Genomic DNA, 213,892 nt, shown 5'->3' on the forward strand with positions numbered 1-213,892 from the left:
GCGTCTCCAGAGAGGGAGACTCCACGACTTCCCTGGGCAGCCTGTTCCAGTGCTCTGCCACTCTCAACGTAAAGAAGTTCTTCCTCGCGTGGAGATGGAACTTTTTGTGTTTTAGTTTGTGGCCATTACTCCTTGTGCTGTCGCTGGGTACCACTGAAAAAGAGTCTGGCACCACCCTCCTCTTGGCATCTTCTTGCTCTCGTCACGAAGCGAGGCAGACCTCGCACCCTCTCGCCGCAAGCCCCTTCTCCCCTTTAGCAGGAGGCCGCCCTGGCTCGCACACCCCGCTCGCTGCCGGGCCTGGCTCACCGGCCATCCCCGCGGGTGCCCGGCGGAGCCGCCCGGCGGAGCGCGGCTGCCCAGCGGCGGCAGCCAGGTACCTCCCCCCGCCGCCGCCTCCTCCGCCCCCTTTTGTGGCGGTGCCAGGCGGCCGCCGGGTTTCCTGCTGACGCCGGAGAGCCGCGGATGGGCAGGAAAGGCCGCCTCTCCTCCCGCCTCGCCCCGCCGGCAGCAGCGCGGAGCGGTCTCAGGGAGAAGAGCGGCGGAGAGGGCGCAGGTGCGGGGCGGGCCCGGCGGCCGCGAGGGCCGGGCGGCCGCGCCGACGAGAGAGCGCCGGTCATGGCAGCCCCCGCTTCTTGAATGCTGCCGGCCGCCCCTCCGCCGCCGATGGCCGAAGCCTGGAGGCTGGAGGAGGACGAGGAGGAGCTGCGGGAGCTCGGCAGGAGGCACCGGAGGGTCGCGCTGAGCTCGGCAGCAGGTGAGCGGCGAGGGCGCGGCGGGCCGCGGCGTCGCTTCCTTTGGGCTGGCCCTGGCCCGCTCCCCGTGCCTGGATTCCTGTCGGGGGCAGGGCGGCATTGGCGGTGCCGCCCCGCGGTGTGCCGGCCCCGGCGGCCTCGCCCCTGGGCAGCTGGGTTCAGCTCAGGTGCATCCGAGCCGCAGGCGTGTGCCCGCGGGCCGCCCCCAGAGCCTGCTCCTGCTCCGAGCTCAGCGCAGTCATGCAGTGGCTTAAGTTAGAAGGGGACCTAAAGATCACCTGGCTCCAACTCCCCTGCCGTGGGCCAGGACGCCTTCAACTAGACCAGGTTGCTCAGATTCCCATCCAACCTGTCCTTGAGCACGTCCAGGGATAGGGCATCCAGCACTTGTCTGGGCAACCTGTTCCACTGTTTCACCACCCTGAAGCTAACATGGGCACGTGCTGACTAGCACAGACATGCCCAGGTGCACAGGGTGCTCCATCAGGAAATTAACTGCCCATTGTTTTCAAAGTACCCAGGTAGAGGAACATCTAGATAGCAAAGTTGTTCACATTTAGCCATTTCTGTGTAGATTTGGATAGCAGACCCCTGCAAAAAGGCAAGAACCAGTGCATATGCGAAGGAATGAAGCTGGGGAGTGATATTTGTCATTGCAGAGAGACCTGGACAACAACAAGCTTTTGTTTGAAATTATTAACTCAAGTGGACCCTGGCAGCAGCTGAAATTATTTAATTTGGACATCATTGTTAATTGAGGGTCAACATGCATGCCACTGTCCTGTCGTCACTGAGGTGTGAATACAGCAATTCTTCTTCTGTCAGTGTAAAAATCCGTTCTAGAATAAATCATTTTCATAAGGTCTGTTTCCAGGTAAAATCTCAGCCATGCTACATAGCTGAATTTCAGATATTCTGATTTTTAATAAACATGGTACAACTGTAACAATATAGCACCCTCTGCAATTCATGTGAGTTTGCATTCATTTGAGCAATGAGAAATTGAGCATCCCTTTTGTAGTTGATAAAAACACAGCAACATGAGGGATCCTAGAAGAAAACTTTCAACAGGCAGGCCCTGTGGCCTTCAGTGGCTCACATTATGTCAATGCCTGTCTGTGCAGGTGCAGGATTAGCAGGACCCTGTTGAAACCACTGTGGTTTGGCATGTCTGCAGGGTTTTGCCTTGTCTGGAGTAGAGTGCAGAAAATCAGTGTTGGTTCCTGTATGGTTTCCTCCACAGCAAAGCATTCGTGCTGCTGGTTATGATGTCTGTTTTCTAAAGGTGTTTCTTCTAGAAGTTTTTATTAGCAGAAAACATAGAATTGATTCTACAGTTTATATGTGTATATAACCTTTGCCACCTTCTTGTGGAACAAAGCTTGTTCCCAGAATTTGTCTTTGGCACAGTGCTATTAACCAGTAATGGAAGGTGTTTTTTCAATTTTTGCTAGTATTTTTTCCTGACAGCCACCCCTTGAAATGGGGCCAACACTGTTTGTTTACCTTACTGGTGTAAAGTATGTGTGAATGAATAGCATTCTGCTTGAGCTGTCTCGCCTTCTTTCCATCTGTTTGCACATCTCTAGCTGGAAAACACCACTGAGGCTCCCAGTGGAGTATTCTTAAGGCATCGTTGAAGAATATCATCCAAAGTAGATGAGTTTGCTGCTCTTCCCTTACCTGACCTTCATTTACCTAATTTTATTTACAAACGTTTTGAAAATTAGTGGGGCTTTTTTACATGTAATGTGCGGTTACGCTGCCAAAATGGTAATACAAATAGGTGTTAAATAAGCCTGTGAGATATTTTGTTGTAGGGTTTAAAAAATGTAGTGGCATCTTAGCAGGCTGTCAATTTAAGTATTTCAGTCTGTTAAACTAGTTGTGAATGCAAGCAGCTAAAATTTCTGCTGTGTTCAGCCTGTGCATGGAAGTGCATGAGGGCAATTGATCACCTTTGTCCTGCTGGTGCGAGGCATGTGTGCTAGGTGGGAGCTGAAAGGTGAAAGTTCACAAGTGCTTCTGACTTCCTGAAGGCTCAGACTTGGTTAGCAGTGGTTTATTGGAGAGGCAGAGCACAGGAGGTTCTGCAATGAAGAAAAAGTATTTTCCCTTGAAGCCAGTCACAGTTGTGCTGCACCACGTACTGTAGGATGAAGCCAGCTAGACTAAACTAACAGAGGTGTGATCTCCTATTCCTATATCTAGAGGTGTGATCTCCTTTGGGCATGTGCACTTCTGCTGTCTTGTGTGTCAGCTCTGCTGCTCGTCCAGCCTGTTGGTGAGTGAAGTCGCTGGAGTTGTGGTTTGGTGGTAGCCTGGGCTGATGGACTGGGTGGCTGCCTCACTCAGAGCCCCTGTGCTTGCTAGAACCTGCACCAACCTGTTCTGGTGCATTGTCCAAGCAGAGGGATATTTTTCTCGTTCTCTTCAGTGCTTGGGAGTCTTCTGATTCAGCTCACTGTAATGGTTTTGGGTGAATGTTGAAGCTGGCACAAGGGAAAGAGTAGGAGCATGCAGCCAGAGGGAGGTAAGAGCCTGTGCCAGTCAGAAGTTAGTTTGGCTTAGATTGCTATGAAAGTGCAGCCTGAGAGCTGTTAGAGACCTACTCATGGTTTGATTTTTTGGGTTTTTTAATTTGATTCACTGGAGGGTTGATTTGTTTGTTTTTTTGCTGTGTTGGGTTGGGGGCTTTTTTGGTGGTTTAATGAGCTGAAGATGCTTGCTTAAGGAGTAGACTGCCAGAGCAGATCTTGGAGCAGGAAAAATTGGGGGAATGAGACAGGAAGAACCATTTGTGTCCATGGAGTAGTTGTAGATAGCTCAGTTGATGTGTCTGACTGTCTATGTCTCCGACACTGGATGCAATGGCATTATTTTCCCTGAATTCAAGAAGTTTTTATTTGGCATGTTATGGAAAACCTGTGAGAAGATATATTAAATACAGCGATTTGAAAACTCTTCTAAAGAAACTATTTTCCTTTTAAGAAAATGCTGATTGAATTTTATATATATATGTGTGTGTGTGTGTCTGTGTGTATTGGTTTCTTAGGTTATAGGGAGGAGAACTACAACACATTCTTTAAAAATTGAGAACAATGAAAGTAGCTGCATAGGTTCATTAAAACTGAATCATCTGATCACCTGCTCTGGGAAAGGAAACCACTTTTGTTGGAAAGTTTTAGGGTTTTTAACTGCAATATAAATAATGTGATCGATTTCTACCTCCCTTGTTGCTTATTTCTGTCACATGCATTATTGTTCTGGGAAGTTATACAGACCGCAGGATATTTACTAGGTTTTTTTTTTGTTTAGAATGTTAGTATTTTTACTTTGTTTGTTTTCAATAAACAAACTGACTTTTAAATAAATAAACCTTTTTTGTAAAATAAATAAACATTAACAAATTCCAAACAAATCAGAACAACCTCACTAAAATGCTATTTCTCCATGGACTTACAGGTTCTCTCCAGTCTAACCCTAAACCTTGATCTGGTGTGCTTTCCTATTTTGACTGCCTTTTTATTCTGTAACTACTGACTAACGTGGACTTGCAGGAAAGTTTATAGTGAATGTAGTAAATTTTAGTTATGAACTACATTGGTTGATTATTTGTCCTTACTGTCACATTAGAGCTGAGCACCACAATATTCTGCTATTATCTAAAGCACACAAGAAATTCTTAACACATTCAGTATCTGTATTATTTCACTTTGAATTCTGGCCAGTGTTCCCTGAGGAAGAATAGCCCATTATGGATGTGGCAGAAATCTCCTTACTTAAAAATAAAATGAAATTACCAAATATGGAAGCCAATAATGAAATTTATTTGAGCTGATAATGAAGACCTATGTGATTTTTACTTTAATGTAAAAATGTTAAAAGTACAGGTGGTCAAGGCTTTGGTTTAATTTACTATTACTCTGTTTTACTTATCACAAATGCTTGTCTGTGGTTTGCTCTCATACAGTGGCTGCAAATTTTGCACATGAGTTTAGCTGTGCTGATTTAAACATCTCTGTGTTGAGTTTTGGGGTTTTTTTCCCCTTCCCCTATTTCTGTTTCTCCATAATAGTTCAGATGTTTCCTGGAACTTTTTCAACTCTAGTGAGCAGTTTTAGATTATGGGTGAAATCATCTGGTTTTGGTTGGTTGATTGACTGAGTGCTTTGGGGTTTTTTATGCCAAAACAAGATTTAGTTCAGAGTTGGATCAATTCATTACACTCCCACAACTCCCACATCAAACTGGCACTGGCTTGTTTTTGAAGCTGAGAACAATGAGCTGTATCCAGTATAACAAATTAAGGTTGAATATTTTGCTGCTCAACATGCTGAGAGGTTGTGGGGGTATGTTTCAGTAGTGTGTCTGACAAAGTTCAGTGAACACTACTTTGCAGGCATCATGGATTTTTACAGATAAATGAAGAATTTAATACAACAACGCTCAGCATTTGTTCCCATGTTAATGCAAAACTACATATTTGGCCTTAAGAAGTAAAGAATAAGATGGTCTGAAATTGTTCGTTAAATTCTTGGATCTGAGGCTGTTTTGGTGCTGATGTCCTTTAGGGTTCACTGGATCATAACAAGGACAGCTCAAGCTTAGTCCTTCCCAGGAGGTGCCAATGACCCTGGAGCTCAGAGAAAGCATGATTAGGAAAGGGGTAATTCGAAGACTTAGTTGGTTAACTGACTCTTTTATTTGAGAAGTGGAAGGATCAGCATCTTGCAGAAGAGAAGTCAGCATTGTTCAGCTGGAAACTGAATTTGTTGCATGCCTGCATGTCTGCATGCCTGTGTCCTTCAGTGCTGATCTGGAAATTGTTCTTCTTGTCCATACCAAGTGTAACCATTTATCCTCATTTATTAAGAGGAGAGAAAAGAGTCTCCATCAAGTAGATAATTTGTTTTAAATAAATTCATACATCTACCTATGGTCTGCTAGTCTGCCCATGTGTACACAGGAAGCCCTTAAAAAGAGGACTAAGAGAAGCATTCAGAATAGGGGAGTGGGTGCCACTATTTTAATTATTTCTTTGTTTAGTCAGCTCACAAATTCTAGAAGTGGTGGAGTGGATGGCCAGCTGAACATTGCTTCCCTCTTTTCCCTGGGATTCAGTCTGTTTTGTTTTGATAGTCCCGATGCAGATTTAGGAGCTTCAGGTTTAATAACTGCTTCAGGCACCACCACAGTAAAACACTTAAGATCCAAAGAGCACAAATAATGTAATTCTCCTGTAATAATCTCTGACTGATGCTGGTATGTTGTATCTTGGAAGTATTAAGAAGATTATATGATTAAGCATTTTTCACAACCCGTTGAAATTTCTACTATATTTCATAGTCTTTGACTGTAGTTTGTTTGAAGTAAATAGAAATACTAACTAAAGCTTTTATGGAAGTTAAATAATATAGCCTGTACATGGAATTTCTCCAGCATATCTTGAGATTCAGGTTAGTGGCCAGAAAAAAACCTGCTTGCAGTTACTTGGCCCATAGTATAAACTGAACCCCAAAGAATGTTGTGCCCTCTGAAGAAACAATGCTTCTAAAAATGAAGGCTGGTCTTACAAAAATAAACTTCTGGTAGTCAGTGGGGTGATTTCTTAGCCAAGTAAACTGTAGAAGGACAAATAATAATAAGTATCATTATTGAGTGATTAAATGGACCTACTTCGTTCAGGTTAGAGCCAAAGCAAGGCACAGAAGTTTATAATTGCTTAAGGAGAGATGAGTTTGTAGCCAGAGAATAACCCACAGAACTGTGATTGCGCTAAGACCTTGCTGTTACCTGTGTTGTAAGCAATCATTTCCTGTCAGGACAACAAATGATAAGTCTGGGATGTTGCATAAAGAATGGGGATAGACAGCAAAGCATAAAATGAGTCATAACCTCATTGCAAGAAGCTTTTACCAAAGTGGTTGATGTTTACAGATGGAAAAAAAAGTAATATTTTTAAATAAATTTGTTAATATTTTCTTTTGAGAGTATAGCCTTTGTTGTCCCAAAATGAGTTCCTTCACCCAGTGTGCAAGAGGCCAATCCACACAGAGTTGAGGTGTTTGATTTATTTAGTTCAGCTCAGAAAGAGGTCCTAGCTGGCAAATTCACAAAGCCAGTACAACAATTATCAAAACTTTTCATTATTTATACATTTTGACAAGCAGAGGCATTAATGTTTATTGGCTACAATTTATACAGTTCCATTATTAATTAGTATTTTATTTCTGTTAGTTAAATTACTTTCTTTATTCTTCTGCTACTCAGCCCACATGCTCACTCTTTTGAGTATGTGGGTTTCTTGAGTTGGTGGCTGAGAGTCAGTGGTTGTGGTCTTCCCCTACCAGAGTTGCCTTTTAGCTAGTTAGCACATTAGTTTGATGAGTTGGCTTTGTTTATTCCTCCTAATCTGGTTCCTGCTGGCCTTATCTTGGACATTCTGCCCAGTGTCCTTGCAGTCTATCAGTTCAGCATTCTGTTGTGATTCTGTTTCTCAAATTTTGTACTCTGAAGCTCTCTCTTGTTTTTTCTTTCTCTATAGCTGAAGTCACTGAGGCATGTTAAGCTGCAATTACTGAGATGTTAAATATAATTTACGTATTTGGAAGCCATGCATCATCTTGATTTAAAATCTGGAATCAACAGGGTAGTGGTGTTTACGCTCTTCATTAAAAGTTAGTGTAGTTCTGTGTGTTTTGTTTCAATAAGCATCTCACACAATACGTGCCGTATGAAATTTTATTTTGATAGCACTAAAATAATTTGCCGTGAACTTTTTTTCTTGATGCTTATTATCTATAGTGAAATACAATGCTTTTGCATTCTTCAGTTTCTTTGCTTTGCTTACTTTGTGTTTGTGGCCATGGAAGTGTTGTCTGGAAGGGAGCTCTGGGGTCACCTAGTCCAGCCTCCTTCTTGAAGCAGGCCTGTTGCCAAGGCTTTGTCTAGCAGTTCTTGAAAAGTCTCCTGAAAGAGAGGGATTTACAGCCTCTGCAGGCAACCTGTTTCAGTGCTTTCAACCTGTTTCAGTGCTTTACTTTCAACCTGTTTCAGTGCTTTACTTTCAGGGCTTTACTTACAGCCTGTTTCAGTGCTTCTTCCTAAAGGAAGAACTTTTGCTCACCTACAACCTGAGCCTCCCAAGCTCCATTTGTGACCATTGCCCTATTCAATACTGTCCATTAACACCAGGAAGAGTTTGCATTTGTGATCTTCGTTGCTGCCCTACAAGTAGTGGTGTGCTGTGGTTAAGTAGTTTCTTTGCCTTCTCTTTTCTAGGATAGAGGAGTCTGGCCCCTTCAGCCTTCGTACTGCACAGTCCTGCCTTGCTTATTCAGGTCCTCTGACTGTATAGAAAAAATGTAGTGGAAGTGTTGTTTTCATTGCTGACCAAGATTTTTTACTCTGCTCTTGAAAAACAGTGTGCACAAAAGGCACTGAAGCATTCCAACAGCGGATTTGGGAACAGAGTATATCATCTGTTGATCTGTGGTTTATGCTTGGCAAGCATCCTTCCCTTTAGTGAAGGATGAAAATAAGTTTTGTGGGAAAGCATAGATTTAGTGGTTCACGGCACAGACCAAGAAAAATTCCTGGTTTTCCCATCAACGTTGTATAAATTTTGACAGACACAGGATCTTATGTATATCAATATTTTTAAATTGACAACTTGATGTAGTGCTCTTACACTAATTGCTTCAGGTGTTTTACATCTGTAGAGATTTTTATGGATTTCATGCATTATTCTAAAACATCAATTTGACATTCTGACTTAAGAATTTAGAATCTTCTGACAAAATTTAATGGAATGCTAAATAAGATGCTTCAAAGATGAACCTAATTGGTTTAGAAACTCTTGTATATGTTACAAAACAAATGTGTTCTTGCTTTTCTGCTTTCTATGGCTGTATTTGGGTCCAGCATGAAAGGCTGGATGACAGCAAGGCTGAAAAGGTTCACACTGGAGTAGAAGCTGAATGCAACAAATTTTACTATTCTTTTTTTTCCCCATAAGCTTTTAAAGAGGTCATAGCATTTATTTTGTGTGTATGTGTTGCGACCTCAGTCAGCTTGTTCAGGCTTTTGAAGAAAATATGATTGGATCAGAACATGCTAAAGATTTCAAATGATTGACATCATTACTCCTGTGGTTAATGGTGGGTACACTGTCAGCCTTTCAGAGCTGTGCTAGTAGCTCGTGTGTCACAGCGCACAAACTGAAAAAACAAATGTCTTCAGGAAAGTATGCAAGAAACACCTCCCAGGATTCAGTTTTTACTTCCAAGAGAAATTCCTTCCCCTTTGCAGTCAATTTCTTAGCAACTTCTTGGAGGCCTCATATGAAAGGCCCTGCTAAATTGCTGCCAATGGATTTATCTTTCACTAATTCAATTTCTTTTTTGAATCCACTTAGACTTTGTCTTCAAATCTTGCATGGTAGTAAGGAGCACAGTCATTCATTATATGAAATCAGTTACAGCCTTTTGCATATGTGTTGGTATTTCTGCTGGATAATCATTGGTTCTTGAATTATAAGGATAAATTTCTTATCTGTATTCTGCTTTTTAATGTGGTCTTGATCATGGTGATTTACTTCCTTAAAAGCTTAGGTAGATTTTCAAGCACTGTGTTTACTACAAAAGGGTTCTGGTCCATTCTCCTGCTAGACAGAATATTGTATGTATAAAAGAAGCTGTTTGATGTTTTTCTTCAGTTATAGCATTTAGATTCTGTTTATAAGAGATAAACTAAAATTAATATAATTTGTTTTCTCAAGGTGATATTTGTATTCATCATGAATTCCTTCTTGCATTAAAAACTGAGTTCTCAATATCACAGATCTATATATGAAAATTGATTCAGATTGTGCTCATCTGTGCTAAATCATTTAAAAGAATTTTTGAGTGTGCAGTGTGTTGTGATCTTATTTGTTATTAAAATACTTTTCGTTCATCCTGTTGGAGAGATGGGACATAAATTTCCGGAAACAAGCTCAGCATTTCAATAACTTTCTCATATTAAATTACTCCATTGCTGTGCTGTATCCATTTTATAGCTGCACTTTAAGTTTAGGGTACAAATCTAATAGAAATGTGGGACTTAGGATCAAAGTAGAAGCTTTTTAAGAAGTCTCTCTCCTTCTACCTGGTACTTGAAGAACAGCATTGTCAGGTGCCGCAGTTCAACTGATGCCAAATGCTGAATGCTTTGTCATTTGTCTTAAGCTCGCCATTCTTTGCAACATCCAGTGAATTCCAAACTGGCTTGATGAAATTCACCTGAGAATGGAGTTGCTGAGGCTAGGCACCTGCCATGTCCTACCTGGACAGTTTACCACATTCATTGTTTAAGCAGATCAAGCCCATGCTTGGATGAACATCACTGGAGCATGGAACAAGTATCACTGAATGATGAGATGGGATAATGCTGCAGACCTCATGTATTCAGCTCTTATCAGCCTAACTTCAGGAAAAAAGTTAGTTTTTCTGTTCTAGTGTGCAAAGCTTGCTGCAGATGACCAATATCATCTCTGGGAAATACATGTTAGCAGCTGCTGTGACATTAGGGACATTTAATTTCTGTAATTGCTGTCCTCTAGCTTGATGTTTGTGGATCCATTATCAAGAACTATTTGAAGTGTGTCATTATGGTATTTTGGCACTATAGCAATGTAGAGGTACTTATTATTATATTTACAGAGGCTGAATGCCTCTGACAGGATCTGTAGGCCTTTTTGGTGAGTGCACAGAACTGGGGAGAGGTCTAGTAATACATGGGAGGGTAGTTATTTCCTCCAAAGTACCAAACAATTGGAGCTGTCTCTGCCAGCATTACCGAGTGTTGAGAAAAGCTGTGTTTATCTGTGGTAAGCACAGGATTCTTTGTTTGGAGGGCTTTCGAATGCTTAATAACTTTGCCATCCTTTTTCTTGGTCAAAGCAGGTTTTGAAGCCTCTCATTGACTGTAGGTGAAATTGCTTTGTATTACCATGAGTAGCACCTGAATGGATGAAATTTGCATTTAGAAGACTGAGAACAAAATGCAGTAGCCTCATGTTGAGGGTAGAAACAGGCAAAGAATTACTTTTCTAACAGCTGCACAAGGTGACATCATGGTGCCAGGAATCCAGCTGTACAGAGTGACTACTGGTCAGGATGTTCTTCCAGGACCAAAGGGCACATGTATGCAGATTCCCATGCACATGTTAGGCCAGTAATGAGGGACTCTGAGGTACCTTAAAGGGGATTTGGTAGATGTTTAACACCTTGGAGTAGATGTGGATAAATTCAGTGCACACCTCAGTAAAATGTCTTCAGAATGCCAGGTGATTCACTTCTTTAAAAACTGGATGCCAATCACTACATTATTAAGTAATATACCTTAAAACATTACTTGCTTTAATAACAGCAAAGTGCTGGGCTTCCTGTTCTGTGGAACAGTGGCAGAGAGTTGCACAACTTTTAGGCATGTGCTCAAAGCTGATGGAGGAGGGTTATCTCAGGGTACTACAATTTATTTTTTCATATGCTACCATCATTAAATAAATCCATTTTTTGCACTTTCACATTAATCCCTTTTATGATGTGTCTGGGTCTTGTAGTCTTTGTTTGATTATAAAGTGCAAGAGTCCTTTTTGGAAATAATCCATTTTATGGTACTTCAGAAGTATACTATGCACATGAGAAGCAATTGTTACATTCATTTTCCTAGAATTTTTTTTATTTCTGTGTTGGGCAGAATTGGCAATGTCACTGGAGGGAAAATATGTTGTAAATAGGCTTATGTCGAATGCACTTCCCTAGAAAATTAGTACTTGTAAAAAAATCAGTGATATTTAAGACTGTTCTCATTAGGTGGACTGGGTAAACAGCCTGGGGATTCTTTACTCATAAATAGTGACCAAGGACCACAAAATACTCCAAGAACAAGCTACTGAGTATTTCAGCGATATCTTAAGAGAAATAAATACTTTACTTTGCCTGGTACATTTCTGCTATTTTTAGAGGTACTGCTTTTTTTTGTGGTTGAGTATATTACAATCCTTTCTTTTCATACATTATTTTCTTTCTCTCTGTGTCATTTCATCTCCCTAGTCTCCAGATTCCTCCTACTGTGCAGTCCTCTTCACTTACTTGCACTCAATGTCATGTCTGATATCTAAATTGAAAGCAATGTCGCCTTTATTCTGTCAGTGGCTTCACAGGATTAAATAGTCAAGAAAGAAATTTTCTAGTTTGTTTTAAAGCCAAATTCATTTCCTGATACACAGAAAGGGGAATATCATGTGAATTGCTATTCAGCACTTTATTGTGAATCCATGTCTTGCCCACATTGAATATCACTTGGCTTCCAAGCGCTTAATCCATAAGATTACACTGGGGACTTTTGTTGTTGAAGTTTGCCACCTCAGCAGTATGTTGTGACAGGTGAATGTACCTACACAGAGGTGTTCAAAACTGGAGGCACTTTTGGTGCTGGATGTTCTGCTTCTCAAGTAGGGCAGATGCCTGAGGAGGAAAACAATGCAATAAATTTGGATCTTGCATATTGTGTATGAATGCTTATAAGATAGTCTGTTAATACAGTGTCAGAAGCACAAGTTTATTCACACATCTGACTATTGCATTTTTTGTATGTGTATCAGCACCCTTTGACAGGCAGACATAGGTAGGACTGAGTGAGCTCTGTGGTCTAGCTGAGGAATATGCAGAATCTCTGCAGTCATGCTAAATCTCTGATTCAGGATGAAAATGGTAGTACAGTGCTCTTATAAAAAGATAAAAGATAATTTCCTTTTAATGACAATGCTAGCAACATCAGAGAATTATTTTTCAGAAATGTAGATTTAACATTTTAGAAATGCCTAGAGAGAAATGTATTTTGTGGTTATAAGTCTTCTGTTCATCAAAATGCTGAGTCAATTAATACTTTCCTTAGGAAAGTATAAAAAAATAAGTAGCAGGGCTCATCTAGAGTAGCTCCCACTGTGATTCTGATGGTGTACTGATACCTGTGTCTAGTTATACTTGAAGTACATAATCTAAGAATTACATTGCACTGATCAGCTGGGATGTTTTTTATGAAGATGTGGGGATGTGTACTTCCAGGAGTTGCTAATTTTTTGAAAAAAGAGCTTTAGAAGCAGCTGTGTCCTAATTTTCCTTTTTAAACAACTGTGGTTGAAGGCAAAAGTGTGGTAACATATGTATGTAGTGGGTGTATTTGATTGCTTATATACTTTGTTTATCATTTATGGCTTAAGAACAAGTCCAGTTCCCAGTGCTGAGTTTAGTCTAGGTTCTTACAGCACGAACCTTTTAGGGAAATGGTGATAGCTTACACAGTCTGTTTCCTTTCCCTTTTGTTTTCTGCATCTGCCCCCTCTTTTGCTGGCACATGTGCTCACATTGAAGTGCACACACTTTTGCTGTTGCAGTGCAGGAGAAATGTAGGCGCAAGAATGAGGGGGTGGAACTTCAGAGTCACAAAAACTAATCAACAGCAAATGTAGCATTGCCAAATGTGGCCTCTGCTGTCCAGTAAAATCCTTTTTCACTTATATGTTGTGCACTTAAAAGTGCACTAAAGGCTTTAAAGATGATTATAGTTTATTTTTAACCTTTTTAGCAAGGTAAAGATACTATAACTTAAAGTCTTGGGATAATTACACGCTTTATGGTGATCAGTAGGTTTCAGAATTAAATACTAGACTGCAGAGGTTCATTGTATTCTCAGCTGTGTGTTGGGGTCCATCCCCAGCCATCTATCAGTTGTGTTTAAGAGTGAGGGGAAAAAAGCATTAGTCCAAGTATGAAAAACTGCAGGAATGCTTTGTGCTTACAGACTCAGTTACTGTTTAGCACTAAAACTGACAGACTACTATAATTTCATTGTGGAGGATGTTACAATATTGTTTTCTTCCTGGCAGTGTACTGCTCTGGAAGTCAACAGCATACTGTAGAATTTAAAGTAAGTATAAAAACTGTGTACTTTTACAATTAAAAACTCTGAGCATGTCCTGATTTTGTAGCCTTTTGCAGTAAAGGGGAAGCTATACATAAAGTAAATTTTAAAAGTTCCTTCCAAGCCTCTCATTAATCTCTGCTTGAGCCTTCTGTCTTTTAAACAACTGATAAGGACTCTGCTGTTAAAATATTAAAATACTAAACAAGTGTTCAGTTTTATGGGTTTTGCTGTATGACTGTTCCTAACAAAATTGACCAAAATGTATAGTAGATTCTACACAGTGGAATCAATTTGCATTTTTCTGGTTCCATACCTGATGGAAGTGCTGAAAGGAAGGAAGAGTGGCTTTCAGTCACACTATGCCTTAACAAACAGAGGCAAAAAGGTGGCAGTATCAGTGGCAGTTACTGCTTGTTCCAGTGCAAATAAAGCAACTAGCATTGAAAATCCCCCACAAATGCAGACCTTCTTTCCAGAAAATGTGCAGTTCGTTTGAGTGAGAGCCCCATCTACACTGGCAATTAGAAATGAAAACTTGGAAGTTTTGATTCAGTTGTCTGGCAGGGACTGGTGCACCATTTAGCTGTGGTCACCTGGGTCTAGATGTATATGACTGAAATAGTGGCATCACGTTTCAGCACGATGCCTTGTAAAGCTGCTGTATTGGTCTTAGTGTCTGGCTTTGTTAAGGCCTGATGGCCTTCAAAGCTCATTGGGGATTGAAGCATTCAGACGCATCATCAGGATGAAAGTTGTACAGCCTCTTCCAATAATTTTCTTATCCTGAAAACATAATTTCTCTCTATATTTTGGTGTTGCCAGCACTGCTTAAAAGCCCATGGTTTCCATTGCTTGGTTTATCTGGAGGTTTGTCATTGTTACAGTAGCACATCATGCTTGCTTTCCTTGTGAAACCGCTGCTGGGCCATTGGGGGCTCAAAAATACTGGGATGGAGACTGCTGATTGCTCTAACTACGTGTCTTCCTGGAGGAGAGTGTTAGTGCCCTGCCTCTTTTGCTGACTGGTCAATTCAGCAGGCATAGTTAAACTCTATTTCCCAAAAATGGGAATGGCATGTGCCCCCCTTTCCTCCCTTCAGCTTTTAAGAGATCAAGCTGTGGAATGGGGTTAAAAGTGGGAAGTTACCAGCCTCAGGAGGTAATTGCATTGGAGGTTTCCCAGTAGCTTTGCAGTTTGATGCAGCAGAATGTGTGTTAACTTTCCACTCATTTTTCAACATTTTATGTTTATACTTGAATTTTTTTCTAGTGAGAGCAAACTTTTCAGTTGAAGTCACTCTTAGCAACAAGATGCTTTGAAGAAGCTTGCAAAATAAACAGAGGAAAATAATGGCTCTACTGAGTGTGAGTTGCCTTTTTCCATTTCTTTGCGTGTCTTCCAGAAACAAGAGTGATTGCCTCAAAAGATACTGTTTTCTGCATTGGTGGTCTTTTTGGCAAAAACTTAAACCATTTTGGGTTTGTGGAGCAACTGAAATGATGTTGACCCAGTTATTTTTCTCCTGATGATTATATTTATATTTTCCTTCAGAAGAAAATCTTTTCTGTTGTATTAAAAACAAACAACAAAAGAAGCTAATTTTCCCAAACTTGGAGTGTAAGAGAATCATCTTTTTTTCTGAAAGCAACTGGAACATGGCATTTCTGTCTGCCACTCAGCCTTTGCATGCTGAAAGTAGGCATAAGGTGAAACACACAGAGCATGATTTTGTAAAGAAACGTTAGATTTGCCATACTATTGTGGTATGCTGAGCAGTTTTGGTGCCTTAATGTTTTCCTTGATTCTTCTGCTGTGCTTAGAACTGGACAACAGTCTTCCCAACTTCAGCCTGGAGTCTCTGACTTCTTCCACCTCATCTGCTCCACCTGTTAGCTGCTTGGCTTCCTGCACTATATCGTGCTTCTGAACAAGGCTAATATATTTCTCTTGTATGGCTGCAATTTTATGAGGACAACAAAGGTTTTGTAAATAGTAGATGTGAGTATGAAGTGGAGAAAATCTCAGGTATGGTCTTCAGGAGGTTGGAGCATGGTCAGTTCTTAAGGATTGAGAGACTGCAGATCTCTGGCTATGCAAATTGTGGATTGGAGGACAGGCAGAAAGGACTTCATTAGCTAAAATAAACTTAGGATTGTACAGTCTGGTTCTGTAGCTTGTGAGTCTAGCTGCTTGTAAATTCCTAGCATATTTTACTACAACTGCATACACAGTAAAGAATTTTATTGCTTTTAGCAACAGAAGGATAGGGAGGATAGTACTGGTGTCTTGTGTCTGGAAGGTAGTATCTGTCACCAGAAGTGGCTTTTTTTCCTGTGCATTTCCTATGCCAGAGTGCAGACAGGCTTGTTTGTTCATTGTAAGTGCTAGTCCAGCAGCATTCAGTGTTTGCTCTGATCTGACACACAGTTTTGGCTTCCAGAGTTTAGAATTGAAGAATACACAGTTTTCTGCTAGAAGGACATAATGTCCTGCAATGTTTTATAGCAATCTATATCTTTGCTATTCAGGAAAATATGTAGTGCAGGATTTCATTTTCAGGTCTTTGTAACTATACAGTCTTCTCGCTTATTTGTGTTAGAAAAGATTACAAAGACATCCCTCTGCTGTTGAGGTAACGTATAAAAAAAAGAAAATTAGTTGTGGGCATGCACTTTTGAGACTCAGCTTTTTTCAAGTCAAGGATTTGCCTACAGAATGGAAAGATAAGATCTGTGTGTGTGTGTGTGTATTGCAAAAAAAATGCCTGTTTTTTCTAGGCTTTCATATTCTAGTGTTTATAGAGGTGTGTCATTATTTGAATTGATGCTTGTACCTAATGCCAAAACAGCATTTAGAATTGCAAAATTTACAGAATCACAGAATCAATTAGGTTGGAAAAGACTTCTGAGATTGAGTCCAACCTTTGACCACACTACCTTGTCAATTAGACCATGGCACCAAGTGCCATGTCCAGTCTTTCCTTAAACACCTCCTGGTACAGTGACTTCACCACCTAATTGACTCCAAGCATATAACTGAAAGATTGAGCTCTTTGAGTCTCTCATTGTGCTTGAAACTAAAACAAATGTAAAAGGTTAAGGTCACAGCAAACTAAATGAGGTGGAGGTTTTAGTTCTGTTTTAAAACGTTGGCTATTTGCTTGTAGGATTACAATTTGTTCTTTCCAAGAAGATCAGTATGCGTGTGGATGGTGTGCTCTAAGTTTATCAGAAAATAAAATGTGCAAAACCAAATATAGTATTGAAATGCTGAAACAGGAATGAAAATAAAAGGGGAGAGGGAATCACATTGATTTCCTGAATGAGCAGGTTGCAGCGGTGTGGGCGGGCTGTGGAGGATCTGCTGACTGGCATGGGCTGTGTGGGAGAGCTCCCAGCGGCTTTGCTTACATGTGCTCCGACTCGTTTTCTTCCTTTTCATTCACACGATCGTTTCAGCAGTGGGTGGGCTTTGTCTGAATGCTGTTAGATTGTGGCTGCTTACAGAGCAGGAGACGCTGATAACAAGCAGCAGATGGCGAGCACATTTCAGTAGGCAGTCTGGTCTCATTTTGTTCAGTGCTCCCAGGTAAGGAGGTTACATGGTAAGGATGGAAGGAGTGTGTGTTTGAAGAGCTGCTGCTGCAGCTCTGGTTTGAGCTATTCCAGAGCTATACCATGTGCTTCTGCTAGCCGAGTTGCACACAGTGTGATGAAATGAAGATCGCCATGAGTCAGGAAGACAATAAATTATAACTGTGCGGCTATGACAGCTCAGTAGGAGCACCTATGGATGGAAAAAGCATTACATACTTTTAAGCACTGTTGACATGAGATAATTTTTTTACCACTTTAATGAAAGCTTAATCAAATGAACACATAAAGCTTGGAGAGGAAAATATTTCTTTTACATAGGAAATAAAACTGCACAAACAAATGTGTACTGTTAACAGAGCAAATTTTATTTCAGATGCAGAGCTTTAATATTGAAAATACAATCTGTGAGCATGAAATTTTTTTTAGGAAGAGTCTTCTGTATAGACAAGCTTTTCAGTAAAGTGTTTATTAACACATGAAAAATAGCTTTCTGTTTAAAATACACAGAGATCAAATTAGAAGCAAAAGCACCATGGTCAATGGAGATTATGTGCAGCTGTAGGAATTAACTTCTGCTTGTATAGTGGATCTTTCTGCATAAAAAGATTAACCCCCCCCTCTAATTTTAGAATATATGCGTTTTAGGTGGACAGCAGCCTCAGCTTTTCAAGTAGTTCAAGTCATGCAGTAAAAGATATTCTGGACTTAAAATATAAAAGATAATACATGAATTTTAATATCATAGCACTGCAGTTATTTTATAATGCTTGTACAACAACCATAACTCTTGAGAGAAATATTGTATACTTTTGGTGCATGCTGGAGCTTTATACGTAGATTTTTGTGGGTCAATCTCATTAGTCCAAATAAGCTACTTGAAATACTTACAGGATAAAGAAAACCCTTTCTAAAAACACAGAAAAATTCAGTATTTGGAACCCCCAGAAGCTGAAGAGTTAATGGTGGGATTGCACTGGATTCAGTGTATTTGCAGATGTTGCTGCAACCAACTGCTGATTTTTCTCCCATCCTGTCAGGGAACTCTGCCAGCCATGATTCATGGAATGATTTTTTTGCGCTGAGTAATCTGTGGTTTTTCTTTTTTCCTCTTCCCTCTCCCTTATTTCTATCCTGAACTAAAGCACTATTCATTTCAGCTAAAGGGAGGAGAAGCTTCCAAAGCATTAATACAAAACATTAAATACACTGTGTTTTGAGTGGAGGAATTGTAACAAATGTTAAACTTACAGTAATTGTACTTGGTCTTAGGCAGTCTAGTCCAGTGTGGGAAAACAGTTTTAGAACAGAATCAGCTTTTGGTTTTGCTAGTCATATGGTTTCACAGTTCTCTTAAGACTTCTGTACTAGTATTGCTAAAGAACATCCAACTTCTGTGCTGATATTATGCCTCCTTTCTCACAGATCGCTCAGAAAGAAATAAACCAGACTGCCGCTCTTCGGGGTAAGACCTGTATTTCTTTATTTATTCTTCCCTTCTCTTTCTTTTTTTTACCCTAATTTTTTCCTTTTATTGGGTGAACTAGGAAATTGGCTAGAAATATAAAAATGTCAATCTTCTATTTCTCTGTTTTGGTAACAGTAATGTAAAATAAAATAAGTTTTGTGTTAAACAAAATAAGTTTGTGTTAAAAATAATTGTTTTGTATTCTTTATGGGCAAAGTTCTTTTTTCAAGAAATTAATAGGACTTGCTAGATTGTAATTGTGCACACTGAAACTCCAAATGCTTGTTTATGTATCATGCTCAGGGTTGTTTGGTAAAACTGTGGTTTAAAAGAAGAAGCCCCTCATGACTTTTACTACTTTGAACTGTTTGCTTCTATAGCAAGGAAAGTAATTCTTGGTTCAGTCAAAAATAGCAACAATTTATTATTTATTCCATTGACTCTGATCCCATCATACGCAAGGTTTCACAAGAAACAAAAGTGTTTTAAACAAAGCCCATGCGCACACACAGCAAGACATTGTGTTTATTTATAATTTCCATCAAGACTTGTCATGAACTTCTGGGCTATTGATTTGCAAGGCCATATTTTCCCTTAAGCTTCTGAATATTCTGTAGTTCTTATCCTCTGATTTTTAAATAATCTCTTTCTCTATTGCCTCATTTTCAAACTGTCTTGTTCTCCTCTGGGGAATAGGATTTTGTCCATGTCATGTGGTAGATAGTGGAATTTTAATGAACCAAAGTGATAGAGCAGGCCAGTGAACACTGGCTCTCCCATTCCTTTGTGAAAAAAAAATTCTAAAAAAATTCCCCTGGTGTCCAGGCTTTTGACATGACCTGACCTTTTCAATTGATTTTTACAGTCTGCATTTTTTCGTTTCGGTACAGTTTTACAGTACAGTGGGCTAGGATTTATAGCTGGAAGAACAGTGTAGCATTTTCTTACAGCACACTTGATGTGTTGTATCTATTGTGTGATGTGATGGGAGAGGATGTTTTTCCCTTCCCTCCCCCATCTGCCACAGCACTGTAGCTGATTCCAGCAGTGTGTTTAAGTTGCAGGGGGGTATTGCCTTTGTCTTTGAATACTTTTATCTGCTTAAAACCTCAATCACTGCATGTGCTGATTTCCTTTAATACTTAAAAATACTGAACTTTTTTCTTTTCTTTGATTTTCTAAAAATTTTGTGGTTACAGTCCAAATGTTAGGGCTTTCATTAGATCGTGTCATATTACAATAATGTCAAACAAATCCAAATCATTCTCAAAAGGAAAACTTGTTTTATCAAAATGTTTAGTTTAAGGTTGAAATAGCTTCAGTGTCTTCCTCTTTCTTCTCCCTAGTTGTTCTCACTAGTATCTTTTTGCTCTTGAGTGTGTTTTACAAGTTTGAATTTGGACCAAAAGCAAAGTAAAACTTCAGATTTTTTTCCATGGAATTGGAAAGTCAAATGTGGACCAGCCTTGGCAATAAAACACTGCCCTAAGTTGCCTGGACTACAGTCTCCAAATTCTCATGTGGAAAGCACAGAGTAATTAAGAGTATAATGTAGATTGCTCATAATGTTGAGAGAAATGCAGCTTTCAGTAGTCTTTCATTCCTATAGGTAGTGCATGTGCTTTCTGACCATATCTATGTATCTTCTACCCCCTTCTCAGTCTCACTGGCCATTGTGTCATGAGCTGCAAGGAAGAAAAGCCACCATTTGAAGGGTAGTGTTGGTTTGTGCACGTCTCATTACTGTTTCTAGACTGAACAGGAGCAGCCTGCCTTACTTAAATTATGTACTCTGCTAATTGATATTGCTGCACTCAGTGGTTCGTCTCTCATTATAATTAGAAGCATTATTCTGTGGTGGCAAATAGCTGGGTGAGATTCTTATCCCAAGTCTGGCCATGTCATGCCCTGGAAAAGAGCTGCAGTTGCATCAAGGCCAGAGCCCCTTGATAGAAGACCTGAGGGAAAACTAAATTGTGAAGTATGCATAGCTAAAACTGAAGTGCAAAGCACTCTTCTCTTGTAACATAAGCAGCATTTCCAAGCTGTTTGAATGTTGCTGGGGGCAGCTTTATTCCATTTTATGATGAGCTACTGCACTTTGGACACTGTCCTCTCTGGGAGCAGTTCATGACAAGGGAAGAAGAAAATACAATGGTTCAGAGGCATCTTGGCTACTTATTCCTTAATCTGCATGTTGAGGGATGCACAGCTTAAACACGCAAGGTAGTACCCCTCTCTTGGTCTCAGGTGGAACAAAAATGACACTGCAGGTCTTGAAGTCAAGGTCTGGAAACAAGTTTCTGCACTAGAATTACTATGAAATATTGAATGTAGACATGGGTAGACCAGCTAACAAGATGAAGGAATAAGCAGTGAGCCTTAAGAAAAGTAGGTAACCTAAGATGAAATAGCAGATGTAGATGTTTCCAAGAGAGAGCCAGAGAACTAGTTTATTGTTTCATACAAAGCTCTGATGAGATCTTGCCCGAAAGTCTGTCAAGTATAAGTATAAATATGGAACACTGGGATAAGAAGAGACCAAAAGAAGGCCCAGATATTCACCACCAACTCTTCCTCATATGTTGTAAGGTTAGGTTGTGGTTTGAAAGATGATCATCATAACAAAAAGGTCACATAACAATATTCCTTGTGATTTCAAGGTTCTAAATCTTGCCCTTTCTAATCTCCTGTTCTTATATATGTCTCTGCCTGTGTATTTCTAGATGTATTTCAAGCTTGTGCTTGAGTCTTTACATTATTAGGGATGAAGAGTTTATATATAGTGAGACAGGATCAGTTTTAAAACATAATTCACTTGCAGTGAAAGACATTAAAAAACCTGTTCTAGGTAGAACAGTATAAAAATGGTCATTAATACAGTACTTTATTATAGGGTGATGCCATTCAGAAGAATTTTTACAGCAGTATATGAACTCTGACAATTATTCTGGTTTGGTTGTTAGCCTATCAAATGTTTAGCATGGGAGAAATGCTACAGAAAGAGGGAGCATTCTGAGGGTGATACAGGGATCTAGCATGGCATGGGGAATAAACCTGGAGAGTGGATGAACCAAAGACCACAGATAATGATTTAAAGGGATGGAAACAGGTGACCTTTACAAAATGTGCATTATTGCATTATCTTCTGCCTCTTCTGGTGATTAGCAGCCATCTGACACTCAGGAGAGTTTAGATAAAGCAATGAGCAGCAGAACAGGCCTGTGTATCTACTTCATGTACTGCTCTGCAATGATTTTTTTGTTAAATATAGCACATTAGTAAGATCAAAACCAAGTATTCACTGAATCCAAGTAATACCTGTTGCTATGTTAATGTTAATCAAGAGACATTTAGTTTCATGACCTAATAGCCACCCTTCAATTGTTACATTTCGGACAGTATGAAAATATATTTCTACTGGTAATAGTGGTCTGTAATTATAATTTTTGATTTTACTGTCAGGTCATGCTTGTACTGTTATGTCTGATAGCTTCAGGTCATGCACTGCTGTAACACAAGTCAATTAGGTCAAAAGAAGTAGGTCTTTATTCCTCCAAATGTTTTCAAACTGAAAATTATATGATAGTAATAGAAAAGAAGATTTCAGGCATCTACATATTTGTAGTTAATCCCTGAATGTGAGTAAAGCTTGTAGAAGGACTTGGATTTTTTTTTCTTCTTTTGGTTAAGGATTATGGATCAAAAAATCCTGAAACACAGTCCTGTAATTTGGTATAATTCATTGTAGTTGCCTTGACCTTGGAGATGAGTGGATGAAGGTAGCTAACAACTGCAGCAATTTATTGAGAGATTTAGTAGGGTATCAATCACTTGAAGTCAAGTCAGAAATATCAGTGTCTACTGTGAAAAATGGGGAGAGGGATGAAAGTAATTAGTTCATTTCTAGAAACAGATCCTAGGTTTTGCTTCATATAGTCTGCCTGGTGACTGTAATGTGTTTAAGTTCTTTTACAGCTGGTTGCCTTCATTTGATTGCAGTAAATTGAGCTTTTTTATTTAAAATGCATCAAGTCAACAATACAAATAGACAAAAGTTGTCTTTTGTTCCTTTATAAACAAGCACTTGTAGTGGCTGATCAAAGGGGCTACTGATCCCTTTAATGAAGCTCTGGTAAATTAAGTAATCATTTTTATGAATGATATTTTGACTTTGGTTTTATTTATTTGTTTGGGTTTTTTTTAATGTAGCAGAATTCCATTAGTCAAAGCTTCTCTGCATTTCTGTTTCCTCTGCTACATAATGTTGATTTTGTGAAACTGTGTTTAAGAGATACTACAGTAACAGTTGGACTGTCTCTTAAGAACGTGTTTTCCCAGATCATCGGTGAAACCTGAAAAGACGCCCTTTAATGAAGATCTTAAGCATTTAACAGAGCATGAAGGGAATCCTAAGGCACTGGCTTGAGAATGTGGTGGAACTGTCCCCTCTTTATAATTAAAATGAGGTGGTTTTGCAAATCAGTATGCTTTTGAGGTCTTGAGAAAACAGTAACAGGTTTTTCTATGTTGTAACTGACATTACAGTCAGTCATTTAACAGTTTCACCAGATCACAGAATATCCTGAGTTGGAAAGTACCCACAAGGGTCATTGAAATCTAACTCCTGGCCCTGGACAGAACCATCCCCAAGAGTCATACCATATATCCCTGAGAGCATTGTCCAAATGATTCTTGAACTCTGTCAGGCTTGGAGCTGTGACCACTTTCCTGGGGAGCTGTTCCAGTGCCCAGACACCATCTGGGTGAAGAACCTTTTCCTAATATCGAACCTAAACCTCCACTGACCATAGATTCAGGCCAATCCCTCAGGTCCTGTCACTGGTCACCACAGAGAAGAGATCAGTGTCTGCCCCTCCTCTTCCCCTCACCAGGAAGTTGTGACTGCGGTGATGTCTCCCCTCAGTTTTCTCTCCTCCAGGCTGAACAGCCCAAGTGACCTCAGCCACTCCTCACACAGCTTCCCCTCAAGGCCTTTGCCCTCCTCTGGACATTCTCCAACAGCTCCGTGTCTTTCTTATGTTGTGGCACCCAGAGCTGCCCCCAGCACTGGAGGTGAGGCTGTCCCAGCTCAGAGCAGAGCAGGACAATCCCCTCCCTTGCCTGGCTGTGCCTGCTGCCCCCCAGGACAGGGCTGGCCCTCCTGACTGCCAGGGCTCAGTGACTCCCATTCAATGCCATGGACCAGGACCCCCAGCTCCCTTTCTGCAGTGCTGCTGCAGCCTCTCGTTCCCCAGTCTGTATGTACATTCAGGGTTGCCCTATCTGAGGTATAGAATCTGGCATTTGTCTTTTTAAACTTTATATTGTTGGTGAATGCTCTGTCTTAGTCAAAGGGGCAGTGTGGAGAGATTTCTGCTGCTTCTGTACCGAGAAATCACAGAATGGAGGGAAGATCTTGCAGGTCATGTAATCAAGCATGGTGCTCATAGTGGGAAGATGCTGATGCTAGGTCAGGTCCATGATGTTTTTTTATAGCCAAGATTTGAAAATCTCCCAGGAACGAGAGATTGAGCCTACTTACTTTCAGCCTAAGGCTGCTTGTCTGTCATTTACTAACTTTATTTCCAATTGATAGTGCTGTGGGAAACACTTCCAAGGGAAACAGTCTAAACACTGGACTACTTCATATCCAGGAGGACAAAATTCATTCACACAAACATCCTGAAGTACAGTTTTTCATCACTGTTGTTTAAAACCCTTGTGTTGTCTACTAGTAATGTGTGGACAGCCTTGTCAATGCTTCTGTTTTACACAGGAAAGATTCAGGCTTTTGCCCATCCAGCCAGTGTAACAGACTGTAATACATCTGAAGTTTGAGACTTTGAACCTTGCTGGCACTCCATCTGAATGGGAAGGGTTGTGTGTGGAAGAAAGAATGAATGTTGGGGGATGTTTTACTGTGATATTCTTATTAATTACATTTAGCTTTTGCAATTCTTAAGGCTAGGGAGTATCAGGTTACTCTTACTCTAAGCATGTTTTTAGGCTGTGAAAATAGAAATGTCCTGCTTTTGTACCCTCCCAGTAGGTCAGAAGTCGGGGTTGTTCTAAAAAGTATCTAGTCTCCTTTCCAAATCCTTGGGGTGCAGTTTCACAATTGCCCTGAGCTGAGCTAAGCCTGTGTTGCTCCAAGAAGGAAAGGTCTCATTCTCTCTTTTGTGCTGCTGTCCGTGCTCATGTGGTTAGTTGGATCACAAGGCTGGTCTCCAGGGAAAAAAAAAATAGCTGTGTCTCCACTTCACAGATGAAGCAGGTTCAGCATAGGGGGGCAGATGATTTCCTGCAAGTTCCACAATCAGTCAATGGCAGAACTGGAAACAGGGGCTCTGAGTTGTGATTTTTCTTGTTGTCTTAAAAGTAGGCTCATGTGACTCCTTTATTTTCAGTCTAAGAGATAAATTTTGGACTTACTCACTCAGTGCAGTCCCACAGGTTAAATATAGATTTAAACTGGTCCAGTTTGAGATTAGAATCTACTTATGTGTCTTTCTTTTGTTTATCACGTTTCTCATCAGCACGTGCTTTCACCTTGGAGCTGTTGCTTCTGGGAGTAGAATAAGCTGGAGCAGTTTTGTGCAGCTTGTTTCTTTGGTAGCTTCTTTGCCCCAATAAATCATTATGCATAATTTTTAATTTGCAATGTTAATTTTTACTCTGCTCAGTTTATACTTATCTGTAAATGAGGAAAAAAGAATCACAGTTAGAGCTGAGGAATAAATGGCAGATGGGTGCAGCATAGTTTTTGGCAGTTGGGGATCACAAGAATATCTAGAGCCTGTTCCTGGGGGTGTTTGTTTTAATGTTGGCCATTTGTCACTGTTGTGTTGGGGATTTTTGTCTATTCATCTCACAGATAGCCGTAAAGAGTTATTGTGAAGGGTGTATCCTAGCCAGCCTCCTAGATCCCTTATTCCTAAATAGAGAAGAGAGATTTGTTTTAATAAAAAGAGTGCTCTGTTCCTGGTTTCTGCAGAGGGAATTCTGAAGGACTGTTTGCTCTGGTGCCCTGAACAACTCTTTCCGTTGTCTGGGCTGCTCTCCAGTGCTTATTCTAATTCATAATGGAAAATAACGCTGCAAATGAGATGGTTGTTGAAAGAATAAAGAGAAAAGGCTCACCCTCTGTCTTCGCTGAAAGAATTTCACTGCTTCTTTGGGCATCTTGTGTACATGAGCAAGTTTCACCATCCCATCATCTTTCAGAATAGACTTCTATAGAAAGTACTGAGGACCATCCAGACACATGGACACACTCCTTGTGCATTAGGAGAATTATCTGGGGCATGAACAACCATGACAGATATCAGTTCTAAGAAAGGTGGTTTCATTAAGGACACAATTGCACATTTTTTAAGCCAAGTTAATCAGTCATGGTTATAATTTTCCTTCTTTATAATTTTGTTTCTCCCCAAGACATTTCAATGATGAACAGCAGATGAAGTTTGTGGTAGCTGGGAAGGAGGGCTAGGAGAGAATTCTTTCCAGAGGTATTTATAATGTTCTCAAAGAAAACAGAAAAAGAGGAGGAGCTGCTAAGAGAAGCCTATAGAATATGTGTCAGGGCTGAGGAGGCAGACTCAGCAGGTTGTAAACTTACAATGCAGAAGTAGTAATCGTGAGGTTGTCTCTGAAAGAATTTCATGTTGATATTTTAAGAGTGTTGGAGCTTTTGTTTATTTCCCTAAGGATTTATGTAGGTTTCTGTCTAGGCTCAGTATCTACATTTTCTTTTGCCTCTGGAATTTGAGTGGGAGAGCTCAGTTTGCAGTTATATTGTATTCGTTTCTGTGGCCTCTTACTCTGATGTGCACAAAAGAGAAGAGATTGTTATCTCGTTCCCCTTTTTTTTTTTTTTTTTCTCTTAATGTCCCACTCACCTACTTTGTAATTTCATTGTAAGTTATTTCTTTGATGTCTTTGTTCTTTATTCTAGTATAGGGAATCAGTTGCCTTAAGTACCAGTGTCTGATTTGGCAGGTTGAACATTGAAATGATTGATCAAGTACTCTTAAAGCACGTTACAGTTGCATTCTTACTACATCATGGGGGTAAAGTATTGGATCACAGTAGTGAGGCCTGTCACATTGATAATTTCTTCCTCTTAAATGTATTTTAGTATAATGTACAGTATAATGTGCAGTTTGCACAGTTGTACTTTTGACTCTGATTCTGTCGTTTGTGAGAGATTGCATTTCTGATTTTTCTACAAAATTTCTCTGTTCAAAAGTGGTATTTTGCTCAGCGCAGGCATCACCATTTGAATTTAAGCCATGTTTGCATGCTGCATTTGTCCTAGTTTTGGCCATCTGTGACAAATCACAGGCTCAACTGAGCTAGCATTAGCCCCTAGTGTAGACAAGGATGAGCTGCTTTTTCGCTGCTTCAGCTTCAAGAAGAGTACTAAGATCCAGTGATATAAAATGTCATGTTGCCTGTTCCCTTGGAGGCTTACAGCTAAGGCAGGTCACCAGCAGGTCTCATGCCCCAGGAAGGTCCCCTGCTACAGAGGGCCAAAGTTAAGCCATGCAACCCTAAATATGGAAAGTATTCATAGAAGTATGGTCTTTATAAGTATGCATAGCTGCATCTTAATCTTGGGAGCATTGTTGTTACAAGAGGCTTGTCATCTGACTATGGTGGACATTGCCATCTCCTGAGGCTTGAGGCAAAGGTTGACTTATAATTAAAGAGGAGGTCCAAATCTAATCAGGGTGTTCCAACCACAAGCAGTAATTACTGTGTTAAATCTCCCTTTTGATCTATAGCATAATAATCTGGTTGAAGCAAAAGAAGTACCTCGGTGATATCACGTTTTTATTAGGCAATACTTTTGCTTGGAATAAATGCTTACTAAAAAGAAACAGCTTTGGTTTTACTATTATAATTCTTCTATTTCATGTCTTTGGACTTCTGCTTCTCCATCCCCTCACACACCAGTATCCAGGATCTAGTATTAGAACCTGAAAGAAGGTTGGAGGAGTGAGAGGAAATGGCCTTAAACTGAGACACAGGAGATTGAGATTAGATATTATTTCACTGTTATGGTAGTCAGGCAACCAGTAGGTTGCTCAGGGAGGTAGTGGAGTCACCATCCCTGGAGGTGGTCAAGAGACATCAGGATCTGGTGCTGGATGATACAATTTAATGGTTTAGTGGTTCAGGGGTTACAGTGGTAGTGCCTGGTTGACAGTTGAACTTGATGATCTTAAAGGTCCCTTCCAACCTTGATGATTTTATGATTCCATGAATACAGTATAGTTCAAACAATCCTGATATCAGTTTGTGATTGGACCAGGAAGTTTCACAGTTTCTTTGGACAACTGTTTTTAAAACCACTGTGTTGTTTTATTGCCTTTTTTCCATGGCCCCTTCTAAAATAATAGGTCCATGAATAGCTGAAAGCATGTAGTGCTCCTGACAGGTGAAGGTAGGAAAAAAGAGAACGATATGATGGAACAAGTACATTAATGACAGCTGCAGGAGAGGCTTTCTCACCACACCTTACTGGTGTATAGGAGAAAAGATTATTTGCTTTACTATTCAATCTATCTTCTTCCTTCTAAGGTTGTTGACAAGGAAATGAGTTCTGTTAAATGAACTTTTTCCAGTGTGAACTGACTAGAAATGCTTTCTGTGAATAACAGCATTTATTTTTTTCACCAAAGATGGATCTGAAATGACAACACTGTTCTGTGGTGCAACTTGAAGCCATTTCTTCTTGTCCTTTTCCTTGTTATTTGGCAGAAGAGACAGACCCTCACCTTGATATAACCTATTTTCATGTGGTTTTAGGGAGCAATAAGGTTTTGCATGAGCCTCTTTTCTCCAGGATAAACACCCCCAATGCCTTCAGCTGCTTGTCACAAGGTGTGTGCTCCAGGCCCTTCACCAGTTTTGTTGCCCTTCTTTGGACACTCCCAGCACCTCAGTGTCCATCTTGTAGTGAGGGGCCCAAAACTAAATACAGAATTCAAGGTATGGTCTCCCTAGGGCCAAGTACCTAGCAGCAATCACTGTGTTGGTCCTGCTGGCCACACTGTTTCTGAGACAGGCCTGGAGGGCCACCTGGATGTATGCTGGCTCATGAACAAACACTATCAACCAGCATCCCCAGGCCCTTTTCCACCAGGCAGTTTTCCAGCCATTCTTCCCTCGGCCTGTAGCAGTGCCTAGGGTTGTTGTGACCCAGGTGAAGGACCCTGCTCAAGGAGGGTAATGCTAGAGCACATTGCAGCGATTGTGTCCACATGGTTCTTGAGAATAATCTCCAGTGAGAGAGACTCCAGAACTTCTCTGGACAATTTGGCGCAGTCACCTGCACAGTAAAAAAGTTCTTTCCTATGTTCAGTGAAACTTCCTGTGCATCAGCTTCTGTCCCTTCCCTCTTGTCCTCTTGCTTGGCACCACTGAGCAGAGCCTGGCTCAGTCCTGCAGATACTGAGACATTGATGAGGTCCCCTCTCAGTTTTCTCAAGGCTGAACAGGCTCAGCTCTCTCAGCCTGTTATTTTAAGGGAGATGCTCCAGTCTTATCATCATCTTTGGTGCCCTCCTGTGGACCTGCTCCAGGAGCTCCATGTCTCTCCTGTGCTGAGGAGCCCAGAACTGGATAAAACACTCCAGATGTGCCTCACCAGAGCTGAGCAGAGGGGCAGAATCACCTTCCTTGCCTTGCTGGTATTTCTCTCTGAGAGAAGTGGTACTTTGTATTTATTAGCCGACAGTAGGTTTTCATTAGGGTTTTTCTGAATTCATCCACACTTCTAGCACCTACAGTATGTTGTGGCAAGCAGTGCCAAAGCTTAACCTCACATTGCATGTTGAAAAGTCTCTTTGGCTCTTTTGAGCTTGGGGTCTGCTAGTTTTTTATAATGCTTTCTATGTTCTGTAGAGCAAGAGACTGAGCTGTCATTCCCTATAGCTTTGCTGCTTCTTGAAAAAGTTAAAATGATGTTCTGCTTTTAAATAGATCAATCAATTAGGTAGTCTTAAGAAAAAGGTCACTATTACTTTTGGAGGTCCAGAGGCATTTTAGCAATAGGCAAGAAGGTTGACTGATACAAGAAAAAGGATGGGAATGATTTACTGCCTTTGGAATTAAGGGCATCACTGAGAGTGGAGATTAGAGAAATTACCTGCTTATGTTGTCTGAATTCAGGGCCTTTAAGTTGAAATGGAGATTGAAAAAAAAGTTATATTTATTTTCTACACCTGTCCCTGTAAAAATTATGGATCAAGGGTTAGAGGTCAGAGATGAAAAGATAGTTAAAGAGAAGGGTAACCCCACTGGTCCCGGGTTTTTCTGGGCTTTTTTTAGTTGCTGGGGTAAGCTGATACTTGTGGCTCTTTTTAATTTCCTCTGCCTAATTCACCTGATGACATGTGGCACATTGACTGAAGTGCATGGAGGAGCATGTGATAGAGCTATGTGTTTGGAGAATACTTACAGGTGAGGGAAGGGCATTGATATCTGTGGCTGTGAAATGTTTTGGAGAGGTATTTCTTATGGCTGTTGCTCTGACAAGGTCCGGTTCAATCTGTTCTACAAGGTGTTTATTTTTGAAGCTAAATTTAGTTGGGTGGCAAAAAATGATAGTGATTATTTCTTCCAAGTTGTAATCATCCATTAGAGACTGCAGTATTTACTGTCTTGCCATATAATTTGAGGTCCATGATGTTGTAAGACAACTAGGATATATGATTGAGGGTGGAGGGAGTTCCTTTTGTCTTGTAGTATGTTTGCATGGTGAGTTGCTCAAAGATGAGATCTCTGGAGAAATGTCCCCGGAGGTTAAAAGCCTTTTCTCGGTTGTTGAGGTAGGTATTTTGTTCTTATAGCAAATTCAGTGCTGTTCCCACCTATCAGGATTTTGCAGTGGGATAAATGCAGATTTTGTAGGCATCAGAATGATTTAAAAAATTTCTTTGGCTCTGTGGATCGATGCTTCTCTTTCACTCTTGGAAAATAATTTGAGTATGTATAAACTTGAATGCTTTTCCCCAGCCTGGGCTAGTGAAGGTGTTAACTTTGCCTATACACTATACCTTACCAACCTCCTTGTAGAATCAAAATTAAAATACTTGAAAAATAATCTTTGATGCATATGTTTTTGGAGTTGACCTTAAACTCAGAGTTGCTGGATCACTGTGAATGTATAAAAAGGACTGAAGTTTAAGGTCATGTTTAAACTCAGAGGTAAACATTGCATACCTACAGATACGTGAATGTATGGTTTGTTGTTGTGTAGTGCAAATTTCTGGTGAATCATTTTCTGTATTTTGTAACCAAAAGCTTTATGAATATCTGTGTCATAGAAGAAAAGGAAGCATTTCAAGAAGGGCAGGGGCAAAGTGTTCAGGAAAACATGCCATATCTCTGACTGAGCTGCTTGCAGGGTACCTTCTCAAAAGACAGGTCCAGTGAAGGGTGTGGTTATGAGATTTCATTTGACAATTGCTGTGCACTGTGCATTCTGTAAGGGCCGCTGTTACAAGTTCATGGATCTCACATACTGTAGGGTGTAACTGGGTGAGTCAGCAGTACATTGCAACAAGATGTGATCATGCATGAAAATTGTTTTACTTTTGTGAGATTTTAATGTAAGAGGGTTGAAAATTAGTGTTTCTGCTGCTTGTTAAATTTTTTGTTTATAAGTACAAATGGCCTATTTGAAACCGGTATGTTTCTTTATATGGATGACCTTGTAGTATTCTTAAACACATCTTTTGGCTATTGGTTCACATTTATGTTGTACAAGGGGTTTTGGTTTCTTTGTTTCTCGTTTTTAAGCACTCAGTTAAAGCCTTACTTTGTTTGATATATATGTATTAATATTTCTGTCATGTAGGCTGTTCTTCACAACAAATGCCTTTACTGCCAACACGCATCTGTAATTAAAACAATGAGGAAATTCCCTTTGTTTCCTCACTCAGCTAAAGGTTAAACTCCAGCACATTTCATGCTGCTTGTTTGACTCGACTGGCCTATAAGGAAGTTCAATTAGGCTGAAGGAGCACAGAAATCCTATGGCATGGGACTTGTCAAAGAACTTGGCATTGGCAATTGTTGTATTTTGAAATTCTCAAAGGCGTTCAACTGAGTTTTTGGCACTGAGGTCACGCCAGTGCTGAATGCTTCTCGTAATCCCAGTTCTGTGGGTTAGGTTGAACTTTACATTTTAGATCCCAAACATCTGTCTTTTGTATTGCAGTGCTGGAATCATGCTGCTAATGTTTGACTAGGCAAGATCCAGACACTATTTCAATGCTGAGTGTAGAACCTACTTAGTAGTGTTTCTGGGAAGCGAGACTCAATGATTCACCTGTCAGAGGCCTCAGTTGCCTCAAGATTCCCCAGGAACTCCTTCCTTATTACTTTAGTTTCTTCTCAAAGGATACACAGCAATTGAAGCAAGTGGGCATATCTTTTACAGATTTTTACATGGGAAACAAACATACGTAGGCAAAATCAACCTGTACCTTGTTGCCTTGGTCTGATTACTGCTGTGATGTCTTTGAAGTCTGTATACTTGCAAGCAGCTGAGCTTTCTCCACTGGATTCCTCACCTCCAGTATATGCATCATCTGGGTCTTGCTGAGTTCTTGTCCTTGCAGTCAACATCCTTTTGTTCTTGCTTGTTCTTCTCTGGAGCAATGTTCTTTTGTGTTTCTATTTTGAAGCTTCTCTGTTTTCAAAAGTCCACCTGAAATACACCCATCTTTTAATTTCTTTGGGTGATTTCCCCACCCATTCCCTATTGTTTCTATTGTTTTCACTTTGCTGATCTGCAGATAAGTGATTTAGTAGGGATTTAAGATACTCACTGCTATAAAAGTAGTGTTACCTATTTTGTTACAGTCATTATTAATGTTTCTAGTCAGATGGGAACATTGACATACCAGTTTTTCCCTTTACAGTACTTTAAAGATAATCTTACCACTATACTCATATGTTCTATGAAATACAGAAACTGTTTGAAGAAAATCTAATATTCATGCTTTATAACAGTTAAAGCCCTGTAAAGACATCTTGAATCCTGTGGATCCAGATTTACTGGTTTTCTTTATGCCTTTGTCCTGCTCATCCTTCATTATTAAACCAGGTTTTATTCATCTGTGATGTCAATTACAAAGGTTCTGGAGCTCATCTAGCCACCAGGTTATATTTGATGTACAGAGATGTATGAAGCAAGCAGAATGTCCCATCAGTGGCTAGAGAAGGCTTTGATTTACTGACTGAAATGCAACTGCAAATAGTTGAATCAAAAAACCATTCTTCAGAAATAGGCTTTGTTTTGTACTCTTGAACTGTAAAAGTAGGGCACTGTCATCTTTCCCCATGTGCAAATGCAGAAGCTCTGTAGACTTTAATGGTAAAATATTTCCATCGGCAGAAGCTGCACTTTACATCTAAATTGTTCTGTTTGAAAGTGCTGGTTCTTCCCTTCTGTTTTTTAACTGTTACTTTCCCAAATATCCTGTTCCTATCACTATAACAATTCAGTGATACTTTAATTTACATTTACAGTGCTACATTGCTATTATGCTGTTATTAAAATTATAGGTGTTTTCTACTCCTAGAATTATTTACTACCAAGATTAAATTGCCATTAATCATAAATACTATTTACTGATTTTAATCAAAACATGCTAGCTGGCTTATCATAACAGTGAGTGTGATATGTTGATAGACGGCATAGTGGGGAGCCTTTTTAGCTGTTACAAGAGGACCAAAGTCTTCTTGTAGCATACATTTTATTGGGAGCTGAAATCGGTCAATGTGCAATGAAGACTGAGAATTACTTGAATCATGCTCTAGGCATTTATTTGCCTTTCTGGAATGGCTGTGTTTATACAATCATCTTGGGGTTAGGGGCAGTTCAGGTCAGGTTGTTGACTGAAAGAAAATGCTGTAGGAAATCTATTTAGAATGTCTGTAGCTCACAATCAGGAAGGAGTTAGGTCAGGGTGCACACCAACCAAATTACTCAGATTCACAAAAAATTTGGGAGGTGTTTCAGCTTCAAGGTCTAAGCTGGACATTATTAAATGTGAAAGCTGTTGTAACCTCATGACTTGTAGGCTGCTGTGAGAACTGAAGTGTGAAATGTTATCATCTGCTGCCATGATTTGCTTTGACTTCCTGCCTGTGTTCAGCCTTAAAATTGAAGGTTTCATTGCTAAAATACAATCCTAAAGTATGACAGTGACAAGCACATGAATATGTAATAAGTAGTTGAAGAAACAGCTAGAGAGCAATTCCTGAAAGGATTTCCCTATGCTGATCAATGTGAGCTGTTTTAATTAGCTGAGCAGCTGGATTTTAGCTGCTGCTTAACTACATCCTCACTTGTCCAGACAGTGGGAAGTCGCGCTTGTGGCATTCATTAAGTGATGCAGAAGCAGACATCCTCAGCATATTGATGAGGATTGAATTGTTGCTGGACTTAATTACTGGTTCAGGATTTCTTGCTTTTGAGGCTGAACCCAAGAGAGAAGTGAAGTTGTGTGGGGGTAAGTCTTAATTTCTAGATAACCTATCTGTACGATTGAGCATGTGATTTCTTAGGTGACTAGATCTTTTCTGCAGGGCCAGGACAATACCCCATGATCTAGCAGAGAACATGCAAGTGTTCATTTTACAGAAAGGCTGTGGGGACAGGCTGCTGCCAACTGTGTTTGTGCTGGTGCTTGTCTGATCTCCTAGTGAGCCAATATGGATGATCAGCACTAACACGAAAAAAAAATATAAGGAGTCAGCTGATAATGAAGGATGAGAAGAGCAGCTGACATGAGGTATAGCCAACATTTGGTGATTTACTGTCAGATTAGTGGCAGAGTCATGGACTTAAGGTTTGTTTTGTCAGTGGAGGCTGAGCTGCTTACCCCAAGGACTGCTGCTGGCCTCCCTGTCCACTGCCATCACTTCTCCGGTGCTGCCCTGATGCTCATGTGGCTCTGCAGCCAGCTGGAGCAGTTGGCCTGTCTGGCTGAAAATTAATCAGGATATTTGGGATGGGATTCTTTGTTGTTAACAAAACCACGTGGCTGATCCAGCAGACTTGTGACCATGCCAGCACCAACACAAGAGAGTTGGTGGAAATGGTGAGCATGTGGAAGGCAGGAGTACTGGCTGTGCACTGTCTGCTTCTCTGACATTGATGGGGAAAGTGCACCTGGACTCCATGTGCCATCTCAGCTAATTTACACTATCAGCTAGAGGACTGGCGTTCCTCAGCAATGGAGGCATTGAAGCAGCTGACCACTGTGGGTGCATTTTCAGTGTAAACTGACTTCCACAGGATTAATACAATTCTGTCTACTGCACCCACATCATGAATTTGGGATAGCTGCGAGTCTTCTGCTGTAGCTTTAAGAGCTTTTTGGTAGAACTAGTAAGTCTGTCTTTGGCCTGCAGGTGATGGTAAATCTGATCTTTTGCACAATCCCTAATTTAGCTATTAAATTACTACCATCTTTATGTAATTCAGTCTGCAGTGAAATAGTTTAGGTGATATTTAAAACATTTTGTGCTTAGAGTAATGTCTTCTAATAAGTTTTTAGAATGTTGTACTGTAGTACTCTGGCTGTTATAAAGATGGCATGATTTCTAAAGTAACTAAGAGGAATATATGATGCTTTTTATTAAACTACTGTTTTGCCTTACAGTAATTGCAGCATGAGCTATTTTAAAATTCTTGGCTCACATTCCAAGAAGTCACAAGACATTAAAAATAGCGACATTTTCATTCTTTTCACTCTGTATGTGAGCATAAAGCAGGGTCAATAACCATCACAGTTAGACATATGTTTAACTTTTACACAGATATGTGAACCTAAGGACTGATACTTTATGAAAACTTCATATAACTTGACATAAAGGATAAATTTTTAGATGTTGGAATAGATGCTTGAGAATATTAATTTTTTAGAACAAATGATCATTTTTCATTATTTTTGTTGGCTTTTTTCCCCCTTTGGGCTTTTATGTATGTCTAGAATGATGTATGAACAAAGTGCAGTCAGTTTTCCTGTAGAATATTCATTGTTGTGTCAGCTTAGATAAATAAAATAAAGGTCCTGGTTCTGATAAAGGGAGCAGGCAATGTGAAGGGCTGCTCAATTCCTGCTGAGAATCACATGCATGCCAATAGGAGGGTGTGAAAGTAGATGACAAAGAGATGCTGGAACAGGCTAGTAGCTTGGGATGTCTTTTGTATCCTAAGCAGTATCACAACCTGTAGAGCAGAACGCTGTAGATAGCCAGGGGAGACCCTCCCTAGATGGCTATGGGTAGGCTCACAGGCAGGAAGGGGACAGTCAGAAGCCAGTCCTGCCTGTGATCTCCAGAGGCAAGTGAAATCCATCAATCTTCTGTCTGATTGCACTCAACAACCAAGCTGCCTCACTGTCAGCCAGCTTGTGGGAATGTGCCCATGAGGTGCCCTCCACTGGACTGGAGACTCTGGTACTCCTGAACCAGCTAAAGGACCAGGTGGGTGAAAAGACAGCCCAGAACCTCCAGGCCTCTTGGCTTAGGTAGCTGTCCTGGGCAGACACAGCTCCCTGCCTCCTCCCTTGGAGATGGCTGTGTGATTTGAGCTTTATTCCACTTAAACAGCACCTCCCCTTCCCTGCTCTGTGGGGACTGCTGAGGTGAGTGATGCTCACGCAGTCGCTGTGTTGGGTCAGGAGTCACCCTGCAGGAGCAGCCTTCTGAGAAACCTGTTAGCTACACTGAAATTGTGTTTGAAGAGAGACAGTGCTCAGTCAAGGAAGTATTGAAGCACAGCCCCAGATGAGGGAGAAACCATGGTTTATGCACAGTAATTGCACTTACTCCACTGAACAGTTTACAGCTCTTTCCCCAGTCTACCTTGTGGCAATTTTATTTTCCTAATGCACAGATGTGAAATATACTTTTGAAGCATTTTCCTCAAGTATTTATATTTAGAAAACCTGTCCCTGAAACCAGAGTAGAGCCTGCCAGAAAGAGTGAGTAGGTGTTTAACAACTTGAAACACACCACTCCAGGTTCTTTATCTTTCAGAAATGGTGACCCACAGGACCCTTTTCATATTGCTGCCGACTTGAAGTACCCAACTGCTTTCAGCATAGCAGGCACAGCAGCTTACGGATCCCCTCTGAACTTACTGAGTGGGTTTTTCTGGGCGCAAAGTGAGTTTTGAGGAGCTGGCAGGGGAATCTCATCAAAGCTATTGCCTTTGCTGGAAATGAAACCACGTTTGTGATTTAAATTAACAGTTAGCAAGGTCTAAGATAAGTGGGCAGATGTCAGAGGAGTTGCTCTGGTTGTTCAGTACTTCCTGCTAGAAGATGGGGGGTGGGTTGGATGGCTAGTTTGCATCTTTACTTATTCCATATTAGTTATGATTCTGGTGTTGTTCCTGATGTTTATGAGATTCTTTAATACTTTGGAACTTCCTGCTCTCTGCACAGTTTTCTTCCAGCTGTGTGAGTTTGAACTTTGCTTATGTGCATTGCAGGGTGGCACAGGAGCTGCTGTCTCCCATCCCCACAGCTAGTTATTGTCGCACTGTCCCCCCAGGACTTCTCATGTAGTTGTGGAGGGAGTCACATTTTGTATGGATTAATATTTCCTTGCCATTTGCATTTATGAGGATTTTTTTTCTGCCTTCTGGTTCATTGCTGTGCCTTATGAACAGGAGGAGGAGGTGGGAAAGAGGCAAGAGCCATGCAGTACAGTAATTGCTGCAGCTCCTACCTCATCAAATAGGAGAATTAAATTTGATTTGGTTATATTAATTATTTGGATGGCTTGAGAGAAAACATGTCATTAACCGTGGAGCAGAGGAGGTTATTAGTAACCTTATTACTTCTCTCTTTGCAACACAGAATGAGAGACCAGGAATTGCTTCCTATGGAGCAGGGATGGGTAGGTTCAGCATAAGGTATGGGTAAAATCACCAGCTGCCCCAAGAACAACATCTCATTTAAATTACTGGGGTTTAGTATATAAGGAAGTTATGAAGTTTTCAGTTCCTTTACAGGGCTCCATGGTGAAAAAAAATAATGTGTCTACTGTCATTTCCATGTTTTTAAAGGGCTTAAATAATTGTAAGCTAGATGTGAATCAAACTCTCCTAGGGGTAAGAAATGTAGTGCTTTGCCAAAAAGTTGTTGATGAGTGACCTGTTAATGGAAAGTGGAAAAGAAAAACTGTCTTCTAACAGCTTGTTTTGTCTGTGAGCTCATAAATTTTCTTATAGAACCATGTTATCCTGGGTTCTAAATTAGAGATAGTGGTGTATTTGGGCTGCCTTGCTGCCCTTGGTATATCCATTCTTCAGCTTCACTAGGTTGGTTTCATGAGAGGTTTTACTTCTTTGTTCTTTGCATTTTGATTTTAAAAATGTTTTCTATGTATCCTTTTGGTCCTCATGCCATATGGAAAGCTTGAACTTGTGTCTATGTGACGACTCCGATGATTTCCAGCCAAAAGTACTTGCTTTCATATAAAAGTGTTTATCAGATTCTGAGGCAAATTGCAATGGGTCAAAGGGCTTTTGCCAGTAGAAGAAAGAATTTGTTCCTTTTTGTTCTCACTAATACTTGAATGTGCATGCTTCATAGATTTCCTAATTTCTGCGTATCAAACTTAAGTAAATCCTGAATTCTTAGTTTAGAAAGTTACTGCTGCTCCAGGAGATTTCAGATTTATGTTACCAGACTTCAGTCTCCTTCCTGTCTGATAATAAATATGATTAAAACCCTAAAGATGTTGTTATTCAGAAAAATGAAAGCAAAATTAAAGCTTCAAAAATGAACATCCAAAAGAAAGAGACTTGAGATACAAGGAGCTAAGAAAAGAGTCCAGGGTACAGCTGTGAGGAACACACAACTAAAAGTGTTTCTTAAAGATAAGGCTGTATTTTGATGGGACACTTTGAAGGAAAACTAGAACCCTTTTCTGCTAAAAATGCACAGTGAAATATGACTGATAGAAATGTTTTCTAAAGCAGCTTTGCGAGCAGTGTGGATTGGGGCCAAGCCACATTTGAACTATTTCTGAAACCAGACAAATAGGCATTGTTTATCCTAGACTAGCCAGACTGTTTCAGAAAACAGTTCAGTCAGAGCAACATTCATTTCTAGTCTTAATTAGTTTCCAGAATGACTGTAGAGGGAGGACGTTTTTTATCCGCATCCTTTTTGACTGTCTCTTTCTTCTCTCCTCCAAATCCCCCCACTCTTCATCACACTGGAGTAATTGCAGCCATCCCGTGCATGTGGAGCTAAACTGAACCCTGGCAGAGTTGGTGTGCTGCACAAGAGCAGACTTAAAATGCTAATGCCCTCCCTGTACTAACATTCTTGCTGACGAAGTCTGGTGCTGGAACTTTTCTGGAAAAGGCTTGATTAGTATACCTTTGTTTTGTTGTTAAGATACTGTATTAATTTGAAGCAGATACAGTCTATTTATTTTCAGCCTTTAAAAAGTCCATTCAGCTTCTCACCAATAAATATTCTTTATCTCTTGCATTTAAAAGAGAAAAAAGAGAGAAAACCCTTCTCTTCTGAACTGATTGGTTGGTTGGTTTGTTTGTGTTGTTTTAATTCTTCTATAGCTTAGCACAAAGTGGAAGAATTTTAATACCATGTTCTTCAAATTGCAGCATTTCTGGAAGTGATAATCCCAAATTAGATTTGATTTTTACGTGCAAAAATAGTAGGGACTGCTGTATCTTTTAAATAGAACATTCAGAGGAGAGGCAGCAGAAACCTTAGTCTTACTAAGAAAACAGATGAGTTGGCAAAAGGAAACATTTTTCTGTCCCTGCATATCAACAAATATTTGGTCATGTTGTCTTCCTAACCCCACCCACCAAGTCATTACTGAAAAATGTTATCTCAACTGGAAGGGAAGACAAGTTGTTAAGTAATTGTTAAAAATATTTAGCAAAGGGTTGTAGGTTTTTACTTCACTGTGTAAGTTTTATTTATTTATGAGAATATAAGTCATTCAATACTTGCAATCTGTAAATATGCACGCCCACGTGAGACAGAATGTGAACTTCAAGACAGAATTGAGAGACATAATGGATTTAATAATTGGCTTTCTATCTTTGCAGAGTTTTGAAGCCAAGCTGTAACCTGGTTTTCATTAAAAGGGGTTGGGTATGGTTGTATAGTCCAGGAGTTTTGGACAAATTTCTCTAAGATAACAGCGCAGGGGAAAAAACAGGCTTGGCAAACCCTTTACAATATATGGGGAATTTTTACGTGATGTTACTTGTTTTCTCTTTGAGACATTAACCATGTTTTAATAATTCTTTTTTTCTTCAATAAGCCAAGGACCCTTGTCATCCATAAGAGCGGCAATCAAGAGATGTAAGTTTACTTTTCCTTTTTGGGAACTGTAATGTTGTAAGATTGCTACATCTTTATTTTTAGTAACTGTTTAACTTGGTATGCAAAAACAAAGTAGCTGTAAATAAGTAAGCAGTAAGCTGAGGGGCTGTAATTTCTTTCTCTCTTCCTTTATAGACCATCTTTTTGTTCCAGTTGCTAACATTTTCTTATTTATGCACTAATGCATCTGTGCACAGATGTGATCCTTCTCTGAAAAGCTTGGGTTAGATGTGCCCAATTTTTAGTTTGTTTGACAAAATAGAAGATTTTGAATAGAAGAGTTCTCTACAGAACTGCAGAAATCTGCAGCAACTGCTTATTCACTGTACTGGGGACAGAATTAGACTCCTGTACTGGGCTTGTTTTAGAAAATAAAAGATTGTTTATAAATCTTGAATGAAAGTCCAAACTCTTCTTCCCTGATTTCAGCATTTAAGTCCTTCTCCCCTTTCCCTACTCATGATGTTTCCAGGCAGAGAGTTTCTTTAGATGCATCTTTCAAAGTATTTTATGCTACTTTCTTCCCCTTTTCAGTTTTATTTATTTTCAGTCCATGACTTTTAATTTCATATTAATGAAACAGCCCTCAGGATTCTGCTATGGGGAAAAATAAATTCGTGTATGTAGTATTGATTTGTTTCTCCTGGACCTATTAGTCAGGGACTCATTAGTGTGGATTAGATTGGAGGTAGTGAAAGGGCATCATGAAAGCTTTACTCAGAGTTAGTCTGCATGATGCTGTCCTTAAAATGCAGCACTTTATTTGTGCTGTGCCTGCCACAGATGGAAACTGGAAAACAGAGAGCACCAGATCAGAGGGCCTTTTATGGTGGAGTCAGAAATTGATTCAGACTGCCTAAGCCCCAGTACCTTGCCAAACTGAGAAATCATCTGTGAGATCATTAAGCATTTGATATCTATGTTTTTGAAAATGCAGTAGCAAGTGATTCTTTGTTTTGAGGCATAATCACATAAAAATCCAGTCAAGAAGCTGTGGCTCGTGGTACGTACTTATTAACATGTGAATAACTATGATGAAATATAAGTACCATGTGAATTATTCAGATAATAAGCTAGCAAAATAGCATCCATGTACATAGCAAGGCGTTGTATATAAAACCACTGTTTTTTGTATGCCATTACCCAGTGCTGTTAGGATGGACCTATATTACAATGGACACTGAATAATTCCTAACTCCCGTTGCCATTAATCTGGAAAAAGTATGGTAATCTCTGGACAAGTGTATTTCCCTAACAGAGTTAGAAATCTGTTTTTCTTAATCCCTGATTCTTTGAGCTCTTACTCTCAGATTTGGAAGAAACATGTACATGATAAGTATGTACAGGGTTTCAACTTACCCACCTGTGGACAATGCTGTATATCATCTTGTTTTGATAAGTCTCTCCATTTCTTGTGGCCAGAGAGAAAGAGGGTTTATTTTCCTTTGGCACCCTGACCATAACTCCAGATAGAACCACAGTGTCATTTTCAGTTCTTTGCTCCATAGGATTCAGAAAAGTGAGCCCAGCGTAACCTGAAGGAAGCAAGCATGTGAACATGAGATTTGCTCAGGAGTAATCTTTTGATCTCAACTCTTAAAAAGTTACCCCAGGATCTTTAATGATGGTCTCAGGCCTGGACACGCCACTCTTACCCAGCTCCCACTGAAATCAGTGAAACTGTTTCCATTGATGCCAACACAGCAACGTGCACAAGAATGGCAAAGAAAGGGGAAAGAGGCAAGCCAAATGCTGCAGCAGTGAGACAAAGGGGAACAGTGTTTTCACTCACTTCTCCACCCTTCCAGACCAGGCTGTTGTTGGGAAGCAGGGCTACAGAAGCAAGTCTCTTATCCTAAAATGTTGGAAGAACTTGTAGGCTGGTTCTATTCTCATTCTGTCCTAAATAAATACATGGCTGAATGAAGGATGTGTAACAGCTTGTATGCACTCTGAAGCTGTGGCTTTCCATTTGGCAGTTTTGCAGCCATTTTTGGCTGTGGGTTTTGTTTGTTTTTCATTTTATTTGTTTTGCTTGGGGGCTTCCTAGGTTCTTTTGGCTCCCACTTTTTCCCAACCAGATCAATTCCATGACCTCATTCTCTTCCCCATCTGCACAGACATTTGGGCTGGCATAATGCAGGGAATGGTGCAGAGGCAGGAACATACAAGGCAAGGAAAGGTGTAGGAAGGAGTGAAGTGCCTTCATAAATCATGGTTGTCAAATTTGAGTAAAACTACGAACTTGCTCTGAGGGTGTAGTTACAAAGATTTAATTCAGCAGCAGTGCCAGCCTCTATGGTGCCTAACAGTCAGATCAGCTGTGAAAAGCACGTAGAGGACTACCCTGGGGGTGGGAAGAGAAATCCCTGTAACGCCCCCCGGGTTATTATTTTGTCAATTCCCTCCCTGAAGTTGCACAGAGAAGCACTGGAGACAGGAAACAGAGGCAGGAAAGAGACTGCTGTTGGGGGTGGCATTTTCCTTCCCCTGTGCTGCTGGTGGTCTGAGCCCAAGGTAAGCAGGTTCAGGGAGGTAAAGTGAGACAAAAACTGTACGGGCAGTGGTTATTTTTTATCACTGTGAACTCGCTGTGGAGTCACATGAGTGCTAGTGTTCACTCAAGGAGAATCAGAAATCCATGTTTGGAAGGGGAATTGGGCATCACCATCTCTTTAGCTACGTTCAGGCATTAAATCAGCCCAGCTGTAATGTCAGGCAATCTAATATTTCCTTGAGGTGCCTGGAAACAGAACCAGAAAAGGAGCAAGACCTCCCCCTTGTGCCAAGAAACAGTTTGGGAGAAAACTCTGTTACTGCAGAGATGCATGAAAAATTCCAATTAGTTTGAACCTCCACATCTTTTCTTCACAGCCATTTCATACAGAAATAGTCTAACCAGATGTTGGGTGAAATCAAGGCTCTTTTTTCTGGTGTTGGCTTGAGAATTATCTGATCATTTTAGTGTTCCCTGAAGAAGAATCTCTGCAGTCATGTAACGTCTTTGATATTTTAAAGAGGCCACAAGTGTGGCCTCTTCCATGGGAACATTCTGTCAGTTCTTCAAACTGCATTACTTTGTAGGTAAGGGAGGGAGTGTTTGCCCACTCTTGAGGCTTTCCTTGAAATACTGTAATGAATAACATTTATTCCTAATCATCTCTATAGTGAAACAAATAACTTCTTAGTCTAATAGTCTCCATATTTCATAGATTTGGAAGAAATGTCTAACCTGGTTTTAGAAAGCATTGAAAGAATGTGTGTTTTTAAATATTAGCACATGTCCTTGTTGTAGAAAGGCTTGGCCTTCTTTAATGCAAAATTAAACTTGCTTTTAAAACACTCTACAATGACAAAACTGTTCAGTATTTCATACAATTTTGCTAATGGAAGCACACAGATATTATTATGCAGTGTGTACATTGTGGAAGCACTCAGTGCCCACAACAGAACCTTATCTCTGAGTAGATCCTTGATAACTTCAGTTGTCTTTGTATTGCCTTAAAAAGTTGCCCAAAAGACTGTAATTTCTAGCCCAGCTGTCTTCTAAAGGCTCAAATCTGAATGTCAGACTTCTGTTGCCATCAGCTTGTCTGTAGCATTGGAGTTTGTGGTATAATGGTGGTTGTACTTAAACAGGCATTTTGATCCCAAAGCTGCAAATGCCCACTGCACCATATGTATGTATTTCAACTACAAATGACATATTAAGTACACTTGAAAAGTGGGACCCTGAGAAGAAACAGTAGAAGAAAAAATTTGAAACATAAGTATGCAGCACAAATAGGATACCCTTTGCCTCCACACATTTAAAAATAATTGGAAAAAGCCCACTAAATAGTTATTCTAAGAAATATGTACAAATGAGGAATCTATAAGTCACTGATCTGCCCTCCATTTACAGTATTACCATTAATCCTTTATGGTGTACAAGGTTAAACACACTTAGATGCCTCATGGACACTGGCTAATAAAGTGCCTCATTGACACTAACAGAAATAAATACTGACAATGGTATGAGTTGATTTGATTTTTTTTTCCCCCCACAAGACCAATAAAGTTATAAGATGAAGAAGTGAGGCTTTTATGCACTGATATTTTCTTCTCCTTCCCCTTCTGAAGCTATTTTGCTTGTTTTATTTACATACCCCTAAGCATAAACTTCTGGAAATGTTAGTGATTCTCACCGTGAGCATTTCTTATTGTTGAAGTTGAGAAACCAACTGTTTTATTAGTGTGTAAAGCAGCACTGAAATACATTTCCATTGACTCGCCTGATGGAAGAGAGGTTTTTTAAATACTAAAACTATCATAATTTGAAATCTGTATTTTTCTGATGAAAAAATGAATAGTATGCTTTTTCAAGACAATCCACAAAGAGAAAATAGATTGGACTTAAAGACTCAAAAGACCACAAGGCTAGAAAAACGGCTGCAGTGTTTTTTTAAGTCAGGTATATACTATATTTTAACAATTCACGTCTTCTTTCGTGCACTTTTTAATTTAAATTAATTTCTTAGAAATAGTGAAGGAATAAAAGCTGTGCAAGGCTAGGGACAAGGATTATTTAGAAAGTTTGTATTTTCTTTTCCCTAGCATTTGTGGAATACCTGAGAGCAGAAGATTGAGTAGCTTTCATCTCTGTTTCTCCTGTGGATTTAAATCCTCTTAAGAGCTTCCAAAACAAAATATCTTCTGAAAGTGTGGTTGTAAAATAATGTGACAGCAAAAGTAGAGGAGATGTTGACAGAAGAAGGGAAGACCTTTGTCAGTGTCATTAAAAAATAGATGTTTATATTAAATGTTTATACACATGGAAGAAACTTGATTCCATTAATGCTTGAGAGATTTTTTTTCCAGAAAAATGAGTACATTCTGGAAATGTACATGATGGCTTGGGCATTAGTCCTCTTAAGGAGACTTGTTTATATATTTATATATCAACTAGTAAAGTTATTTTTATATAAATATTTTAAATGTGTTGTTTTCCAGAGGGTTTGTTTATTTGAAATTTGGAGCTTGATGGATTACATAGATACCTCACTAGATTTTTTGCCTATGTGAAGAAAGGAAAAAGGTCTTTCAGGCTTCTTTTAGGTTTTTCCTGTTTAATAAATAGAAGCACTTTGATAAATAGAAGCACATTTAGAGTCTCACAGGAAGAAAGAGCTTGTGGAATTAATCCAGAAATTAAGAAATAGTGAAGTAAGGCGACAGGTGTATCAATTCCATTTTACATTCCTCTTTAATTAGCTTTTATTTCTTCTGCCTTTATCATTGGAATTGGGCTATAACCCAAGCAGATATATTGACCACATTTACCAAAAGAACACTTTCTTCCATCATCTTTGCAAAAGTAATCTTGGATTTGATTGGTTTGAGACAGTTAGGGGTTTTTTTCCTATGTGTGTGTTAGATCAGTGCTATGTTGAGATCTCTGAAGAAGAAGGTGAAGGTGAGGTGTTTATTTACTTAGTCAGACAATTTTTACAGAACTGATTTAGATGTGAAATAATTTGAGGGGTATGCCTCTTGCTGGGATCAACCTGCCTGCCTGTACCTCTGTGGTAGGGGATCCCAACTTCTTTGCACCTGTATCAAGTCCTCAATGTAATTTATTATTTTTGGAGGGGAGAAAAGGCAGAAATATAAATAAACAATAATTTCAAACTAAAAAGCATTCCAAGACATTTGATTTCCCTCTCCTCATTCCCACTGTGTTTACTTGCTGAGCCATACAGTGAACATTTCCCTGTTCAGTTATATTCTTCATGGTTAAATTTTGCAAGGAAAACTTCTGAACAGCCACTATTAAAATTGGCATGTGACTCGAAATAAAATGTACTTTTATTTTCATTTTTAGGAAATAAAAAAGTGAAATAAATAGTGTTGTGAATAGACATTACAGTTATCCCCTTGCAACACTGGCACATGCACTATCCTTGCATGACTAACCCATTTGATCATGGCTTCTGGCACTCTGAAGCCTTGGTTTGTTCTTCTTTACCTCCTCTTTGTCTTCTGTAACCCCTTCTTTTTTTCCTCTAGCACTCATGAATAGTGCACATCCAAAATGCCCTGTCGAAGAGGTATGTCTGACACAACACTCTGCAGCTCTCCAATCAAGTATGCTTTGCTGATTTTGGCTAATGATGCTGTGATGTTGCACAATAAGATCCTACCACTTCCTTAAATTGCACTTGCTCTGCAAAAAATTTTTCCCTTGGATAATGTGTTTTTCTCTCTAAAGAAATCCAAATGAAAATGCAATGTGGCCATTGAAAAAAATATTTGAATGTAAATATGGCAAAACCAGAAAAATTAAGAGGTCAGGATTTGCTTATTTTATGTAGCTTAAAACACATGGTTTGGAAAAAAAAAAGTTTCTGACTCTTAATCCACAAGTGATTTAAACTTCAGCAAATATCTAGCTGGGAACATTTAATATTGTCTTTTTACATGAAGGAGAGTGAAATATCTTTTTAGGTTCTGTGCCTTAGTACCTTTCCCTTCTATAAAACAAACAGAAAGAGGCGTTAAATAAGATTGAAGAGCACATCTCAGAAATTATGCATCAAAAGGAAAAGCCTGCTATGTTTAACACTTCCTTTTGTTTAATCCATGTATCATTTTAATGAAAGGAAAGGAAATTTCAGCTCTTGGTTCCCCACAATGCAGAATATAGGAAGGTGTGGAAATGAAGAAGACGGGAAAGGACCATGTCTCTTGGTGGTAACTTGGACATAGAGAGACTTTAAATGATTATGAAACTCCACTCTGACTATTTTAAAAACTTCTCATATTTAATACAAATATTTTTTTAACCTTGGCCAGTTTTAAAAGCTGGGATTTAGGATCAGATGCTCTGTGTTCTGCACTATTTCATTGATAGTGGATTGGTAAGGGCTCTGCTATTATTCTCATATTGCTGTGACAGTATATTTTAACCTCTTCAAAACTTTTGTTTCTTTTCTTTAAATAGCTTCTCGGACCTCTAGCCATAGTGATCAACAGAGGGATAGAAGGTATGATGCTCTTATTTATATTGCAATTAGGTGTTACTGTAAAACTTGTTAAATTGTGTCACAGTATTACTTTTTACGGCTTTCTCCTCTAGTTTATTTTTTTCATTGTCTCTATCCTTAGTATGTTTAGAGTAGACTTGGAAAAAAAATACAAATACTTTGATTTTTAAGCATGATAGGTTAAGAGTTTGAGGAATTCTCTCATCAACTTTTGTATGTGTCCTCAAAAGGAGGTTGCAACCAACCATCAAACCTCTGCAGAGCTGTTTTATTTTCCTGACATCTATGTACAGGATCACTTCACAACAAAAATAAGCACACTTTCAAGCCTCCTTTCAGTTTCTCAAAGGGTATTGAGAAAGGAGGTCACCAACCTGGATGGCTGGTGAACTGAGTCTGCCATTATTTTAGATGTGAAGGAACTGTACCCTTCTTTTTTAAAATTGTTTTAAAAATAGTTTTAGAAGTTATGCTTCTCCAGCTTTATTTCTGTCAGCAGACAGAAGCTTCTGTAAGCAGATGCTTTATCTACTCACAAAAGTCCCTTTTCAAAGTGGAAGTTTTGTGAGATTCTGGATGGATCAGTGGTGCTGCAGGGACCATGGCCTGGGAGCATGGGCCACCCCTGCAGCTGATGCTCTGAAAGAGCAGCTACAGTGATAAACCAGGGGTGCTACCTGTGGGTCCTTCACTCTCATGGAAGTCTCTGTTGTACTGGGTGATGGAAGCAGATAGGCCCTGTCCCAAAGGCCTTGTGAGGCTTGCTCTGCCCCACTTCAGCACCCCGGAAGGCTTCCCTCGGGGTCTGAGGATACACAAGTTTTTAGGTATCCAGCCAATAAGCAGTTTTAACTACCCTGCTGTTTTCAGATTGTAGCTGGCTGAGGACAAACACATGATTAGTTCTCATTATCCCATGAAGACTAAGACTTCTGCCATCTAATTGAGTTACACTTGTGTTTAAATACTGTAAGCATTTAAATTATTTCACTGAAGCCAATAAACCTACTTTTTGGCTAAGGCATTTAATTAGGGGTTTTGAATGGAAGCCTAAGTGTTTGTTAGAAAGGTCAGGTAAGTTGCTTTGAAATCATGGAAAAACACCTTTAGGTAAATAAAAAAAAACTGAGTTATTTTTTATTTCCCATTCTGGGAAAACCTTGGGCTGTTATACTTCAAAAAACTATTTGTAAATGCTTTAGGTAATTATTCCCCTTTGCCTTCATTTCCAGGCGTCCTGAAATTACAATAGTTGCTGCTGAACCCCTCCGGCCATCCTCCTGGTTTCCAGGTGCAAGTCCTGTCACTCCTCAAGGATTAGGTTTCCCTTCTGCTTCATCTCATGCTCAGTGGAGGAGAAATGAGCATCTTCCAGCTGAGGTGAGCCTGAATTTATGTGAGGCATTGTTTGATTTACAAAGGTAAAAAGCTCATTAGGTTAGACAAGAACAATTTTTGCTTGCTCAGACTTTCATCACATTGAATAGAAGACTATGACAGTGTTCTTTTCCTCTGTATATGTTAATTTAGTATTTTTTAATTCATATGCCAATTTTTTTTTTAAGTATCCTATCTGGATGTACCCTAATATTTATCTCTCTATTTTGTAGCTTCCGCCATCGTACGAGCAGGTGATAAAAGAAATCAATCAAGTGCAAGTCAATACAACAAATAACAATAATGCTGCTGCTCCTAGACATACCACTACTTCTGCAACACAAACTGACTTTCCAGAGGAACTAATCAGCCATTTGCCAGGAAGTAATGTAAAAACTAGTGTGCCTACACACTGGGAATCTGCAGGCTGTCGAGGTGAGGCTGTTTTGGATTTCTCTGTGATGAAAACCTTACTCTCTCTTCTGAAGATGTGCTTTATTGTTGATCTGTGCAACATTTAATATGAATAACAGTTAAATTTCTGTGAATTATTACTACTGTAAATTTCTGTAAAAATCTTTTCTTCTGAAAAGCTACTATTGCATTTAGAGTATCATTAAATCTTGAAAGTTTTGTTCACTTCAACCGAAATTACAGCCAGAACTCTGGGGCCATAGGAGCTCAGATATCTTATCAAAATAGCAGCACTTTATAAATTTAGACTGAAAAGTGTGCTAACCAAGTTGGGGAAGCTACTGTACTCTTCTTTGGTCTGGATTTTGTTTGAATGCTTCTCAGTGCTGCAAGTTAACAGGAGTTTTTGAACTCAACTTGTAGATACCATGCATTTCAGCAATCTTCAGCTTATTCCTAAAGTTTGTGTATTTTTCCGTTAATCTTTTTAGGATGAATGGAAAAAATCACAAATAAAATGTTCTGGAACAGATAAGTAAAACCTTTTATTTTCTGTTAGCAGGGCAGAGTCCTCTTAAACCTCCTAGGCCTTCTGCAACTCTTCTGAGTAAGTTGCCTGCAGAAAATGCGAATCCTTTAATAGTTTTTGAAAATCCTGAAGGTCAGAGGTGCCAAGAAAATCCCAGTGCTGTGATATGTCCTGTGCCAAAGCCAAGATCAAGAAGCAATCTCAGACCTGTGGTCAAAAGTACTGAAAGTAAGATAGACAGCGGAAGAAGTGAACCAGTCTAATGCAAAACAGCAGCAACCTCCAGTTCAGCAGTCACCTCTTCTGGATGAAGACAGCTTACTAGACAATCACTTGGTGATGGACAGCATGAGTACAGAAAGGAGCCAAAATAGTATTGTTTCAAGGATCAAAGTTTTTGAATCCCAAGGCACTAATGATACCTCAGGATTATCAAAAAAGCCAGAAATTGCCCCTCGTTCATTTGTTCCAAGATCTGTTTCCACTAAGAAGCCAGTGATTGCTCCAAAGCCAGGGGTAGGCAGAGTTTCAGAAGAGTGGGATGCATGGACTGAAAGCAAATCAACACCTTCCAAGGAATTGCAGCCTCAGCCTGAATTAGTTGGGAGCAGTGTTTTAACCAAACCTGAACTGCCAAAGAAGCCAAAAGCCAGCCTTGTTAAAAGTAGCAGTAGTGATTTTCTTGATGCAAGGAGTGGATCAGTTGCAGAAAACAGTGATGGACAAAAGAGATTTCCTGTTCCTGCTCCAAGGCCTCTTGTGCCTAAAAAGTCATGTTATTCAGAAAATCCTGCCCTTTCATTGGCCTCACTAAAACCAGTTGCTGCTCCCCCACGGCCTTCTGTATCTGCCCAAGACAAGGTTTTAAAGTCTCTGGGGGAATTGTCCCCTGCAGCCAACTCCTCAGCACCTGCTTTGCAAAATAAATTAGATGTGGAAGGAGATCTGATCAGTTTTGATGATGATGTTTTGCCCCTAAGTCCAGCCTGTGTAGTTAAAGATAGCATCAGTTCTGAAGCAGCAGGAGGTAAGAAGAAAATTTTTTTAAACTGTCACTATCGTTATTCTTTGCTGGTGTATCCTCTGTGAGTTACATCTACCTGTCTTGTTGGGGTTTACGTACGCGTAAGAAACTTTTGGTTTTCTGTTATACCAAGATCACTATGAAATTACATGGATTTTAAGACTTTGGAGGTTTCAAGGCTATATAAATCTCAGAACTTGTCTGCTGGATATATGATGTGATTACTAAAATAATGATAAAAGGCTTGATCTTATGTGCTAGATGTCACCTCCAGAATGTGTAACAGTTCTCTCTGGGGAACTCGGGACAGTGCGTCTCTCGCCAGCTAATGTGACCGATTTATGTGAGTGCCTCAAGGTCTGTAGTGGAAACCTGGTCATCTGAAGAAGGAGCAGTGTTTGTGGCATATAGGAGCACTCATGATCAAACATTCTGGGGTGGTCTGTCCATCTCACCAATGCCTACTTATTTTCTCTGTCCTATGTTTCTGTTTTGTCTTGTCATGTGGCAGCATTCTTGGAACACAGTTTCAGCTTCAGGGTTTTTTTAATAAATGAAAATAATTAATTCATGTGGACAGATCAATTACTATAACTACATTCTGTTCATAAACCTTGTTTGATACTATTAGACACTTGGGGTCAATTTTTTTAGTGCTGTTTTTAGGTAGTTTAAGACGCAAGTGGGTGTTGGACTGTCATCACATTTTACAGCAATAGGTTTTGCCCTCTTAATATTCAATATGTCTGGTTTAGTTCACCAGCCCCATTGCAATCCAGGGAGAGCTCTGTTTTAAAGCAGAGGGTGTGTCATACAAAAGGCTCATTTAAGGAAGTGGCTGTGACTTTCAATTTTTTTTTGTTAGCCTTATCTATTAGGTTTGTGTGGCCAGAGTTTGATACTGGGGGGCTACAGAGTGGCTTTTCTGAGAAGCTGCCAGAAGCTTCTCCCATGTCTGACAGTGTGGGAGGGATCCCATGCTGAAGTAGGGGAAGAGTGTTGAAGTCCTCCCCTGAAGAGGTAGGAGTGGCAGAGACAATGCGTGATGAACTGACCACAGCCCCTGTTTTCATCCCCCTGTGCTGCTTCAGGGAGGAGGTGAGAAAATTGCAAGCGGAGCTGAGACTGGAAAGAAGGGAGGGGTGGGAGTAGGTGTTGCTAAGATTTGAATTGATTTCTCATTACCCTTCTCTGATTTGACTGATAATAAAGTGAAGTAATGTTTCCCCAAGTCAAATCTGTTTTGCCATGATGGCAGCTGGTGAGTGATCTCTCCCTGCTCTTATCTTGATCCAAAAGCATTTTGTTACATATTCTCTCCCTGTTCATTGGAGAAGTGGAGTGATAGAGTAGCTCTGGGGGGCACCTGACATCCAGCCAGGGTTAGCCCACCACACATCAGTTACCATCTTAACTTTCACAAAAGAGAGGTGTAGATGCTGTGTGGTTGTCATGGTAAATCAATATTAATGATTATTAACAAATGCAATTTCTTCACAGTTCATGAATTATATTGACAGATGAAGTTCCAATTTGTTATTGTTTCTCCTCTGTATTGTCATAAAAGCCCCAAGGCAGATGTAGAAAGTTCCCCTAAAGTTTTAAATTGCTAAGATCGGTATGTACAGACAAACAGTTCTCAGGAAAGCTTATGTAAGCAATGAAAATGAGGCAGCAAAAGATCCTGCAGGAGAGGTGATTATTTCAACATTGATACAAGTCCATTTTTTCTTGGGCTGACAGATTCCAGGAGCATAGCAAAAATGTCACCAAAACTGAAAGGAGGCAGCAGTACAGGGTGACTGGAGAAGTGTTTTGTACTTATGTCAAGGAAGTGTATGCCTGATGGTGTCTGGGTGGGAACAGAGGCACGATCCTTGTGTCTGGAGACTGGAGTCATGGAATAGACCCTGTATATGTGGATGGTTTTAGACGAAGTGCCATTTAGGGTAAAACTTTTGTAGTTTCAGTTTTTTTTTTTTATTAATAGAGGTAGCAAATAGAAGGAAAATGTATCTAAGTAGTAGGCAAGAAAAGAGAATATTTACATTTTGAAAGTGTATAAAAAGGAAAATCATGTTTGAGCTATGTACATTAAAACATAGACTTGCCCACAACCTAGAAAAAATATAAAACATTAATTCCTCCATTAAATCAGAGGATGAGTGATCACAAAGGAAAATCACCTGAGAAAAACAGCTTTCATGATGAAGTGATAAGAGTGTTGTTCTTACTCTTTCTGGTTGGTGTCCTAGGTGTTATTCTTCATTTAATTAAGAAGAAAATGCTTTCCATCCTCGTGGTTAACAAAGCAATTATTCGTAGAATAGTTTCCTGACTTCTTAAGTCACCCACCCATTCATTCAATAAAATGTCATATGTGTTGCAATCCCTTCTTGTCTACTAAAGAGAAAAAGGTATGGCAGCATTACCACTTTATTACGTTGCAAAATTAGGACTGATTCCAGATTTTTGCTGGCATTTTTGAGCTCAAGATCATATCCTGTACCCTGGATAACTAATACTCTGCAGTGTCCTGATAGAGCATCTGCAAGAACAGCACTGGCTCTCTGAAAATGAGGCAACACAGGGCACTAACACTAGCTATTTCTCATGTTCCCATGGGAACAGCTTAGGGATTTGCAAGATGAATCCATGGTAAAATGTTTTGTGAAGGCAGGAAGAGAAGCTCTAATCTTGCTCCCAGTTCCCCAGACCTTTGCATTTCTTAGATATTTGTCATTGTCATTACTTAGCAAAATGACACTGCTCTGCTTGTTGTTATGGCAACCCTAGGAAAGGAAGGCAGCTTTTATGCAGTGGCATTGGAAGCCAAGCACCAACATCTTGTTTGTCAGAGAGCAGCATTACATTGCATATTGCAGTGTTACCAGAGCTTCATTTTGTCTGGAACAGCACAGCTGCGTTAGGCCAATGTAAACAGAACTGCAGGGATCAACCCCTGCTGCTGCTGGCTCCTGCTGTGAAAGGAGGAAGTGTTCAGTGATGATGAGGAGGGTGCAGAAGGCCGAAGTTGAAGTGAGCATATGAATGAAAAGGTGAAACAGGCAAAACAAAGTTCAGAGTCTTCACAGCACTTTAGTTGACTGATGTGAGACATCAGCTTCCTCTAAGAGAAGGCTACCACCGCCACAGTAAGTGAAAGATATTTGAATACTGTTTGTCTGCTAAGATCAGCATGTTGGGAGCAAACCACTCTGGTTTCACCTGTCTAAATGTCAGTGTTTAACTGGTAGTTCAGCTACCAAAACTACAAGTTTACCTCAAGCAGTCCTGTGAGTTTTGTCAGTGTTTGACAACATCTCCAGCAGCACGGCTGTTACTTGTGTGAGTTTACCCTTATCTGGACATCGATAGTTTTATCCTTGTCCAACCTGTATGAAGAGAGGAATCATTCTGGTGCAAATAGAGATTCTGGATACTGAGATTTCTTTTAAAGCTTTCAGCATCCACTCAGACTTGAAGTCTGTGGGAGCTTTGGAAGCTTCGAAATTCAGAGGGGAATTGTGACAGAATCTTGCAACCGACTCATGATGCTGGCCCAAGGGGGAAGTGCTAGGAGGGAGAAGTCAGGAATGACAAATCTGTAGAACTACTTTGTCATCACCCAAAACAGTTTTAAGTGCCATACTTTTGAACTCAAAGGCTAATGTTCAAAGCCATTTGTATCCTAATGAAATTACTTCTATTTAAGTCAGTCATTTAGAATGTGAAGGCATCTGTTTGGGACTCTACACCTTTCGGTCTTTCGGTTCTAATGCTTTGATGATAGTTGTGGTATTTTGGATCATCTGGGTTACTTCTGCATTTCTTTTATGGCTGATAACAGGAACTTATGCAGTTCCTGGTGGTTAAAAGTTTTGGTAATCTATCAGGTGGGCTCAATTCTCACGCATTTTTACAAGGCTTGGAAATTAACTCCTAGTGCAAGTTTAACTGTGTAAATTTCACAGCTTCACCTCTAACTTGTATTAGTTGCTATGTCAAGGCATGTAGCGGACCTGCTTGCTGAAAGTTAGGAGAATGTTTTGGACAAAGAAGATCAGGTTATGGTGCATTTAGAGCACACATTTAAATTAAAACTTGGAGGTGACATTGCTGCAATGTTTTTATTCCTTTTCACATGTGGGGAGCTCTTCTCTGTTCTCCCTTCTCTCTGGAACAGCATATAATTCGCTGATTGCTCTGTGCCTGACATAGCAGAACTCATTTTAAACCAGATGCTTTGAAAAGTAGTTCAGTTAGTGCCTTACCTTGCCAGCAGGAGACAGCTCTCATTTTGATATCTTCATTACATTCAGGTCCAATGGTAGTGAGACTACTGCATTTCTTAATTGTCCTATCTGTCTGTCTGTCTAACTACTTTATCACAGTATAAAGGTTCATTTCTGTCTCTGCTGAGAAGAAATATCCAACTAAAGCAATATTCATTTTTCATTTATATGTATTGTTGCTTCTTGTGGCATGAATGGTGGCACTTGTGTGACATTATAGGCAATTCAGAAAAACTGCTGCTTGAGTAACTCCAGATTTCTCTGCTGTGGGGATATTGCCCAGCTGCTTGATTTTAATTGCTTCCTCAGGAAAAAAAAAAAAAAAAAAAAAAAGGAAATACTTCTAACTGGTAGATTAGTCCAGACATATCATCAAAATAATGCAGCTTTTCTTAAGGTTCAGCAGTGTTTCTGATGACTCTTATTGTGGTTATTTTCAAGACACCTGTCTCCTTTTTACTTACTGACAAATTATCACCCCAGAAAAGAATGAGCTGTCTCATCCATTTTAATCTGCTCTTTGGCATAAAACCCTGTAAAAACAGTTTTACCTGAGGACATGCTGCTGTTGGAGACTGGGGGCTATGCTGTGTCCTGTTGGTTGTGCTGCAAGGTTGACAGTCTCCAGGAAAAGTGATAAGAAGCATCCATTAACTCTTCAGTCACTACACATGCTTGCTTAGTGGATATAAATTGGAGCCTTCAAGGACATTGAAATTTGGCACAGGAGAGGGCCTTATATCTAGGCTCAGGAAACAAATAAGGTTTTTAAATCATAGCTACGTAATAGATGAGTAGCCCTTTAGGTTGTCAAATGCAAATTAATTTGGTTTGAGTTCCAGGTCTATAGATATTGTGAAGTAACACACAAGTAATAATGTTCTTAATAAGATCTGTCTTCTCTGATAATTAAATCTGTTTATTTTATAATCTTTAAAATGCAGATATCCTTTGTTCACAAAGTTTGTCAAAGAACAACAAAATGCATATTTAAAAGAAAATGTTTTTTTAAAAGCTCCTTTTTTTGCTGAAAGCATGTGAGGTTCTTGCAAGAGAGTAGATAGATATTTTAAACAACATTATAAATTACCTTATCCTTCACATTTTCAATTAAAAAAATATTTTGTATGTCTGACTGCTTTCCATTGCCTGCTTTGGAAATTTCCAGCTTGCCTGTTTTGGGGCACTTCAGTCTCTTGGCAATAGAAAATCATTAATTCACCTGGCAAGAATGGACAAGGCTGTGTTTTTTAATCTTCAGGGCAATTTGGGGGTATATTTTCTTGGGCACCCATTGTATGTCCAAATACCTCCCGGTGTCTAATTTTTGAAGTCAGATCAGGTTACACAACCAATTTCTAGCAACATGCCCTCACAGCTGGCCTGTTCCGGGCAGGAGGTTTGATCAGAGACCTCCTGAAGGCTCTTGCAATCTGAACTATCCTAGTCTTACATCAACTAGCAAACTAGATCTGTGAGAGAGAGGTAGCCTCCCAACTCTCCCATAATAGCTCGCGCTGGTATGCACAGTAGTCTTGTGCCAAAGGCAGTGTAATCTCCATCACCTTTAGTAGTACAGATGAACAATGAACCAAATGGTTACACTTTTAGATACACACAGGTGTAAAGTATGGGCATTCCTCCTCTCACTTCCAGAGAGAAAAAGCTCAGAAAAGGTCCATCTCTATCTCTCTATAGGTACAAGTAGTATATGTGTGTGTCATTTTCTACCCCATGAATGCTTTTAGTGCCATTAAACGTTACAGAAGTCCAAGAAGTTTTGCTATTCTAGTGGTAGATTTTATCTGCTCTCCAGCTTTCTTACTACATGGATGAGATTTCAGTGCTCAGTTAAGGACAGCCTGCATTTTCAGCAAGTACATTTAAGTCAATTTTCTGTGGCATGTCTTGGCAAATTTTTTCTATACAGAGAATACAAAACTATATACTTTACAGAGAATACAAAACTATATAGTTTGTACAGTTTTGTCACACTGATGGCTAGGCTCTTTCTGCAAAGCAGATTTGCTTGCCCCTCCTCCAGTTTTAAATCTGAAGCATACTAAGTCTCCTCCCAAATGATACTGCATTCCTGTTATTTGAGTGAGCTGGTCTAGTCTCCTATCCTAGCGTTGAGAGAATACCAAGAAGCCTGAGTGTCACCTGAGCTTACTTTCAGTTTGTGCACAGATCAGATGCTGAAAGAACATGCATCCCATTGTCTCTCTCTCTTTTTTCTCTTTTTTTCCTTTTTTAATTTTCCAGTCTCTTAAAAGTTGCAGTCATGGCCCATCATGACAATGTTCCGTGCAGAGGGAGCTGCAAATTGCATATTTTGTGAAAGGTGGTGTAGTCCATATTATTCTCTCTGTGTCAGAAATCCATTTCTGAAAACAGTGAACTGTTAATTTTCTTGATGAAAAATACTGTGGAAAGCAGATTGGTAAAATCACTGATGCTGGAATGTAGATTCCATACCTGTCTAATACATCTCTCTGTTGTTGTAAATGGGTTGAGATTTAAAGTGTCTGAGTGAACATCAGACTTTTGGCATTTCACAGTGTTTCTCGAGCATGAGCCCCATTTTTTGAGATGTTACCTGTCAGGTTTCCATTGACTCTCTGGCTGTATTACTAGGAGGGGCCTGTTGTTGAGAATCTTCCCCCAAGTATGGGTTGATTATGCTTCCATAAACACCAGAGTGCTTTCACAGGGCTTGGTTTTAATAAAACCAGTTGTTGATGAGGTCCGTTCCTGTTCTCTGTTCCTGGAAGACTCTGGTGACAATGCTGCTCTGTGTGAAGGGAATGTGGGAGTTTTGCCTTTAACAGCTGATTTAGGTTTTTAAATTAAACCTTGAAAGTGGACACAGTTGCATACTTCTGTACTGGCAAGTGTAATATCAGCATCCACACCTTCGTACTCCATTGTTCTCATGTGTACTGAGTCCTTCTTGCAGGACTGAGCATCTTCGCAACCGATTGTACTATCTGGGCTTTTAGCCTTCTGCTTACTATTTGTTTGGAGATTCCCCTTATTGCTACTGAGGTATCTATTCCCATCTTACTACCTCTCACTTAAAGACTATCAGTAAATATTTCAGGAAGATACCCATCTATCCTTCTTGCATGGGCAAAACCTACTACTTCTTCTGTAACCTCATTTTTAATTTTAAACAAGGGTGGTGTATGTGAATGGGAGGTAAAAGGTTGTTTCTCCAAAATTAAAATAAAGGCGATTATGTATGGTTTATTAGAATACACAGCTTGCATTTGTCTTTCCTTCCAACAAGCACAGTAATACATGTTATCACATAACCCTTTGAAACAGAAGCTCTAGAAAAATGAGACTAAGGAAGCCACAGATTTTAAGCACTGTTGTAAAACTTTAATAAAAAAATCAATAGAAGTCTGTTGATATGTCTTATGAAAAATTACTTGCAGATTAATTTCCTTGAGCTGAGAAGCTTTAAATGAGTACATTAACAATTCTGTTTTCACACCTCCATGAATTATGCTCAAATGATGCCCAATTGTTGTTAAACAACGTAAAAATTTGATATGTTGTCAGTCCCATTGCACAAAGCAGCACAGTCATTTTCTTAGCCAATATCTGCTGCAAGCCCAGCACTGGGGAATGGAATAACACAAACAAGGTAATGAGTTTTAAACTAATTATGAGATGACAACAGTATAATTGAACATAAGATAATGAGTGGAAAACTAACGTTCATCAAATGGTTTTCTCAGCCTTAGAAATTGCTTTTCTCAGACTTAAAAATTGTCAGATGTATTGATGTAGAGACCTCTGCCAACTGCTGAATGGTCAAGAAAAGTGTTTCTATGCATAGCAGTGATTAACAGCTGACAAACAGCAATTTTTTTCAATTTTAAATCTTCTTTAAATTTACAGAACTTTGATTGTTTGAAATATTTGGAGCATTTCCACTTGGTCTCTCAGTGTCTATATTTTCATAAGATGGAGGCTTTGGAAAATTGTTTCCTCATTTTTCATGCAGAACTTCCTTCACCTTTGCAGAACCTTACCCTGAGAGGTGCTGTGTGTGCCAGAGTGTTCCTTATGGTCATGCTGTGTCAAGGAGCCCATGACTTAGCCCTGCTCACCTTTCCTCTGCTCATCCTGTGTCTCCAGCTTCCCGTTAGGCAAATGCAGCTTTGAGGCCTTGCTGCCTCCCCAGGGTCGCTCCTCAAGTCTGATGTAGAGTTGCCAGATAACTGAAAGAGAACAAAGCCCAGTTTCAGGCTTTCGGGTTTTTTTCAGCTGCACTTAAAGTCACTCTAAACACCAGCACGAAAATTAAGGTTTGATAAATCTTCAGGATTTTTTAATGCAATTCAAGTGTTAGCATTGTAGCTAGCAGATGGAGATTTAAAATAGTAAAAGAATATTGCAGGCTTGCTCCAGTGGTGGGATTTTGATTCTTTGTAATGACTGTACTTCCAGAATGCTCCTACCCCACTTGTGGTCTGTGTTTTCAAGTCCTCTACAAAAACTCTTGCTGTGATGCAGTTTTCACTGAAGAGACCTAAACCCTCTACCCTCATGTGCTAATCCATAACTTGAACAAAATGTTGTTTCACCCTTACATTCTAAAGGATTGTGGGTTGCCCGTACCTAATTTCCAGATGCAGTGGAAAGCTTTGGGCACAATGTGATGGAGCCATCTTTTGTCTAGATGGTAACAGAATTTATTTTTAACTGTAGCCTGTGTACCTTTATCTGTAGACAAATTGCTGACCTGCCATGATCCTTTGTACCTGAAGTGTACACTCCCAGCTTTTGTACAAGCATCCTGACAGAAGGAATTGATTTGCTTGATTCCTGATTAAAATGAAATCTGAAGGCAGCCGGGTGGGTTTCTGGGGAACCTGTAGGCAGGTTGGCTTTAAGAGAGGCCGTGGCACAAATCCACACAGCACAGCCGTATGGGGTAGATCTGCCTGTGAAGAAAGCCTTAAGCAAGGGGCTGGTGGGAGGTGGACATCTGAGCAGGGTGAGCATGCACGGGCCCTGTGGCATGTTGTCCCCGCTGTTGTGACAGCTGCATGCTGGCAGCAGGAGCTGGGGGCACTGCCAGAGGGCGCTGATGGCAGATGCACTGGCAAGGGGGAGCTGTGGCCACTGAGTGGTGTGCATGTGGGAGGGCATGAGGTTGTTCTTAAATAAATATTGCAATTCTGGACTTTCTTAAATCTTACGTGAATTGCCAGGCACAGATACGTAGTGTCTTGCTCGGATTGGATTGGATTGGATTGTTCAAAATTGTCCATAAGAAATCATGACTTCATATGACATAACATTTTTTTCTAAGTGTTGAAGATAAAATTTTATCAAACACAGATTTTTCCAACTTTATCAGGAAGTATGGCAGTAGTTTTGGGAAAGGGTATGCTTTTATTAAAGTCATGAGGAATCCAAAGAGATGCCCTGCATATTTCTTCTCTTGGACTATGACACTACATAAATAACATCTCATTGAGCTACACATGTGAAAAGGCCAGCAGAAGAGATCAGGCTCGGTTGTTGTGGCTATGAATGTGTGTCAGATTTATCACCTAGAGTCCTTCTCCAGTTTCTACTCTACACTTTTATGATACTGTTAAGCATTGCCATTTTACTGCAGAATTTGATAATGTCAGACAAAGAAGTAGCAGTTGTTAAGAAGAAAGAAGTATTGCTCTTTGACATGAAGCTGTACTTGAGAAAGAACACATTAATTTGGTCTTTATTTATGTACTAGTATTTTTAGAGCTGCCTTCTCCATGCACCTATGTTCCCATGCCTGTTAATGAGAGACCAGTGTTTAAAGTAATGAAGCATGGGAAACATTGCTTCTGTCTTACCAGTGGAATGCTTGGGCAGGCTGGTAGAGGAATGAGTGATATAGGCAGGGACAGAGCTCAGGCACAGCTCTCCTTGGTGTGAACCAGTTCCCTCCATGGGAACTGGTTTATAACCAACAAAATTATGCAGAATCTCCAGAAGAATTAGTTGTTCTACAGCAAGGATGTTTTGTATGTTTCAGTAGGTATTTTATCTGCTGCAGTGCTGATGGTTTAGCTTTGACGAGATTGTATTGATTAAAACTTTTCAGTGAATGTTTTCACATCTCAGTCAGTGCATTAGATCAAGTGCTTTGTAAACATTTCCCTAAAGCCATTCTGATTTCAGGTCCCTTTTACTAAGCAATGCAGTTCCACTTGTTCAGTGGCTCATATAATTCCAGAAGGTGTCTGGAGCATGTTTATGTTAAGTCAGCTATGAAAGCAGATGTACAAAGAAGAGCTGCTACTTACAAAGAGCTGGGTGTGCTAGTTGCATCAGCCTGATCTGTTTATTTTTATTACTGTATTGAGTGTGAAATATAAATACCCTTAATAATGAAAGCAGTATTTGGTAAGAATTGTGTTCAACAAATACGTGTTAAAGATGTTGGGTTTTTTTTCTCCTTTTAGATCCGTTTCAGTTCCTTACCAAAAGTGAACCTGCCAAGGAACAGACGGCTCAGCCAGCTTTGGCTCGGAAACCCACCGTAATCCGAATCCCAGCTAAACCTGGGAAATGTAAGTTCTTCTCCCAAATGTCTGAGAAATGTGTTAGAAAACCATTTCAACTGGGGCTTAAGTGATTTGCTGTTTAGTAGCTAATACCAGCTGCCAGAGGAATCCCTTGTCATGGTTTGACAAGTGAGAGGAGCCAGCCTGAAGGCTGTGGTGGCAGGCAGAGGTAGATGAGTGTCGTGTTCCACTCTCCCTGCTGCCTCACTGGGCTCCCTCCCTTGAGCTTGATGTCTCTCAAACCTGATGGAGCTAATGCATATCAGAGGTGAAACTGTATGTAAGGGGCAGATCTACAGGCTGGAAAGGAAGACTTGGAGGAGACCCTTGCAGCAGAAGCAAGCTTGTTTTGTCTGCTAAACCATATTCTGGAGCTGAACCTTTGGCCTAAGTGACTTTGGTGCTGACCTTAGCTGAGGTTAGTGCTGCTCCCAAGCTTCCTTGTCCAAAGAAAAACATTGGTGCGTTAAACTTTCCTTCAAATACAACTTGGTTGGGATGTTTAGCATAGTTTTCATCATTTAAATCAAAAAGTTCCTTTGATCCTTGCTAGTTTTGAAATCTGTGGCCATTCAAGCAAGAATGTTTAGGTAGCAGTTTAAAGGAATAAAAAAAGGCATGTGAGAACTGGGATGCAAAAACTTTGTGTTCAATTTTACGTCAGGGTCCTCACTGTAGTTTTCTGAGAGTTACTCTATTCCTAAAGCCTGCCACCTCTAATCCTTTACAGCTTCACAAATGACACTGACAGTGTCTCAGAGTGGAATTTTATCAATGAGCCACAAGGTCTTTGTGTTGGTCTTTGTATGCTGGAGCGTGTACTTGCAGAATTCTGTTTGGCCTTGTCTTTGATCCTCAGAGCTTAGGGAAAAATGTCAAAAGATAGCTCTTAAAACTCATGTCTCAAAATCATGTTTTGCCACATTTAGTAGGTGTACAGTCAACTTGTGGTAACTGTATGGCCAGGTGGTATTTCTCATAGTAGTTTCACTCATTATTTCCCATCTCCCCCCATCACCAACCCACTGTTAAAATACTCAATTTTCTTTTCCCCTGCATGTGTAAGAAATGCAGTGGAAATTATTAAAAATGCAGAGAAGACTGGAGATAAAGCTGTGAGGAAAAGTCTTTCTGTTAATACCTGATTAAAAAGAAAAGTTTTTTTCAATTGGAAGAATATGTTTATGAACTACTGTAAAGAAACTATGACATAATTCTTCTCTATAAAGGAAATTTTAATTACAATTAAAACTAAAATTTAACAAAAAACCAGCCAACTACCTGACATTCCTTTCTTTTTCCTTTTTTTTTTTTTTCAAGATGGATACCCTTTTGAACTTGTAGATAACTGGGCTCTTGCTGCTCTCTAGTGGTAATTGAAATTTCCACAAAGGGCTGCTGGTCCTGTACTTAGCTACAAACAGCAGGAGGTTGTGAAGGACTGCCTGCCTTATGGGAACCAGTGGTTGGAAGATTAATGGGATAGGGAGGAACAGAAGCATATTCCAAGAAAGCAGAGTAGCCTTTTGTCAAATAAGAGCTGCTGCAGAAATGTAACCTGTTAAAAGTTAAAAGAGGAGAACAGTACAACTGGGCCAAAGTAAAAATTGATGTAGTAGGGTTTACATTGTTAAGGGGCCACATAATCTCAGTACAGGGGAGTCTTTTGCCATCTTTTTTATTGAGAAGATAAATTCTGTCAGGAACAAGGAAAAACTGAAAAGCCCCAATAAACAAACAAAACAAAATAACACAAATTTTTTAAACCTCCTAAAAACAGCCCACCCAGCACTACCAAAAAGGAGACAGAACTGTTTAAGAATTTTAACTCCAGTGAAGTTTTCAATTCGGACTAGCATTTTTGTTGAGATGTGGTTAGAAGGGAAACATTAAAATTCCACTTCAGTTATTACACTTAGAAATCACTGAAAATAACACCTGACTTTGAGTTCTTGTGGATTTTTTTTTTGTTGTTCCTCTAGTTCCTTTAATTCTGACCTTAAAAAGAGTAAGGGAGAGGAAATTAGGCCATCTGTGTATATAACAAGATTTGAATTGGTAAATAAATGTCTCATGCTTTTTGTATCAGTAAGGCATGATAAGAGAAGATTTCTTTTGGAATAACTGCCAGGTATTGGTTTTACTTTTCATCCATTGCAGTACCTTAGAAAAGTGATGAACTTTTTTTCCCCATGTCTGGTCACTGCCAACACAGTAACTGTGAGCTTCTCCTAAGGATTGAACTGATCCATTGAACTGAACTGACCCATTTTTAAGCATCACAGCAGTGTTTTATGTAATAGTAATGCCACAAAGGTGTTGAAAATAAACAACCGCTCCTCTCTATGTATTGTTTCTTTGTTGAGAGTAATTTTCATGAAATGAGCAACTGTTTTGTTTTGAATAGCATCTCTTCTCCTTTTTTTTTTGTCATTAGTCTATTAATGTCCAGGCTGTCTACACATATTTTTATGTAACTCCAAGTTCAGCTGGAAGTCAGAAGAGCTTAAGTGTCTGTAGTTCTGTCTGTAGTATGAAATTAGTTTTCTTGTTATACAAACAGATTGTAAAATAGATGACATGGTTCCAATATATAAAAACAAAATATTTGGTAAATATGCTGGTAAAACCTGTCCAAGTACTTCCCAGGTTTCAATGCTAGAGACATTGAAAGCAAATGTCATATATTTAGAAGGGTTTTCTATTCTTTATTGAGCATGAGGACATCATCACTCTTCCCTAGTAAGATCTGTAGTGTTTCCTCTTCCATGTCTAAACTTGCTTTTCTCCTTAAAGACTACCTGGCAACTTCCATCTCTGTTTTCTGTCATCTTGAATTTTGTGGCAGGCAATAATTTATTTTCCTGCCTTTACCTTTCTGGAGATTCTTCCATTCAAGTCTCCTGATCTTTCAAGGTTGCTTGAAATAACCCTCAGCTGTTTTCCAGCCTGAAGGATATTCCAGGAGCTGACAGCTGAAAAAAAAAGTGAGCCAGTTTAGAAATGTGGTGATGGCATTTCAGGGTATCCAGTAATGAATCTGACATTCCAAGGGGTAGAAACTCTTCTACTCATCTAATATTATATCACCAAATATTGCAGCTGAAACTCTGAAATTATTGCTGGTGTCCTTAGATTAAAGTGAAGATCCATTATACAGGATGGGAAGTACTCCTGAATTCAGTCTCAGAGTTAGGATGTTCCCCTCATGTCCCTTTTCCCTTCACTGCTCTTTAAGTGGTTCTTCCCTTTAGCTGCTCCAGCTTTGAGGAAGGAAGTTGCATTCACACAACAAATGTCCCAAACAAAAGTGGATTCCTTTATCTATTGTTGATCCACATGAATAGGGTATTAATTAGATTTTCATTTGGGATTTTTTGTTTGTTTTTTTACAGCTTTAAATGACAACCCACATAGCCCTCCTCCACTTCCTGCTGAAAAGCCTATTGGGAACACATCCAATATCACAGTGGGAAAACCCAGCAGTGGTGACCTAGTGAAAAAAGGGGTGAGTTAGAACTGTTTTCCTGTATTACAGCATGGTCTGCTTTGGTTAAAAGATCTCTTGTGATCCTCAAGCATTTGTAAAGTAAGTTGTTTGAAGGACCAGAAGATGAAAACAACTACTCAAAAATATAAGGCTTTTTTCTTTTAATTCTGTTCTCTAATTAATTAGGTAATTTAGACTGCTGTCAGTTTTTGAAAAAGACTCTGGTGATTTTACTAAGTTTTGATCACATCTATCTTCAATTTTATGTATTCATCGTCTGAAATCATGATTCTGCAAGTGAGTGTCAAAAGCATTGCAAAGTGGCTCGAAGTCCAGTGGGATTTACATGGTGAAACGTTGCCAGTGTTGTGCTTTAGAAATGTAAATTTCTACCTTCTTGCACACAATTTCTCTTGGTGTCTGTACAAATTTGCAGGCAGAGGAAACTTTTCTGTAGAAGAATGAAGCTTGCTTTTTTTCATCTCTTTCTGCTGAGTAGAACCACCTATTATGGGAAGTAAGGCTCTGCTCCTTGCTCTGGGTCACGTACATAGTAATGGCTGTCATTGTAGCTAAATGACATTTGACACAGATTTCAAAATGGAATTTAACTAGAAAATGACAGTAAAATTTACAAATATTGAGTTTTCTGATGACAAGAATGGCAGAGAATCTTGTGAAAGCCACAGGCAGTAGAAGATCAAATCAAATTAAGAGCCCTTACTAGATGGATGCTGCCAACAAATGCCTTTGTAGCTACCTCTGCTACTAAGATAAAGGATATTAAAATGTTGTAATTGAAAAGGCTGTTCAGAGAGGTTCCAACTTTTCTGAATAATGCTCAAAAAATAATTTATGAAACAAGACATTAAATGACATTTTATGCAGTGGAACTCCAAAAGTTTACGGTCATCCAGGTTATTGTGACAGACATGTGTAAGCTTCAGCTTTTAAAAAAAGATTGTACTGAATCCACTGGAACATTGAAATTCTATGTTTGGAAAGGTAAAAGCTGTGCTTCTAAAACTAGTATTGTCAGTGGAAGTGATTAAACGGCAACAGCAAAAATTGTTGCCCATAAGCAGCAGTTGGCACAGATTTCTTCCTTTTCACACAGAAGAGGAAAATTTTTGATATGAAGATAACATCCTCATCTGAAAGTGGTGGGTTGTTTTCTTTCTAATAGGGTCATTTCATTAGAACATGAAATTTGGGAACTCAATCAAGGCTCAGATTTTATCACAAAATATATCTGGGTGTTTTCTAGATGAGAAAAATTACAGAAATTGTTTATGAGTTTCAGGCATATTCAAGCAGCTAATTAAGTAAACAAGACTGTTCAGACCTGTCTAGAAGTACTGGTTCAGAAAGAGTTCTTTTGAACCCAGATTCAGCACTCTGATTTATGATGCTGTTCCAGAAGCAGCTGTGCTTGTTCCCCGGAGCTGGCAGAACTCTCTGGCACTGGGATGAAAACGAACAGCAGGAGGCAGTAAGGATGGTCGCTTGTTAATCTATCACTGTGGTCCAAGCCTTTCAGAACGTGGCACATGTCCTCCTCTCTGACTGCTCTATGGGGGTAATCTCTGGCAGGGCAGCATGGGCAGCTGGGAGGAGTGATCCCTTAATCTGCCAAAGCAAGATTCACTGGGATTTGTCTGTTAGATCTCTAGCAAACATATTTTGATGCCTTCTTTAATGGGAGCTAATGTTGTTTGCAAGAGACGCTGTCCTGTGTGAGTTGCATAATGTCATGTTTTCTGCTTTAAGCCTGTTCAAAGTGTTCCATGTGTCAAAGTTAAATCCAAGTTGACAATGCAAATCCCCGTGGGCAGTGTAATTGTACAGTTGTATGACTCTCCTGGAATTGGCTCTTAAGTCCTTACTGCCATGTAGTAGGAAAGGAGGGGCTGGGTCATACTTAATGCACAATTGAAGCTGTGTTTGAGGTGGTAAATCAGGTTATTTGCCCTCCATATTTTCCTCCATGTTCAACAACACTTCAAAATTGCAGAATCACACCATAATTCTTACTACTTTACTCCCAGACCTCCAGAAACTCTTGTTTTTCGTGTCCATAGGATATAATTTAATATGAGAATTATATAACTGAAACAGGATCTTTTATTTTCCTTAGGCTTAAAGAAATGTCTTTTTTCTTTTGAATGGTTGTAGGAGTTGGATCACTCAGAACAAGCTGGAGTGCCTCAGCTAGAACCTCTACTACCCCCAAGGTGAGTGTGGTTCTCCAAAAGCCTTTAAAAGTGCTGTTTCTAAATTAATTTGCATAGTTAGTCTCAGTGTAGACACTACTGACTCCATCCATAGCTCAATAGTCTTGGCTGGGCACTCTGCTCACTAATAAATAGGCAGGACCAAGTTGGTAGCTGTTTAATACTTGTTTGTACAGTATGGTATGAGCAGGGAGATTATAGGAGAGCAGCTGTTTGACTTTTCAGCTAATGTACAGTGGCTGCTGACAGTCATTCCTTTCTGAATCTTTAACCTTTTCACCCACAGCACTTGCACTTGTGGCGGGATTTGGGTGGTGAAGGAATGGAGGTGGCAGATGATGCCACACTGAAAAGGGCAGATGCTGGACCAGCAGCTTCCCAGAAGCACTGGCTACTCTATACACTTTGGACCTAAAATGCAGGTGCAGGATCAGTTATAACCTTGGGGGTTTTTATTCTTGTGAACCAAAAAGAATTATGTCTCCAAGGGCAAAAGTTGCTGGACCAACCTTTAATTCATGTTCATCAATGCCAGAGACACAGTGGATGGAGATCTGGCATTGACTAGCCAGCCCACTGTGGGTATCTCAGTGTTTGCATTCTAAATCTGTGAGTTTAAACACAAGAGTTTGCTCTGTTGTGTTAGGACAAGAGAATCTTTCTGTTGTTGAAATGAGTCTATCAGAAATAATAAGGATTAATTAACAGGAAAGAACATGGATGTGCCACAAGGAAACACCTCATTTACTGGCTTATTCCTTCCCCACATTCAGTTTAGCATAACATTCCTGATTCTTATGAGGATCTCTGGGACTGCAGTAAATATTTTGTCCTTTCCCTCTTCTACTCAAATGGATTTTTAATTTATTTTAAGTAAGCAGTAAAATAGTTCACTGATTGCTTGTTAGGGTCTTCTTGTTTAGTTAGTTGCTTTAAAAATGTGTGAGTTGGTCTGTTTACAGATTTAAAGTAGTTTAACTTGGAATATCCCCTTTTGTCAATATTAAAAATGCTTAGTTTAAGATGAGGCCAGGAAAAGGGAGAGATGGATGATGAAGAGAAGTGGAAAATTTTTTTGACATTTAAAAATTGTTCCATACTCAAATAGTAACAGAGAACTCTTACCAGGAGCATTAGTAGAGCACTAGTATCTTCTCAAGTGATGGGTGACACTCACAAAATGTATTAGAATGATACTTCAAAGATCCACCAATGCACACTTGTTGGGGTTGATAATTTTTGCAGACCCATGAGGATTGTACATGAGCAAATAATTATGCTGAATTACATTATCTGAAACAAAAAACCAGTTGTTGCAGAAACTTGCAGTATCTGGTTAAAGATCTCCCAATAACAATCAAATGATACTGTAATTTTGAAATATTACTAGTAATATTAATTGCTAGTAAATATTACTACTGTCACTTGCTAGTCTCTGATTTTGGTTTCTAAACTGCTTGTCTGCTAATAGGACTGTGGGACCTCTATCAGTGCCAGAGAACTTGAATATTTTCACCAGTGTTTTCTTTCTGTGGTAGACATCTGTTGCATAAAAAATGGGAAATTCTGCTATTGATGGCAGTGTGCAAAGTGGTGTGGTATGTCATGAGTTTCATCAGAGTCACTTTAGGTTAGTGACATCCCAAGGAATGAGCTAGGTTGATTCCTGAAGACCAGCTTTCACAAAAGCTCTCCAATAGCAGAACGTCATCCTGCAGCAGCTACAAAGAAAGCTCTTTCTGGAAGTGGATTGCTGAAACAAATCCTGCTTATTTAGTGGGCTCCCCAGAAAGCTGGCAGGCTGTTGGTGAGCAGACTTGGAAATACATAGGCAAAGGATCTGTCTCAGGGCTTGATCATCTGGTGCCAGTCAGTATCTGAAGAGTTCATGTATTCCTGGAAAGCTTCAGACACTACAAACTGTACAGCCCAGGTCATCACAAATCTTGTTTCCTTACTGCACACTCTGTATCTAGGATGAAGTGGCAGGCTTATTAATATGTATATTTCTCTGATGGTTTGCACAATTTTTAGGCCTGTGGATGGAAAAATTATACCTGCTCGACCTCCCCCACCTAAAAGTGTTCCTGGAAGGCCACCTCCACCAAAATTCTCTGCAGCCAAGACCTCCTCCCAGAAGGATGTTCTTTCTCGATCTAGTTCGGACATCGCTTCTGATAAAAAAAACAACAAGTTCAGGTTGGGACCCAAGAGAGCAAAAAGTGCAGTCTTTAAAAATCCAGATCCAGCATTACCTCCTAGACCTAAACCAGGTCATCCTCTCTACAATAAATACATGGTGAGAGTTGAGATATTCTGTCTGAGTACATTGTTTTTATAAAACAGTGCTGGTTAAAACAGTAGAAAAAAAGGTAGTTAAACCTGCTAAAGTAGGTTAGTATTATGTGGCTTTCAAAGTGCATCTATCAGCATAATCTTCCCTAGAAATTGCTAGTAGATAAATAGTGATAAGCCCTGTAAGGCAATACTGGAGAAAGCAATGAATACATGTAAAGTATAGACCCGTGCAGTGTATTTTTGTGTATATATGTAATTATATTATCTTTAATGCATAGCTCTTGGAGATTGGGGGTTCTTTTTCCAGTCACCGGTTCTGAATTCTCTTTCAGTGAGATTATGCTGAATAATTGCATTTTTATATTGGTTCAGCCATACATATCAAAATGCTTAGGGAAATTGGGGGAAGCATTGGAACTTATAAAGTAGTTGACCTTATTTAATCAAACTTGCAAAGACTGAGGAATGTAACATTGCAAATCCTACCTTTTTCATCCTATTGATGCTATCCCTTTTCATTATAAAAATGGTTTTGGTATTGTATGTGTTATTAGGGAGTTTTAAATACAAATGGATCAACGCTGCAAATAAAAACAAAGAAGGTCTTTCCCCAGGAACTTGAAACTGGTCAGTGATAGAGCTGGTGGCTGCTTGAACTGGTGCTGTTGTCAAAAAAAGCAGCCACGCAGCCATAGCATGAACAGCATCAAAATTCATCAGCATGAAGTGGAAACTTTCTGTTGCCATCTTTTTGATTTTTCACTTTTGCATTTAGAGTTTTGTGTATGAGATTTTTTTCTGTAGGAGATCAGTAGTAATTCCCTGCCCTGAAGTCTTACTGTCAATGGAAAGTTCCTCCCAGGGTGTTTTTCTAGTGCCCTCCATGACAAATGAATATATTTCTGCATCAGAGTGTCTTTCTGAATATCTTGTAGTGTATGGTGTGATACCAGTTAAGTGTCTAAGACACTTTTAAAGGGGGTTACACCCCCTGAGTTTCTCACAGTGTGAGTTCATATCACCAGCAGTCTGTTCTGAATGCCTTCCAAAGGAACCTGTCCTCTTCCACTGGACTCCTAATTACCTGTAGTGGGTGGTTTAAATAGTTCAATCATCTGACTATTATCACTTGAAGTGAAAATCTGAGATGCTTAGAAGTGAAAAAACTTTTCCATTTGCCTCTGTTTCTCTTCAGCTGCCTGTGCCTCATGGAGTTGCCAAGGAAGATTGTCTTCCCAGGAACACTGGAGAACTGTCCTGTAAGGTAAGGTACTTCTTTTCTGCTGGCTTAAATATTCAATGAACAAGACTGCTGTTGCAGTGAAGTATCAAATGTTTTAGTCTTCAGAGGTTACACTGAGACATGTAATAGTGATTTATTAAATCCTTGTGTTTCTGTAATCAAAACAGAACAACTGCCAAAACAAAACCCAATAATGGTGATTTGCCTCATAGCACAGGGATATTCAGCTTATGGAACAGAGCAAGAGTAATTACTTGGAGTGCCAGAAGGGAGAGGAAACTGGTAAAGTTCCTCCATCTCATAGGAAAATAATCACTCCCTTGGCTGAGTACCTGAGAATTGAGCAAAAGATAAGTGAGTACTTTATGAAGTGCTGTACATGGTACATCAGCAAATTGGCTTTGACATACAGACTTGAAACTGTGTTCTTCTCTCTGCTTCTACAGATCCTGACTTGGTTTTAGGGCATGACCCCATTAATGTTAAATAGCTAGTGGAAATTAGAGCAATGAGCAGACTTTTTGACTATTATCAAAAGCCTGTATGGCTGAAATAGATTTCTATGCAGTATGTTGTTTTCTGTTGTAATTCAGGTCTTATCTTGTCTGTGTTTGGGTTTTTTGGTGGGGTTTTTTTGGGGTTTTCTGTGGGGTTTTTGTTTGGTTTTTTGGGGGGGGGGGTTGTTTTTTTTTTTTTGTTGTTGTTGTTTCAGTTTTTTGTTTTGTTTTGGAGTTTTTTTGTATATAGTGAATTACTTTGAATGTAATTCACACACCATCATTGTCATTAGTACTGCCTAAAAATTCCTAGTGGGTGGGACAAGGAAGGTGACTCAGCATTTTGAATATAATTTGTCTTTATGAAGATGGCACAACAAAGCTGTCAGCTCCCCTCAGTGTTACCTTAGTGTAAGCAAAGGCATAGTGGCTTCCCTGCTCCTCCTGGAATGTTTGTTGGCATATGTGCTGTCCCTGCTGAGTGTGCTGGGGCAGAGTTGGGTTGGGTGTTCTCTTGAGCAAGGAAGAGTGACTGGTAGCACAAAGTACCAAGCACCAGTGCAGAATTTGTCCACAGCCCTTGCAATGAGTTGCTATCAGGGCTACAGATTTCTGGCCCACACAGATAGATAGCTGAGGCTTTTTCCATACTTGGAAAAGTTGTATGCCTTCCCTTCCTTTCACTGGCTCAAAGGTAGATTTTGGTGAAATGTATTCTTGTTTACACTGGCAAAAGGCATACAGAATTCAGACCCTTAGCTGTGTGACCAATAACCATTTCCTTCTGCAGTACCAGAACAACTCTGTGCCCAAAGTCAGAAAATGAATTCAGGAGTACATTACAGGGAATCTGTTAGCATCTTCCATGATTTATAAACTATTTGGATTTTTTTTCTTGTTGTCAGGATTCAAACCATCCTCCAAAGGTTTCTGACACAAGTGCACCTCATGCTGTAGTCCTGCATGATTTTCCTGCAGGTAAGTAAATACGAATATTCTGGAAGCATGTTTTACTCTAAGACTTTCAAATGGAAATCTTCTTAGAAATTAGAGCTTAAAAATGGTGTGGAACCTCAGTCTGCAAGGTCTGCCCATAGAGTTGTTCAAATCAGTGGGTTTAGCTGTAGATGGGTCAGTCTTTCAGTTAAAGCTAATTGATTTATCAGGTAAAATTAAGACCTTTTAAAAGCTGATTCTGTTTTTTTCTGTGGTATTTGTATTAAGAAGGTTTTACTTAGAGAAAATTAGTGAGTGTGACAAGTACTGTTAACTGAAATGATGTTGTCTTACAGAGCATGCTGATGACTTGGACCTTCATTCTGGAGACACTGTTTGTCTTTTGGAGAAAATTGATAGCGAGTGGTACAGAGGAAAATGTGGGAATCGCACAGGCATATTTCCTGCCAACTTTGTTAAAGTGGTTGTATGTAGGCTTTGTATACATTGCTACATAACATCCTGTTGCATTTGTTTGCTGGTTCTATTTTGCTAAGGCTCCTGTGTATTTAACTCCATTATGTGTTTAGATAATCTCTTATCCCACTGGCAGCACAGAAGACTCATCAACTTATTTGTGTGGTATTAGAAAGATGCTTGATTTGGCACAACCAGCTTGTGTTATGGGGAATAATTTGCTGTCAATTTATAGCCAAGTTAGAAATTCATTGCCCTTACCAGACTCCCTTTGGAAACAAGCATAGTTTCTCAGGGTCCTCAAAGCAGATTATTTTTTGACAGCTGCATATCAGAATCAACACTCAGTAAAAGATGGTTGATTTTTGTGCCTCCCTGCAGTTCCCTATCTTCTGTCATTTTCTCATCCCTTGAACTTTGCTGGAATCACCACTTTTTTAGCTGTGTAATGAACTAGGTCAGAGTAGCAATTTGAAACCATGTTGGTTTTTTTTTTCTTCCTAGAATACTGGTTTTTTCCAACAGGATCAATTTGCCTAAGTGGTTTTCTAAGTGGCTGCACAAATGGTTGTGCTGGCACAGTGCAAGGAGATTGTGTTGTTGCAAATGAGCAGCTTAAAGCAATCCTGTTGCTCAATGTGACACTTGACAGTGAGTGGAAGACAAGAGACAGGTGCTCTGTTGCAGCCCAATGGCAATTCATTTAAAAGGGATACACTATGGTTCCCTGCAGTCAAATGCTGGGTCAAACCTATTGCAAACCTGAGTCTGACACTGAAGTCCATTTTGTGACAGTGGGAAGGGCCTTGGGCTGTCCACACCAGCCATGTGGACATAGCGGAATGCCAGAGTGACACCAGGATGCTGGGAAGGTGCATGGCTTGGCACTAAAGACAGGAGGTGTCTGTGGCAGCACTTCCTGGGCCAGCACAGCTGGCAGAGTGAGTCCTGCTGCTGCATGGGCAATACCAAGGGTTTGGTGGACGTCAGAGAGGAGAGGGTGTCTGTTTAGTTTGTAATGGTGGTATTGGAGAAAAATTTTAATATCTGAGAAGTGCTGAAGAATAAAAACTAAATTCATAGTTAGTAGTAATGGAACCATGCTTGATTCACTTTCACAAGAAAGATTTGTCAGCTAAATTGATTGGCTGCTTCTACACAGACCAACAGTTCCATTTAAAAGCTCTTGCTTCTACTGATAGCTAATGAAGAAAAGATTTTATGTTAAAGCAGTGGAGTGAGTATTTGGGGTCAAATTCAGCATTGATACAGACAGATAAAACTTCATAAAAGCTAGGGAAAATGCATTTCTGTTTTAGTTGTAAAAGATGATTATCCTTTGAGGGCAAAAATCTTTCGTTTGAGAATTTGGGGTTTTTTTAAAAAGAAAAAAGAGTGCAGTACCTGAAGCTAATTTACTTGAGTGCATTCTCAAGAGTGCAGTACGTGAGGCTAATTTACTTGAGTGAATTCTCCTGTTAATTCATGTCAGATTTCATCTTGATACAAGGTCTCCATACAATACACTACAATGTGTTTTACAATATTGAGCCGGGTAGTAGTTTGGATCTAGACACCTAACAATAATACAGTTATGGCTTCCCATAGAACCTTCAGAGCACCACAGATATCAGCTCCTTCAGCAGGAGCATTGCAGAGATTATTTGTCCTAAAAGGCATTGTGATTTCCTCCAGTGCCTCACACAAGCTATAGAACATTCCTGTTGATTTCATGGGAACTGGCTGTGTAATAGTGACCTGTAAGCCAAAGCTCCTCACTAGGGCCTCTCAGCTCCTAGTCCTGTACATCTCACAGATCATCCTTCATGTCACACCAAAAATACAAAAATACAGTTGAAATCCTCCTGTGATAAAGGACTTGAGTGTTGGTGTTTGATATACCAGTGTATTGATTTTTAAAGTTGTATTTCTCCAGTTCAAGTGAGATTTGTGAGATGTGGTTTTGTTTGGAGAGCAGTTGGCTACCAAAGCACAGAAGGGATAAGTGTAAACAGTAGTTTTGTCTATTGTGGTGTACTGTGCTAGTAAATAATTGAGAGCAATTACCAGTTGAGAACTGGGATCTAAATTCAACAACATGTGGTAGCATCTAGTCACGTAGTCTGTCAATCAGTCATGCTACAAGTAGAAACAATAAACCAGCTTCATAAAACAAATCATTAAATATTGCTCCTTGTTTGCATAAGATTAAAAAATGAGAAAACAGGCATAAATTTACATTAATGTGGTCATATATCAGAGCATGCCAGGGATTACAGAGTGTCACACATCTGAAAAACAGATTATTTTAACCAGTTTCAAGTTTATTGTGGTTAGTTGCCATGAGCTTGTGATGGAAGATATAATTTTTTTTATTGTCTTATTAGATTGATGTTCCGGAAGAAGCCAACAAGAAAAAAATACCCTCTTCATCACGATGTATCAAGTGAGTCAGATGAATCTTACTTGCTTTCTCATGTTGATTTACAAGGAATGAAAAAGAAATATTAACTTTGAAACAGGGGCTCTCTGCACTGAGGTTAATAGGGTTAACAATTTATTCACCAAAATACATTGTAAAAATTGTATGTTTTTAAAACCTGAATGTTTATGATGTTTTATGAAGACTCATATTTAGTTTAAAAAAAGCCTAAAACCATCCTTTCATGAAAACTGGTTCCAGAAACCATGAACCAATCTAATTAACTTCAGCAGCACTGTACACTCCTCTCTTTGCTCCTGACCTTGCTGCTTTCTTCCATTGTCCTCACAAGATGGAACATGGTAGGGGCTCCTACTCATGGGAAAGAACAAGATACAAAGGAACAGAATATAGAGGTACTTTAAGCAGAGAAATCTGTCTGTCCCTAAGGTGTGCAGATGTATGGGTAAATCCAAAGTTCCCCCCAAGTTATCAAATTAATTGCCAGCACTTTCCTTTCTGATTTTCAAACAAGTTGTACTAATATTTGTGGGCAAGAAATTATTTTTCAGGTTATTTATTTCTCAGTGATGTTTATTGGATTTTGTAATCATTCATTCCAGGAATTAAAGCAAATTCATGCAGAGGCAGGAGCAACTAGTGTCAGTGGGATCATTCAGTTGTTCTTTAGATGAAGCTTGGTTTGTCAGGAAAAAAACTTTATTTTTAAAAGTTGCTTCTGCAGCTAAGAAAGAAACAGAAAGTTCTAGCTCTCTTCTGAAAGAAACATCTTTGCAAAGATACTTGGTGGGGGACAGGGGTGGGAATCAAGCTGCTTACTTTGTTTGTGTGCTATGAATTTATAGAAAGAATTAAAGCCTATTATTGCTTTTTTCCAGCATGGCATTTCTGATTAAGCAAAAATTTTCTCAGGTTAATTTCTTAAATTTAATTTACTAGGTTCTTAAATAATGAAATAGATTTAAGTCAGGGGGAAAAATAATTAGGATTTTTTTCAGTGCTGTACCAAAGTATATAAAATTTATCAGATGCATTGAAGTTTCTTTCTTTGATAGATAGGCTTTTTTTCCCTATAAGATTATAGGGATGGATTTTACAGAATAAACTATTTGAAAGTAGATAAAAACTAGCTTCTTCCTATGAAACCTCCATGTATTTGGGACAAATACACAGCACTCACTCCCCACCCATGTTTGAGTGCATCTAAATGGGAAGCTAGCTTGAAAAATAATCAGACTCTTAATAAAAGTGTAGGACACTTGCTTGGATATAGGCAAAGATATGAAATTGGACAGGTGACTGAGAAACAAGGGGGTTTATTGTTGCTTGGAAGGGAAATAGGGTCTTTTGCAAAATACTGTAACAGCCAGCAATTGGGATGCAGAAATTGACTCTGTACTCATTCTCCTCAGAAAGCAGAGATTAGAACCAGGGCAGGCCCCCAATTTTCCACCTGTCTTCTCTTCAGTGCATTTTTAATCATTTTAATTAAAATATCAATCCATATATTGCACACAATGCTGTCTTATTATTAAGTAGACAGTAATAACAAAGAAGCAAAACAATTTTCTGTTTTGTTTGTGCAGAGGTCCAAGGTGTGTAGCACGATTTGAATACATTGGAGATCAGAAAGATGAGCTCAGTTTTTCAGAAGGTGAAACTATTATCCTGAAAGAATATGTAAATGAAGAGTGGGCCAAAGGAGAGCTCAGAGGCACAACTGGAATTTTCCCCTTGAACTTTGTGGAAGTAATTGAAGACCTACCTGGAACAGGTATGAATATGTTTGCAAGTCTTCAAGAACATGGTTTTGTACTTAATGCAAATAGGCAGCATATAGGAGAAAATTCCAAAAGGACAGTGATTGCAGAAAGGAGGTAAAAAGAGAGGGAAGACTGATAAAAAACCTGTCAAAATTAACAGTAGGACTTCTGAAGAAGCTATTCTTAATAATGACTTCAAATATCTAAAATCTCTGTCATTAGTAACATTCTGAATAGACACTGCTCCTGTTCTTAAGTTGTGCTTTACTTACATAGGTACAGAACCAGCACTGAAGAATAAGGTGGAGGTTTCATCTTCCCTTCCTCAGGTAATAAAACTGTATAGGTGAGGGCCAGAATTTATGTATAGATTTACAGAGACTCTATTATAATGTGGGAGTAACTGCAGAATGTGACACCTCTCCGACAACACAAAATGCTGCTGCATTGTCACAGCCTCAGTTCTGACACAAGGCCTACACTGATTGAATTCACAGCTTCTGACAAATTAACATTGGTAAATTTTTATCCTTTGTGCTGAAGGAAATTCTTGTTAACTCTATTTTAAGTATTGCTGCAGTGATCTGATTTTGAATTTATTAATCCTTTCCCCTGCCACCAGAGATAAAAAGGAATGTGGCTGAGCCTAGATGAAATTCTGTGGTGTTAATTGCTCAAATGCCACTCTAGTCTACATCTGCAGCAGCACTGTTGTATTGGGAGGGTGTCAGGACAGCCATGTGCTGTACAGCTGCTTCTAGCAGCATCCATCAGTTTTTGGGCTCCATTCACACTTCTAAAATTAATGCAGCTCTTCTGTTAACTTGAACAGAGCAACAGACGCTCACAGGAGTGGTGTGAAGCGCTTCATGATTTTACAGCAGAAACCAAAGATGATCTATCCTTCAGAAAGGGAGACTACATCCAAATACTGGAACAAGTAGATTTGGAGTGGTATAGAGGAAGACTGAATGGAAAGGAAGGGATTTTCCCAGCAGTTTTTGTTCAGACCTGCTCAGGTACAGTGCTCCTACTGGATGGCAATTCATTATTCACTGGGTTGTGCCAGTCATGGCAGCTGTGGGAGAACACAACGGCATCAGCAAGTCACACACCACCAGAGTCTTCAGTATTCTAAAGCTAAACTTAGGTTTTGAACCTACCTCTCTAATAGTGGCAATGTAATGTTCTAGTCAGTAAGTGACACAGACTCTGGGATGTTTTCCAGTGTGGTTTGGGCACAGGCAAAACAGGGCCACTGAGCCACCTTTAAGGAGTAATTCAGGAGTATTGGTGCTGCTTCATCTTAGAGCAGAAATAGGCAAAGTCAGCATTTATTATGTATCACCATTGGGAAGTTCAAGTTAAGTGAGTTTTAAATTTAGTCTGCTTAGAAGCAGAACTGTGAGACTGTGTAATACTATAAAATGGACTGGTGACAGTAGAGTTTTTTATTGCAGTAGGACAGTGAATTCGGTACAGCAGTAGCAATAACATTTGGACAACCTATAGCACAATGGCGGGGAGAAACAAGAGAATGACAGGAAACTTTTCCAGAAACAGATTTATTTCACTCCCATGCAAGTTAACTTCTCTTCTCCCTGTAGCCAGGGTCGAGCTGTCACAGCCTGGAGGAGGGAAGAAAGGAAAAGCCAAAGCTCTTTATGATTTTCATGGAGAAAATGAAGATGAGCTTTCATTCAAAGTAAGTACCTCTCTTAGACCAAATTTCAAGAGGTCTCATGCTCCTAAGGAGTGCTAAAAATAAGGTTCATTCCCTGTGAATGTAGGCTTTAGACAAGAAGGATGAAGCACATAGATATTAACATAGATATCAACATAGATATTAATACATTTGATAAGTAGTCTCTCTAAAAAACATTTTTTCCCTTATCACTCCTGTTACCTATCAGCAAAAATCTTCATTAAAGACACTGGAAGGAGCTCAGGAGTTGCAGAATTCAACTAGATCAACTTCTCTGATCTAGTTAACATGACAAGATAAACAAACCTTATTTTGTAGTACATTCAGTTCCTGATTGGTTGATATGGTCCAGGGAGCCTCTCTTTGGACTAGAAAGAAAATTCTGAGTAGGTGGTCATGGTGAGAGTGCCAATACTACAGCAGCCAGGCCTCTGAGGGAAACCTAGTACAGCAGAATCTTGAACTGGCAACACAATTCAGAGTTGCCATGGGAACAAGGGGAAAAATTAAATACATGCTGGATGCTCAGATCATATTAAGCATGAACAAGAAACAGAGTGCCCTTGATATGCAAAGTCATGATTTAGGTAACCATGTTCTCAAAAGCAAATTTCTGAGAAGCAGTAGACTTTCACAGGAGCTGCAACACAGTATTTTCTCTTCTAAAACCAGCAAAATAATTTCACCATTAGCAGCTTGCAATGCTGAAAGGATAGATGATCCTTTAAAGCAGAAAAGGGAAATAAAGGTACTGAAAGAAAGGCCAGTACTTCAGATGAAGGCTGTGGCATGGGACACTGAGAACAAGAACCAGGACCAGACACAGGACCTGCAATTTAAATGGCCATACTGAGCTTTTAGGTTGCTTTTCCTTTTTTTGGGAAAGTTTCCAAGTACTAGAAAATACTGGGATTAAATGAAAAAAAAAATCTTTCCAGTGTTTTAAGAAAACAAAGCCCAGAAACACACACAAATAAGCACTAAAGCAGGAGCCCCATGAGCCAGCTCTTAACATACCTGGAGAGGCAAAGCAATGTGAGAAATTATCCAGCAGTGTTCTTCTATCCCTCCAAAGGTGGTGATTCTTCAGCATAGACAAGTATTTAGCCTAAGAGAAGCGTCAGCAGATGTAACCAACAGAAGAGACTGGCCACATCTTACCCCCTTCTCTTTGATTGATATCTATTGTTTCTAAAGAGGATCAGCTCTGCATGCATTAGCATTGCTCAGTAAGGCTGCACAGTAAGCTGGACTGACTCACACTGCTCCTTCTCTTACAGGCAGGTGCCATGATAACAGAGCTGGAATCTGTAGACGAGGACTGGATGAGTGGAGAGATACTAGGAAAGTCTGGGATATTTCCCAGGAACTTTGTTCAGATTTTAAAAACACCATGAAGTGTTGCCTTTCTACTACTCCCTGTGTGTGGGAGAGAATGTTTTCTACCCTAAAGGCACAGCAAAGACATCAACGAGTGTTGATTATCAATGTTTTGCACTACTTTTTCTAGACAGTCATAGTAGTATCTTGAAGTCAGATAAGAAAACTTGAGTCTTTTGTGACAGTGTATGTTATCATGTTTCATGAATGCTCAGAGAGCAAAACAAGCAGGCTTTTTAGCCATTTCCAACTAGGGAAATACTGTGGTGCAACACCATTTTAACTTATATAGCATTCTAGTATGTTTACTCTCTGGTATTATATTTATCATGCACAAAGTCTGCATAACATAAGCTGCTTTGGCCTTCTTTGAACTTTCTTAAGATCCAAACTTTTAAAATTGTTTTAATATATAATTACAGCACACAGTATGTAGATGAAGTTTGATATTCAAGTTTCATTACTGCTTGAGTTCCACATTAGCAGTAGAATCCACTTGTTTTATGACTTAGAGGATAAGAAAAATAACTGGTATTTCATAGTAGAAAGGTATCAAATCTAATACTGGTAAGAGGGGAAATGGAGAAATAAATCTTTGTGTCGTATCCTTCTATTCTTAGCCCAGGCTGCTCATACAGCAAGATCACAAAAGTAAAATTTTTGAGTATTTTGCCTCTTAATGAATTCTGTTTAAATCAGTATGAATCATCTTAGACCTTCCTCGCTTTCCCCAAAATACTTTGCAAGTACAGGTTTAGTTTTTCCCTACTGCCCACTGTTCTTTGAGCACCATCATATCCTTCTTTCCCAGCTGAAGTTAGTGACAGACAGTGTCTATGGAACTTTCTTAGATCCCAGCCATGGAGTAGCTGCACTATTCCAACTATTTGCCCCTCCACTCCCCTCATGAAGTGGAAAGCCAGTGTTCACGCAGTCTGCATTTTATTTACCACTGAAGCACTGGAACATACTTCAGTAACACTATTCCTATCCTGAACATGAAGGATATTATAGAGCCTTGGGTTTAGTTTTCAGCAGACGTGGGATTAGTTTCCAGTTTGTTGCCACATACCAAATACACTGAGTATCCTTACAAATGGTCTGTGGAGGCCTTAAGGAAAACATGCCTGGCAAGAGGTTACTCCAAACAGCTCTCACCAAGGCACTTGGTACAGAGCAGCAGTGGAGCTGGACTGACCAGCTAAGATGGATGTGATTGAGGTAGTTTCACATTATAGGAACTTCTGGTAGTCAGTCCCTTTTTGTAACAGCAAGGAATGGGCATCCAGTTGCAGTGGCAGACTGGAGCTCACCGAGAGCAAGCCTGAGGGCCTCAGCACCATTCACCCAGCAGTCACTGCCAGACCACAGAACTTGCACAGACAGACACAGCCCCCCCTTTGTGTTCTGTTCTGTGTTTAAACTACACCAGTACCCCTCACACAACCGGGGGATGATGATCACACAAAGTTTTAATGAGCTGAGGAGCTGGACTTCTACTTCCAATAGGGATTAAGGTAAGCAAAGAGCTGAATTATGTGCTGTTCTAGAAGGTTGGAAATGCAACAATGGCTACACCTGTTCCTTAGTTTTAGCAGCCCCAGCAAGCCTGTCCAGAACTCCAGTGGAATCACATGGCAATCCACAGCCAAGGACAATCCTTCTCACTCTCCCAAGTTTTCCTATTAGGAGATTCTAAAGGTTCTTGTTTATTCCAAAAAACCAGTCATCTCCTAAAGAAATCCAAGGAATTGCCAGGTCCTTCAAAGATACCACACAGTGTGGTGGCAGATGAGGCTGAAGTGTATCATGTTTACTTACTGTTTGTCTGGCAGTTTTCTAAGGTTTTGATACAAGTCTCAAAAGTATAATTGATTTTTTATATTTTTTTTTCAATTTCCTCTTTCCCATTTTTATAACTGTGTCTTAACCAGTTGTTTCTGTAACTTCACTGAATGTTCAAAGTCAGTGCCTGTTCATCGCCAAGACCACTCTGCTGTATGTAATCCCCTCCTCCCCGTGGGGCAGGGCAGGAGTGGCAGCAAGGCCTTTACTCAGACCACCGAGTGCCATCTAAGGGCTGCTCGCGTAGCTGCAGGCAGCTGAAACGGCGTCCGTGTGAACGCTGAAGCAAGGGAGATGCTCGGCTTGTACAGGGCAGGATTCTCCTAAAACAATGCCAACACCACCGAAAGACTGCATACAGATCACGAGAGAAAATTCCTAAGATGTACAAAAAAGCCGAGACTGAGGTGGAGTGCAAATCTTAACTGCAATGTAGTAGCAAATTCCAGCTGTAACCTTGAAATCCAGCTAGATCTCCATGCATTAGAATAAAAGCCTCACTTACCAAAATATTTTGTTTGACCCATCCTCTAGAAGTATCTTCAGGAAGATATCTTTGTTCTCTGTACAATGAACAGTGTCCTAAATAAACCTTTGTTAAGTCCAGTAAGTTTGTTATGGTACCTCTGTAAATTAAGAATGTATTTAACCAATAAAATTTTTATAATTAAGTCATGATGGCATTTTAATTGTCTTATGCTGTGGAAAGCAGAGCTTTCCACTTGACAGTTTGAGAGATCTCATTCTGCAGAGTAACACCCCACTCCCAGACAAGCAGTACAAACCCCTCAGAGAATGTGGATGATTTTAACAGGTTATCCAAGCCTTTGCACTGGGGTATGCCTCACACTCACCACCTATAGAACCTATCACATTTTTCTACCTGCTACCACAGGGCATCACACACACTATGTTTCTCACTGTGACAACATTGTGATGATGACACAGGCTGATCCTGCACATAATTCAGGTGTGCTCTGCTGAATGCTGCTTTCATACTCCATGATTTTTCAGCTAGTGTTTGATGAGAATAGAGAGGATGACTCACAGTATTTTCCTTCCTGCTTTTGCCCGACCTGAAATCACATTACAAAGCCTACATTACCCAGAATGCCTACATGGCAATGCACTGTTCCTAACAATACATTTAAAAGCCTGAAAAATCCCAAGTTCTTGTTCTTTCCCCCAGTCCTCTTGGACTAACCTTTTGGCAACAGTCCTCAGATATGCAAGTAACAAATAAAACCAATGATTTCAAAAATGTGGCTGTCTGGGATTCCTGGAGGCAGGTGACACCTGCCTCAGCAGTACAGATGGAAACAGCAAAGCAACATGATTCCTTCCCCCTGTTCCAAAGTCCTGAGTTGAGCACTCACTACTCTTCCTTCCAGTACACAAAGTAGAAAAACCAGAACATATTAGAACTCTAACTTGGAATCACAAGACAAAGTCACATCACCTGCAGTGTTCTGAAATAAGTTCAAAAGCATTCTTCTCATTTTGCCTAGGAAAATGTGACAATCCCTGACAGGGAACAGTACAGCCTTCATGGGTAGCAGAACCCCCTCTCCTTTTCTCCAATAGCTTTGTTGGAACAGTAACATTTTCACAGTTTTTCTTTATTTCTTGTCCTAATCTCTGTGACATCCAATTGCAAGAGCCACTAATCTCAGCGAATTCCAGGTTTTGCTCTCAGGTTTTAAATCACTAACTTACCAACAATTTAACAGGACTAACTTTAGGTTTGTTGGCCTAAACACATTGATAGTGCACAAAACTCATTTTAGCCAGAAAAAAACATTCTTTCACTTATAAGCCAACGTAAGTTGAACAAGAATCAAAAATGCTGTTAGATAATGGAAAACAAAATTATTCAGCAAAACATTTAAGTGCTTTGTTTTCAAAACACACACCATTGCCTCTTTACAGAATTTTTTATCCTGAAGTTCCACAGGTCTTCCAATACAGTCATCCCTCAGTTCTGACAGGTTAAAATCCAACACCCAACTCCACTGCTCGAGCACATCCTGAATTTCTGTAATGCTCAATTAACACTGCTTCCATCATCATAGTTACAACCTTAACACCTTCAAACACCTTCTGACCACCAGAGACCACACCTATCCCACGAGAGGTTGGATTCAATTACCAAGAAATTTAAACATATGCATATTGTTCTGAAGCAAGTCATCTGGATAAAACTTCCCAATATCCCAAGACTTCCCAATAATACTGACAAAAAATTCTGACACAGGTTTCCCTGTGCAATTTCTGCCTTCCCTATACTCTGTGAAGCACCTCTCACCAATACAGCTTCTGCACACATACACAAGGTTTTTTTGGTGAGGACTAAAATTACTGGGTAAAACCAACACAGAGAATCCACAGAAAGGACAACCCACCTTCTTCCACCCATCTCTACAACACAACTGGAGAAGTACACAAGTACTTCTTTAATTGTTTTTTAAACCAAGGCCGTAGGTTTACCTCACTGAAAACTCATCCACACATCCAGTACCAATACTGTCCAAGAGCAATACAGGCAACCAACGAAGCATTAGTTCTGTATATTAAAACCTTTTATTTTCCACCAATTTTTAGTTTCACACAGACTCTTGCACGGGCGGCTCATATCCATCAGCTCGCTCTACCTTGGTGCCTGCCTCGTCCCCAGAGGGCTTTCCAGCACCACCACCTTCACCATGCAGCTCCATCAGCTTGCCCACTAAAAAGAAGCAGTGACAGAAACAGTGAGAGATGGACCTGTTTGAAGAGTTTTAAATTATTCCATTACTCATCACACCCAAATGAAACCACCAGAATGTTTTCTGTCGGTAGGACTAAGTCCATTGCAGACAGCTCATGCACAGAGATGCTGCTGCAGTGACAGTCAGACCGATCAAGCAGTGAAATAAGGCTATGTAATGAAACTGCAAGTGACACCTTTTCCTAAAAGGATCTGGACTCAAGCACCTACTGCTGCATTACATGGGAATGTCAGAAATTGGGGAAATGGAATCATTCCACATCATCTGGGACCGAAACATTTTGTCATCATTCATTCCCAAAGCAAAGCTTTTAACATTCAGCAGCAGTTCCAGGTGAGATTTCAAGAAGCTCCAAACTGGACACTCACTGCTTGCCTTTCAATCCTGGAAGCCACATACTGGGACAAGGACACACTTTCCCTTATACAACTACTAAAGCTCATTGAAGCTGCTACAAAAATAATACATAATACATGGCCCTACAAAAATAATACATAATACATTTCCCTTATACAACTACTAAAGCTCATTGAAGCTGCTATACCATCTTTATCCAAAAGCAAATACATTTTAAGTCCCTCCTTTCCACACCCTCCTCCAGATGTCTGCAGGAACACTTACATTCAAACTTGGGCTTCTTGAGCATCTTCACCTTGCGGACATAGACATCGTGCAGAGGGTAAATAGACTGACAGGCCTTCTCGATGTCCTTGCCAATGCTGTCTGGGATCCTGAGGAATCATAGAGCACCACAATGCTAAAAACTCTGCCTGCTTCTGCAGCAGCAATTCAGACTTAAAAAAATCCTTAAGAATACAAAATATCCTCCAAAAGTTTACAGCATCACTTTGACAATTTTCTTCAAGTAGATTTAGAGTCTAAGCAATGTTAGAAGAGACATAGTGCAAGTGTGCTCATTTTGAGAGCAAATCTGCAAACTTCTGGAAACAATCAGCACACTGAAAAACTCTTCTATCAGAAGAGCTCAGAGCATTCGCAGCCCCAGTAGATCAGAATTACAACTTTAGTGTGTAGAAACGTGAACCAGAAATCTTCTGGAAAGTGATTTTACATTTATGCAAACGTGGCAGTGGATTCAGGTCAGACAGGATGCAGAGACTAGGAGAAGCCATTTGCAGAAAAGGGTGATTGGCTTTTCCACACAAGGGGCTCCTTGCCTGGTCTCTGACCAACAGCCTGGGACGCACCAGCACTCCCTGGGCACTCAGTAACAACCAACCCCCAAACAAAGATTTAAACTGTAGGGAAGAAAAAAAGAACAGGGCCAAAGCTTACAGTTTATTGACAACTTCCTTCAGGTCATTGGTCTGCACCTCCCGCGTCATGATCTCCATCATTTTCTTGCGGATCTGCCGGACCTGCTGGTGCTGGGCATAGGAGGTCTTGCGGATTTGGTTATTGCGTTTCTTGGTGAAGCCCACGCAGAAGAGGCGCAGCAGGTACCCATCCGTGGTCTTGACATCCACGTGGGCTTCAATCATTGTCTGGAAGAGGAAACACTGAATGTTTAGCACCCCTGCAGCACAGGCTGCCCAGCCCCACATGCCCCAAGCTCTGCCAGGCACAGCCCTTCCCTCCCTCCCTCCCTCCCTGGGGCACCGGCAGCGACGCAGACCTTGTTTCTCACACACCTGCCATTTTTTGACCATGGAGCACATTTTGTCCCGTGTCAGGTCCATCCCATGGAAGTTGGTCAGACAATTTTTGCCCTGAACGTCCTCAGTGATTAGTTTGAATTTGCGGAAGGCAACCTCATCATTCTGCAGATCAGCCAGGCTCACCTCAAACACGCGGCCCTTCAGCCCGTCAGAGGCAATTTCTGTGAGGTGCAACAGAATAAAACACCTTAGATTAACATTAGAGGCACATCCTTCAAATCAGACACTGAATTCCCTCTGGAATCCTGTTCTCTGATGTTTTCTAATGGTGATCACAGAGCCAGCAAGGCTGACAATTTCTCCCTTTGGGAGGAATCTTTTCAAGGCAGTAGTACCAGGTGTGGGATATGAACAGCAGCACACAGCAGATCCCACCACGTGTAATAATTTGGTTTGTTTCAAGCATAAACGGGCTGCAGAGTATTTGGAAATTATGAACAGTAATGAGAAAACCAAACACAAAAAGCCACAAGTGCTCAGCAGAGATGAAGCAGCAATGTACAGCCCAGTACAATAATTTCACAGCTCCTCCTCCAGCGAGGAACCATTTTAACTACACTGGCTGGTTCACACTTTGTTTGGCAGTTACCCTCATTTTATTTGTTTCACATGTTACAGTTCAAAGTAACAATCAAAATCCTAAGTTTGACTGCAGCCAGCAGAGTATCATAAAGCTATTTAGCTACTCTGCATGGCTACGCTTCCAAAAACAGGGTTGGTTACCTCTATCCAGATACCTCTGTGTTCCTAACAGAGCTCTCCTCTTCCTAAAGTGTGCCAGATTATATACAACCGAATTTACCCCCCAGTGATACATCAGTGCTCACATTAAGTCAGCAATTCTGGCTCTAATCTTTACCCAAAACCTTTAAATTCCAGGTATTTCAGTATCTTCATGTGCTGGTCGCTATGATCCTATAAGGACTAATGTCTCCTGTGGCACTGTCCCACATCTTCCCCTGTGACAATCAGAACAAGTGCTTACTTCTTGAACTTCTCCCAGCTTGCCAGGTTACTACATGAGGAGCTCATTAGAAACTTCAGGCCCTTCCTTCCATGGTTTGGCATTCTTGTACAAACAAGAGCTTCTGAACTTCCTGCAGCTAAGCTCATTTATTCAAACAACTCGGTCAACTCGAAAAAAATTCTACTCAAATCACCCAACATTTTTACCTTCCAAGCTCGTAACAAGTACAAGCAAAACCCATTTTTCATCAGTCTTTTATCCAAGAAGTTCTTTAACCGCTCGGAGCCAGCACATGGAGCAAGCACAATCCCCTGTACTGCACCCACCCCAGCTACTCACTAGTTCCTTGAGTCCTGGTGACAAGCGTCTTCCCGATGTTCCGGATATTGAACATCGCCGGTGCTTTGACATCGTACCAGTCCTTCTTGGAGAAAGGGTCGACCCTTAAATCAAACGAAGAAGATTTTTTAGCCGACGTTCTCAGGCCGCACCGGGCTGCAGTAAAACCTTCCTCCCCGACTGCCCGCCGCTGCTCCCGCCCCGTCGGGCCCACGCCCGCCCGCCTGACGCCATGACAGCATCGGCCCTGCTCCGGCCGGGCCGCCGCCGCCATCCGCCCCGCATCCCCGCCATCCCGCCGCCGCGGCGTCCCGCCCGGCGCCCCCGGGCACCGCCCGCCCTCGCCCCGGCGGCCCTCACACTTTCTTCTTGGCGCCCTTCTTGCCGCCCTTGGTGAGGCGCTTGTTCTTCCCGACCGCCATGGTCCGGCCCGCGCCGCGGAAAGGGCGGGGCGCGCGCGCTCCCGCGAGATTATACGAGAGCGGCGCTCGCGCGAGACCTGCGAGAACGGCACCGCCTCCAGCGCCGGGGGCGGGGGCGGCCCGCGCGGGACGTACCACGGTGGGACGGAACCAACGGCGCGGGGGGGGGGCGGGGGGAGCCTCGGCACAGCCTGTGAGCGCCCCCGCCTGGACCCCTGCGGAACGCCCGGCCCTGGGAGCGCCCGGCCCGGCACTCCCGATCCCTCGGCCCGGCACTCCCGATCCCTGCGGATCCCCCGGCCCGGCACTCCCGATCCCTGCTCCCCGAAAGTGGGGCCGCTGTGCGGACGGGCAGAGCCACAGGGACGGGGTTCGCTGCACCGACTGTATCCCGGTGTCTATGACCTCCTGCCTATTCGGGTGTCTTCAAGCTGAATGATCTGTCCCCAGACTGAATCGCGTCACCTTTTCTAAACGTAACTGATGTCGTCTAGTATTTTCTACAATGGAAGTTGCTTAATGAAGAACTTTGTATTTCAAGTATCGCATAAGAGTACCGTCATACGAGTAAGTATACATCGATGGATGAGGAATATGCTTTAGACAGGAGGGTTCATGTAAATTTTACTGTATAAAGGACGTTACTTTTTACCCCATGGTGTGTTTGATTTGTCAAACCTCCACCTTGCATCCTGTGCAGAATAAATAATATCTCCTTTCTAAACTAGACTCTGTGTTTAGAGAGCTCCTAAAATCGGCAGCTTTCCCAGGCCTTGGGGCGTGAGGGGACAACCAGAAGTTGTTGGTCTGGGCTGCCCCAAATGCCCCAGCCAAGGGCTCCTCTCCCCACCGCACAGGGCAGGAGGAGGCTCCGCTCAGCCTTCGGGCATGGGCAGGGATGACACATGGAGAAGCTGTGCCCAGGATAGTGCCAGGCAGTTGGGAACCCCCCTGGACAAGAAGAGCCACAGGCTGTGGCTCACCCATGAGCCTCACAGCAGCCTCTGGCAAGGACATGCCTGAGGCTGTGCCAGGAAGGATGGGATCCAGCACAGGTACCTGCACCGTGCCTGCTAGAGACAGCCCGCTGCCAAGCATCCAGGCTTGTTCCTCCTCCTGTGGGTGCCATCCCTTTTGCACCCACACCAGGACAGTGGAAAGCAGAGTGTGTCTGAGGGGTCATGGTGAGAGTCCCCATCCTGCTTCCACGCCCAGGAGCAGGGTATTGGGAGTCAGCAGGGGGCTGTGCTGACCTTCCATGTCTGCGAGGTTTTGGCCAGCTGCCGGAGCTGTTCCCACTGTAGGGACTGTGTACCTTTGAGGAGGATTTCTTCAGAGGCTGTAGAAATACCACTAGAGCCCAGGGCAGGAGCCTCTGCACCTTCACTGTGGCCAGTCTTGGAAGTGTTATTTACAGCTCTTTTGGGAAAGGTGCTGCCCAAGACCTCATTCTCTCTTTGCCACTTCCCATCAGAGTCTCTCTGATCTCTTGGGAGAGGAGGATGGAGACCACTTGCACACACTCGTGACAGGTGACAGCCTCTCCTGGGCGCTGCATGCCTCTCCCCCTGGAGGAGACATGCTTTCCTTGGGGCTCCATTACAATGGTCAAGGGAAAGGAGTGTTTGGTGGGCTCAGGCTGGCTCCTGGCTCCTTGCTTGTCTCTGCATCAATGGAGCAGCTGGGAGCATGGGAGGTAGCGGTGAGGAAAATGCATCCTGGTACTTCCCGGAAGTATGAATTTGCCTGCAAGGGGACACAGGGAAAAGGAACACATAGGCCCCTTAGCGCTGCAGAAGAGCCATGGAGGTGTCACATCTTTCAAGAGTTGTAGGAACATCTGCCAGCTGCCCCAGAGGTGATGGTGACATCCTGCCCACCACCCGGGAACCACGGATCTTGCCCTGGCCCCCAAAAGGACCCAGGTATCCTGCCTTTCATGGGACAGGTGGCCAAGGCCAGAGTGGGCAGGGGCCACCCAAGGGATGCACGCAGACAGTCACGTGGCTCGTTAATGACTGCCTAATGACCTTGGGGGCCATGAGGGTGAGCGGGGCCTCCTGGACACCTGGCTCTCCCCAGACATCCACTGGACCTTGCTCTTTACCCTGCCCCTCCTACTGGATCCTTGCCCATTGGGCACAGCTGGGGCCGGTATAAAAGAGGCGCAGAGGAGGGGGAGGGATCCCGGAGACCCTGAGGCCATAAGGGAAACTGAGGCGCGCACACAGGTGCGGGTGAAGGGTGCACCGGGGACCAGAATGTCTGTGGGAGGGGTCTGGGAGGAACCCAAGCGTCCAGTGGGGAAGGGAGGCTCTGTATGGCATCTGGGTGTGGGGGCACAGGGTGGGTCTGTAGGGGAGCCAGGGGTCTGAGGAGCAGCTAGGGGGTGTTCCATGGGGGACTGAGGCTTCTGGGGAGTGCTTAACTTTAGGGGACCCATGCATCCAGGTGAATCCACAGATAGCCCAGCTGTTCAGAGATGGGCCCCCGGGCATTGGGAGGGGATTTCTATGGGACCCAGGGATCTGGGAGGGGGAATCTGTAGGATAACCAAGCGCCCAGGGTGGGATTTCCAGTCGGGGGCCCAGAGGTGCAGATGGCCATAACCCCCCCGTTCCGCAGGTGTCCATGGCGGGCTGGGCGCTGTGCATGACGCTGGTGCTGGCAGCGCTGGCAGGGGCGGCGGCCGAGACCCGCTACGAGAAGTTCCTGCGGCAGCACGTGGACAGCCCGCGGACGCCCACGCTGGCTGCACACCGCTACTGCGAGACCATGCTGGCGCGGCGCCAGGTGACGGGCCCGGGCAGGCCCTGCAAGCCCTCCAACACCTTCGTGCACGCCCCAGCCGCCGAGCTGGTGGCCGCGTGCTCCCAGGCGCCCGACCCCCAGACGGGGTTCCAGAGCACGCCGAGGGCGCTGAGCCTGACGATGTGCCGCCTGCGCGGCGGGGACACGCGCCGCCATGCGCCTACCGCGCCCGCCAGGCCCAGCAGCACGTGCGCGTGGCCTGCCGCGACGGGCTGCCCGTGCACCTGGCTGGCACCTACACGGCCCCGCAGTGAGCCCGGCACGGCGCTCCCGGGGGCCCTCACGCATCCTCCCACCCATCAGGGGCTCTGTTCGTGCTGCCAATAAAGGAGGTGTCACAGGCCTAGGCTCCATTATCAGCTTGTGGTGGGATCCTGTGATCATACCCCCCGTGAGCCCCTTGGGTGGCCCCAACCCTGTATTTGGCCCCCATGTGCCTTATAAATCCCTGGGTTTTCCCAGTCTCCTGGGCGTCCCATAGCCCCCTGGGGTGTCTCTGCCCTCTCCTGTGCCCTCTCCCCTTTCTTAGGTGTCCCACAACTCCCACAGGTGCCTCACAACCACCACCACCCTCCCAGCCCAAGGCCCACCAATCTCCTGGATGTGCACCCAGCCGTCTTCCCAATGTCCTGACCCTCTGAGTGTCAAATTGCTTTCCTGGATAGCCCATGACTATCACAGGGTTTCCCAACCTCCCACATGCCTTACAAACCCCCTGGGTACCCCCAAATTCCCCCATGTCTGCCCCATAAACTGTCCCATAAGATGCCCCATCTCCCACATGCCTCTGACCCCAGCCGTGGCCTCTCTGGGTTGAGGCTGCTCTCCCTTGGGGCCCTCACAGGACCGAGCCCTGGCTGGGGCCACATAGAGCCCTGAGCCACCATCCCACACATCCTGAACACAACACACGCACACAGTGCACACAAAACCTGCACTGGGCACACAGTGTGCAGCCACACTCACAACACAAAGCATTCAACACTCACAGCCCTGCTCCTAGCTCAGCATTAGCACACACCGGACACACATACCAGCACACACACACAGTATGCACGCATACAGAAGTTGTGTTCCTGAGTCTTGATATGATTTCACAATCTCAGCTAGTGTTCATCACCTCCTGTCCTTCATTCTCCCTGTCGGTACTTAAAAGCTCCCCCTGTTTGAGCCTTCTCTTGTCCAGGCTGAACAGTCCCTGCTCTCTCAGCTCCTGCTCTGATCAGACATGCTTCAGTCCCTTCACCATCATCAATTCCTTGCTGGATCTCTCCAATATGTCCATGGCTCTCATGTACTCAGTCCACCACTGGATCCAGGACTCCAGGTGTGTCTCAGTGGTGCTGAGCAGAGGAGCAGGATCACCTCCCTGCATGTGCTGGCATCACTCTGCCTGATGCAGCCCAGCAGGCTGGGGACCCCTTTGCTCTGGTCCTGTTGCTGTGGGAGCCCTGAGAAGTCCTATGGCACTGCTGACATCCAGGGGCTGCGTTGCTACAAAAAGGCAGCCTGAATGCATCCAGAAAGTGTTGCTGTGGAGGAAAAGGAGTGCAGAAAGTGGTCTTCCCAATCTTTTTCCTCTCTCCCCAAGATACCTCTTGCTCATGTGCCTCAAGTAACTCGGGGTCCTTTCCTGAAATTCAGGTGAAGGGCATTTTGAGGGCCATTCATGGACTGGTGAGCTCTGCCAAGGCCCAGCAAGGGGAGCCCTTCTCTTTGTGCACTGGGAAGGAATTGGGGTATTTCAAAGGTATTTGGGGCATTTCTGGACCAGCAACTTAGAGCAGACTCATTTCTCCACTCTGCTCGCTCCTAGCCATGGGAGGAGCTGACTGGCTCAGGAGGGAATATCCGGGGTCTCTGCAAGTACAAGGGTTTGATCTCTGCTTCTTGCTCCCTTGGTTCTTCAGGATTTGGAGGAGGATTCCACCTCTCCACTTGTTCTCTGGTAGCTGAGATCATCCTGGCAGTCATAGAGAAAAATATCATCACTGAGATTTACCCCACAAGCTTTGCACTTCAGGCTCTGAAGTGCATGGCAGAGGGGGCACCCGTCCTGGGGACACAGCTCTGAGCTGCAGTCCCAGAACAGCAATGCCATTTCTGGGATGCAGAGCATGCTGCAGCTACCTGAGTCTGCTGGAAAGTCTGGATGACTCCTGGCATCCCCCATTTGATGGCAGGGCAGCTCCACCACTTCAGCACATCCCATCCCATTACTGCACTGTTGGTTCACTCCTCTGCTGTGTTTTCTCCTAAGACGCAGCTGTGTTTCTTCAGCATATGTTTGTGTCTGTTCTTTGTGAAGGCTAAAGGGAAAAAATAGCCACAAAGGAATCAGGATATCCAGAGGGTGTTGTGGCCTTTGCCACAAGCAGCAGTGGACCATTAACAGGCAGTGGTCAGCAAATTTGTAATAGCAGCAAGCAGCAAAAAGCCAGGGAGCGACTGGTGCCTGAAAATAAAGGAAGGAACTTTGCAATATTATGTTTTAATAAATCAGTGCATTTATTTCCTAATTGGTTCCTCATTTAGGTACTTTCATGTCCTGCCTAACACAGTCAAATGTAAAGTTGTGAGGTTTGTGGTTGATTCTGCTTTGTAACACAGAAACTGATCCTCTCTGCTTTGTGGGTGGGAGTTAAGCAACTTTCCTAAGGTCACAGAAAAGTCTGAGAGAGGACCTCAGTTCAGACCTCCTCAGCCCTATTCAACAGCCTCCCTTCCCATTTATGTGCTTTTTTTTTTCTGAAGAAGAAAAATGTAACCAAAAATGTTTTCAAGAACAGCACTATATGCCTAAAATGTGTCTCTGAGTAATATCTGCTTGACTTTCATGCCCAGACTTTGCTTTGACAGTGGTCAGCCTGCTCTGCTCACTCACTCTATTGTCAAACAATTAATTCCTTCACTAGAAACTGGCTGTTGCTTGTTTAGCACAGGGAAATTAAACAAATAATGCTGAATCACACACTTCATTATGGCTCACAAGCTTCCACCACCCAGCCTTTGATGATATAAGATGAGAGGCATGAGCAGTGTGTCAGTATTTCCAGTGCTACTGTGGAAATTTGTTCCTGTTCCTTGAAAAGCAAGGGCATTTTTTTTCAGAACCATAACAGAGAATTGCTTAAGCAGGCACTGCAAAGACCTTCAGAAGTATTTACTCAGCAAAGTCATGTATCAGCTCCATGGGTTGGCAGAATGAGTCCTGTGAACCCAGGCTGTTGCTGCACGCCATGCATGCCAAAATTGACATGGAAAAGCTTCTTTCCAGCTTATCTATTGCTTCCTCTTAAAATACACCATGCACAAATACAGCAAAATACAAGACAGTTTCTGCGAGGCACATCCACCTTTCTTGTGTGCTTGGACCACTGGGAAAGGGGCTGCCAGGCTGCCTGGGGGCAGCACGAGACAAGAAAACAGCACTTTCCCCCTCCAGCAGTACCTCTGAGATCCTGGGTCTGTGCTGCTCCTCCAGCTGCTGCTCCTCAGCACCGTCCCTATGGTACACGCACCTCGAGCTGAGCTCCCAGTCAGACACATCCTGCAATCCTCCTTCCCCCTGGCTGGCTGACACACTTGGTCCCCAGGCTGCAGGGTCATCTGTGTCCCCTGCCACACAGGGAATGATCCATCCCCTCCACCATTCTGGCAGAGGTTCCTGGGCATGGGAACAAGAATGCCTGCTAGGAAAAGGGGAGCTGCTGCTCACGGCATGGTGGGAACAGCAAAGACAAGGAGGGCATAAGACAGCAAAGTCCTCAAACTCAGCTGTGGCACTCAGCTGAGGCTTAGGCGTCACTTTTCCCACAACAGCTACACATCAGAAATTCTAATGCACTTCTCCAGTTCAAGCACTGACCCTAAGACCTAAAACCTAGGCTGGAGAAGAAGCATGAGCTACCAAAGAGGAAGTACCAGGAAAACCAGGAGCTAAGAATTTCTGTTCATATGCGACCAAGAGGCCACCCACCCAATCTAAAAAAAATATAGCTGAAAAATACTGTTGTTGACCTCTTGGGCTCTGGTCTGCTGGGAATGCTGCTGCAAGGTGCCAAGACAAACACCAGAACCAGACTCAAGTGCTCAAACTCAAAGTAAAGAGTTTTGATCAAGTTAACATCTCACACCATGCAGGCCCTGTGCCAATACCTGTAACACTGCTTGTCACTAAATTGAAACTCAGCATGCAAAATGGATCCAGTCTCACGTTTTGTGGGCTGGTTGAATGTTTCGCTACCTCTTGAGCCCACTGAGTACACAACTAAAGGTTTGCAAGCCACTTGCCTTACAAATTATCTCCCCCTTGCCAGCACAACATGGATCTGTCATGGCCAGTCCCTCTCTCTTTCAGCGCTCTCCTGCAGAGCTGCCACCAACCTCTTCCCTACATTCATGCTTAGAAACTGAGTCATCTCTTCATCTTATCTCAGAAAAACATGCTGGGCTCCTTCAGACTGGTTCTCCAGCTCTTTCATCACTCTGCTGGCCCACGTGAGACCACATGCAGCAAGTCAGAGCCAAACCTTTCAGTGTGTTGTGCCCAGGATGATCCATGGGATGGACAGTGGTTCCCAAGCCAGAAAGCTCCTGCTACCTGTACCAGAGGGAAGTGGACCCAAAAGTCAGATGCAAGAAAGCCAATGTATAAAAAATTCCCAGCGGTCGCAGTTGGAGCCATCCCACATTCTTCCAGCAGGCAGGGACGTGCACAGCCTCCTCCCTAAGGGGATCAGGGGAAATTCATTGCAAATGGGTGCCCAGCCAAGGAACTATCCCCTCCCATCAGCAGCAACCATAGCCAAACAGATTAAAAAAAAGAAAGATCCAGGTGAGAAGCCTGGAAAGGATTCACAGAAAGTACACAAAGTGTCAAGAAAACCTGGGGAATTAAAATTCCCCAAAAGACCAGGCTGTGTCTGGAGGTGAATCAAGGCTGGAGGAAGGTGCTCATGAATGTCTCCCTCTTAGAGCTGGGAGGTGAGTAGCTCAGCTAGTGATATCCTGTCTCAGTTAAGCTGATGCCAGGCTCTTTCCAAATGTCCCAAATTTACCGCTTCTCCAAGGGCTGCAGAACTGATGTCAGGAGCAGGGCACTCATCTCTGCCTCATGTTGGGGTGGAAAAGTAAAAGAAGCTCGCAACCTTTGAAAAACCTTTTTTTTTCCTCAGCAACACTGCCTCTCTTCCAAACTGAGTGCCTGCTCTATGTCTGGATGGAGGGAAAGGGGCTGAAGGGAGCCAGGCCAGTTTCTCCACCTTTCATTGTCCTGCTCCTGCCTCCCATCTGTTGGCGAAACATGTTTGCAGTGCATCCAGCCCTATGCATTTCTAATTCAAACACCAGCAGCAATAAGACCCTGCTGGCCTGCAGTGGCCCCAGCCTTTCACGTGCCAGCTCATCTCGCGATAAAGGAGTTAAATAAATGTCAGAGAAGGGACAGGTGAATTACCAGGCAAAGGGTGGGAGCTGAAGGGATGTGGAAAGCAAAGCAACCTGGCCCTGACTTTCCCCCCAAGGCCTTGGAGGTGAATTGGGGATTTTCCATTTCATTAGCTTTACAAGGGGTAATTCCCAGCATCATTCTCATGAACAGATCCACCCTGAGCTCCCTCTCACCCCTTCACATCCAACAGTGGTGCTCCACTACAGCTGCACCACTACACAGGAAAGCCAGGCTGTATTAGTATCTAATTTAGTAACAGGCAGCTGATACTGAACTGCCCACAGAGAAAAAAAGACCTGATACGCAGAAACAACCAGTAATTTTTGTTTTGAAAGGGAAAAGCAAAATGGATACCAAAACTCCCAAAAGATGTGAATTTTAAAGCTCCAGGTTCTCCCTTGCAAAGGAGCATTATGTGAACTGCCCTTGCTCCTGAAGAGAATCAGCCACCTGCTCATCCCTGCTACTCACTCTAGAGTGTGGTGTTGTTCCCAGGCAAAAAGGCTCTGATGCTTTGGGAGAGGTGAGGATCACAGGATTGTCCCGCAGGCACAGAAATCAACTCGGTACAGTGAGCTCATTAGAAACATGCACACACGCAAGCAGGAGTTTATTAGTCCACACTTACCATACCAAAAAACCAAAAATCCCCCAAAATAGGGGCAGGTTCCCAGTTCTGCCTGCTCACAAACTAACAGTGCTGAGGATACTAAACATGCCATGTGCACTCTGACTGCAGTGCGGGCCAGGAGCTGAACGTGCATTCGCAACTGAGCTTCAAACCTCTCACATATGAAAGGGCTGTGTACCTTTAGCCACAAGGCAGTCAGGAGCCCTCAGCTGCCTCCGAGACACATCCAAGGTCAGAGCAGCTGCAGCAGTTTTAATGTGTGCAAGAGGGAGGCTGGCTCAGCAGATGCTAAGTACTGGCAGCACAGCCAGTCCTCCAGTTCAACGCTCCGCTCCGTGTCCACGGCCCTCTCTGCAAACTTCATCATGAGCAGGGCACGCTTCATGTCCACCCAGTTCTGCAGCACCTGGCGCAGGGTTTCCTCGTGGCTCAGGGGCTGCTCCATGAGGTCTTTTCGGGGCCCCCAAAGCAGACACTGCAGCATCCGCTTGGCCTCGGTGATCCGCACGCGCTTGATGGGATCTGCTTCCAGCAGTAGGTGGGCCAGCTGCTGGAGTCCCCGGGAGTAGATGGACAGGCTGGGCAGAGCAGGGAGGTCCTCAGGGCTGTACTCCTGCTCCCTGAGGTGCACCTTCTCCTCAAAGGGGTTGGGCTGGTGCAGCAGTTCATAGATGAGAATACCAGTCTGAAACTCATCAAACTTCTTGTACTGAGAAGCCGACACAATCTCCGGGGCCAGCCGGGCCTGGCTCTTCTTCAGCTTGGAGTCTCCAGTTCCGGTCTTCTGTTTAGCTTTCAAAAAATTGCTGATGATGAGGCGGGGCAAGTGTTTGTCGTCTTTGGCTTTCACACAGCTCATGGGGGGCTTGCAGGGCACAAGCAGGAGGTTCTCCAGGCACAGGTCACGATGGATGATGCCATGCTCTTTGAGATGCTCCAAGCCGTTGCAGAGCTGGAGGAGCAGGAAGCAAACACGGCGCTCGTACAGCTCCGGCTTGGCTTGGTGCAGCATCACCGAGTCCCTCACGAAGTCGGCGGTGGTCTGGCTCGGCACCTCGCGGGTGATGACCACCACGCAGTCGTGCTCGCTGGCACTGCGGGAGGGATGGAAGCCATCTCCAGACATGCTTTTCCCCACATCTGAGGCCAGCAGCATGCTGGAGGGGACGGAGGCCACAAAATGCCCACAGTCCTGCTGGATGTTGAAGTGAACTGGCACTGCAGGGCTGCAGTAGGAAGCAGCTGCCTTGGACTCCTGGGTTTTACAAATCTGTGAAAAGAGACCAAAATAAAAGTCTCATCAGCCAGTGACAGAGTCAGGGCAGAGACCAGAAGTTGAGAGGTGGGATGCTAAGCTGTGATTTGCAGATGCTCTGGAAGACAACAGGAGAAGCAAGATGTGCACTGGTTCCTTAAGCACTTTAAATTATCTCCTAATTTGAGGATTGTTTTTGTCTTGCAACAGCCCAGCCTTAGCCACCAGCTGTGTGGGTTGCATTTCTGGGCATGCTTCCTTTGCCAGGCAATGCCCAGTAACTGGAGGAAAGGAGGACTGTAGTCCTACTGTGAATAACTTCTGAAGATTTTGTTTCATTGCCAACAGAAGCAACATATCTTTTACATCACAAGTATCACTGAGATAAACTACTGCAACCCAAGAGACTTTCCTGGAGGGAGAAAAGCAAAGCTTGTGTCAGAAGACATGCTGTCTCCATCTCTGGTGATAGTTAACACTCCTGGATGAGGCCCCATTCAATGTGAGGGGACTGTGAACAATAGTGCTGCTGTGGTGAGGAGTGGACAGAAGCCTCCAGCACTTTCTTCCCACCTGATCCTTCTCTGGTCCCAAGCCCTGGAGCCACTTTCACATCCTCCTCAACCATTCCACTTCTGTGTCAGCAACTGCTCTCAAGCCCTTGATCAATGGCTGAGGGAAACCAGCAATAAGCTGTACACCTCAGCACAGACAAAAAAAAAAACACCAAAGAGAAAATGGGAGCTTACAACAGGCCTAGAAAGAAGTCAAAGTGCAGCAAACTCTAGGGAGAAAAATGCATTTTATAATCTGGATTCTCTTTAACCTACATGACTTCTATCATAATTTTCTTCCCTATTTTAGCTTTATACCTGCATTAGAGACTCAAAGCCAGGTTTATTATAAGAGTATCCATTAGCTTATGGGGCCTTCTGGCATTTCTATTATACTTTTTTCCCCTTTATTTAGTGATGTTCTTATGTGTCATCCACAGGAGTAAGCAACAGGCTGAAACTCAGCATAAAAGGTTTGAAAGCCTGGAGCGTGCCAATGCCAGTCACAGCAAGCGTGCAAAACCCGACGAGAAATCAATTTTGCCTCCGAGTTAAAATATTCACAAGAATAGAGAGGAGCTGAAGAAGAGGGCTGCTTTTGTATTCCTCTAGCAAGGGTTTGAATCCAGGCATTTACAGATAATTCACTCAGATGAGACAAAACTGTAGAGATGGGGCATTTCAAATCCCTATTGTCCTCTCTTCTCTAAACAAAAATACCCTGCCCTGGCTTATTTGCGGAAAGACAAGCTTTGGAGAGCTAGGCAGAATGCAGATGAATGCAGTGGGACCCAGGATGACGCAGGAGGTCCCCAAATGCAGAGCAGGCCTTCCAGCCCTCTGGCTAACAAACCTGCTTGTTCCTCCTCCCAAAGGAAAGTCATGTAAGGCATAGGAAAAGGGGGGGAATTCCTGGCAAGAGGGAAGTCTCTGGAAGAATAACTACAGACAAATGAATACAGGGAAATCTTCCCCATCCAGCCATTCTTCTTGACTTTGGCTGCACCAGAGGCATCCTCCCTGCTGAAAGCTCCAAGTAGGAGCCTGGGCTGGCTTAGCCACACGCCTCTAGTGGAGAAAGAAGCCAAGGCATGGAGCATATCTTGGCTTAAATCCTCTAAAGCCATTTCCAAACTGTTTTATACATAGTCATGTCTGTCTGTGCACAGCTCAGACTCTGGCTCCTGTTTCTCAATAGGCTCCTTGGCTCAAGTCTGATCCTCTGCCCATTTTGAGCTCTCCAAGTCTAATTTTAACTACAGGTCTGTGATCTCTTTCATGTCAAAAAATCTATACCAGGAGCCAGGAGGGGCAGCTAGGGATCAGCCAATTGAATTGTTTCACAATTATTCATTCCCTACTCTGGCTGCCAAAGGGATGGTGGCACACAGGAATCGTATCCATGCACATGGATAAACACACACACAACATCACTATGGTGGCACAGAGCATGGCCCTGTTGCAGTGGCTTTGACTTTGTTAAGCCACTCTGCAGTGTACCTAGGGCACAGGGTAAGCCCACTTCACACACAGGGACACAAGTGCAGTCCTGTCAGGAGGCTGAAATGTGCTGTTTCTGCCTTGGCAGGAATTCATGCACTGCAGCCATAGAGCTGAGCTACTGAACCCCACCTAGCACAGCAGGCAAAAGCAAAGCTGTGGGTGTGCCACAGGGAACTGCAGATTGAAAAGGAGCACAACAGTTCTTAGGCTTCAGGAAGAAAGTTGTGATGGATTTAGGTATAACACACAAGAAAAGCTGTGGCTCTGAGTGCTGGACTAAGGGTATTGGTGCAAGATCTCATCTAATTCGATTCTGGTTACTTACAGCCCCCTTGTTGGGTTGGCTGTACTTCCTTTAGGATATGAACTGGCTTTTAAGCTACCACTTAACTAGAACATCCCTTAGGGATGTATTAAAACATTCTAAAACAACCCTTAGAGTTCATAATGGTGGAAACTATTCAGCAGAGATTTTTTTTTCTTTTTTTTTCTCCTTAATGCATCTCTGACAGTGCTTTTCTGGGAATTACTTTAGGCTTTGAAAACAACCTGAGGAATAAGCAGCAGTGAGATGTCCCCAGTGTTAAGTCAGAAGGGAAATTAAAATCTCTGTATTCAAGTAGTAACATTGATCAAGAACCCAAAATCCACAGGATGTCCATGGAACTGGTTGGATAAGCTTATTTATCCAGGTTTCAAAGAGCTGAACTATTGCACCTCAAGTTTCCATTTCAAAACATGTATTCCGTGGAGTTACAGGAAAATATTTCAGACCTGACCTTACACAGCATGTCTGGGTCAGCCTCGCATTGTTTAATTGGGATCTGCAATATCTTATTGTCTGTAGTTTCAAGATCATATAAGCACTCAGTATCTGGGTCAGAGCTTCCACTTAAAAGGCAGGCAGAGGCAAAAATGCTGTCTTTTGAGCAGCCTTTCATCAGCTTGTGTCATCAGAGGCGAATGCCTCTGAGTTTACAGCAGAGTATTTGCACAAAGATGTTTTCAGAGAGAGAAAATGGTTGGGTTTCAGACCCCTTTAGCAATAAGCTAAATCTGGCTGGCATTTGTTACAATGAAAACTCCTTCTTCAAATTAACCTTCACAAGCAGTAAGGGGAAAGGGGCAATTTTGGAAGGGGTTTTGCTTGCCTAACTTCACCTGTGAGAAATACAAGCAGAGAAAACAAGACATTGCATGAGGTGCCATGTGCTGCTAGTGCACACATCTCCACCCAGAAGATGGAGATAAGCCTGGACACCTGCTGGCTGTGGACTTACCTTCACAGCATAGGTCATAGAAGGGTCCTTGGAGCAAGTGGCACAGTAATAAATGGCGTCCCCCGAGTCGCAGCAGGGCTTGTTGCACGTCAGCTTGAAGAGGGACCAGTTGTTCTCGCTGAAGTGCAGCTCGTTCTTCTGCTCCCGCATGAAGCAGTCCTCGCACTTGGCGACCAGGCGGCGCAGGGACTCGGCGTACAGCGCCCCCAGCTTGCTGTACACCCCCTCCTTGCTGTCCATGTTGCTCAGGAGGTTGTGGAGGCTGGAGGCCGAGGACGCCTGGCTGGACACACTGAGCTGCGAGGAGGAGAGGGACTGGAGGGTTCTGGTGGGCCCGCAAGCCCCTGTGCTCTTGGCGGTGCTGGAGCCCCAGTAGCTGTTTCCTTTGGAGCTTTTCTCCAGGGACTCGGAGGAGGAGAAGGCTCCAGGGCGGCCCCCCAGGCTGGCTGGGTGGATGAAGGGAGGCTCCTCTCGGAGGCACATATTGCTCTCAGAATGGCTGACATTCAGCCTGGGGCTGGCAGCACCAGCTGCTTTGCCTGAAGATGCCTGTCCCCCAAAAAAGCCATCTGGAGAAGACACAGTTCTGATCACTGTCTTCTTCTGGGGCAGAGGGGGTGGGCAGCTGGGGGCAGAGGAGGGACCATCCTCAGTGGAGACAGAAAGGAAAGGGACAGAGGGAAACACTTGGCTCTCAGCTGGAGGGGGCGAGTGGTTCGGCTCAGACGAGTGTCCTAGGAGACAGCAACACACAAGAAGATGCCGTGAGTGGGCCTTGCAGGCTGAGAGCACAGGTCCTGCTCCATATTCCTGACACCCCCAGGGCCCTGGCTGGGAAGAAAAGCAGCAAGCCAAGTTACATCTGAACCCAGTGCACAGTCTTCAGCTATTCACAACTGCAAAGTTTCACTGGAGGGGTTAGGGATTTAATCCAGTTTAATAGAGCAGGTTTGCAAAGCAGGCTGCAACCAGCCATCCAGAGAAATGCACTTCCCCACCCTTGAAACCACTCCCCTGTGAACTGCATATACAGTAGTAAAAAGGTAGTAGAGGGTAAATATTTAAGCTGTGATGTCATCCACAGGGAGGTAGGAATGAAGCACTCGATACAAGGACAAACTTTTAACACAGCCTCTCTCACCTGGGAGCTGCCACCCAGTGCTTCAGCAGCAGGGCATGATAAGGAGAGAGTGACTCATGGCACATAGCTCCTGGAGCACTCCAAGTACATCGAACCTTTCTCTCTGCTTCACACTGGGGAAGGGTTGCTGAGCAAGCCTGAGATTTTGGCAATTTCCATTTTGCTGAAAAAATCTGGCCTTCCCCCCACAGCCTGTTTCCCAGCTTATTCTTTGCTCAGAGGGCAGGTTGGCCCCACTACATAGCACTAAACCCCAAGCAGCTCCACATGCCAAGTGCACATGGATTGGGTTGGGATGGCTGGCTCATTTGGGGCAGCCATAGCAGCTGCTTTCCTACTCGAGCCAGAATGGAGATGGGTAATACATTTACATGCCATGAAAGAAGTGGGACATGAAAAAAAAGGACAGAAAGGTGATCTGACGTTGAAATAAAGAGCAATAATTTCAGGTCATAGAGACAGAACATGTGAGGAGTGGAGGGGAAATTAAAGGAAGAGAGACAATAATTCAAGGGAATTTATGTATGCCACTTGAATGAGAAATGGGACTCTGCTAACAACTAGCATGCAAGTGTAAACCTTGAAAGGTGGGGTTTTGCTCCAAGCAAATAGCAAATAGTTTAGCAGATAGCAGGATCTATTGCTTTCTTTAAATCCATCTTCCAAAGCTGCAGAGTGGTAGCAAACAATCCTTCCTCCTCACAAAGCTGTTGCTGAGGGTTCAGCTGCCAGCAGGCACTTCCTCACAGCGGCTTTCTGCCTGCTCCAGAGGAATGCCCTAGGGCATTTTCTGTGTCAGCCCGCAGAAGGCACTTGTCTCCTCACAGCCCAAGTGACTCACCAGCAATCACATACAACCTCCAAGTGCAGGGGCTCAGGTCCCTGAGCTCCCAGCCTGTCCTAGCATGGCACTTACAGGTTTGCACCAGCTGTGCCAGAGCAGCAATCCCTGTTAGCCGCTCCACCACCTGACATCACATGAGGTGAGGGCAGATCCCCTGGTTCTTAGCTACCAGAGTGGATGCTGGCACCATCTGGCCCTACCCCTCCTCACCAGACTGTGGTAGCACTGGTCAATTCTCATTTGTCTCCTCCAGTGCCAAGGCTCTCTGTATGCACCTCCTGGAATCTATCCTGTCACACCAACATCACCGAGAGATACCTTAGGAATGAGCAGCACTGATTTCAGTTTCTGCAGGTTTGTCTCTCATGCAAAGCTGTTTCAACAGCCCATTTCTGTGCTCAGAAACAGCTCTGTAGGAAACATGAATCAGCACATGTCTCTTTTGCCCCAGTGCTTGGGTGCCAAGCTATCTGACTCCTGTTGGACCCTTGCCCCAGGTGTGTGCCTGCATTGTACACCCAGTTGCCCAGCAAGTGACTGGTCTCCAGTTTCAGCTAAGAAATACCTGCCTTAACAATTGAGATTCATGTCCCAAGCTTTAGTGAAAACCCACATCATACTCTAATGGGTCCATAGGAAAGATTCTCTCCATTAAAGCCCTGTCAAAAGCCACAGGCAGGAATCATTCAGCATGGCACCTCTTGCACTTCCATCCACTGGGCTTTGGCAGAGGATAGAGCCAAGAGAAATTCTTCAGTGTGCAGTCCATGAGTACCTCACCAGAGGCATCTCTGCCAGGACATGCAGCTGAATCCCTGTTTCAAGAGACAAGATTTACTTGAAAGAGTCTTAGGAAACAAACGTCAGCACTGGAATCTTTGGCAACTGGTGCACATGCCTAGCCCATAAATGCCAAACTGCTCTTAAGTTTTTTTTATATGCTGCTGGGCTCTGCCCCAAGCAGAGGATAATGAATTAACCTTTTTCACAACTCTCCTAATAGTGCTCTGCACCTTCAGCATGGAGTTCTTCTGCGTGTCAAGGGCTTAAAAGCTCCCCCTCCACTTCATATTTTAACATCTGACAGCATAGCCAATTAATTTGAGCTCACCTCACTCAGTGACTGACTGCACAGCTTCTTGCTTGCATCAGCAAGACAAACTGCATTTGAGTGTTCATTTAAAAACTCATCTTTCCCATGATGAGTTTAAACAGTTGCTTCTGTTAGTGAAGGCAGAGAAATCCTCTTGTTCCTATCATTTTTGACAGCAAAATGCTTCTGTGCCTAGCAAGTAACGATCCAACATATGTGAGTTTTTCTTACCCCTGTACAATTTCCTGGCAAGGTCTCCCTCTCAGACTCCAAGTTAGTGGTGGAAAAACAGAGTTTCCAGAGCTCTGGCTCTTAATTTTATTGCTGCACATTGTTGCTCTTGGAAAGACAGAACTTCCACTACATGAAGGCTGCTCTTGCTAAGGAAATACTTTCTGAGCTGCTGAACACGTTAGTGCATGTCTAAGTTACACACTGATGAAAAAAAGTGACTTCATAGTAAGTATTTTTTAATCTCAGTTAAACGAGTGCAGGCAGATTTTTTCCCCTTAAGAAATAACTGGGAACACAATGAGAGGGAGAGATCATGTCTAGCACAAAACTCCTTCTGGTACTCCTCAAATCTATGCAGGACTTTCTATAGCAGGGCTTCTTGTGACAACGTGAAATGCATGAAGCACAAGCAGGATTGTTTTTATATGGAGATTTTATCTAGACCAGAGGAGATCTACCGAGTGAATGATATTGGCATGTGCTGAATGAAAAAGGAAAAAGTCTGTGATGTTGGTCTGACTCTGCCACATTCATCTAGAGTGCATGAAGAGGCAGAAGGCTAGAAGTGGGAAGATGAAGGGTCACTGGGGGAGATGAGGACTGGACCCTTGTGACCCCTGCTCTGAGGATGCTGTCCCATGGGCAGTGGGTCTCAGGTACAATGCCACCTCTCCCATAGGCGGTGGTCACTTACTGCCATCGCTGCCGGTCTGTGTGTCCGAGTCGAGGCTGTCGCTGGAGCCGGCCGTGAAGCTGACGTGGGCACTCCTGAAGGGTGGGCTGAGGCTCTCTGCAGAGCTGTTGCTGACTCTCTCCAACTCAGTGTTACTTGGGTTCATTTTCAGAGCGTGCCTAGAGAGAGTGACAGAGAAGTCAGGAGACAGATGGCAAAAGGATACCCTGCCTGCACTTTTGCATGGACATTCAAGCTGAGAGCAGCCTTAGTTTGGTCTCTGCCTATCCACACACTGCACAGTGTATTATCTCACCAAACTACCTCATTCCTCTGCACTTTTCTTCTTTCTCCAGTACCTGGGGAATTGCATCCCACAGACTCTGAGCAGGTTACAGGCTTGCAGTCCCCAAGCCAAACTAGCTGTGCTTGATCAGAGAGGGAAAGCCGGTGAGCCAAGAGCATTCAGCCAAAGTCTGTGCTTCCTTCACCTAGAACACGTGAGGTCCTGGACCACATCCTATTTTGGCCACTGCCACTCAGAAGTGGGGACCCACCAGTGTTTGCCTTCAACAAAGTTCTCAAGGGAAGGAAGTAGCATCACTCCTCCCATTTTACAGAAGGCAAGTCGAGGCTGGGTGTGTGAACCCCATTCCTGCATAACAGAAGCATAGGTAGCAGAAGAGTCCATCATCTCCAACTGTGCATCACAGTTAACAACCAATACCTTACAAAAGAAGAAGTATCTCTGCAAAAAACATGAGTCTGCCAAACTCAGAACCTACACCCCACAGTTTTTAATGTAAGACCTGCAGTTTTCCATGCAGCGTCCACCTAAAAAAATAAATAAACTAACCACAAACTAGGCTTATAACCTGCTAGGTCATGGTTTAAATGACCAGTTTAGGCAAGTAGGATTTTTTGCTAAGATAAAGAATTTCCCCTGCATTTTCTTCATGTTTCTGCCTTGGAAAACAACAGAAACTGTTGAAATCAGGCAGCACAGAAGAACATAAACACTCTTAGCATCGGTACAGTTCCCACTCTGTCAGCCAGAACACAAAGGTTATCAGTCCACATTTTTTAAACAAAACTGCCAATCTGCTGATAAAATTCAACACATTGATTAAGAATGTAAAAAGGTTAGGAGCAGACTTGTACAGAAGTAAAAGGATTTCCACCAGCTATCTTGCTGGAAGGTATCCGGTGTTTCCTAATCAGACGGCTGAATGGCTGCTGAGAAAGACAAACAAAGACATGCACGACCGTTTTCTTGTGGCACCCTGGTCACGTGCAAGGGACCCCTCCTCATCCAAAACTCCCAAGCACAGCAGACACAGACTTTTATTTGAAGATTGAGAAATGTTTCATTCCCAATCCAGACAAAGCACTTACTCTTGTGTCCACACCACCACATGGAGAGCACAGTGTATGAGAAGCCCGGAAGAAACTTCTGCCAGACTTCCTCATTTGCCTGAGCAGCCTTGGTCTAAAAATACTCAAGGGCTGATGAAAATAAGGCTGTAAAAACCAGTTCAGGTATACTTCAGCAGAGACACTGATCTTTCACCAGTGATGAATTTATCACAGCAAGCCTCTTGGGGACAATTTACAAAACTTCACAATGAACCACACAAGTCACAATTTAAAAAATGAGAGAGGGAGAAAGAGAGAGAGGGAGAGAGAGAGAGTTTAAGGGGTTTAGGTCTGCTATGGCTAGTGCTGTTGAAAGCACCCAACTGCACTTGAATATTTTTTTTTACTATAAAGATGTAACTTTATCCTATAACTTTCTCAGATGTTTAACATTTAGTAATTTGGGTGGGAAAAACCCAAGGGTGCACACCCATGCCAGTACACTGTCTGCCCAGCAAGAATCAAAGAAGCATTTGAATCCATCAGAAAAGAAGATTTAGCAAAATATCTGGTCTTGATTCACATAGATGAGATGTTTTCTAAAGCATTCCTTCCCCCAGCCCCCCCGAAACCTTGGTGCATTTCTGTTTCTTTCCCATCACTAAACACAAACTCACGGAGCTGCCTTACCATTCCCGCACTCAGGGAGAGATGAGACTTTGCTCGGCGCGGTCCAAGGTCCGCCGTGCCCAGCCACACCTATTCCTCCTCCGAGCAACCTGGGCGCAGCGCCGGCCAGGGCTGTGCTGGCTGCTGCCCTGGCTGTGCTGTGCTCAGCGTGGCTGAAGGCAGATGCAGAGAGAGCCCCGTTTCCTCCCTGCACCGCCGTGACTGATGCAAAGCGCAGTTCCTGAATAGGCGCACCGAAATAGAAATTGTTTGCCGCTTAAACGACATCCTGCTCTTGTTTCAGATGTTACAGCCTGGCCAGCTAATACCTCTGGAATTACCTCTGCCTCACATCTCCCTCTTTTCCTACGAGCTGCTTGAAATCCAGGGTGCAGCCTGCACAGATCAAAACACCGCCCACTCCACTGAAGAATTACTACTGAAAACTTGCTAGGGTCAAACTCTTCCATTTCAGTAAAATTCCACCCCAAGAGCTGAACAGCTCATCGCTGCAACAGCCTGTGGGACCCTGATTTACAGCTACCCCAAACATCCCCTTCTTTGCTAGTATTCCTTCCACCTCACCTGAGTGCAAGGGCACAGGTGGCTATTTTCTGTCTTGCCCTTTTCACCAAAGGATATTGGAAATCACCAAAGGGTCTTGGAAATAAAGAGCACAACTCATCTTAAACCCAAAGAAAACACTGGGTTTGTGCCCTGCACCACTGACTTGTAAACATCTGTGGGCTACACTCCTCTTCAGAAAGATGTAACAGTAGTTAATTTACATCAATTTAAAAATGCCTGCTCAGCACCTAAAACATAACCAGCAACTTCAAGAGCAGCACCAGAGCTGTCATCGTGTGCCTGTGCATAAAGAACAGGTCACCAGAGTCAGCTCTCCCAATCTAATAACCTAAACCCACAGGATTTCACAGATTTTCAGCTCTCCAACTATTCTGGTAGCTTAAAATACACTTCAATTACTCAACATCCTCTATGCAACAGCCTGGCATATTCAGGCAACCCTTCCAGTTCCCTATTTCCAGGCTTTCCCATCATAAACAATTTCATCCAGCTGACTTTCCACATGATTCTCACAGTCCTGCCTAAAACAATTCAAGATTGAAAAAAGTGGTCTTGTAAAAAAAGCACATCAAAGCAAAACAACAAACCCATAGTCTGGAGTTCCCTTAACAGGGAAAAGGGACCCAGCTCATTTCCCTTGTCTCAGGTTGCACCTCTGGCCAGGGCCTGCTTCATCTTTCCTGTGTCTCAGTTTGACCAGTAGCCATGTGTATAATTTCACATTTCTCCACAGATCAGGGTCCCACCTAATGCTGCTGCATCACCAACTGCATGCTTTGCACTTCTCAGAGTGACAGTGGAGATGGGCCCCGAAGCTTGGCTCCCCTAACTGCAGAAGACCCACATGCCTTGGGATATTGCCCCAGGAATCCCTGGACTTTGGACATACCTTCCTCTTGAATTTCCTGACTGAGATTTGACACAGAGATCTGGTTACTTTCCACAAGTGCAATGGGCAGGTTTTGAGAGCAGGAGGCCCCTCAGACAGAAAATTGCTAGGTTCCCGCTGGCTCCCTTCCTGCAGCCATCCCACGGGCAGCCTGTTGGCAGCACTGGAAGATGGGCAAGTCACCTCTGCCCTGCACAGAGCCACTGTCACTCTGCAGTGCCATCATGGGGGTCTCCCAGCCTTGCTGTGCCAGCAGGAGGAGGACACTCCTCCTCAGCACAGATGACAGGACTGAACAGATAACAGAGAAGCCGAGATTTATAAATCATGTGACAGAGAAACGAGGAGAGGAGAACAGAGAATGCACAGAGATCACCACACAGCAAACTGCACTCCAGGAGGTGTTTGGTGATAATGTCAACAAGACACCCCCTCCCAGTATAAAATAATGGAACTAATGCACAGAAGAGAGAAAAGCCAGACTTGCATTACAGCATCAAACACAACATATGGCTAGGCATAATTATTACACAAGAGGAAGCACCATTGTACCATATGCTTGTCTATCATGAAACGTGAATAATTTTATCTTCCTCCTCTTGCCACTTGCTGTTTCTTCCAGCATCTTCCCCTGGTTGCAGAGGGAAATTAAAACCCAGCATACAGAAGCTTACAACATTTGAAGCTTAGATTTGTACTTATCCTTCTGCTATCAGCTGGCAAATGTGGAGAAACCAAAACAAAGAAAGGATTTTGAAGAATTCCTAGCTTTGTTCAGAGCAATATGCTGCTCCTCCCTGTACTAGAGGGTTTTTATGTAGCCAGGGTTAAGTTGAAACAAGGGTTTGGAGTCTGGAGATGCACAGGAAAATTCAGATAGGATACAGAATTAAGATGGTAGGTGAGTCAAAAATTAAATCACTGCATACTCTAATGTGGTAAAGAAGGTAAAGAATCTCATTTCAATTTTCAACTCTGTGCTTTTTTAAGTGGTAAGACAGGAAACACACAGAAGAGTGAATGACTTTAATTTTAAAAGAAACAAACTTTCCTAAAAGGTAAGCTGATAGATGACAACGTTTTAAGCCAGTGTGTTTTGTCACTGGGGTACACCCTGACGCTGAGCTCCAAGGAGAAATGGGTGCCTCAGGAATGGTAAGAAAAGAGGAATATCCTGCCTCAGATACAGCTGCTGCTCCGTCACAGACTGATTCCTGGCAAGAACACACAGCACAACCCCACCAGCCAGCACCACCTCCCCAGCAAGGAACAAACCTGGCTCTTTTCCTGGCGATCCCATTCCCAACACCTGGCTCCTCTCCTGTGATCCAATTCCCAGCATTGCAGCTTTTCTGTAACACTCCTGTGCTCTGCTCCCTCCGGCAGCAAGCGGTGGCAGCAGCACCGGAACAGGCAATCCTGGCACTCCTCAGGCTCTTTCTCCCTGGCTGTGTTCAGCAGTGACAGGTGTGGGGAAGTGCTGTGCTGCACCTTTGCTACCCCATGCCAGCGCACTCAGCAAATTTCAGAAGCTTTTTTTGCCACTGCCTTTTGAAGGTGGCACTAATTGTGATGAAAGCGGCTCAAGATGCAAAACAGCATCATTGTTTTCTTTTTTTTAAGAGGCACACGAAATTAATTAGCCATCAAGGTTCTGGAGGCTAGAAGAAACCACGAGGATCATTTAAGCCTAATCCTCTGCATAAGAGAGACATAAATTTCAGCAAAGATTCATTCCTTGTGCCAAGAAACTGAAGGCTACACTACAGCGTTTTACACCAAAGAGCCTTTAAATCATCATTGCACGTACATGTCCTGGGGTTCCCACTTTCCCTAGTGAGCTCCTTCCCTAGCCAACTACCTTCCCAGCTTTTGAAAGAAGACCAGCCAGCATCTTCCCTTTTCAGCCTTTTCCCCCTTGTAATTATACTTAGTTGTCATTCTGTTTCTTATCTTTTTTATTTCTTATCTGTCATTCTAGACCAAGCAAACATCAAATATCTATTACTTTTCAAACAAGCAGAAAAAGAGGATTGTACGAAGAAACAGTTGCAAGAGATCCAGAATAGCTTTATATAGGACCAAAACCAGGCACATATTCATTATTTTCCTTTACTTGTGACAACTTTTAAACCCCCCTGAAATTGCTCCTTCTGCCATCCTAAGAGACAACTTATTTCCAAACCAGAGCTTCCTCAGTCTCTGGAAGGAATGTACCCTGTAAAAAAAAAATTCCCTTTTAATTGTTAAAGCCAAGATGAACAAAAAAATCTACAGACTCACTTTTTCTTTCTCTGCATTATAACTATTCAAACACACATGCAAGTTTTCCTTAAAATAAGCAATTAATTTTCATTAGGAAAGTCAAACAGGCAAACTTAATTTTCCAGCATGAAATCAAATGCCTTGCTGCAGCTTGAGACCTAGAAGGAAAAAGGACAGTTGCATGCCTTTCCTGCAGCTGAGATGAACCCTGATCTGCTAAGCCCCCAGTCCAAAGCCTGTGCCACAACCAGGTCTACACTGGCTTCACCTCCATCCCCCAAAGGAGTTTTTGCAGCTGAGCCACCAGGGAATGTCTTGGGCTGAGGTGCTCTCTCTGTGTGGGGAGTACATAAGCCTAACAGAAGGATCAGTGGCTCTTCCATCAGGTACAAGCACATGTTCACAGGGTGCCCGGCACTAGGAGAGCCTGAATGTGCCTCAGAGTCATCTTTGTGATTCTGCTTCTTCAGGTATTTGGCTGCAGCCCAGGATGAACAGGGGGGATGTTCCTCTAGCACCAGGCCATGGCCTGAAGCTTCAACAACACCCAGGGTGACACAATGGCACCATGGTGATTTTAGCAGCTGTGCATGCAGCTATCCCTCCCACCACCCTGGCTTCTGCATTGACACGCTCACAGCAGCCACTGCTTTGCTTGAGACTAAAACCACGCACCCTCAAAGCAAAGAAACAAAGCAGGGCTTGCAAAACCTGAGTCTGATCAGATCACTCCTTACTGCTCCTCAGCTGGCTGGGCTCCCTGGGCTCCAGCTTCCATAGCTGGAGGCAGGACTAAGCTCTTTTGAATAAGGTGCCCAGGGCTCAGCTACAGGCATCAAGGCCCTTGGGAGACAAATACCTGTAACACAACCTGTCCTGCAGCCACAGGGGGTAACAAACACCTACCTCAACCACCTGGCAGGGTTTGCAGCTCTGCCAGAGATCCCAGTCATGGATGCCACGTGTTCCCCCACCTCAGTTTCCCTGCCTGCTTTCACATAGGCTTTCTAGCACACAGATGCTTTCATCAGGATGACTCAAAAGCAATTGTTAGAACTGGTACAGCCCAATTGCATCAGGAGCATGAAGTAGCCCCTCAAAGGGGCAGAAAATGCTCCACACTCCTCTGGTGTCATAACACCACACAGAGGACAAGAGCAAATACATCTGTGTGCTCATTTGCTTGTGGATCTTTTGTTTCCTCTGACTCCAGCAGGCATGTGGCATCATCACAGCAGGAAGCCCAGCATTAAGGAGAACTAAAGCCACTTGTTCATCTCTTCCCTTCCCTGGAGAAACCTCATTTGTTCACCTCTGGGCCAATTTAAAACACTAGTTCCCTGGGTTAGCCAGTCCCGAAACATATGGAAAATTCACAGTCTCAACCTGGAGGTCAGGGATGCCTACACATAAGCTTGACCATGGACCCCAAGGCCAAGTTCTCCTCCAAACACCCACCCCTTCTTCTCTTGACTTTTAAATCAAGGAGCGGGAGTCAAATCTGTTTGAATCTGTTTGAACTGCAATGCCTGGTTTCAGGTAGCAAAACTGCCACACACAGTAAAGCAAATATGGGACACCTGCAAAAGGAGAAAGTCCTTCCCTGGTGTATTCAGCCAACATAATTAATAGAGAGAAAAACAAATTTTCTTCCCCCATTTGACCTTTGTTTTATTTATTTTTTCCCTTTTCCCCCTTTTTTTTGGTTATTTTTTTTGTTTGGTGATGCACACAGCTGCAGATACTAAATGCACACTAAGTATTGTAAGCCCAAGGGTTTTTTTAATTGCTTAGTAGGGCTATTTCCTTCCCAGATGAACAGCTCTCCCTCCCTCCCTCACTTTTGTTTGGGGCCTGCAGTTGCCCTGCCTGCAAACCTGACTTGCAGGAAAGTGGAGAGCAGAAGGTTGCCTGAAGCCAGGTGGCTCCCACACACAACAAGCCCACGTCGGGCAAGCTCCAATTACCTGCTTGCAGGCAAGGAGCCCTCCCTGGGAAACTGCAGCTTTGAGAGTTCACCTTGAAAGCAGAAAGTCATTAGAGCCAAACTGAAAATGTTGATTTTGGAGGCCCTTGTTATTAGCATCAAGAAAAGTTGCCCAGTCCCACCTACAAGAGAAGATTGCAACCAGGTTTTCTATGCTATTCAACATCCAGGAACTGCCAAGAATGAAGCTGACCTGGGAAAGACCAGCCATCCCAAGCATAGACCTTTTTCTCACTTGAATATTGGGACTTAAGGCCATATTTTGCAGCCCTGGAGGGCTTTTACAAGTGCACATGACATTCAAATCAAGACTTGCAAAGATCAGACAGCTTTTCAGAGTAAAAAGACAAATAGCTTTTCAGCTGTGCAGTCACTCCCCATGCTCCTGAAAGCCCACCTTCAGACAGAAAAGGAGGAAAAAAGAATGGGAAGCACCTCCCAGTCAATGAACTGCTGCAGCAACCCTCCCAATTGCAAAGGGTTAACAGACCACCATGCACACACTCACGGGGCTATACCTAGACTGCTTTTTCGGCGGCGGTGGCGGCGGTGCAAACTCCACACCATTGCTCTTGTCTTTAGGGAAATCAAAGGAGAAAGAAGAAGATTTGGTCATTCCAGTCTGGCTCTCCAGTATCAGGCTGTCATCCACAAAGTCGGCACCAGCTCTTCCACTCTCAGCTCCTCCTGTCCATGGGTGGTTTGAGACCTCCTGCTCCTCCTCCTGCTCCTCCTCCTCCTCTATTCGGCCCTGCTTGGTCCAGGCTGGGTTATAGTATTTCTGCCTCCTGTCATAGGACGAGCCTGCCAGGCCTCTACTGGACTCCTCCACAGAGACCCCACTTACATGAGTGCAGGGGGAAGGGGTCACCCCAAAGGCACCTGTATCAGTACAGCTCCTCGGCAGCAGCTGAGCCCCAGCTCCATCGTTGCTGTTGTCATCACCAAACCTTCCCACGTGGGAGCTGACTGGGGGCACACGGCTCCCCTCACTGCCTGGCTGGCTGTTTTTGGACATCTTTGGGGGGATGGCTGGACTCTCAGTAAGTGAGGTCTTGACAGGAGCTGCCAGATGAAATCTTGTGCTGTTTTCACATCCAGATGCTTGAAAAATCTGTCCAGACTCAATAGCAGGTGATGAAGTCCCAAAATCAGGGTGGGAAGTGGGGCTGATACATGGCCACTGCACTCCTACCGCTGAGTCAGGGCTGCTGAGGAATATTGTCTTGTGATCATCCTCAGTGTGTGATGTCATTATAGTTATCTTTGCTGCCACCTGGCCAGTGGAGTCCTGGTGCTCCTTCTCACCTCCCAGAGCCCAGCCACCATCCCGCCACAACCCATCAGCTTTCTCCTTAGCAGTGCCGTGGGCCAGCTTCTCCGCTTTTGCCTGGCTGCCAACAGCCTTCAGCTGTGCCTTCCTCCTCTTGGTGCTCTCGGCATAGATGGGATCACCATGGGCTGGCTCCATGAGGCGAGGGCGCTGTGGCTCCACCAGCGCCTGCTGAGGGGTGCTTGAGCCCTCAGCACGAGGGCCTCCAGTGACAGAGGGCTCCCCAGGGAGAGGTAACTCCTCATCCTCCCGGGACACAGCAAGGGCAGCTGCCTTGCAGCTCCCTGTGGTCTCAGGGAGTGTGGCAAGCTCAGTGTGGAGAGCCAGGTTTTTCCTGTCTGAACACAGGGCATAGGGAAGAGGATCACTCTGGTCTTTCGTGATGCAGAAGGCCACGTTCACAGCTCTGCGCTCCTCTTCGCTGAACTTGACTGCCCGGCCACTCGGCCTTGGAATCTCGGGAGCATCCCGCTGCCTCCGCCCGCTGGGAGTGTGACTCTCCTTCTCACACTGTGCAGCCTTTTCCTCTGTGCAACAGGGCTCCCACGGGACAGGGTGCTCTTTGTGACAGTTTGTGATTGAACAGTACTCGCCCCCTTCGCTGTCCAAGACAGAGGAGATGTGACAACAGTCACGCCCTGAAGAGAGTGCCGCTCCTTCTCTGGCTTGGGAAGAAGTGTTTCTGCTGGAGTTAGTGGTGCTCCTGTCCCCCAAGGCAGATGGATTAGGGCAGGGGACCTGATGAGGCAGGGCAAACTTGTCTTTAGCTCTGTCCTCCTGCTTGCCCACCTCACCCAAAAGTACCAGGCTGTGGATGGAGACATTTCTCTCCACTCGACTCTCCAAGCCACGCAGACCCACCATGGAGTAGCTGGGAGGACAGCAAGACAAGCAGTCACTGGGCTGGTTGTGAAGGAGAGGTTTTCTCACACCACCATGGCCAAAATTGTCAAGGCAGATGCGCTGTGCATCTCCTGATTTCAGGAGGAGTTGCTTGCCGGAAATCACACCCCAACTGACCTGCATGGGTCAAAGAGACAAATTGCCTGTCAGAACATGCATATGCAAAAGGAAAAACAAATAAATTTTAAGCAAACCCACAAATTGCAAAACCAAAAGCCCAGCTCTGCAGAACAGCACTCTGGGATTCACCATCTATTTTGCTGTGCTCACCTCACCAGTAATTTCCACAAAGCTTTCCAGGTAAAACTACACTTGTCGTATTTCCTGGACCATTTGTAATCCTTGCATTACCAACAATGGCAATGCACTGGAATAAGACATTCTCCTTTCTCTTCTTATGGATTTGCTGCCAGAAACATGTCCAACCTGTCATCCTGTCTGTGAATCACTGTGCAATTAAAGATTCAGAGAGCGAATATTTGCACCTCTCTCTGCTTATTTTCATTTCACACTGCTCCAGAGTGTGTGACTCCAGAACACAGACACAGACTATCATGGGTTATCCTGGGATAGCAGCCTAGCCATGCTCAGAAGTAGGGATGGGGGGGGGCAGGCATGCCAAATCTGCATGCACAGATCAAACACCACCAACAATGGCAGCTCACACTGTGTGCCCTTCACCCCTTAGGAGAAAAGAAAGGGACAGCAGTGAGAGGCTAAGAGAGCTGGTGAGCCCTGACTCTGCTCTGGGGCACGGGGAAATAGGAGCACACCTATGCCACAGGCAGTGGGGCAGCAGCCTGTGCGTCACTCTGCTGAGGCACTGCTGATATCAACTGGTCAGGGTGAGGAGTTACACCCACAGGGCATTACTGCTCTGGCAAAGATTGGTAGGAAGGAGTCGGAAGGCAGGGCACTTTCTTCCTCACCCACAAAGACCACGGATCCAGTCAGCACTGACTGCAACAAGACAAGACATCTTTTCAGTAAAACTTCCCAGAAAAATAACCCGCATCCTCATTTTGAAACCGGAAATTCTTAAACAAACAATGTATTTTTAAGCTCCTCTGCACATGGTTTGTGAGCAACAGCTCATTCAGCTTCACCCAAAGATACACTGAGAAACCAATATATGCCTTAAAATCCTGAGTCAAGACCAGAAGGAAAAACAAAGGGAAGGAAGCGTTTGTAACAGATATTCCTAGCACTCCGAGGATAGGTAAGTAACGGGAAGTCATGCTTTGACTGGATTAATCATTACCTGTGACAGATCTGCATTCATATTCACATCCGCCCACGCGTCAGAAACATCCGAGTTTATCATTGTTGGCTTCACAGCAATTGTTGGCTTTGAGAAGGGGGAAGTAGTTACACCTTCGTCTTCCAACACGAGGCTCTCGGGCTTGGTCCTAGCTCCATCCGGGAGCACGCCACAAGCTCCCACGTCTGGGGGTGTTTGCAGCCGATGGGAACTCTTCGGGTTGAAGCAGTTTTTGCAGGAGCCGGGCTTCCAAACGTGTTCCACAAAGTCACTGCACGCAGACATCTTCAAATCCTCGTGGGTCAGACTGAGAGCCCACTGCGTCTTCTGCACTGCCCTTCACTGCTCATTTTGCATTTGCTCCCGAGCCACTCGAAAGGATCACCTAGTCATCTGGAAAAGCACAACACTGTCTGATTAGCTTGATTATGCCCCCAGACTGGAAGATTTTTAATAGGACAGGTGATAATTACACTCTGCATTCATCACAAAGGCATATTGTTTACAAGGCTTTTTTCACAGCTTAGCTAAAGCCCACACAATCACTTGAAAAGTCTCAACTTCTAAGCATAGCTCCGTAATACAGAAGACATCAAGCAAGCAGCATTCCTATGTGATTTAATTCCCTGCTTAATCAGCATGTATAACCAGCCTCATGCGAGGTTTAGATCAAGGGTAAAGAAAAGGGGTCTTCGAAATAGCTGTTCACAGCCCCACAAGTAGAGCCAGTCAGGAAAAATTTCTTCTCCAAAGTGGCATCCTCTCTCTGGAAAATAAAAAGGCCTGGAGACACAAGGACCAGAATGAGAGACTGTGTAACCAAGGGGACCAGCAACAACCTTCCTTCACCCAGAAGCACCACTGTGATTACTGCCGTGGTACACAAAGGCTTCTCTCCCACCCAGTGAAAGGCAATCAGCAGGGCTGGGGCTGGCACTGATTTGAGCAAGTGTCTGGCAGAATGCTCTTATCTCGTTTGCCAAGAGCCACAAATAACAGTGTCAGCTCGCTGAAACGATTCATTGTCTGCAAGGGGAGAAACGTTTTGCTCTTGGATTACTTACAGACAAGGATTCCTTCCCATCTTCCTTCCCCAGGAGGGAAATGCCCCAGGAACAAGACATTCCTGCTGCATTCCTGTGTCCCTGTCCCCGCCACCCCCCTCCTGGCCAGGTCTGATTGCACTCTAGCCAGTAGAACTAAACCTGGAACTAAGAACTTTGGAGATACTTCCGAGGAGGACTCCCGCAAAGCTCAGCGGATTAGGAAAGAATATCAGACAGAGAATGCAGCCGGCTGCTGTGGGTGTCAGGACGCACAATTTCCCCACGTGGCTACAGAGAGTCCTTCCTCATCTAACCAAGTTTAGGTCATCATCCCCTGGCCAACTGATCACCAGGCAAACTGAGGCTCCTTTCCTGAGGGTCTCCAAGTGAACAGACACTTTTACATTCCAATCCTGGAGGCATATGAACGAAATTTACCAGCCTGATCCTTAAGCACTTCCTCCACATAGGCATAGTGGAACACCACCAGAGCTATGGACACTTTTGCAATTGCGTGCACCCCTAAACCAGCTTGCACTGCAGTAAAGATTCTTGCCTCTGGGCTCAGAGATGCCCTGGCCAGCCCCTCTAACAGCCACCCACACTACATGGCATAAAGAAAGACAACTAATAAGAGCCTGGGTGGGACAAAGTGAAGGGGAAGAGAGCCACTGACCCACAAGCATCACCGAATTCAAGCGGCACCTATGGGAAGAGTGATCGGCTAAACTATCAGCACCTGCACACTCCTTCTGCCTGGCAGGCTAATAAATTAGGATCTGCTTCTTGAAAAAGCAGGGAAAAAAGGGAATATGAGTGGGATTCACCAGTCAGATTGCCGTGTGTCTCTTTTTAGGGAAGACACTGTTTTAGATAGGCTTTTTCATGGACTTCATAGAGTCTGAATTAACCAAAGGGCAGTGAATCACTCTCAGGCATATTCCATCACCTTCAATGAGGTTAATGGTATTTGCAGAGAAAACAGCTTTAAAAATATTTTATCCTTTGTTTCCTTTTAGATCTAGCATGCAATGTCCAGCATCACCCGAAGTTGAACAAGTGTCCTGATGAGAGCCAGCAAATTAAAAAGAAAAATCAGAGGGAGGGAAGCAGGCAGCGAAGCCAGAAAAAACTCTTCACTTCTGGTTTAACACTCGGCGCTGCCAAACGCCTGTTAAAGACCACGGTTTCCCTGTCTCCAGCCGTCATTTCTCGCTGCCCAGGTCCCGGGGCGGGCCCGTGTCCGCACGCCGGCTGGGCACCAGGGACCCACCCGCACCAACCCACGCGGCGCCGCGCGGGGAAACAGGCCGGGATCGGCGGGAGATAAGGGACCTGAAGCCAGGACCTGGGTCTGTCCCCGGGCAAGCCGAAAGCCAGGACCTGGGTCTGAGGCATTCCCGAAGCCTCCGCGCGTCCCGGGGCACCGGCGAGGACCCGATGTAACGGCTACCTGTTCCCTAGATAGAGATTCCGGGCTGCGGCGCAAGGATGCTCCGGCGCAAAGAAAAGCCCCAGGCCCCCAGCCCAAGTAGCCCTGGCTGCCAGACGGACCCTCCGGGAGCCGGGCGCCAACCAGGACCGGGAAAACTTTACCGGGCACAGCCCGCCGGGGCTCCCGGGGTGGGCGGCGATGCCGGTCGGGACCGGAGCGCGCCCCGAGCCGGCGACAGACCCCCGAGCAGCTACAGACCCCCGCCCCGGCCCTCCGCCCGCATGCTCGGTGGGCAGCGGCACAGCCCCGCCGCCCCGGCCCCCGGGCAGCCCCGCCCCGGCCCCGAGTGGCGGCGCCGGGGTCCCTCCCAGCCCGGCTTTGTCCCGGGAGGCGGAGGCCCGGTGCCCGCCCCGGCAGCAGCTCCCCGCTCACCAGGCTCCCGCGGCGGCGGCCAGCTTCCCTCGGCTCCGCGTCGCGCCCGCCACGGCCGCCGCCGCCACCGGCGAGTGGCGAGCGGGGCCCCGCGTGGGCCGGGGGCAGCGGCCGCCCCGCCCCGTCCCGCCCCGGTCCCGCCCCTCGGGCACGGCGTGGGCACGGCCCGGGCGGGAGCGGCGCCCCCCGCGCTCCCCGCTCCGCACAAAGCGCTCTGCCCGCGCCCCGCCAGGCGTACGCGGCTCGCAGCCGCATCCCCGCTGCACCCCCGCCGCGGCAGCGCTCCCGCAGACCGGCTCTGCCTCAGGGACATCCCGGCGGGCATCCGCCCCCGGGGCATGCAGACACCCACACACCCAGCAGCCCCGCACCGATCCCATAGGGTCCTACCGCGAACCCACCTGGCACCCCGACACCAGCCTTGAAGACGGTAGTGATCCAGCTGGAGGGTACTGGGAGCCAGAGAGTTCAGAGGGTTCACTCATCTTCACTCATCAGCTTTCCAGACAACGACATGGTGAAGTTCGTCTCGAAGGGATGCTGTGGAAGGGAGAGAAGTTTGCCGTAACTGAAATCAGGATTTGACCCCACTGTGCAAAAACTGCAGACAGCATCTCAGGAAAATATCAAACCTCTGTTGGTGTGGGAGGCTGGGCTTCATTAAAAGGGAACAGGATGAGATTTTGTTCACTGTAGTGTCTGAGCTATGCTTTAGGGCAGGCTGGAAAAGGAATAGTCTTCTCTTACCCTGGTACTTGTTCTGTGGTGTGTAGTTTTGAGCATCTAAATTCTCCAAAACTAGGGGAAACCAAAACAGTTCTCCCCCTGCCCTGGTCAGGGCCTTAGTTCAGTTCCTTGCTTAAGTCACTGCTCCTTTAGTGCAACAAAGCATTCTTAGTCTCATACATTATAGTGGATTAAAAAGGCAAATAGGCTTGCATAATGGAGAATCCCAGCCCCAAATAACAAAACAGAAACTGGAGATATGCACAGCACATATAGAAAAAAAATCTTTCTCAGGAACCAAACATCCCAGTAAATTCTTCCCCTTCAGGGAATTTTGGCAGTAGCGCAGTTTGCAAACATCCTGGCTGGCTGGTCTTTTGCAGTTGTGGCTGTCTGCTCATGCTCTCTCTCTCCTTTTTTGATCAGTTATTAAAACAGTCCAGAGACCCCAGAACTCCTCCACTTAATTTGCTGTATCGCCATGAAGACATCTGCTTAACAACCTCCCGCTTCTTCTTTCAAGCAAACCACTCACAGGCAATTTGCTGCATCTTTCTGTGTGTGGGATCCCAGTGCCAGCACACCTAGTTGTATGAGTAAATTATCTCTCAGAAATGCCTCACCATGACAGAAACCTCTCTCCTAGCACAGATCAGCTCATCTGTGGTAGGGGGAAATGAGCTGGGAAAACAAATGGCCCAAATTTCTGACATTTTCTCTGTTTTAGAAAGTTTGGAGGAAAGAACCCAGCTCTAACCAGCACAGATAAGGTTGTGGCTGCATGGCTGGCTAATCCTGGAGGGTGGTAAACTTCTTCAAATTCAAGTATCTGAATTTCATACCTGAAACTTTAAAATAGGCCTCCACTCTTTTCAATAAGAGCACTATAATTTTCACAGCCAGCCTTCTTAGTGAAGAGTCTAGGACAACTTTAAGAAGAAAAACCAGATTTAAAATTCATGCTATGTTCACACTGGAACAGCACTGAAGTGAGTGAATTCTCCTGAGATGTTTACCCCAAGTAGGAAATCTTTTCCCATGCCAGAGGCCTTGGGATTACAGAACAATTAGAGTTTCTTTTTTCTAATGAAGTCAGCTTGTTAATGCCCAGAGATTTCAGTAGAAAATTGAACAACCTCTAGTTTTTATAAAACAATTATTCCGTAAGGTCTGAGACCAAGCGTGATGGATTTTATGTGTCTGTAAAGTCACGTGGTTTCCCCAGTACAGTATTCATCATTGTCCAGTTTTGGTATTTTCTCAATGTCCAAGAAAACTGGCAGAAAAGAAGCCCTCTCAAGTGGAAAGCAGTACACAATGCCTGCTAAGACATGACTACATATCCTAGCCAGCCATATGTCTCCCAATGTATTGTTTTCCAGAACACTGTCACACAACGAGGCACATGGCTCAGAGCAGCCCTGACAGCACAAAGGGAAACTTTAGGATGACTGGAGCTTCAAGTGCCATCCCTCACTGGCAGAAGGGAGACAGACCATCACTGAGTCTTGCTTTCAAAGAGTCATCTGTAAGAGTAACCCCTTGGGAGCAGGCAGGCAAACAGGCACAAACCCACAATGAGTGTCTCTGGAGGCAGACAAAAGAAGCAAAGCCCTCTGGAGATGGGTTCAGTATCACTCATGACCAGCAAAGTTGCCCAGTTACCAAGATTGCTGGTGCCAATAGTGCTTTTTACTCCAAGAGACTTAAAAGTACCCAGCAACAGGAAAATTGTGATACCTTTTATAAGTTATGGTCTACACTGTGTGGTTGAGCAAATTTGGGTTTCCACTTGTGGTGCACAGATCTCCTCCTGACCATGGTTCCCTGATCTGCTGGGGTGTCTGCCCATCCCTGCCAGGACTCCAGCCTTGCCCATGGTGTCACAGCTGGTAGATCTTATGTGTGTGGAAGAGGTGGCACTGTCTGTGCTGCCACCAGTTTGCCTGTTCATATGCAGCAAGAAAAAGGCACCTGTGATGGAGGCAGGGGCAACCAGTGCCAGCACCTACTGCCTGTGCGGCGAAAGGGAAAGGAGCACCCTCCAGCAGGCTCTGGGGATGTTAGTGCCTGGTGCCAGTCAGAAGTTGACGGAGTCAATGTGCATATCTCTGGAAGCTGCCTCTCCATGCACCACAGACCCTTTGCCTACTCCAGAGGTTCGTGGCTGTTTCTGTGCCCTTTTTCTCCCCAGTCCAGGAAGAGCAGATTAAAAGCATCAGCCATAAAGAATGAAGGATGTGGTCTCCCTCCATGGGAGTTACCCTCACGGCTAACATCTGGAGGCCAAAAGCGTGAACTCTGTAGGACCTGTCTACCTTGTAGGACTGGAGGGAAGGCCTAAATTGCTAACCCAACCCTGTGTGCAGGCAGCAGCTCCCCATCCCACTCTGGCTTCCATGACAATCTGCAGATCAGAATGCCAGCCAGCGACAGGCACCGCTATTCCTTTGCTAGGGGCACTGTGTCAAAGGGGGAGCTTGGTTCTCCATACCCAAGAGCAACAGTGGCTGTTAAGAAATCGTGGGATAATAGCCCTTTTGATGGATGCCCGGCTTGTGCTGTTGGGATGCAGCGGTTGTGGTGGAGCTGGGAAGGGGGAGGGGGCAGAGAGGCATATGACAGTGCTGATAACAAGTGGGCTTTGTATGCTGTGGCCAGGGACTCCCACAGCTGCTCCAGTCCCCACTCTCTCGAGGTAATTTGGGTAGGAGGAGAAGCTACCAAAGCTCAAGAAAATGAGGATGATAAAATAGATAATATTTTAATGACTCAGTCCCTGCTTCTCTTTAAGAGATGAAACTGTAGCAGAGCACCTCCTCCTTCCATTCAAGCAAGGTCTCTAGAGGAGAGGTTTCTTTGGGCTGGTGGTCTGTCTGCTGCGGTTCCTCTTGGGCAGGGAATGCCCTCAAGAGGGTCTGACCAGCTTGTTTCCTTTGTAGCTGTGTTTCCTTTCCCTGTGTAGCTGGTGAATACTTGGAGCCCATGCTGGCCAGGGGCCTCATCTCTTCTTGCCATCACTCAAAGGGTCTTGCTGACGCTGATGTAGAGTCTGGTGGTAATCTGGAGCACACTCTTGGAAAAGGGCAGGGCAGGTCATTGCCTCCAAATTATCCTGTCCCAGTGATCCTTGCAAGAAAAGGAACAACATGATGCCCTGGGGGTGGGCACCATGACAGAGAGCGGACCATGGCGGCACACAGCATCTGACTCCCATTTACTCTGGTTCTACATCACCTGTCATCACTTGACGACAGTGTCTTTTTTCTTACAATGCATATTCTCTGTGGAATGGGAGATAGTGATTATGGCAGTTGGCTAGAGATTGCCAAGCAAAAAGACTCCCTCCTCCCCCAGCCACCCCCAAGTCCCCCCAAAAAAAGGCTGAAAAACCCCACTCCAAAACTCCAAAACTACACACACTTTGTTACAGTAATCCCTGTCCCAACAGGAGACAAGCACAAACTCCCAGCCGGTGTGTGTGGTTGCTCTTAGTAAGCTTTGGACAGCTGGGGGATTTGGGGATGGGATTAGCTAATACAATTCAGGCTCAATTAGCAAAGGAAACATGGAGATTCCAGCTCCCATCGGGACAGATCTGGGCAGGATCCCTCCAGAGGGTTAATCACAGAGCAACTCGTGCTTCATTCACAAATAACCAAGCTGCCTGAGTGTGCCATCCCACTTACAGCTGGGCTGCCGTTGGAGTGGGAATGCTTGCCATTGCCAAACACCCCCTTAGCCCTTGGACCCGGCTACAACCCGCTTTCCTGCCCATGGGCTGGGAGAGGGAAGGACTAACCGCAGCGGGGAGGGAGAGCAGGCATGCACGCAGGTGCAGACAGCTGGCAGCCAAACAAAGGGAGATCGGAGGAGCAGATAGGGGCGCTTGCAGGATACAGTCACGGCTTTCTGCGAGCAAGACTAAAGACAAGGGGAGGGGGGCAAAGGAGACGTTTCTCGTTGATGAGAAGATGCCGAGATGCACCAGCAATCAGACGCCAGCGCTGTGTTTAAAACTGGGACCCCTGGGCAGGGCTTTTGTTGTCAGAAATGCTCTTTACTTGGCCAGCTGGGAGAAGCAGCAGGCTCACTAGGCTGCTGGGGCATTTATCAGGACAGACTTCCAAGCACCCCTAAGAAACTTGGGATGAAGCAGGGCCCACACCTCTAAACAGCTTAGTGAGCACCAGCTTCCAGACTTCCCCTGTCATGAGTCTCCTTGAAAAGCTGAATCAAATCCTCATGGATGCCTGCTGAGCATCCCCAGCCTCAGCTGGTTCCTCATTTCCAAAAGCTGCCCTCAAATCTCTCATCCTCGGGGTGTTTTAAAGACACATGGCTCCTGAAGAGCTGAGACACAGACTCCCTCACCCGACAGGCCTCTGCTTGCAGAGCTGGTGAACCGGTTCCCAGGGTGCGAGTTGCATGGGCACGCTCTCCCAGGCATGGATGGGTTTTGCACAGCCCTGCTGGAGTCTGGCTGCTAAACACTGGCTTTCTGTGGAAAGCACATGGGCTTGGAAAGGATGGGAGAAGGCCCCAAAGCACTTGGTGCTCTGGGAAAGGTTGCTCCTGAAGTCTGGGCTGATGACTGGCAAAGAGCAAGATGTTAAATGATTTTTCAGATCAGTTTTCAGTCAGATCTTGACTCTGAAGACAGGAGTCAGGAATCAGACCAAAGAAGGGTGATGAGGGACAGGGCTTGGGCCAGACAAAGCAACTGACCCGGGAGATGGAGCGGACCAGGCTTGCTTTCCCAGCCTTCCTTGGATAGAGTAGCAAAAGTTTCACAGAGTAAGGTAATAGTCCTTGACCAGTGCCAGGCAAACACAAAAAAATGTCAAACAGCTCCCCAGGTGTCAACTTGGGAAACAAACCCATCGGCCTCTTCCCAGTTCAGTATCTGGGACTCTCACAGAAGAAGCAGCAGCCTCTGGCACCATGGAACAGCTTTGTGGGAGGCAGCAAACACCACCTGTCCTCATGTCAGAGTCCTCCAGGGTCTGACACTCCCATCACAGCCAGAAAACATAGCTAAGCCTGGAATAGCCATTGACATGAGCAGTCACACAGGCACGAGGCACTGTAGGAGTGCACACCGCTGATTTCTGCCTCTCTCCAATGAGACCGGCTTTTTTCCTTGCTCCTCAGCAGTGTTTGGTGTTTGCAGGCACTGGGAAACATTTGCTCCTTGCACTCTTTCCAATGGAGCGTGGGAAAAGCTCTCACCCTAAGCAAAAAAAAAAAAACCATGGGAATTTGCTTTCAAGTCTATTCTTCTCACTCTCTTTCTCTCCAAGTGAAAAGCCCTGAGCTGGCTTTTTTTCTTTGCAAGGCAAGTTTTCTGGCCAAGGCAAACTGATGTTTGTCTCACATGCTGTCAGCAGAGTGACAGGCGTCAGTATGATGAGGGGCAGTGGCAAATCAAGCAGGACAGAGGGAGTGGTAGCAGACTGTGTGCATCTTCTTTCTGCTCCCCCCCTCCACTTTTAGATAAGGGAGACAGCACATTTCAGCTTCAGCAGAAAGAAATAGTACTTATTTGGAGGGGCATTTTATTCCCAGGGGATATATAGAACCCTTGGTTTGATGCTTGGCACACTGAGGCAGGCAAAGAAGAATGGAAATTTTGCCCTGAAAAAAATCAAGCAGAGGCTTCCCCCTCTGCCTCCTAGATCTGGAGTGAATAGGTAGTGAGCAGAAATAGAAAAGCATCCTCCCCTGTCAGGAGCTGGACCAAGGTTTCGTCCATTTTTGATCCAGCTGCCATGTGATGGATCTGCCCTGTCAAGGCAGACCCTGTGCCAGCACCTGACACACACAGGCAGCAAGTGCTGTCAGCCCTGGGTGCCCACATCTCCAGAGGGCTGGGATGGAAACACACACTAGCCCAGCTGCTCATCCCTTGCCAGCATCCCAGCCTCCAGAGAGCTGGAAGGAGGCGCTTCCCACCCCACCAGCAAATGTCTGACTCCTCTCCTGGCCTCTCCACCTGCCCAGGAGGCCTGGCTATGTGAGTCTGCAGGAGGGCAAGTGGCTGGGATGGTGCAGGGAGTCAGGGAATTTTCAGGCAAGGGGAAGAGGCAAAGACATGCACTTCCTTGCCTTGGAGGCTGGAACACACCTTCTCCAGAAAACAAGGCTGAAGGACCCAGCAGGCATCTGCAGAACTCGGAAGACCGTGTCAAACTTGAGGACAACTAAGCCTGATTGCATCCCGGGGCAGGCCATCACTGCAGGAAATGTGCTCCCTGTGCCCAGGGATGCTGCTGGGAGGGGAATAAAGGCACCCTGACCTCTTGCCTCCCCATACAGCCCTCTCTCCATTATTACAGGGCAACCCTGGGGAACACCAAAAGGACAACTGTAAACCCTGATATGACTCAAGAGATCCATTCTATGCCTGTGTAAAAGAGTGAGGAATACCCTTTTACCCTGAGGTTCAAGGCAGACCTCTTAGTCTTTCAAACTCCATCCTGAAAGTAACCTGATGCCCCCAGCTATTTTTCTTGTGTGAAACTCCCTCCGCAAGAGGTGCCTTAGGTGAGCAGCTGCAGAGACAGCCAGATCCCAGAGGAGGTGTTTGCTTTCTCCGTCTTCCACACTCACACACCCTCTTTTTAATTGTTTGCACATCAAGAAACGACTTGCCGACTTGCCGTATTGCAGCCTCCCAAAGGGAGGCAGGCATTGAACTCGTAACCTGAAACTGCCTCTCAGGGAGACAGCCAGCACCCACCTCCCTCTGTTCCCACGTCCTCTCTCCTGCTCATCCCCGCATGAGCAGCCGCCATGTCCTCCCCTCGCTCTGTTCAGCTCTTCAGCAGCTACACCCTTCACTGATAATGAACACAGAGAAAAGAAGCACAGAGCTGCCATTCAGGGCCTTTCTCAGACACCAAAACATCTCTGTGCATTAATAATCCCTTTCAAAAGCCCCTTCCTTGCACACATCCCACCCTCCCCCTCTAGCTCCCGATGCTTTTCAGGAGCGACTGTGATTCATGTGAGGTGCGAAACAGCACAGTAAAATTTTAATATAGCCTGAACATGATGTGAGAGCGCTCAAATGCGTTTTAAGCAGCCTGCCTGTTTCCAGCAACGCTTTGAAGGCAAGATTGCTTCAGCACTGTGTGAAGAGCTTCAAAGAGAATATTTGGGACTGATTTGACATGACTCAGGGAAGGCAGGAAGCCTTCTAACACGGTTCCCTCAAAGGATGAGCACCAGCAGAAGAATGTGCAGGCTCTCACCATCCCTCCCTGCTGGGGGTTGGCCCAGCTGGACCATGTGGGAAGGCCTGGGAGGACCAGAGCTGTGTGTACCTACAGGACACCCACCGAGTACTGTGACCATGTCCCTATCTCCACAGACTGCCCCAGGAGACATTTCCCTGACCATTGGCTTTAATGCATGCTAATAGCCCTGGGATCAATGGTCTGCCCCCAGCTGGGACTCCAAGGGTTGGAAAGCAAGGGAGATTTCTCCATGCCCCTGGGTATGTGTGATGATAGGAAAAGTATGAAAATAAGGCAAAACACTTGGATGAGTCCAAACAGAAGGAGATGCTGATAATACCCAAGGACTTCTCTACTACAGCCAGTAAACAAAAGGGAAACAAAACCAATGTGCCAGAAAGTGGGAATAGGTGGTGAGTGAACACGAGGCAACAGCAGAGGAGGGTAATTCCCAGAAGAGGCTTTGGAAACTTCCATGAGCCAGCAAACATTTCTCATCTTTGCTGCTGTTCAGTGTTCCTTGTGTTCCTGGGCTTCTCCAGACCTGTAAACAGCAAAGTACTGCTCTCCTGTAAGGAAATGCTCTGGCCCTGGAGACTGTCATACTCAGCCTGGGGACACCAAGGCCAAAGCAAGAGGCTGAGCTCCCCATCTCCAGGTGTCCTGCCAGCTGATGTCCAGCTGGCAACTCCTGGTGATCTTGAATTGTCTCTGCCTCCACACCACAAGCAGAACATCAACCAAAATCACCTTGTCCCAAGCAGGTGGGATCTGTGTTGGCACTGAAGAACTCCCACAGCTCCTTGCCAGACCATCCATTCCCATTTACATGACAAAGGAGCCCCGGTAGTACATGTCACCCAGGGCTGCATCTGTGCTGATACATCCTGAGGGTTTGTGGTTACTGAGAGAAGAGCAGTTGGAGCACTTGGCCTGGCTGCCAGGGAACAAGTGCAGAGAATATCCCACCCTAGGCTGTACCTAGCCTGGGAAATCCCCAAAGGGGACTTTTTTAGAGGAAAATCAGTGGATTTCAGAGCTAAACTGCATTTGCCAGAGATTTGTCAGACATGTGTCCTAGGACATTTTCAAAATGGAGCTCTCCGAGTCAACTGGGAAGTGACTAAGGCATGTGTATCAATTGTATCAACCTTTGACCAGAGTTTGCTCTGAGAGGGAACAGAGGCACCATCTCACCTGCAGCAGGTGAGATTAATGCAGTCATCAACCACTTAGCCTTCAGCAGGACTGGGCCAGCCCTAGAAACACAGGAACAAAGTGCCTGGGCTGAGGATGAATCTTCTAATGCCCAGTTTGTGCTGTCACAGCTGCAGGAAGGTGCAAGACAGAGATCTATCTGCTTTCTGGAAGTCTGCTGCTCCTAAAAGGTTGCAGTCAGTAGTACTTCACAGGAAAATGGAGACAATGGAATGCAAACTGTTTTCGGTGCAGTTTAAGCAAACAGTGAAACTCAATTAGCTCAATTAGCTAATGGACACACTGAGTGTCGGCTGACACACCCACGAGCATGGGCACGGCTGCAAGGAAACGTCACCGCGTCTGTGTGCTCAAAGCCACTGTCTGAACCAGGAGCGACGGGGAGAGAAAGCAGCCAGCAGCCCTGGGAGGGAGTGGCGCAGGGGGTGGCTCAACAAAGGGTGGTGTGACAGGAGGGGATCGCAAAATCACCCACCAGGCTTCAGCAAGGAGCTGTGGCACCACTGTGGAGAAATCCCCCAAAGCCTCTCCAGGAACTCTCTAACACATCTGTACACTCATGCATGCAGGATGGGGAATCAGAGATCTGTGTGCAGCTGCAGGGCTGCAGTCCTGTGGGAGCATAAATTCCCTGACTCGAGTGTGGCAGCAGAGGGGTACAGGCTCTTAGGAAAGGCAGAATGGGCAGATGAGGACGGGGAGCTGCTCTTCATGTGCGTGAGCAGCTGGAATGCATGGAGCTCTGCCTGGGGATGGATAAGGAGTCAGCCAAGACTTTATGGACTAGGACTATAGGAAGAATGAGCAAAGGTGATGTTATCACAATGGGTGTCTGCTGGGGGCTACCTGACCAGGAGGAGCAACTGGATGAGGCCCTCTACAGAATGGAATAATGGCAGTGTCATGTTCACAGGTCCTGGTGTCCTTACGGGGCACTTCAACCACCCTGATATATGGTGGAGGGACAACATAGCAGGACATGAGGAATCCAGGAGGTTCCCAGAGTGCACCTATCATAAATTCCTCTTCCAAGTGACAAAGGAGGCAACAGGGAGAGTTGCTATGCTGAACCTCATACTCGTCAACAAGGAGGGGCTCAGAAGTGAACGTCAAAAACAGCTTTTGCTTCAGTGACCATGAGATGGTGGAGTTGAGGATCCCAAGGGTAGGGAGGAGGGTGAGAAGCAAGTTTCAAGAGAGTAGATTTTGCCCTCTTCCAAAGTCTACTTGCAAGAGTCCCAGGAGATAAGGCCCTGGATGGAAGAGGTGAGGGGAAAGGTAGGTAAAAAACCTGGTTAATACTCCAAGTTCATGAGACCTCCATTCCAACAAATGTATAGCCAGGTAAAAGTGCCAGGAGGCCCATGTGGATGAATAAGGAGCTCCTGGACAAACGTAGATACAGAAAGGGAGCCCACGGAGGGTGGAAACCTGGAAGGAATACAGGAACATTGTTTGAGTATCTGTGTCCAAATTCAGTTCCCTTTGGACTTTAGCCTTCCTAACTCCAGATGGTGAGGTGGATTGAAAACAGGGTGAATGGCCTCACACAGAAGGTGTCAGCTGAGGGTAGGAAGTCTTGTTGGATGCCATTCAGTGTCAAGACTGGGTCTGATCCTGTCCAATATCCTCATTGATGATACAGATGATGGGGCAGACTGTGTCCTCTGCAAATTTACTGGGGACAGGAAACTGGGAGGTGTGGCTGCTGTTTAGAGGGACAGGCTGGGGAAAGAGTTGACAGCAAATGAACTTCAGTGACTTCACGAAGTTCAACAAAGTGGAAAGTAAATGCATCTGGAAGGAAATAGTGCCAGGCATCAGTACACCCTGTGGACCACCCATTTGGAAGGCAGCTTGTCAGAAAGGGCCTCAGGGATCTGGTGGACACCAAGTTGAACATGAGCCAGCAGTGCACCCTTGCAGAAAAGGCCAAGTGTCCTGGGCTGCACTGGGAGGAATTTTGCCAGCGGGTGGAGGGAGGTAATCCTTGCCTCTGCTCAGCACTGGTGAGGCCACTCTGTGTGTATTGTTTCTGCTCTGGGCTCCACATTACAAGAGAGACATGGCGTGAAGATGATGAAGGGACTGGAACATTTTCCCTGTGAGGAAAGACTGTGAGAAATTGGATTGTTCAGACTGGAGAAGGGAAGACTCAGACGGGATCTTATTCATCTATGTAAATACCTGAAGGGAGGGGGCAAAGAAGGTGAAGCCAGGCTCCCTTCCGTGGTGCCTGGTGACAGGACTGGAGGCAATGGGCACAAACTGAGGAGGTTCTGTCTGAACACCAGGAAATACTTTTTTATTGTGAGAATGACTAATCACCAGCACTGATTGCCCAGAGAAGTTGCACAGACTCCATCTAAATTCTCATACAAGATGGAGGCTGACCATCCAGAAGGCAGCTTTGTTATAAGGGTGACTGAGCACTGGTACAGTTGTCTAGAGAGAGTCTGTGGGATTTCCATCCTTGCAGGTATTCCAAAGCTGACTGGGCATTGCCCTGGACAGCCTTCTCTGGGTGGCTGTGCTTGACAAAGGCAATTGGACTAGGTGACCTCCAGAGGTCCCTTCCACCTCCAGCCATTCTGTGATGGAGTGAAGCAATAACCCCTCACAGGAGAACAGAATTATGCCACAGGACAGCCACAGAGGGGAGGGACAATACCCACATGAGGTGACAGAATGAACTGGTTGAATGTTGCCTACCTACAAAAAAGCCACTTGAGACCTGAGGTCTGTAATGCCTTACAGGCTTCCTGGCACAGAGGGTGTGATGGCTAAGGATACAGTCCAAGGGAACATAGAGGTACAAGAAGGTACAGCAATACTGAACAGATCTTCCCCCTGAAACACACACAGGGTTCCTACATGGTTATGCTACAAACCAAGACGAAATCTTCCTATTTCTTGGAACAGAACCATTTGATAGTACTGTTGTGCCTCATCCAGGGCCCACAATAACATTCCTACCCAAGAATACCCAAGGTACATAAAGGCCATAGAATCATAGAATTGTTTAGGTTGAAAAAGACCTTTAAGATCATCAGGTCCCAGGGGCTATGTTTACTGAGATAAAATCTGAGTTCTCAAGAGTAGCATCAGACAAACCCAGCCCCCCTTGGTATTTTATCACTGGACAATGATTTACGGAGCAGTCTAGGAGCCAATCCAGCAAAGGTAGAAAAAAAAGCATGATCAGAACTGGATCTTGTTTGGCTTTGCAGCTGCATCTGACATCAAGTTGAACATCTCTCTGAAAGGTCAGCCCTGCTAAGACAAGCCTGCTGGCACATTATTGCACTAGAGGCACCAGCCACCAAGTGGAATTCTCTGTCTGGTGTTATAGCAAAAAAACTCAGAACCAGAAGGAACCTCTACCACTGGAAAAAAAAACTAAAAACAAGCATCAGGGATAGGTACCAGTCTCTTCCTGAGTGGAAAGGAAATCCTTGGTCCCTCTGTGAGATGTGCAGCTGCTGACCTTGTCTTCTAGCTATGTGGGTCTGTGTCCCTCATTGAGATGGCAAAAATGTGACTGGGAGTGGCTGCATATATTGTGGGTAAAAAATTTTCAGAGCAGCTGAGAGTTGGAATTTGTGCTATGAGTAAGATGAGCTCCTACAGAATGAGTTAGCAGATGTTTTAGGTGATTCATTGTCTTCTGATAACCGCTCAGTTCCGGAGGCATTGCTGGTATGTGAAAACAAGGTAGGTCTGGGTGAATCAGAGGGCCAAGGGAAGAGTACTGGTGGTAGTTAGCAAACACATGCACAGGTTTATTCAGGGACCAAGCTGTAAACTGCCATATTTTCCAAGGTCTGAAGTGAACTTCCTGGAAAAAAATGGGTCTTCTTTGCTGTCTGACTTGGGATGTGCCTTGGGAGCAAGCCCATTACTCCATTCTTCAAAGGCAGGCACTGGTGTGAAAGGCTAGAGGAGCCAAGCTGAGCCATCCTTGCATGATACCTTCTGCCCACCCTCGAAAAACATGCCCAGTGAGTCCTCTGTGCCAGGTAGCACTGGTGCTGCCTGGATAATCCTGGGTGTCTCCAAAAGATGGTAGTACCTTTTCTTTCGTCTCTTGCTGACTTCCAGGACACATCTCTAGATGTTTTGGCCATTATTTCTCCACCAAGCACCTAAACTACAATTATTTGTTTGCATCCACAATTGCCATATTTCACATCTTGAGTACCCACAGGCTGTCTTGAAGAGGACAGATGAAGGGTCTGTAGGATGAAGAAGAACTTAGTGCCAGCTTATACCTACATTGCCACTGGCTTCCCACTTTAAACCAAAGAGTCTGCATTTGTCACAGAACTAAAAGAAGCAGAAAATACAGAGGACTTTTCAATGCAGCTCAATGGCTTTGCATATTTCCCAGAGCAAACTTTATAATTATACCTTATCCTAATTACTGCTGCACTAGCAAAGACAATAGAGCAATGGAACAGGCACCAGCTCCCAGGGCATCCAGGCAGTCCAGGCCATGGGAAAAGTTGGAAGCATTCCCAGCCCTACTACTAAATCCCAAATTGTGGTGCTCAGGAAGCTCAGCAACAAGGTTGCAAGTTCAGACATTTCAGTAAGGCTGTTCCAAATGCAGTGACAGGCCTGAGGGAGGAATGCAAGGTCAGCTCCCCTGCATGTGCTGCGTTGCCATCGTACCTATGAGTAACATGGGGCTGCCTTGCAGAAAGAGAGGGCTGCGCTGTCCAAGTGCAGTGCAGATGTGCTCCTGATGTGATAGAATAACCCAGCTTTGGTATGGATTTAATATTTTCTTTTGCAGACCCATGGCAGCCCTGTCTGGAAGAGCCCTCCCCAGTTTCTGGTCCAGCCTGCCTCTGGGAGCACGACTGTTCCCAATGCTGGGGCAAGCCAGGTGGTTTTGTCTAACCAACACTACCAAACCCCCAAAGGTGACAGGCCAGCTCTGCTCTGAGGAGCTGTCCCAGGGCTGCCTCTCCTCTTAGGGGAGATTTTTTCCCTAAAATCCCTGAGCTACAGTAGTAATTACTTGCAATGAGCTTTTTATAAAAGGAAGGGAGAGGGGGAAGACAGAGCAGAGGAAAGATCTGAGAATTAGCAAAGCTTAAACATTTGCAGGTGGTCTTAGACTGAGCCAGTTAGCTCTGTGTTGGCTTCCAGTGAGGAGACAGCTTATGTGATGGACATGAGAAGCAACACTGGGAAAGTGAAGAGGAAGGACCAAGAGGTGGGTAAGAACATCATTCTTATTCATTTGAGGAAAGCACATGGAAGAAACTGATGGCTCTGCTGCCTTTTGTGCATTTATCTTCTACATAAAACTTGAATCTAGAGGTGAATATCTCACTGAAGAGATCCATTACCCTCCACAAACCACCAAGATAAAATGATGACTGCAGTCTCTCTCTTAGGCACCTACAGCCACACTCCTGCCCCAGCATTCAGCCTTAATGATGAAGAGAAAGGAGTCGGGAAATGAGGCAAGATTGTGAAAGAAGTAGTTCCTGAATTTTCAGCCAGGTGAAATGTGTATGAGCTACAGCAACACTCATTATCAGAGGAGGAGCTGTCTCCAGTTCCCAAGCCACGCTCTCCAAGACCTTCTGGAGTGGAAAGAAGAAAATGGCACAGAATGAGCACAGCATCCTGTTTAAAAGGCTTGAAGTCAAGTTATAGATCCATAATTCAGTGTCTAGAAAATTGAGCTACACAAAGGATTAGTTCAGAGGCACCAAGGGGATAGTACGGGGACTGAGAAGCGAATAATGCAATTTCTTAAGAACTATTTTATACCAAACCATTTAAATTTTCTCTCTCAAAGATCTGGCAGATAAAGGGTAAGCAGCAGATGTGAAAATTTTGACCTCCATAAAGGACTTTGTGTTATCCCATTCAGACTTCTTGTCAGAAAGGGAAATACCATCTAGATGAAAGATGGATGTAAAATTAGAGCAAATAAAGCACCTTTACAAGAGCTATTCCTGGCTTACAGTCAGACTAGAAAGAAATATACAGAAAGGAACCACAGGAAAATGTCCTGGCTTTCATACTATTCACTGCTTCCATACTGTGGGTTAGAAGTCACAAGATACTGCCTTAGAAATATTGTGGAAAATGTTAAAGAAAACAAAGCCAGAAGAATGCCAGGAAGTAAACCCATCAGATGACCTTAAAGACCTGGCAAAGGTAGGATTTGACATGATCCAGATGAAATTCAATTCAAGTCAGGTATAAAACCCTTTGAAATTGGATCAATCCACCCCATGGAGAGAATGGGACGTGGGATCTGCTGGTAGGAAGGCTCTGGGTTGAGGGGCCGAGGTATGACAAGGCCAAATACTGGGTCCTACATGTTGGCCACAACAGACTTTGGCCTCTTCAGAGATCTGCTTTGTAGAGGCCTGGAGGGAAGAGCGGCAGAAAGATGACTAGTATTAAAGGATGACCTCCTGCAAGCTCCAGAGCAATGCATCCCAACGAAGAGGAAGACTGGCAGAAATGCCAGGAGGCCCATGTGAATGAATAAGGAGCCCCTGGACAAACTCAAACTCAAACCCTTCTGTAGGGAGGCTACAGAGGGTGGCAGCAAAGCCAGGCAGCCTGGGAGGAATACAGACAAACTGTAGTCAGGGGTCAGGTTAGGAACTGCCCACCCTGACAGGGCGTCAAGGGCAACAAGAAGAGCTTGTATATGTACATAAGTAATAAAAAGGAGAATGGGAGACTCGATTACCCAGGACATAAAGAAGGTTGAGGTACTCAATGATTTTTTTGCCTCAGTCTTCACTGCCAAGTGCTCCAGCCACACCAGCCAACTTGCAGAAGTCAAAGGCAGGGACTGGGAGAATGAGAAACTACTTGCTGTAGGAGAAACGGTTTGAGACCATCTCAGAAACCTGAATTTGCACAAGCCCATGGGGCCTGATGAGATACATCTGTGGGTCCAGAGGGAATTGGCAGAAGTGGCTAAGCCTCTATCCATCATATTTGAGATGTCATGGCAGTCTGGTGAAGCACCCACTGACTGAGAATGGGGAAGCATTTTTTAAAAAAGGAAATAAGAAAGACCCAGGTAACTACAAGCCTCTCAGTGCCACCTCGGTGCCTGGCAAGCTCATGAAGCAGATCCTCCTGGAAACTATGCTAAGGGACATGGAAAATAATAAGGTGATTTGTGACAGTCAACATGGCTTCAGTAAGAGCAAATTATGCCTGACAAATTTGGTGGCCTTCTGTGAGAGGGTTACAGTGTTGGTGGCTAAGGGAAGAGCAACTGACATAGTCTACTCAGACTCAGATGCAAAGCACCTGATGCTATCCCACAAAACATAATTGTCTCTAAACTGGAGAGATGTGGATTTGGCAGATGGACAATTCAGTGGACCAGGAATTGTCTGGGTGGTGGCACTAAAAGAGCTGTGGTCATCTGTTCAATGTCCAAGTGCAGACCAGTGACAAGTGGTGTTGGGTGGTTTAGGCTGGGACCAGAGCTGTTCAATGTCTTTGTCAGTGACAGGGACAATGGATCAGGTGCATTCTCAGCAAGTTCACTGATGACAACAAGCTGTGTGGTGTGGCCAACATGCTGCAGGGTAGGGTGCCATCCAGAGAGATCTGGGCAGGCTTGAGATGTTCAACAAGGCAAGATCCTGCAGTTGGGTTGGGGCAATCCCAACCACAAATACAGGCTGGGTAGAGACTAGATTGAGAGCAGCACAGAGGAGAAAAGCTTGGGGATTTTGGTGGACAAAAAGCTGAACATGATCTTCAACGTGCCCTTGCAACCCAGAAAGGCAACTTGTCCTTGGCTGCATTCGAAGCAGTGTGGGCAGCAAGAGAGGGGATTCTGTGCCTCTACTCCACTTTAGTGAGACCCTACCTGGAGTGGGGTACCTACCCATCCAGCTCTGGGACCTCCAGCATGAGAGGGACATGGATCTGTTGGAGCAAGTCCAGAGGAGGTCCAGAGGAGGGCTGGAGCATCTCTCTTACAAAGACAGTTTAAGAGAGCTGAGGTTGCTCAGCCTGGAGAAGAGAAAATCCTGGGGAGAGCTTACAGCAGCTTCCAGTATCTAAAGGAGCATACAAGAGAGCTGGAGAGGAATATTTTACAAGAGAATGTAGTGGTAGAGGAATATTTTACAAGACAATGTAGTGTAGAACAAGAGTTAATGATTTTATAGTGAAAGAGTGTAGGTTTAGATTAGATATTAGGAAGAAATTCTTTACAGGGAAGGGGTCACAGCACCAAGCCTGCCAGAGTTCAAGAAGTGTTTGGACAATGCTCTCAGGCACATGATGTGATTCTTGGGGTTGTCTTGTGCAGAGGCAGTAGCTGAACTGGATAATCTTTGTGGTTGCCTTTCAACTCTGGATAGTCTATGATTCTATACTGTGAGGGTGGTGAGTCACTGGAGCAGTTTGCCCAGAGAATTTGTGAATGCCTCATCCCTGAAAGTGTTGAAGGCTAGATTAGATGGGGTTTTGGGCAACCTGGTCTAGTGTAAAAGGTCCCTGCCCATGGTGGGGGAGATTGAAAGTAGATGATCTTGAAGGTTTCTTCCAACCCAAAACATTCTGTAACTCAATGAAATAACATGGGAGCAAGATGCAGCTATCTCTCAATGCAGAACTATTAGAATGGATTCCCATATACTAGAAGCTTCACAATTTCTCAGCCTCCAGAACAGGCACAGGGCATAGCTGTCTCCCACCCAGGGCTTTCTCAAGGGGAAAGGTTTAAGCAGGTCTTTTCCACTGTGGCCTTGGCCATATGTCCAGTGGTTTGGCTCACAAAGCTGACCAAACTCCCAGCAAATACGTAAAGGCACATGTATTAGCCATCTGCCCTTTGGTTTCAGGTGTTTCAGCCCAATGGGAGATCAAAGTCTGTGCAGATGAGCCACATTTACAGTGTAATGGGATGAACCTCCATCATGGAGCACTGCTTTTGCCTTGCCAGTTGCAACATGCTGTGCACCCACGAGCATTGGCTTTGCCCTTTAGCTTGCAAGATCTGTGGCCCAGGAACTGGACAAACATGCAGTTTCCACAGCCAGACACAGCTTTGACTGCTCTTATTCCTGTCTGAAAAGGGCTGCACCTCCAAAACCCAGCACAAGAGCTTCATGTCTAAACTACTCCCAACCATTTCAGGACTGAGTCAGACAAAAATAGATATAGCTGCAAAAATGCTGTTTGTATCATTCTCGGAACTGAAAGCAGCACTGGGCAATCTGGCAAGTCCAAGTGCAGCAGTTTAGAAAGTGAGCGAGGTTAACGGATGAGTGAATACCTGGAGGGCATCTAATAAGGCTTTTAACAACTCATTCCCAGGATCCAGTCTGAATAGTGCTCAGACTCACAGCTGGCCTGCAGAAAGAGAGCAGGAACAGACTCAGTGCTCACTGATGGATTTACTGTTCCCTGCAGGCATTACAGGATGCTGACCCCAAACTGCAGCTCCCTCACTCTGAATTTTGAGCAGGGGGAACAGCCAAAACTGCAATGCCCACAGACCTGGGTATGTTAAGTCACTGCTGGGTCACAGCTGTGGAGTGAGACCTACCAGTATGGGTGCTTGTAAGCCCCTTAATGCCCAACACATCCCTGCTCTCAGATAACCCCTCTGGAGTGCATCCTCAGGGTTGCTGTTACCACTATGGCCAGCCTGGAAGGGGGGCAGGTCAATGGGCAAGTGGAAGGCTGATAAATCTGCTCGTGGAAGTGCCACCACAACGGCTGGATAGCTGGGGCATGGAGCTGCCTGCTGGGAGCTCTGGGGAGCACACACAGATCTCTCTTCCACATTCAACCAGCCAGGGGGATCACAGAGCCTGTCCTGCCTGGGGCTCATCCTTGGCCTCCCAGCAGGCACAAAGACAGCAGTGTGTGTGTCCAGGGAGGAAGCTGGGAGCTGCGCTGGGAGAAGCCCATTGCAACTGCAGCTGTTAGCACAATGCAGAGCGTGTTCCAGTTGCAATCACATGCTGCAGGGGCCATGGCTTGAGAGCAAGGAGAATCCTCAGTTTGCACTCCTAGAAATGGCCCCATGTGAAATGCTAGAGGAAAAAGTAGCAAAATTGAATGGTCAGAACAAAATAATTCAGCCTGGACACATGGCTAAGGAAATTTTCCTTTGGGATGGAGACTGAGGAGAGGCTTAGACAGCCAGGTCTAATGCTAAAAAGCACAGCATGGACTGTTTGAGCCATTGTGCTTTGATCCCAGCCTGCAGGGATTTAGGGTTTCAACTGAAAGGTAAACACAGATGGATAGTGGAGCTACACAAGTGTCTAGACCAGAGGAAATTGCAGCCCCCTAAGTGCAGGTCCTGCCTGCATGGGCCCTGTTCTCAGCCAGTTCCCATCTCCTACAGCAGGCAAGACACAGGCGACTGCTACAGTCTGCAAAGTGAATTCTCCTCAGGTGAGAGACAGGATAAATGATACACAGCCAGGGTCAAGTATTGTGTCTGCTGGCTACCTGACATCACAGGGCAACCCAGGGTGGCACAGCACGAGTCCACAGACCTGGCAGCCTTGTAGCTTGGTGTCTAGCATGGGCCAAGCCCACTTTGAGCCCAAGAAGGAATCAGGTACAGTGTAACTTGCAGGACATGCAGGCACTGTGGTGGTATGGGGGCATCTTCTCATATGTGACACAGGCAAAGCCCCAGGGTCAGTGGGATGTAAACAGGAATTACCAGCTGCAGGCTCCTGCTAAACAGCCCTGGACCTAACAGTTCCCCACACAGCAAACAGGATGCTGAGAGATCCTGCTGCTGCTGAGGAAGGGAGTCAGAGTAGCCTCCTTGAAAAGGACCCCCGTGTCCCCAAGTCTCAGTGCTGACAAGGGAGGGGCAGAGCTACCTTTGTGCAGGGAAGCTCTTGTCTCCAGAGCCACAGTTTGAAAGCTCAGTTGGGCCTAGAAGTCTGATCAGACTACGAACCACATAGGAAGCTGTGGAGATTGATGTCTGCATGTGTTCTTTGGCCATTTCTGGCATCAGGCAAACTCTGCTCAGCTGATGTGACAATGGGGTAACCCAAAAGCTACTGGTCCTGTCCACACTGACCTCACACTGTCACCTAAGAGACACCAGTACTTGTCCAGTCTGGGGTGCCATCACCACCAGTGGTTGGAAGCAGACAGCTAGAGAGGCAGGGAAGAGGCTGGCCACAGAAATATTGCCCCAAATCCATTCCCAGCCTTAGTGATGCAGGCTATCCGAGGCTGGAAGAAGCAACTCAACACTAAATACCTCATAATAGATTTTTTTTTTTATTTTTTCCTTGGAATCAGTCTCAAGTTCTGACTATCCTGCCCTGGATCTTTTCCAGGTCCAATTAGCTCAAGGCCTTCTGCTGCTCTTCCAATTTACAATGGGGTATTAAAAAATAGTAATAAAATGCAAGCCAAGTCAACCAGGCCTGGATAAAGTTTCCATCACGTTCCTAAAGAGATGACTGTGACAGTGTAGGAAAAACTAAGTCACAGCCTTGGAGAAGTAGGAAACACCAAGTAAGGTGGCTTTTCTCACTCAGTAGCTAGGGCAATGTGGGAAGGAAGGCAGTTTCAGCCAGACCATTTTATCTCTGAGGCCAGATGGCTTTAAATGCTTCCCCAGAGCTTGGAAAGGGCCAGGCATTTCTTTGAATTTCTTTTCATACCACCTCATTAGAAAGTAAAAGAGAAGAAATGAACAATCTATAACTTTGTGGCAACGGGAAACAGCTCTGTTAATCCCATTTCCTTCCCCAGGCTTACTCAGGGCAGGTCATCCAGCATCAGGGCCACATCACCTAATCTGCTTATCATTGTCCCACAGCCAGGAGCCTGGGCATCAGCCCAAAGGGCAGAATGCATCCTCCTGGGCATTATTAATAAAATGGAAAGGCCCAGGTTTTTAAACCTGCCCTGGTGCAAAATTGTGATTCTCCTGGGATCCAGCTTCTGCTGCAGCTTCAGATTCAAGGACTGGCCACCTCCCAGACTCAAGTCTGCATAAGCAAGGGCAAGAGGGGCACAGCACTGCTGGAGGAACAGATGAGAGAAAAAGAAAGGTGCTGCAAGAGAGGGATCCTAGGGCAGGCACTGCAAAGCCCAGGGTGGGCATTACCCTGTAGGTTTCTTAGCCTTTCTGGGTGAAATGTGGGCAAATCCAGCAAAATGAAGAATTCCTCCCTTTCCATCAGGGTTGGCACATGCCCACTCACACATCTGGGATGGGGAGAAAAGTCCTGGCCAGCCATGCAGGACTCAGGGCTTGCTATCACCTGCTCACAGCTTGGCTTTGATGGTGCATGGGCAACCACCGCTACACCTGACAGCCCTGCCACCAAGCTGGGATTTGTCACCTTGGTAAAAGCCTCCTGACTGGGGAGGAGGCAAAGGGCACTGATAGGCACTCATCCATGGCCCTGTGCCACCCAGCTTGCTACCAGCCCTTTCCCTCTGCCCTCTTCTCCTCCAGGAGCACTACATCTCACAGCCAACCTCCACTTGGTGTCCAGATGGAAAGGTGTCCAGATAAAGCTCACGAGAGAGTCAGGACTATAAGGTTTCAGGCTTGCAGCACCTGCTCCTGTGTGGGGATCCCATGGCAGAAGGCAGACTCGGGAAACACATCAGGCCAGCAGCATTTGGTGTGTTGGTTGGACCCACAACTCCCAGGGCAGTAGTGAGTGCCTTGGCACAGAGTCAGTGGCTGGAGTAGGGTAAAAGTTACAGAAGTTAATTGGACAGGAAAGGAATCAGCAGCCCCTAGCTTAGTTTCCCAGATGAGGAGTGCCAAGTTTTAGCAAGCTACTGGCTACATACCACAAAGCCAGGTGTTCCTGTTCTGGAGTTAGGCTCATCTGGCTGCTCTGTAGACGTGGCTGGAGACATGAGCCTTTGGCTGAGTCCAACCCACCCCTGCCTTCCAGCTGGACTAAGATCCAGTGTTCAACAACTTCAAAATCCCTTCCCAAAATGATCTGGCACCCAGAGAGGTGAAGGGCTTCAGGACTTCGGGAAATAGCTGTGGGACAGAGGAGTGGGGAAGGGAGCCGGGGGCAGCTGGTCCAGCACAGCCCCACGCAGCCCTCCAGACGGAAGGCCTTCCTTCCTCCCTCCTTCCAAGGCCAGGAACCAGCAGCGCAGAGATGCCGTGGGGCACACACGGACAGCCAGCCGTCCAGCTCAGCCGGCGTTGCTCATCCCAAATTCATCCACAGAGGATGCTGCCCTCTCCTGGGCTCAGTGTGGCTGGCAGAAACTCAGGGAAATTTGGCGAGGCCCAGGACGAGTGCTTTTTGGGGCTCAAAACCCCACACTGGCGTTCTCAAATGTGGTGATTTCCCATACCGGTCTCATTGGACATCCCAGGGACTCTTCCTGCCTAGAGCCAGGCTGCTGCGGGTGCCCTCTGAGGGCAGCGTGGGACGGGAGGAGCGGGGCCAAGCTCAGGAGCTCTCCCGGAAGGACAGGGAGATGCGGAGGTCTCTTGGGCCAGTTACCAAATGTGAGACCTACCAGCATTTCATCCTAATTATTTAAATTAGTTAGTTAGCTAATTTGATAGCAAAATAAGCTGGCATGCAGTTAACGAAGGGAGCTGTAACAGGGTCCTACACCGCCCCAGCAGCCCGGGCACGGCCCCCATCCCGCCACCTGCGAGGGGACAGCGGGGCCGGAGCTGCGGCGCTCCCCGCGGGCTCCCGCACCCATGGAAGGCACTGTCCCCGCGGGCTCTCGCACCCACGGAAGGCACTGTCCCCGCCGCAGGTGCCGGCCAGCCCTGTCCGGGCCGGGCTCCGCCCGCAGGCACCGCCTCCTGCCCGCACCTCGCCAGGCCCGGCCCGGGCTGGGCTGGGGCGGCTCCGCGGACTGCCCGCCTGAGGGGCTCCGGCGCGGCCTGAGGGGCTCCGGGACCGCCGGAGGGGCTCCGGGACGGCCGCGGGACCCCCGCCCTTCCCGCACCGGTGCCACAGCTCCTGTCCAGCGAGCCCCGGAGCTCCCGCGGACCTCGGGCGAGCAGAAGCCCTCCGGAGCCCGCTTCACCCTCCTCCCCAGCATGCGGACGCCGGCGGAGATGATCGTGGGGCTAGTGCTGTGCCCCTGCGGGCTCCTGCTGACACTCACGGGCACGCTGGCACCCAGCTGGAGGCAGGTGAGCCTCGTACCTGACCAGCCCGTGGACGTCATTTGGGAGCAGGGCATCTGGGACATATGCAGGGAGCGGCAGAGCACCCATGACCGCCTCTGCGGGCAGGCTGACGGGCTGGGCTACTTTGAGCAGGTGCCCGTGCGGGTGGCCCAAGGGCTGATGCCCTCCTCGCTGGTGGTCGCCCTGGTGGGCTTGGTGGTGGCTGCCCTGGGTGTTCGCTGCTGGCAGCCCGAGCCCCGGCACCTGGTGGCCGGCGTGGCAGGGCTGGTGCTGCTCCTGTCCGGGCTGATGAGCCTCGTGCCCAGCTCCTGGTACACCCAGGAGCTGTGGGCATTGCCTGCCCCACCTGGCAGCACGCTAACTGTAGGCTACAGCTTGGTACTGAGCTATTTGGGAAGCTGTCTGGAGATCCTGGGGGGGCTGGCCCTCACCCTCAGCTTCCATTATTGCTGCAAGGAGCGCAGAGCTCCCAAATTGCCCCCCACCCCTGTGACAGAGACTGGGTCAGGCTCCAGTAGAGCTTACAACAATCCCTGGGACGTGCTGGAGGATGAGCAAGATGGACAGCGCTGGAGGAGAAGCCCACCTTGTGACTCTGACTTGTAGCCCCAGCACTGGGACAGCAGTCAGCTCCCTGGCATCAAAAGCAGTGCTGGCCCCTGCCCCTACAAGCCATGCCCTTCTGGGGCCCCTCTGAACCCCTCTGGGTTCTCTCTTGCTGGAAACAAGACCAAGGACCTGTTTTGAATATTTGCAACTCCCTCAAAAGCCTGCTGTGCTCCAGGATCTACAACTGTGCCAAAGCCATGCTGGACTGGGAACCAGAGGTGGCTCCAGTCCCTCCGTGCTGCTTTTACATCATCTTTCTGTACCATGCACAGCAGCTTGGGCCGAGATAGCTTTGGTGTTCCTATGTAAGCAACATACAGGTCAGAAGTGTGTAACCTTCAGAGCTGGCAGTAGGGGAGGGGAGCACCTGTCTCACATCTCTGCTCAGCTCAGGACTGTGCAAAAAGCAAAATAAATTCAAAGGAATGGGTTTGTGCTGTGGGATGGTTATGGGCAGAAAGCCAGGCAGGTTGGGCTGAGAGCCAGCAGGCATGGCTCACCCAGCTTCCCTGTGTTTTGCCTGAAGCACGGAGGAAAGGTCTGTAAAAGGGAACAGCTAGCTTTTATAGCACTTTCCCAAAGGACTTTCCCCCCATAGTCAAAATCAGCTCTTGAAAAGATTTCTCCTTCCTGGAGCACAGCCACTTCAGGGTGGAGTGGGGAGGGTGGGGGGAGGAAGATCACAGCGGAAAAAAATAGCATTTATTTCCCCTTTCAAAATTAGCTTGGTGTGAGGTGGTAAAACTGGTCTCACTGGTTTGTAAGGGACACTCAGGAGGTCAGAACTCCACTATAAAATCCTTCTCAGCCCCCTGCATAACAAGGTAAGAGCCAAGCCAGCCTCCTTGTAGAGTTATTTGGCCAGATTCTTATACCAGGTGAGCCCAAAGCACCCTGGTCAGCAAGCTAAGCCTTGCTGCAGAGGGACAGTACTAAAGGGACAGTCTCAGAGAGTGTGTTGGACTTGGAGACTTTCTGATAAACCTCCCAAACGTTTTTTGTCTGCATTCTTACATTCCCTAGATCTTAGACATCCAGAAAGAGCAAACCAACCTCCCGTCCCCAGCCCACACACAAACCACAATGGCACAAGAGATGCTGCACAATGTTCCTTTATGAAATTACGGTGTTGATGTGAGATGGTCCTTTCCTCAGTAGGGCTGGCAGCTCCTGCAGAAGTCACAGATGGGTGTATCAGGGGTGAGTCTGACCCAACCCCTCCAAGCCCACCCCACACCTTAGCACAGGGGGCCCAGCCACAGGCAGAGTGGGACAGCCCTGTCAGACTCTAGGCACCATTGGTATTGCCCCTCTCCTTCAGCAGGAGGGTAGAGCTTGCTTCAGGAGGGGGCACCATGCCATCACTGGCCCTGGGGCACTGCAGGGTGGCAGAGGGGTCCCTAGCAGGGCCTGCTCCAGATGCTACTCACCTCTTTCCCTTCGTAAGCTTCATTCACAAATGTATCACTCTTGGGGGGAAGCTCTTCCTCCTCCTCATCCTCTTCCTCTGGATCACTTTCACGGTGGTACAGGGTCAGCACCCGAGTGGAAGCAGTGCTTGAGGCCCTGGAGAGGGAAAAATGCACACCAAGAATGGCATGGCCAACTCCTAGAGATGAGGCAGATCCCAAAGTCCTACCACAACCCCTGGTAACAGCCTGCTGGGGTGATTGCAGCTTCTCATATAACCCAGGAGTGCATCAGGACTCCACACTGTCCCTGGGCAAGGAGACCCTGTCCCTCTCTATTCCCAGCTGTATGTGGCCCAGTGCAGCCCCAGAGCTCACCTCCTCCGCCTGTCCCGCCTCCGCATGTAGGCCAGGGCCCCCACAGCAGCAGCAGCCAGCAGCAGGAGCACGGCCACCCCCAGCACAATGGGTCCTGCCAGGGGCTGCACCTCGGCCTCCTCGCAGTAGTTGCCACGATAGCCCAGGGCGCAGTGGCACGTCACTCGGCCGGCCTCGATGGCACAGTCCCCGCGCAGGTTGCACGTCTCGCTGCTGCAGGGCACAGCCCCCAGCACCTCCTCCGTGCTGGGGGGCACCAGGAAGGGCTCTCCGTGCTCCTGGGGGCCAGGGGCTACAGACAGGCTGGGGTGGGGCTGCCGAGGCTGGGGTGCAGCTATGGATGAGACTGGTTCCTGTTCCACGTGGGACATTCCTGATGGTGCCACTGCAGGGACCTGCGTCCCCACCCTCACTGAGGCACCTGGAGGGATGGGCATGGATCAGCAGAGACTCAGGTGAGACCCCCTTGCCACACTGGGCGAGACTGGGCAGGCTGTCCCGTGCCCAGGACCCTAGCACGCCCCAGCTGTGGGCAGGCACTCACAGTCAGACTCATCAGAGCCGTCGGCACAGTCGGGGCGCCCATCACAGACCTGCTCTCTGGAGATGCAGCTCTGGAGGTCGGGGCAGGCCTGCAGTGGGGTGGGGCAAGGCGGTGCCAGCGCACACGCTGCCCCGTGCACCAGCTGGTACCCGGGAGAGCAGCGGCACTGCCGCCCTGCAGGGTTGGGCAGGCAGAGCTGGGCACAGCCCCCATTGCTCTTTGCACAGCCATTGGTGCCTGCCAAAACAGCGCTGGTTAGCATGGCCATCGCAAGGCACAGTTGAACCCCGCAGATGCCCTGGGCTGGGGCAGTCCCAGACCCACCTTCCTGTGAGAACTGGCTGTAAATCCTCATGGCTACCAGCTCCTGCTCCATCGGAAACCACCAGTTCTCAGCCTGCTCCAGCCGGCTGTGCCAGATCTTGCTGGAGCCTGGAGACACATGGGGTCAGCACTGCTCCACCTCCTCCCACAAGGGTGCCTGAGCTGGTAGGTGGGGGGGTCCCCCTAGTTTGCCCTTCACCCCACAGAGGGGCAAGCCTGCACCCCACGGGGACTGGCAGAACCCCGTGTCCTAGTGCAGTAGGAGGAGCTGGGCAAAGCACAGCAGACAGACCTACCATTGGTTGAGGTTGTGCTCCAGAGCAGAAAGCCTTCTCCTACAGCAAAGAGCGAGAGGCCATGCAGCCCTTCCCGCACCAGCCGGAAGCGGGATCCATCCAGCTCAACACTGCTGATGGTTCCTCTCTCTGCAAGGCACAGGTCGAGAGGCTTCAGTGCGGCAACAGAGAGGGCTCTGGGCTGCCCCCTGGGGCTGTGCCAGGCTCTGCTTTGCAGACTGAGCACCCGCACCACTGCTACCCCCCACCGCAGTGCCCCGGCTCAGTCCTCACTCACCGTGGTCTGCCCAGTACAGCCTGGTGCCAGCACCCCCAAAGGCAAGGCCAGTGGGAGCCCGGGCTCTCCTCCAGACCACTCTGCGACCAGTGCCATCCATGGCTGCACACTCCACCATGGCACCATGCCCACGGCTGCCAGCTGCTGTGACAAAGCACATGGTGGAAGCACGAGGACACAGTGCCAGCCAGGCAGCACCCTGCAGCCCCTCGCTGAGTAGTGCCAGGACCCACCGCCCCCTGGGAGCAGCCACATAGATGGTGGGTGGCTGCCCCCCAATCCAGTAAAGGTTCCCACTCAGCCAGTCCAAGGCCAGGGATGTCACCATGCCCTCCACAGCTACTGCCTTCTTCCAGGACAGCCGTCCCCAGTCCTTCAGGCGCAGCAGTCCGATGGAATTGCCTCCCACTTCTGCAAAGTACAAACTCTTGTCTTTCACTGCATAGTCAACGGCTGTCAGGCGGCTCACCTTGGCCAAAGGCAGGGCCCGGTGTGGGGGAAGCCCTTGGGATCCAGCTGATGTGGGCAGGTCCTTCAGGTAGACCTGGAGGAAGGAGGCAGCACTAGGATGTGGACCCCTCTTCCCTGACAGTGGCAAGAAGAGCAGCCCCCAGGGCTGGCTCCAGAGGACAGTACCTGTGCCACAGCTGCTGGTGACACCAGGAGGGCAAAGGCCGAATCACGGATGGGCAGGCACGTGGTCTCATTGGCTGCCAGCATCAGCCCGGCAGGGCAGCGGCACTGCCCCGTGTGCCTGGCGCTCAGCAGGCACAGGTGGGAGCAGCCGCGTGCCTCACACGGGTTGGGGGCTGCGGGACGCAGGGCTGGGTGCATCACCTGTGGGACAGCAGGCCCAGCCTCAGCTCTGTCAGCACCCGCCGGCAGAGCTGAGCACGACTGACAGCATACTGTGCTGCCAGGGCCCACACACAGCCCAGCTGGGGCAGGATGGTGAGGCAGAGATGGTCCCAGAGGACCAGAGACACTTGGCCACAGAGACTGCTGCTCAAGGACCACTGGGATAGGGGTACAGCTCCCAGTGCCTCCTCACTCAGAAGACAGCAGTACTGTGCAGGATGGGAGATCAGCAGAGCTGGCACAGCAGGGGCTCCCCAAGAAGGTACCTGGAGGCCATGGGGCTGCCCGTGCCGTTTGAGCAGCACGGTCCTGTTCTTGCCGCTGGCCTTGTCCACCTGCTGCACGGACCATGTCTTCCTCTCCGACCAGTAGAGCTGCCCCTCGCACACAGCTGCTGCAAAGGGGCTCCGGATCCAGTGCAGCTTCAGGACCTGTCAGAAAGGCTGTCAGTGCCCACCCCGGTCCCCATCAGAGCCCCTTCACCAGTGCCCCACCACACCTTCACACTGCTGCCATCCAGATGTGCAGCACCAACACTGCCCAGCTTCTCATCCAGCCAGAAGATCCTCTGGGTGGGGAGGTCGAGGGCCAGAGCTGTGGGCCAGCCCAGTCCCTGGGCCAGCAGCACGTGCCGCCAACTCCCATCCATGCTGGCCTCCATCAGCCGTGAGTGGCTCCCCACCTCTGACCAGTACATCAGCCTAGTGGGAAGACACGTATGAGCCTATGGACTTGACAAAGCATCAACCAAGCACCAAGGCAGCCCAGAAAAGCAGCCTGGAGCTTCCCATCTCATCATGGGTGCATTGAGAGCTCCATGCAGGGCAGGAGTAGGCTGTCTGGGCTCTTCCTCCTCTTGTCATGCAGTCCCCACAGCACCAAGGTGAGGCCATCCCCCCTCTTCCCCAGCCTCTCATCTGCCTCCACAGAGGAAAATGGGGCAGGGCAGGGATGGCAAGGAGGTCCCCATGTCCTCTTGTCCCAGACTTACCCTGCCAGAGGCTGGAGCACCAGAGAGTGGGGCTGGTCCAGGTCTCCATCCATCACCACGGTGTACTCTGGTATCCCTTGCCAGGCACCCCCCAAGCGAGTGGCCAGCACCTGCCCTGCTACCCCATCTGTCCAGTACAGGTTCCTGCCAAGCCAGTCCACTGCTAGGCAGTCTGATCTCACACCTGAAATGTATCCAAGAGGCAGCACCTGTGTGGGGTGACAGCTGCACGGCCCTTTGGCATCATGCTCCCAGCCCAGATCCCTCCATCCCAGAAGCTCTGGCTCCTCCTAACCTTGCTCCCACTAGTGCTTCTCCACATAAGGGATCACAGCTTGGCACCCCACTGCAACCTAGAGACTGCACAGTGGGGGAGGCCAGCCCTGCTAACGTTGTAATGTTGTCACAACCCACCTTTCACCAGTGTGCCTTTCTTTCCCGAGCTGAGGTCCTGCCAGCGGATGCTCTCTGTGGCCAGGTCCATCCAGAAGACTTTCCTCTCCACCAAGTCATAGTCGAGCGAGAAGACAACACGATCCTTGTCAGTGGCCAGCACCACCTCCTCATGGCCACTCCGCAGGCCATAGGACAGCACCTGGGACTGCACAGCCACCAGCAGCTTGGGCTCTGGTCCTGGGGTAACACACAGCCACACAGACCCTGCTCAGCACTAATGGTCCCATGGTCCCAGCACATGCAGGCAAGGGACACAGCACTCACAGGCATTGGAGCTTGCTGGGACTCAGCCCATCCACAGGACTACGAGGTTTCCCTTGGGCAGCAGACACAGGGGGTCAAGTATCCACCAGCCCCTAATGTATCTTAGAGGGCCAGGGCCAGCCCCAGTGCTGCTTGGCCACCCCAGGACTTACCTGTGAGTTTGCAGGTGTGGCCATCGGGCTCCAGCAGGTAGCCAGGGAGACAGCCACAGCTGTAGGACCCTGGGGCATTGAGGCATGTCTGGCTGCAGGCTCCCTTGCCCCACTCTGTGCACTCGTCTATGTCCATGCAGGACAGACCATCTGCAGCAAGCCGATATCCTGGGCCACACCAGCACCGCTGGGGGGAAAGGAACCATCAGCTGCCCACCCTGGAGGCTCCCTTCTGCAGCTGGAGCAGGGCATCATGGTATGACAAGCCCCTGCCCCAGGGCTGCTGGCACTCACAGGGCCCTGGGGCGAGGGGTAGCAGAGATGAGTGCAGGACCGCTGGCAGGGCACAGAGCAGTTCCCCCCCTCGTCTGAGCCATCCGCGCAGTCCTGCTGGCTGTTGCACACCAGGGATGCATTCAGGCAGGACCCCAGCCCACAGGGGTACTCATTACTCTGGCAAGGAGCAGGGAGGCCTGCAGGGACATGGGGGGAAGGCTGCCCTGAGCCTCATCCACCAGCTCCCTCTGCTCATTTGGGGCAGATTTAGCTGCTCCCAGAGGCTGCCCAGAGCTCACTGCAGCCAGAGCTGTGCCAATAGCCTAGCTTCAAGCTATATTAATTCAAAGGCCACTGGTCCCTGCAGGGAGAACAGCTACTCAGGACCTGGAGCCATCACAGCTGCTGGGAATAGGCAGCCAGCGTATGAACCCTTCACCTCAGCACGGGCACATACTCATCTCCCTCTGTGCTGGGCACCCACCAGCCACCCCTGGGTGAGACAGGGAATAAAATAAGGGTGTTGCTCACAGCCAGCCTCGTCACTGCCATCAGTGCAGTCAGTGTCTCCATCACAACGCCAGACATCGGGGATGCACTCACGGCCACGGGAGCAGCCCCACTGCTGGTCCTCACACAGCTCTTCCTCCCAAGGGCAGCCCTGCAAGGCAGAGGGTGAAAAAGGCTACCTGCCCTCCTGGGCATGAGTGGGGGACAGGCTGTGTCCCCACTGCTCCACTCACCTGCTCGTCTGAGCCATCCCTACAGTCAGCAGCACCATCACAGCGCCAGGCCTCTGGCACACACTCCCCACTGTGGGAACACGTCACCTCACCCTCACGGCAGAGCAGCGGCCGGGGCACAGCACAGCCCTCCTCATCTGAGCCGTCCTGGCAGTCGTGGTCACCATCGCAGCGCAGGGCCAGGGCCACACACTGCCCACTCTGACAGGAAAACTCAGCCGGACCACACTCCTTCAGCACTGTGGGCAGAGGCCAGGGCTGAGCAGGGGCACTGTCCCCATCCTCTCAGCAGGCAGCCCTGGGCAGTGCCTGCTCCTGGACCCACAAGAAACCTAGTGCACCTGCCTTTGGGGCAGGCAACCCCAAGAGTCTGCCCCATTCAGCCCCAGGGTCTTACCACAGCCCTGCTCATCCGTGTGATCCAGGCAGTCAGCATGGCCATCACACAGCCAGCTCTGGGGGATGCAGCGGGTGGCAGCGTCGCAGCGCAGGGCACACTCCTGCGTGGGGGTCCAGCAGCCCGTCTCATCCGAGCCGTCGGGACACTGCAGCACCCCGTCACAGCGCTCTCCCGCCCCGACGCACACGGCTCCGCTCGCACAGTGGAAGGCCCCTGGGGAGACAAGGGGCTTTGCACTGGCCACAGAAGGCAGCCAGGGTGCCGAGACCCTCTGCTAGCCCTCCAGTGACCTAGAAAGGCCCCACAAGGGACAATGCTTTGTTTGTGGCAGTCTCAATTCAGCCACATCTAGGCCACTATGAGCAGTGAGATCAACTCTATCCTTTTCCAACAGCACTGCAAGCCCCATGCCAAGCTCAGAAGGAACCAGTATGTCACATCACAAGCATCAGAGCCCAGGACTTTACCAGGACCCTGTCCCAAAAATCCCATTAGGAAGCAGCCAGAAGGCCTGGCACAGGGTGACCCAGACCCCATTTGCACAGGCGACAGAAGAATGGCTCCTACCTGGGGTGTTGCAGAGCTGGGCGCACCCATCCTCATCAGAGCCATCTGCACAGTCTTTCTCCCCATCACACAAGTACTCCTGGGCCACACACCCAGTGCCATCACGGCAGGGCACATGTGTGCGAGAACAGGACAGATGGAGAATGGGGGTCAGGGGGTGTGCAGTGCTGGACTGGAGGGGTGGGGTAGGTGTCACCACCCGTGCAGAACTGTTTGAGCGTGGGGTGGTTGTGGCTGGCTGTGGGGCGGTTGTGGCTGGCTGTGGGGCGGTTGTGGCTGGCTGTGGGGCAGTGATCTTAGTTGTAAAAGACCAAGTGGTGCTGGTGGCTGGCTGCACAGTGGTAGTCTTGGTCAGTGTGGTCCGGGCAGTGGTTGGTGCAGGGGTGGTGGACTCTCTGGTGGTGGACTGTCTCGTGGTGGTTTGTGATGTAGTAGCTTTGCTGGTTGGTGCAGGAGTAGTGCTGGGTGCAGTGGTGGTCTGGCTTGGTGGTGGTGTTGTGGTGGAGGTGGTAAGCCGAGCAGCAGTGGTGCTTGTGGTTGTCCTCACAGTGGTGATCACAGGTGGAAGGAGTGGCACGGCAGACTCTTTGCTTGGTGGCACTGGCAGAGGATTTGGGATTTGTTGGGACCATGCCCTCCCCACATTCCAAGCACCTCCCAGAGCACCCCATATGACCAGCAGTAGCCAGGCACCCTGCCACAGCTCACTGTAGCATGGGCCACCCAGCCCCGTCAGGTACAGCAGCAGCACCAGGCACAAAGCCGTGGCCACTCTTACCAGCCTGCAGCTCTGAGCCCACGAAGGCCACCACTCCCTGCACACCTGCTGCCGGCAGGGACAGCACGAGGGTCAGCGTCCTCCGGTCCCACAGCAGCAGAGCTGTCCCATTTGCTGACACCAGGTATGGCTCAAAGGCAGCCACGAGGCCATGGGACCAGCTGGGTGCCAGGGTGACTGCTTGCCGCTTGGTCAGACTCAGCGCCTGCAGGCCTGTGAGGCAGAGGCATGGTAGGACCTGGAGCCTGCCCACACCCCTCATGGCTCACCCTGCACCCCACAACTCACAGCTGTGGTAGGGGCCTCATGGCTGAGGCCAGGGTCCTGAGTCTGCCCCACGAGCATCCCACTGCCCAGGCAGGGAACTGCTGCATGTGGGGCATGGCTGATCACCCCTGCCTACATCCACCACCTCCCCTCCCTGCTTCAGACACCAGCAGGGCTCACCCAAGGCTGAGCTCCAGAGCATGCTGAAGGCTCTGCTGTCCATGGCCGCAGGCAGGTCTCCAGGCCACGTCTCATTCCAGGCATCCCACGGAGCACCCCCCGCCAGGCTCAGCGCCTGCAGGGGTTGCCCGTGGGCCAGCCAGTACAGAGTGTCACGCTGCCAGTCCAAGAAGAGGTGCTGGATGCTGCTGCGAGCCCGGTGCAGGATGCGCGGGGCCTTGTCAGTGGTCCGGATCACCCCGATGTCCCTCCGGTTACATGCGAGCCAGTACAGGTCCCCCGAGCGGATGTCCACACGGGCAGAGCAGACTTGGCAAGAGCAGGCAGACAAGGAGTTATGAGGCTGTCCCATGACCCTGCACCTCTGCCTGCTTGCCCCTAGACCCTAAACCCAGGGCACAGCTGCCCACTGCCTTGATGTGGCCTGACTGTGGTCTGCACAGACCACTTAGACCACTGTGCTCTGCACCCAGGAGATCCTCAGGCATCAGGAAGTATCAGGAAGGGGAATGTGCCCTCTATCTCTATCTATAGGGTCTCACCTGGCACTCCAGTCACAATGGCCTCTCTCCAGCCAGGGTAGCCCACAACACGCAGGAGAGTCCCACGGTCATCTGTCCCATAGAGCACTGACCTCTGCCAGTCCACATCTTGCAGGTGGAAGGGCTCCTGCCACTCCTGCACCAGTTTGGTGTGTGCGCCAGGGCCCACATGCACCAGGGAGATGGACTTTCCTGATGCATACACGATGGACAGCTCTGCAGAGCATAAGGACAGTGTGTGAGCACAGCCACAGGGACACTGGACGGGTTCACCAGAATGAATCAAGACAGAAATGTCACAGCACTGGTATGTGCTGGGAACCTCATCCCACCAAAGCCACAGTTCCTTATAGCCCTCCTCCACCTCCCACATGGATGTATACCACCCCAGAGAGCCAGACCCTGCTCACCTGCACACTTCCCCGAGGGCAGGAGGAAGAGGCCCTCTGGACATGCACACTTGTAGCCCCGAGGGTGCACAGGGGACAGGAGGCAAAGGTGACTGCACAGGCCCAGAGCACATGCAGCAGTGTCCCCTGGGAGCAAGAGGATGTTAAAAGCTCAGGTAGTCATGACCCCAGTATCTCTCCCAGTCTCCAAAAACCATAGACTGTCCTTGGACTGGATAAGGGCTGGAGGCAGGGTAGCAATGTCATGTGAGTTAAGGGGGCTCAGGTCTACCCAAAGCCATGGGCCTTTCCTACAGTTTTATAGGTTCCCTCTGTACCAACCCCACAACCCTTCATCCTGGGTGAGCTCCAGGACCCAATGAGCCTTCCCTAGCACCCAGGGATATAGTGGGGGTTGCTGCCATACTGCCAGCCCTGCAGCAGTGCAGCACCTGCAGGTACTCACTGGGAGGCTGCTGCAGTGCATGCAGCACAGTGAAAGCTGAGATAGAGGCACGGAGCAGCACTGCATGCTCCTGGGGAGAGGCCCAGGTGGCTGACACCAGCTCTGTGCCATCAGTCCAGAAGAACCGGCTCTCAAACACGGCCAGGCCCAGCGGCTCCGTGTGGCTCCGCAAAACAGCGTGGAAGGAGTGGCGCCCGGTGCCATCCACCCGCAGTGTCTCGATGGACTGGGGACAAGGCAAGGCACGGTGGCCATGTGGCATCCCCACACCTTGACCCTTCTCCTCCCAGCCCAGGGATGTATGCCAGACCTAGGCACCACTCCCTGCTCCCTCCCATGCTTTGGCCATGGACAGAGGGGAACAAGGGCCACCCTCTCAACTCCCACCTCATCATCTCCCTGGGTGCAAGAGAGCCCTGCTGCCCCTCATCTCTACCTCCTTGTACTCGCTGATCCAGTACAGCCTGCCAGCCACATGGTCCAGGCTCAGCCCCACAGGCTCCTCCATGGACACAACTGTGAGCTCCCGCCGGTTTGAGCCATCCATGCCAGCTGCAGCAATGACTGTCCGGCCCCTCTGTCCACGGTTGATCCAGTACAGGGACCTGGGGGCAGGCACTCAGCACCCACTTCACAGGATAACACCAGTGCTGCCATGGCCCCACAGCAGGCACTGCATGGTCAGCACCAGCATTGCAATCCCAGAAGCCTGGGCCAGCCCTGGCTCATTCACTGCTCACCTTGCAGCTGGATGTACTGTCAGCTGCTCTGGTGCAATGTCCTTCCCCAGCACTGTCACGTAACCACGACCATCACCCAGCCCTGCACAGATGGCTGGAGGATGGCTGCTGGCCCAGTACAGTTGCCCTGTGAACCAGTCCACAGAGATGCTGTTCACCTCTCCGGCATCTGTAGAGACAGAGCAGTTTTAAGGCACACCTGCTCCAGGCTGTGTGGCAAACTCAGGCTGCCCCTTCCTCTATACAGGAAAAGCAGTACTGGGGTGGCAGGCCAGCTGTCAGCACCCATGCAGCCCTGCTACAGTATGCTTGGTCCTGCTCACCTGCATAGAGAGGCTGTGTGCCTTTCCCTGGGTGGTGAACACGGAGCTCTCCATCCTCTGTCAGCCAGTAGTAGGTTTCTCGGAGCAGGTCATACACCAGGGCACGGGGCTCCGTCTCAGTGGAGAGCAGGGGTCGGTAGCCTTGGGTCCGTACATCCAGAAGGGCCAGGTCCTGCCCCACAGCCACCAGAATCTGTGTTGAATTGTCTGCCAGGGTGAGAGGAAAGTCACTCATTGACCAGCGACATAGCTGGGGAGGGCACTCCCCTCAGGGACAGGGACATGGCTGGGGAGGTACAGCCTGGACTCCCCTCCTCTCCCTACCTGTCACTTCGCAGGCAGTGCCATGCCGCAGGGTGTAGCCCTGGAGACAGGCACAGCTGAAAGTGCCCAGGGTGTTGGTGCACAGCTGGCTGCAGGGTCCATACTCCAGGGAGCACTCGTCCACATCTGCACAGATAGATGAGGTCAGTAGCCTGCCATAGAGCTGCCCCAGACAGCATTGCCATTGCTTCCCTGGGACTACAGGCAAGCTGCCTGGATACCAGAACATGGGCCTCAGCCCCAAAATGCACCAGCTGCTGCTGGGACATTATCTAGAGACAATCTTTATGGGACCAGGTGTGACACACAGGCAGGAGCAGGGCAGAGGCAGGTGCTTCCCCAGAAGCACGGGCTCTGTGGAGACACTGCTGTCAGTGGCCAAGGCCACACATCATGGAAGCACACGCACCCTGACCTCCCCTTACCAGCACAGCTTTGCCCATCTGCCTGCAGCACCCAGCCAGCCCCGCAGGAGCACTGCACTCCCCAGTGCGTGTCAGTACACGTCTCTGCACAGCCCCCGTTGCGTACAAAGCAGCTCCGACCTGTGGGGATGCAGCCAAGGGTAACATGAAGCAGGACAGCTCTGTGGCTCCCCTCGCAGATGGGCAACAGGCAGCAGCTGTGTGTAACTTACCACATGTGCTGGGCTCATCCGTGCCATCCAGACAGTCATCCTTGTCATCGCACATCAGGGACTCCAGGATACACTTGCCCTCATCGCACCGCACCATGCCAGGCGTACAGGGAGCTATGGCACACACAGCTCATGTCAGCAGGGCAGACCAATACCCTGGGCACAGGGAAACTGTGGGTCCCAGCCTCATGGGGAGGCCCTGCAAAGCATCAGCAGCTTCCTGGGAAGCTTGCCACCATCCCAAGGGAAGCTGGGGCTCAGGAGAACAAAGCACTCCCTAATTCACACATGGCCCAGACAGGTCTCATCCAATGGAAGAGCATCCAGTGTTCTTGCTTACCGCAGACATCTTCATCCGAGGAATCACCACAGTCATCTATCCCATTGCACTTCCACTCAGCCATGATGCACACCCTGTTCCTGCACTGCCACTGCCCAGGCAGGCAGGGCTGCTGGGGACACCCCTCCTCGTCCCAGCCATCCTTACAGTCTTGGTGCCGATCGCACAGCTCCCAGTGCGGGATGCAGTGGTGGGTGCCGGGACACTGCACCTTCTTTGACCCGCACACTGAGGAAACAGCGCAGCACTCAGCAGCCTGCCCTGCACCCCCAGCCACCCCCATGCACCCCCAGCAGAGAGTACATACCACAGTCCTGTTCATCAGAGCCATCCAGGCAGTCAGCAGCACCATCACAGCGCCAGCTGCTAGAAACACACCGGCCATCGTCACACTGCCACACATGGGGGTCCCCACCACAGGCGACATCTGCAGGTACAACACCCAGTCACCAGGACCTACTGCTATGGCAGAACAAGAGTCCACTTCATCCTGGCATGAGACAGGTCCTGGCAGTGCCCAAGGAGCACAGAGTTCCAGGATGTGTTCTCACGCCACAGATATTCCTAAGGATCTCTGGAGCACATATGTCCCTGCAGTATGCTACACAGGCAGAGCTGGCAAAGACTGAGGTGCCTCTGTCCTGTCCTGCCCCACCACTCCCCAGAGCACCAGGGCCCCTTGATGTCTGTGCAGCACAGCTCCCGAGGCCACCCCATGGCACCATATGGGTACCACTCACCACACTGCTCGTCCGTGCCGTCAGGACACTGCTGCTCGCCATCGCAGAGCCAGGGAACAGGGATGCAGCCGGAAACGCAGGCGGCCTGGCGTGAGGCTGCACACGTGGGGCTGGCAGCCGCTGCGGGCAAGAGGGAGCCGGGCCCGGGATCAGGCGGGGCGGCCTCAGCGGGCATCCACCTGCACAGCCCCCCTGCAGCTCCCCGCCTGGGGGTCCCGGCACAGCCCAGTATGGAGAGGGACCAGTCCCATCCAGGGCACCCCCAACCCTTTTAGGCAGCGGTACAGGGCCCCTCGGGACGCAGGGGTCCCCATGCTGTCAGGGTGACAAGTATGCACAGGCGTCAAGGACACGGCAGCGGGAGATGAGTAGAAGGGGGACATCGTCAGTGGCAGGGGACCCCCGATTGCCCATCGCGGGGAGATGAGCAAGCTTCCCTGATGCGGCGGGCGCCCACCGCAGCCTCTGCGGATGAGTCAGGGATTTCCCCCTCCCCACCGGCCCGCCCCCCTCGGTCCTGGCTCACGGGCGCGGCGCGTCCCGGCGCCAGCGGCGCTCCCGACCAGCGGCAGCAGCGGCGGCAGGAGGATGCTGAGAAAGACGAGCGCCCGGCGGAGCGGCGGCGGGGGGCGGCCCATGGCGGCGGCGGAGGCGGCGGAGGGGCGGCTCCGGGGGCCCGGCCGGCGGAGGGAGCGCGGAGCCGCGGCCGCCGCTTTTATGTCCGGGCGCGGGCGGCCATTGGGCACCGCGGGTACCGCCCGCCGAGACCCCCGCCCGCCCCGCCGCCGCGGGGGCTGCGCCGCGCTGCCCCGGGGAGCCCCGGCCGGGAGGCGGGGGTCGCCGGCCTCGGGCGGGGCAGCTGCGGTCCCGGGCACTCTTGGGCTCCACTGCCCGCCAAGAGCCGAGGGGCACGGGGGGACCCCTGTCCCCCGCCTCGCCTCGCCTCGTCCCGCCGGGCGGGGGTTGTTGTGAGAGCCAGCCGTGAGAACCGGGCCCGCAGCACCTGCGGCGCCCGTGGGAAGGCAGCGCCAGCCTTGAACGCGGGGGCACCCCCCGAAAACAGGGGGCTGCGCGCACCCCCCAGCCCGTCGGCCTCGGCCTTGAGCGCTGTGAAAGAGCCGCTGGAGCACAACAGAGAGAGAGAGCAGCGGCCGGGGGAGGAAAACAGCCTGGCCAGAGGATAAGGCACCTGCCACTGCCTGGGAAAGGAGTCCCATCCATCAGGCAAAGCAGGGGGATCGCCCAAGCCGCGGAGATGGCCCCGGGGCACGGGAGTTTGCAGGCTTCTCGCTGCACACGCAGGGGAAATTGCCGGTGTGCTGCCCTGTTGGCTTGTCTCCCGGCCAGCTGCGGGTGGTGGCATGAGTGTCCATCCGCCCCCAAGACTGGTCTGTACTCCAAGCACATCCATTGCCTGTGGGTGCTGTGCACTCATCCTCTCCAGCCTCCCCATCAAACCTCCCTGCGTGAGAGCTGAGCCTAGAAACCTGCTGCAGTGGGTGCACACTTACTGACACCACTATCTTTCTGTGAGACCTTCTGGCACGTACACCTTTTCTGGCTTGCTCAGAATGGGAAAGCTCCAGGATGATCTCCTGTGTACTGGGGAAGAGATGGAACCAGCCACATGGCTGGCCCAGGAGGGGCTCTGACGAAGCCAAGTCAGCTGGAAGCTCAGGGCAGAGACGCCCTCAGGCAGATGGAAAGACCAGGGTGTTGCACAGCTCTGGGTCAGGAGGCCCAGTGCACTGGCACAAGGAAGATACCCCAGGCCAGTGACATGACATTTATCCCGAGGTGTGGTACCCACACCCAGCTGTCTCTCTGGGCAGCATCCCAGTAGCTCTGGGCAACTGACTTCCTCAGGAAACACAAGTGTTCAGATCCCAGGGATGATGAGCATTCTTGTGGCAAAGTGGTTCCTAGTGGTCAGGGAACAGAGTAGAAAGGACAGAGTCGTATCCAGGCAATCCTAAGACTACCCAGAAAGCTCCCATGCCCTCCTCACACCTGTAGGACGATGCTGAGATTTGTGTTAGGACCCTGGGGATCTGCCCTGTACCCACCCCACAGTGTACCCACCCCATGAAAGCAGTAACTCCTCACACTGGCTGGCTGGGAAGGGTTAGTGGCAGCAGAGGGATTGTGAAAAAGTGTCCAGAAATTAGTGGGTACAGTAGAAATGCCCAGTGCACCTGAGCAGTAGCTTGGGGAGCTGGGGCAGCAGTGAGAGAAAGGAGACATGGTGTGGCCAGCCTCTTGAAATGCAGGAGATTTTTTTAGAAGCATGATTTAAAGTCCAAGTATTTTAAACACATGTATAGATAAAAGAGCATACAGGTTATATGTATGTATAGACAATAGCCCACTGTAGATATTTATGTGTACCTACGTGACTTCTTCTCTATGACATACTGGTTATTTTTTTCATGGACTTCTGGAGAAATTTTCTGGATATTTTCTGTTTTTTCTTTACAGTTGCATTAGTAGGGAAGTCTCCTTTTCTCACTGACATTTAGATTCTCCCTTGCTTCCAAATCTAAGGGGATGTTGATGATTGGAGAAGGCTGGCACCAAAATGAGAGGGAGCAAATCTGTGCTCACATGAACAGCAGCATGAAATATGCTATAAAAAAGTCCAGCACCATGTCCCAATAAAACCTTTAACTATTCCAAGTACAGCAACTTTTTTTCAAACATTCAAAGCCAGTTTCACAGTAAATAGTATTATTGATTTTATATTGTTCATAGAAAATTACATGTATCTTTTCTGCTGTATGATTGATCATATTCTCTTCTGTTATTGCTGTATTCCTGTTCATTTCCAGTCACTTTTAAGCACTCTTTTCCTAAAGATAAGGGATATCATGCTGTTAAAAAAAATAGACAACAAAAATTCTGTGGGACACTCTGCCTCATATCAGTTATCAAGCTTCTGCAATCTTGTTTCCATAAAGAAAGGACAGCCCTACTTGCCTCTGTGCTGTGTGGCCTGACTCTGCTCAAAATTAAACTGCCTGCAATCTGTTGACTAAAATTTATGCCAGTGGGAAAACTGGATTTCATGAAATATCTATTTCTTCCTAGGAAATCATCTTATTTAAGTGCTTAAATAAAAAAAAAATTGAGAGCATTATAAACTATTTTTCAAATACTAAAGCTTTTTCCAGGTAAAAAAACCCCTTTTTCAACCCTGTGCCTCCAAGAACTGCAACTCCTATTTCAGGGTCTGGCCCACAGCCACACTGATAGCAACACTTCCATGAGACTTGCAGAGTGGTGCCCTGGTCTGGTGCCCAGACTCCCTGACAAATCAGGTCATCTCAGTAACTCTGTCCCAGGACAACCTTGCAAAGTGGGTGACAGATGCTCTACTAGAGGGGTAGGAAGTGGCTGGAGACATTGTCTTTCATTTGCCATTTTTCTACTTTGCTCTCTTAGCAGCATTGTCTTTCTTTTGCTTAAATGTCCCTCCAACCCACACCCTCCCGGCCAGCTCAGTGCCCAGCAAAAGCAAACAGGGCTGGTGGCAGCACCTGCCTCAGGGGCATTTAATGAGCAACAGAGTGGTCTCATAAGTGGCACCTCCAGCCTCCAAGAGCCTCAGCATAAGCAGGAGGAGCACAACACTGAGATCTGTGTGTGGGTAAATCCTCCCACGTCCCAAAGGCCAAACAGCCTTGAAAAATTCAAGTTTACAAACTTAAGGCGTCACTGGGGAGAACTGGGAAATATTAGCACCTGCTGTGATACAGCCTGGCAAGATGCTTAAAGAAACAGCATTGTTTACCACAGTATTGTTTCCCTTAATTACAAGGGGTTTGAAAGGAACAACATTCAGGCAATTTGGAGGACTAATTTTATTAATATGCTAAGGAAACAATTTCTTGCTCTCTGCAGTAAGAAGAGCTACACTGCTTTCAACACCCTAGGCAGGTTGGAAATTTGATGTGTTTGCCTTCATGCTTTTTATTTCAGAACACAACCGGCTAGGAAGATCTTTTTAAGAAACAAGTGAATTATCAGGATAAGGAAATTGAGACCGTTTAGAGCTTTCATTGATTTGGGGAAATAAACTCACAAGGTACTGTCTACTACCCTGAAAGGTTACAGAAGTGTTTGCTTCTTTTCAAAAAACTCTAGGCTTGTGATTATATCTCCGCCATGTCCTTGTCACCCTACTGTTCCCCAGCTGAGAATTAACTATGAGATCTGGGGAAGATGGAGAAAGAAATCACTGTCTACACTTCTGGATGCCACAGCTCTCTCCCCGTCTCCGCTCCGGGCTTCACCGTTCAGGATCCGTCTGTGGTGCCTCTCCCCGCCGCCACTGGGGAGCAGCAGAAGGCTGCAGGAAGATCCTGCCTTGTGCTGCTCTCCCAGGCTCTGCGAGTTATCCGTGAGTCCTGGAGGCAACGGAGAAGGAATTCAGGACCTCCCCACCTGCAAATGCCACAGATCATGCTCAGCCTAACAGCAGCCCTGTCGCTCATCCCAGCTTTCAGCCTCACAGCTTGTCACCAAACCCTGCTCAAAGCTTCCTTACATCCTTGTTGGGAAGGTGGGACAAGATTGCTGCAAGAAGGCCAAGCCCAGGTTCAGCTGAGGACAGGATGGTGAGGAGCAAGTCTCCTTGCTCTGGGGTTCTGATCCTTCCACACCAGGAGCAGGAAGGAAAATTACTGCCAGCCTGCCCCAACAAGGCAGAAGCATGTCTCCAGGACTGCAGGCATCCAGGGCTCTGTGAGATAGCTGTGCTAAGAGGACATGAGGGACCTGCCATCTGGTGACACACACTTTCATCTCTTTGTATGCACACATAAATATTTAGACAGGTGCCTATACAGATTCACACACCCTACATGGATGTTGAAGGACTGTTTCCAGTCCTTTGATTCCTATTTCACTGAGGTGTCTCCTGCCAGGCAGGTCCATGAGGTCAGTGTATCCTGGACATGATATTTAGAGCAGTGTGAAGTGCTGCTGTTCCCCACTGCTGCAGGGCATGGCCAAGAGAGTGGGAAGGTGAGCAACCCATCCCTGAGCAGCTGAGTGTCCCCTGCACAGATGGGGGATTGCCTGCAAAGATTGAGCCTGTGACTGGAAAAAGGGCAGCATTCACTGCTGCTTATAATGACTGGGATTCAAGTCATCATTATGGAAGCCTTGTCAGCTGTCCTGAGCAGTGGCTGACCCTACACTGTCTCCTCTGGGCTCACCTCTGTGTCCCACCCTGCTTTCTGGCAGCGTCTCCACTATTTAAAGCAGCTACACTGTCACACACACTTCTTGCTCACTCCTTCAGCCAGTCCTGCTTTCAGGCAAGATGCCACCTTGGACCAATGTGTTTCTAACTTTTGTGACTAGGAACTGGCAGTTTTTTCCTTTTTCCAAGGAAACAAACAGCTGGACACATCTTGCACTATTTGAAAGAAAGTAAAACTCTTCAGAAACAAAAGGAAAAACAAAACAAAACAAAAAGCAACATTTTTCCTTCCTGTTCTGTTTTCCATCCTCTATTTAGAAAGCCCAAGTTCTTTCATGTCCAAACCCTGTCTCTGGTTCTGCATACATCCCTTCAACACAGGAGTGAGCAGCCCAGGTAAATATGCTTTGTCACTGTATCCCCTGGCTGACATCATTGTCTAGCAGAGTAAAAACTCAAATAATGAGAAAAGGCCTTCCCCTTCCAGAAGTAGCAAACCCAAAATTGCTCTGTCATCACACATCCCTGTTAGCATCACATCACTGTTTTTAGCTGCTTAGTGAGGCATATCAAGAAAAATAATTGTCATCTCTCTCTAGATGCATATAACTTCACAAGAAAACATCTGATTCATCATTGCTTGGAAAACTAGCCTGGCTTTAACATGCCCCCAGAACAGTTTCTCCCTGTCCACCTTTGATCAGATTTCTTCAGGTTTTTTTAGAAAGCAGTTTGGCTTTCTGATTTCCACCTGCCTGCAGATTTTTCCTCATTCTCTGTATAATGAAGGCTGCATCTGCGCTTGACCACTAATAACGCGAGGCTCAGCTGGAGCAGGCAGCAGGCACATCTTGGCTTCTTCAACCCACCCATGCGTGTTCCCTCCATGAACATCATGGTGTAGGTTGGGATCTAGGTGCACTTGGTTCTCACTCCCAGGAGCACAGTTGGTGCCCTGGACCACGATGTCCCCCTTGTCTCAGGATGTTGCCCTGGAGCCACTGATTCCTGCTCTCAGTGTTTGCATTACAGCCTCACCTGCTGTGACTGCTCCAGGCCTGGGGTGCCAGTGCAGCCCACTGTGATGTGAAGCACATGAGCAGTACTGAGAGCTGCAGGGAGACAAAGGAGGCTATAAAACAGGCCAATCTGCCTTCCTCTCAGGCTATCACCGATGATCTTACTTACTGCCAGCGAGCAGTAAAGCATTATAACCCTGGGACAGCCTGTGCTCCACATATTATCCCCTTTCTTGTTTCCTGAGAAGCTTTGAACAAAATTAAGGGAAAAAAAAAGCCACAATGAAGAAGAAATTATGCTTAAGGAAGAGAGAATGAGGAAAAGGCGCAGTTCTCTCTGAAACTTCACCCAAGTTTTAATGATCAGCATTTCTTGAGCCAGACATGGTGTCTCCACCTAATAGCCCTTGATGGCTTTTTCTTCAAGGTATTCCTTTTTTGAACTCTTGCAAACCTCAATATCCCGCAGTGGAGACTTCCTCCTCTCAGTTCTGCTCTGTGGAAAGAAACCAGCTCCCCCTGCTTCCTTATAACAGGACACCCAAGAGCTTAACTGGGTGAAAGACAGTTCCTCCTTGCCCTCTCACATCTGCCCTCTCAAGGCTGAATATATCTACCCTGTTCATGGTGTAGAAACCCTCCCAGACCTTTAAAAATCCTTGGTGCTCTTTGGCTCTGGCAGAGCATCTGAGACATGGGCACACCCTGACTGCAGATAAACTGCAGCATTTCCATTTTGTCCCATTCCTAGACATTCCAAAGTCCTGTCTCAGACAGGACAGGGGTTAATCAATGCCTTGACATACTGAGAGCTGCAGCTAGCAGCCAGGTGTATGTGAAATAGGGCATCCCTGCTGCAGCTGGCACGTACTTGCACAGCTTCCTATGGATGTCCTGCTGGGGCATGGTGTGGCCAACCCTCACTCTTCAGCCAGAAGTGGTGCTTCCCACCTTGCACCATCAGCCTGGGTCTGAGCCCAAGCCCAGTGCAAATCCCAGATGTAGGATTTTGTGCATAGGAGTACTCCTTACATCCCTACCTTGTGTTCCTTACCTAGCAGATGGCAGGTGGGCAGTTGGAGCAAGAAGGGCACTGCAGGCAACTGAAGTTGTTTGCTACTGAAGGGTTGACATCTCATGATGGGCTTTGGTATGTGCTGCATTTAGTCTCCATTGTTGAGTGTGGGTTTGCCTTGAGCCTGGAACCAGCAGAGAAATCCCAATGTTCAAGCAAAGGGGAGGAGCACTCCATGAAAATTTGATGGGAGCGAGAGACATAAATAGACAGGGTTTGTATTCCTCCCTGGAAAAACACTGCATAAATTCTTCTAACAAGATTCCAAAAGTCTCATGCAGGACAGGCATTTTGGCTTTGTTTCATGATTCACAGCAGCTTTGCTCTTTGCCAGATCAAACTACACCACACAGAGCTTCACACTGGCTCGGCTTTTAGCCCCATGAAAAACACTGCTGCTGCAGCACTGCCCAAAAACAGGCACCCAGGGAGCTGGGGCTGCATCCAGAGCATCTTGCTTAATCTCATGAATACCAGTCCCTACAAAAATAGAAACAATTGCCTTCTCACAGAGGAACTTGCTGTATCAAGTTCCTAGTGCTTGCAGCAACCAAGTTAAATTAGTGTTATCTTTGTGGCTGGTAGATTAAACTGTTTCTTTCCTGTAATGTTAAATAAATAAGGGACTTTTGTGTTTTGGTGAGGTAGGAGGTTTGGATTATCTTCTTACCTTTATGACATACTGTGCCCACTTAATTTTTTGCATTGATGACATGGAAAGTGTTTTTGAAGCCAAAAAATGCAGTGTGTTTGCCATACATAGCAAGTATGTTGGCAGAGAGACTAGTTCAGCTAAGCAAGCAGCCCACATTATTTAAAACAATCCTAAAGTCCCCAGAGCTTAACATCTGGGACAACTCTGCCATTGCCATGTCAAACTCATTGGGATGAGACTGGAAAACAAGTGGAGGAGAGAGCCCTGTAGCCATGACTCTGACACTGCCTCGATTTCTCATAAGAAGTATTCAAATGGGCTTTCTGCTTTAGACGCTAATTCCCCATCCAAGGGCAGAGTTTTCATTTCCAAGACATAGTCTTTCTTTCATTTAACTGCCAGAATTTTAATTTAATCAACTTCTAATGAATAAATGCAAAAGATTTTGCCTACACTACTGCTCATTGTAACTTTACCTTGTCTCAGGTGGCTGTTGGTAAGATGCCCCACCAGCTCTCCCTGGAAAACCTGAGGGAAGATTTTTAAATCTCCTCTAATCTGTCTTTTCCAGTGGGATGCCCAGAAGCTACCAAGGTCCTGATTTTTAAAGTGTGCAAGGCTTTTCTCAGAGACTGGCAGTATCCCAGGAGGTGCACAACGCATGGGGAAGTGCTGACATCCACCCTCCAGGGCACAGCCACCTTTCTGGAAGCAGTCTGCCTCTGCATTTTTCCTTCAGAGCAATGTAGGATTGTCAGCATTGAACATTTGGTTGTTCCTTGCAGGGACTGTGCTGCTAAATCCTGGCACATAAAGCACAGCGCTCATTTTCTCCTTTCAGGGTGGCACCATCTTCCATTCTACTCATCTTACTCTGGTTTAGCCCCTTTTCCTACAAGCAGGGGGTGTTTGATACTGGCCACTCAGTCTGAGTCCCTTTCTCAAAACCTTTTTAACCCACAGATCAACAGCCAGCCATAAGCCAGAGTTAGGCCCAAGCACAGGGTCTCCAAAATACCCTGGTTCCAGAAAGACCAAGCCCAGCAGAGGCAGCAGACCTCCTGGCAGGACCTCACCCCATCTCTGCAGTGCTATCAAACAAAGACATGGAGCATCAAGGCAATGGGTTGCTGGCTCTGCTTTCCAGGGGACCACTTGCTTTTCTCTTGCCCTGAGCACCCCTGGGATATGCTCTTGCCATAGCAAAAGAAGAGCTTTGCAGGGAACAGTAGGCTTGAGACCTTCAGCACACCACTCCTGCAGTGAGTGGATGCTGCAGTCCCTTTGGAAAGCCCTGGGATTGGCTGCAGCAATATATCTACTGCAAACTACAGCTCTGGGCAGCCACAGATTGCACCTAGCACAAATACATGGCCCAGCTACATTTTTTTTCTGGGAAACAAAGATGTGTGAGCCTTAGGACTATTACTATCAGGATCTAGCTTCATAGGGGTGTAGCTGTGCTGATCCAGCCAAATATGCTCCCTGTGGCCTTGTGGCTTTTTGGGAAGTACCAAGGGGCAGATGACACCACCACGAGCAAACAGCACTGCCTGAGCTGGTTGGGAGGGAGATGGAGATGGCACATGGGATGCTGTCATACAGGAGATTCTGGGTGTGATTGTCATTGCATCCCTCATGGCTGGGGTGAGAATCTGTCCTGAGCACGCTTTGTGGTATGGATATACCAGGATGAAGAGAGGGCAGCCCAAAATTTCAGCATGTGTGAGGTGTCCACACATCTAATGTATGCCTCACCACAGTCTACAGCTTCCTCACATGGGGAAGAGGAGGAGCTGGCACTGATCTCTTCTCTGTGGTGACCAATGGACAGAATCTGAGGGAACAGCCTCTGAGGGGAGGTTTAGGTTGAATATCAGGAAAAGGTTCTTCACCCACATGGTGGCTGGGCACTGGAAAAGGCTCCTCAGGGAAGTGGTCACAGCATCAAGCCTGATGGAGTTCAGGAAGCATTTGGACAACACTCTCAGACACAAGCTGTGATTCTTGGGGCTGTCCTGTGCAGGGCAAGGAGATCAACTGGATAATCCTTTGTCATTGTCTTCCAACTTAGTATATTCTATGACTCTGTGGTTCTATGCCAGGATATAAATTGCCTTATTCATGAAGAAAAACCACATATTTAACTTTGCACCCACCATCAGGGCCCCCATCTCTAATTAAGGCATTCCCAGGTCTTTAGGGAGATGATAAAAGCAATAAAGGAGGCAGAAAGTAATTGAGAAAAGCTCAAGGGTTGTAAAACCTTCCCCCCATTAGCTGCACTTGCATATAACCTGCCAGGCTCTTTGGTCTTTCAGAGATAACCCTGGGGTTACACACTCAGGAGCTCAGTCTGTCTGAGCCTGCCAGCATCTCCCAGCCTCAGTGAGAGGTGGGAGCCAGGCAGCCTCCAGGGCAGAGCACAGCACAGCCCAGCCCAGCAGGCATTCCAGAGGCCATGGTAAATAACTGTGCCTTATTAAAACAGCCCCAGCCAGGCAGCAAAGAGTAAAGCAGCAGGAGTGAGACTTTGGTCTTGCAGGACTACCATGAAACCAGCTGCCAGATGTTTCCTTGAGTGTATCTGCCTGCCTCTGGAGGAAGGGATGAAGCAAGATTCTCAGTCTCAGTGCAGACACGTGGGGTTTGGTGTTACATAGCTGCTGCTGAGCCATACCAGCCCAGCAGGGCACAAACGTTTCACTGATGGTACCTGAGAGACAATCAAGGACCTGCCAAGGCCTGGCCCCATCCCCGCAGGATGCCAGAGAAAACCTTCACAGAGGGGTGTCTGACCTCAGGCACCCAAGAGGGACATGGGATCCTGGTGGCTCCTCTCTCCAGCTGCAGCTGAAGGGCTGGTAGAGGTCTGTGCTTACTTTGTGCTCCAGGGCTGCACAGGTACAGAGCTCACCACACTCTTCAGCAGCCCTGCTCAGCATAAATCTGGGACTTGTTTCCATCTGAGGCCTAGGTATAAACTTGGAAAGTGTAGAGGCTCTTCCCAATCACTCTGCCTGACTTCAAAACATTGGCAAATAACTCATTAGTGCAGTATGGACTGGATTTAAACATTGTAATATATGGTATTTCTGTGGGTATTGGAATTAGTGGCACCTGTTGAAAGTTTAATGTACTGCCTAACAATTCAGTACTTTAAAATAATGTGAAAATTATCATTGAACATTATAGAATACAGGAAAATACTAAGTTCTGGAAAGAAATACCAGTCACATAGGGCCAGAGCTGCTAAAGAGCGCAGCCACATGCTCACCATCTCTATGTGATCAGCAGCCAGCACAGACTTTCTGCTCCCCATGCAATGAGGGAAGGGGATGCTCCAAACCAGGCAGGGAAAGGCCCCACTGGGTCCTGTACCACCTACCACAGGGGAGCCTCAAGACCCTTCTGCAGATCCCCTGTTTCACTGTTTCAATCCTACCACTGGGCAAAGCAGAGGGACTTCTCCCATCAGCTCAGCACTGGGCAGAATTAAGGTGATTTAGTCTGAAATTCCTTAATGCTTCATTTCTGGCTTTTGGCCACATTCCTTTCCTGCACTTCTGTGGAGGTAGTGAAGCTTTCTACTGCTTCATTCAGCCCTTGTTTCACTTTGCTCTTGGACACCACTACATGGGGAAGAGAGAATGGAAGCAAAGCAGGCCAGGAGCAGATATATATGCAGGGATACCGTTTGCAGTTGGTTTCCCAAAAGTTTGAGTTTGTGGCTAGGACTGATGGCTGAGAATTTTTGGCATATTTACATTGCATCTCCACTGGATATGAAACGGGCCCTTTACTCAATTGGACTCTTTGCCAGCCTTTCAGCCTCTGTCGAGCTGGGGCTCCCACGTTCCTCTTGCATTTGCAAGAAGGGAAATTTGGGTTTCTGCTGCCATCTTCCAGGCCTGCCAAGAGGAAAAGTCTGGGTTAGATTAAGCTCTGCAGTGACAGAGAGCCTGAGGAAAGGGCTGCACAGAGGCACTTGCTTAAGGTACAGCTGCTTGTGCCTGAGGTGGATCAGCAGAGACCTCCCAGGAAATCCAGACAGCCAAGGAAAAGGAAATCTTGCAGTCCCCAGAGGGATGACAGGCAAGCCACAGTGCTGCTTGCTGGAGGCACCTTCTGGAAGGCATCTGATCATCATGTTTGTTTGAAGCCTAAGACTGAACTAATCAGACGTGAGCCCTGTGCACCCCAAAGAGCACCCACCACCAGCACAGGGGACTTGGCAACAATGCCCATGGAGCACAACTTTGTTAGCTACAACTGCTCAGCATGATCACCCACTTGCTTTTTCCTCCAAGCCAAATCCAGGCTGAGACTGAAAAGCATTAAACTACTAAAAAAAACAAGAGAGAGTTTGAATATCCTTTTCCATCAGATGAAAGGAAGAGCAAGATAAGGCCAGTGTTTACTTATAGGTTAAATAATAGTCTCCAATAGTCACATGGCACACAGTGGCTGGCTGGCACGTTGCTTGGTGCTGGGCTTATCTAACACGCTGCTCCCTGATGCCAGCCCATGCCTGTCTCTTGCAGTCTCTAGCATGCTCAAGAAAACAGTTTGCCTTACCTTATGCTGGGATATCTCAGACAACCAAGTAAAAGAACTCAGGAAAGCTCAGGAGCTTCTTTTGGATGATCTTTGATCACTGTCAGACCTGGTCACTGAAACAGAAACTGGGTCACAACCTCTGGTAAAAGCAAAACCCCATCCAGCATAGGAAAGGCAAACCATGAGGGAACCTCCAGGCACTGCTCCATGCTTTGGAGCTAAAATCTGACTTTGATCTGCCCCTGAATTTACACCTTGCTCTGATGGCAATGTCTGGACTGGCTTTGGGTCAGATGCTTCAGCCGAAATTCCACATTGCCTGTAGACAGCACAACTATAAACAGCACCACAGAGACCTGTGAGACACGGAAATGTAGAAAAACCATCTTTTCCCTCTCCCTGTGATGCTCCCCAAACTAGGCCAACAGAATAGCAAATCATGATGAGAATGCTATGGCTGGCTGTATCTCCAAAACCTCAGCCAAGGAGGCAAAGACTGAGGCTGGGGAACTTGGAAGGGCAGGAGGGTGGGCTGTGCCTCATCTCAGTCCTGGGACATCCCAGAGGGTGGCCAAGGAGGGCTGTGCACTTTCTGGGGCCCTACCATGGTGGCCAGGCTTGGGCACCTCTTAGATGACAGTGACAGCAATGCATTTGCATTTGACACATGGGACACGTGCCGCACAATTCAAAGGGCTGTGTGGTGTGCATGTCTGGGCAGGCAGGGCCACTCTTCATCACTCGAAGTTCCATGGAGCCTGCTGAAGCTCTGGGAACTGCTGGGGAAAATGATCCCCCTGCTCCTGCAGCTCTGTGTAGGGCAGGCCAAGGGCAGTCTCCATAGTGCCTTTGAGACACAGCACATGTCACTTGCCCCATGTGAGTCTCCTTGGGAGTGAAATGTGACACTGAGTGTGTGGGGCAGGTGTCATCTCCTTGCATACCAAGCCCCACTGCCCCAGCCCATGTATCCATATGAGGCTTTTCCCAGCTGCCCTTATTCCTATTTCAGGACCACTTGCATTCCTGGCTCTTATCGGGCTTTTTCTAGACACGTGAGCCCCCGAGCTCAAATGCCACTAGCCCACATCTGGGCCCTTCCCTGTCCAGGCACTGAGCCAGCTGCACAGAAGCTGGGGTGCCAGTGTTGACAAAAGGGCAGCTTTTGGATGATAATTTGGTTTTTTGCTCAGAGAATCACAGAAATCACAGACTCATAGGCTGTTACTTCTCATGGTCCTGTGTATTATCAAGCACAGACTCATTTCACCTGCCACAAGGCAGGCATCTTTGAGTTTTATGCTGATCACCAGTGCATTTGCTGCTGGTCCCAGCTCTTCCAGTACAGGATGGTTGGAGTTAGCAGAGCTTCCTGGGTTCCCCAGCTAAAGCATGTAGGTGGGGAAGCACCAGGATGGCTGTCACTACTTGTCTCCACAAGTGATTTCAAGCTATTTGGAAACGCCAAAAAAACTGCCAGTTCAGCTTATGGCCAGATTTACCAGAATGGTGCTGTTAATCTTTTGGCTCCCTAGCAGCCTTGGTACTTTTAACACCAAGTGGTCTTGTTTGTGATTTTCTGACCGCCAAAATCAGAGAATATGGCTTTCACCTGCTGAGTGTAACATCTAGAGGGTATTAAAAGACGCATAGATGTGGTGCTTAGGGACATGGTGTAGTGCTGGATTTGGCACTGCTAGCTTAAGGGTTGCATTTGACAATCTTAAAGATCTTTTCCAACTTCAGCAATTCTGTAATTCTATGCAGGAGCCCTCAGGTAGGGAGGGCTTGGGCTGTCTTGCCCTTTGCTCTGCATCTGACCCTCTCTCCCCATAGAGTTTTGCCTTCTGTGAAGATTTTTAGGGAGAAATTCAATATACCTGTGACACTGAGTAAGCTTTTTTGTGAAACCTTAAGCTCAAGTGTTGTCCATCTCTTCCCTCACCCTGTCTGGGAGAGAGCTATGGCAGATACCGGAGGAAAATAAATGCTGGGCAAGCCTGTAGTGGTTTCTCTTCTGATTACTTTCCCAGCCAGGTTGATTTGCAGATCAAGGATTTCCTGGAAATGTGGGAGTGTCTTTGCAGGCAACAGTGGCATTTTTGATTCTGTGAATATATCTGGTCCCTTTTTGAACTCATATCAGTTTTTAGTATCCACAAAGTCCTGTGACAGGGAGTGGCATATTTTATGAACACCTCCTTTACAAGTGGAAAAAATAAGAGTGGTCTCCTGATAGCAGCTGATGGGTTGACAGGATCCCTGATATGATCTTCATTCATGTAGAATTCACTTCATTCAGAGTGAGTAGTGAAACAAACCAGCCAAACTTACTTAAGACAGCAGTGCAGATGGCAGATGAGCATGTTGTGGCGAACAGTGGTACCCAGCAGGAGCCCATCTGGTCTGCAGCAGGAGCTAAGGCAGGCAGGAATCTCCAGAGGTGCAAGAGTCACACTGTGCACTGTGGGCAAAGGTCTGTGAGCCACTTCACTTGTGCACAGCCTGCAGAGAGCCTTAATTGCTTTGTGCAGAATAAGATAGCTCTGTATTAGTGAGGGATGCATGTGTTTACCTTAGACTAGGATATCTTGCCGAATATTAAATGTGACATCTTGCTGGATATTAAATGTTACATTAAATGCCAGGCTGATACATGAGTTCTCCATGTCTTGTCTGCCTCTCATCATTCTGTATTTGCTCACTGTAGTACATACTCTTTATTTTCAGCAGTGTGGGGGTTTGCCTGCTCCTGTGAGAGCACTGGTCCACTGAGAGGGGTCGTGAACTACCACAGACTGCATCAGGGGCCTCAGTAGCCATCAATGCTTTCAGGGGGCAACAGGTTCAAATGGGGAAATATAATCACACAATCATGGATGGATCTGTGCAGAATGGTGCTCTGGAGGCGTCTGTCCCACCCTCACTCCTTGTGGGAGGGACACTCACAGTCAGCTTAGGATGTTTGGGCCAAGGCAAGATTGGTTCCCAAGGATGGAGGTGTGACCGCCTCTCTGGTCCATGTACTGCCATCCCATTGTTCTGGAGCAGTGGTTTCCACCTGACTCATCAGAGGTCCCTGTGTTGCAGAAGTGCCTGTTGGCTCTTGTCCTTTCACTGGGCACCTCTGAGAAGGTTTGGCTCTGCATTCACTGTCTGTCTCTCACACAGAGTGGGATACTACTTGTTGTTTCTCCTCTGGGCTGAAGAAGCCCATCTCCCTCGGTGTCTCCTTACATGCCACATGCTCCTGTCTGGTGGCAGCCCCTGGGCTGAAGCCTGTCACCATTTATCTCACACTTGGGACACAAACTGGGCACAGTGCTCCACATACAGCCTTGGCAGTGCCTGGCAGCAAAGAACACAGCCCTGACAATGATTTAAGAGACTCACACTTTGGACTGACATGGAGAAAGCAATTAAACCTGGAGTGCTGTGCATATTGCAACCACGATGTCTGATCATAAGACAATAACACACCCTTAAGGGAGAGTGAGCTGCAAAACAAAGGAAGTTCACTTAATAAATAGGATGTGTGCTCATGCAGATAAGAAATGCTGGGGGCCAGCAGCACTGTGGTAGGCAGTGGTCAAACCCATGACAGACTATGCACTGCAGCATCCATACCAGATGGGGACATTGCTGCCTTTGCAATGTTGGTGTCAAATGTCCTCCCCTCCCTGAGGCAGCTGCTTCCAACCCTTTATCAAGAGATTTATTGTAATTATATTATTCAGCTTTCGATATTACGGATTGCTTTGCACTTCAGTCCTAATTTGAAATTTATGTTTTATATTTTCAATTATGAATTGTACATTGTAATTATGTACAAGCATTTTTATTGCCATATAATAGACAAATAAGTATTTTCATATTTGGAGGTGACAGAACATATTCCCACCCCTCCATTACCCAGACTACAAGGCAGCAATAAACCAGGAGTAGTGATGAACTTGGCCCCCAGTCGATGTGAGAGCTGAGGTTGTGAGCACCCAGTGACTCACACACTGAGACAGTTCCATGATCAAAGCCCCTGGGTTAACCAGGGGGCACTGGTTGCTATTTATAGCTGCTCTAGCTCACGTTTAAGCAGAGGCTTTAAAAATCTTGGAGGCAGGTTGAGTGCAAGGGTAACTGTGTCAAGAACATGGTTCCCTGGACAGGAATGGTGCAAAGCCCCAGTTGTGCTGTTGCACAGGCTGGATCAGCCCTGGCTGCCAGGGAAGCCACAAGCAGCTTGAGTTAAGCTGTTAATCAAACAGTACTTAGTTATTTAATTTGATTGAACTGACTCTGCCTACCTCTTGGAGGACCTAAGCAAACTCCTTACTGGAGCAAACCCCACCACAGGCACAACATTAGAAGCTGTGGGACCAAGGGCTTTAAAGGTTGTCCCAAAGCTGTCAAACAGCTCAAAACCAGCTCACATCAGCCACAACCTGAGGTTCATTAGGCATTGTAAAGACTCCCAAGGAGAATCCACCCAGCAGAGGGAGGGGAACCAACCAGACCTTGTAGGAGGCAAAGTCAGAAGACTGGACTTGAGTAATTTCAAGACTAAGCAATCAAAGAGAGCTGAGAAAGCTGGCAGGGTTTGAGGTGAGTCATTGCTCTGTGGGTCAGCCAGCTTAGATATACAGCCCATCTCCAGGATGTGACAGCAACTTCCTGTCTCTGGGACGTGCACTTGAGGAGATCCAAAGTGCTCTGTGAGTCTCAGATGATAAGGCTGCAGCAACCAGCCTCAGAAAATAGTGTTTGGTCTTTTCTGGGTTGTTGCCTCACTGGGAGCCTGAATATCACAGAAGACTTTGTGTTCTGAAGTAACCCTTAGGTGAATAGAAATAATTAGAACAGAGTATTTGGTAGTGTCTGCAGTTTTTCAGCACTGCACTATGAGTTTTGATGGAATGGTACTGCCCAAAATGGCCTATTGTGGCCCTTGGCTTTTGGGCAAAAATACTTAAGTTATCACTGTAGTTCTGGAGGTGAAAAAAATCAAAACCCAAGGTGTTTAGCTGCTATGCACTGTTTCACCTCTTCTAGATTTCTTTCTCCTTCATTAGGAGTAGATAAGTCTGCAAATTCAATTCCCAGCCTATTTGTGGCGACTTTCGGAACCATAATATTTATTTCAACTTGGTGATTTTCCTGCAGCCCCCAGCTGTTGCTGTTTTTTACAGTTTTGCTGGTGCCACTGGATTCAAATCGCTGTAATCTGGTCTCCTATTTACAAAGCCAAAGACCTTCTCTTTCACCACCTGCTGTGTCTGCACCATCTTGACTTGCTTTCCAACACTTTAACTTCTGCTCAGGAATCAGGAGCATTCAGGGAAACTTGAGGGACACCACGCTGTTTGTCTGACTTTTGGGAGGAGGTTGCACTTTCTTTACTCTGGTTTTCAGCCACAGCAGGGTCCCAGTAGCTGCTGATGAAGGGTTAGCTGAGTAGATCAGTAACATGAGATGAGCAAAGACTAGAGGAGGAGAGCTGAAAGAGACAGATAAAAATGCTTGCAGGCTCCGTGGGCTTGGGACGTGAGCTGTTCCCAGCCATCAGCACTGGGACACTGCTAACTGTACCGTTCAATGGCCTGACTCCCTCCTACCCAGCCAGAGACAGAGGCAGCCTTCCTATGAATAGCTAGCCTGCTTTCCAGAGCCCGTTAGAGTTATTCCTGCCCTGGGTGCGCCTCTGTCTGCAGGCTCATTTCCTAAATTCTGCTTTGTCCAATCCAAGTTTAGAAGCCCTGGCTGTGGTGCAAAGTCACTGTGCATAATCCTGTGAGGTGGAGATGAGATTAGCTGGATCTTGTAAAATCAGGCAGGAAGAGAGCTGTCTCTGCAGGATCCTAAGTTCTCTGGAGACGAGGCAATGCCAAGGAACCTGCAGACATTGGAGGCATTTGTATGCTCCAAAACAGGGTTTTCAAGTGACCTACTTAGTAGCATTTATTGTGCAACTTCAGAAGTACATGATCCCGAGAGAAGGGCAATTTTTGCTAGCAGTTAGTTTCTGCAAGAAGGGAACTTCAAGATTCTGGTTAATTGGGTAAAAACCCTTGAGTAACTCTTGCCCACACTGGATTAAATTAAAACTTCCAAATAAAAAGGCCAGGCTACACTTGAAAAACATTTTCAAGAAATGCAAAGGGTGATAACTGGAATAGCTTCAGCTGACCTTCCCCAGTACCGTAAGCTTTTGCCTTCATCACAGACATTGCCTTTGGCACTTGCTCAGGATACTGTTTAAAAGTCAGGCATCTTGTTCCTGCTGATTTTCAGATTCTCTCTATAGTGAATGCACAAAGACAGGCAGGTCCAGAAAGCAACAGATCCCATCTTTCATTGACACTAATCTTCAGATGAGACAAAATACTTCATGGAGGGATGGACCAGCAGAAAGCCTGGATACTCAGAGAGGCTCAGCTCAAGGGTATGAACCCCTGAAAGGAGCTTAGGATCATATTTATCATCAAGAACTACATGCACTCATCAGTCTGGCTTTTTCTCCCCAGCCTTCATCAGCATACAAGTGGTTTTCAGGCAAAGCTCAGCCTCTTGCACAAAGATAAGCCCTCTGAGTCCCCAAGTCTGGATACATACAAGTTCCCAAGACAACTGCACCACCAAATAAGGTTTGCAAACTTTGCAGGGCACCAAAGTTAAAATATATATTGCTTCAACATAAGTTATGCATCTAGGGCAGGTTCAAGTTCAGCCAGTTGGATACCTGTATGGTATAAAAAAGGCAAGCTGTCAATGCTGGGCTGACTCAGCATGCCTGAGAGGAGCTGAGCATCTCTCTGGGTTTGCAATCACACCAGTGTATCCACTGAAACAGCCCAAATTGCTTTTCATACTCTTGCCACTCCAGCCCAGCCCTTTCTGTCTCTGTCCTGCAGGAGCACATGGGGAATTTGGAGGATTTGAGGTTTAGTCCATGCTGAGTCTTTATGCTCTTTTCTTTCTTCCTTCCTGTTTATAGCTTCTTTTTTTTTTTACACATAGTATCTGCACAGCCAGGTACTCCTGAGTTCAAACAAACAGCAAAAGGGATGGAAAACCACCATGTTTCTCTGCAACAGCTGAAGCATAACAAAGAAAAGTTTCTGGGAGGTCAAACCAGACATTTCCACAGTGCATGCTCATAGAGGAAGGGAGGCTCTCAAGAAAAAAAAGTAAGGATGTTGCTGCACTGCTTTATGCAATCTTGGGACAGACAACCAATCTCCTTTCTATTGCTATGATTTTTCCAGAACCACACTGAGGAGAATGAATTCTGTAGACAGCAGGGAGGCAAGGTCCTTGAGCAGCTTTCTGAAAATAACATTATATATGTGAAAAAGCAGGTGGTACCTTTCTCTTCCTGCAGGGACTCACCCCCTCTTGGGTCCCAGTCTCTGGAGAAAAGATTTTTTTAACTTGGTACCCATCCCCACCTTAGCACTGATACAACATTTTCAACAAGCACATTTTATGTCAGGTCAAGTACTCCTCTCTTTGTTGTTCCTATCTGCCTGTCATTTGGTTTCTGTACTGTCGTCTGTCTCCTTGTGCTGTCCTTTGAGCTCTTCCTTTGCTGAAAGCCCATTCCCCTTTTTCTTCTCTAAGTAGCAGCATTTGTTGTGGCTAATTTGCCTTCATTCATTCCCCCATAATTTCCCTTTCTTTGCCACAATTTTAAAGGTCTCTTTTGTTGGGCATTTTTGATATTAAGAACCACAGTTTTGTAATACCCAGTCTTTCTCCATCACACACACTGATACCAGGCCAGGCTTTGTATCTGGCCCCAAACCATCTTTGCTGTGCATGTTGGCCTGGAAGGGCAAGTGCCATGGTCTTCAGTGGGCAGAGTACACATTCCTCGGAGTGTTTGACCATGGGTGCGCATGAGATCCAAAGGGAGCCATGCCAAGATAAATACCCCACCTCAGGCCTGCAGCCAGAATATTGTAGCAACTACTCATTTCTGGACAGGAGAAGCAGTGGGGGCTCTGCCCTGGAGCATAGCAGTTTCCAAGTTGATGGGAATCCATGTTTCCTACAGCTTTCTGTCACGTTGGCCACAGCTGGCCAAGGGGCTGTTGGCGCTGGCTGGCCAGCAAGCACACACATTCATCAGTGGCCACTGGCCAGCTGGCCTCTGCAGCCAAGCCCTGCTCTGCTTTTGGTCAGCAAGGATGCTCACTGTGTCTCTCCCCATCAGCTACTGAGTCTCAGGAAACCTAGAAGGGGTGGGAGAGGACTGCTGATCTGGGAGACAGCATGAGATATGGGATGGGGTGCCCCATGGCAGCAACCCCTGCACAGCTCCCTATTACATCAGCCACTCCGCTGGTTTATAGCCCTTGCCCTTGAGCCTTGACCCTGCAGCCTGATGTGGTGTGGACACATTGCACAACACTCTTTGCAACGAGTGGCAAAGCCCCTTTCCTGCTGGGGCTGCCCACTGGCTGGCTGCTGGGAAGTTGAGCTATTGCTGCAGTCTGCAGATTCCCAACAAGGAGGAGAAGATGCTCCATCCACCCATGTCTCCAGCAGGGCACTGAGGAGGTGGCAGGACCAGGAAGGGTCCCCGAGTGCCTATTCGAGCCTGCTGGTAGAGTAGCTCTTAAGGAAGCATGGCAAGGGAAGGAGGGCCCCTATGGAGGGTTGGAGAAGCTCAGCCTCCCCTTAGGCAGCAAACCAGCAGGGCTGCATCCAAGAGGTGCAGGAGCCACCATGTCTGTACCAGGATGTGCTGGGGTAAATACCCATTGAATGAGGAAGAAAAACCAAGGGAGAGGTGATGGGAGAGTGGGACCCTCCTTCCAGAGCTGTCTGTCATGGATGGGACTAGTTCTTACAACACTCCCCCAAAGAAAAGCAACGTGCAGCCTATTATTTGTGCCAGGGAACAAGCTCCTCTCATCCCCATGCAAAGCACAGGGGTGTGGGGAAAGCTATGGGGAAATCACAAAGACTACTGCCCAAGGCTGTAGCACCGAGCTAAATATAGCCACTATCTTGGCTTCCCAGAGATAAGAGCCTGTGTCCACAATCTGCCAGAATGCCCTGCCCAGACGTCCACCTACCTTTGCTTCAGGGGCAAACACAGCCACAGTTGTGCAACGCCCTGCCCAGAGCACAGCAAACAGGGACAGAAATGTGCCCTGAGCCACCTCATGTTCATTCCATGCCTGGCACTGCGGGATGGCTGGGCAAAGCCGCACAGCCGAGAGCGATCCTGCATCTCCCTCAGCACCTCCATGGTGCCCAGCTGCCAGCAACACGCAGGAGAAACTTGTGCTGGACCAGAGTGACAAGTGTGAGCCAGGTCGGGGCTTCCACCTGTTTTTGGGCTCATCCCATTAAGTCCAGCACTTCCAGCCAAACCTCTCTGCACCCGTGACGCTGAGCCAGGGTGTAGTGGCTCTGCCTGGAGAAGGGGAGGCAGCACTGCAGAGGGTCCATGGGCCATGTTCACCTTATCCCATGTCTATCTCCTGGGGAAATCTGAACATGGATCCCTTCATCTCTGCTGTAAGCCCTGTCATTAAGTAACACACGCTAAAACCCCACCATACCCTCAGCCCATGAAATATTACTGTAAATCTGCAGAACTCCTGCAAGGGGTACATCTTTCAGCTCTCTCTCCCCAGCTTTAAGTCCTACCATTAGTTTCATCAAAGAAGAATTTATGAAACAAAAAAGCGTTTTTTTTTCCAACAAAACCCTTTTGCCTCGCAGAGTAATAAGTTTTTTAAATGGCAACTTACAGCAGGAAGTCTCCAGCTTTAACAATAGCTGTCTGTGTTTCCACAAGTTAATGGAAAACAAATGTTGACATTTCAGTCCTGCTTTCTGCTCTGTAAGGAAGGTGAGAGAGAGCATTGCTTGCAGCTGTGCAGTTAGAGGCCAGATGTGGCATAAAAAGTATCCTCATTGCTACCATGGGGAGAAGGCAAACGCACCATCTCTACCTTCCAGCAGGCTTTACAGCCTCTGCTGCTTTCCCATGGGGGCGGCATTTGTCCACAGAGCCACTCCCCTGACAAGGAGGCCAGCTCCATGCACGCTTTGCAAATTATTGAGGACACTGGGCTCTGTGCTGACATGGACTTGGGAGCAGCTCAAAGGAGCAGAAATGGGAACTGGAGGCAGGAGGACAATTGGGAAGATCCTTTGGCCCAGATGGCCCTGCAAATCAGTCTATGACAGAGCATCGATTCACCTGGCAGATGCTTACAGGTCTGCACATGGGCTGGATTGGGATTCCCATGAAGCCAATCTCTGCCAGCCAGGCCCTGTTGGTGTTTTTTCCTCATGGACGGAAGCCATCTCTACAAAAAAAAACCAAAAAAAACCAAAAAAAGCTTTTTTTTTTCCCACTACACATCATAAATATTGTCTGGAAAGCAGATTTTTGAGTATCCTCTGGAGACTTCTACCCAGGGCCAGCACAGCTCTGGCGCTGTGGCCGCAAGATAGGAGAGTGAGAGTCACCCTCCTCCCCAGCTGGCCCTGAGCACCCAAACATCCTGGGCCAGCTCAGACAGGAAGACTGGTGCCCCAAAAAGGCTTTCCTGTCTCAAGAGCACGTTCCCGAGGGTTTAGCTGCTTACTTGTGCCACCTGGAAAGCCTACTCTGCCCTTCTCAGTTTTGGCCCCTCAGTTCAGGAAGGACACTGAGGTGCTGGAGAGGGCCCAGAGAAGGGCAACAAGACAGGTGATGGGTCTGGAACATAAATACTTTGAGGGGCACCTGAGGGAGCTGGGGGTGTTTAGTCCGGAGAAAAGAAGGCTCAGGAGAAATCTTTATCACTGTCTACAAGTACCTGAAAGGAGCCTCTTCTCCCAGGTAACCCATGACAGGACAAGAGCACATTGTCTTAAGCTGCAGCAGGAGAGCTTTAGGTTGGACATTAGAAGGAATTTCTTCACAGAAAAAGGGTGGTTAGACATTGGAACCGGCTGCCCAGGGAGTTGGTGGAGCCACCCTTCGCGAGGTGTTTAAGGAAAGACTGGACCTAGTATTTCGTGCTGTGGTTTAGTTGACATTGCAGTGTTCGGCCATAGGTTGGACTCAATCATCTCAGAGGTCTTTTCCAGCCAAATTGATTCTGTGATTCTGGACACGCAGGGACAGCAACCTGGCGCAGGAACCGACAGATAGTGAGGGAATGGGGGCAGCCGACGCCGGACACTGAGCTTGCCACTTTACCACAAGGAGCTTGCCGTGCCGCGGGGGTGTGGCGGGACTGCTCGGCGAGCTCCCCCCGCCCAGCAGCCCCGCCGCTGCCCCGGGAGCTCCCCCGAGGGTCGGGCCGCCCTCCCTGCGCGGCCCCTCAGGGCCCGCCACGGCCCCGCCCACCGGGCCGGGCTCCTGCTCTCGGAGCGCGATGATTGGCTTTCGCCCAGGGGGGCGGGGCCGGGCTCCCTTAAGAGGCCGGTGCGGGGCCGGGCGCGGCATGAGGCGGTGCTGTCGGAGCGGCCTCATGCACTGCACCAGGTACGGGCGCGCCGCCCGCCGCGACCCCCGGCGCTGCTCTGCCGCTCCTCATCCCCTCTGCCTTCCCCGCCTGCTCGGCTTCGCAGCCTCCTCGTGTGTGCGGGAGCGGCTCTGGCGCTCCCCGCCGCGGCGGTGCTGTTCCTGGGGGAAAGCGGGATCCTGCGGCTTGGCTCCTGCAGCCCCCCGGCTGAGGCGGGAGCGGAGCCCTGGGGTTGCCCCTCCGCGGGGCGCCGCTGCTGCTGCTGCTGCCGCCTTTCCCGGCTCTGGGCGGCGCGGCTTGGCTGCTTCGCGGAGGGGGCGGGCTGTAGCGAGGGAGCGCCGCCGGGCAGGCGCCTGTGGGAAGCGGGCAGTGCCCGGGGGGCAGCCCAGCCCCCCTGGAGCGGGGAGGAGGAGGGGGTGCGGAGCCACGGAGCGCTGCTTCGGCCCTGCCACGGCTGCGGACGTTGGCGCTGCAAGGGCTCACCTGTCCCCAGGTAGCAGGTGGGAGGCAACCGGAGGGGCTCGATAAGGGAGGTGTAAGTAATTCCTTGGTTCTGCCTTAATTCTCCTTCATAGATGACAGATATCCTCTGGAGAGGGTAAAGCTACAAGAAGTCCGGGACAGAGTCAAGTTTGCTCTCCTTTTGAGGGGCTATGGAAAGGAATTGGCCCCTGTGCCTGTATAGGGCTCCCTGCCTTGCACTTTCTGCTTCCTGGAGCTTTATTTCCTGAATGAGCTCTCAAAACTATATTTCTGCTCTCACCTCCAAAGCAGCTGGAGTTCAAGACAACCTTCCTCAGCCCCAGAGGGGAAACCTGCCTCTGGCTGAGAGCTGGGCATCAGTAGAGTCTCCAGTGCAGAAAAAGTTGTCTGGGATATCAGATGAACTGGCAGTTCATAAAAGCACAGGGCTCATGCTCATAGTTGGTTATGACAGGCTCCTGCTATAGTTTTTAGCTTGGAAAAAATCTCCAAGTTATGCAGCTGGGCATTCGATGTCTCTTCATTCTAAAACTCTGAATAACCAAGGCTTCCTAAGAAACCTGGCTTCTCAGAAGTTACAGGAATTCAGCTGAATAAGTTTCCCTGGGAAAGGATGCAATGCAGATGAAACTGACCCAAGTAGGAGAAGAAGCATTGGGAGCTGCATTAATTTCAAGGAGGAAATGACCTATATAAAATGTGTATGAACAAAAACTTGGCAAAACCAGGTAGAGATGAGCAGAGTACTGTTAGCAGGCAGGTGGATCTGAGGTGTCTGTTTTGTGCATCTGAAAGGAGGCACTGCAGAAGGAGTTGGCTGGTGGGTGTGTTGGGATGCAAGCCTTGGCACATGTGCTCTGAATAAACAGATACCTTTGCTGAGTGGATGCTGTGAAAGCCTGCTCAGAGCTGCTGTGTTGCTGTTACAGGGTGGGGAGTTAAAGTGCTGAATTGGAGAGTGTGGCTCTTCTTTTTCTTGGCACGGGAGTGGCAATCAAGTACTAGAGCTGGCTGTGTGTGGCTTTGGCAGCCAGAACTCTGCTGCATCACAAGGCCAGTGGTCACTGCTACTGCTGCTGCCTCATCCCTCTCTGTGTGGTGGGAGCAGCTTTCAAGCCTGGCCTGTTGCCAAGCAGGTATTTTATTAAAGGAATACACTTTGTTTAAAAGTCAGCTACAATACAGTTGACTTAAGGGGGATGTGTGTGATAAATCTATCCAGCAGTTTACCCAGAGCCAGGCCAAAGAGAGTCTGCCAAAAGCATCCATTGGAACGTCAGTGTAAGGGCAGGAGCGATGGGTGCAGTGTTCTGGGAGCCGCCTGGCTGCAGAGGCATCTCCAGGGTACGTCTGGCAAAATGCCCTTCTGTGGGTGCATGGAGAGAGAGATGGTGCTGCCTCCCTGGAGGAAGGGGCTGGGTGCTGGAGGGGAGGCTGTAGTGGAGGGGCACATGGCCTCTGCCTTCTGGGTAAAGGAATTACTTTCAAAGCTTCAGTGAACCTCGAGTAGGTGAGTTGTGTTTGGCAGAGCCCTGTGACTGTATGGATGTTTTCCAGGGGTTTAGCACAATCCCCATGGAGGCTTGAGGTGCAGACTCTGTGCTGGAGGTAAAACTGGCTGATGTGCCTTCTGAGCTGATGTTATTTTAAAATGGATAGAAGGAAGAAAGCTCCAGAGCGGTGTTGGCTGAGGCTGTGCCCTGCTGCTGTGTCAGACTGTTGCTATCTTTGCAACACTACTTGGAGGCACTTTGGATGGAGCAGTTCTGGGGGGACAGTGATGAGCAAAGTGTGTAGCTCAGCTGAATGAGTGCTTTTTGGCTGACAGCTGGGGTTTTAGGAGAGGTGAAGTCAGTTGTGTATGGCAGCTTGTGACAAACTGAGTTCCTACTCCTACAAAAGCTTGTGAAGCCCTGGGCAGAATCTCTTCTGAAGGGGAGGAAAGCACAGTAGGAGTAGTGCTGAAATTTGATAATCTGGGGATTTTGTGAGCATTGGCAGGATTGACCCATGGGCTTTGCTTTGGGTTGCAAATGCTCTGGAGCCTGCTATTGCTAGCCTAGTAGGACAGTGCTTGTGTGTGTGCCTTCAAAGGGTGACTCTGTCCCTGTAGCAGTTGGAAGAGCTGTTCAAGGGCATAACAGGCTCTGGTCCTGCCACTTCTGTAGTGTTTTTGTCAGTGTCTGCATGTAGCCGCCTTTAATTAAGAAGCAAGCTTATTTGGGATGGCCTGGGAGGGAAGCGATATATCAGCTGTCTGACAAAATTTGTATTAAAGTGCTTTTCTGGCATCAACTGACCCTTCTTCTCATCTTCCAGAGTGTTAGACTATTTCCCTCACAAGCAAGCAATGGCTGTGGACGTGGCCATGCAGCTGTACCTGTGCTCCTCACCCTTGCGCAGAGAGAAGTGCGCCTGCAAAATTGCTCCAAAGGCCAGCAAGCCACTGCGGCCCTGCATCCAGCTGAGCAGTAAGGCTGCCCTGAAGGGCCCAGGAGAGGCAGCAAACTCCTTCCCACACAGCAAGGCGAAGAAGAGGGTGTCCTTTGCAGATAGCAGAGGCTTCGCTCTGACCATGGTGAAGGTGTTCTCGGAGTTTGAGGATCCGCTAGATATTCCTTTCAACATCACAGAGCTGATAGACAGCATCGTGGGCCTGACAACTGTGGAGAAGGACAGCTTTGTCCTGGATTTTGTTCAGCCCTCCGTAGACTACCTGGACTTCAGAAACCGCCTCCAGACAGACTGTGTCTGTCTGGAAAACTGCATGCTAAAGGAGAAATCTATTGTGGGAACGGTGAAGGTGAAGAACCTCGCTTTTGAGAAGATGGTGAAGATCCGGATGACGTTTGACACGTGGAAAAGCTTTGTAGATCACCCGTGCCAGTATGTCAAGGATACGTACGTAGGGTCGGACCAGGACACATTTTCCTTTGACATCAGCTTGCCTGAGGGGATTCAATCGCATGAAAGAGTTGAGTTTGCCATTTCCTTTGAGTGCGATGGGAAGGTGTACTGGGACAACAACAGGGGCACAAATTACAGGATCATACGGTCAGAACTGAAGTCTGCCCAGGAAGCTGCCCGTCCCCCACAGGCTCCTGACTTTGGCAGTGCATTTGACCAGTTTGGGAGCCCTCGGTGCTCCTATGGCCTCTTTCCTGAGTGGCCCAGTTATTCAGGCTACGAGAAGCTCGGGCCCTACTACTGACCCGAGGACAAAGGCCAGGCTGACTAACTGTTGCTGGTGTGTCTGCAGGCCTTGGGGCTGGTCTGAACACAGGTGTGTGAATAGGTGGAAGAAGTATGGCTCTGTGTAGCTTAGCATAAGCCTCCCAGCAAAACCAGGTGTGCAGTGCTCTGCTGGCAGAGGGCTTATAGTCAGAGAAGCAAATCTGGCTCTTCAGATGATCAGAGGACCAAGGACTGCTCATGTCTCTTCAGCACTTCTTCTTCCTCTTCAGTAAAGATGCCAGTGTCCAGGGAAACACTACAATGCTTATATTGCCTGTTCAAGCTGTGTAGTGGTGGCCGCTTTGTACTATCTGGCTAGTATTAAAAGGCTCTTTCAAAATATTTCCTAGTGCTATATTGTTAGTGGGCTCTACTACAGCTGCAGGATTCTCCTTGCAAAGTCAGCCTGTGCCTGTCAGGAAATAGTGTGGTTGGATTGCTGGGAATGGAATCCTCTCTTTGCACATATCCTTGTAGTGAGGCCCTTCCTACTGGAGGCAGAAGGCATGTTTTGGAAGTGAAAATGCAATGTGATGACAGGAAGTGTGGCCCTACAGCCTGCCGTGTTAGGAGATGTGCCTGTGGCAGAGGATCTGATATGCTTAGTCACTGGTTGTTATATCAGATGATCTTGAAAATCTCTCATACCATCGGTGTTACCAAAAATAGAGATTAGCTGTGGCTGTGTGGTGCTTGTAACACAGCTGTGGGTTGACATCCTTGACTGCCTTCTTCAAAACCTTCCTGTTGGTTTAATTGCAAGTGACCAATGATGCTTTTTCCCTTTGATGGACATCTGAAGTTGGCTGTGCTGGACACTGAAAATGCATTTCATCCTCCTGTGGACTGTAAACCAGAGTTTTGTCCAGCTGGGGCCCAGGGTCCTGTGCAGGAGACTCTGCTCAGGTGCTACAGGAGCCAAACACAACCAGACCCCATGGCTGTCTATGCTGTGTCCAGTACAGGAAGGTGACTGTTGTGTACCTACTGTGTCATGGAAGTGCCTTGGATGAGAAAGGGGTGGTATGTGCAATCCCAGCAACGCTTTGGGATGAATGGGCTTTGGAGCTGATGTTGCTTTTAAGATCTGGTAATGGTTTGTTACTCTGTGCCATGGACTGCTTGGCAGATAAAGGCACAGCACTGCTCACATGTCAGGGTGCTGTGGCTGTCCTGGATGAATGTGCTGGGCTTCCCTCTCTGCTGAAGCAATAACTGCCAGTTTGACCTGCAAATGCCCAGACTTTGCGTTGCTGGCCATAAAAAGTGGCTCACCCCAGCTATGCAAAGAACTAGCCACGAGGAGAGTGAGATGTGGGGTTATCCTGACAGCACCCCTGCATGTGAGACAAATCACAGACGTGAGCCATCCCTGTGATTAGAGGTGGCTTGGCTTCTGGCTGTGTGCTGGGCTGGTGAGCTCAGCAGTGCCAAGCAGCCTCATAGAGCTTCTTGGATGCTAACCTAGCAGAATAACTTAATCCTTCAGCTCAGAGAGAGAGTGCTGAACAGTCTGTAGAAACAGAGGTCAAGGGAATGCTGCTTTTTCTAGTGCATAAGCTTTACATAATTTTGGGTGCCTCTAGTAGCCTGTGGATGTGCTGGAGAGAAGCAACAGGCTAGACTACTTAACTTTGTTAACGTAGCTTTTAATTCTGGAGACTACTGTACAAATACCTAGAAGCTGTTTTACTCTAACCTAGAAGGGATACTGGGATCACTGTTGGATATCAAAAGGGACAGGAGCTTGCAGGAAGAATAGCTGGCCTTCAACTGCTGCTTTTTCAAAATACAGAATCAGTATGTGTCCTCAGTTTGCCTGATCACTTAGCTGAGGTGGTGAAGCTCCTTATTAGCCCAAAACTCATCAGGTTTGGTTCCTCTGTTCAAACAGCTTCCCAAGTCAGCCCTTAGAGCCTGCATCTGATCTCTCTGGAGGGGACTGTTGCCTGGCTTGGCTTCGTTTTAAACTTGAGGCAAGTTTGTGTGACACTGATACTTTTTATTTATTTAGTGTATGGTGTTGCTGTTGTAAGACACTGACTGTAGAAAAGTCGTGTTCTCCTGGCACCTTCTTGTGCCCATGGAGAGCTGTTTGTGAGCCTGAACAAGGCATGTGGGTCTGGGGTGCTGTGGATGGTGGTGTCTCCTCGTGGGCTTGTTTTCAGGCTGTGCCTTGGGTGTGCTTAGGGAGGAACGTGAAAGATAAGCTAGAAGAGTAGTGCCATAAGTAAAAGCTAGGTTGGGAACTGGCTATTTGATCAATAGCAGTTTAAGAATACTACTTGTGGCCTTTCCCCTTTTCCCTTTTTCCATTGCCAATGTGAACATAGAAGTGAAGGGGTTGCTCTCCTTGCTCTATGCCTGGAAGTGCCTTGTAGGATGTTTTGCATGTTTGTTTTTAAAAGATATTTTTGTACACAACATTCAAGTGGAAAATGCACTTTATAATTGCCATGTAATGACTCTTTTAAAAATATGGCTGTTTTTATCTGATTGTTAAAATAAAGGTGGAACAAAATGTTGGCTGTGTATCTTATTTAAGCACCCATGGGGCTGGGGAGACAATCTGGACACGGGTCCAGCTTCCTGCAAGTGGCCATTGGCAGGGAGGAGCACACATCCACCCTGAATTCTGCTGCCTGAAACGGGAAAGAGCTGCCTATTCCTGCTGCCTTCCTGCCAGCACAAATGCTTCCCTTGCCTCTGCAGCCCTGGGATGGGAGGAGCCCTGAGCCTTCTCTCTGCTCCTAGGTTTCCCCACTAATCACAGTGTTCCCGAAGTGTTCTTCACTCTTCCCCTACTTGCAGTGCCAGGAACAGCCTTTTCGGGTTTCTCTGCTTTTGTTTTGAGTCAATCTCCCTCTTCTCCCCCCTTCCCCCACCTCGGCTTGATCTGGGATCAGGGCTTTACTCTGTGTACTGGGCTGTGATGGATGCTGGGAGAGGTGTTGCAGAAGCGGGGGGCTGGCTCTTTTCTAATACCAGGATCAAGTGAAAGTTAGACCCTTCCTTACGTCCAAGTCATTATCCCTGCTGTCACTACAAGAAGAAGCACGAGGAGGAAACATGCCCCTTTGCAGAAAGGGAGCAGCTGGTGTAAATGCCAGCCAGGGCCAGCGTTGGCATTCGACCTGACTTTCACCACAAAGATTGAGCCTCAGTGATGCTCTGAAGGTGTTGTATTTCAATCAGCTCCTGAGCTGGGTAGGATTTGCTGCTTACAGATAAGGTAAGATGGAAAGCTATGGGGGAAGGGGAGGGAGATGTGTTTGTCTTGGTGTGTGCTGGTTTGAGCAGCTCTAGGCAGTGCTTCCCATCTTACTCCAGAGCCCTGCAGAGAGTGAGCTTGGTCTTTGCTCTATACAGTGATAAAACTGAGCACCTCCTGACTGTGGCTTTCTCAGAGTCCCTTGCTGTCATAAAATTACTTTTTTAATCACTGCAGTTCTTTTAATCAAACATACAACACAGGACTCTTTTGAAAGGTAATTGGATTGTTTTTCTGGCTGCATAAAAGAAAAAAAAAATTAAAAGGTATTTGTGTCCCTGCCTCAGGTGCTTGGGGTGGCTTGGCCAGGGCTGTTTCTACATTTGAATGCTGGCCCAAGCTCATGAATGAGAAAACTGCAGCCAGACATTTCCTGTAACAGCTTTGTGGCTGAAAACCCCATCTGAGGACAGTTTCAGTTTAGGACATAAGGGAAGTCCAAGCCATCTAGGGTAGCTGAGGAGATGGTGCAACATTAGAAGGGCCAAGAGAGCTCAGCTCTGGGGTTTCTCCCTAATGCCCAGGTGCTATATGCTAGATGATACAGATATTGCAATTGCTGCATTTATAAAGCCCTTGGTGGCAGGTGTGATTGTGTACTTGCTGGTTAATATACAAAGATTTCTTAGAATGCTCATGCCATTGCACCCTCCACATCCCCCAACCACTTTTCTCTGTGTATCCTGAGGGATTTTGATGCCACCTCTGGGTAGAGATAACTAAGCTGTGGTATCATGTTGATCTTGGATGTGTTTGGAGGTTCAGGTTTCCAAAGTTTGTGTTCTGGGGACAGTTTGGTTAGGAAGAGGAGGGCAAATATTCCCCTGCTCCAGTCCACCTCCCACTGGCCTGGGGATGCTGTCCTGCAGGGGGGCAGCCCTGCTGAGCCACTGCTGTCACAGCAGCCTCTAGAGCACACTGGATTGCAGGTCATGGCTACAGTGACAAAGGCAGGATGTGGGCTCCCTGCACCTGCATCCTGGCAGAGCAGAGTCCCAAGTGTTGTGTAAATGTCAATTTATGAGCACCCCACATTCTTGCTTCAGATGTTTGCCAGGGGGACCCATGTGGGAATGCTCTGGGGACAACTGCCCAGAATGAGATAATATGCAGAGGGACATGTCTCTTCCAAATCATGCGAGTGTAAAGGTGTCCAGGTAGTATTTTGCTGCTGGACCAAACTTTTCCTTGGTTTTAAATGTAGCTCTTAGAGGCACTTGCAGTGGAGAGTGATGTGTGGAACATGTGGAGGGCAGCATAAGAGGGGAGAAAGCTAGAGCAGTCACCTGTTCTTCAGTTTTCTCTCCACAAAGCAGCAGCAAATGAGCCTCTGTAAGAGACTGGGTCTTCGGGGGAAGTCTCTTGACCACAAGGCAAGGGATAAACGGGGTCAGCATGTTTCAGCATTGGCCCATGGAGTTCCCTGCTGCTTTGTAGTATCTCCCTTGCTTGGGCACTGCCCTTTTCCCTCTTACACACCATGATGCTGTTTCCAGTGTAGCCATCACCAGACTGAAGCATCAGCTTGATTTCACAATGTCTTCCACAAGCTTGTGTGTGGTCACAGGGGGCAGGAAGGGCACTTGTGTGTGGTGGGAGGAGGCTGTGCTGAGGACACAGCTCTCAGCAGCACCAAGAGCACCCTGTACCCCTGGGAACAGCACAGAGCTTTGCCAAAAAGCCAGCAGCATGGGGCTGGGTTGTGATGCTCCCAAACTCCCCTGGTGTTTCCACAGACTTGTTCCTATTGGGCAGTTCAGCTGGTTCTAAATTATTACAATAAACCATATTTATGTCCTTGAGGGTTTTTTGATGGAACTAAGCTCCAAACCAGCTGCTCCGGCCCAGCAAGATTCTGCTGCTCTGCAGCCAGAGAAGCTGCCCAGCCTGTCTTTATCCTCCCCCTTGGAGGGGTGCCCTGCCAAACAGTTAGCTGTTTCTAAAGACTGGTTATTGACATTTACACAAGGCTTAAAGAAAGAAAAAGGGTGTCTTTGTGGAAAAATAACTGCAGCTGGCCTGTTCCTTTGGCACAGATAAGTCAGACCAGTCACCAGTTTAAGTACTTTGGCTCCTGGAATGGGATTTGGGCAAGCCCTTCCAACTGATGCATTAGTCACAGATCTCTTCTCCCCTCTGATGCTGCAATGCAGTCTCAGGAGGAGGGAAGGCTCCACTCCATAACTCAGGAGAAATATGTTTAAAAGGCATAAGAAGAGGGTGAAACATGCATAAATACTGCTATAGCTTCCACTATTTGTGGTGTGGGAATCTTGTTGAGACCATGGTGATGTCTTCTACCTAGTGAATCCTTGACAAGCTCAAGTGGGAGGAGGTCTCTGAGATGTCTGCTCCAAGCAAAACCACTCTCACAGCTAACTGTGGTCACTCAAGGCCTCATCCATGTGGATGAACTCAATGATGGAGATGCCACCACATCTCTGTGCCCTGTCCCAGGGCTGCACTGCCCTCCTAGGGGAAAAGACCTCTCCTAGGTCCTCAGGAATCAAAGGACTCTGCACAATGTTGTAGTCTTGACAACACACCTAGTTTCTTCCAGCTCCTGGCCAGATTCGGGACATACAGATGTGGGGGTACGAGGTAAGCAGCCACAGGACAAAAATATTTCAGGGCTGCAGAGTCCTCGTGTGTGTAGTTTGGAGCAAGGGAGCAGCTGCTATGTGCATACAGCAAGGTACTTGCCATCCTCAAGGCATCCTGCAGTAAAAGGTAGAGCCATATTCCCAGCACCGTTGCCGGAAAACCCTGCTGTCATGAGTCAAAGGCCTAAACTGACCTACAGCCCATCTCCCAGTCTAAGCAGAACAGAGCCCAGTTTCCCTCCCAACACTCAATATTTAGCAACTGGGAACTCATGATCTCCTACACCTGCTGCCCATCATTATGGCCCCTGGCAGAACAGAACTGGAGCATTATCAGCAGGAGTGTAACTCCTCAGTGTTTGTGTGGTGACACTCCAGTGCTGTGGAGACAGCCACTTTCATAGGGAGAAATACAATAGCCCTCTCCAGCCCACTGAGGGTTTTATGACATTCCCCTTTCACATGGTGTTCCCTTGGACACCTGGCAGATGTTGCTTCTCCTGCATTTCCCTACTTGCTGTGAGTTATTGGCATCTGAGAACGGCCATCAGAAATGCAGTGTTTCTTTATCCATGATCTTGGCAGAATGTGTCCTGGATGGTGTTGCAGGCCAGGCTTCAGGGTAGCTATAGGTGATGTGGCACCTTTTGCCCCTCGTGCCACTGCACACTTGGTCACTGGGCTAGGAGACATTGGAACAGGTCTCCCTCTTGGGCTGAGGACTGTCACAGTCCAACTTTATTTTCTCCAAGAAGCTGTCTCTGAGCAGATCAAGTCACAAAAGGAGGCAAACTAAACCCAAATAAATCTACTAAACCCTCTGCTTCTCCGCAGTGGCTTTGGCAGGAGAAGAATTTCACTTCAGAGACCACAACAGTTATCTCTTGAATGCTTTATAGCCATGCAAGCAATCATAGCAGACACACACTAACTTTTAAGCTGGTGGTCAACAAGATCTCTTAGACAACCAATGAATCTACACACAAATCTTTCAATGCTTCTAAATGCCCTGCAATAACACCCCAGTGCTGATAAACTGAGCCATAAAGCCAGCAGGGATGCTCTCCTGGAGGTTAATAGCAGCATGACTGAGCACTTTAGTAATTTTTCTTTTTTTTTTACAGGATAGCAATGCAGCAGCAAGGCAAGTTACAACAAACCCTCAGAAATAATGCCTGGTCTGGAAGACATGCACAGGTGAATGATCCAGGCTGCAAGCCTCTCCTGCAGTGGAGAAGATGGTCTCACAATGTAGGGCCAGGGACAAGCCCCTCATGCTGGGTTACACAACCTGGCATCAGAAACACTCACTGTTCTTGCTTTCTGTGTGCTGGAAGGGCTAAATCTATCAAAGCTGCAGCTGGAGACAGCTTGGGAAAATCCTGCATCACATTTGAACGTCTGGGATGAAAAAGTGCCAGCATGCTAGCACATCATGCCAAGCTGAGCCAGCAGAGGCTCTCGGGTTTCTTCTGTCTGTGTACAATTAAGGTCACGCTCGGCATTAAAGCACTGCTCAGATCCCCAGACTTTGCAGCTGCACGGCCACACTGCAGAAGGCACAGAACCTCTGAACACCTTTAAGCCACCTGTCGACTTGAGCCATACTTTCCAAGGGGCTGGGAATCCTGACCCATCAGGTCACTCCTGACCCATCCCCTTGGACTTCTGTGTCTCAGTGGTCCCTTTGCTGGGTGGAGTCATGCTGGCATTCCAGCACAGCACACGGCAGTTTCTCATCTCCTCTTGCCATCAGCCAGCTCCCTACAGCAAAGCCCGCCCAGTGATGACAAGCATCTTCCCCCATGCTGGGTAGAAAGAGCAAGGGAGAAAGAATTAATGAAATGAGAGATCTGCCAGAGTCTGGAAAAAGCGCCCATCTGGCAGGATCTTGCAGCTCCACCCTCAGGGAATCTGCGTTTCTGACACTCAATCTGCCTGCTTGAGGGAATACCCTCCTAGAATCATCCACAAGCAGAGAGACTTGTGAGCCAGTTCTGTACAACTTGCTGTAAGGGTCCTCCCAGCTCTATCTCCAGCCAAACAAAAGCAGAGGCTCTTTTCTTCTGAAATATACAGGAGGTCATGAGCTAACCTGCAGCTAATCTGTATTTTCAGATCTGATGTTGCTTTTCAGCTCTGCTGCTTGTGTTTGCGCTTGGCTGCTTCCTCCTTTCCAAATTCCAGAGGTGGGTTTGTTTCCTTAACAGAGAATGAAGAAATTTGGGTATGGTCTTACAGAAAAAGATCAGATGCAGTTTATTGCATCTTGCACTAAAGGAGCACTGAGAACAGCTAGAATCATCAAACTCATCTGAGCTTCAATCAGTAGCCAGATTTTTCAAAGGTGCAGGTGACCCAGTGAGAGGAATGGGTGAGCAGTCACCAAGGCAGGTTCCCAGCTACAGTACAGACCTTGAGAACAGAAAATTTTGAATCCTGGAGATATCTCCATAACTCACACTTTTCCATTGATTGGAGAGAATGATCTCTCCTCTGTTTGGCATGGAGCAGCTCTGCAGCCCAGCAGACCAAGCTGTAAACAGAACCCCAGGGAACCAGACCACTCCAAACTGGTGCAGTGTTTGAACTGTGGGGATGAATCATCCAAATAACTTCCTTCAGGCAATACAGGGAAGAAATGTCACTAACCATGTGAAAATTGAGACCATATGCTTCTAGGATGTTTTTGAAAGGGGTATCCTTGAGAAAGCTACTTGAGTGACCTCAAGGCTGGTTCCCAGGTCAGACCCCAGCAGAGCAGTCCCTCCTCCTCTGGTGCCAGGGACTCTCTCCTGACTCTGGTCATTATTTTCACTGCAGCCAGTATCTATCTTTTTCTGCACCACCTAGTGAAAGGCTGCGAGTCCTTCAAGGCCAAGACAGAGCTTGTGTTTTGTTTGTTTGGAAAAAATGAATGCCAGAAAAAACCTGATGCCTGAGAACTGCCTCTGGCATCTCCTATCTGTGCATGAAGGCAACTCCTCCACAGCAGCAGCAGCCTCTCCTTCCACTTGGCAGGTGTTGTTGGACCAGAGCCATGGGTACAGGATCTATTTTCTGTTGAGCTTGCAAAGGAGAGGTGGTTGCCTGGTACAGCCTTGTATTTCAACAGCTGATCTGATAACACAGCGGTGCTGGCCTCTGTTCTCTGTGATCATTCCCTGAAGAAGCAGGGTGGTCATTACTTTTTCTTTCCATGAGGAAGCTGTTGGATATAACCTAGCACCTCAAAGGGTTTTTTTTCCCTGTGCAATTAGGAATTGGGGGTTCTTTCAAATCCTGAAAGGTGGCATTTGCCTCTCTTGGGAGGTCCCTCCTCATGCAGCTGTGTGCAATTAATGCAGCCACATGTGTGTGTGCCAGAGCCTTCCCATGCTTTGACCTGGTTACCCTACCCTGAACAACCTTGGCTACAGCACCCACATTTCCAAAGGACACGCACCAATGGCTGGGAATCTGGGAGAAGTCAAAGTGAGCCCTAATAAGGCAAGGCAGCTAGTTATTTCTAAGCTGCTATTTCTACTGCAAGAAGCCCTGGAGCAGCAAAACTGCTCACTTCATGTATGTTCATTAGCAGCCTGGATAAGAGCAGCATTGATTGCAGGCTATAATTAGATCTCTGGGACCTTTTTGGACTGGCTTTCTCTGGCATTGTGCTACTTTGAAAGGACTTCCAGTTTCTTTTCTGAATGGTTGGGATGGCATCTCCCTATTCAGCAGATTTGGGACTGTTTCTGTTTTCTCCATTGTGGCTCACAGAGCACTCCCAACTTGGTGCCACAAGCCCCACACCACAGAATTAGCAAAAGCTCCATTGTTTGACCACTCCTGGTCCCTTGAGTTGTAGAGTTGGCCAGACTGCAGCTCTCTTCTTGGAACTGCATGGCCAACCTGCCAGGCAGCCCTCCCTGATTCGCTTAGCTTGCCAAGATGTAGTTTTGTGAGTACCTTCCTCTGGTGATGACTCTGATTCTCCTGGAATCACTTTTTAGTGTGCTCTGTGCAGCCAGCCTAGAGCATTCCCACAAGAAACAGATGCTCTAAGCCAGCACTGAGCACGTACTCAGGGAATGGTGGCCTACATGGAAATTATTACTCCTCTTTTGGAATGCTGGAAAACAGCCTCAGCATCCACTCTGTGAAAAGCAGGGGAGGAAGAGCCAAGGGAAAGATGCATAGCATGAAGGGCTGGAGTTGAGATATCAACAGCTCACATGGCAAACGAGACCCAAGGGTGTCTCTGCTTGTGGGTTCCCCTCCCAGTGCTGGTGTGCTGGAGACAACCATTAAGCACAGCCCTGTGGTGGGTGTCTTTCCTTGCTATGTTCCAGATCCTTCCTGTATCTTCTCTCATGCACTGCCCACTCAGCAGCTGGCAGGCAGGGGCAGAGGTGCTGGGAGCCCATCTGGGGATAGGAAGCCAGAGGCAAACATGTACAGCCAGATCTTGGCTGACCTGGGTACTGAGGGAGGGTATCTGAGAAAGGAAGTTTTTATCTCTTTTGAACCCAATACATCTGGTCCAGGTAGCTCGGTTTGCAAAGTGCAGATTGAGATGCAAATTGAGCTCTGGGTGGGAGCCCAGGGAGACAAGAGGCCAAGAACTGCCAGCCTTTGGGATAACAACAAAGGCACAAAGGCAGGTGGTGCCAGCCAGGTGAGTGGACACTTGAGAGACACAGCTGAGCTGAGAATTGCTGACCTTTTTGATAACAAAGGAGATGAAGAGGGGTGATGCCAGCAGAGAGGGGGCTAGGAGCCAAGAGGAAGAGTGACACTTGAATGAGGGTAGACTTTGAGGGTATAAAAGCCCAGGGGTTCCATTGCTGGGAGTCCTCCTCGAAGGCACCAGCTCCAGATGTTTCTGTGTTACTGTGCCATGAGTAAGTGGCTTTATGGAATGGGACATCTGATACTGCTGTAGGAAAGCTGGGGTCAAACTGGTAAGGAAGCCTGGTCTGACTGTGTGAGTGGGGTGTGCAGGGACTCACGGGGGGCACCTGTTGGCTCACTGGAACCACTCACCATGAAAGGGCTTCAGTCCCAGCAGTCTGGCCTCAGGAGTGTGACTCTTGAGAGTCTCCTGAATGGTCAGACTGGGAATTTTCTTTAACACCCAAGGCCAAACCAACTGAGATTAAAGCATTTTTCTGAGTAGCACTCTCTTTGAGGACAGAAATTCACCGAGAACTAAAGCTTTCGGAGATGAGCCTCTTTAGTTTTCCTGCCTTGTCATCAGAGACATGCTGATGTGTGACCTGAACCAGAAATGAGTGCCTGCCTCTTTGCAATACCTTCACACAGCAGTACAAACTCTGACCCTCCCAATGCAAGTTAACTGTGCTATTTTCTGCAATGTCAACATGAATTTTATCTATTGTTTATCCTTTAAAGCTATGTAAATCATTTGAAATAAGTTTATCTTTATGCCATAGCCTCCTCTTCCCTTCTCTCTCTATTCCCTGGTCTTAAACTGCTGTTCTACCAGTTTAAAGCTAAAGCAGTTTAATGTTAAAGCTCTGCTCTAACAAATGACTTTGTGAAACTATTTGCTTACGTTTTAAATTTGTTCTCTGTGTGAGATCTAAGCCAGATCTGCTGAGGTTAGTGGCTCTCACAGGGGGTTATTGCCTGTTACTCCTCTCAACCCAGGAAGAACCAGTCCAGCAAAGGGAGCAGGTGTTTTATTCTGGTGTTTTTAAATTACCTGTATCAGCTGTTCACGTGCAAAACACAGTGTCCAGCCACAAGGTCATCATTGGTAGAACATGGCTTGGCTGGGCCCGAGAAACTTTATGCAAAGGGTGCAAGGGGTGAAAAAGAAATTCCAAGCCTGAGTTTCAGAGGCCAGCACAGGTTCTGACCCAGCTCATGCTGATTAGCAGCCAAGAATTTAACCAGCAGAGGCAGAGCCTCTCTCTGCCAAGACAACCATGGGTTGGAGGAAGGGATGGCCACAACCATTTTGTTCCAAGGCATTTGACAAGGCAATGCTTATCTTGCACTGGAGCCAAAGTCCATTAGTTTAGCAACAAAAAAATCCAGACTTTCTGATGTAACCTGATACCACTATTTAATGTCTACTGTGTCAATTATTAACAGAGTTCCACCCAATGCCTTATCACTGGGACGCTGGACGAATTTACTTCCAAGGGCAGGTTTGATATGCTTTGCCTAACCCAGATTTTAGAATTACCCCCAATACCTTAGCCTTACTTACACTTGCACGATGTGGCTTACTGCCTTTCCATGAAAAATAGAATGAGGGGAAGAAGGTCACTGCTCTGTGAACAGGCTGGAGGGGAGGCAGAGAGGACAGCTCCATTTTTTACTGGTATAGTTTGCACTGAAAATGCACACACCTAAAAAGAAATGGAATATTTAAAGGACACTCAGGCAGGGATGTGTTTACAAGGTAAACACAAATCCTTTTCTGGCCAGACAGTAACTCAGGTTGTCTCTCTCATACCACAAGACACTCCTGGTCTCCTCTCCCTGCCTTGGTTTCTCTCTGGAAACCTACTGTTGCTAAAGGAGCACATCATACCCACCTCACTTCTACTGGGGCAAGGTTGCTCCCGAGATGTCCACAGCACAGTGGTACCCAAACATCTGGTGCTCCTGCTCCTGAGCAGCCAGCCATGCCCTGACGTGAGAAACGTGACAGCCATGCTGCTCAAGGGCCCGGCTTCTCACCCAATAATTGGCTTGAAGAAGGAGAAAAAATAGTTTGCAGGAGTATCATGGAGAGACATCAGGACGGGGTTATTAATAACAGGCAAGACAGAACCTGCAGGCCACGTGTCACAGGGCTGCGTGGTGAGGCCATCGTGTGGGATGTGCAGCTCTAAGGGCTTCATGGAGAGGCAAACCCAACCCTCACCCCTGTGCACCTGCACCTACTCAGCCTTTACACTGAATATCCTGCTGCTTTGGGAGGTTGTTAGGCTGCCTGACCCCTGTACCTGCTAACTCTCAGGGAAGTCCCTCTGTCCTCAGGACTGCAGATCCAGGTGCTTTTCCACCAGAATATACTGCATTTATTTGTGGCACCTCAAGAATTTTCCTTTCCCTGTTTTCTGGCCAGCTTCCTAATTTTTCCAGGGCAACTTCGGTTATTTCACACCATGTTCAAAACCCTAAAAAGTTACCTGAAGTGAGTGTGCTCACTTGCCATTGAGATATGCCATCTCAAACTCCCCTTTACAGAGCCCTCAAGTCTGCACACAGACCACAGCCTTCTTTCCATGGGATCTGCTGTCCAGCACCTCACATGCCTCTGGTGATATTACAGCATTCCTCACAAATCATTCCTCCATGGAGTTCAAGTGTCTCCCTTTACTGCCAGCACTATGCTGGCTCCCACTTTACAGCAGTGAAAACAGATTTCTTAATTTCATTGTGTTACTAAAAAGTGAATTTTTTTCACAGTATTTGCAAACTACCCTTCTTCCCAGATTTCACCATGACCAGGAAGGGGAGGAAGATGCTATTCTAGTTTCATTTACTTGAAGAAGTGTTTGGCATGCAGCTAAAGAGCAAAACATGTCACAGTTAAACAAGAACAGGGTATATCTATGGCACAGTTAAACAAGAACAGGGTATATCTATGGCCACACTGTCTAGGACCAAACAAATCTGCCTGGACAGACAGCCTCTCACTTTCCATGGGGTAGCTCCCAGGGAAGGCCCAGCTGCCCATGCGGAAATCATCTTCCAGGACAGCCTCAGGGGTGACTCCACCCACATACCCACCCTGCTGAGACAAGATGCCCTGAGCAGGGGCCCAGCTAAACAAACATCTACTCCTTTATGGAGAGGACATGGAAAGGGCCAGTGATCTGGGACGGCCTGGCAGGCGTGCTGAGGGACAGAAAAGAAAGCCTAGGAGAGGCTGGAGAAGGATGATAAGGAAAGGATTCTCTTTGGTGGCTTTGCTCTCCCCTCGTGCCACATCCAACATACAATCACCAGGAGAGCAGTGGTGGGCTGATGAGGGAGTGTTCTCATGGGCTGGTGGAGGAGGGAGGGACCTGGAGAAGGAGCCCAAGGCCAAGAACATGGGTAGAGATGCCCCAGCACCACGGAATGGGAATTATGAGAGACTAAGGCTGAAGGGAATGGCAGTGAGAGGCCTTTTCTGTTTCCACTGTGTGCCTTCACAAGTCTGAGGAAGGACAGCAGAGCTCCCCAGGCTCACCAAGGCCATCCTCCCCCACCACAGTGCTCCACATCAGAGGAGAGTGAGAGGTCACTCCTCTCCCCGAGACACAGCAGCAGCCACAGACAAGGGTGCCTCAAGGTGAGGCAAGCTGCACATTTCTCACCTAACCAGCAAGCAGCACTGTCCAACAGATTCCCCAAGGGAAGGAGGAGAAAAAATGTGTCACACCCTGACCAGAGGGCAGCCAGCAGCTCTCAGTCACACCAGCTGTCACAGAACTGCAAAGTAGCCCTGGGGCTCAGCTGAGCCAAACCCTGTTGCACCAAAATTATTTTAGTAAAGCATATGCAACTCTAAGTCAGAAGGTCCATGGGAAACACCCAATGAGAGATGTAAAGTTTCCCCAAAGTTTCTTGTAGGGTGGGTTAAGAAGCCTTTCCTCAGGTGGCCATGAATAGCCATCTAAACACGGGGTAGCAGGATCAGCTGTGGTTTTGCTGGAGCCACCTTTTGCCTTTTTGGAGGCAAAAATTCTCCCCACGAACTAATATTAAGTCACTTAGGAGCAGGGTTTTCATGAAAAAAGTCTGGGCCAAGGAATGGGCTGGTTAAGAGGAAAATGAAGATATTTAAAAGGCCAAACATCAAGTTTTTGAAAACTGTGTGATGAAACGTGGAGAAATCCAACGCAAAGTATCCCCTGAGCCTCGATTCACATTCTCTTTGACCCTCCATCCTGGTTTGGGGTGAGGAAAGAATAAAAATATTGCCATTTTTGTGGCACAGGCAAACCCCTCCCCACAAGGGTGTTTGAATTCACCACGAGAGAGGCCTGAAGGCTTGTAGGGAGCAGTGCCTGCCTATGGCACAGCTATGGCTTTCTTCCCACTGAAACAAACCCAGGCACTGAACTTAGGCCTTTCATACGCTCTTCAGGGAGTTTTTTATCCAAAAAGAAGGATTAGAATGGAAAAAATATTTCTGTGGGTATTGCATTGGAGTCTGGGGCTTCCTTGACTCATAGTGTTGGCAGAGCAAACCCTGGACATCAAAGTTGGACCCATGCCTTGGAGTCTTTAAAATCCCATTGGAACTCAGGCCCTGCTGTCTGGCAAGGCTCCGTGCCAGGGTCTGAGCCTGCTGCTTCTTACCCAGGGCAGGGTTATTACTGCCTGCTGGCTCCAAACCTTTTCCCTGGCGAGAACAGTCATATTTTCCCCAGCTGCTGCAAGTTTCCTTTCCTCAGTTAACCCTCACACCAGAGAGAGCTGTGGACTCATAGGATACCTGTCCTCTCCCTCGGTGTGAATCCCCCAGCGGGAGATGGGGAGGAGACAGCCCTCCTCCTCACTCCTCCATGGCACAGGGCAACATGAGCTTGTGCCGCTGTTCCTCTCTCTGAGATAAGATGGACAGAGCCCATTGCAGACACAGATGTATAGGCAGCCATCCCAGCACTCTCCTGACCCAGCAGTGTCAGATCAGTGGTGCTGGTAAAGCACTGAAGCCACTGTCTTGCATGGAAGTAACCAACAGAGATTCCCAGCTCTTCACTATGAGAACTGATCCCGAGAATTCTGGCAGCGATCAGTGCTGAGACACAGAGATGGGAGAAGCCTGGAAAGTAGGGGAGGTGAGGTTTCCCAAGAGGCAAGGAAGAAATGGCATCTTTCTTCAGTGAGGTCGTGAGACTGAGATGGCAGCCTGCAAAGACGGGCAAGGACACGCAGTGCTGGGCCTTGGTGTGGAGGATCTGTTCCATGACCTTGCCAGGCACAGGTCAGTAATTCCCAGGGTCCTCCTTTCTACCCTTTCTAAACATGGGTGCAGTGTTCCCCTTTTCCAGGCACCTTCAGCTGCCTGCCATGACTCGGATCAGGGGCCAGTGTGGCTCCAGCAGCCTTTGCACAAATGGGTTAATGCAGACAGAATGAAGGTCAGACAGGAGGCAGACAAGAGGGAAGCCTGGACAGCTGAGGAGCAGTCTGACTAGGAGAGATCAGCCCTACAAAGCTGTAAGGAAGGCCCAGCACTGCTTCTCTGGGTTTGCTCTTGCAGCAGGGCTGTGTGACAGTCTCCCAGCCCAGCTCACGCTGAATGTGACCGCAGAGGAATTCTGCCAAGCAAAGGCATTCATAATACATGAAGGCTGTGGTGGACATTCTGGTGATGATCACCATGTTTTAAACCTGTTGGCAACGTTTTCAGATTTAGCATTGTCCCCATGAAGTCATCTAATGAGCCTGTACTGGAGTGAGAATCTCACCATCTTCCATATAGGGAATCAAACCTCATGTCACTCCCTGCTCCCCTGCCCCTGTGTTTCTAATTCCTGTTTAAAAACAAGATGCTTCTGAGTTCAGACTCCCTTAGTGAAAGCCACATGAACTCTTGCTATCCAAAACAGTTTGAATTGTGTACACTGAAAGACTGTAAAACTGGAATCAGAAAGCCACTCAGAAGTGGCAAAAATGGTTGCAAAACTACTCCCTCTTCGTTTCTGTTGCTCTCTTAACTAGTGCCTGCCAAAGGAGACAAATGCTTTTTAATTGTTAATTCCTCAGAGCTGCTAAGTAGACTAATACCAAGCTAGCTGAAGTAAGACATATCTGCTTTTTAAAATATGTTTTAAAAGAAGCACACTACATTTCCTTCAAAAAACATCTTTGCTGTGCAAAAGAGCAAAAGCCAGCAGTCTGTGTTTAATTGTGTCCCTCTATGTTTGGGTTGCGTGCACTTTAGAAGACTGACAGAAGTATGCAAACATGGGAACAGGGCCAGCTTTTTCAAAGTTAATGAGGAAAAAACCCCACAGTCTCTGCTTCTGCAGAAGCTCTGCCTCCCATGAGCTGATCCTTAAACAACCAACAGAGAGAAGAGAGAAGCATGCAGCACAGTCACTTGTGCTGAGCTCTCCTTCCCTTCTCCCTCCAGCAGCACAGGGACATGGGGTCTGGGTCGTTTTTTAGCCCATGATGCTGTGAGATGGTTTGTTCAACTCTCCTGGAGGTGTCTGTAGTCTTTCTGTCAGTCAGCTCTGCCTTGCTCAAACACTGCTCCTGGGGAGGTCAGAGGTCTGTAGGAAGGTGAGAACTGCTGCAGTAGGCTGTCAGTCTGCTGTAGCAGAAAACACCCATGAAACTTCTCTTCCAAGCAAAAATCAAGGCTGAGCATACCAGTAGTGGGAATTCTCCTCCAGGGACATCACACTCCATGAGAGTTGGTGCAAGACCACTGGTGGTGGGAGATTCCCTGCTGCTCTAGCTCCTGAGAGCAGAAAAGGCAGACTGGAAGTGCAGAGATAAGGATGTTTGTGTTGCTCCAAACACAAACACTCGACACTTGGCAAATCCCATTTTGGCCCATTACAACAGGAAGAGGGCAGGGGAGGAAGTCTTGGTGCCAAACCTGAGGTGACATGTCCAAGTGCCAGAGCCCCACAGTGACCAGAGGTGAGAACAGGCTATCAACTCCACAGCAGGCATAGCAGTGTGGGACACAGCTGGGCTGCTCTGGTCAGGCCCTTGTCCACCACAAGGCACCAGGGCTGCACAGGAGACCCCCGAGAAGGAGTCACTGTGCAGCTGACACTGTGTCCAAGCTGTAAATCCAATTACTTGCCTCTGGCAGAATAAGTGTTCTCCACTCTCAGCTCTGAGCTCTTGAGCAAGAAGACCTCGCTGTGTTTCCCCCCTCAGAGACCTTTTCTGTGCTGCTCTGAGGGTGAGCTAAGGACACACCAACCAGCTTGCAGTCAAACACATGGCTGTGAGCTGACCATGTAAAGCAGAATTCAGTATGAGCACTGCCTACCAGAAACTGGAAGGCCTTCTCAAGCAGAAAGGCTCTCAAAAGCATTCAAAAACATCCAGAGCCCTACAGCCTTGTGTGGCAACACCAAGAAAAGAAATTCCAAAGAGAAGATTTACTACTAGACAAACACAGACAAGGGGCTGGCCCTGAATTTCTTAACAACTCTGAAACTCAAAGCTTCATTCTCAGATGTTGTTTTCTCTAATGCACAATCCTTAAACAGAGAGTTTTCAGCAGTACCAGCAGAAATTATTGCAGCTGGCTTAAGCTATTGCCAGCATAGGTGAAAATGCCTACAGTGGCACAAGGATCCAGTGGGATCTATTTTCTGGAGGCTACTGACCTCAGATATATCAGTGCTTTTCATCTCCACTGCTAGTTGTGCTTGCCTCTCTGTGAAAGATTGCCTGAACTCGCTTGGCCAGCATTTTGCTCCAGTTAGATCTGGAAAAAAGAACACCTGAATAAGCAATGACCTTTCTCAAGGTGAGACCCTCATTGTCCCAGTGACATTTCCAGTTGTTTGACATCTTGAGCAACACAAAATGCATGAATTTATCCTCAGCTGATTCTTACAAACTAAACAAACTAGAACACAATGCTGCTACAAAATTGCTACATCACAGGAGACTGCAAATATCTGAAAATGGAAATAAAGTGTAAGGTAAACATGATTTCAATACTTTCTTATATTTTCCTTGTTAGAGAAAAGACTTTCTGTATATTAATGAAGAATTCTTGCAAGAATTCTTGCTTGTTGAATGTTTCAGTAATCCACAGACAGATCAAGAACCTGTGGTATCAAACATTAACAAGTTTAAAAAAGAAGCTAGGGCTGGAAAAAAAAATATTAGCAATTTGGAAAAAATTTCAGGAAAGGCTAAAACTTGAAATTGGTCTGAGCATTTTGAGTGATGCTTATGGCTACACAATGCACCTTCCTGCTCTTTCTGGAGAATTGGCTACTAGCACTTCCATGACTTGGAAGCCATTGGTCCTGCTCACCTCCAAGTCCTTGTTGGCTGACCCTGGAAATATACTTGGAGTCATCTTGGACACCCAAGAAAGGGCCAGATATAGGCAGTGAACAAAACGATGAAGTTCTGTGTCCTGCCTTGACTCTTTCCTCAGTCCTGCCTCTCTCGGAGCACAGTCAGACCCTTCCTGCCTGACAGGACACTTCCCCCAGTGTCAAGAGCTCAGAAGAACATTGAGTAAAAGGTGAGAGCAGCATTATTGCCTCACACCCTGCCTCTCCCTGCAGCCATGGCTCAGAAGAAAGGCATGTCTCTCCATCACACAAGCACCATTTATAACAGAAACCACCCTGTCCAAGCACTGTTCCTGCCTTACCAGAAAGGACTGTGGTTTTCTGCCAACTTGTATTTTTGGAGGCTGTTTACATATAATGACTGCTTAGATCACTCCAGTTTGTTGACATCTTTTTTTCTGGAGGTCCTCAAACTGGACACCGTTCTTCTGAAACAAAGCTACAAACACCAAGCAGATGGAAACCAACCATCTCCTTTGCTCCTGTCAGGTGGGTGGAGGCTCATTTGGAGAAATCACCTCTGAGGGCAAACGACGTGTAGCTGTAGCTCTAAAACATCAAGGATACTTTTTGTCCTGTCCAAAAGCAAGAGTGAAGCTGGATAAGCACCAGCAGGAATTGTCCTTAGAGGTGTGACAAGCTCTGCAGAAAACAGGGCAACAGCTGGGAGAGAGGGTGTACTTGTGGACACCGAATCCATGGTAACATGGACTGCAGGAAAGGCTTAGTCACTGGCAAATATGCAGCTGGGTTTAAGGTTTATGCTACAATTACATTTGCATACTATTTATTCATTTTCTTTTCTATGTTGTGCAATTTTGTTTTCTGAGTCCCTTAGCAGTCACTGAAGACTCCTTTTTGTATTGAGCCTGCCAGTTTTGGGGTTAAGATTAACTGGAATGAATCCTATAGTGTTATATACCGAGGGTGTTCTACAGCCATCAGAAAAAGGCAAAGAGAAAGGAGGTGCTACCTGGAGAAACCTTGAGATGATTCAAGAAGTAGGTGCCAGCTAAGATCCCAGGGGACCCTGAGTGAATTCCACCACCAGTGGCAAGATGGCATTGGGAAGAAAAAGTGCTGAACTCCTGCAAGGTGTTTCAGATGCACAGCTGCAGCCAGCATCCATCCCCCCACCTCCCATCTCCTCTAAAACAACATTGGCTGCTTTACTGCTTTGGTATTAGCACCCTGTGAAAGAATTTGTGCCTGATTTGCCAGGTAAAAAAGGGAACCAGTTTGCAGTGATGCTGTCACACAAGGTGAAAGCCACCTGTGAAATAATGCAGGCCCCAGGCCAAACATAGAGACAAGTCCATAATGACATTACCTGCCAAATTTGCAAAGCCTGTGACTGCAGCACTATTATCTAAGTTTAAGGGTAGCAGGCTGGTTGAATTATTCATTGGCAAACCTTAGCTCTGCTACCTGTTCACAGATGTTTACAGATGTCTGTTACACAGAACAGTACAAACTGTTCATGCAAACACATTTCAGCCTGGGAGCTGTCTGCCAGTCTTCACTTCTGTAGCTCCCTGCCCCATGGGTTGTGCCAAGGGTGGTATCCCTGCTCCCTCCAGTACCTAAATCCTACCTATGGGCAGAAGAGAGACACAGCCCATAGGGAGGAGCAGGATTCTGCCTGTAAAGCACATGGCTAGGTTTCACCACCGATTTTTGCAGATGCTTGTGCATGTATTTGCTTATATCCACTTTGCGTTTTTTCTTGTTCTCTGTCAGACCATCCTTTCTCTGGTGGGGCTTTTCTGTCTCTCTGAGGGACCAGACTGAAAACAGTGGAGAGTCCATTGTTAGATGCACTTCTCTTACTGCTGTCCCTCTATTTATAGCCAGCCCTCTGCCCCTTTCTGCCTTCAACAGTCTCATAGTAATTTCCAATTCTCCTGGCTAAATAATTAAAACAAAGCACTCCCATGCTTGTGCAGGAGGCTAGTGCTGTGCCACCAGCGTCATGTGCACATCCCTTTGAGGGCTTGCACTACCTTTTCCAGAGGCAGAACTCTGTTACCAGAAACTGCCTTTAGGGCAGAAAAACTGCTTTTTGAGAAGAAGGAGGGATGGAGCTGAAGGAAGCCCGAAAGACTGGCTGCTCCAAAATGACAAAGGGGAAAATAAATAAATAATATCATATAATAAAATAATAAAGAACTAAATTTTTTTCTTCAATTTTTTGGGGGCATTAATTTTGCAGGGGAGGGACAGTTCTCTTTGCAGCTGCTTTCACCCGTAATCAGCTGTGTCTCAGTGTCTTGCAAGACTGGGTTCACTGCCCAGCACTCTGGTTTGCTTCACTTGTTTTCACACAGCTGCACAGAAATTAGCTCTGTTCTGCCCATGCAGAGTGTACCTTTTCATGTTCCACCAGGAGAGACAATAGTCTCAGTCTTTGTGGTTTGTGCAGACAACCACAGGGGTACTTTGGCAGGCATAAGTTGCCCTGAGAGGAAGTGACACCTGACCCTGAGAGTATGAAAACCAGGCATCCCTAATGGGATTGAAGAAGAACCTTCAATCTTCAATCTAAGAATCTGAAAGGCTGAAATCACTTAATCCCAGCTTAAACATTAGCACCAAACCATTATCAAAAAATAAGCACCACACTTTTGTCACTTCAGACTATCCCCAACTTTGAACCAGTTCAAGACTTTCTAAAGGCCAAAGGCCAAAGGCTAAAGGCTAAGCGCCCTGACCTGCAGCTGGGGACTGTGGCAAGTAATTGCCTTCCAGATCAGCTCTTCCACCACCCCTGTGCAAAGTGCAAAGTATAGCAGAACACGATCCCAACCTTCACAGTCGAAGAGCAGTTGTCACTATTGATTTTCATTGAAGTGCAGAAACAAAACACCTAAATCCAGATCTAGCCGTCTTCCTCCCATGCTTTTTGGGAATGCTAGTGAGTGAGCTGAAGAGAAACACATTCCCGTTTCCCAAAGCCTCTGATGTCTGGGAAATCATGTCTGGGCCTCACAAGTGCATTCCCTCTCCTGGGTCCCTGAAATCCCCATCTCTCTAGTGAAAGTTCTGTGGAAGCTTGGATGCTGCACAGCACCAGCAGCAGCAAGTTTCCACCTCCCAGGTGAGTCATATAAAGAGGCAGCAAAGACCAATGGGACAGTTCATCCTCTGACAGTACCTGCCTCTTCCTGTTAAGCTGACTGGGCCATGGAATTGCTCCAGGGACACCATTCCAGTGCCCACACACAGGTATGAGCAGCAGCGCTACTGAAAATGTCTCAGGCCTCCAGGCTGGCCTCCAGCTGCTGCTTCAGATGACAGGAGGTCTTGCAGGTCTCACATGCTTTGTGCAGACAGCTCAGATACCAGAGGGCACCAGACACCTATGTTTAGGTAGCTAAATCTTTCCCCTATCAGGCCCTACAGGTGTAATTCTTAAAGAGCTTAAGATAGAGGGACTTAGGCGTTGTTTGTGCCAAGCTGTTCTGAGAGAGGAAGAAATAAAGTGGAATTGGAACAGGACTAGTTTGAAACCTATAACTCTATGGCAAATCCAGCAAGTGACAACCATTTCCAATCAACAGGCATCCTTCTTTCTTCTTGAGAAAACAACTCCCTAGCTAGTCTCCATTTACCATTAAACTCTGCTGAAAACTCATGCTCCATCATACTTCCGTACACCATATCTGGAAAGACTCACAGACTCCTTTTCTACTTCAAAGCCTGTCCCTTTAGGTTGTACCCTTCAGAGTGGATCAACAAAATTGTTTTGTAGCAGGCCACTACAGTCCCCTGCCATCTTTTGAGTTTTCTCTCATGTTGGTAGATTCTGGAAGGATGGCTCCAAGCACAGCCACGTTGCCCTCTGTATCTGTGTGGGATGTGTACAATCCAGTAAGTCATCAGTGCCTTTACAGCATCTTAAATGGCCCACAGCCACCCTGCAGCCTGAGGATTTGTCTGCATATATACTCCTAAGACCAATTTCTATGCTCTCATGAAGCCAAAATAAATCAAACATGGATCAGTAGAGGATCCTGGCATAACTATAATCCTAGGATTATCTTGTCCTAGCTCTGTGAATCATTAGGATAAACTCACTGTCTTTTGTCTCTTTATTTCAACAACTAATAGTGCCAATCCCATTCCTTTATTATCCAACCAGCATATTTTTATGCCTTGAGATTTCAGATTTGTCTTGTCAGGGTTTAGTCTGTCCGTTGTTCGTTCCATGTAGGTATTTCTGGAAGTGTTCAAGGCCAGGTTGGATGGCCTTTGAACAACCTGATCTAGTGGAAGGTGTCCCTGCCCATGGCAGAAGAGCTGAAACCAAATGATCTTTAAGGCCCCTTCCAATCTAGACCATTCTAGGATTCTATGAGCTGTAGATGTGCTAATTTTGATGACCTGCTAACACATATGCCATCAGCACCCGTCATTCTCAGACACCTCTAATTATTTCTTTCTGATGCTTCTAGACATTCCTTCTCCATTCATGTCAGTGTGTCTTCCACTAATCTTTACAACTCCTGGCTGCACAAGACAGCTGAAGAGCAATTGCTGATGTTCTTTGCAATCATCACAAAAACAGTCCAAAGGGTTTTTTGCTGCCAGCTGAAGTGACTGCATGCACTCAGAGCTCTTGGAAGTCTCAGTGCTAGAGCCAGGGCAGACTGCAATGCCCCATTGCTCAGGAAAGCATTCCCAGAAGACACATCCTGCAAGTGCAGGGAGGACATGCAGAGGCAGCTGCTTTGGAGACAAAGAGCTTGTGTGGAATTCCCCCAGGCAAGGGCCTGCCTTCCAAAGCTCAGCCAAAATTACAACAGCAGCAGCATGGCTTCTTCCTCTGGTGGCAACCTACACTAAAATGTTGCCTACTGAAAAGAAACAGTAGAGGGCTTAGGGAAGACAGCAGCTGGGTACGCAAGGCAGCTGGTTTCCATTTCTTGCACTTTCCTTAGTCATGGCTTAAACTTGAACAGCAATTTAATTCTATGCCTGCATTTCCTCTTTAGAACAGGGCTAGTAACTTCCCTGTAACCCACAGTTGGTGTCAAAAAGTCACTACACTTGTCCATTTCCTTTAAGCAACCACAGGGCTCAGCACATGCTTTTGGAGGTTGTGTGTCTGACAGCAAGGAGCCGCTTAACTGTGGCAGGATGCCATGGTCAGGACCACAGCATAGGGAAGCAGAGGAAGAAAGAGGTAAAACAAAAGGGAAGCTGCATCCCAGACATGCAGACCACAGCTGGTGCAGGACAGAGTGGAAAGCCTGAAAAGCAAAAGTGGGACAGAAAAACAAAAAGTGGGACAGAAAGGAGACAGTTGTACTTCAAGGTTTGTATGTTATAGACACTTTGTCCTGCCAAAAAAAACGTAAGTGAACAGAGCAGTGGTTGTCTGCCAGGTTGAAAGTTAGGTGGTGTGGGTAGAGGAACAGAGGTCAGCTAGAGTGCATGAAGACAATTCAGTCCATTCTACACATGCTCCAAAATTCAGAGATTAGGGGTGGGGGGAGCACTTTAAAGATTACATCTGCTTATATGGCCCTAGAGCACAAGGAGCTGGCTAAACTGCAGGATTCAGTGCTCAAGGAGATTTTGCACAATTAAAAATTTTTCTGCAGATGGCAGAAGAGGAGGAACAGATGGAAAGCTCCCCACAGCAACGGCCATGTGGCTGCAGCCACCAGCTCAGTTGTTAAGATGTGAAGACATTTCATATCCAGTATGAACACGGTGGGACAAGCTTCCTTTATACCCAGCAGCACACAGCCAAGATCCACGCTCTTCATCTCTTGGACGCAAAAGCTGATGTTTCCACCTCAGAACATTTTGCTCACTACCACAGCTACCAAGAGGGTCTGTGACCTCTTGAGTCAGAAAAGCAGCTCTACAATCTTGAGCATGACCACCTTGGTTCAAGACAGAAGTTTCATCCAGTATGACACATCTGCTACACCACCTACAGAAATGTTTCATGCACAGACTGAGCCAAGCATAGAGGAGTTCATTCCCTCTCTGCCAAACCAAGTCACTAAGAAACAAAAACTCCCGTGTCTGTGTCAGTCAGCATCCACCAGGGTGGGGCAGGTTCTCTTGGTGGGAGGACAGCATGGCAGCATTTCTTTTTTCTGCCTGAAAGGGGGCTAAATCATAGGCTTTTACAATGATTATGTTCTCATAGTGAAAGAGCACTGGCTGGAGATCATTCATTTCGGAAGCCTTGATCCAGCACTTGCAGGGACATCACCCTCTCCCCGACTAGAGTGGAAGAAAACTACCTCCTACTATGTTAAAATCATAGGTAGACCTCTTCATCTTCCCAATCCCTCAAATACAAAATTTTGAATATTTTTCTAAGTTTAAAAATGCTATTTTCCTCTTTCGAGGGCAACACAAAGTTTTCCATGCTTGAAGACTAATGACAATCTATCAGAAAAATCAAAGGCATTTGAACAGGTTTACTTGCAGAATCTAGTAAAGTGTCACACTACTTCCTGCACATGATGCTACATTTACCAATGCAGCTCTAGTGTGGAAACAAATACCAACTACACAAATACCTATCATACATCTAATTTAATTGTCATTTAGTTTCAAAATGTCCTTCCCATGATTTTTAATCTCTAACGGTGGCAGCCCCTCCAGTGATGTGCACGTGGTAGCATGCTTGAATGAAAGTGCCATTAAACCATGAGAATTTGCCACAAGCTGTTTGCCATGACATGTGAAGGAAGCCAACAGAATCTCCATTTACTTATACTGTCTTCTCTACTGTTGGTGTCTGCTAAATGGCTGTGGCAGCATTCAGGAAACCCAGCACCACACTCCACAGGGCAGCAGTCCCTGATCTGATAAGGTTTCTGTAAGACCTGTGCATAACAGCAAGGCCAGCAGTGCAGACAGGATTGCAGCAGAGAGTACAGCTGCTTCCAGACATGGCTTGTTAGAAAATCAGTACAGGCAGGGTCAGAGAAGGACTATTTCATATATGAAAACAAGCAAGAAAAAGGAGCAAACCAGCAAATTTCAGAGAAGCCAGCCCCCAAAAACAGCAAATATGAAGTTTTTGAGAAGGGTCCAAAGAAGAAACATGCCCATGTGACTCTGCTGGGAAAAACAAAGCATCAGCATAGCTGAAGAAATCAGTTCCCAGAGATCTGCAGCACACCACCAGATAGGCTTTGCAGACACCACCACAATTCCCTCTAATGCAGGAAGCCTGATTTCTGTTTCAGCTGTGCCCCTCCCGGGCTTCTCAGTTCAAATAAATGCTCCTTATCTTCAGGTCTGCCTGTTTACTGAAGTCTGCCTAGAGTGGTGTGACCCAGATTGTGCTTAAATACAGCCAAGCTCAGCACAGTAGCATGTCACCTCTCTGGACATGGTGCTTGGCATCCCAAAGAGCCTGTTGTCATAGTTCAGCTGTATCAAATGCTCAGACTATATGGACAGGTAATATCTGGCCTAAACTGCCTAGATCAACTAGTAAAATGTCACTTCTCTCTTCTTTTTAGTCCTCTGTCATCTCAGTCCCTATATGCACAAATGGAAATGAATCACAAACACAGGAGTCTTTTCAAGCAACAAGAGGGCACACTGAGTTTCACAGCAGGCTGCTACCCCTGCCTCTAAATTATGTATAAAACACTTTCATGCTGCACAGAGCACAAGTATTCAACTACTTATCTAGCTTGAATTCAAGCTAGGAATTAATATAAAATAAATTTTGCTCAGCACGAGACTCTCTGGGAAGGTGTGTCATGCTCCACAACCCAGGTCCTGCATACCACTCCAAACCTGAACACAACCACAATGAAGCAATTCCTTACTGGGACATCTCTGGCTCCTAGAGATCCATTTGGCTACATGTGCTCTTTAAAAATTGACATTGCTAAAACAGGGCAAATAAACAAGGGAGGTCAGAATCACCTGCAAATACTTTACCAATGCAAGATCACTACTACCATTTACTTCAAACAGCAAAACCTCATAGTTAGCACTAATTTAGCCAGCAAAGTAGGCAAAAACTCCACCATGATATATCTGCAAGTAGCACCACAAGCTTTACAATTAAGATGTGCAGTCATGACCACACCAAGTTAAGATCACAGGAGCAGGACATGGTGCTCCCCATGGGCACTCCTGAACTGAGTGGCCACAGAGGAGACAGATGCCTGACCCATGGAATCACATCCCTAATCAGAACACACCCAGAGATCACCCCTGCCATAAAGAGTTGTTCAAGGCTCCTGCCATTTACTCGAAAAAGACTTTTTTCCATATGGAGCCACTTTAGTGCAAAGCAATCACAATCTTTTTGTTTAAAGAGCACATTTCTTAAGCTGTTCAGGTTTTCCTCCCACAACACCAAATCCTCCAATTTAAAAAGGGCAAAAGCCAGTCAGCATTACAGGCGGTGAATGTGAAAGGACTGAACTAGAAAGAACCCAAGAGAGAAGCAACTGCTCAACCTCCAAAGCCTTGTCACAGCATCCATACTTGCAGACCAGCACCCAATTTTCTGTTGGAGGAAGGTGCTCTGGAACAAAGTGTTAGCCTGCTCCCAGCCATGGCTCTTCAGCTGAGGCCACAGCTCAGTACAAGGCAGAGCAGCAGCGTGAGCTGACCACACCCGGCCACCTCATGGATCTCCACCTGGGGAGTCCTCCTGGTGAGATGTCACTGCCACCCCATGGGGCTGCCAAACATGAAGTCCTTGAAAAGAGGCTGGAATGGTCTTGGTTGCAGCAGGAATGATGTTCTATACATTTGGCCCATCTCAAAAGCCTGCAGTCAGTAACTAGGTCTCCTCTACCCTCCATACTTCCATACAGACTTCCAATTTCTTTATAAAGGGCCTGTCAGTTGTTATTAGAAAGAGCATACACAGATCTTACCTGGCAAAAGCTTCTCTCCAGAAGAGACAAACGTTTATTAGTGGAAGAAAAAGGGAAAAGGAGCAATTAAAAACAGCCATGGGAAGTGTGAGAGGGTGAGAGAAATGAGTGAAAAAACACTGCTTTCTCAAGGTCACCGAAGAGCAGTCAAGGCCTGCAGTGAAACACTGAGAGCTCTCCAAGGGCATGACAACAGTGAACTGAGCTTTTTACTTATTTCCACTGCTGAGAACAGCCCCCTCCTCATTGCAATGTTCATTTCCAACAAAATATGGAAACAAATACCCTGTTAGACCAAATTATTAAATTACCTTACTATCAGACAAGCTCAGGCAAAAGCAGTTTCTGCGGACATCTGAGGTGCTGTGGGTGGCCCCTGTAGCCACACCTCCATCAGGGAGTTAATGGGAAGCTATGAACGGTTGTAACCTCTCTTTCCCATTTGCTCAGGCATTTGCTCACTGAAACAGAGGCTACTGCTCTTTAACCTGAGAAACCTTTTCCCCTAACATAACCCCAAGATTCTGTGAAGCCCTCTCACATTCATATAAATATATATTAAGAAATCTACTTGAAAGCACTCGTGTTGAAATTAGTCTGCAATCCCTTTGTTTAAAGTTGCTACTGTTCCACAAACGCTGTCTGCAGTAGTAGTAGAATTGCTCAAGTACAGCTCCTGAAATGTGAAATAAAAAGCAACAATAGAACAAAGCCTCTAACTTGAACAAGGCAATCAAGGTCTGCATGTTTTTTTTCTGCATAAAAAGGAGATTGGATTGTTTTTTTACATAGTTGTCAATTATTTTTTCCAGCATGGGAAGACTCCTTTAATAAATTAAAATATTAGTTACAGCAGATGCTCTCAACAAGCTTCTTTGGATGAACAAATGGGATCAACCTGAAAAAACACTGTTTGGCTGAATATGAGCATCACTAGTAAAATCACCAAACCATTTTTTTCCCCTGTGGTATGAAGTATCCAGGAAAATTTATTTCAATACTGAGTGTTGTGAACTAGTCACATGCATGGGATTTAAGCCATCCAGCCATGGCAATGTTGCTGGTCCACTAGAGAAGACAAATCATGAGCTGAGCTGATGCCAAGACCCCCAAGACTGTTGAAATAATCTCATGCTTTACAGACCAAATTCAGTACCTGACATGCTTTAAAAATATAAAATTAATTTAATAAGTTTGTTTACATTTTAAACAAATCAGTAAACATTG

General features: G+C 46.3%; 7 protein-coding genes, 1 long non-coding RNA gene and 1 other non-coding gene across 9 annotated transcripts; 4 read left to right on the forward strand and 5 right to left on the reverse strand.

Annotated features, from left to right (window-relative positions):
* The first annotated feature begins 426 nt into the window (after positions 1 to 426).
* Positions 427 to 82,433, forward strand: SH3D19 (SH3 domain containing 19). Its single transcript, XM_030948424.1, is given in 21 exon segments — positions 427 to 757; positions 18,747 to 18,786; positions 40,144 to 40,184; positions 47,188 to 47,230; positions 48,463 to 48,610; positions 48,841 to 49,042; positions 49,584 to 49,791; positions 49,793 to 50,577; positions 61,346 to 61,453; positions 64,843 to 64,955; positions 67,113 to 67,171; positions 69,206 to 69,470; positions 70,665 to 70,733; positions 72,115 to 72,187; positions 72,502 to 72,632; positions 75,010 to 75,068; positions 76,652 to 76,839; positions 77,105 to 77,157; positions 77,661 to 77,847; positions 78,436 to 78,533; positions 79,814 to 82,433. Coding segments are annotated over 21 exon segments (3,105 nt in total). The 5' UTR covers positions 427 to 639; the 3' UTR covers positions 79,931 to 82,433.
* Positions 82,434 to 84,315: 1,882 nt separating this feature from the next.
* On the reverse strand, positions 84,316 to 88,015 carry RPS3A (ribosomal protein S3A). Its single transcript, XM_030948426.1, has 6 exons — positions 87,872 to 88,015; positions 87,512 to 87,615; positions 86,179 to 86,366; positions 85,823 to 86,031; positions 85,148 to 85,257; positions 84,316 to 84,483 (listed from the first exon to the last, which is right to left on the reverse strand). The coding sequence occupies exons 1-6, from the start codon at positions 87,931 to 87,933 to the stop codon at positions 84,362 to 84,364; spliced, it is 795 nt and encodes a 264-aa protein (XP_030804286.1). The 5' UTR covers positions 87,934 to 88,015; the 3' UTR covers positions 84,316 to 84,361.
* Positions 84,752 to 84,821, reverse strand: LOC115903805. The gene has a single exon (XR_004060735.1). It is a non-coding gene; the product is annotated as a small nucleolar RNA SNORD73 (small nucleolar RNA).
* A 2,549-nt stretch (positions 88,016 to 90,564) lies between the features above and the next one.
* Positions 90,565 to 91,032, forward strand: LOC115903581 (ribonuclease CL2-like). The gene is given in 2 exon segments (XM_030948181.1): positions 90,565 to 90,889; positions 90,892 to 91,032. Coding segments are annotated over 2 exon segments (432 nt in total). The 3' UTR covers positions 90,999 to 91,032.
* A 5,741-nt stretch (positions 91,033 to 96,773) lies between these two features.
* PRAG1 (PEAK1 related, kinase-activating pseudokinase 1) lies at positions 96,774 to 119,681 on the reverse strand. The gene is made up of 6 exons (XM_030948169.1): positions 119,569 to 119,681; positions 116,656 to 117,048; positions 113,677 to 115,511; positions 105,426 to 105,583; positions 101,420 to 102,153; positions 96,774 to 98,097 (listed from the first exon to the last, which is right to left on the reverse strand). The coding sequence occupies exons 2-6, from the start codon at positions 116,938 to 116,940 to the stop codon at positions 97,060 to 97,062; spliced, it is 4,050 nt and encodes a 1,349-aa protein (XP_030804029.1). The 5' UTR covers positions 116,941 to 117,048; positions 119,569 to 119,681; the 3' UTR covers positions 96,774 to 97,059.
* Positions 119,682 to 142,809: 23,128 nt separating this feature from the next.
* Positions 142,810 to 143,593, forward strand: CLDN23 (claudin 23). Its single transcript, XM_030948182.1, has one exon. It carries the CDS (start codon positions 142,810 to 142,812, stop codon positions 143,506 to 143,508), a length of 699 nt encoding a protein of 232 aa, XP_030804042.1. The 3' UTR covers positions 143,509 to 143,593.
* Positions 143,594 to 144,608: 1,015 nt separating this feature from the next.
* Positions 144,609 to 145,413, reverse strand: LOC115902929. Its single transcript, XR_004060664.1, has 3 exons — positions 145,299 to 145,413; positions 144,942 to 145,077; positions 144,609 to 144,681 (listed from the first exon to the last, which is right to left on the reverse strand). It is a non-coding gene; the product is annotated as an uncharacterized LOC115902929 (long non-coding RNA).
* A 10-nt stretch (positions 145,414 to 145,423) lies between these two features.
* On the reverse strand, positions 145,424 to 157,801 carry LOC115903691 (low-density lipoprotein receptor-related protein 2-like; the record flags this gene model as incomplete). Its single annotated transcript, XM_030948335.1, has 31 exons — positions 145,424 to 145,719; positions 145,843 to 146,079; positions 146,167 to 146,274; positions 146,463 to 146,591; positions 146,740 to 147,283; positions 147,376 to 147,576; positions 147,864 to 148,028; positions 148,097 to 148,298; positions 148,589 to 148,772; positions 149,003 to 149,221; positions 149,461 to 149,647; positions 149,755 to 149,933; positions 150,268 to 150,397; positions 150,480 to 150,718; positions 150,877 to 151,092; positions 151,447 to 152,046; positions 152,225 to 152,437; positions 152,672 to 152,980; positions 153,214 to 153,429; positions 153,624 to 153,749; positions 154,069 to 154,294; positions 154,505 to 154,673; positions 154,809 to 154,977; positions 155,132 to 155,338; positions 155,456 to 155,581; positions 155,881 to 156,000; positions 156,093 to 156,206; positions 156,433 to 156,660; positions 156,740 to 156,859; positions 157,173 to 157,292; positions 157,699 to 157,801. Coding segments are annotated over 31 exons (6,402 nt in total), but the record flags the coding sequence as incomplete, so codon positions are not given.
* A 23,341-nt stretch (positions 157,802 to 181,142) lies between these two features.
* On the forward strand, positions 181,143 to 186,147 carry PPP1R3B (protein phosphatase 1 regulatory subunit 3B). Its single transcript, XM_030947855.1, has 2 exons — positions 181,143 to 181,181; positions 183,964 to 186,147. Exons 1-2 carry the CDS (start codon positions 181,168 to 181,170, stop codon positions 184,853 to 184,855), a joined length of 906 nt encoding a protein of 301 aa, XP_030803715.1. The 5' UTR covers positions 181,143 to 181,167; the 3' UTR covers positions 184,856 to 186,147.
* Positions 186,148 to 213,892: the final 27,745 nt, after the last annotated feature.

The sequence above is a fragment of the Camarhynchus parvulus genome, chromosome 4 (genome assembly GCF_901933205.1).
Source record: "Camarhynchus parvulus chromosome 4, STF_HiC, whole genome shotgun sequence".
Taxonomy (NCBI): Eukaryota; Metazoa; Chordata; class Aves; order Passeriformes; family Thraupidae; genus Camarhynchus; species Camarhynchus parvulus.

Coding starts and splice junctions, on each gene's coding strand:
- PRAG1 (XM_030948169.1), bottom strand. CDS start 116,940: ATGTCTGCGTGCAGTGACTTTGTGGAACACGTTTGGAAGCCCGGCTCC. Junction 115,512..116,655: donor TGAATGCAGATCTGTCACAG/GTAATGATTAAT, acceptor TGACCCATGCAG/GTCAGTTGGGGTGTGATTTC. Junction 102,154..105,425: donor ACAGACCGGCAGCGATGGCA/GTAAGTGACCAC, acceptor GCTGTCTCCTAG/GACACTCGTCTGAGCCGAAC.
- CLDN23 (XM_030948182.1), top strand. CDS start 142,810: ATGCGGACGCCGGCGGAGATGATCGTGGGGCTAGTGCTGTGCCCCTGC.
- RPS3A (XM_030948426.1), bottom strand. CDS start 87,933: ATGGCGGTCGGGAAGAACAAGCGCCTCACCAAGGGCGGCAAGAAGGGC. Junction 87,616..87,871: donor AAGGGCGCCAAGAAGAAAGT/GTGAGGGCCGCC, acceptor GTTTGATTTAAG/GGTCGACCCTTTCTCCAAGA. Junction 86,032..86,178: donor CCATGGTCAAAAAATGGCAG/GTGTGTGAGAAA, acceptor TTCCTCTTCCAG/ACAATGATTGAAGCCCACGT.